At 37.9% G+C, this 288,358-nt stretch overlaps 4 protein-coding genes and 2 long non-coding RNA genes across 18 annotated transcripts; 2 read left to right on the forward strand and 4 right to left on the reverse strand.

Moving 5' to 3' along the window:
- Positions 1–251: 251 nt before the first annotated feature.
- Nfi (Nuclear factor I) lies at positions 252–168,783 on the reverse strand. 9 transcript variants are annotated; one of them, XM_076311341.1, is made up of 13 exons: positions 149,393–150,022; positions 141,878–142,309; positions 135,063–135,218; positions 75,686–75,877; positions 73,864–74,047; positions 55,907–55,960; positions 55,577–55,675; positions 43,664–43,804; positions 32,739–32,882; positions 10,159–10,346; positions 6,785–7,147; positions 5,760–5,994; positions 252–5,214 (listed from the first exon to the last, which is right to left on the reverse strand). In XM_076311341.1, exons 3-13 carry the CDS (start codon positions 135,102–135,104, stop codon positions 4,940–4,942), a joined length of 1,917 nt encoding a protein of 638 aa, XP_076167456.1. In that variant the 5' UTR covers positions 135,105–135,218; positions 141,878–142,309; positions 149,393–150,022; the 3' UTR covers positions 252–4,939. The 9 variants fall into 9 exon arrangements, with proteins under 9 accessions (XP_076167456.1, XP_076167453.1, XP_076167451.1 ...); XM_076311338.1 differs by having other exon boundaries at positions 141,836–142,309; XM_076311336.1 differs by lacking the exons at positions 141,878–142,309; positions 149,393–150,022 and adding an exon at positions 168,586–168,783 and having other exon boundaries at positions 55,577–55,669.
- A 4,173-nt stretch (positions 168,784–172,956) lies between these two features.
- On the reverse strand, positions 172,957–175,838 carry Arpc4 (Actin-related protein 2/3 complex, subunit 4). Its single transcript, XM_076311087.1, has 4 exons — positions 175,278–175,838; positions 174,713–175,039; positions 174,471–174,641; positions 172,957–174,400 (listed from the first exon to the last, which is right to left on the reverse strand). The coding sequence occupies exons 1-4, from the start codon at positions 175,278–175,280 to the stop codon at positions 174,395–174,397; spliced, it is 507 nt and encodes a 168-aa protein (XP_076167202.1). The 5' UTR covers positions 175,281–175,838; the 3' UTR covers positions 172,957–174,394.
- On the forward strand, positions 175,666–178,913 carry LOC143146627 (uncharacterized). 2 transcript variants are annotated; one of them, XM_076311086.1, is made up of 6 exons: positions 175,666–176,529; positions 176,608–176,653; positions 176,730–176,901; positions 176,981–177,067; positions 177,146–177,173; positions 177,243–178,913. In XM_076311086.1, exons 1-6 carry the CDS (start codon positions 176,451–176,453, stop codon positions 178,673–178,675), a joined length of 1,845 nt encoding a protein of 614 aa, XP_076167201.1. In that variant the 5' UTR covers positions 175,666–176,450; the 3' UTR covers positions 178,676–178,913. The 2 variants fall into 2 exon arrangements, with proteins under 2 accessions (XP_076167201.1, XP_076167200.1); XM_076311085.1 differs by having other exon boundaries at positions 177,146–178,913.
- A 65-nt stretch (positions 178,914–178,978) lies between these two features.
- On the reverse strand, positions 178,979–187,136 carry LOC143146626 (uncharacterized). 4 transcript variants are annotated; one of them, XM_076311082.1, is made up of 8 exons: positions 186,893–187,134; positions 186,546–186,742; positions 186,275–186,466; positions 185,938–186,192; positions 185,820–185,867; positions 179,602–185,744; positions 179,240–179,359; positions 178,979–179,171 (listed from the first exon to the last, which is right to left on the reverse strand). In XM_076311082.1, exons 1-8 carry the CDS (start codon positions 186,910–186,912, stop codon positions 179,085–179,087), a joined length of 7,062 nt encoding a protein of 2,353 aa, XP_076167197.1. In that variant the 5' UTR covers positions 186,913–187,134; the 3' UTR covers positions 178,979–179,084. The 4 variants fall into 4 exon arrangements, with proteins under 4 accessions (XP_076167197.1, XP_076167198.1, XP_076167195.1 ...); XM_076311083.1 differs by having other exon boundaries at positions 178,979–179,359; positions 186,275–186,410; positions 186,893–187,136; XM_076311080.1 differs by having other exon boundaries at positions 178,979–179,359; positions 186,893–187,136.
- Positions 187,137–221,655: 34,519 nt separating this feature from the next.
- Positions 221,656–222,979, forward strand: LOC143147364 (uncharacterized). Its single transcript, XR_012992244.1, has 3 exons — positions 221,656–221,865; positions 222,380–222,529; positions 222,619–222,979. It is a non-coding gene; the product is annotated as an uncharacterized LOC143147364 (long non-coding RNA).
- A 45,651-nt stretch (positions 222,980–268,630) lies between these two features.
- Positions 268,631–271,965, reverse strand: LOC143147028 (uncharacterized). Its single transcript, XR_012992155.1, has 2 exons — positions 271,453–271,965; positions 268,631–271,377 (listed from the first exon to the last, which is right to left on the reverse strand). It is a non-coding gene; the product is annotated as an uncharacterized LOC143147028 (long non-coding RNA).
- Positions 271,966–288,358: the final 16,393 nt, after the last annotated feature.

Raw genomic sequence — 288,358 nt, forward strand, 5'->3', positions numbered from 1 at the left:
ACACTCGTAAAGGTAGACTCCGTACTTGCGCCTTCAGAGGATTTCGATGATATTACCAACACGAATCTACAGGTTCAACCACGCTGAAGACATTCTTTAGACCTCTAGCGATCGAGTTGTTAATTCCACAGAATGTTACCAGGTGCAACAACTTGTTAGATACTTCTGATTCTCCAAAGACTTAGGACCCTACAACTGTGCCCCCGGACGACTTTCACGAGTCTAGAGGTCGAACGATTCCGATGATGTCCCACGTAGTTTTAGAAAGCAAGTTGTCAACTCAGCAGAGTGCTACCAAGCGTATCCTTGGGGGATTGTGACGATACTCAAAGCGATAGACGTATCAATAATCGAATCTACAGGTCGAGCGATAACATTTTCGTAAAGCTTGAGGAAACGAGGTGTTAATAGGGCAGGAAGTTACCAAGTACCTTCCACTGGTTAGTCTTGAAACACACACAAGGGGGACTCTGCAACTGTGCCCTCAGGATGACACATGTGCCATCTGGATGACACTCGAAGCTACGAATTTTTGGGGTGGTCGTTGGTGTGTCTTGTGGAGCTCTAGAAACAGGTGCGTTAACACGGACGAATGTTAAGGTTCGGCATACCGGGTGGTCTGGAAGCAAGTCACCCCGTTGTGAACCATCGGGAGAGGAGAGCTGGAGCACGGAGAAAGAAACGAAACAAACCGAGGTGAAAGTCGCGTGAACAGGGAACACGGTGCTCCCTGGTCGTCGTCCCGGCAATGTTTCACGAATCATCGTTCGTTCGTTCGATGATGATCGCGCAGTTCGTCGATAATGGGCAAGAGGCCGCCGCACCCTTTCAACCTCACTCGAAGAGAGAAAAAACAGGGTAGTGATGTTACAAATCCAAGAAGAAACCGCCTCGAAACTATCCGGTCGTTCTAGCGAGTACATTAAGCGCATTTTAATCAGGGGATTCCTCGAGAGCAGGTATCTTGGGTGTCACGAGCTGGACAGGTCATCCTTTGTGCTTGTTTTCGACCCTTCGGCTGCCAGGTGTCCCGTAGTCCCTAGAATCCCGTATAATCTAGCCCGGAATGGAAGTTTTTCCACAAAGAGGGCATCTAACTTTACGATGTCCCCTGACGTCTCAACATTACGGTGTCCCCTGACGTCTGAACTTTTTTGGTGTCCCCTGGACACCAATCGAGAGCCAATTGGAATTATCGGTGCTGGGAAGTTTGTCGATCGTTGACCTTGACGAAGACTCTATCGACCATTAAAGAGTCTGGTTCGTGCACAGTGGTTTCAATATGGCAGCCGAAGGGTACGATCCCAAAATTTCTTTTCTCATCGTCGGACACCCTCTTTTATAACGCACAGTCGACGGAAAGCACTTTGGACAATAATAGTTAGGACCTTCGTTCGTTGTCGTCGAGTTTGATGCAGCGCAATCTTCATGACGCACGCTAAATTCCTAATAGTTAATAGAACTATAGATTAATCTCTCACTATCTCGATATTGCTCTCCGCGTATCCTTCCGTTCACTATATTCGTTGCACATCCAACTGTCTCCGCTTTTGTCGTCTTCCGCGCGGCTCTCGTCTTCTTCGTCGTCCTTCTCGACACGCCGTTCAACATTATTATCGATATAACGTATCTCGTAAATTAGTAAACCGCTTAATTTACCAAGTAATCAATATTAAATATTCACTTTGTTTCTAACTAGCAGCCTCTGGTGACTAGTCCACACTAGTCTTTTCATCTCTGTTTCTCTTTCACTAGTGTCAGCACTAGCCTGAGCATTAGGCGATTATAACGATACAATTTTTTATAAAGTTATTAATCATTATTATTATTATTATTATTATTATAATTAATATAATTATTATTATTATTATTATCCGTGGTTCGTGGACCGGTTAGACTTGACCGATTCGTCGATCGGTGCCCCTCGACCATTTTATTTATTTATTTATTTATTTTTTTTTTTTCTTTCTTTCTTTCAGTTTTTCGTATAAACGCTCGATCACCCGAGAAGAAGCTTCCATCGCGTCTCGACTAACAACCTCCTCCCCTCCACTGTCGCGTCTAAACAAGCGTGTGTGTTCCTTCATAAATATTATAAAAAAATATAATAGAAAATTATAATTTCGTTATAATATTTATAAGCTACTCGATTGGCACTAGAAATTTTTTTCTTTCGTCGTCCTCATATTTTTTTTTTGTCGTCTGTTTTCCGTCTCGCTAATCCCCTTCCAACGAAGAGCGTGCAGATTTGTGTTCTCTCTCTGTGTGTGTGTATGCATGTTTGTATGTATGTATGTCTGTCTGTCTGTCTGTATGTATGTATGTATGTATGTCTGTCTGTCTGCCTGTATGTATGCATGTATGATGTGTGTATGTATGTATGTCTGTATGTATGCATGTATGTATGTATGTATGTATGTATGTATGTATGTATGTATGTTTGTCTGTCTACCTGTCTGTCTGTCTGTTTATCTGTATGTCTGTCTGTATGTATGTATAACTGTATGTATGTACGTACGTACGCATTTGTTTGTGTTTGTTTGTCTGTCTATATGTATGTATGTATGTACGTACGTATGTACGTGTTTGTTTGTGTTTGTGTACGTGTGTTTCTGTGTACGTCTTTCGCTACTCTAAAGTCCTCTAAAATTTTACAAAATACCGCGCTCACGACTCCGGATGCAACGTACGGGGCCCCGTGTATGTACAAAAACGCTTTTTTTTTTCTCTCGAAGGGCTTCGAAGCAGGAAGAATAGGACACATCGTTATCAAAATCGCGGGGAAACGATGATTCTCTAAGAGTTTCTCTCGTGTTCGTGTTCACGATTTTTTCCTTTCTCGTGTCTTTTTTTTTATACTTTTTTTTTAATTTTTTTTTCTTTCATTAAATCGTCTATGGTCCGGTCGACGGGACCGATCGGCGACAATCGGAGACGTTTCGAATAGGAGACAAAATTTTTGGGGTCCTTACTCACGTCTTTCGAGGACACTTAAGAGAGAGAGAGAGAGAGAGAAATGGAGAGTAAAATATAAAGAGTAAGAGATAGAAAGAGAGAGTAAAATATAAAGAGTAAGAGATAGAAAGAGAGAGTAAAATATAAAGAGTAAGAGATAGAAAGAGAGAGTAAAATATAAAGAGTAAGAGATAGAAAGAGAGAGTAAAATATAAAGAGTAAGAGATAGAAAGAGAGAGTAAAATATAAAGAGTAAGAGATAGAAAGAGAGAGTAAAATATAAAGAGTAAGAGATAGAAAGAGAGAGTAAAATATAAAGAGTAAGAGATAGAAAGAGAGAGTAAGAGAGAGAGAGAGAGAGAGAGAAGAGACAGACAGAGAGACAGAATTACGAATTATATCGCACCGAGGGAGGAGAAGGACGCTTTCGGTGACGGAGGCCTTTGCATCGACGCTTCGACGAGCAGAGTAATAATTAATTGACCGAAACGTTACCCCTCCGAGGTGCAAACGAGTCCTTCGAACCGACCAGATCCGCGATCGTGTTCTCTGATATTATACTAGCGTCAAACCGATTTAATTCCTCGGGCGGTGAACAACAAGATAAATAGGTGTAGGAGTAAGTTCAATATATAGTACAGGGTTAATATACACTAAAACGGGGAACGTCTAAATAATTTCTGTTTCTTGCGAATATATGGGAGAAAAGTGTACCATCGGAGAATCTTTTTTTTTTGGAGAATTTTAAAGTTATTGATACGTTTTGAAAATGGAGACCATATACGGTAACGCCTCGGTTATTGATCAAAGTTGCCGCTCGGATTCGTGTTCAGCAGTCTCCCCCACTATTGTTTGGGGAATCCTATTGTATCCTATTTGTCGTCGAATCGACGAAATATTCTCTACCCGTGCCTTGCATATTGATAATTGGTTTTCGAACATTAAGCGAGGCACTGACGTGCGTTACTTTGGATCGATATTCCCAGTGTAAAAGTATCGGGGAGAGGTAGTGAAAAGGAGAACGAGAAACACAAAGAAACGTTACTCTTGTCACGCAACGGTGCACAGTTCGACAATCTTGAATCAGATACACTCGTATAGTTCGACTTCAAAAAAGCAAAGACATCGATAACCTCGAAATCCTGAAAAAATAATCTCGGTGAGAATCGTTGTTTCCTTTTCCAATTACACATACATATCTCGAAACTTTTCTACTCAAATACCAAGAAGATCTATCCAAAAAATGGCACGGTTCCGTTGAAAAAAAGAAAAAGAAAAACATTAATAACCCCGCAATCATGCAAAGATAATCTCGGGAAAATTCTTTTCCCCGTTGTTGTATTCTTCGATATTATATCCTTTCACATACTTTCCTCGAAGTGTTTCTAACCGGAATACCAAAAAGATCTATCCAAAAATGGCATGGTTCCACTCACAAGAAACATTAATAACCTCAAAACCCTGACAAGAATAACCTCGGAGAAAAATTGTTATTGTTTCCCCCCGTCATTGTATTCTCCAATTTTCTTTCGTTTCGCGTACCCGATGGGCAACGATATTCTCTCTCAGGTTGTTTGAAAATGAAAATCTGTAAGTTTTTAATCGAGAAGCGGGATCTAGACCCGCTCGAAGCAAAAGTCCTCGGAGGGTGATAGAGTTTGCTCCGCGAGCTCCCGATGCTCGACCGACGCGCCACCTCGCGGCGTAGGTGTCGCCACTGAAGCGGTCGAGGCCTCCCCCCACCGATACGCTGGCTGGTATCCGTTCGCCGGAAGTCTCTCGGTCCCTCGGGCGGCGTCGGCTTAAACTACGATCAGACTCTCAGGCACTCGATTCTCCGCGGGCTTAGGTCGCGAAGCTGAACACGACACGAGGAATCCTGGCGATTCCCATCCGGCTCAGGGTTATTATCGTACGCGGTGGTGAGTAACGACCCCGTGGAACATGCGAGCTTCTCGAGACTTTCCGGTCTGAGCCTCCAGTGTCACGGGGGAGACTTTGGTCGGCCGCTTTTGTCTTGCATCACTTGTTGCTGCTGCTGTTGCTGCTGCTGTTGCTGCTGTTGCTGCTGCTGCTGCTGCTGCTGCTGCGGTGGCTGTTGTTGCTGTTGCTGCTGTTGCGGTTGTTGGGATTGCTGCGACTGCTGGGACTGATGATGATGGGACGTTGGATCCCCCGTCACTCCCAAATCGCCGCCCATCAGGCTACCGCCGCTTTTGTCCACCACGCTGCTCGTGTGCACCGGGTGGAAGTAACGTTCTGGAACATCGAGGTCAGTTCATGGTTAGCTGGTACGGATTTTTGGGTGTCCAAGTGTCGTTCCGAAAGTTGATGACCGTGGTTTGTAGGTGGTGTCCGCCCGGCGGAGGTTGCTTTCGGAGGTTCACCCGTTCTGGCGTGTCGATAAACAAAGAATTTTTACGAATTTATGAGTTCGTCCGGATAGTCCATGGTAACAATGATTAAGTAAATCAAACGAGTGTACATCAATTGTCTATGAGGACTGAGACCGAAGTCTCGACGATCTCAGCAGAGCAAGGCACGTTGCTTAACCCTCGCGATACTAGTGGTTCGGATGATCACGGGAGACGCCACACCTGGGTTAAAATAGACCCGGAGCTTCATCTTGCATTAATATTTCGAACAAATATTCTATCGTTTCATCGTACTTTTCTTAATTTCCAAGGAGAATTGTTCAATCCAGAGATTGAAGGATAGTCTCTGTGTACGAAAATACCCAGGCCTGGTACAGCGAGGGTTAACATTCGTTGATCGTTTTGTCGTATTGTTACAATGTTACTGACCTTCGTCCATGGCGGAAGGCGGTTCACTGGCTGTTCCAGTGATAATCGGGGCGATCATGTTGTAGTCATCCTCCAGGTTGATGAAGGGTGCCGTGTTCCAGCGTGGTGGCACGTTAGAGACTGATCTCTGGGTAGCCACCGGCCTCGTCACCGAAACTGGCGACGAGAAGAGGGAGAGGTTCGTCGGGGAGATCACCCCCGACATCGAGCCGATGGTGGGGTACGTAAATATTTGCTGCGCAAATGAAAAACGCATTTCGAATCACTATGAAAGTCCATCCTATTATTAATCGAGTTAGGGCACGTGCTTGGAAAATTTAGGGTACTACAGGTCGAGACACTTCGTTTGAGTCCAGAGAAACCCACTGTCTTTTGTACATGCCAAGTGCTCTCTAAGCACAAGGACACTTTACAGCTGTGTCTCCCTCAGGGAAAGGAAAGACTTTGATGTTTAAAGTGACAAATCTAAACTTTGGAAGAAAGTTTAAGATTGCTTACGAAGCAGGTGCTCTGTGCACACAATACCACTTTCTTGTGAAAAGATCAAAATTAAAACTTTCGTATTTCAAATTTCTAGAATGTTTCGTTAGTTAATTATAGATTTAGTTCTTTGGTATCATAACAATTTTTGGAAGAGGACACAGCTATACACTCTTGTTACTTTTCCAAAGAGCATCTGTCACTTTTCAAACATTCCAACTCACATCATTCAACCACTTCAAACACTGTGACACAGGTTTCAAAGGTTAATGAGCATGGTTAAGAAAATCATCCATTCTTGACACTTCTCCACCTTCAAATCAGTCAATCATCCTCGGTATGCTCGCATCTCCCAAACATTTCCACTCACTGCAGCTCCCAAACCTTTCAGCTGCTTTCAGACAAGTCTTAAGGGTTAAGGAGCACCTCTCTCATACTCTTGCACCTCTCAAACATTTTGACTCGCAACATCCTTCAAACGTTTTCAAACGAATCTCAGGGTATAACGAACACGGTTAGTAGGAGTGAGTCTTTGGTATCCTCACCTGTCCAGGCTGGGAGTGGAAGTGAGCAAAGGTGTACTCCCGACTGGTGTGCGGCGCTGTGACGAGGATCCTGGCAGGGCTCTTCCTGCCGGCAGGATCGACGGAGGTCTGGCACCCTGAGCCGACCAGGCCCACCGCGGCCGCAGCCGCCATTTGTTCCTGATTCGACGCGAGTTCCGCCGGGTCCGTCGGCGACGTCGACGACGTTGGGGGCGAGTTTGAGCTCGCAGCCGTCAGTTCGCCCGTCGACCTGATTATGGCGACCGGCCTCGCCATCGGGGCTGGTGGCGGCGGCGGTAGCATCGAGCTTGGATAATACTGTGAGAACTTTTGTATTCCAGTGCGGGGTCCGGCTAGCTGCGCCTGGAAATACCACACACCCACCGATCAACGTCGTCGACCCGCGCGTGATCCACTCACCCCGTTTTCTGCTTTCTTTTTCTCAGATTGTAACGCGTACCATGGACCAACGAGAAGATTGCCACCAAGTTGGTCATTATTTATATTATATCTTACAGAATGACCCCAGTGCATCCCATCCTGGATGGTTTGGATTAAGTCTAGGTTAGATCTAGTTTAAACCTTTGGGGCAGGTCATATTTATACTATATCTCACAGATGGATGCCAATGCATCCCATCCTGGATGGTCTGGATTAGATCTAGGTTAGGTCTGGGTTAAGTCTGGGGCAAGTCATATTTATACTATATTTCACAGATTGATGCCAATGCATCCCATCCTGGATGGTCTGGATTAGGTCTGGATTAGGTCTAGGTTAGGTCTAGGTTAAGTCTGGGGCAGGTCATATTTATACTATATCTCACAGATTGATGCCAATGCATCCCATCCTGGATGGTCTGGATTAGGTCTAGGTTAGGTCTAGGTTAAGTCTGGGTCAGGTCATATTTATACTATATCTCATAGATTGATCCCAGTGAATCCCATCTTGGATGACCTGGATTAGGTCTAGGGTACGTATAAATTAGGTCTGGGTTAGGGAGTGAACTGATCTGGGTCAAGTTATATTTATATTATATCTCACAGAATGACCCTAGCATCCTGGTTGGTCTGGATTAAGTCTGGGCTAGGTTTGAGTTATACATAATGGCACAATACTTACGGTCATGCAATGATTCTAGCATCCTGAATGGTGGTCATATTTATGTTTTTTCTTATACAATGAATCTACCACCCTGAATGGTAGTCAAATATTTTTTTTTCATTGTACAATGATCCTAGCACTTTGGACGATGGGCATATTATTTCTTATGCAATTACCCTAGCACTCTGGATAGTGGGCATATTGATATTTTTTTCATAATACAGTGATCCTATTTGTATTTTGGGTAGTGGTTAGATTTTTTTCAATGTATAGTGATTGCTGTATCTTGCATCCTTAATTCTTTTCGCGCTACAATAACTCACGCATCGTGGATGGTGGTAATATTTATTATTTTCTTTATATAATGAGTTTAATGTCTTTGATGTGGGTCCGGTAATTTTTTATCATAGAATCAGAAAGTAACCAGCTCTAGCGCCGATATAGGGTCTGTCCGTAGGAATCTGAGTTGGTGTTGGATCTAGTTACTTTTTGATTGCATGAAAAAAATTATTAGACTCCTAATTGCAATCTTCTCGGAGGACAACGATACCTTTGTTCGTTTCGTATTGAGTTCTTTTCTCTCTCGAACCCCTCGTTTGCAAGTAAAATTCGATTTTCTTTTTTCTCGTGAAGGCAGCTAAATTTGTTAATCTTTAGAGGGTTGATAAATTTTCTATTTTTTTCAAAATATTTTTTTGAGTATTCCATATGTTCCTTTAGATCGTTGAGTATCAAACCGGAATTTTACACAATTATCGAGTACGCTAATATGGAAAACATAGTCTTTTAATAAATTTTTGTAATAATTTTGTAAATAAATATTGCAAATTTAGCAAATATTTTTCGCGCCTACTAATGACAAATTTGTATTTATATTTTTATTATCCAAAATGGTGGCACGACATTAGAATATTTTTTAAAACAAATTTACCGGTGAACCATAGATTTAACAGCGCAAACAAAAAACAATTGAGTGTATAAATTATCGCAAACGAGGGGTTGAAATCTGAATTTTGTCATCAAATTCGATTCGGGACGGTTTTCGATTTTCTTCAGCCGTTAATATCGACATAATTGCATAAGAGAAGGGCTGTAACGTTTACGCCAATGGTTTTAAATCCTAATCAACAATTAGTTTATTAACAAATCGGACTCGAAAAATCCAGGGCGACTGGAACACGGATGACGATGCAGGTCGTACAGAACCGCCCCTTTGTTTTCGTTCGGGGTAATCGAGAACATTGTTCAACTTCCTTGGAAAACTTGCAAAAATTATTTATTCGGACAAATAATAGTTTTTAGTATATTAGACGTTCAAAATTCTAAAACAAATGACATTGCAAATCTTATCCATAAGTAACTGGATATTCCGTAAGTGCAGTTTATTTCTTGACTTGAATAAATATAATTATAAATTGTTCTATACTCAGAAAATTGAATTACCGAAATATTTTTTAATTCATGATATAACTTTATTATTACGATAAAATTTTATATTTCAACAATATTCTAAGATATTTATTTAGTACAATTATTATTCGTGTACATAATAAGATTTCGAATTCGCTAAATAATAAAATTTTGATCAGTAAGAATTGAATTGTTAGAATTACTCTAATTATCGTAGTTTCTATTTTTTTATTATTATAATAATTCCTTCGATTATTCTAACCCGATTCTTTATAATATAATTCTAACACTAAAATTCTATTTGTTTCGAATTTATATAAGAACAAATTCTATTTGTTTAAAATTTACACAAGAAAAAATTCAACTTGTTTAAAATTTACCCAAGAAAAGAACTAAACTTGTTTAAAATTCACCCAAGAATTATTTCAACTTGTTTATAATTCACCCAAGAAAAAATTCAACTTGTTAAAAATTTACCCAAGAAAAGAATTCAATTTGTTTAAAATATACCCAAGAATTATTTCAACTTGTTTATAATTTACCCAAGAAAAAATTCAACTTGTTTATAATTCACGCAGGAGAAAATTCTACATGTTTAAAATTGATATAAGAACGAGTAAGGTTTCAACTTATGAGACATTTTTCCGTCTCGTCGCGAGAACGAGAGGCGACAATTAAGTGGCCAGGTTCTAGCAAACGCTCGCGTATTTCGAGCACGGCTCGTTTCGACTCGTTTCCTCGTGTAACGAGAAAATAATTCGGGGGAAAAGAAGTCGTGGACAGAAGTTGAACAGCGTTTCACCCCCCTCCCGCTCCTCGACGAGCGACAACAACGGGGCGGCTTTAAAGGATCCGGAAGCTACCTGGGGCAGTTGCTGAGTATTCTCGGCCTCCTGGCAGACGAACGTCACGAAATCCGAGAGGGTGTCGTGACCGTTCTCGGGGTACTTGACCACCCCCGCGGAGGCAGGGTGCTCCGGCTGGTAGTAGGCGAGCCCGGACATACTCTGACCGGAACCACCGGCCAGTCCTTCGTGCGGTGAGTGCAATCCTGAAACACAATTCACCACTGTCATCGTCCGACTGTCTGGCCGTGGCCACGTTGAACCACCCCCTAACACTCGACCGCCATCTTTCCATTGGATCGACTCTGTTTCGCTACCCCCTTCAAGGACCTCTTCGTCTTCTTCGTCTTCTCCCCCTCCCCCCCCCTCTTGAAAGATATTTTCGAATAACTCGCATTGAAACGTGGCCAACGTTCTCGTCAATTATCGCGTAAACATTAACCCTAGCGCTGCCAGCGGTTCGGGCGACCGCGCGTGGGTCCAAACTGACCCGTAACTTGACCTCGCTCGCGTAAACGCTTCGAACGAATATTCCGTTGCTTCGTCGCGTTTCCTTCAAATGGAGGGGAAGCTGTGGTCGATGATGTATCGTTAGCGATTGTGAAAGTCTCTCCGGGTCAGAAAGAACCCACGCGTGGCAGGCAAGGGTTAACAGTTCTCGAGAAGAATCCGAGTCGTTGGACGATGCACGTTCACCGCGCTGTAGTTCTTTTCCACGGGGAGTTTGCAAGCACGAGCGACGATTTTGTTAATTTTGTTAATACCATGGAACGTTAACAAAGCGTGGAATGTTACCCGCTCGAGTTCGCCCCGAGAGTTTAGTGGAAGAGGGAGCAAACAGAGGTAACGATTGCCGCTGTAAGTCTGTTAGGGGGTGGTTTTAGTGGTGTTTCAGGGGGTAGGGGGCGACCAACTATAACGATCGTGTTAAGTATATATATATATATATAGATATATATATATAAGGCACTCCAAGCGTGAGGCTGGCTGGCTGAAATGTACATGTATTTATTTACGCGTGTACGCGCACGCGCGCGCAGATGCAACAAAACATTGTTCGCTCGATTTTTAATCCCTGTTGTTAACGATCGAATTTAACGTTCAATCAATTTATTAATTTTTCGTTAATGTAATAATTGCAAATTGGGGCGCGCGCGCACGCGTGCACGTGTGTCGCGCAACATGTGGATATATACATGTATGTATATATATATAATAATAATATATAGATAGAGAGGTATATATAGATATATATAGTGCAACAACAAACATCAAACAGCAAGATAACAACGATTAAACAACACATCAAAAACATCAAGGTAACAACAACATCAACATCAATACAATGATATACATATATACGTGATATATATATGTATGTATGTATGTATATATATATATGTATATGGTAAACAACAACACCAACATCGCAACAACAATAGAATAGGTAGTATCGTACGGAGAGAGAGAGAGATAGAGTGTGAGCAATAAACAAGTTTCAATCAAGGTTCGAAAATTAATTGAATCAATCAAGTCAATTAAGTCAATATATAGTAAGTAATTCCATCCAGCATACGACATACCCAGAGCATTGGCCGTGTGACAGTGAGTGAGATAGAGATAATTATGGTGTGCACGGTTCAGACGGGCACGGCCTCGATCGTCGCTCGATCCATGGATCCCAGGGTTCTCGTGGAAATTGAACGATGATCTAACCGATAGACTGTGGATGTCACGAATCTCGAGAATTTCTCTTCGCATGGTTAAGTACGGTTTTCGTAATCGTACGAAATATCGAAAATTTCGAGTATTGAAATTTTGAAATTTCGGACCAGGATATCACCAATAGAATAAATACTTCGTTGCACAGATCGGCAGAATTTTAGTATTGTTAGTAAAATTAACAAATTGTATCATTGGATGGTAAAGTTAATAGTAAAATAAATTTATTCCATCGACAGTTATTTAAAATTCGTTCCATGAAATAATTATCCAAAATTTATTCTATGAGACAATTATCTAAAATTAATTCTGTGAAATAATTATCCAAAATTCGTTTTACGAAATAATTATCCAAAAATAGTTCTGTGAAATAATTATCCAAAATTCGTTTTACGAAATAATTATCCAAAAATAGTTTTGTGAAATAATTATCGAAAATTAGTTCTGTGAAATAATTATCCAAAATTTGTTTCACGAAATAATTATCTAAAATTAATTCTGTGAAATAATTATCCAAAATTCGTTTTACAAAATAATTATCCAAAAATAGTTCTGTGAACTAATTATCCAAAATTCGTTTCATGAAATAATGATCCAAAATTAGTTCTATGAAATAATTATCCCAAATTCGTTTCATGAAATAATTATTCAAAATTCGTTTCACGAAATAATTATCCAAAATTAGTTTTGTGAAATAATTATTCAAAATTCGTTTCACGAAATAATTATCCAAAATTGGTTCTATTCTTTTACAATTATTCCTCGACGAATAATCGAAAGTCCTCTTTTCTTTCAAATCGCTCGAAATTTTCAAACCGAAAAACGTCCCAAAATTTCCAAGCCTCTCGACAATGATTCCAAATTTTCGAAATTTAAATTCTCGAAATTCTTTTCCGCCTTGAATTGCCAACACGTTCCGAGAAACTTTCGAGGACACGATGTACCCGCGATCGTCGTCGAAATGCAAATTCTTCGCGACCGAGTGATCTCGGGTGACACCGAATCGAACATTGCCCTCCATTTTCAAATTTTCGTCGAATTTTCACGAATTTTCCACGTTAACCCGTACACGGAACCATCGAAAATATTCCCTTCGACTCGAGGCTGTACCCTTAAAAAATAGTAATACGTGAACAGGTGTAATAGGGTGTAACAGGGTGGGCAGACAGACAGACAGACAGACAGACAGACAGACGAACAGACAGACGAACGGACAAACAGACAGACAGACAGCGACAGCTAGCTTACCAGGTAGACCGGTACTACGCAGTTAGCAAGAAATGCCGTCCGTCTGTCTGTCTGTCCGTTTCCAAAAGCCCCGAACGAAATTCCTTGTGCTCGGGGGACGGTGGGGTTTTCAAGGGGGGTGGGGGGTGGGGTGGTTGTTGTTGTTTTCTCGAGACCGATTTTTCTCGACAATTCGAGTTCGAGCTCGACTTCGAACGAACAGGGGACAGGGGTTGGTCGATTAGATTGGAGTATTTTTTTTTTTTATTATTTTTTTTCTTTCTCGGTAACAGACAGGTCAGTCAGACGGACAGGCAAACGGGGACGTTAGAAAAAATAGATGTATGTATATATGTATATATATATATATATTTTTTTTCGATGTTAATATATGTATATATATATATATATACACATATAGATATTCGTATATAGTACTATACATACACAGGAATATATATCGTGGAATATACTTATTTTCCATACAGAGGCATACAAAAATACGATTCAGTTAGATCAAACGGTTCGATTACGGTTAGTATAGTTCGTCGCGGGTGGGGGGTGTTCCAGGCCGATTGATCGGTTTTTTGGGGCTCCTTGGAAAATTATTTTCGATCGAGGGTTAAATTCTCTGCTTCACAGGGGGTTGCACGAAAACGGGGATTGATTGAAAAAAAAGGTTCGTTTTTGAAATTTTTTTTTCTTCTCCCTCGTGGAGACTCGAAAAAGTTTTCTTTCAAACAAAAGCGGGCGGAATTAGTCTCGGTTCGACGTCGATGTCGTTTGTTGTCGTTTTGCATCGAAAGGAAGAATTTTTGATGGAAAAAAGTTGCATTTTTTTATTGTGTCGATTGGAATTTAAAAATTGGGGAAGTCGTGTCGTGCAAGGAAACATTCCGAGTAGGGGGTTGGGATAGCGAGAAAGTATTGTTAGAATGCTTGGATAGTAACAAAATGGTGTACGAAGTATCAGTTGTTAATAAATTACACGGAAAAAAATAAGGTTTGCATGTTCCATTCACATTGTTAGTAAAAAGCTACCTCTTCATGTCGGTTGAATGGCACATTACTTGCACGTGCATATATTTATATATATGTATAATTGTAAATAGAATGATAAAAAAAAATTCTTTGCCAAAGAATGCAAATTGGTGATTTTCAAACACATATTTATATTTTAGGCGGTAAATTTGCACACTAAGACGAGTAAAAAATGTCCCATAACAGTATTTCCTATATACCAGAGTTCTCAATAAATGGACAATTAAAAAAAAATACTCAGTGTAAAAAAAAAGGTGATTCTTTGAAATTCTATTCTTAGAATACTTATTCCAAGATTCTTCTCTTAAGGAGAATGTAGTACCACGTTATATAAAAATAAATACAGCGTAAAAAATTTTTTTCCTTCTCAATTTTTTCCAAAGGTAATCTTCTCAGCTGCGCACAGTACATGGTCAACTTTTCTTGAACAGACGCTAGATTTTAAACGACCCCGAATTAAAAATATCAAAGAACGAATCTAACACTGTAAAGATTTTCTTCGATTGTCCATAACTCGAAAATTAATGTATATAGGAGATAAGTTCCTAGAAAATTGTTTACCCATTTTAGCGCATAAATTCACCTCCCGAAGTATGAATTTCCGAATCACCCCGTGTACTGGAGACTTCGTACCAACTAAACGAATGGAAGATTATTTCTCATTCATTTTCTTGTATTGTGTGATTAATTAACAATTAACGATACCACGTGTATATCGTTCTGGGATTGTCCAAGGTATTTTAACAATAACAATTTCTGGTTATCGAGACCCCTGCTCGGAGTATTTTCTTGATAGCGGGGTCCGAACCGATCTTTCTCGCGCCAGTAGAATAGGCGGGTTGGTGATCAGACACGTTCCCCCGCTTACGCTCGGTCTGACCATGGCCGGGCGTATCTACTTTCACTCGTGTACGTGCGTCAAAGAGGAGATCTCTGGGACACCAGTGTTCCGGAAGTATCAGAGTTCCCATCCCCCGACAAAAATTCGTAAGCCTTTCGCAAAACTGAATAAACAAACTAAGGGGGCCCTACGTACAATAATAATAATAATAATAACAATAATAATAATTTCTCGCCTCTAAATCGATCTCGACTATGTGTATCGTATGCCTGAAAGCGCCAAGCTCCGTTGATCGTTCAAATGACACGAGTGGGGGGGGGGGGGGGGTAGGGGGAAAGGGAGAACAAAATTAAATGACAAAAAAAAAAAGAAAGAAAGATACAAAAATAAAAACAGAACCGAAAGATCTATCACATTGGTCGTAACCGTGGCGAATGTTCGCTCGATTCAATCTCCGTGTATCTGGAAACTTTTCTATTTTCATACTTCGAGGTGGCCATTTCCCTCAGATATTCATTTTCGAGAATCGTTATCGGGAAACGAGATAAAGTTTCCCCTTTAGGAGAGTACGGTCAGGAATCGAATCGTCGATCTGTTCGCCAGGATCGTAATGAATAAAACACAGCCCTCTCGATTCGATCTTTAAGGTTCAGAAAAATTAATAAATATATAAATAAATGGGTAAGCAAATAAATGGATAGATAAATGGATAGATAAATAAATGGACAGATAAATGGATAGATAAATGGATAGATAAATAAATGGACAGATAAATGGATAGATAAATAAATGGATATATAAATGGATAGATAAACAAATGGATAGTTAAATAAATGGATAGATAAATAAATGGGTAAGCAAATAAATGGACAGATAAATGGATAGATAAATAAATGGATATATAAATGGATAGATAAACAAATGGATAGTTAAATAAATGGATAGATAAATAAATGGGTAAGCAAATAAATGGAAAGATAAATAAATGGATAAATAAATGGATAGATAAATAAATGGATAGATAAATAAATGGATAGATAAATAAATGGATATATAAATGGATAGATAAATAAATGGATAGTTAAATAAATGGATAGATAAATAAATGGACAGATAAATGGATAGATAAATAAATGGACAGATAAATGGATAGATAAATAAATTGATAAATAAATGGATAGATAAATAAATGGATAGATAAATAAATGGATAGATAAATAAATGGATAGATAAATAAATGGATAGATAAATGGATAGATAAATAAATGGATAAATAAATGGATAGATAAATAAATAAATGAATTAATGAATAAATGAAAAATAAATAAATGAATTAATGAATAAATGAAAAAATAAATAAATGAATGAATAAATAAATAAATGTATAAATAGATAAATAAGTAGATAAATAGATAAATAAATAAATGAATAAATGAATAAATGAATAAATAAATGAATAAATAAAACGAGAGAAACGGAAGAGTATGCGAGTGGTGGTGGGGGGTAAACAGAACAATATCTCGGCTCGCCTACCAACGTCAGCATTGCGCGAACAATCGTGCACACAGCTGCAGGCGGCTATACAAACGGTGCAACGATCACTATAAATACACGCCCGCGTCCGTAGAATCGTTCGATAATTATGACGTATACACGTGCAATCTATTTATAACAATCGTCACGCGTTTGTATATATGTACATATGTATATATTAATATAAATATATATATATAGAGAGAGAGATGCAACATCGAGCTAACACACAAATTCTCATTAAGTGCTAACATATAACATTCTTGCTTTTTTCGAGTTCCTCGTGACGACGCAGCGGTTTACCGTATCGCAATCAGACGTCAGGCGGATTTCTCGGGGATTCCCCTGTGGTGGACAAACGACCGTCGAATTAATCCACTTTCTTCTGTCGCACTTTGTCTCTAACCCTGTCTCCCCTTCCCCCTCTTTCTCGCCTGGATCGTCGCGGTTCGAGGGGAAAGACGTTCTTCGTGGGCAGGAGAACCCTTTGGAACTTCTCGTTACGAGAATCAACGCAATTCGTCGTCGTTGTTAATTTTCTAAAAGATTTCGACACGTCGACAAGATCCTGGAATTTTTACACCATTCCAAAGAATTCTCTCTTTCGAACACTATTTTAATACAGTATTTAAACACTTTAGAAAAATAGGGGGAAAGAAACTTTTTTTTTTTTTTTGTTTACAGTTTGAATTTCGTTTTGGGCTTCTTTTCTCATTTTTACACGAGATTCACTCGTGTCGCGAGTTTTCCAAGAGAACCGCGAAATATTTTTCAGTTCGAAAGAGAGAGAGAGAAAGAGAGAGATAGAGAGATAGAGAGAGCCAACCGGAGTACACAAAGGCAACGTAATGTTTATTTAGAAAGAAAATCTATGAAAATGGAAAAAATCCTTCGAGATCGAGTCCCTTGGGATTTTTCCAAGTTTCCAAGACGCGAGATTCGATAAAATTTAGGGGTGGGGGGTGGTGGTGGGCGGGACCAAAGTAGTTGTGAGACGTACGAGAAAGAAAAAAATTTTGGGGGGGTTTTTTTTGGGCAGAAAGCACGTGGGACCAGCGTGAAGTGAAGACAGAAGGTGTGAAACGCGAGAGAGTTGGTCGTAAAATCCGTGAACATCGAGTGTACGCTGCCAGTGTATGCAAAAGGAATGCAGCAACGTTTAGATCGCAAGCACTTCCACCCGATTGTCATCATCGAACCAAATTATTTAATATAATATGTCAATGATGTTGAGTTCAACACGGTGCAACAACTACCATAACAAGAGCGTCGAGACCGGAGATCTCGTGAAAGAAAATTAGAAAATAGAAAATAGAAGAGATAGAAAAAAAAAAAGAAAAGAAAAGAAACAAAAGAGTAAAGTGCCACTTTCGTACATTGCATTCGATCGACGAAAGGACAGTGCTTAATTCGAGGGTATTCGTCGCGGAACGACACCGCAGTGCGAATCGTCGATCATCGAAAATTTCGTGGATAAAATCTCCTCAACGTGGAGAGAGTGGGTGTGAGTCCATTGAAATCGAACGAACGATAAATCAGTCGTTCGCGATTGTTTTGAAGCTTTCGTTGGGGACGTCCCCGTGGAAATTAAGCACTGCACTTAGCGCGATTGGGAATAGATCTATTGAATCAAGGGGGAACATAACAGATAAGGTTTGGAGAAGTACCGAACATCGGGGTGATCGATAGCGAAGGCATTCGAGAGGATTGCCCGACGGTGCATGCCGCGAGTACTCGGGGAGAGCTGCTCGAGTACGGAGAACAATTTCGAGTAGCTGGGACAAGGTCAAGGTTTTCAGTTCGAGACGAACGGGGAACACGAATCTTCAACGAGTCGATTGAATTTTTAATTCGATGCGGTGTACTCGAAGCGGTTGGTAGAGTGGACGGAGTACCGACGGTATTTGAAAGTGATCGAGTACGTCGGAGTATTCTGGTATCGGCAGTATTCAAAGCACTTAGAGCGCCGAAAGTATGCAGAGTACTGACAGTAATTGGAAATACTGAAAGTACTGAGAGTACTTTAAAGTATTGAAGGTACTGATAGTGCTTGAGAGTACTTTAAAGTATTGAAGGTACTGACAGTGCTTGAGAGTACTTTAAAGTATTGAAGGTACTGATAGTGCTTGAGAGCACGAAAAATACCGACAATAGTTTAAAGTACTGAAAGTGCTTGGAAGTACTAAAAATACCGGCAATACTTTAAGGTACTGAAAGCGCTTGAAAGTACTGAAAATACCGACGATACTTTAGAATCGTAGAATTTAGAAAAGTACCGACAGTACTTGAAGATACTGAAAGTATACAGAGTACTAATAGTAGCTGAAAGTACCGAACGTACGCAGAGTACTAACAGTACCTGAAAATACTGAAAGTACTGACAGTACTTTAAAGCATTGAAAGTACTGAGAGAGCTTGAAAGTACGAAAAATACCGACAATACTTTAGAGTACTGAAAGTATCGACAGTACTTGAAGATACTGAAAGTACAGAGGGTACTAATAGTAATTATAAGTACCGAACGTACGCAGAGTACTAACAGTACTTGAAAATAACGAATGTACTGACAGTACTTTAAAGTATTGAAAGTACCGACAGTACTTGAAGATACTGAAAGTACACAGAGTATTAACAATTCTTGAAAGTACTGAAAGTGCTGACAGTACTTAAAAGTGGTGAAAGTATCGACAGTATTTAAATGTACTAAAAATATTGACAATATATTAAAGTAATTAAAGTACCGAAAGTATCGAAGACGGAGTACTAACAGTACTTGAAGATATCGAAAGTACACAGAGTACTAAAAGTACTTAGAAGTATTAGGCTACGCAGAACACTCACAGTATTTAAAAGTATTCGAGTGTGCAGATCACTGACAGTATTTAAAAGTACTTATTAATATTCGATCACGTAGAGTATTCGAATGTCAACAACATTGAAAGTATTGCAAATAAATAAAAGTACTCGTGTACCCAGAGTACTGACGCTACTTAAAAGTGCTCAAGTGCGCAGACAATTCAAGTACCGACGATATTAAAAATACCGAGAGTACTCAAAAGTGCCAAAGAACTTTTAGTACTTGATTAATAATAATACTCAATGCACCGAAAGTATTTAAGAGTACTCGAGTACACGTAGTATCCAAGTGCCGATAGTACTCGAAGCACCTTCGCGTACTTTCAGGACGTTCAAATACTGAAAGTACAGACGGTACTCAACAGTACTCAACCACGCACAGTAACACCGTCAAAAGTACTCAAATACCGCGAGTAGTCGCAAAACTCAGAGTACTCCAGCTCTACGCAAAGTGGTTGCAATTACTCGATCCCGGTCCGCTGGAACGCCCCTCTAACAGGGTATTTCGAGCTACTCGAGTATCTCCAGTACTCAGCACAGCTTGACCGAGTACCATCTTGCGTTTCTTTTGATTGTCTCGTCGTTCGACAATACGTGTCCCTTTCTTCCTTTCACCGAGATCGCGTTCGATTCTCGAAACATCGTCTACTCGGTGAATCGTAAACTTCTCTCGCCCTCCCCCCACCCCTCTCTGAAATTTTTCGCTCAACTTTTCTCCCCCACCCAACCCTTTCGAGAAACTCCATTTTCTTCGTAAATAAATAAAACAAGTCGACTCGGTTTTACAAAGAGCCCTTTGATCTCTGGTTATCGATTCTTCGATAATTCGTCAACGACCGGTATTTTCAGAGAGGGGGTGGGGGGTGGGGGGGATCGATGACGATGGCGGAAAGAAAATTCGCTTTCACCGTTCCATCGACGACATTCTCGAAATTGAACGCGAGCGCGCGTGTACGTGTACGTGTGCGCAGAGGGTGGCCCTTTCTACGGGTGAAGAGGCGGTGTGTGCCCTTGCTACGTGTGCGCGGAGACACAGATACACACTCGGAGATATATAAAGTGCTGCTACGGTGGGGCCGTGGGGTAGGAGGGGGGAGGGGGGCTCGGTGGAGGGGTGATTGTGCAATTTCGAGCCGCATCGACGATTCGCGTCCTCGTCGCTCGCGATTTCGCAAGACGAGCTTTATTTTATCTTCTCTGCCATCTTGTAATCTCCCTCTACGTTTTTAGAAACGAAACTACGTACGAGTGCCGAGTCGTGTTTTCTAGAGCAACGAAGCTTCGAGACTTTTTCCAACGCGGCGAGCCACCGTTCTTCTCCAATGGAAACCATCGGAGCGTTCGCGAATTTTCAAATTTTATCGCGTACCTTCGAATCGATCGCGGTTCAAACCTGGGTCAATAGAGACCCATACGTACCTTCCGATCTATTTCATCATTCTATTGCCTTGTCGGTTGTTTTGTCGAATCTGACAACGAATCGCGCGTCGCGAGACGAGAAGATCGACGAGGTTATCGACGGCGTGGGTCAAAATTGACCCACGCCTAATCGACGCGGGCTCAAATCTAACGGATTCTCTCGTTCGCCGAGCAAATCATGAACGAATCGATCGATTGATACCCGAACTCTCGAACTCTTCCCGTAAATATCGGGTATCTATTTCGTAACACTTTTCCCTCGTGAAGGATTCCGGAACAGCCCAATTCCCTAATCCCTGATCTCTCTGAAAATTGATAAATCGAAACGGCACTTGAAACTTCTCGAGTGGTAAAACGTCCCACCGTCTCCGGTGAAATCCTCTCCGAATTCCCTTCAATCGCTCGCCGGCTCGATCCGTTTTCATCGTCGAAAATCTCCCCCCCCCCCTCCCGCCCCGTACCCTCCCCTGTTATAAAACTCGCGCAATCTTCTCGCGAGAACTCGCAAAATCGATCGCAACGAGGCTCGAAGACGCGAATCGTCCGCCTCGAGTTTCAACGATACACAATATACGGTACCAGAGAGAAAAATATAGTGAAAGAGCACAATTCTACGAGGTGGGTGGTTCGGGGGGTTGGGGTGGGGGGTTGCTCTGTATCGTTTAAGAGTCGAATGCTTTTGCATCCGTCTAAACAGTATCTGCGCGCGCACGTGTATGTCAGCGTGTGTGTATGTGTGTGTATGTACATGTATGACGGCGTTTGCGCGCGTATGTTCGCGTTTGCGGGTGTAGGTTTGCATTTGCGTGTGTATGTTTGCGTTTGAGCGAGTGTTTGCGTATGTTTGTTGCATGTGTCTCCGCTCGTGTGCGTATATATACGTGAGAGAGAGAGAGAAAGAGAGAGAGAGAAAGGAGAGGGAGAGACACGATATACAGAAGTGGTGCGAGATAGAAAATCATGGAGAAAGAGAAAAGAAAAAAAAAATAAGAAATGACAAACGTGACAGCAATAGAGAACGAAAAAAATAATTCAAAAAAAATAATAAATACAGAAAGAAAGAGAGAAAGAAAAAAATAAAAATAATAAAGAAATATATATATATGTAAGATATTCGAGCTGATACGAGACATCGTGATGCATTGTGTTGTACATACACGCGTACACGGACACTTGGGACGGGTTCGAGTGTGTTCGAGATGAGGGGCCATTCCTGTCGGATGGATCGAGAGCCACCGACACGCGATATCGTTCGCGATTCGTGTGCGTTCACCTGCGTACGTGCTCCAAATGCGGAAACGACGATCTCGTCGATCGTGAAACGAGCCTCCGCGTGCTTCCGATCGATGTGCCTCGTTGTCGAACCGATCGTGAGCGCCCCTCTCCTCTGACTAACATTGATTTAGGGAACCACTCCGGCAAAGTACTCTACTCGCTGTTCGCCGACTCCGCGCGCGGTTATTCTTCCGTGTCCCCTCTTTTGCACTTTTCAAAATAGACTACTTTCGAAACTGGTGCGTGAGAACTTTTCGAATTTCTCATCGAGATGTTCGTCCGAGTTGTACCCTCGGGGGTCAGCGTTCAAACCTCGCAACGACAATGCTTCGGACGACCACGGGAGAGGCCACGCGTGGGTCAAAATTGACCCGTAACTTGATCTTATTCGCGCTAATATTTCGAATACTTTATCGTACTTTTCTTCGTCTCTAAAGATAGCTCTACCGACGGTGTATATTGAACGATGCGAATGCCTCTCCGGGTCAGAAAAGACCCACGCGTGGCGAAAATTAAAGATCGTAGTGCACTTTGCATCGATGCTTTTCTCTGGATGAGGAAACTAAAATTACCATTGCACAGCGGAGTATTTATTTACTTAGAGATAAGAAATTGGTAGTTGCTGCACGATAAGAGACATATACATATTAACAATTAAATATACAAATAAAGGAAACTTCAAATAGCATTTCCAAATTGCATTGGAAAATTGCAATTTAAAAGCGCGAATTTTCCACTTTTTGAACCCGCAACGTAGTGTACTGTAAAGCAAAAAGTGTAACCATTTTTTTTTGTAAGGTATACAAATAAATAATTAGTTGTTAGGGTTTCAAGGAATAGTTAAGAGTAAAAGGTTTATCATAAAAAATCTTCATTTTTGACAAAGCGTGTTCCATAAGTGGATAAATAAAAAAATAAATTTTTCTACATTCTTTCTCGTTCGTATTGCTACTTACATTGATAAAAAAATGACGTTAAATATTTGAAATCGACCAATGGTCAGCTTTTCAGGGAGAAACACTCCATTGTGCGATGGTAAATTTAATTTTGTTATCCAGAGAAAAGCGGAGAGTGCCGAGAGGAAGGAGATCGAATTAAAAACGGCCGCTCGAGGCAATTCGTGTTGCAGTTCGGTCGGTTACTTCCAGTCGCGTCGGTTCTCTGCCAGTTACCGCCGATACGACGATAATTTGCACTCGAGGCTGTGAGTGGCCGAATTTTACACGTCGAACCTTGGCTCATTGTCTCGTGCTTCTTTCTTAAAAGATCCATCTATATAGAGTGTCCCATTCTTCGCGCGTACCTTGAATACCATCATCGAGGGAAGTATGATAAGTAATACCCCTCTAGGTTAGAATCTGATCGGTAGACTGCTGATTTTGTGGATACACGATGCACTCCAATATACGGAATATAATTCATAAAATAATATTCAACCTTTTTTACAACTATAGCGACAATTATGAAAATACAAGTATTTCACAAACTATCGACGATATTTTCAAATCAAGAGATTATAAAAATGCTCGATTACGAAGAATAAAAATTCAAAAATTACATTTTTACCAATTGGGACCGATTCAACTGGTTCTAATAATTTCATCAACTCTTTATTCATTTAGAAAGTGTATATATATTTTCGCGACTCGGTTGATATGTTTACTAGTTCGTTTTGTGACTTTAAAAATTCTGTAAGTTATTTCACATGAAATACTTACTGAACAATACAAATAATATATTTATACTTTCATCCTCTTTTCTTCGTTACTTTGTAACAAACTGTTTACCCCGCCAATAACAACAAACAATTATGAATATTAATACTACATTTCACGTGGGTATATTTAGCACACATCCAGTACATTAACAAAACAGCCAATTTAAAAAAAGAAAATAACCTTCTATCGATCGACCATGTTCTTTCGAGTAAAATATTCACGTGGAACGTTACGCGCAATGATATGTCAATCGTTAAATTGAATTAAAATTACACATTGGTATTCGAAAATAAACAGTCCACCGATTCGGATAAACCGAAGGCAGTTTCGTTCGAATGCACTTTGCATTAAAATTTAATTCGCTAATTAAATCGAGGGACCTGTCGGGTTGGTTTCCAACGATGCTGAATAAAATATCGGAATATTCGAAAAACTGTACCAGGCGCGCACGTAGGAAAAAATTAATCACTCGAGATGCTTCTCCAGCAATTTCAACGTATGCAGGTGACGTCGCACGCGCTCGCCTCGCTCACGACACGCAACCGTCTCGTGTACACGCATGCACGTGTGTACGTACATTTTCGCGCACGTACGTGTACGCAGAATAAATATAGAGATAGATATAGATATATGTATAGATATATATATATATATATAGAACAGTCAATAACCAGTCACAAAGTACCTTTTAGTCGAGTTAGCGAGCTTCTCTCTACGCTCGGGCTCAGACTGAAACAGAGATCATCACGCGTCATTTTCACGCGAATATTTTCAGGGTCGCAAGGCTGCACGCGGCCATCGATCATCGATCATCGTGGATCGCTCGAAAATTCTCCCATTTGCGGTCTCTGGATATCCCAATCCCGATCCCCGATCTGTTATCGAGCTTTTTCGATTCTTTTCTTTTCTTTTTCTCGTTCGTTTCGCAGGGTTGCTTCCAAACGACACCAATCGCTCCAGATGATTGTTTCTTTTTTTTTTTTATTATTATTGTTGCGATATAATTATTATTGTTTCATTTTTTTTTTTTTTCTTTTTCTCGTCAGAGCGAGTAATATTTTTCAGAGACGTAACTATACCCTGACCTCGATTCAGGGTCAACGTAGCGCGACGTATATGGTAATAGTCGAAGGATTTTCATCCTTCGAGGACGGATATATTTCTTGGACGTCCTTCGGTTTCGTCTCGTCGTCGAAAAATTGCGTCGAGCCCCACTAACCTACTTTCGGCCGAGCGATTGCTAATTTAGAAGTACGTTCGCGTCGAACTGGACACTCGGTTACATCGATGATTATTTTTCGTCAACTATACGTGACCGAGTGGCGCGGTTGTGGACGATCAGGACGCGTGAAGGGATTTGGGTAATTTTTGGAAATTTCTCGACGATTTACCACGTTGTTACGAGCGAGATGTGTCGATCATTTTTCAACGAACGATACTTTAAACGCATTGATCGAACGCGAGGGGAAGGTGTAGAAAATGGAATCGAGAAATGAAAAATACCGAGAAATTAGAGTGATTTCATTTTTGGATTTTTTTATCGAATTTTTGTTTGGAGAGATAGTCGTAAATTTGATATCTGAATTAAAAATTTTTGAAAATTGATTTAATATATTGATTGTAAACAGAGCTTTCGGGAGTAGACGGAAATATTTTGTATAACAATGTTTTATAATGTTATTTTATTCGAATATTGTTCTCGTTGAAAGGAGAGTGCTTCGAGAGGGGAAAGAAAATAATAATTACGATTATGACACGTTGTGTAAATAATGTGTACTTGTATAGAAGGGTCGATTTTAAAAAATTTCTTCCAAATGCATAGTTTGTAACAATAAAGGTAATATTGTTAACTTTAACAGCGAAATAGAATATTAATATCAGTAGTGGTCTCTATTGCAAAATTTTGTCCAAGATTAACTAATAATTGAGGAGTTCTTTAACATAGATCGAAATATTAAAGATTAACAATACATTGTTTTTAGAGTAAAAAAAATATCAAGATCTCACTCAAATTTAAACAATTTTTTCCAATTTTATGTCGTAATTATAGAACCTTTAACATATATAGCATAAAGTTAAAAATAAAAATATTAATTTACTAGAGCAAACAAAATATTAAGATCTCACTCAAATTTAAATAATTTTTTCCAATCTTATATCATAATTAAAGGACCTTTAACACATACAACACAAACTTAAAAATAACAATGTTTATTTTACTAAAACAAACAAAATATCAAGATCACTATTTCCATCTTCGAAAGCTCAACTTTAAACAATTTTTTCCAATCTTAAACTATAATCGACAGACCCATCGAAATCGTTAAAAACAACAATACTCGTAGCAAGAGCGAAAATCAAGATAATCCTTAAAAAAATGTTGTCAAATTTCACGTCATAATCGAGTGTCTATTTAAACAATTTCCACCAAATCCCCTACGACTTAAAAAAAAAAGAAGAAAGTCGCGTAATTTCCCGTTGAAGTTGGACGAACTTTTTTAAACAAACACGCCGGAAGTTTACAAATCTTGGCATGTTTCTCAGCAACATTTCTGCGCGAAAGCATCTGCATCGCGATTTTCGAAAGTGGGTTAGCAAGCTGAGACGCGAGTCAGGACGACGCTCGAGACGAATCGATCTCTCCACGTTCAATTCGCAGCCCCTTTCTCCGCAACCACGTCCGCTCGATCGTTCCCAGGGATCGAGATCGAGGAGATCCCCGCGTTTCGGTGATCGATTTTACTTACATGATGCCTGGCTGAGCTCAGTTTGGGTCTATCGCACACTGGACATTCGAGGCGCCAAATCGCCGACGATGCGCTCGAACTCGGTGCACGCTGCGACGAGGATGCACATTAAAAACGCATAATCCTGCCGCGGCTAGGAGTGGACCGATTGGACGAAAATGATCGCGCGACGACCACGAGGACAACTAAATTGCTTCGTTCTGAACCCCTTACCGCATTGTATCTTTAATGTTCGATTCCTCGATATTTAAAATTTTAAACAGATTCGATGCACGTTTGAGAATTGCACAAAATGGGGAGATCAGTTCTTTCATTTTAAAAATCGATTTTTGGTGTTTCGATCATTTTTAATGTACGTTTGAACGTGTTGTAGAATGCGAAGATTATTTTTGAACTTTTAGAGAACAACTTCGAGCGTTTCGAAAGTGTTTAATGTTTTAAAATTGCACAAGATGTAACGATCTTTTTGTAGTACTTACAGAATTGACTGTGGTGTTATATAAAGGTTTTGAGTTTGTTTTAAAATATTGTCCAAGATTTGTGCGAAACGATTTACAGTTTAAAATACAGGTCCGACTCGTAATTTGTACAGAGTGGTTTAAAATCTTCGATAAATTCTGACCACTGGAAAAAAATACTCGTTCGGTAAGGGGTTAATTTTGTAGCAAAATTATATACACTCGTAATTGGTACTAAACTATTTGAAATACAAATTAGACTCGTAATTTATACCCAACGGTTTAAAACACACGATTAACTTCACCCCTTTAAAAAAATTATTTCTACGGTTATGGGTTAAGGGTCAATTTAGACCCACCCTTGTGCAAACTCCACCAAGAATTAGACACACTCCTAATTTATTTGAACGAGTTGAAATATCTTCTAATCGTAATCCATTCCAAAAAACTACCCCTGAAGTAAGGGGTCAATGTAGACCCATCCTAGTTGAAACTGCTTGAAAAATTATACATATTCCTAATTTATTTAAACGAACTGGAATCCCCACTGATTATGATCTACTTCAAAAAAACTCCTGCAGTAAGGGGTCAATGTAGACCCACCCTTTGGTAAACTTCTCGAAAAATTATACATACTTTATTTAAACGAATTGAAATCCTCAGTGGTTAGGGGTTAATGTAGGCCCACCTTTTTGTAAATTTTTCTAAGAATTATACACACTTCCATTGTATTTAAACGAATTGAAATGCTCACTAATCACGATCTACTCCAAGAAAATCTCTGTGGTAAGGGCTCGATATAGACCCACCCTTTTGCAAACTTTTTCAAAAATGATACACGCTCCTAATTTTAATAAATCGAATTGAAATTCCCATTGACCATGTGGGAATTTCTACTCCAAAAGAATCTACATCTACTCCAAAAGAATCCCCTATAGTAATGGGTCAATGTAGACCCACTCTTGTGCAAATTCCTCCAAAAATGATATACACTCTCAATTTAATAAAACGAATTGAAATTTCCACTGATCATAATCTACTCCAAAAAGATCCCCTATGGTAATGGGTCAATGTAGACCCACTCTTGTGCAAATTCCTCCAAAAATGATATACACTCTCAATTTAATAAAACGAATTGAAATTTCCACTGATCATAATCTACTCCAAAAAGATCCCCTATGGTAATGGGTCAATGTAGACCCACTCTAGTACAAATTCGTCCACAAATAACACATGCTCCCAATTTAATAAAACGATTTGAAATTTCCATTAAACATAATCCACTCCAAAACAACTACCCCTCCAATAATGGGTCAATGTAGACCCACTCTAGTACAAATTCGTCCACAAATGACACACCCTCTCAACTTAATAAAACGAATTGAAGTGCCCTAAACATAATCCACTCCAAAAGAACTACCCCTACAATAATGGGTCAATGTAGACCCACTCTGGTACAAATTCGTCCACAAATGCTACCCACTCCCAAAGGTATTAGAACAAATTCAAATCCCCATTAAACATAATCCACTCCAAAAGAACTACCGCTCCAATAATGGGTCAATGTAGACCCACTCTAGTACAAATTTGTCCACAATTGACACATCCTCCCAATCTAATAAAACGATTTGAAATTCCCATTAAACATAATCCACTCCGAAAGAACTACCCTCCCCGACTAATGGGTCAGTACAGACCCACGCTGTAAATCGCGAAAAAACCCCACCAAGAAGAACGCGTACCTACGCGCCGCATGCGCGAGAGAAACAGACCCAGAGCCCACCTCGTGAACCGATTACCCGTCGCGTTGTATCCAAGAGCACCTGCACCAACGAACGAACCAATCGCTGTCGGTCTCGCGTGTGCACCCTCTCGCCGCGTGGCGCCGAGCTCGCTTCGTCGTGGTACACAAACGCACAGCGTGAGTCGGTGATCGATGAAGTACGCTGGTCGAATCGTCGATCGTCGGTGATCGGTTGACGCGAGCCAGCGAGAACGCTTTTTCGACGAGGACGACGACGAGAAAAAAAACAAAAAAAAAAAAAAAAAAAAAAAAAATACAAAAAAAAAACGAACAGACAAACGAACCACCCTTACGGCGCAAGGACGCGCGGTTCTCGATCGAACCGATCTCTCGTGCCACGGTGGGGGGTCGACGTCACATCCGTGGAACGGGCTGCCAGCCACCGCGCGCGTTATCTCGCCGGCGTAGCGAGTCGCGTGCGTTGTTAGATGGTTTTTGTTAGTGAACTCGTCAGGCAAAAAGCGGACAAGACTGAAGCGCACGAGAGCGACAGTAGGTACTGTCGTGTGATTGTTTCGAGGGTCGAGTCCTGCGCGCTTCATCCGGGGGTCTCTTCTCGGGGACTTAACCGGAAAAGAGAACAAAATAGGGGCACGGGGTGCTGGACGGGTGGAGGTGGTACAGGGTGCAACCGGGAGCTGGAAGAAACGTCTCTGTGTTCGTGTTCGATGAACCCTTCCTTTTTTTGCTTTTTTTTCTTTTCTTTTTCCTTTCCTTTTGGTCTTCGACGCTAGTCAGTGTGCACATTACCCGGTATGCAGAGTACTTACAGTTCTCCTCATTATCTAAACGCTATGTTAAGGGGAAACACGCTTCGGTTTCTGGGTTTTTTTTTCTTTTTTTTTTCACAGGAGGTGAGTCTATCGTTCGCAGAGGGTGTCTCGCGATCTGTGGGTGTCTCTTCAGGGTACCCAGGGGTAGATTGCACAGGGGGGACTCGTTCGACTCGAGGTATCTTCAATCGTTCGCGAATCGTTCGATTGTGCTGAGTAAGTGTCTTTTTTTGGATAGAAATTTAGAGAATTATTTTTGGTTTTAATTGGCTGCTTTTAATTTAATAAATCGAATTAAAGTTCCCACTTATCATGATTTAGCTCCAAAGGAACACTCTATGGTGATGGGTCAATGTAGACCCACCCTTGTGGAAACTACTCCAAAAATGCTACCCACTCTCAATGGTATTAAAACGAACTGAAATGTTCATTAAACATAATGCACTTCGAAAGAACTACCCCTCCAATAATGGGTCAATGTAGACCCACCCTTGTGGAAACTCCTCCAAAAATGCTACCCACTCCCAATGGTATTAAAACAAATTCAAATCCCCATTAAACGTAATCCACTCCAAAAGAACTACCCCTCCAATAATGGGTCAATGTAGACCCACTCTTGTACAAATTCATGATACACGAATTTTGGAAATTGACTGAAATTTTTGGGGTGGAGAAGTTAATGTAATTTTCGATGAAAATTGTGTTCGAAATGTTGTAACAAGCACTCGTTTTCTCGGAGAAATTTTATGCTTTTGCAATGTGTGGAATTATTTTTAAACTATCGTCTCGTGTACACTAACTTTTCTACTTTTAATAAGTAGATATTTAATTTTGTGTCTCAAGCAACAATTATTCTTTCACGCAACGAACGATTTACGAATGATTTCAGATAATCGAGTTATGGGTCACCCTGTGCGGAGAATTTCCCATAATTGGGCGTTCAATCCAACGAAATGACGATAGAAACAATTTACCTGAGATCTATTTTCTTGTGGACTCATTTTTTCCAGATTCACTCACGCAAATGGCAAAGTGCATCCATATGCACTTCTCTCGGTTGCATTTCTCTTTTAAGCGAAATTACTCTTATTTCGAGAGACCGTGAGACAATTTTTATTTAAATGGATTATTTATTTAAATAGACGGTACGAGTATCGGTGGAAGGTGTTGAAAAAATGAATAAATTATAAAATATTCCGATTAATATTGCTCCGAGGGAATGTGTCAAAGTTTCGTCATTTTTGACCGACAATTTATGTTTTCGTTGCAAGTATTTCCCGAGTAATTTATATTTTTCGTCACAAGTGTCCTTTGAACGGTTTACGTTTCAATTGCAAGGATTCACTGAACAATTTATGTTTTTGTATTGTAAGCATTTTCCGAACAATTTCTGTTCCGCGTTGCAAGCATTTTCCGAACAATTTATGTTTTGCGTAACGTGCGTTCTACGAACAGTTTACGTTTCCATTGCAAGGTTGCACCGAACAATTTATGTTTGTCGCCAATTTTGTAAAATATTCAATTTCTCCAGCCCTTTGTGCAACATTCAAAGAATTTCGTACAATGTATTTGAAATATTTTCAAAAAAGAAAAAAAAACGAGACGACACTCGGTTACACGAGAAGAGAACGCACTTGCATAGCAATTTGCAGTTGCATCGTTGCACTTTTGAAAAAAATGGGGTCATAGAAAGATAGACTCTGTTCTTCTTTCGCCATTTCGTTTCTATCTTCAACGTAACGTGACGCAATCTGTGTACGTATCCTGTTCGGCCTTAATTTATAGTTCTCGTCGTAGTTGCAACGAAGATGCACTTTCTGGAAAATGGTGCACACAGTTACAGCTGATTTTCTATTCACTTCTCTCAAAATTGTTTTCGAAATTGTATACAAAATACAGAATATTTACGTGTATTATATAGCACATATGTAGTGTGTATATATATATATATATAATTATATACATGTATGTATATAATATATGTTATAAATTTAATATATACTATATAATACATGGTATACTATAAATATAATATGTACTAATAAATGTACTATAAATTTAATCTGTACTAATAAATATACTATGAATTTAATATGTACTATACAACATATGGTACACTATAAATGTAATGTACTTGAAGATAATTTTTATTAATTTTAATTCTCGTTTCGTGATACTTTTCGTAAAGTTCGAACATTTCTTTGTATTTAAAAAGTAAGAAAAAAGTTTCGTTGGACACAAAAATGGTTGTATCTCGAGAACAAGGTCAAACAGGGCGTACATTTGCGTGCACTTCTTTTATCGTTCTACTATCCTGTGCACACCTGAAGAGGCGTTCACCACACGTTAGAATACTAACCCGTTAACGTTCGTTGCCAACTTTTGGCCGATGGAGGATCTCGTGGCTCTTCGCGAAAAAATCGAATTTTGAACCGTCGAATGAAATTTAATAAGTAAAATTACCGTTCAATTCTAATTCACGGGCAAACTATCGACGATAAAATTAAAAACAGAAAAAGAAGATTCCCATTGAAGAACATCAGAAATTACACAGACTGTAAGAAACGTGTTCGTCGTAAAATAAAGTAAAATTTTTTACGGGGAAGTAATTCGTTTGATTGATGATGATTTCATTTGAAAGATAGTAATCGTTAATTTCATTTCGATAATAACAACCGTGCAATTTTTAATCGATTCACGTTCTATAATAAACAAAAATAACTTCTCGAGCTGTTACTTTATTATTTTCAATGGGATAAATATATACAGGATTGTCAAATGCCTGTAGACAATTTTTTTACTCTTGAAAACCAGTAATCGTTAATTTCATTTCGATAGTAACAACCGTTCAATTTTTAACCGACTCACGTTCTATAATAAATAAAAATATAGAACGTAACCTTCTCAAGTTATCGCTCCATAAAAATATATTTTTATAAAAGTTCTTTCATTCCAAATGAGATAAATATTTACACGACTGTCAAACGCCTATAAACAATTTTTTTACTCTCGATTGGTGTATTTTTTCGGGAATTTGTTTACTTCGGAACAGTACGGTCGAAGAGCCACGAGATTCATTTTTGCTTGCAAACCGTAGGAGACTGAATATATACGTGACACGTTATCGCGAGCTTATGTACGATAGATTCCGAGACTATGATCGCGTGTTATTGTCGGCACATACCCGTTTGCGAATGCGGAGAGTCCATTCCACGATGGCCGTCCTCGGGCCTGAGGACCGGCGAGAAAGTCGGCGCGCTCGAAACGGAAACGGTCGGGGGCTTTTCAGTCTTGTCGTTCCTTATGAGCTGATGCACCGGCGGCGGGCCTGCGAAGAAGAGAATCACACAAACTTTCAGCGAAACTGTGCAGTTGCTTCGATTCCTACGCGATAACAACCACGGTGTGTGTACATCGCTCTGGTGAAAAGAAATTAATAAGTTCAGATGGAAATACTACGTTTGTCGTTCGATCAAATTTATTGAACAGTTGTAGGTTGTTTGATAAATTTTTTTGTTCGATAAATTTTTTCGTTCGATAAAACTTGTTAAACGGTGTAGTAGTAGGTTGCTGAATAAGTTTTGTTGTTCGATAAAATTTATTGAACAGTTGTAGGTTGTTTGATAAATTTTTTTGTTTGATAAATTTTTTCGTTCGATAAAACTTGTTAAACAGTGTAGTATTAGATTGCTCAATAAGTTTTGTTGTTCGATAAAATTTATTAAACAGTTGTAGGTTGTTTGATAAATTTTTTTGTTTGATAAATTTTTTCGTTCGATAAAACTTGTTAAACAGTGTAGTAATAGGTTGTTTAATAAGTTTTGTTGTTCGATGAAATTTTCTGAACAACATATTAGTTTGGAAAATAATATCACTCTTGTTTTAATAGATTTTGCGTTGAAAATCGAGCAAAATTTTACTGTGTTATTATTTTGTAAGGTTGGTAGCTTGTACGTTATTTAAATCTTCATTAAGTTGAACAAAAATTAATTAGATAACCTGGAAGTAACTTAAAAAAGGTGTCACTTTCGTTTTGATGGATTTTGAGTTGAAAATCGAGAAAAATTTCTCTGTGTTATCATTTTGTAATGTTGGTAGCTTGTACGTTATTTAAATTTTCGTTAAGTTAAACAAAAGTTAATAAGATAACCTGGAAGTAACTTAAAAAAGGTGTCACTTTCGTTTTGATGGATTTTGAGTTGAAAATCGAGAAAAATTTCTCTGTGTTATTATTTTGTAAGGTTGGTAGCTTGTACGTTATTTATCCTTTATTAAGATAAAGAAAAATTAATAATATAACTTAAAAAATGGTGTCACTTTCGTGTTAATATATTATGCTTTGAAAAATGAACAAAACTTTCCTCTGCTATTATTTTCGAAAGTATTATTTGGACCTTTAGTGGGGTGTTATTTGGACCTTTATTGGGGTGTTATTTGGATCTTTATTGTGGTGTGGTTTGGACCTTCGTTGTGTTAAACAAAAATGAGTAATACGATCTGAAAATCATTTTAAAAAAACGTATCCCTTTTTCTTGTGCTACTATTTCGTAAACAAAAAAACAAAAATTAATAAAACATACCTGGAAACGACTTGGAAAAAAATATCACATGTCAATGAATTCTGCCTTGAAAATGGAAAAAAATTTTCCCCCTACTATTATTTTTACGTTGCTTGCTTAGAGGTTAAGAAACAAATGAACAAGTCAACCTGAAAATAATCTACAAAGAAAGGAAATAAAAATATCGCTCTTATCTCTCGGAATTTATGCGTTAAAAATGAATCAAATTTTCCCTGTGAAATTATTTCGTAAAGTATTCTTTAGATTTCGTATTTGGACACCCGGTATATAGAACAGAGCAGAACGAGTGAGGTGTGAATTACTCTCGTTGGTAAAACTAAGTAAAAAGTGAAGAATACAAATTTTTTTCCACGAAACTTTGCTGTTTAGAGAATCTAGTTCTGCACACGTGACCTTAAGTAATTCATGACTTACTGAATCATCATTGTAAACGACTGAACAAGCCTGTCCTCGTATTTGTAATTATTGGCAATGTCACGAATCGTCTTTCGTTGTTCTTGTTAACTTATCATCGACTTGTACCATCGCTAACAGCGAATCTATTATATTACAGTGCAGGCCATAAGTCAAAGGATACTTGTTAAATGCAGAATAATAACAAACTGAACGTTACGAAATCGATGTTTCAGCGTCAGAAAGATACAACTATGAGAATTTAAGTTTGAAGGATTGCCAATAGAACGTACACTTGGAATACTTTCCTCGAACTTTAAAATGCATTATTGATTTCTCTTCTTTTCTTTTTCTTTCTCGTTGTCTACGGATGCTTTGCGCAACCGAAAAGTTGATTCTACATTTTTCGTTTATTTTCAAACGTAAACAAATATTCTCTGTACTGTGGGACCAACCGTCCCTTCTACACAAACGAATTTAATTCTACGTTTACAATTTATTTTCAAACGAGGAAAACTACTCTCTGCACAGTGGTACCATTACTCCCCCTACCACGATAAAATTTCATTCTACGTTTGTAATTTATTTTTACACAAGGAAAATTACTCTCTGCATAATAATATCACCACTCCTCCACCCACAATAAAATGTCATTCTACGTTTACGATTTATTTTTACACGAAGAAAATTACACGGTGCAACTACGAATCTCGTGTCTAGAATCAAAATTTTATATTTGCAACTTATTTTTACACAAGGAAAATTACTCTCTGCATAGTGGTTCCACCACTCCCCCTTGGGTCAACAAAATTTCATTCTACGTTTGTAATTTATTTTTACACGAGGAAAATTATTCTATATATTGTATCTTACGTTTTAATTTTTGTTTAACATAATAAAAGTGTTACGACACCAATAAAATAACACTTACAATATAGTAGTACAGAAGAATTTTGTTCATTTTTTAATGCAGAATGCGTCAACACAAGGGTGATATTTTGTTTCAACTCATTTCCAGGTTGTTTCATTAAAATTCCACATTTCAGTTTTATTATTTAAAAATTAATCCCTACATGGTGATACCACTACTCTCCCTCCCCTCCAGCCTACAAAACTTATATTTTGACGTTCATTCAAAATTTATATCACTAATAACCACCAGTTTTTCCTCTATAATTAAAATTCCACATTTCAATTTTATTATTTAAAAATTAATCCCTACATGGTGGTACCACTACTCTCCCTCCCCTCTAGCCTACAAAACTTACATTTTGACGTTCATTCCCAGTTAGTGTTACTAATAACAATCAGTTCTTCCCCTACAATTAAAATTCCACATTTAAATTTTATTATTTAAAAATTAACATCTACATAGTGGTACTACTACTCTCCCTCCCCTCCAGCCTACAAAACTTATATTTTGACGTTCATTCAAAAGTTATCACTAATAACCACCAGTTTTTCCTCTACAATTAAAATTCCACATTTAAATTTTATTATTTAAAAATTAACCCCTACATGGTGATACCACTACTCTCCCTCCCCTCTAGCCTACAAAACTTACATTTTGACGTTCATTCCCAGTTAGTGTTACTAATAACAATCAGTTCTTCCCCTAAAATTAAAATTCCCCATTTAAATTTTATTATTTAAAAATTAACCCCTACATGGTGGTACCACTACTCTCCCTCCCCTCTAGCCCTAACTTAAATTTTGACGTTCATTCCCAGTTAGTGTTACTAATAACCACTAATTTTTCCTCTACAATTAAAATTCCCCATTTAAATTTTATTATTTAAAAATTATCCCCTAGATAGTGGTACCACCACTCTCCCTCCCTTCCAGCCTACAAAACTCACATTTCGTTGTTAATTTTAACTTCATGTCACTAATAACAACCAATTCCACCTCCACAATTAAAATTCCCCGTTCAAATTTTATTATTTAAAAATTAACCCCTACATGGTGGTACCACTACTCTCCCTCCCCTCTAGCCTACAAAAATTTTTACGTTTATTCCCAGTTAGTGTTACTAATAACCATTAATTTTTCCTCTACAATTAAAATTCCCCATTTAAATTTTATTATTTAAAAATTATCCCCTAGATAGTGGTACCACCACTCTCCCTCCCTTCCAGCCTACAAAACTCACATTTCGTTGTTAATTTCAACTTCATGTCACTAATAACAACCAATTCCTCCTCCACAATTAAAATTCCCCGTTCGAATTTTATTATTTAAAAATTAATAAGAATCTCCCTCCCCTCCAAACTACAAAACTCGCAATTTGACGTTCACGGTCCCGCATCGAAAATAATAAATCACGTTCCCGGTTCACGCGTGGTAGGAAAACGCTTGGAGAGCAGAGATCAATTGAGCAGACAAGTTTCTCGGTGTCCTTGGCACAGAAGAGACCCCCAAGGCGAGAACCGTTAATCCCGGAAGGGGTCGCGCGCAGAAAATACCGGATAGAGGAAGGAGCGTCTTGGTCAACGAATTTACATGCACGTAAAATGGTAGGAAGCGGCCGTTTCGCGGCCATAAAATTAGTTTCGCTCGTGGGACGAGTAGGTAGAAGGAGAGGGATGGATATTTACGCCAGTCGTTAATTTAACGACAATACAGTCAATCAACCGGGCCCATCCCCGTCGCCGCTATAAAGGCAACGTATGTATGATAAAAAGGGAGCACGGAGAATGCGGTTGGCCGTGGTCCAGGTATGCTTATTGCCGGAATTTTTCTCCGTGTATATTTTGCTTGAGAAAGTGGTCATTTTATTCTGTCCGTAAATTCCGTCTATCCGGCGGCGTTGCGGCCCCTCTTACGGTAGAATAAAGTCAAAACTTTCGGTCGGGGGTCCGATCGAAGTCTCACGACTTCTCGACCCCTCTGCGAGCGTCCATCTTCTTGCGTGTTTCATCCTTTCGTGCGAATATTTTCACCTTAATATTCGCAACACCATCTTCTCTACGTTGTAAGATCTGTAGGAATTCTCTATCAATATGTGGCTCAAAGTTGCGTTTTTAAATCAACGGAATTAATTGTGATGGTATTTTGCAATGTTAAATTTTGTTCAGTCCTTCATTTTTTACTTCTTCGTTAAGAGCTACTTCTCGCCAGTATTTGGAATATCTTCTTCTCTACGTTATAAGATCTATACGACTTCTCTTTCAATACATGGTTTAAAGTTGCGATTTTGAATTGACGGAATTAATTGTGAAGGTATTTTGCAATGTAAAATTTTGTTCAGTCCTTCATTTTTTACTTCTTCGTTAAGAGCTACTTCTTGTCAGTGTTTGGAATATCTTCTTCTCTACGTTATAAGATCTATACGACTTCTCTTTCAATACATGGTTTAAAGTTGCGATTTTGAATCAACGGAATTAATTGTGATGGTATTTTGCAATGTTAAATTTTGTTCAGTCCTTCATTTTTTACTTCTTTGTTAAGAGCTACTTCTTGTCAGTATTTGGAATATCTTCTTCTCTACGTTATAAGATCTATACGACTTCTCTTTCAATACATGGTTTAAAGTTGCGATTTTGAATCAACGGAATTAATTGTGATGGTATTTTGCAATGTTAAATTTTGTTCAGTCCTTCATTTTTTACTTCTTTGTTAAGAGCTACTTCTTGTCAGTATTTGGAATATCTTCTTCTCTACGTTATAAGATCTATGGTATTTTGCAATGTAAAATTTTGTTCAGTCCTTCATTTTTTACTTCTTCGTTAAGAGCTACTTCTTGTCAGTATTTGGAATATCTTCTTCTCTACGTTATAAGATCTATACGACTTCTCTTTCAATACATGGTTTAAAGTTGCGATTTTGAATCAACGGAATTAATTGTGATGGTATTTTGCAATGTTAAATTTTGTTCAGTCCTTCATTTTTTACTTCTTTGTTAAGAGCTACTTCTTGTCAGTATTTGGAATATCTTCTTCTCTACGTTATAAGATCTATGGTATTTTGCAATGTAAAATTTTGTTCAGTCCTTCATTTTTTACTTCTTCGTTAAGAGCTACTTCTTGTCAGTATTTGGAATATCTTCTTCTCTACGTTATAAGATCTATACGACTTCTCTTTCAATACGTGGCTCAAAGTTGCGTTTTCAAATTGACGGAATTAATTATGAAGGTATTTTGAAATGAAAAATTTTGTTTAGTCCTTCATTTTTTACCTCTTAAAGAAGAGGTAATATTCGCAACATCTTCTTCTCTACGTTACAAAATCTATAGGACTTCTCTTTCAACGAATGGTTTGAAGTTGCGTTTTTAAATTGACGGAATTAATTGTGAAGGTATTTTGCAATGTAAAATTTTGTTTAGTCCTTCATTTCCTTACCTCATCTTTAAGAACTACTTCTCGTCAGTATTTGGAACACCTTCTTCTCTACATTATTAGACCAATACAACTTATATTTCAACAGATGGTTTAAAGTTTTGTTTTTATAATAAATTAACGAAATTAATTTATTGCAACATAAAATTTTATTTATTCTCTACGTTATAAGGTCCATAAGACTTCTCTTTCGACGCATGGATTAAAGTTACGTTTTTAAATTGACGGAATTAATTGTGTTATACTTTGCAACATAAAATTTTATTTATACCTTCATTTCTTACCTCTTCTCTAAGAGCTACTTCTCGTCAGTATTTGGAATACCTTCTCCTCTACGTTATATTATTATCATTCAGTAATCAGTACAAAGTTACATCCTTAATTTCGTGTCTTATCCATCTTACGAGCCACATTTTTTCTTATCAAAATACTTGTAAATATATTTTACAATTCAGTACTTTGCACCTCACCTTACCTCGTGAATCTTAAATTTCCTTATTTTTGCATTCACTGTGTATTGTTTATTCTTTCATTTTTCACCTCCTCGTTGAGAACACTTTTTCCATTTGATATTTGCAACAAATTTGCAAAGTTCAAATATGCGTTTTCAATTTCACGTCTCGACCATTTTCCTCTCTAGTATTTCAGACTACATCATTGACTACATTGTTTGCTAAAAATCGAGTAAAAAAATCCGAAAGAATTTTCCACACTTTTTCGACAAATTTTCAATAATCACTAACGACTCGAGGTATTCACCTTTGAATTTTCACCGACGAATCCCACCACCTCCAAATGTAAACCGTCGATCATTTTTTCGATAATTTTTCAAACGTTAAAATGGCTGACCTTTCTCATCCGCCACGAAATTAGCGGTAGAAACACTTTGCGTAATTCCCGAATCCCCTATTCTTCGTTCGTCTCTTTGCTCCACGTCTTTTTTTTTCCCCGAAAAAGGCCTCCGCCCGGAAGTTATTCCTCTTTTTCATCTCCATCCAACGACTTCCGTTCCAGAGGAGAGGGGGTGGAGGTTATCGTTTGATCGATGAAAGAGTTAAGAGGGGTGAGAGAGAGAGGGAGAGAGCGAGTGAGTGAGTGAGTGAGAGAGAACAGAGGGAATGGGGAGTGATAAAGGGAGGCCGACGGAGAATAGAAAGAAAATAGAGAACGGAAAGGGAGAAATATAGGGAAAATGATCTATAGAACGCTGAGTAAAGTAGATCCCGATAACAAAGGACTCCCCGATAAGCCGCCGGATGAGATTGAACCCGGGAACAAAAAACGTCCAACCTCTGACCGCTGCAAATTTGTTACTTAAACCGAACCGATACGATCGATTCTAAAACCCGGTAACCTCGAATCGTCGACTCGATAAATTATACAAATCTATTTTCGCGCGTTTGTTGCGTTCGATTCGATCGCGTCAAACCGCGTGGAAACTTAGTGTCGTCGATAATTTTCTATCGATCATCGTTCATCCGAGAAATATTTTAACACTTTGCGTTTTATTGCCGAAGTACATTTTACAACCCGAAACTATGCGGGCGAGATTGAAACAATAGTAATAAAAATAATAGTAAACGAAAAAAAAAAATAATAATAAAACTAAGAGTAATAGTAATTTAAAAAAATAATGGCAATAATAATTTAAAAAAATAATGCCAATAATAATTTTAAAAAATAATAGTAAAAGTAATAGTAATGATAATTTAAAAAAATAATAATAAAAATAATAGGAATGATAATTTTTTAAAATAATAATAATAAAAATAATAGTAATAATAATTTTTAAAAATAATAGTGATAATAATTTTTTAAAATCATAGTAATAATAATTTTTAAAAATAATAGTGATAATAATTTTTTAAAATCATAGTAATAATAATTTTTAAAAATAATAGTAATAATAATTTAAAAAAAAACTAATAAAAAAAAAATAATAATACTAATAATAGTGATAACAGTAATAATGTTGCAAATCACCACGTATAAATTTTCAGTGTTACAAGGCAACGATTTGCAGCGTTTCGAATCATAATAATTGTTTCTTGTTATTAACGGGAAGAACCTTCTGTTCCCGAGTGGTGAACAAGAAAAGTTCAGAAAAGAAATAAATGCGAGTTTTCATAAATGTGCAAAGTAATGGAGGACGAACGCTGGAAAGTCGAGATACCTATGTGTATATACTGTAAGACTTTTCTTTATCTTTCTAATTCGTTCTCGCCTGGAATATTGCTCGGTTGTATTTGACGTCGCTTCTTGCGATTGTGTGCTTTTCGTATGGGTCACCGTGGGTCAATATTTGATCACAACTATACGTGTGAATTTAACTTGATAACCTTTTAAAAAAAGCTTTTTTTTATATATTCTTTTATTGCAAGAAATCTACGCTGTATAAGTGAAAACAATTGCATCGATAGTTTATTCAATACTGTCAATAGATATTGTACATTATTAAATATTGTTTCAACTATTAATCGAATTTTAAATGTCAAGTGAATGGCTTTGTATGTTCCTACGGTTAAATCGTCGTTTATAATTTTTATCGTTGTTTTCATATTAAGCTTTATTGTTATTTTCTTATTATTATTATTTCCCCTTTTATTCTAATTGCCCTTTAAATTTTTCCCCTGTTACTTTATTATTACTCTTTTTCTTCAAATTATCCTTTGACATTCTTTACTGTTACTGTGTTATTATCATTTTTGTTCTTTTACTCTACTTGCACTTAAAAATTTTTTGTTACTTTATTCATAATTTTTGTCCTCAAATTGTCGTTTAAAATGTTTTATTGTCTTTTTATTATAATGTCTGTAATTATTATTTTATGTACACTAAAGAATTATCAGAAAAGAACGTTTTACGTGAAACGAACTAAATTAAATTAATCCTGCAAAGAGAGATTAGACAATCGCGAAATATTCTAAAAACAATTCATTACATTCTTCACGGGTGTGCAACGAAACGACGCACGCTGTCGCTGGACGCGATTCCGCATAGTCTCGAGTGTCCTCGAATGGGTTAATTTTAGTGGGCGTGCAGGAAAAACGATAAAAATACCGTAAAATCACGGTTTCGCAAACGGCAGCCGGTAAACAAGGTCTCTGCGCAACGGGAGGGGGCAAGTATCGCGCACAGTGCATTCGTCGCGATACAACCGTCTGACGTGACGTGACGACTTATGACGCTTATGAATCACAAGTGTAATTCGCCGCGCTTCGTATCACAGCGCCACGAATCGGAGCGTTTATTTCGTAACGCATCGATTTTCAGTGCCTCATACTGCAAAGCGTTGTCTTTCAAACGCTCTTCCAATCACAACGTATCGATTTAAGGAGTTGCGAATCACAAGGGAACGGTTTGCAGCATTTCGAATCACATTGCATTCATTTGCAGCGTTTGAAATGGCACTGCATTCATTTGCAGTGTTTGGAATTACACTTCGTTCATTTTCAGCGTTGTGAATCACAACGCGTCGATTTGAAATGCTTCCAATCACAATGCGATGATTTGAAACGCTTCGAATGACAACATGTCAATTCGTAGCGCTGCAAATTACAACGCATTGCTTCGGATCGTGTGGAATCACAATGCATCAATTTTCAGCGCTACGAATCACAAAGTCTCAACTTTCAGCGCTTCAATTCCGAACACCTTAATTTTCAACGCTTCTAATCACATCGCGTCAATTTGTGGTCCGTTAACCAAAAATACTACCAATCACAACGCGGATAATAGGCAACCCTTGAATTCTCGTCGCTTCGATTCGTCCGATCACAACGCGTCAATTTTCCATGCTTTGATTAAAAATACTAAGAATCACAACGTGGACAATATTGAACTCGTGGATTCTCGTCGTCTCGATTTTCAACGCATTCGATCACAACGCGTCAATTTGTGATCCCTTGATAAAATATACTACAAATCACAACACGGACAATATTGAACTCGTAGATTCTGGTCGTCTCGATTTTCAACGCATCCGACCACAACGCGTCAATTTGTGATCCCTTGATAAAAAATACTACGAATCACAACACGGGCAATATTCAACTCGTGGATTCTCATCGTCTCGATTTTCAACGCATCCGATCACAACGCGACAATTTGTGATCCCTTGATAAAAAATACTACGAATCACAACACGGGCAATATTCAACTCGTGGATTCTCGTGGTCTCGATTCTCAGCGCATCCGATCACAACGCGTCAATTCGCCGCGCGTCGAAACTACCAGTCACAACACGGACGATACTTAACGCTTGGAATCGCGTCGCTTCGAATCGCATCGCGTCATTTTCGCCGCTTTCGAATCGCGCTGCGCGCGCATGTATCACAATACATGGAATATACCGATCGCTGCGAGGGCGGCCGGCATCGCGGGTTACATCGCGACGCAACGTATCACGTCACGTCGTTCCGCGGTTCGCCTCGTCTCGTCTCGTATCGTCTCGTTTCGTCTCGTTTCGTCTCGTCTCGTCTCGTCTCGTCTCGTCTCGACTCGTCTCGTCTCGTCTCGTCTCGTCTTGTCCCGACTCGTCTCGTCTCGTCTTGTCCCGACTCGTCTCGTTTCGTCTCGTCTCGTCTCGTCTCGTCTCGTCTCGTCTCGTCTCGTCTCGTCTCGTCTCGTCTCGTCTCGTCTCGTCTCGTCTCGTCTCGTCTCGTCTCGTCTCGTCTCGTCTCGCCTCGCCTCGACTCGGTTCGCATCTCGAGGCAGCTGCAGAGGTTCGTCGCGCGGAACCGGGTGACAGCGTGCGTCCACTAAAAATAAGGGCGAACGTAAAGGTTTTGAAACTCACTGAAGCTAGCCGCTGGCTGAGCATGATCCGCGGCCGTGGCTGCGGACGGAGGGGTGTAGCTGCTGCAGTAGTACGGCGGGTGCTCTATTTTGATCGCGTTTATTTGAGGCTGCATGTCGCTGAGGTCATGCAGTATGGACGCTGAAACCAGACACACATTAGCGGTTACGGATCCTCGCGCGTTCGTACGTCATCCGCTCCTCCTCGTCGTCCTCTTCGTCGTCGTCGTCGTTGTCGTCGTCTTAGTCTTCTTGCGCTCCCGATTCTCGCGAGGAAATCGCACTTCCGCGCGTTTTCCTTCGAGAAACTTCCCCTCACCTCCCTCACGTCCCCCTCTCGCGTTGCTGCATTGCCGAGATCGTAACGGAGGGGAGACGGGGGGCGGTTCTTTTGAGAGCGCATTTTTCTCGACAATTCCCACTCGGTGCATCGTGGAACGTCGATTCCAATTATCATTATTTATATCGAGTATTTCGAGTGGCGTGAAAAATGATGCACCGAATGGCTCGAACACAGACACAGGGTGTCCGTTTTATCTCGATACGGTGGGAACGTATCGTACTCAAATCGAAATGGAATGTATTAGAAATATGCTTTTGGAAATAATATTATATAAAAATATAATACAATGCAAAGTATTAGAAATATGCTTATGGAAAAAATATTATATGGAAAAATTATTATTTCTAAAATACAAAGTATTAGAAATATGCTTTTGGAAAAAATATTATGTCAAAAATTTATATGGAAAAATTATCATGTATAAAATACAAAGTATTAGAAATATGTGTTTGGAAAATATATGATATAAAAGTATTATATGGAAAAATGATTATATATAAAATACAAAGTATTAGAAATATGTTTTTGGAAAAAATATATAAAATATTATATGGAAAAATGACTATATATACAATACAAAGTATTAGAAATATGATTTGGAAAAAATATGATATAACAAAATTTATATAAAATGTAAAGAATTAGAAATATGTTTTTGGAAAAAGTTTTCGGTACGAAGGGGAACATTATTGGTATAAATCATTGAATTAATATATGGTAGTATAAATAATTTTTGCAGACACCCTCCATATAACATTTTTTTCTTTATATCAGTAAGTTACGAGATGTTCCACCGTGACAAGATGAAACAAACCTTCTGCATAGTTCGTCGATCGTTCACGCAGGATTGAAACATTTCGGGCATAAAAAAATAGCGAATAATTTTTCCTCAGCGTGGAAACAATCGACGAAGTGTACAGAATGTTTTATTTCGTCTCGGTGTGGTATCTCGTGAATTAACGATGGTATCAAAGAAAGATATTTTTCTCCTGTATACGTATACATCATTTTTCTAGATCCCTTATATCACTAATTTGTTACATACCAGAGAAGGGGTAGAATAATTATATACTGAATATTCTAATATTTATTCTATATCAGCAGGTGGTAGAAAATTACAAACCAAATATTTTTAATAATACCAGAAGAAGATTAACGAATTACACTTACACCTACATGTAAAATATTTCTCTAAAACAAGCAAAGGTGATAGAAAAATTACATTACCCCCCTCCCTCCCTGTACGAAACATTTTCTCAATACCATCGTTACCACACAAGACACTCCACCGTAACGAGAGCAAAACAAACCTTCAGTACACTTCGTCGATCGTTTTCTTCATTTCGAAGGAATAAGAAATTATTCCACGCGAGGAAACAAGAAATTATTTCTTTTCAAACGTAAAAACCAAACGATCGACGAAAACCAATTACGCGAAGACTCGCCCGATGGACAGTTCGCAGTTCGCTCGTGTCTCGAGAAATCGAAAGTGACTCCAGCCTCGGATGGAAACAACCGCGTGAAACACGGCGTCGCTTCAAAGAGGGACGGTATAGAAACAGACTAAGGGAGGGGGGTGAGAGAGTGGTTAGAGCGGAGGCGGAGGTGGAGGATGGTCGGTTAATTAATCGTCGCCTCGGCCATTAGAATACGCTCCAGTTACACGTTCCGCTGAATCAGCGGCACCGTAAAATAATAGGATTCCAGTTTGTCGCAGTTGGCGACGCGTAAATATAGGGATCCCCCCCGTGCACCGACGGTCAACGACCAATTAGGTTGAGCTAGTGCCGTAGAATTTGCATCCCGTGTAAGCAACTCGCTCGTAAAGCTGCGTCCTCTCTGCTAGAGACACTCCACGGCTCGCGGGGAAGTCCGCGACGTTCGGGTCGTCCGCCCCACCCCTTCCCCTCCCACTGCCCGGCTTGCCCCGCCCCGCCACGCTCCTAACCCCTCCCCACTCCGGCCGCGACGGAATATCTTCCGACTTCTTTGCCGCCCGTGGTAATTTACGCGCGAACGGCGATTGTATTTCTCCGGACCGGTCTAGTAACTTTGCGTTGGGAACGGTGGTAGCACCGTTGGAACTATCGCGTTTCTGTGCCCTGGCTGATTTAAATTCTACCGCGGGGGCGTGGACGGTGCTACGGTAATAAACTATAAAGGGTTGATTTTCTAAGGGAGGAATATCGGGAAAAATTTCGGTGGCGCTTCTTTTCTTTTCTTTTTCATGGGGGAGGATTTAATGTTTGCAACGATATAATTTTTCTTAATAGGGGTGGGGGTTAAGTGATGATCTATAAAGGGGTGATTTTGTAGGGGAGAAGAATCGGGAAAAATTTCGGTGGAGTTTCTTTTCTTTTCTTTTTCATGGGGGAGAATCTCAAGTCTGCTATGATATAATTTTTCTTGATAGGGATGGGGTTGAATAATTTGGGTAAAATAAAAAAAAAATTTGGGTAACGTTTCTTTTCCTTCTTTTTTCATAAGAGAAAATTTAAAGTCTGCTACGATGTAATTTTTCTTGATAAGGGTGGGGGTAGAGTGTTGAACTATAAAGGGGTGAGTTTGTAGGGGAGAAGTATCGGTAAAAATTTGGAAAGCATTTTTTTTCTTTTATTTTTCGCGGTGGAAGATTTAAAGACTGTCGTGATACATTCTTTATTGCCAGGGAAGTGGGGGGTACTGTAATAAACGATAAAGGGGTGATTTTCTAGGGAAGAAATATTGCCAATAATTTGGGAAGCGTTTCTTTTCATTTATTTTTCACAGTGTAAGATTTAAAAACTTCCACTATAAATTTTCAATTGCCAAGAAAGTAGGGGGTACCGTAATGAATTGTAAAGAGGTGATTTTCTAGGGGAAAAGTATTGCCAAAAACTTGGGAAGGGATTCTTTTCTTTTATTTTTCACAGTGGAAGATTTAAAGACTGCCATGATATATTTTTAATTGCCAGGAAAGTAGAGGATACCCTAATGAACTATAAAGGGGTGATTTTTTAGAATAGGAATATCATCAAAAATTTTTTTTCTTTTTTCTCACAGTGGAAGATTTCTAGGGGAAAAAGTATCACAAGAATTGAGAAGTGTTTCTTTTTTTTCTTGAGGGAAGATTTTGAAGTCTGATTTTTTTTTATTCACTTTTTGAATAATTGTGAACGGATACCAGGGTAGTGTTCTTTTGAAAAATTTGTTTCATTAGTTTATATACGTATGTGGAAGTGCTTTAGTTATCATCAAAGCGTATACATACGTATATTCATATTACAAATGGTGGTCGAATATAGGATAAGTTAATTCTCCGTTTGCCGACGTTTCTAATAGTTGTCAACGATCATACCTGGGTCAATTAAGACCCAACTGGACATTTCTTTCTATTTCGTAATTCTATCGATCGTTTGATTAATTCTGAAATAAAGAATCCCCAATTTGAATCACTCGTCGTTTTTCAAAGAGATCGGCAAGGCTTACGCTTACAGGGGTCAGAATAGACCCACGCTCGAATTATCATAGAATCGTTCCAAAAATGAGAAGCGTTGAAAGCCACTCAAGATATACAAACTGACGAATCTCTTTAACCGAAAATTCCTATTTAAAGATTCCCAAATCCTAAATTTTGGAAAAATATTTTCTCGTTAGAAATTTCATTTTTAAAAAAAAAAAAAAAATCCCTCCCCTTCGAAATTTCTCTAACGACTTTATTTGAACACTTCGACACAACTAAGAATCCCAAAGCGGTATCGTCGAAGAATAAAACGTTACCTTGAATTTCCAAGTAAGAACTGGAACCAAAATGGAGTCCTTTCGAGGACAATCGTAGCGAACGAATAAGACGACGAGCATTGTCGAAAGATTCAATCGAGGGTCGGTTTTGTCCTCGATACGAGGTCCCGGTAACCCTAACGAAGATCCTAATTACAGAATTAGTACGAAAGAGCCTCGAAGCGAGGATATTTATTCGACTCGAGGAGATTTCCAACCGGTCCGGATGCTGACGCGGATCCATCGTGGGCACAGGCGCGCCCACGGCCGTTTTCTTTCTTTTTTCGTCCCCCTCCCCCCCTCTGACCTCACCAACCCACCCCATCATCCCTCCATAACGCGTCCTCCACTTTTCCCTTCCGCTCGAGCGGATCCAACCTCCCTCCCCGCCCATACCTCGCAAATGGGTTTGATACGATTCTCGAATCGCAATTTCTTTCGTCGAGGGTTATGTTTCGAAACGATCGAGCGATTTGTTTCTATTTTTTTTTTTTTTTTTTTTGCCAAGCACAAGAGAGTCCAACGAAAATTCTATCACGACGTATGCTCGAACGATTGAAAACGTGTTCGAGTATTGGATCGTTCGGAAAGTCGTTTCGTTTTCCAAAATTGAGAATGTATAATTTTAATAAAATGTTTATACACTCTGAGAAAATCGTGTTTCATTTTCACCAAAGAAAAAAACGAAATGACTGTCCGAACAATCCAATACTCGAACACGTTTTCAATCGTTTATATTGAGAGAATTCGATGGGTCAAAAAAGACCCGAATCATCATACATTGAAGGTACTACTACAGTGGACAATTTTATTTTTTGAGTCGTTTTTGATACTTTTTTCTTTTAGTTGCACGTGTGTTTATTCGTGTTCGAAGAAGATTTTCATAATCGTTTAATTTTCAATTAAAAATCGTGTTTCATTTTCACCAAAAAAAAAGAAAATAAAATGACTTTCCGAACACAACCCAATATTTCGATTCGAACGAGTGATATGCAAATTCATCACTCCATGGAGTTCTCTTTTTGCATTATAATGCAGAGAGGATTTATTTCGAATTGTAGTTGGAGATTTGAACGAATCGATGACGAATATTTGTTTTCGCAGATGAACACTTTCATTGGGTTAATTGATCAATTTGTATTTTTTTGGAGAAGTAATTTTCGAAAGGAAAAATATTTCTTTGTTAAAATTTGATCGAAACTTCGTTCCTTAGCCTCTGTACCTTTATATTTTTCAAGCAGATAGACCGGAAATATACTTGCGTTGAAAATTTAAATGTACTGTCATTAATGAGGATAAATAAAGGTCAAAGATTTCCAGCAAAAAAATTGTTCAAATCTTTGATTCAATTTTCCAAACTTCAAACTTGGACCAAGTATCACAGGTGTACACTTTCCAGGTAAAAAAATGTTTTTTAAACAGTCCAAACATAGACCAAAGGTCGAAGGTACTCATTTAAATTTCTGCATTTAAATTTTGGAGTTACTTGGATTTTTTCTCCATTTCTCTATGTTAGTTCTCCAAAAGTCTCAAGCTTCAAATCAAAGGTAAAAGGTATTCAGGTCTCGTTCAGAAAAATTGTATCTTCATCGTCATTCGAATCAAAGGGTGAAAGGTACTCAGATCTCCATCAGAAGAATTTTATCTTTATCCCCCATTACAAATTCTCCAAATGTCTCCAACTTCAAGCTGAAGATCAAAGGTACTTAGATCACCATCAAAAAGACTTTCATTCCTCCATTTAAATTTTCCTTCGTCCTAAACTTGGACTCAGATTTCCACCAAAAAAATTCTTCATCCCTCTATGAAAATTTTCCAAATTTAGTTAAAGTTAAAGGTACTCAGATCTCCACTCAGAGACCCCAAAAATCCTTCATCCCCCTACACAAAATTTCCCAACGTTTCAAACTTCAAACCAAAAATAAAAGGTACTCAAATCTCCACAAAAAAAATCCCTCATCCCTTTATATAAATTTTCCAACTTCAAGCTTCAAACCAAAGATAAAAGGTACTAAAATCTCCACTAAAAAAAATCCCTCATCTCTTTATATAAATTTTCCAACTTCAAGCTTCAAACCAAAGATAAAAGTTACTCAAATCTCCACCAAAAAAAGTCCCTCATCCCTTTATATAAATTTTCCAACTTCAAGCTTCAAATCAAAGATAAAAGGTACTCAAATCTCCACCAAAAAAAATCTCTCATCCCCTTATATAAATTTTCCAATTTCAAGTTTCAAACCAAAGATAAAAGGTACTAAAATCTCCACCAAAAAAAATCCCTCACCCCTTATATAAATTTTCCAACTTCAAGTTTCAAACCAAAAATAAAAGTTACTCAGTTCTCCATCAAAAAAAAATCCCTCACCCTCTACTAAAAATTTCCAAACGTCTCGAACCTCGAACCGAGAAGGGTCAAAGTTAAAACAACGATCGTAAAACTCGTTTTCCAAACCGTCCCGAACCCGTACGAAGAATCACCATCACGAAGATTTCCAAGTTGGAAAGCTCGTTGGTCCTTTCTATTCTCTCCCGTTTTCGAACTCGACAAACGTCCTCTAAACCGAAACCGAAAGGTCGTGGGTGCCAGCGGCTTGCGCGCGCGCTCGCGCAAAAAGAGAAAAAGAAAAAAAAAAAAAAATCTTCGATCTCGATTCGCTCGTCGGTCCTGAATTCGTAATATTCCCCTCGCTATTTACCCATTTTCCATAACCGAAATCCGCCGGTGACAATCGCCACCCCTGGGCTAGTGTGTTTCTATTATGCCTCGTCTTACACGTCGCGACCGTCACGCCACCACCGACAGGATATTCTTCTCTATTTCACATCATCCACCGCGCCCCGCCCACGTTCCCGCGCGGAAATTGCGCCCCTTTTTATCCAGCCTACGTTGGGCTCCGAACATCGGCAGCGGAAAAAAAAAAAAAAGAAAAAAGGAAAAAAAAACCTCCCTGGAAAATACTGCCACACCACCCTGCGGGCCTACCTTTTTCCGTCGATTCCGCGCACACGTGCACGTGTGTGCGGACACGTACGTGTGGGGCGCATTGTTGACAAAAAAGGAACGACGTATTCGGGATGGAAGGGACGGACAGCGGTGGCGATGGTGGCGGGGGGGGGGGGGGGGAGAGAGGGGGGGGGGGCTGGAAAAAATTCGTCGAAAATCGCGGACGGCACCAGGGGCCGTGATTCACGATTTTTTTTGTCCACGAGGGAGAGACCTCGGCAGCGGTGTACTTTGAAAAAATCTCCCGGTGACTCGTCTGGTGAGCTTCTGGGGAGAGGGTGCGGGGGCGTGGGGACGGCACGGGGGCGTCGAGGGAGGGGGGGATTGTCGAATGGTTAACCCTCTATAGCGCGCGTTTTCGAGCAACCACGTAGAAAGCGACGAAGAGACGGACTTTCAGAATGGAGTTCGAAGGAGACGTGAATCTCGCCGCTAGATGGCGCCGCGATCGGGTATCGAGTGTCGTCTGCTCGTGGATCCTAACCTAGAAGGAGAATCGCTCGCGACGATCCACGAGGGGTGAAAGAGAGCAGTTTGATGAATGTGATTGGACACAATGGACGATGTTCAGTTTCGAGTTTATGGAGTATGTTTCGATGAGTACTACTACCCTGCTGCATGGTCTGTATGGTCGTTATTCCCTCGGCCACTTTGCGCGAAATTCTGGCCGAGTTATGGGGCGACTAAGTGGGCCATAGTCTGTTAACGACCATCTACCAGCTCCATTAACCGCTAATCCGAGCAGAAGCTACCCTTCTCGAGGAACCTCTTCGAATCGTTTCCAAAATCTACCCCCACCCCCTTTTCTGAAAAGCCTTACGATTTTTTCTTACGTCTTTTGAGAAAATTTGCGTTTTAGATGATCAACGAGGGATTGTGAAATGGTTGGTGGACGAAACGATTGCGTGGTCGAATGCGACATAACCTAAAATTTATTTGGAAAATTGAATAGGGGAAATTTGTTGAGTAGAAAATTTGAGAAAGTGGTTTTGATTGAGCTTCAAATCGGAATGAAATAATTTGCAATGCTTAGGATCACGATGGATCGTCTTTAAGCGTTTTGTATCACAACGCATCGATTTGTAGTACTTAGAATCACAATGCATCAATTTTCAGTGCTTCGAAACACAATGCATTAATTTTCAACGCTTCGAACCACATGTGCTAATTTTTGGTGCTTCGAATCACAATTGATTGTTTTTCAACGCTTCGAATCACAACATGTCGCTTTTCAGTGCTCCGAATTACAACGCGTTAATTTTCTGCGTTTCGAATAACAACATATTGTGTTTACAGCGCTACGAATCACAACGCTTCGTTTTCCATCACATTGAATACCAATACACGGATTTACATCGTTTCGAATGACAACGCGTCGTACTCGCAGCGCTCTGGATCACAACGCGTTGATTTCCAACACTCTGAATTACAACGCGTCGATTTTCAGCACTCTGGATCACAACGCGTCGATTTTCAGCGCTCTGGATCACAAAGCGTTGATTTCCAACACTCTGAATCACAACGCGTTGATTTTCAACATACTGCATCACAACCATTGTTCACAACCATTTCCATTACACCGAACCACAACGCATCGATTTCTAATGCTCCAAATCAGAACGCGTCGATTTCTAGTGCTGTGGATCACAACGTGTCGATTTCTAGTGCTCCGGATCACAACGCGTCGTTTCTCTGCGCTTAGAACAACAACGCCTCGCATTCACAGCGCTTCGAATCACAACATGTCGATTTTCAGCGCTTCGAATCACAACGTGTGCTTTATCTATCACAACCCTAACCTAAAGCTCACCAAGAGAGAGAGAGAGAGAGAGAGAGAGAGAGAGAGAGAGAGAGAGAGAGAGAGAAAGTATTATTTAAACATCGAACTGTTTTCAAATTTCAATGGAGAAAAATTTGGAAAAAGAGAGAGAGAGAGAGAGAGAAAGTATTATTTAAACATCGAACTGTTTTCAAATTTCAATGGAGAAAAATTTGTAAAAAGAGAGAGTTCGATCGAGTCGGTAAAAGATCGACGGGGAAGCCACGGGAGGATTCAGTCACCCCGCGAGCGAGAGGAGGACAGAGGGGGGAGAGGGAGGGAACGATGCAAGAGGGAGAGGCTGCGAGGCTCTCTCAGCAGCCTCTGAGGCCGTGAGCATTGTTCCCCGTCTATTAATACACCGGGTTGCATACTAATCTCCTGCCACGGTGACGCGAAGCGGAGCACGGGGCAGGGAGGAGGGCGGCAAAAGGAGAAGGAGGATGGAGGAGGCGGAGGTGGTGGGGAGGAGTGCAGATGCATACGTCGAGGCTCGCGCCGCTTCTCGATACGCGCTCCCCTGCCCTATTATTCCATTTAGTGGCGATGCACGCGTGCCACGATGCTCGTTTCGCCAGAGATCGGCTTAAAATCTGATTCGTCGCAGTGACGAGGAATCGTCCGTCCGACGAAACAAAGGGTGAAACAATAATGCTAAAAGAGACTGTGCATTCGGTACGGGGACCTACCACCGAGCCTCGTTTCGAGATCGAATTAATTAGTTTTTATGGAATTTTTTCAGATCTTAGTGGAGATCGTTTCTCGTGGAGTTAAAGAAAAAATTTTACGTACAGAACAAAGAGCTACACCGAACCTCGTTTCAAGATCGAATCGATTCATTTTTATGGAATTTTTATTTCGAACGAGAAATCTTAATGGAGATTGTTTCTTGTAGAATTTAAGAAACATTGTACATTTAGAACAAAGAGCTCCACCGAACCTCGTTTCAAGACCGAATCGATTCATTTTTATGGAATTTTATTTCGAACGAGAAATCTTAGTGTAGTTCGTTTCTTGTAGAGTTTGAGAAACATTGTACATTTAGAACAAAGAGCTCCACCAAACCTCGTTTCAAGACCGAATCGATTCAATTTTTATGGAATTTTATTTCGAACGAAATATCTTAGTGTGGATCGTTTCTTGTGGAGTTTGAGGAAAAATTGTACATTCAGAACAAAGAGCTACACCGAACCTCGTTTCAAGACCGAATCGATTCATTTTTATGAAATTGTTATTTCGAGCGAGAAATCTTAGTGTGGATTTTCTGTTGTAGGATTTAGAAAAAGAAACCGTAAATTCGGAACAGAAATCTCCACTGAACCTCGTTTCAAGAACGAGGTAATTAATTTGCATGAAATTCGTCTCGAGTGAACGAACTATATACCTCTTCTCTAAAGCACAACCATAGGGAAGCAAATAGTCGAGGTAGAAGAAATCGTAAATTCGAAACAAAATCCTCTACTGAGCCTCGTTTCAAGATTAATTTAACTTATAGGAAACATTCTATGAAAATAAACTTTAATACACGTACTTTAATTTCTGGAAAAATTTCTATTCAAATAAATCTTAACGTATATACTTTTTCTCCATAGCGCAATTATGGAAGGATTTTGGTAGGAAAAATCGTATACTCGGAACAAAGACCCTTATTAAAGATCGATTCAAGATCGATTCAATATCTCTGAAAATTCCTCTGAAAACGAATCTTAACACACATACTCTTTCCCTATAGCATAACTATAGAAAGACTTTGATAGAAGGAATCATACATTTGGAACATAAACCACCACCAAGCCTCGCTTCAAGACCGTTTCAATATCCCTGAAAATTCCTCCCAAAACGAATCTTAACTCATACTTTTTCTCTAAAGTAAAACTTTAGTAGAACATTGATAGAAGAAATCGTACGTTCGATACAGAGATCTCCACCTACCCTCGTTTCAAGATCAATTAAACTTCCACAAAAATAAATCCCAATGTACTTTTTCCCCACACTCTGAGACGACTTTCCGCGAACCAAATGAAAAGTTTCAAAAAAAAAAAATGAATCTCACCCCGCCTATTGTACCCTGTATCTAGAAAGCGGGCGTTGGACAGTCCGGTAGGACTTTCAGCTATTTAACGCGGCGTTCGACGCCTTAATGGCGCACGGTCCCTCGCGTTCGACCGATCGAAAGTGTCGAGGCTCGAATTTCAATTTCGGTTTGGGGGAAGGCGTCTCGGGCTAAAGAATTACAGCAACGAACCAGTTCCGTGCACGAGTGCGCGCGCAAAGCGTGCCGATCGTTCGTCGGGTCCTTGATAGCGAAAGAGGAGTGAAGTGGTCTCAGGCACGTCGAAAGGATAACTGTCAAGTGGAAGCCCGCGATTCGCATTCCGCCTCTAAAAATACGCCGGCCGTTCGTTTACCGTGGAGCATTCCTGGCGATAAACCGCTATCGATACACCCCGAGCAACCCGACGTGTCTTCGATAACGAAATTCACCCAGCTTATGGAAAAACCGATCCACCGACTTCCATAGTAATGGAGCGGCGGTAGACGGTGGTGGACGAGCGAGTTGCTTTCATTTTTATTTCAATTTCTTTTTCGTTACTTCTTTCTTTCTATTTTTTTTCTTTTTAATTCATTTTTTTTTTTTTTTTTGATTCTTTTTTTTTTTTTTATTCTTTTTTTTCTGTCCTTTGCCCCGTCGCGAACGATCTAACCGTTTCGTTACAATATCCTTCGTTGGGGAATCTATAAATTGAAAGGATGCTTTCAAAAGGTTTTCCAGATATCGATTTATTGAGATTACCTTTCGAAAGCATCCGTGGCACGCGTTCGAACGAACGAACGTTCACACCGTTCATGCGTCGGATTAAAGAGAGACTGGAGACTTTCGATATCCTAGAAACTCGGTCGATCATTTTCGTCCATGCAGGTAGCAAACACGAGAGCTTGAAACGAGTGTGAATAATTAAAAAAAAAAACAAATTATAGATCGTCGTACCTTTTGAAAGCATCCAGAGCTCCTTGGAGCTGAAGACACCTGTCGCAAGGATCGTGTCATTGCAGACAACACCGTTATATAGTTCGTGGTAGCCTGTACCTGGGAACAGAACCCAGTTCGACGATGTTTTATTTCGTGTGTTTGCGTTGCGGGGGCATCTCGTCGTCGAGATAGCACACGCGGCCGGGTTCCTCGTTTATCGTGATACGATTCGTCGCGCGAGAGATTCACGAGTGACGGAACTTCGCTCGGTTTCGCGTACATTTACTCGTTACTACGAACGGGAGGTTTTCATCGGGGGAGGGGGGAGGAAGACTCGAGATAATTTACCTTTTCGCCGCCTCTCCTCCTCCTTGCTCGCGTTGCAGATACCGTTTAGGACCTCTGTAACAATAAATGATGATACACAAATTAGACAGTCGAAGGATTGCTATTACGTACTGTTTAGGGAACACTTTTCTACAATCTGACCAATTCTTTTCCTTCAGTGACTTGTAAACGGGGTTAAGATACTTTGGTTTCCTCGATTATAAGTTCTCCTCTCCAAGTCACTTGGAAAGTCCTTTCCTTTCGTCGAATTATTTTCTTTGTTATTACACTGTCGAATAAATCGAAGAATTATTTTCTTTGTTAATAGTCTTTCTGTCGAATAAGTTTCTTTGCTATTAACGTAACTGAATGAAAGCTTTACTGGATAAATTTGCAACGAGAATTCCCATTTTACGAAAGTTCCTCTTTTGTTATTTTCCAGAGGAATTCTTTCCAAGAAAGTATTACCCCACCCCTGAACCGTCACTTTTCATTATTTCTCTCTTGAGAAGCTTCTAAACGGGGTTTCCACGCTCTCTTAAATTTTTCTAGTCCGTGACCCTCTACCTGACAATTTACGAACAAAAGTTTCTGACAACCATCAACTCGTCTCGGACTGATACTTTTTATTATTATATTATAAAAGACGTAGATTTCTTGTTAGAAATTTTTCAACCGGTTCGAGGAGAAAACTTATTCCTTCGTTACTCTGGAAACTTTTGTTGAGATCCCTCCTAGAAGATAACTATAATTTAAGATGCTCTTTCTGGCACCTTACTAACAAATTTCTAAAATTACCAGAGCCAAAACTTTACTAACTCTTCTATATTGTACTTCTCTATTGTACTTTTGAAAATATGTGTACTTTCCCTCGGTTCAAGATACTTTCTCTATTATTTTACGATACAAATTTTTTAACTTGCTCGAAGGTTTCTTTTTCGGAATTTTCCTACGGAAACTCGACTGTAGAAAATACATGTACTTTCCCTCGATTGAAGCTTCTCTTTCTACCATTTTGCGTACAAATTTTTAAAATTTGTCAAATCTTCCTCTATACAAGTTTTGCTGCCACAATTCTATCGTAGACAATACTTTCCCTCGGTTGAAATTTTTCTTTCACACATTTTACCATACAAATTCCTAAATTTACTTGAAACTTACTTTTTCCAAATTTTCTTGTCAAAATTCAACCGCAAACATACCTATACTTTCCCTCAGTTAAAGCTTTCCTTTCTATTATTTAACCTACAAATTTCTAAATTTACCCAAAGTTTTCTTCTTCCGAATTTTCTCGTCAAAACTCAACCACAAAAAATACCTATACTTTCCCTCGGTTGAAGCTTCCCTTTCTCTTACTTTACCCTAGAAATTTCTAAATTTATCCGAAGCTTCCATTTCCGAATTTTTGTCGTCGAAACTCAACCACAAAAATACCTATACTTTCCCTCAGTTGAAGCTTTCCTTTCTATTATTTAACCCACAAATTTCTAAATTTACCCAAAGCTTCCATTTCCGAATTTTTGTCGTCGAAACTCAACCACAAAAATACCTATACTTTCCCTCAGTTGAAGCTTTCCTTTCTATTATTTAACCCACAAATTTCTAAATTTACCCAAAGTTTTCTTCTTTCGAATTTTCTCGTCAAAACTCAACCACAAAAAATACCTATACTTTCCCTCAGTTGAAGCTCTCCTTTCTATCATTTTACCTTACAAATTTCTAAATTTACCGAAGCTTTCATTTCCGAATTTTCTCGTCGAAACTCAACCATAAAAAATGCCTATACCTTCCCTCGATTGAAGCTTCCCTTTCTCTCACTTTACCCTAGAAATTTCTAAATTTATCCGAAGCTTCCATTCCCGAATTTTCTCGTCGAAACTCAACCACAAAAATACCTATACTTTCCCTCGGTTGTAGCTTCCCTTTCTCTCACCTTACCCAACAAATTTCCAAAATTCCCCAAAGTGTCTTTTCCCGTCTTTTCCCACCGATTGGTCTGCTCCTCGAGTTTCTGCAACCCGTTTTGCTGTTCCGTCGCGCGAAATTCTCTCGACGAACGAAGAGAAGGCCGAAATTCTGGGATTCCCCGGACCAAACGGGAGCCGGGTCGGATTTGGGAACCGGCATCCTCGTCGCATCCCATCTCACCTTCGCTGTCACACGGTGTTTTATATCGCGGGACCTTACGCAAATCTCATTACGCAACATACCACCGAAATACACGAGAGCCCGGAACGTGTGTTCGAGTTCCTCGAGGGATGGCCACGGGGCAGAGGGGCACGGAGATCGATTTATTCGACGCGGATGGAAATTCGGAAAAACGTTTCACAATCGTCCGCATCGTCGTCGTAGTCGCTGTTCCCCGTGATTCTGTTTGTTAAACAACAGCCGGGAATCTCGCCGCAAAAACGAACGGCAACTATAAATAGATATTAACAAACACACGTTCACCACCGAGTTATTTTTAATTGCGACTGAAACTTATATCGTCGTTTATACTCGTGGCCGTTGAAACGATAAGCGATCCACCAGCGGAATCGTTTTCAACGAGTCTGTTTCCCTTCAAGTCGCTAGCGCGCTGAGCTGGAAAGTGTACTCCTGGAAGAAATCGCGGGGCCGTACTGGGTCAGACGGCGCCAGACTTGGGTCTGACCAAAATGGCGCGCAGTGGCCACATTCCCCTTAGACTTTTCGTTGCTGCGTATACTCGAGCGTGGATAATATTATTATTCTACATACACTTCTGATTCTCGTGAATAATTATTTCTGTAAAATTTGTCCCTTTTGTATTTAATTGTTACATATATTCACGAGTGTAGGTATTCAGTGACGTGGATGATAATATTATTCTAGATGGTCGAATTAAAGAAAACTTTGAGTAATAATTCTTTTTTGGAAGATTTTTTACTTGTGTATTTAATTATTATATATGTATATTATTTACGAGCATAATTATTCCCCTTAACTATTTATCGATGTGGATAATAATATTGTACTAGATTTCTCGAGTTAAAGCAAACACTATAAGCTTCTATATTTTTTAGTTAATTTTAATTAACGATTTTCTAAAAGAGTTGTTACTTTTGTATGTAATTTTTAAATACAGGGAAATTAATTTAGCATAGAGAGTTTTCCCAACATTGATTAATTCAGCGGCTTTCTTTGATCTTTTAATGGAAAATTTTCTATGCTCTGGGAGTATTTATTCAATTGCAAAACAAAACGACTTTCGATGCAACTGTGAATATTAATTACTTGTGCGTCAAACGCAGCATGAGTCATTTTCGCAACGAATTGAAATTGAACTTTTCGAGTTCCATTCCCATAGGGCTTGCAAAAGTAATCTAATAACAATCGCTGATTATTTTTTAAATTATTTTCGGTACTTTATGGACAAAGAAACTATTTCTATTTAAAATTCAAAGTTACTGTATTTTAATTCTCTTTTCGATAAGATCCTGTTGGATATAAACAGAAATCATTAATATATATATTAATATTAATAATTCATTGTAAAAACAATTTAATCGAGTTGAAATTATAATCGACATTCAAGTTTTCATTTGGATTTAAATTGTAATATCTAATACATAATTGTCGAATACTTTATCCAATATTCTAGTATCTTGTTTATAATAATATTAACAATGTACGTAATGGTTCAAATGTAGCATTTGGAAAAGCACAGGCGATTGTAAAATCTGTAAATAGAATTTATACTGTTTGACTAGTTTTATCAAAATATTTATATCGCTATTTTATTCTCCTGTTAATGACTTTTGCAATATATTTGACTTTTGTCACAAATCGGGATCCATTCACTTAATTATAACGATTAATTTATCAAAACCGTTATCCGTAGAAGAAACGAAAAAATATAACAATTATTTTACGCGTTCGTTACTTTTTGTTTTAAAAGTAGGACGTAGTATAATTACGAACATATTTCTTCCAATACGTTCATCGTTATCCATTATCTCGATTTTTAACTCTGTATGGTTTTGAATGAATATTTTTGGCAATGTCTCGTTACGTACGATAAAACTATCGATTTTTTTTTCTCCACAAAATGGCTAAATTTTTGCACTTCGTGCGCTCGTTTGCAATTTTTCGTTACAAGCACCGCTTTATCTGCAATTTTATAACTCTCCCATCATATTTTCCGTAAATAATTGTAATGTTATAATTCCTTGGGACCTATAAAATGATGTCGTATGCCAATCGCAAATATTAATCGCCGAGTTGTGCGATAAACGCAACGAGGGACATTTTTTAACCAAAAACAAGCTTTTCGAGTGCTTGCAAAATTACTTTGTTAGACAGTATTGGCTATTTATTCTATAAAATGTTTATCTCGCGAAGAAAATCATTTTTTGACTAAGATCGAGCTTTTCGAGATTTGTCGATCAAGTGCTAGCAAAATTGTTTTATAATTCAGCATTGACTGCTTATTACTTTGTATCCAGTATTTATAATCTAGTAGGTATTACTTTATAATCCAGTATTGAATACTTAGTACTTTATAATCCAGTATTGACTACCGATTACTTTATAATCCAGTATCGATTACTATTACTTTATAATCTAGTCTTGACTACTCATTAATTTATAATCCAGTACTGTTGCACTACATCCAGTAATTATAATTCAGTATTTATTACTTATAATCCAGTATTGACTACTTATTACTTTGCAATCCAGTATTGACTACCGATTACTTTATAATCCAGTACTGACTACTTATTACTTTGTAATCCAGCATTGAGTACCGATTACTTTATAATCCAACATTAACTACTGATTACTTTACAACCCAGTACTATTACACTACATCTAGTACTTATAATCCAATATTTATTACTTATAATCCAGTATCGATTACTTATTACTTTACAATCTAGTATCGATTACTTATTACTTTATAATCCAGTCTTGACTACTCATTAATTTATAATCCAGTACTGTTACACTACATCCAGTAATTATAATTCAGTATTTATTACTTATAATCCAGTATTGACTACTTATTACTTTGCAATCCAGTATTGACTACCGATTACTTTATAATCCAACATTGACTACTGATTACTTTACAACCCAGTACTATTACACTACATCTAGTACTTATAATCCAGTATCGACTACTGATTACTTTATAATCCAGTATTGACTACTTATTACTTGATTACTTGACTTTTCGAATTCCGTTGTTCAACTGTTTCCAAAATTATTTTGTAATTCAGTATCGATGACTACTTTTTTTTTTCAAATTCCTGTGTTTCACAACGATAGAAAACTTTTCGAATTTTTGCAGCGCAGTCGCGCGAACAAAGATCGAGGCGACGAAATTGTTTTCCCTGAAAAAGTAATTGCGACATCGTCGACGTCGCCGAGCATCGAAGTCCTCTGCAAAATTAGTCTGCCGGTGGTCGACAGGTGCGTGCGCGACGTAGAAATTTTCAGAGCCCGATAGATACACACGGTCTTGGAACAATAATAGAGACGGGAGATTCGTCGACGACGCTATGTGATCCATGGGCGCACGCGAATTTGCGACGCCACGGGAAGATTCCGTCAAGGACAGCGCTCTATGCGCCACGACGCGGATTTTACGACCATTTTGTAAACGCTTTTCGTTTACCAGTATCCCGTTGTAACCCAAATATATATCATATACTTCGGTTACCACGACAAACATAATTTCGAATTTAAAACGAGCTCGAGGACGAGTCTCACATAAATCGTGGTAGATGTTGGTCGAGAATTGTTGAAAAACAATCGTTAAATCTTTCGTTACCACGGAAAACAATATTTGGAATTTATAATTGTTGAAGAATAATCGTCAAACTTTTCCACTATTGAGACAAACATAATTTCGATTTTGAAACGAGCTCGAGGACAATTTTGACATAAATCGTGGTAGATGTTGGTCGAGAATTATTGAAAAATAATTATTAAATCTTCGGTTATCTCGAAAAATAATTTCTTGAATTTATAATTGTTGAAGAATAATCGTCAAACTTTTCCAGTATTGAGACAAACATAATTTCGATTTTGAAACGAGCTCGAGGACAAATTTGACATAAATCGTGGTAGATGTTGGTCGAGAATTGTTGAAGAATAATTATTAAATTTTCGGTTATCTCGAAAAATAGTTTCTTGAATTTATAATTGTTGAAGAATAATTGTCAAACTTTTCCACTATTGAGACAAACATAATTTCGATTTTGAAACGAGCTCGAGGACAAATTTGACATAAATCGTGGTAGATGTTGGTCGAGAATTGTTGAAGAATAATTATTAAATTTTCGGTTATCTCGAAAAATAGTTTCTTGAATTTATAATTGTTGAAGAATAATTGTCAAACTTTTCCACTATTGAGACAAACATAATTTCGATTTTAAAACGAGCTCGAGGACAATTTTGACATAAATCGTGGTAGATGTTGGTCGAGAATTGTTGAAAAATAATCGTTAAATTTTCGGTTACCACGGTGAACAAAATTTCGATTTTACAATTGTTGAAAACTAATCGTCGACCTCTTCGACTGTCACGACAAACATGATTTTGATTTTAAAACCAGCTCGAGGACATATTTGACATAAATCGTGATAAATGTTAACAATTGTTGAAAACTAATCGTTAAATTCTTCGTCTACTGTGAAAAACGTATCTCTAATTTTACAACGAGAACAAATTTAACGCAGATCCTGATAAATTTCAATAAACAATAATTGTCGAAAAATAATCGTTAAACTTTTTGGTTACCACGATAAACGAAACGTTATTTTCGAAACGACTTTGAGAATAAATTTAACACGAACAAATTTCACACGTGGATTGTGATTAACATCGATAATTGTTGAAAAATAATCGTCAAACTCTTCGACTACTATCACAAACACGATTTTGTATTTAAAACGAACTCGATAAAAAATTATAATCAAATATCACAGATCGTGATAAACATCTATGATTATTAAGAAACAATCGTTAACAATTTCTAATCAATTTTAACTAGCTCACTTGCTTATTTACCACCGTTTACGAACCTGACAATTAAATCTCAACGAATGTTGGAAACACTTAGTGTAAATTGGCATCCCCGAGGGAATTGTTCGCATTGTAATCAAACGAAACGTTAATAATAACACCAACGATTTGGCTGCTTTCAACCCTGATATCCGTGGCTGAGACAAAGGAAAGCTTCGCAACCTCGAATAGGAATAATCGAACGCCTTCGTGTGTTTATTTCCCGGGGATAAAAATTTATTGTTTACTCGATTGAATTATTAAATAAGAACATTCCGTATCGAAAAGTGACATAAACTATTTCATAAAGCATTTATGCTTTTCTTTATAATTTAAATTTCTTTATAATTTAATCGAATGCAAAATTCATTCTCGAGCAATAAACATTTAAAGCAGTAGTCATTAATTTATGTCACGCAAAAATATAACGTAAATCATTTCATAAAGTAATTAAAAATTTTTCACTATTTAATCGAATGTAAAATAACTTTTATTCTCCAACAATAAATATTTAAACCAGTAGTTATTAATTTATATCATACAAAAATGTGACACATAATCTCGTAAAACAATCAAAAATTTTTTCAGTTTAATCGAATGTAAAATAAATTTTATTCTCGAACAATAAACATTTAAACCGGTAGTTATTAATTTATATCGCACAAAAATGTGACACATAATCTCTTAAAACAATCAAAAATTTGTTCAATTCAATCGAATTGTAAAATAAATTTTATTCTCGAACAATAAACATTTAAACCGGTAACCGTCTATGGTAAGCGGTTAGATTCTTTTTTGCAACTAGAAGGATTAATTGTTCCTTTAAATTGTTCTAACAAATAAAATATTCATCCCAGACAGAGAGACGTTTCTCATTTTTGGACGTCGCTTGATTTTTTGAACGGACCTCGCCGAGGGGCAAATTGGAAGGGGGTGGAGGGGGGTGGAAGGATTAATCGCAGGTACGAGAATATTCGTTTCAGGTATTCGCGGCGGCACGAATGTAAAATCAAACATATAAGCGAGCGAGCACGGTGTCCGAAAGAGAGAGAGAGAGAAAGAGAGAGAGAGAGAGAGAGAGCTCGGGTACAAGATGTCCGTCGCCTATTTATTTATAGAGCGAGCACACATCGGCACGCATAGTCACATGCTCGCGTGCACGTTAGACAGAGAGAGTACGCGAGCGTGTCGCGACGCGTGAGCGCGAGCGCGCGAGCGAGTACCCGTAACTCGCGCGTCTTTCCCAAACACCGTGCACGCGAAAAATCCGATCGTGGCTCGAGGCAAGAGCTTCGAGGGATCGAGAGAGAAAGAGAGAGAGAGAGAGAGTTTCGGTGCACGGTACCCAGGATCGAGGCGACCGAGATCGTAGCAAATTTCTGTTTGGAACGGGACAAATTTTCAGACGGGTAGATATTTCAGGAACGTGGGCTTGAAAATTGAGGAAGGACCGGGGGAATTCCAAATTTGGAAAGAGCGTTTGTATCTCAAAATTAAAGATCGACTGTGGAATTCCAAATTTGGAAAGAATCTTTTCACTTCGAAATTAAAGGACTATGGGAATTCCAAATTTGATAACAATGTTCTCGTCCCAAAATTAAAAATCGTTTGTGGAATTCCAAATTTGGAAAGAATCTTTTCACTTCGAAATTAAGGGACTACGGGAATTCCAAATTTGATAACAATGTTCTCGGTTCAAAATTAAAAATCGACTAACGGAATTCCAAATTTAGAAAGAACCTTTTCACTTCGAAATTAAGGCATTATGGGAATTCCAAATTTGATAACAATGTTCTCGGCTCAAAATTAAAGATTGACTGTGGGAATTCCAAATTTGAAAAAAATGTCATTACTTCAAAATTAAGAAAATGACTGAAAGAATTCCAAAAGTAACAACATTCCCATTTCGAAATTAAAAAACGACTGAAGCAATTCCAAATTTGGAAAGAATATCCTCGTTTCGAAATCAAGTAACGACTACCGGAATTCCACATTTGGAATTTCAGGGATCATAGGTTGTTGCATAGACCGAACGATGCCTCGAGACATTGAAGGAGACACGACAAGATTTAATTTCGAGAAACACTGATCCAACCACTGTCATTCAGAATTTAGATCAGCGTCGCAAGCTGCAGCATATGTTGTACGATCCAAGCACGTTCATGGAGGCAGAGGCGATCTTAGTCACTATGGTACCCTGAACAATACAACATACTATGTGTAAAACAAATAGGTACACTAAAAAATGACCATGCTCACAGAACAATACCACAAGGTTGCATATCCCTCGGTACAACGCGAGTATAGAACTCGTCCTTTTATATTTATAATACAATAAGTGGACTGAGTAAAATAAACACTAGCATCGAGTCGTATTTGTTATTAAAACTCCAGTTATAAAAAAGTAGTATAACGTGAAGACGAAACGGGTCAAGGAAGACCCAAAGGAACGCACCACAATTGAGACAATCTCAAGGTCTTTGGCCAACAGATCTCCCATTCGATACCACAGGGTTACACACCCCCTAGAGCCGGTACTGCACGGAGTTTCGAGCGTGTTTATTGCAATTCAACGAAACTCCGTTCCTGATGGTCTGATCGTGCAACCCGACTGTTTATCCGCCTCGAACTATTCAAGAGGAGCGAGAGTCGACGTTGAAGCGGGCGAGCAGACGGCCGCTGCGTGTTCGCCCTAAGAGCTAAATATCGCCCGGCCGGTTGCGTAAGTATCATCGTCTCTTATGAAAGTGTTAGAGGAGAGGACAGGTGCGCCTCCGCGCGTGTCGTTCTCGGACATCGCATTTTCGCGATGCCACCAGCAGCTCCGTTTTAGCCGCGAGAAGTCAGCGGTAAAAGGGGGCCGCGTGACTCCCGTAATCCGGAATAGACTCCTCCACTCGTTTCTCCAGCGACCACTGAAATCAACGCCACGTGAGGGACTATTCTTCCACGTGGAATACTTCTTTTTTCGATTCGATGACACATTCGAAACTTCTGGAACAAAAATGTTCCGGGCGTGTTGCAACTCGTGCTTTGCGTTTCACTAGTGACCACTGGAATCAACACTATGTGGTCAGTTGCTCTTCCATGTAGAATACTTCTTTTTTTGGTTCAAAGCTTTTGGAACAAAATTGTCCCGTACGTGTTACAACTCGTGCTTCGCGTTTCACTAGTGACCACTGGAATCAACACTACGGGGTCAGTTGCTCTTCCATGTAGAATACTTCTTTTTTTGGTTCGAAGCTTTTGGAACAAAATTGTCACGAACGTATTGCAATTCGTGCTTTGCGTTTCACTAGTGACCACTGGAATCAACACTACGTAGTCAGTTGTTCTTCCATGTAGAATACTTCTTTTTTGGTTCGAAGCTTTTGGGGCAAAAATGTCCCGAACGTATTGCAACTCGTGTTTCACGTTTTACCAGTGATGACTGGAGTCAACACTACGTGGTCAGTTGCTCTTCCATGTAAAAATAGTTCTACATATTCGAAATATTTGAGGCAAAAATATCTCGAAAGTATTGCAACTCGTGTTTTTAACTTTGTAATGCAGTGAAATAACTATTGAGAGAAGCTCATAAGTATCCGGTCGTAGCTATTATTGTAGGTTTAATTATAGAAGAAGGATGTACTGTGACGATGTGATGGGTCGAAAATGACCCGAGGAATGTACTGGTAGTACTTGATATTTGTTTAATAAAAATATCTGAGAATAAAAGATGTAATCTATTATTATAAATTTAATTATAGAAGAAGGATGTATTGTAGCCGTGTGACGGGTCAAAAAAGACCCTAGGAGTGCACAACTTACCCACTTGAGGGAAGGAGTCTTCTGATAGAAGAAAGACAAGAGTGATAATCAAAAAAATTAATTCGATCATTTCGAACGAATATAAAGGTTTCTAAACCATGTTTGACACATTTGTTTCTATACGTTGAAAGAACAAAAGCTTATCCAAATAACATATAATATATAAAGTTTTTATTTGTCATCTATTACTCGAATTATCTACCCATCTCTGCCCGTGAGCCAGGACAAGTTTGACTAAAAATATATCACAGTGCGATTAAACCGAAAGCTTTTCCAAAGCTGCAGAATATACATATACAGAAAATAAGATAAAATATTTATCGCTGTAAAATCCAGTGAAACTCTCCACAAATTCGGGTGATATTTATGCTCATAATAACAGACCTATGAAAGTGTTAAATAGACTGATCTCCCACAAACAAATCACCATATGTCTTTACTCTAACCATCGAATAAAATATCTATTTCTACGACAGATAATTTCGAATCGATGAATTAAAAGAGACACGTCCAGAAACCAAATTTAAAACCACTTGAACAAACAATTACTCCCACTCGTTAAATTCAAGAAATCACCTAAATCAGTAACTCAATCTTCCCTTATTGCTCCCGATCCCAACGTGTACTTCCGTTTCACACATAATTTCAAGATTACTCGAAACTGATTTATTTCCAATTTGCACCGGTCCCAAGGCTCGTCGATTCGATCAGTTTCCCTCGTAAGTTGAATTCTGATCTTCGATCGGTCCCGGTTAGGGTAACGGCTCGAGGAGCACGCGTATAACCGGATGCGCTGGATTGAAATATTAGGGAACCCTGGTCCCTGTCCCGGTGTACTTCCCTTCTATAATAATACCGTCTATTAGGTCAGTCGAAACGAACGAACGGAGGCGAGTGTCTACTTTTAGCATACGCGTCGACGGGGCAGATAATCCGAAAGGGTCCGAAGTAGCCGAAGCCTTCGCTATCCGGCACGCCTTGGCAGCCACCGAGTTTATATTATTGTGGTGGCGGCGTGTATATTTACAGAGGGTCAGGAATTTTTATGATGTTGATCGTTCGTCGTCGCGCACGACCGCCAGTTTTCTTCTTTCGTCAGCTTTGTGAATTAATCGGCCACGTGCTAGCGCGCGCGCATGCGCGAGTGGCCACCGGACGACAACAGCGGAGCCGTGAAGAAGTATTGTTAAGCAAGTCATCGTGCGAATGGAGTAACCCTAATTGGATAGTTAGGGCAATTAGAAACAGGAGTATGTATTCCTGAGCGACCTGGACGAGAAGGAAGGAACGATATAATTTGTATACGATGAGATAAATTTAGTATTATTTTCGTGGAAAGCAATGGAGCGTTTAGGTTAATTAGAAGTGGGAGTATGCATTCCACGAGCGATATGGACAAGAAGGAACTAATTATACAATTTGAATTATAAAGTATCGTTGATGTAATTTGATATAATTTGTACGATGGATGGGTATACGTTTAAAGTGACGTAAGTGAGAATTAAAATTATCGTAAGTTTATTATAGATTGGGCATTGGGGAGGAATATAGACGTATGATAAATTTGGTACCGGTTTCGAGGTATCTGATAGAGTAGTATTAATAAAGTATTTAAACGGGAGAATATATTTTTCAAGTGACGTTGATGAGAATGTTGACGTAATGTGTAAAATATAACTTGATACTAGTTTTGGGGGATCGAATGGAGTAATATTAATAGAGTATTTAGGTCAATTAGAAACGAGGGGATATATTTTTCAAGTGACGTCAATGAGAATGTTGATACAACATACGTGATGTAGTAAATTTGGTACCAGTTTCGAGGAATTTAATGGAGTGACACCAATGGACTATTTAGGCCAATTGAAAAGAGGAGGTTATGTTTCTCGTGCTTTTGTCAATTTCATTTAGAAGTTTTGTGTTTCGAGCAACAATTATTTTGTGCACACTGACTTTGCTTCGTTGAATACTTTATGAAAAATTTAGTTACTGTTACCAAAGAAGAATATCTCAAAATAATTTTAACAACTATTGGTGTACAGTATCCAATATGGTGATCTTATCAAAATCAGACTTTGAAGGTACTTTGTATTTACGAAGTAATTTAAAACTTATTTGTTAAAACATTTGTTTAATTTAATATATACCTTGTATTCAATTTTTCTTTAAATAAATAAGAGTGCGATTGCGTGTCACTGCGAAAGCTGTTCAAGTGCCTAACTCTGAAGTTAGAAACTCAATTTGAAGTAACCTGACCCATACACGTTCATAATATTTGTGACAATAATAATATTTCTTTTCGTCGAAGAAATTATAGAAATTTAACAATGCCAATAATCAAAGAGAGTAACTTAGCTTAACCTAACCTCAAACACGTGTTTGTTATTTGTATCAAGTGGGGAAAGTGTTATAATTCTAAACAATAATATTTATATTCATTTATCAGTATAATCAAGTAAATATGACAATTCCAAGAATCAAAAATAGTAACTCACCTAACCTCAAATGTGTCAATAATAAAAGATGTAACCCTTCCAAACAATAGTATCCATATTCCTTCATCAGAGAAGTTAAGCAAACATGACACTTTCAAGAATCAAAAATAGTAACTCACCTAACCTCAAACGTATCAATAATAAAAGATGTAACCCTTCTAAACAATAATATCCATATTCCTTCATCAGAGAAATTGAGCAAACATGACAATTTCAAGAACCAAAAATAGTAACTTACCTAACCTCAAACGTATCAATAAGAAAAGGTGTAATAATTCCAAACAATAGGATCAACATTCCTTTACCGTAGAAGCCAAAGAAACATTCTTGCAATGTCAAGAAACAATATTCACATTCCTTAATTCGAAAAGTCAAAGAAACATGGCAATGCCAAGAAATAATGTTTACATTCCTTTCTTAGAGAAGTCAAAGAACCATACCAATACCAAGAATCGAAGACAGCAATTCCTCGAACAGGAGGAAGGTTAGTTCCCTCTCGTTGTAAATACGAAAAGATGTTGCAATTCCAAACAACAATATCCCTCGCAGTTTCGTTGAAGAAACCAAGAAAATTTGAGGGTGGTCAAGAACCGAAGACAGTCGCCCGAAACGATGGACCATCTGGAGAGTGCCTAACCTACCCCATGTCTTGGCAGCTGTGCGTTTTTTTCTCTTTCTCGTAGGTGGTGCGGTAGGCCTCGCCAATTTTTGCGTCAACCGGCTGTAAACATTCGAAAGCCGGCTGCCAAGGCGTGGTGCGGGCCTGTGGCCCGCGAGCCAGCACGCTCTTTGCACGGGCGGGCGACCGGCTCGGGGCGATCAGGGTTGCCAGGACGCGTGCACGGAAACTACGTGTTTCCCGACTGAGTCAGTGAGTTCGATGAAACCCGAACGAAAGAAGCGGCCCGCGAGCCGCGAGCGGCTGCCAGTCGCGAGTTTTCTGGCAGCTGATCGATCGAGCCCGTCGATGACGCGGACCACCAACAGACTTCCCTCTTTCGTTCACTGAAACTGGGCTAACGATAACCACGTGACTGACAGAGGCGTTTCGGGATGATTCACCAATCTCCAGAATCTTATAGACACCCCAAGCTCTCGCCTCTAGGTTCCAGTACGGACTCGGATGATCCTCCAGGTTAATTGGACTCCATCCGTGTCGAAGATTCTGATTTTGGGACACCCACGCGCGATTTTTCAAAATTCCTCCGAGAATCTTGGCTCCCGTGGATCCTCGACGATCTCCAGATTCGGCTGGTTGGGTTCCATCGGAGTTCGTGATTTCGAGACAGGCTGGACTCATGGAACGTGTCCTGTGATTTTGGAAACTTGGTTTCCTTCTTCGAGAATCTTGGTTTCCGTGGATCCTTGACACTTGACCAGGTTTGGCCAATTAAGCTCCATTGGAGTCCAAGGTTTCGAGACACGGTGGATCTTTCCGGACATCTCCTAGTGATTTTGAGAAATCAAGGATCTTGGTTTGTGTAGACCCTTGTGTGCACTTTCCAGCTTTGGAGTATTCTTATATCTACGAATTGTCAATACTTTTCCAAGGGCAGGTACCTATAAATTGTCCATTCCAGGTTCAGATACCTACAGGTTCTCAATTCTAAGTTCAGGTATCTGTAGATTTTCCGAGTTCAAATACCTACATGTTGTCAATTCCAGGTTCAGATACCTACACCTTGTCAATTCCAGGTTCAGATACCTACATGCTGTCAATTCCAGGTTCAGATACCTATAGATAGTTAATTCCAGGCCCAGATACCTATAGATAGTTAATTCCAGGTTCAGATCCCTATAGATATTTAATTCCAGGTTCAGGTATCCATATATTGTTAATGCAGATACCCATAGACTATCAATTCCAAGTTGCGTAACTTATGCCACTTTCCAGGTACAGATACCTGTAAGTTGTCAATTCCTGATTCTGGATGAAAAGTGTCTAGTAAGGAGTCTCTCCACTGGCTAGATTCCCCCAGGAATCCGTTCTAGAATCCCCGAGAAGGGGACTCATCGGGTTAAATTCATCGGGTCTCATGGAACGCGAAACGATCGAATACCTTGGACGGTGGACAAGATCGACTATTCTTGAAGCCGATCCTTGCGGTGGTGCCGCGAAGGTCTGCCAATCGGAGCCGCGATCGTTATAGATCAGCCGCGTGAAACGACTTTAGGGGTCTTTGTACCCTACCAGGCGGTGAAACGAGCCAGCGGGAAGAATGATTCGCGCGGGAGCCAGCCCAGCGCCATGAACAACACCAGCACCGGTTCGCGGCGTTGCATGGGGGGCCGAGTGAAATTGGCAGAGCGTTCCAAGAAACTTTGAATCGAAGCCGAGTGGAGTGGACACTTTGAATGGACGGATCCGCGAGTGAATGAACGCGCGGAGCACGGCTAGCGTAGAGGGAGCCGAGACCACGACCTGCTCGGTGTGTCTCGCCTTGAACAGCTGAGGGGAAACAACGCCTGATCAATTCTGGCCATGGTGGCGCGATCGAACGGAACTGGGGTGGTCCTTTTAAACGGTTCCTAGGTCGGTGTGCACGATCGAAGTGTTCGGTTTCGAGTCTGTTGCAAATGTATCGAAACACGTGTTCTAGGAGTTTGCGATACGATGAGAGAACTAAGGAGATACAGGAACACCGAGATGCGTTTATTATCGAAGCTTCGATCACGAAGAGGACGGTATAGTGCGAAGACGCGCCGGGTCAAAAGTGACCCGAGGGCAGGGCCAAAATTGAAACGTATTTCGGTTAAACGACCCACAGAAGCCTTTTAAAAGGTTCTTAGGTTATCAAGGTTCAAGTCTTCGGGTCAAAAATGACCCGGATGGATCGTGAGGGCAGGACCGAAATTGAAACGTATTTCGGTTAAACGACCCACAGAAGCCTTTTAAAAGGTTCTTAGGTTACTGTACGCGATCCAAGCCTTCGGGTCAAAAATGACCCGGATGCATCGTGTCTCGTATATTGTAACTTCGGGTATACGATGAGAAAACTAAGGAAATATAGAAGCATCGAGGCACGTTTCTTATCGAAGCTTCGATTATGAAGAGACAGTATAGTGCGAAGATGCTCCGGGTCAAATGTGACCCGAGGATAACATCAGGGTCGAAGCGTATTTCGGTTGAATGACCTACGGAGGGCCTTCAAAACGTTCTTGGATTGGTGTGCGCGATCGAAGTCTACGGGTCAAAAATGACCCGAACGCATCATAACACGTACTTTCTAACTTTGCGATGTAACGAGAGAACCGAGAAAATACAGAAGATCGTCTCTGTATTGTGAAGATGCCAAGGGTTGAAAGGGACCCGAGGTCCCAACTTGTATGTGTGTGACATAACGAGAGGACTGAGTAAAACAAATCAGTATCATCGAGTCCTGTCTATTATTATAGCTTCGATTATGAAAGAACAATACATCGTGAAGACGCGACGGGTCAAAAAATTGTCCCAAACGTACAGAACTCGTATTCATAACTTCGTAATACAATAAGAGTGCCAAGAAACTACAATAGCATCTATTATAGTTATTATGCAATAACATTAATTGCAGGAAAACGATATATGCATTGCAAGGACGCGACCAGTCGCAGAAGATTCGAGAAACACGTCAGGTTTGCTCGAGACGATTTTACTGTAAGTGAACGACAGTCGATCGCGTATATTAATGAACCCTCTAAAGAGGAACCTCGGAGGAACGTTCTCTAGCAGCGAAAACAAAATATTCCACCTAACTCGACAACTTCGAAATTTACCTCTCGACATTCAACGCGCTACCTCTCACCGTCAAGGTCAATCCTCACCTGACCGTAATCCAGGGTCTGCGTGTATGTATATGTCACTTGGCTTGTACACAGGTCGAAACGACTCCCATCTGCTACCAATCAGAACGGGACACTTGACTTTCAACTTGAGGTTCCAACTCTTAATCACGCTACAACTTACAACTCAAACAGCGTCTACGATTCCCCTCTAGTAGACTCTAACTCGCCAACTCTGTGGACAATGCTCGGTCCCACTTTCCACACTCGATTATCCGGACACCATCTACATCGTCGGGTCACTGTACCAACTCGAGATGTCTTAAGTTAAATAATCGATTTTTCATCATAGTTTTTCCAAAGTGCCTTTCTCGGTAAAATTTTACTAATTTGTGAAAGAAATTCAAAGAATTGTAAACTTTACAGTGGATTTGAAAAACTGCACACTCGAAAAGAAAAATACAGCAAGTCCTCAAGGTGTGTAATTATTCTTTCGATGAATTTTACCGTCTGCTCTCCTTCAGTAATTTTCACCAAGAAACAAAATTAGTTACCAATATCCCCCAATTACTTCACATAATAGATACTCCACTCTACTATTTCTTTTAATTTTCATTTTTAATTTTGAGTATCAGTATCTACATTGGATATAATTTTCATCGACCGGGTATTCACTAACCCCCTTCCATAATACAGACAGAAAATCCCACTTAAGTAAACAAATATTAAAATAAATACTCTCTTGCGAAACATCCACCGAACTTGGTCAACGACCTATTATCGTTTCCTTATTAAACACGCGACGATGAGGTTCGAGATGGTCGATGAGTTGCATACAGTCAGAGGTCTAATTGAACGATTATCTCGGTTATGGCTTACCGTGACTGGTGATAAAATTGGCGAGGTAGAGATCGAGTTCCCGGACGGAGACGTTGATGTGATAGGGGTTGACGCAGAGACCCGGCTGAGCGCATTCCGCAGTCTTCTCCAGCCGTTCCCCGTCCGTCGACTCCAACGGAATTGCCTTGAAGAGGATCACCATTACCAGGTCCAACCTCCATACCTGCGATACAACGACGGAACTGCCATTATTGGCTGCGATGTCGCCGGAAATCGCGGGACTACCCGACCACCGTTTCCTCCGTCGTAGTACGGATTTTAGGTTAGGTACGTACCGTACGTACGGACGAGAGTAACCGTTCTCGTGGAGAGAATCGATTTCGAGGGATATCGATTGCAATGGGATCAACGATCGCGGTGGTTTTAACGCTCCGTGTCGAAACTGCGACCGATCGAACCTCGTGACACCGGAGGTTACGTGAGAAAGTTCGCGCGTGGGTCAAAATTGACCCATAAGTGGGGTCCCACGAATCGAATCTTTTGAACGTAAATTTTATTTTACTTTCTCGAGGGGGCGTTCGATGTAACGCTCAAGCTGGGTCCAAATGGACCCGTAATTGAACAAATCTTTGGAAGAAAAGTTATATCGTTTTAACTTTGTTAACGGAGACGTTCGAGCTGGGTCCAAGTGGGCCCGTAATTGAACCTTGCACGAACGCTCTGAATAAAAATCGTATTGTTTCATCTTTCTTAATTTGCAGTACATTTTATACTGTTTGGTATTCAATTAACGGTGATTTATACTTTTTTGTACAGTTACTTTAAAACGGGGCTATAAACGACACACGCGTCATTCGTAACTAAGCTAATAACTAATTGATGGGTATGTGGGTCATCCGTTGCAAATGTATCGTAACAATTTATCACGGAAAGTTGTACCGGGTGTAAAGTTTCCCTGGGTCAAAATAGACCCGAACGCGTCACGCCGAGTGTTAACGTGAAATCAAGTTCATCGATTATCGAAAATACTAACGGAGGCGAACTGCTGACTCGACTGATCGTTCCACGCTCTTCGATGTAAAATTGCAATCCAAGTGGACAAACGTGACACGTGAATATTAATTATTCCGCAAACAGATAGGATCGAAATAACTTTTAAAATTGTGAAAGAACGTTACGAAATTTGATCGTTGAAAAGAATTGAAAATGATCCAAAAAAGGAGGGGGGATGCAGAGACTCAATTTACCCTGATCAAAAATTCGAATTAGGTCCAAAAAAAATTCTAAAATGTACTCGTTCGATATACTCGCACAAGTATGCAAGAATCGTAAGAAAATGTAACTTGTCTTTAAAAATTGTAAATAATCAGAACGTAATAATCGACTACTTATCGATCCACGTTTCCAGCAAAAGGGTTCTGTATTATTCTTTCAACTTTTATACATAGCTTCATGAATAATTATTCGTTACCATTTTGTATAATTTAAAATATCTGGTTGTTCGGAAAGTGATTTCGTTTTTTCGAAACACGATTTTTTTAGAGCGTTTAAATGTTTATACATTCTAAAAAAAATCGTGTTTCATTTTCACCAAAGAAAAAACAAAATCACTTTCCAAACAACCCAATAGTTTTCGGATAAATAATAGAATCATTACGTTGAGATTGAAAGAATTTACTCGCGTTTAAAAATTCAGTGCAACTTCTAAGGTCTCTGCACATAACTTTCACGTGTCAGTTGTTGATCTATCGACGCGTAGAAATATTGTAAAAATGATTTTGCAATGAGACGAGGCGAGAACGAATGGCAACAGGGAAAAAGAATTTTTAAGTAGATCAAGATGGTCGATGGTCAGACGTACCTTGTCGGCTTGACGCAGGCAATCGATCCGACGCATTTTACCCTTCTGGTCAGGATTACTTAGGACACACATGGCTGGCCTCTTCCCCGTGATACTCAGCACAAAGTCTTCTCGGTACTCCTGCGTGATATCTTTTCGTAACTTGCCTAGAAGCCGCGAGGCCCATTTCTGTTTCACCTCCAGCTTCTCGTTCTGCAACACGAAATCGTTCGGTTTCGTTCAATGTACCGTACGAGAAACGTCGTTGGCTTTCTCGAAGTAATTTTAAATAATTTTTACTCTTCAAAGCATCGTACAATTTATCTATATTCGTTCGTTTCGTAAAAGAACTGGCATTGAATTAAAATCAGTGGGAAAATTCCCTCTGATTTTATTCAACACCACGTGTTAGTCGTTCTGGTGAAAACCATTACGAAAATTATTCGTTCGGGCTATTTAATTGCGTCGATTAATACAATTTGTTCCATTAGTGCGTACCTCGATTTTCTGCTCATTGTGTACACACTGTGTACCAGAGTGGGGAGGAATTTTATTCCGAATAGTAGACGAATATTATTTGGAAAGTTTATACGAGCAAATATTCGGTTGTTCGGAAAGTCATTTCGTTTTCCAAAATGGAGAATATATAATTTTATAAAATGTTTATACACAAAACAAATTGTGATTTATTTTCATCAAAAAAAAAAAGAAATGACTTTCCGAAGAATCTAATAGTTATCGGGAGGAGTTATTATTTTATAAATTATGATATTTTATTTATGTCATATTATTGTTCGATTTAATATTATTTCATTTTGTAAGTGATCTAAATACAAGTTTTTTCGATCTTTGGTAAATATTAACAAAGTGTCTCTACAAATACAACAATAGAAGCTAAATTGATATTAGAGTACTAAAATAAATTTTTCCAGCCTATTATTTTGTTTGTATGAGATCTTTACAAGTATAATAATAGTAATAACAGAACCTACATCGATACTGGATTTCAAAAAATTGTCTAATAACAATAATATTTAAAAAATCGATACCAAGTTCCTAAAGTAAATGTCCAAGGTTATCCCTCTAAATTAATATAATTTTATTTTGTGATTTATCTAAACACCAATATTTCCCAGTTCTGCCAATAACAGAAAATTTCTAATAAGAATGATATTAAAAAAATAGAAAGTAAATGCCTAAAGTAATCACTCTAAACCAATGTAATTTTATTTTGTAATTAATCTGAACACAAATATTTTCCAGTTCTGCCAATAACAGAAAATTTCTAATAACAATGATATTAAAAAAAATAGAAAGTAAATGCCTGAAGTAATCTCTCTAAACCAATATAATTTTATTTTGTAATTAATCTGAACACAAATATTTTCCAGTTCTGCCAATGTATCCCTACCAAGAGGTCCCTACGAGCCTAAGAATAATAACAACAGAGAAAGTCCGATAAAAATAATATTAAAGAAAGTCGTCGGCAAGTTTCTTCGATCGTAGGAACGTGTTCACGAATTTTGAATTTCGCGCCACCGTTCCGACGCACCGCCTCCATTTGTTTACGGATTCCGTTTCACGAGCCAACCTAACCATCCAAGAAGTCAAACCTTGGGAACTTGGCGAGACGGGAGTAGTCGATCGTTCGTCCCGATGAAGGAACCGAGTACACACGATGAATCGTAAACGTTACAGAAAGCATATTTCGAAGTTTCGCGTATCGATGTCCCGCGACAGCTGTTGATCCCGGAAAGTTCGCCGAGTTTACGAAACTCCGACGATGGCTCGGGACCAAAGCAACGCGGGAGTAGGGGAGGGGTCGAACGGTGGGAGGAAAACGGCGGTGGGGGAAGGGGACGATCCGAAACTATTCGCCGAAACGATATGCGGGATCACGTCCCCCCCTCCCCTCGCCACACACACCGCGCGACACCGCGCGGAGATACGGGTCTCCTCCTAGCCCGATATCTTGACCTTCCTCGCGTACATGCATACGTGTCTCGGTAAGCGGGGTCTCGCGTTTTTAATCAGACCGCTTCGCGACTGCATCGTCGATGCTGAGCGACGGAAGTGGAGCGACCCGCTTTCGAAATTTACCATATCGTTCGCGGATAGACCACGCATCGTGTCGACGCACCGCTAATAGAAATTTGAGAGAACTGGGTGAGGATCGGCCACCGAGGACACGCACTATTTAGCGACGATACTCGCGAGCGATTCGATGTCGAAGTACTCGATTAGAAAAACCCTAGTGGACTACGCAATTAACTATTTTTTTTTTAAGTATCGAATACTGACTGAATTAATTTCGGTGTCTGGTTATTATTTTCAGTATCTAATTTACTAAATAATTTATTTTGTATTGCATATAGTTTGTTCAATAATTTATAATTTAGTTGTACGATCTTATAAAAGTAATAACTTGAGAATCTTAGTTTAAATTAAATTAATTTCTCTGTACAATGTAAATAGAGGTGATATTCCATAAACTTGTTTTAATTTCAGTAATGATATTGTTGAATAATATCTGACTGTGAATTTTATCTTACTTTTTGTATAATAATTGTGCAGCAAATTGGGGTCGAAAAAGTGTCGATAGTTTGGGAATTTTTTTATAACGATACGGACGGTTCGATGTAAATGTTTCGCATACGTGTTAAAAGTGAATATTTCGGAGAATGTTTGTTGATCATTTTCGCAAAAGTGTGTCGATGGATGTGGAAATTATGATCGACCTCGTAACATGTTACTGAAATTTTCTAGTCGCTCGTTGAGGTGGATTTCTCCGGTCCTAATGGTCGGAATCAAATGAAATTGAAATTCTTGGAAACTGCATGAACGTCGCTATAGATTAGGTTACAGTATTGATTTGTTTGGGAACGGAGAAGTATACAGGGTGACACTTTTTTTTCTCTAAGGATTGTCAGAGATTTTAAGGTTACCTGTATTTTTTTAAACAGAACGCTATATTTTTTTTTATTCACTAATAAAGCAGGCAATGTTTAAACAATTTGAACGATCTTCGATAACGTGGTCGTTCAATGATTAATAAAGAAGTAAAACAAAATATTTTTATTTCTGAATCGATTGCAACATATATTGCAACGAGTCTTTGCTTAGATGTCTTTTAAAATAAAGATATTCAAGATTATCAAAGTTATCGAGCCACCCTGTATATGTTGAATACAGTGCAGTATTAGATTTTAATTTACAGGCTGGTAAAGCACGATTAGGGACAACATGGTCCACCCACAAAAGTGGATAGTGTTATTTTTGTTAGTCGTACCCTATAATTCTACTAATTATTATGTTAGTCTTTTAACCTTTTTTCCATTACCCAATTATGGCAATAGTATTGATTCTATGCTATTTTCATCATTATCATCCTTCTAATTCTATATTAAACGCAGAATATACTGTTATAAAATATTTTTAATTTCATAATTGTTTAATATAATATTTCATAATTGTTTAATATAATATCATTTCATAATAGTTTAATATAATATCATTTCATAATTGTTTAATATAATATCATTTCATAATTGTTTAATATAATACCATTTCATAAATGGTTAATATAACACGATTTCATAATTATTTAATAAAATATCATCGTGTACTCTACAATAAGTTTGAAAAACTGTCATCATATATAAACTGTGTTTAGTGTTATCGAATATCTCTTACGTTAATGAATTTTAAAAGTTTCGATCTTTACTGTCGTTTATAATTTTTTGCAACAAATGCTCGACCTTCGATGATACACAATTAGTCGAGATAGATGGAAATTTTTAATTCGTGTTTAACAATTACCATACGCATTCTCTCGAGTGTCATTGTGTACCAAAGATTCCATTCACAGGCCAGCACTGACCTCGGACAGCCTTGCTACTTTCAAGCACGGTTATGTTCTATTCTTATGTTTGTTTTTTTTTTTACCGTTAGTACGAGAATAATGAAAATATGTAAAAAAGAAACTTTTTCAAGTTTGTCATCCTATTGTAGAATACCAGATATAATGGCAAGTTATCTTGAAAATTTTAACTATGTGACTGAGTCGAAATCGATACCTCTGTATCATACTATTATTTAAAATGTTTTTAAGGTTAGAATCTATGAAATTCTCCATAGTCGATCGTGAATTTTTCAAATTACAGGAGTGACAATGATAATCATATGATAAAAATAATAATTTGATGTATTCAAAGTTAAATACTATGTTACGAAGATTTCATAAAAAATTTGGGATTTAATTTTTAAAAAATTATTCTACTTCTTCGTATTTAACGAGTTAGAGCTTAAATCTTGTAAATGAGTAACATTAAACTCGAAAATTTTGTACATTTGTTGTTATCGATTAGTTAGAAGTAGTTACTAGTAGAAGTATTAGTACCAGTAGTAGCAGTAGTTACGAGTAGTTGACAATAGTTAGCAGCAATATGTAGCAGAAGTATAGTACAGTAGTAGATGTTTCAGGAGTAGTATGTAGTATACTATAGTAATGAGTGTAGCAAAAATAGTATATAAAATACTATAATAGTGAGTGTAGCAGGAGTAGTATATAGTACACTATAATAGTGAATCTAGTAGAAGTAGTATGTAGAATACTATAATAGTGATGTAACAGGAGTCGTATGTAGTATACTATAATAGTGAATGTAGCAGGAGTAGTTTGCAGTATATTATAATAGTGAGTGTAGCAGCAATAGTATGTAGTACACTATAATAGTGAATCTAGTAGAAGTAGTATGTAGAATACTATAATAGTGAATGTATCTGGAGTAGTATATAATATACTATAATAGTGAATGTAACAGGAGTAGTTTGCAGTGTATTATAGTAGTGAGTGTAGCAGGAATAGTATGTAGTACACTATAATAGTGAATCTAGTAGAAGTAGTATGTAGAATACTATAATAGTGAATGTATCTGGAGTAGTATATAATATACTATAATAGTGTATGTAACAGGAGTAGTGTATAGTATATTACAATAGTAAGTGTAGCAAGAGTAACATGTAGTATACAATAGTAGTAAAGGCAGTTTCCTACCAACTGTAAAAGACAAGAATTCGTACTCAGCGAAGATTAAACGTTCATTCTCACGTGGTCCCTCCGTTTGGACGTTCTGGACCTGTGTAAGTGTCCCTCTTCGCTCTCAAGAAACAATACCAACTTCCAAAACGACGAAAACCATCGTACAAAATTCTACTTCGCGCGTAATAACAACTAACTCCGTGTAACATTGGCTCGAGGATATCACCATTTCGCCATAACCGAGACCGATACTCCCATAAATAACGAAAGACAAATAACTAGTTCCGACCTTAGAAAACCCCCGAGAACCACCGTGAGCACACTCGGAGAAACACTAACGCGCGCGATGAATAAATTCCACTGACCCACAATTCTGGATAAACTCCCTATATATCTTAATCTCGTCCCGATGAAACTCGACACTTGTACCACATCGATCCTATCGTGCAAGATACTCGAACGAGCGCGTCACACCGATAAAACTTATTTCCATGCCGGTTCGATACCTCGTTATATGTAACGATATTAACCAGCGTGTCATTGGATCGGTCCCCTCGCTAATATTAACTACGTACGAGCTGTAATTATTCCACACCACTGTACACGCGTTACCCTTAACCCCAAATGTGTCGACGGTTACTCAACGACGTCTCTGGACCACGGACACCGGATTTTCGGGGTGAAAATCACTCAAACCTGATCAAACCCGATCAAACCTGATCATCATCAACGACGATGACGACGTCCACGACGACCACGACGACCACGACGACGACGACCTCAGTGGAGCGCATTCGTAGCAGGTTATGCAGCGCACGCTCACGGCCCTCGTCACCCGTGGAATAGCAAATGCACGGGTGCATAAGGTCCCTGAGAAATGCATTGAAAGCGCGCGGAATGCATCGACCGACGACGCGGCAGCGACCGATCTATCCCGCCTAGCCCCTTTCTGCCACGCACGTGCGAGCCGCGAAACTTTGTGGAAAGGAGAAAAGGAGGAGGCGCGTTTCTGCACGCTTCGCAGCGAGCGACACGCGCGCGGATCGCCGCGATTCTCGGAGCCCGAGGCGCGTGAACGAGGTGCCCGATTTCTCACAGCCGTGGAGCTACCTAGGGAAAAAAATTTCTGTTTCTTTCGGATAACGTATACGTTAGCTTATGGATTCCGATCGACGACGGTAGATGGCGATCGGGTCGAATTGATTTCTCGCAGTCACGGTCGCCCGGGGGTACCTACATATAGAAATCAACGAAGGAGGAGTATCGGGGAATTTGTACGGAGACATTGGAGAAAGTATACTCCGTGGGTGGTCCGGGTTTTGTCGTTAGTAGTCTGATATTATAGTTGCAATGTTGTACAATATAGTTGTATTGTATTTGTAATGAACAGTGGGGAAAGTATACTACTTGGGTGGTTCGGGTTTTGTCTTTAGTAGTCTGATATTATAGGTCTAATGTAGTAGAATATAGTTGTATTGTACTTGTAATGAACAGTGGGGAAAGTATACTACTTGGGTGGTTCAGGTTTTGTCGTTAGTAGTCTGATATTATAGTTGCGATGTTGTACAATATAGTTGTATTGTGTTTGTAATGAACAGTGGGGAAAGTATACTACTTGGGTGGTTTAGGTTTTGTCGTTCGTAGTCTGATATTATAGTTGTAATGTTGTACAATATAGTTGTATTGTATTTGTAACGAATAGTGGGGAAAGTATACTATTTGGGTGGTTCGGGTTTTGTCTTTAGTAGTCTGATATTATGGTTCTAATGTAGTAGAATATAGTTCTATTGTAGTTGTAACGAATAGTGGAGAAAGTATACTTCTTTGGTGGTTCAGGTTTTGTTTGTAGTAGTCTGATATTATAGTTCTAATGTAGTAGAATGTAGTTGTATTGTATTTGTAATTAGTGAGGATTGGGGAACTTTTTCCAAACATTGAAAAAGGTATACTTTGTAAGTGGTTCAGGTTTTGTCTTTAGTAGTCTAATATTATAGTTCTAATGTAGTAGAATATAGTTGTACTGTAGTTGTAATTAGTGAGGATTGGGGAATTTTTTCCAAACATTGAAAAAGGTATACTTTGTAAGTGGTTCAGGTTTTGTCTTTAGTAGTCTGATATTATAGTTGTAATGTTGCACAATATAGTTGTATTCTAGTTGTAATTAGTATTGTGCCGATGAGTATAGAAGTAGCTCGAAAGTAATCTTACAGGGATGATTGTATCATATTGGATTTAAAGATACATGAATTTTGGTGCGTTAATGAAAATTATAAACTGGAATATAAAATCATAGTAATTGTAGTTTTGTAGAATAAAGTTACACTTTGTGTGAAGCATAGGATCTTACTGAGAAATATTGCATGTATATTTGGAATACTTGTAATAAACTCGAAACAACGAATAAAAGATAAAACAAAATTACAATCCGGGACAAATAATATTACTGCTTGTAAATTTAATTTTGTACTTATTAATAAATAATAAGAATACCTTTGACGTGATTCTATTAATATACATAGGGAGATACATTAATTTTTCGTGAGTTTAGAATTTTATTATCCAAAAATAATTCTTAAACAATTTGTTTTCATCATTTTCTGTGTTATTTCGTGTACGTAAACATTGACACGTATTGTTGGTGAATAATTTTCGTAATTTTAATCGGATTTCAGATCGTGAAAGTGTTCAGTTTTAAATAAATGAAACGAAGATTCGTTGTAAAACTTCACACGTGCGAACAAAATGGTATCACGTGTCAAAATGAGCACACGTGTCATTCATGACTAAAATATAGTTGCACGCAACAATTATAATAAGCGATACGTGGATCTTAATTTTATTCTACAATGGAACAGAATTGAGTGAAACGTAATGATCAATGATTATAATCAACCAAGGAATGATTAATGACTAAAATAGGTAATCAAAGTGAATATAATCATGGAAGAAGATTACATTTTTAAATACCATTGAATCGATATGTTAATAATAGGTTAATAGCGAGACGTTAATAACAATAGTCTACATTTGTTTCGAATATGTGTATAGAAAATTAATTAGCTACACGAATGAGACAATAAATTAATTATGGAATAGAAACTAATGAATTGTAGAATTATAATTTGATTTATTACTACTCTCATAATAAACCTAGTGCAATTGATAATAACATTAATTTGTATATCTGTTACACTATATCGTTTATTTTAATCTATATAATTAATCTTTTCGTAAACAAATTTTATCCTTTATCCAAAAAATGTGTTAATAATCTTATTCTTACTCACAATAATTTATATAAACTATTATTTCAGAATTAATACAGTACTCGTGTATTTGGAGTTACAAGTATAATACAAATTAAGTTTTGTTACACTAATTTCTTTTATAAATAAGGCACTGTAATTTCAAGAATGAAATAACGACAAAATCAGATAATATATTATTGAAAATAGTATTGTATTTAAAAAATTGCCTCAGTTTTGAATTGCAGTATCCAAAAAAAGTTAACGCAATAATTGCAAACTGCATATCAATAATAGCAGGCTGTAAATGTGGTTCGTGATTATTTCAGGGATGTAAAAATTGAATCGATAATAACAAATAACTGTATCTTGCCTTCGTATCGAACGTCAACTCAATTTTACTTTCTTTGCTCGATACTGCACCATTATACTTTTCCTTTTTAATTACAATCGTCATGCGACAGAGATGCACTATACAATTGCACGATCAATCGTAATTGTCACGATCGTTTTAATCAATTACAAATGTAACGAAAAAATAACCGATTACCGTGCTACTGAAATGACCCAGTTCGTAACCGAAATAAAAAAATAAATAAACGGAAATCACCTCGTTTATTTATTCTCTTATTTCAGTTTGAAGATCGTTCTTTCATTTCGATTTAAAGATTCAAATCCGTAGATTTAATTTATTGTCTCCAAATATTTATTCAATTTATTCTTTCATTTCGGTACGGGAATCGTCTCATTTATTTATTCCTTTGTTTCCATTTAAAAATTCAAATTCAATGATATATTCAATTTACACTTTCATTTCGATACGAAGACTTTTTCATTTATTTATTCCTGGACTTCCCTTTAAAAATTCAATTTCAAATATATATATACATAATTCACCCTCTCATTCGATACAAAGATCATTCCATTTATTTATTCTCCAAATCCTTTCTCCATAGATTCAATTCAAAGAATTGTATTATTTATTCTTTTGTTTCCATTGAAAAATTCAAATATTCAATTTGCACTTTTATTTCGATACGAAGACCTTCTCATTTATTTATTCCTGGGCTTCCCTTTAAAAATTCAAATATTCAATTTGCACTTTCATTTCGATACGAAGACTTTTTCATTTATTTATTCCTGAGCTTCCCTTTAAAAATTCAGTTTCAAATATACATATGTAATTCACACTCTCATTCGATACAAAGATCATTCCATTGATATATTCTCGAAATCCTCGTCCCCAAAGATTCGTTCGAAACGAATTCTTTCGTTTAAATGCCAGTATCCAGTCGTTCGTTCGTTCTGTTGTATCGCATCGAGAGATCGTCCCGTTGTTTCGTTCGTTTATATCGGTTTCGGTTATCGAGTAGCACCGGTGTCGTTCGAACGACGACAGCTGGAACAGCGCTGCCGTCGCGACGTTTCCCGGTGCGCGGGCCGCGGCGCGTACTTGCGATGTACCGCGCGGCGTCCCCGCGCATTTTTCGCGCACGTGCAAAATTTCAAGCACGTATGTACCACTCTCTCACGGACAAGAAATGTCACGCAAGACGGCCGCGGTCGACCCAACTGTGGGAGAGACCCGGTGCAGTTACACCCGGTGCATCCTGCATAAACCCGATCAAGTATGCCGAGTGTGAAGGAGGGCCGCGAATGCACCGGCCACGTATGTATATCGTGACATGCGTATGTACACCTAGGCGCGGCAGTTTACCTCGTTCACGGTGCCGATTTCTCGCGATGCTATTCGCGCTTTGGCTACGTGCTGTCCGATCGCGGCGATCTACGATCTTCTCGGCCCTTTTCTGAAATCAGTGGCGGACGCGGCGTAAACGGACCCACCAAACGTTTCAATTACGATCGAACGTTGTCCAACGTGCGTTACACCTTCCGCGTTGCGGAGATTTGCATAAATAACCGCTCTCTCCTGTATATTTTTCTACGGGGGGGAATAAAGACGTTGGATCGTGTATTGGGGAATTTATAACGCGGAGGGATGTTTACGTGGATGAATTTTTTCAATAGGAAGAATTTTCGGATTGGAGGAATTTGTTTAAATTCACAATTCGTGTGAACATTTTTGGAGGAGGTGAAGATATATTGAATGAATCAAGAAATGGAAAAATATGCACGGTCACGTATTATAATATATTGTTTAACGTTGTAGGATTTTGTTTAAATTATAGTTATCTCGTGTATATATATAAAGATATTTTATATAAGATAAAAAGATTGGATTAAGTATTGGAAAGTATATAGTGTGGAAGGATGTCCAATAGGAAGAATTTTCAGATTGGATAAATTTGTTTAAATAATAGTTGTCTTGTGTATATCCTTGTGACGAGGTTAATATACTGAATAAATAAAGTAATGGAAAAATGTATATTGTGTTTAAATTATATTGTAATATATAATCTGTAACATTGTAAAATTTTGATTTAGTAATAGTTATGTCGAATTTACAATTTCTTGGTGAAAAAAAAGATATTGAATAAAGTATTGGAAAAAAATATATATCTATATGTAACGTATTTATAAATATTGGAAAAATATATACGGTGGAGGAATGTCCAATAAGAGTACTTTCCATGTAACAGAATTTTGTTTAAATATAACACATGGCTCGTATACTTTTGGGTTAGATAAGTTAATTATAAATACATACGGTTTTAACTCTTGTATCACATTCTATGGTTCAAAATTTTCATGTTATAACGAAAGCATTTTTAGAAAGTTATAAGCAGTAGTTTCTGCAGTAAAACATTAGTTTTTATTTTTATTCGATAAGAATGAATTTTGGATAACAACGATGCACTGTTTAATTGTGTTTTACAATCGGACACTATTATAATTGCTCGTAAATGTATGTATAATAAAATTGAATAATATTTGAATATCTGAATAATTCTAATACCTGGTAAAAAAAGAAATTATGTTTGTAATTCTAGTACCTACTATAGAAGAAAATTATGTTTGTAATTCTAGTACCTGCTATAAAAGAAAATTATTTTTGTAATTCTAGTACCTGCTATAAAAGAAAATTATGTTGAGAATTCTAGTACTTGTTACAGAAAAAAGTTATGTGATTCTAGTACCTGGTACAGAAGGAAATTATGTAATTCTAGTACCTGGCACAGAAGGAAAGTGTGTAATTCTACTACCTGCTATAGAAGAAATTTATGTTTGCAATTCTAGCACCTGCTATAGAAGAAAATTATGTTCACAATTCTAGTACCTGCTATAGAAGAAAATTATGTTCACAATTCTAGTACCTGCTATAGAAGAAAGTTATGTTTATCATTTTAGTACCTGTTACAGAAGAAAATTATTTTCATAATTCTACTACCTGCTATAGAAGAAATTTATGTTTGCAATTCTAGCACCTGCTATAGAAGAAAATTATGTTTACAATTCTAGTACCTGCTATGAAAGAAAGTTATGTTTACAAATCTAGTGTCTGTTACAGAAGAAAATTATATTCATAATTCTACTACCTGCTATAAAAGAAAATTATGTTTGCAATTCTAGTACCTGCTATAGAAGAAAGTTATGTTTATCATTCTAGTACCTGTTACAGAAGAAAATTACACTCATAATTCTACTACCTGCTATGAAAGAAAATTTTGTTTGTAATTCCAGTACCTGCTCTAAAAGAAAATTATATTTACAACTCTAGTACCTGCTATAGAAGAAAATTATGTTTATCATTCTAGTACCTGTTACAGAAGAAAATTATACTCATAATTCTACTACCTGCTATGAAAGAAAATTTTGTTTGTAATTCCAGTACCTGCTATAAAAGAAAATTATATTTACAATTCTAGTACCTGCTCTAAAAGAAAATTATGTTCACAAAACTAGTACCTGCTATAAAAGAAAATTATATTTACAATTCTAGTACCTGCTATAAAAGAAAATTATATTTACAATTCTAGTACCTGCTATAAAAGAAAATTGCGTTTGTAACTATAATACCTGCTACAAAAGGAAATTATGTTTACAATTCTACCACCCGCCGAAACTATGTTTACATTCACAAAATGGAGCTCGATCCTCACCCGGAGAGGAAAAAATAAGAAACAAATATCCCCGTTAAAAATGCATGGACAACACGGTCCCAGAAAGGGGCGCAACCATAAATCTCGTAACGAGGTGCGACCGCAGCCCGAACCCAGGATTCACGAGTGGATTCATTCTCGAATCGGAGAAAGGGGTTGCGATGAAATGCGATCTTCCTTCGAACGATCAGTGGAATTCCTATGGAACTCCTTTCTCGAAGGAAAATTTAAACATCGACGTGTAAACGAACGAAAAATTTTCAACGCTCCGAGTATAAATCGACTCACGAGTTTTCTGTTTCACCACTGATCGTCGATTGCTATCACCCCGAGAGAAAAAGAGAGAGATAGAGATAGAGATAGAGAGACAGAGAGATGGAGAGACAGAGAGATAGAGAATTCTTCCGAGCTCGACGAGTCGGGTATTGAATAAAAGCCGTAAGTTTCTCCGGTAAATAAATCTCGGAAGGCACTTCATTTTTATGCTTTTCTTTCTGTACGACATTCACGTACAAGTCGTTCGATCGCCTCCCTCTTTCCGGCCGAGGCCGGAGTAATCGAATTCGTCTCACTTCGAGCCAACGAGCTCTCGTTACATACAGCTCCAGCGAAATTGAACGTAAATACCCATGGAAAAAGGCTTCGGGACGATTCCGCGCCGACAATTTGTCGCGCCCGACGTGATTATCCGAAAATAAGCGACCCTCCACTTTGGATTTCCGTTCGAACAGTTGCCTCGCTCCACCATCGCTGTTTGATAAGGGAACAACTGTTCCGGAATCAACGGGTACGCTCAGAGGTACATCCGGCGACCTGTTCGTGGAATTAGGGTTCGAAGGGGGTTCTTTGTACTTTTTTTTTCCAGATTGGGCAAATATCGTCCCATTGCTGAATTTCTGGGCCCTGTTTTCTCGTTCTTGGTTTTTGGGTATGTAGAGGCTTGGTACATGTGTATTGGGTGACTCAACAACTGTGAGTGTACACAGGGTGAGGTACCTAACTCGGCTACTTTTAATTATTCGATAGAAAAGTGTAGTTTTGTGTATTTTATTGGGTTGTTTGGAAAGTCATTTCGTTTTCCAAAATGGAGAATATATAATTTAAGAAAATGTTTGTACGATTTAAAAAAATCGTGTTTCATTTTCACAGAAAAAAATGAAATTAGTTTCTGAACAACCCAATATTTTTTAGGGGGTCTGGGTTAGGTCTGGGTAAGGTCTGGGTTAGGCTTTCAGAGGGTATTTTATTCAGGAGTAGTAAAAAAATAAATTTGGTAGATGAATTTTTATTGGTTAGGTAATATTGTATTTGTAAATTCTAGATCTTGATTTTTTAATCTTCTTATTGTTTTGTGTTTAGAAATTTATGGTCTTGGAATATATTGTGCCTCTGAGGGGGTTCTCCACTCAAGATTAATAACAAAATACGTTTATGGGTGAATTTTTGTTTTATTGGTTATGTAACATTGTATTTCTAAATTCTAGGTTTTGTTTTTCTAATCTAGTTATTGTTTTATTTTTAGAAATGTATGAGCTTACAATATATTGTGCCTTTCAGAAGGTTCCCCACTCAGAACTGTTAAAGAATATGTTTATAGGTGATTTATTATTTTATTTATAAAATTCTGGGCTTAATTTTCTTACTTATTCTCATTATTATAACTCTCTCTCTCTCTCTCTGTCTCTTCATTTATCTCCCTCTCTCTCTCTCTGTCTCTCTTGCCTCTAAAATGTACAGCCTTGAAACACACTGTATCTTCAAAGCGATATCACTCGCTAAAACGAGACTTTACGTTTCAAATTTTTTATTCAACTACCGTACACAATACCTCCCTTCAATCTTCCATATTTATTTTCAAATACATCCCTTCCTTAAAGAAATATTAATTTATGAAAGAAACACGTTCCCCCAAGTGTCACGTTACAGGTAAACACTACCCAATTAATTTTACTTCGATGCAAATACGATTTGTTTTCAGTGGCTCCCGCTATGGATAGTCGCGTGTCAACGACCCCACTTTTCGAAAAATAATAACACACGCCGCGAGCTGTCTCGTCACGGAAGCGTTCACGGATAAAAACAATAATAGTCTTGAAAGCGGGGCGAGAGTCGAGTTCGGTCGCTTTCGAGTACCGCCGGTGTCTCTCTGCCGGTCCTCGATCGTTTTGAAGGTAGGACGAAAAGGATTCGGGCGAGGTAAATTTTCCAGAAACACCGCGCGAACAATATCAGCCTTGAAAGATTCGTGAGAGCTCGGAGAGGTGGAGCAAGGATTCACAAAAGCCGCTGAGCTATTTCGGGCAACGAACGTCCGGGGAATGCAGGGACGACATCGAAACGGAAGTGGCGTGCAGAGTGGCTTAAAAAGGGGGCCACCGGTCGACGAGGGGGGGGGGGGGCTATTGGGGGCTGAGAGGGGGTGGAAGCGGTAGGTAATCCCGAGGAAGCAAGAGGACCACCTCAATCGCAATATCCACCCGAGAAACAAAGCCCCTCCGCACCCTGTTGGAGGAAGTAAGACGAGATTGAGGCGGGGGTGGGGGGTAGGGGGCAAGTTGCTCCGCGGGCCGATTGTTGGAACGCGGAAGAGCGCATCGATGTGCTCGGCCCGTTTCTATTTCCGTTTTACATCCCCCCTCTGCCCCCGTGAGTCCTTCGTTCCACCCCCACCACCCCCTCCCGCCCCCCTTGGAGAACCAGACAACGCGAAAAAAGAGGGTGAAACAAAGCGAAACAGGTTGCCGCGTTTTCTATAGAGAAAAACTTCTCCTCCGTGGGAGTCCTTGCGTCTACTCTTCGGGCATCGACGTCAATTGCCGTGGAACCGTCGCTTTGACGTCGTTTTTCCCTACCCCCCCTCGCTTCTCGTTGTTCGCGACGTTTTCACAGTGAACGGCCAGACGCGGCGGATTCGCAATAGCGAGATTGCACGGAAAGGAGTGTGTCCGAGATGGAAAATACGGTGGGTCGTTTATAGGGGAATTCGATTCGCGTAGTGGTCTTGAAAGCGGGGCGACAACGGGGATGAGGATTCTGGGATTCTGAGTTCCCGAGGAATTTATTACTTTCATTTCCATGCGTTTTAATTTTACTCCAGGGGGTATTTCTTGCGCTTGTGGGGGAATTCAATTCGCGTGGAAGTGTTCTTGAAAGCGGGGCGACGAAAGAACGAGAATTCTGAGCTGAATATACTGGAAAATGAAGTTGCTGCGGTATTTTAACTTGCACGTGCTGTAACTTAACTATAGAGGATATTTTTTGTATTTTGTGGGAGAATTCAATTCGCGTGGAAGTGTTCTTGAAAGCGGGGCGACGAAAGATCGAGAATTCTGAACTGAATATACTGGAAAATGCAGTTGCTGCGGTATTTTAACTTGCACGTGCTGTCATTTAACCATAGAGGATATTTCTTGCATTTATGAAAGAATTCAATTCGCACGGAAGTGTTCTTGAAAGCGGGGTGACGAAAGAATGAGAATTCCGAGAAAACATTGCACTCCCAATAGAGATATTCGAAGCCTTGACTCCCGACATTTACAGCATATAATGCAACTCGCTCCCTATAGAACATTAATTATTTATATCTCTAAAATTACCGAGCGTCTACACTTACTGTTTCACATATCGCTATAGGGACTCATCCTCTGTCGTCTTGCTGGTTTATTGTTCGTTTTTCGATACCTAATAGAAGGAAATGTGTTTCTAATTTGGATCAACGTGATCCAATTTTCGCGAAGCGTACTGCAAAAGGAGACATTTAAAACCTCAGAGATTCAATTTGTAGCCCCCCCCCCCCCCACTTGCCACGCTGCAGTTCGTTTGGAAAAAAGTCTCGGTTCTTGCGGAGCGCGAGTTTCGTGTCCAGAGGACGGATTGGGAAGAGAGAAAAACGGTCGAAGCGAGCGAGCACACCTCCGAAACACAGACGCGACAGCTGCCGCCGATTTATTTTGGATTTGCCGCGAGCTGCGAATACATGACGCGCTATGACACGACGCATACCTGCCACGAGGGCGAAAGGAAGCCGCGCGGGCACAGCACATGGGATTCGCGCGAACATAACTCGGCGGCCGGATTCACGAAAACGTGTCTCGGTATCCGCCAGGGTTGCTTCCTATTCAATTATCCGGGGAAGACCCAATCTTGTTCCGAGATTCGAGCTATTCCAGTTTCAAGAATTTGTTACTATTATTTACAATAATTTATTATTATTAATTATAATTATTTACCATTGTTTTTATTATTATTATTTATAACTATTTAATATTACTTTTATTATTATTAATTATAATTATTTACCATTGTTTTTATTATTATTATTATTTATAACTATTTAATATTACTTTTACTATTATTAATTATAATTATTTACCATTGTTTTTATTATTATTATTTATAACTATTTAATATTACTTTTATTGTTATTAATTATAATTATTTATTATTGTGTTTATTGTAATTATTTATATCTATTTATTATTATCTTTATTATTATTTATAATTATTTATTAATATTTTTATTATTATTTACAACATTTATTACTATCATTTTTTCTTTGTTCATTTAAATGACGATAGTGGAGGTCACTTAGATTCACTTATAGTAGTTAAAATTCATCCAATTAATTGAGTCAGATATTATAAAAAATTACTTTAACGAAAGAAGGGTTCGACCTGTCCTCTTCGAATTTCAATGTGCTTCTATGGAATGATAGTGTATAAATCTTTGATTAAATTCTGTGAATATTAAATGTAGATACCTGATAATTTTTTAAATATAAATAATTAAAGTTTAACGTACTTTGGAATACACGATGTGGTACCACCCTGGATAATCAGAAATATTTTCCGATTTCTAAATCTCCGATATTGCAAGTTTCTAAATTTGTTTAATTTTTTATTTTAGAAGGAATGGACCCAATGTGTAAAGGAATCATAAATAATTTAAGTTCAATAGATCTTGATTCTGTGAGAAAAATGGTACGTCCATAAGTGAAAGAGTAAGTTACATCGTGTATAAGTTCAATTATTTATATCTTTACAATTATGCAGTGTCTTCACTTAATGTTTTACACATTGCAACAGTGACCTATCTTCTATCATCCTGCAAAAGCTCAATTAAAATCGAAAGAGGACAGATCTAGTCCTTTTGTTGCAAATGGGTCCAATTTGCATTTATATGCAAAAGTAGCCTTGGAGTATGAATACAAAGTTGATGCATAAATCTCACTCCAAACCTTCAACGATTTAATACACCAATTTTGTTTGCTAAGCGTCAGTTAAATGTTCAATTGCATACTATTCAAATCTTGATGAATACTTTCGATTGAATACATTAAATCGAGACATCGACACTCATCGAACTTGAGATATTTTTAAACGTCACAAAACCACGTGGAATCGATTTCTTATCAACTTCAGTGAGCAAAGTTTCAATCTGTTGAGAAGTCTTTGGTTAAGACTGACGTACCGGGGTTAGAGTGGAGCATTATCAACCACTCAACTTATAACGTTTTTCGAAGCCTGCTAATATTGATCTCGACAATTTCCTGGTCGTTATACATTTCCAAAGGAGTCGTAGAAAATAAACACACAGCGTACTTTAATAGTCGCGAGCTGCACGGACGAATTCGCATCAATTAGCGGCTCAGAATAAACGATCGACGAGAACGAGTTAATTGCCGGTGCATCAAAGTCTCCTCTGTGCAATCGAGCCACGTGAAACGCATAAATGTTGCCTCGCGGTGTTCACTGAAGTCGAATATTATTCCACAATTTTTGTTCCTCCCATTTTTTTTTTTTTTGTCTTTTCATTCGGTTGCCGGTATGGCATTTTAAAATTCCACCTGCACAATTATGCGTGCCCGTATGTACGTGTGCCCACTGCATTAAGCGCATATGCGAATTCGCGTGCACCGAAATTACGTATTACGGCCGTTCTTCTCGCGAATGAATTTAGCAAACGTACGCGTGTTCCTACATACTGGGTGGTCCGTGCGCACGACGAGTTACGTTTCTCGTTCAATCGAGTATCAGCTATGCTATTCGATTTACAAATGAACGTAGTACTACGTTGTTTAACACTCGGACTGTGAAAAATGCTCAGAATTGTGTTAACGTTTCCTGACTTCGGTAAATTGATATAGTACGCATTGTTGAAAACTTTCTGCTTTGAAAAACGATGGAACGTAGTACTACGTGATAGAGTCTCAGCAACAAATTTTGAAGAGATTCGAAACCGTGTTAACAATTCCTGAACACCAAAGATTGGAATGTGTAATAATTACATTGTTGAAAACTTTCTGCTTTGAAAAACGATGGAACGTAGTACTACGTGATAGAGTCTCAGCAACAAATTTTGAAGAGATTCGAAACCGTGTTAACAATTCCTGAACACCAAAGATTGGAATGTGTAATAATTACATTGTTGAAGGCTCTCTACGTTGGGACACGAAAGAACGTAGTACTACGTAAGAGACTCTCAGCAACAAATTCTGAAAAGTTTCAGAACCGTGTTAGTGATTCCCAAACTCTAAATACCAAGAAGTATAGTACATTATTGGAAACTTTTTATTTTGGAAGATAAAGGAACGTAGTACTACGTGATAGACTCCCAGCGACAAATTTTGAAGAGATCTGGAACCGTGTTAACAATTCTTGAACATCAAATATTAGAATCTGTAATACATTGTTGAAGGCTCTCTACGTTGGGACACGAAATAACGTAGTACTACGTGATGAGTTCTCAGCAACAAATTTTAAAAAGTTTATTTAGAAATATTAATGATTCCTAAGCTTTAAAAATTAAAAAGTATAGAACATTATTGGAAACTCTACTTTGGGAGACAAAGGAACGTAGTACTACGTGACAAACTCTCAGCAACAATTTTTTAAAAATTTCAGAACTGTGTTAGTGATTTCCAAACTCTAAACATCAAGAGGTATAGTACAATTATTGAAAACCTTCTACTTTGGGAGACAAAGGAACGTAGTACTACGTGACAGATTCTCAGCGCCAGCATTCAAAAAGTTTCAGTACCGCGTCAATACTTCCCAAACTCTAAGAATCGAGAATTATAGTACACTGTAGAGAACTATTTTTCAACACGAAAGAACGTAGTACTACGTTAAAGACTCTCGGTCTCGTGGTAACGAAAAGACCAGCGCCACGTTTCTCTCTCCGTTTCGACAAACCAAAACACGTTCGGCGCCAATCGCGAAACAATTGAACCCCCTGGCAAGCCACTCGGTCTCCCAAAATCCAAAAGCGTCGAATCAACAACCGCTGGGGAAAAAAAAAACTCGATCGTGAAAACATCGACTCGAATCACCCTGTAGAAAATCCCCGCGTGCATCGTTCAGCGCCAGTGTGAGTCCCTCGGTGTGTGAGTGTGACGACCGTAAATGCGTCGTCCCTCTCCCCCTCCCCTCTAACCCTTCTCCGGCCGGCGTTCCCCCACTCCACCGGTGAAAGGTGGAAGGGGAGGTTGACCCCACTCCCGAAATGCTCAGCGCCGCGTCGTTGCTGTCGCCCCACCGCTAGCCTCTACCCCCACTCTGCCCCTTTTTCACGCACACCACGCCGCCTCGACCCCCACCACGTCGCCGCGGCGAGTACGGCCGCTCACGGAGGCTCATGGGCTATTTTCAAGCGCGGGAAATAAAGCGCAGACCGCATTTTTAGCCTAACGGCCGACGGTCAGCTCGTTTTCGCCTTTCCATTCGCGGGGGATGAGCGGCGGGACTGGGTAAAGGGGCTTCGTATCTCTCAGGGGGGTTAATTGGGGTTGCGTAATTGAGCAGTCGCGATCAGGGCGCGGTTTCCTTTGACTTTCGAGCGGATTATGATCCTCGAGTATCTACGCCCATACGGTGTTCGATAGTTGCTAAGTTCGCGTTGCTTTGCGAGTTAATAAATTGTACAAACGACGCGTTGATATATTTTACAATGTTTTTTTCATTTACGACGCGCGATTACTATGTTGTGCAATTCCGTTCGGACGTCATTGTCACGTGACGGGTCTGATTTAATTTGGAACCTGAATAGGTGTATATGATAGAAATTGGTAGATATATGTAAATTTAGTTTGTGTACATTTTCACATTACTTCGTGGATATTTGTGTATTACTTGTAGATGTAGGTACGATACGTGTGCAGTTGAATTATTTGTAGGTTAGAATATTATTCCTTTACGGTTAAATTAATTGTAGGTTGGAGTACAATATATTTGTGGTTAAATTATTTGTAGATCAAAGTATGATACTTTTCCTATGAAGTTATTTGAAGGTTTCAATGTAAAACGTTCACGATAAAATTATTTATAGATTGCAATATGATACTTTTGTTGTTGAATTATTTCTAGGTTAAAATATAATACGTTAAATTACTTGTAGGTTAAAGTACGATACCTTTGCAATCCAATTATTTTAGGTTACGATAAACAGTAACTGTTCAATTATTTGTAGGTTAGATTACAATACATTTGCAGTTACATTATTTGCAGGTTAAAGGACGATACTTTTACAATGTTCCTCAAAATATAAAAATGGTTTTCTTTCGCATCTTCGATTAAAATATTGAATAATTTTTTATTTCTCCTTCGTCATACACCGACATAATTTCCACGAGATAATAGTGCCCTCGGGCATGATACAGAATATAACCTTAATAGGTTAGGTTACTCGTTCGACGAAAATCATGGAAATCACTGCGTTTCGCTTTAAAAATTAACCACATTTCCGTAACTTCTTTCCTATCATCGACCTCAAACCGTTCGTATTACTCACCCACCCTGTAAAGGAAATAATCTACTTCTACCGAGGAAATCAACCCCGAAGGGGCGAAGCAGCTTTTCAAAGTTCGCGTAATCTTCCCTCGGATCTCATTTCTGTTACACCGAATTTCCTGTCTGTTCGATCTTGATACAACCGCCACACAAGAATCCCCATCTCCGTTTAGTGTAGCTTTTAATCGACCGAAATTCCAACAATAAAATCTAATTCGACCAGAACCTTTATTTTTCCCCAATTCTTCTAAAAATTTCCGCTCGAGGCGTTGGACAGCCAAAGAAAATTTATTTCTCCTATACCAAGCGATGCAACCATCCCCCGCAGAATTTCTTCTCCACGAAAACTCCGTATTCTCGACTACGAAATTTTCAAAAATCCATCCAGAAAACTAATTAGAACAAAACCTCTATTTTTCCTCGTTTTCTCCAATTTTCCCAATTTCCCATTTTCCCTATTTTGACATTTCCCAATTTTCCCCAATTTTCAATCATTTCCGTTTTCTGAATTTTCTCGATTTCCCATTTTTCCCACTTCGACATTTCCCCATTTCCCCCAATTTCCAATCATTTCCATTTTTCTGAATCTTCCCGATTTCCCGAATTTTCCCAATTTCCTCCAATTTCCAATCATTTCCATTTTTCTGAATTTTCCCGATTTCCCATTTCCCATTTTTCCCCGATTTCCAATCTTCCCGATTTCCCGAATTTTCCCAATTTCCCCCAATTTCCAATCATTTCCATTTTTCTGAATCTTCCCGATTTCCCGAATTTTCCCAATTTCCCCCAATTTCCAATCATTTCCATTTTTCTGAATTTTCCCGATTTCCAATCTTCCCGATTTCCCGAATTTTCCCAACTTTCCGAAATTTTCCCAATGTTTCCCACGGCTTTGAAAAATTTTCCCCCGTGACGTCGTAAAGCGGAAAAAAAATTCACTCCTCCTACCGAAAGCGGCGCGACCATCCCCCGTAGTAATTTCTCCTCAAATCGTAACCACCGCCCCGTGTTCCCGACGACGAAATTTCTCAAAATTCAGCCGTAGTATATTTTCGGTCCAGAGCACCGGGTGTTGTCTAGCGGTCGAATATAATTCGAACAATTCCCACTCCCGGTAACGCCGCGGCGGTCATAAAGGGGTGTAGGCGGGGGGAAGGGTAGGTGGTTGGAAACGAGGGTGAGTCTGCGGGGAAGTTTTTGAACGAGCTCAGCCCTTTAACACGCGTTACGGTGTAATTTCAGCGGCAGGATCGCTCTAAACGATATTCCGTGGCAACGAGGACGCTGGCCGTCGAGTCTCGAAACTTTTCGCCGGATGGTTTGGGGCAGACACGGCTCGCGAACGTTCGTGGAGGGGGTGGGGCCGGCGAGGACCAAGGGGTGGGGGCTACGGGAGTGCGTTAAGGAACGAAAAATCAAGGAGGCCGGCGCCAAAGCCAGCGGCGGAGTTTTAATATTTAGATTCAATTACGAAAAGAAAGAAGGCATCGTTATGCGGCAAATTGTCGCAGCCTGCTGGACCGCGAGGAGTAGGCGGGTGTGGTGGAGGAGCCGGGAGGTCGAGGGATAGAAGGAAAAAGAACAGCGACGGGGTGGGGGACGCGTTATATCGCGTCGTAATGGACGCCTCGAGAGCGTTTTTGGGGGGGTGCTTACTTCGCGAAAGTTATTGTTATTGGAGACACCCGGAACGATTTGCGTCGGTCCGGGGCAACTTTTTGGACGGAGGAACTCTTTCGCCCCCAAATAATTCGACAATTAGGAAAATATAGGAGAATAGGGGGCTGGGGAAAATTCTCTGGGAAATTCTCTGGTAATTATAGCGAGAAGAAAAGATGAAGAATGAGGGTTGAACAATTTTTTAATGAAAAATTTTTGTAGCAATTTTTTGAGATTGTGAATTTTGGTGGGAATTTTTCTTAGTTGTATAAATAATTTATTTTTGTTAAAATTAGTGTAGAATAACTTAAAATGTGATATTTAGAAAAATATGGGAAAATAGGGGCTGGGAAAAATTCTCGGGGAAATTCTCTGGTAATTATAGCGAGAAGAAAAGATGAAGAATGAGGGTTGAACAATTTTTTAATGAAGAATTTTTGTAGCAATTTTTGGAGATTGTGAATTTTGGTGGGAATTTTTGTTGGTTGTATAAATAATTCATTTTTGTTAAAATTAGTGTAGAGTAGATTGAAATGTGATAATTAAAAAAATATGGGAGAATAGGAGTTGGGGAAAATTCTCTGAGAATTTTTAGAAATAGTGAATTTCGTTAGAAACTTTTTTGATTGTATAAACAATCTGTGTTTCTTGAAATTAATGTCGAATAAGTTGAAATTTGACAAGCAGAAAAATATAAGAGGATAGAGGGTTGGGGAAAATTTTCTAATAATTATCTAATTTTCTAAAAATTATGTTTTCTCAAATTCGTGTAGAATAACTTGAGATATTTTATCTAATGTGTTCCTAACAATTCGAATAAAAAATCTCTGCAAATTATATTAATTGTAGCGGGAAAGAGAAATGAAAAACCAAAGTTCTCCTCGACCAATTTTGATAAAATTAATTAACTTTGTTTATTTTATTTAAAGTGTTCCAAACGATACGATTCAAAAGTCTTTGGAATTGTAATTATTAATTGTAGAGGCAAGGAAAGTACATTTCTAGAAGGAATTATGACCCGTATTGGGTCAGACATAATCAGTTTCATATGCACGTATTCTAAACGACTCGTTGGATTTCAACGAAACTTTGCACATAAGTTTCATATTCTCGTTTGAAAATCTATTTCAACTTTAAGAAAAATCGATACACGAATAATGTTAGTTCACTCTTCTTTTATTTTTTTTTTTCCCACTACACACTCCTTATCGTTAAAAATATTACACCACGTTTTAAATAAATCTTGAAGAGAATGAAATTCTGTGCAAAAAAATTAGGTAAACTTCCTCTCTATTTTCTCTAATAAAAAAAAAAACCATGTCTCTTTCCACCGAAAGTAGCGTAACCCATTCGTCTTTATTAATTTTGGAATTCTTCCTCTATAAATACAATTTTTATCGAAATTGTTCAGAGTACCCTATCACCACCTATCTTCGTGCAAATATATGTACCATTTAATTGATTGGCTCATCCTAATCCTTTCGAAATCAAGGTTCGAATACCGAACAACCCGTCCCGTGCGGAAGTTCCACAGTCGCGTTCGTTAAACATACATTTTGAACGCACATAGGCGTTCCACGCACGGGCCATAGCCACCGAGCGGTCGCTAAACGTTCTCGGCACGGAAGAGGTTCAATAAAATTATTCTAAGGTCGAAGAAAGAGACCGTGGACGAATCGTGATTCGAAAATACGTGGTGGAGCGTTTCGATGAATTTTTCTCGAGCATTGGAGATGCTTGGCGCGTGGTCGCGTACACCGGCGCAAAAGGAAACGCGTTCACGTTCGGTGAGCACGTGGCCGCTTCTTGGCGTACGCCAAATCAACAAGGTTAGCCCCCTACGTACTGAATTACGGGTTTACGAATCTTTGGCAGCCAGCGAACCAAGGTTGGGTCGGCCATGTGTACGCGACTTCCCGTACCACGTGCTGTCTTGCGGGGAATTTCCTTCACGTTCGTTGATTTCGACTACCACGTCCTCATCGAGAGTGAACTTACCTAGAAGAGGAACATCGTCACCTGGACAAGTGATTTCCAACTCCACCCGCATCTCCAGTTTTAGGGTTTACCTATGAACGCAATCTGGATCACTTTGCTAAGGTGACGAGTTGGCAGTGGAAGTTCTTGCATTGGGAATTGAATCTGAACTTGAATCCAGATTCGAACATACTAAACTTGAGTAGAAATTATTATACGCTCTGAAATCGTATCTTAGAGAAGAACATCATCACCTGGACTAGGGATTTATATTCCACTTGCATCTCTGAGTTTAGAGTTCAACGATGAACCTAGTCTTGATCACTTTGCTAAGCTGACGAGTTGGAACTGGAGGTTCTTGCATTGGGAATTAAATCTGGATTTGAATTACTATAATCTCTAATGCCACTTGGAAGTTCACAATGCTTCTCATGAATCCTCTAGAAGTGCTACCCTCTTGTGTATAGTACATGATCTCTGGTCTAGAAAATCATATTTTCTCCACAAACTTTAGTCTCCCTTTAGGCCTAGAATTGAACCTTCTGACCAAAAAATACTATTCCTTAGAATTTAAAATTCTTCTCACAAATCCTTATGTAGAACTAACCCTATCTAGGCACAATAGTACGGTATGTCTGTTCAGGTCTACCAAACCCAATCCTAGCCCAGATCAATCACAAACCTTAGTCCTCCTCTAGGCCTAGAATTGAACCTTCTGACCAAAAAATACTATTCCTCAGAATTCCAAATTCTTCTTACAGATCTCCATGTAGAACTAACCCCATCTAGGCACAATAGTACAGTATGTTCAGGTCTACCAAACCCAATCCTAGCCCAGATCCTTCACAAACCTCAGTCCTCCTCTAGGCCTAGAATTGAACCTTCTGACCAAAAAATACTATTCCTCAGAATTCCAAATTCGTCTTACAGATCCCCATGTAGAACTAACCCTATCTAGGCACGATAGTACAGTATGTCTGTTCAGGCCCACCAAACTCAATCCTAACCCAGATCCTTCACAAACCTTAGTCCTCCTCTAGGCCTAGAATTGAACCTTCTAACCAAAAAATACTATTCCTAAGAATTCCAAATCCTTCTCACAAATCCTTAGGTAAAACTAACCCTATCTAGGCACAATAGTACAGTATGTCTGTTCAGATCTACCAAACCCAATCCTAGCCCAGATCCTTCACAAACCTTAGTCCTCCTCTAGACCTAGAATTGAACCTTCTGACCAAATAGACTATTCCTTAGAATTGCAAATCCTTCTCACAAATCCTTATGTAAAACTAACCCTATCTAGGCACAATAGTACAGTATGTTCAGGTCTACCAAACCCAATCCTCACCCAGATCTTTGTCAAACCTTAGCCCTACTCTAGCCCTAGAATCTAACCTCTCCCCCCAAAGATACCACTCCTAAGAATTCCAAATCCTTCTCACAAATCCCCATGTAGAACTAACCCTATCTAGGCACAATAGTACAGTATGTCTGTTCAGGCCCACCAAACTCAATCCTAACCCAGATTCTCCGCAAATTCCAGCCTCCCTCTAGCCTCAGAATCGAAGCATTCTCCCCCCTCCCAAAAAAAATCCAGTCCTCGAAATTCACAATGCTTCTCATAAATATCCTAAAAGTGGCACCACCCTCGTGTCTCAACGATACTTCTCGGCGTACAATGGCACACGACTCCGGGCCGTCGTACGCCACCCCTCTGCCACACCACGAGTCATACTTGCCGCTCGTGAAACGCTACAGAGCCTACCCCATTCTCGCGCAGAAACGATAAAACAACGAGAACTGGTTCGAGAACATCGAGAACGATAAAGAGAAGAGGGAAACGCAATTCCGCGCGCGGTACGTAATCGACAATTGGCTCCAGACTATCCGCCGGCTTTTTCCCCTCTCGAAGACGGATTGCGCTTGGAAAAATGTCTTTGATAGAACGTTCTCTCTCTCTCTCTCTCTCTCTTTCTCTCTCTCACTCACTCACTCATTCTTTCTTTCCGTCTCTCTTCTCTCCGTGCATTCAAAGGGGTTCGGGAGACGATGGAGTGGGCGATCGTGGAGAGGGCGGGAGGTGGAGGAGGAGGAGGTTGGAGTGGAGGTTAAATTCAGGCCAACCCCGTAAGTATACAGACTGTAATCTATAGCGATTTCTCTCGCAGACGCCGACACGTACACACGTACGCGGTCACGCGGGGCGCGCGCTCACTGTGGCGCACACGTGTGCACCGGGTATGCGGCCTATCGATTCGGTTTTTCGGCTGCGGGCCTCGGTTTCGACGCTTCTCGCCTGTCGCGTCTCTGTTTGCCCGTGTTTACGCGCGCTTATCCTATCAAAATCGGTGCCGTACGCGCTGTGTGACTCGTGTCACGGGAATTAAGCGGGAAAATGAGCTGACGCTGGAAATTTTCCACCTAGCCCCTCCCCCGGCCCCCTTTGAATCACCCTGGAAGCGCATCGAGGGGGAAAAACGTTGGCTCGTTAATAGCCAGCCGATCGACGCGCCGGGTGAAACAATGAAACGAGAAAAAAAAAAAAAAATTAAACGTCCGAGCGTCGCGAGGTACGATTCCTCGAGAAATTTTCGACGAATGGGGTAAATGGAAACAAATTCGAAACGATATCTAGTCACCGTGGAAAGAGACGGTTTTTGTTTTGACAATTTTGTCGGATTTTTTTTTTTTATTTCGGTTGTCAGGCAAAAGGGAATCGAAATTGAGCAGTAAGCGGTGACCGAGGTCAGATAGATGACTTCTAATAGTAACGGTGATCGGAGTCATGTGACCATCAGTAGCAGCGGTGATTGAAGTCACCTGACACTCGCAGTAGCAGCGGTGACTGAGGTCAGATGACTTCTAATAGCAGCGATAACCGAGGTCAGGTGACTTCTAGTAGCAACGGTGATTGGAGTCATGTGACCCTCAGTAGCAGCGGTGATTGAAGTCACCTGACCCTCGCAGTAGCAGCGGTGATTGAGGTCAGATGACTTCTAATAGCAGCGATGACCGAGGTCAGATGACTTCTAATAGCAGCGATGACCGAGGTCAGATGACTTCTAGTAACAACGGTGATTGGAGTCATGTGACCCTCAGTAGCAGCGGTGATTGAAGTCATCTGACCCTCGCAGTAGCAGCGATGACCGAGGTCAGGTGACTTCTAGTAGCAACGATGATCGGAGTCATGTGACGCTCAGTAGCAGCGGTGATTGAAATCACCTGACTCTCTCAGTAGCAGCGGTGACTGCAGGAGAGATCACGTCTGGGTCCAAACAGACCCGTACGTCGACAAATATTTCGAAGAAAGTTTCTGTTACTTTATCATACTTTTCTTCGTCTTTATGAAGAGCTGTACTGACGGTATAATTGAGAAACGTTGGAGGCTCTCTGGGTCTGGAAAGACCCGGAGGGTCGATAAGAAACAGCACGCGGAAAACGATTAATTTCCCGCTTTGGTGATTTATATTATATATTATTATTATTACTATTATTATTATTATTAACGATAGAGAATCGAATGAAAAAGAATCGTAGATTTGGTCGATGTGATTTAACAAAATTGACAAACGAAAAATTTGAAAATTAAATAAACTAATTATTCGAAGGAGAAAGAAAAATTTTTCGTTTATTTGTAAATTGTAAACGAAGTGAACCAAGGAGTTAATTTTGCCCAAGTGTAAGAGAACTATCTTATTTCCCTCACCGTTCTCATTTCAGAATCATAGCTACAATATAACGGTGAAAGCTTTCAAAGTTCTGGGCCTTACTTTCCGTGTTTCTCGTCGCTTTAAAAACATCTCTGTTATTAAACTTTTGTATATCGCTCTCGTTCGCTGGTGCCTTACAAATTGTTCAATTATCTGGTACCCTCACTTTGATAGACCGCTCCACTAACATCGAACGTGTCTAGCATAACTTCCTCAGATTTATGTCTTATAAGTTAGGCGGTCCTATGACGTATCACTCTCATAGTTACGATTGCCAACTCTTGATTCTTTTTCCCATTATTCGTATGCTGCATACTTTATTTTATCTGAATTTTATTTCTTATTCTTTCTAATTATATTCTTTCTTTTCTCTTTTCTTCTTCATTTTCAAAGTTAGGTGAACAACAGCACATAGCTGTATTTTGTCTTTGTGTAGAACGTGTACTTAATTTTAATACTTTGTTCGCTCCATGTTGCATTATTGTTTTTCTTTTTTTTAATACAATAAAAACGTATTATTATTATCATCATAAGAGTGGAATTAATTTATTTTAATTTCAAAACTGCATTATGTATATATATATAAAATTAACACTAACAAATGTTGCCTCAAAATCCAGTAATTCGATCCTTCTTATGCTTCTTCCACACTAATCGTTATTAGTTTGTAAGAAACTTTTATTTCTCGGCACGTATCTATTTGTACTGCATTTATATTTACTATATTATTCTCCTTTACGTAACACTGTCCTCTGCATTTATTATTGCATCTGCACTATATTGTCTACATTAGTCTCCTTTGTATAATATTATTTTTCAGTACATCTATTATTGTATCTACACCATATCTTCTATATTATTATTGTCCTTTGTACAATATTGTCTCTCCCTGTATCAAGAGACTATCGTTAAATAAACGATAATAACCCTCCAGGAATCACGTACAATCTATCCACTCTCATTCTACACTAGCTGGTGTCAAAAGCCGCGTTACCATTTCGCAAGTTGCATTTGAACATTCATCGAGAACGCATCAAACAAACGAGAATACCGAACCCACCGAGCAAATAAATCGTCCACCGGTGTAAACGTCGCGAAACAAAAATTAACAGCAACGTTGCGACTTTCGTCCAATTCTTCCGTTTCTAAATTTCCCTCCGGATCGTTAAAAAAGATCGTTCGACGAATCTCTTTCGATATTTGTGCGTCGACGTTACACGGTTGGCCTGTTTTCGCGCCGCGCACGAGCTCCGCGGAAACGACAACATCAACCTGTCAAATACTCAACAACGCCCACGCCTATCGAGCCTCTTTTTGTCCCGTTCAACGAGCGCATCGCATGCTCCACAATTTGGCAACAGCTCTCTTTCACTCGTCCCCGTATATACGTCGCGAATTCCTCCTCGGGAATCCCGAGGAACCTTCGACGCTCCGCCCATCGACAAAAAAACGACCAACCGAAGAAACTCGAAATTAGGAAAAACCTGATTCCTCCCCTCCCCTTCGCCCTCACGACGAGGGGATTACATAAATTAGGCGAGGAAAGAAGCTTCGGAAGTTCTCCGCATAAATTCAAAGCGTGTCCTTCCGAGGACTCGGGATCCGAGACTCTCTGGACCAGCGGCTCGTGTATGCACATGCACGCACGGCGAAAAAGATGGAAGAGGAGAGAGAGAGGAGCAGAGGGAAAGAGGGAGGAGCGGAAAAAGTGATGAAAAGAAGCTGAGATTGTCAGAGGGAGAGTCGGAAAGAGACAGAAAGAGTCGAGGAGAGTCAGAAAGGGTCAAGAGAGGGTCAGAGAGAATGAAAGAGAGTCAGAAGAGAGTCAGGGAGAATCAGAAATAATTATACTGAGTCAAAAAGAACTAAAGAGAGTCAGGGGTAGAGTTAGAGAGAGTCAGAAAGAATCAGAAAAAGTCAGAAAGAGTTAGAAAGTGTCATAGAGTGTCAGGAAGAGTCAGAGAAAACCAAAGAGAGTCAGGGAGAGTTAGGGAGAGTCAGGGAGGAAGTCAGAAAAAGTCAGAAAGAGTCAGACAGAGTTAGAAAGAGTCATAGAGTGTCAAGAAGAATCAGGGAAAACCACAGAGAGTCAAGGAGAGTCAGGGAAAGTCAGGGAGAGTCAGGGAGGAGAGTCAGAAAGAATCAGAAAGAGTCAGAAAGAGTCAGAAAGAGTCAGAAAGAGTCAGAAAGAGTCAGAAAGAGTCAGAAAGAGTCAGAAAGAGTCAGAAAGAGTCAGAAAGAGTCATAGAGTGTCATAGAGTGTCAGGAAGAGTCAGAGAAAATCAGGGAGAGTCGAGGAAGGTTGGAGAGAATCGGAATAAAATCAAAGAAAATCAGGCAAAGTCAAAGGGAGTCAGAAAGAATTAGAGACAATCGAAGATAATCAGAAAGAGCCAGAATGTATCGAGGAGAGTCAGGCAGAGTCAAAGAGAGTTAAGAGAAGAGTTAGGCAGTATCAGAGAGATTCAACGAGAAATAGAGAGAGAGAGGGAGAAAGAAAGGGATCAGGAGAGCACGAGAGAACGAGAGCAAAAGAGAGATAGTCACAGAGAGAGAGAGAGAACGGAGAGGACACATACAGAGAGAGAGAGAGAGAGAGAGAGAGAGAAAGAGCGAGAGAGTAGTCGGAGTGGCGAGTGAGGGTGGGCGTAGGTGCGTCGATCGAAAATTTATGGGAAGCCCATAGGTGGTGGGTAGCAGGTCTGGTTCCAAAGGGGATGGGCCACATCGGTGGACGCCGATAGCTGGGGTACATGGGGTGGAGGAAGAGGCTCGAGCTTGGGATAGACTGGAATATATTTATTAATTTGGCATGGTTCCCGACTGTATAGCTGCTGGCCCCTTACGTTACTACGTTATGACGCGAACAAAGCGACTCCGCGATTTCTTTATAGGCAATTCCGGGGTCTGCATAGAGTGTTGTAAATATTACAACCCCACCCTCTCTGCGCCGCGGCCGTTCGAGTATCACGAGCCACCCCCGTTTAACCCATCCTACGTCTATTACCCTCGCCGTTCGGCCTCGAGGCGCTTCGTTCCGCGTCCTTTGAGCCTCGTCTTCGAGGCTGAGACCGCCTCGCGCGGAATCCTCGACAATTTCGCTCGCGAACACAGCCCCCCCGCGGGGGCCCTCACCCCCCGGGTTTCTCCGACTTCCAAAGCGAGAGTTTTAAACGTTCGATTTTCGTTTTCCGTGGGACGCGTTTGAAGACGTATGCGCGAGATGCAATATGTGGAGCACCAACGGATGTAGACTTTGAGGAGACCTGGAAATTAATTATGTCGAGGGATGCTTTTCGTAAATGGTTCACCGAAAGACGTATGTACTTTTTATCACCTTCTTCCATTATTGTAAAACAGTATTAGATCGAGGAAAGTGTGACGAGAAATTTCAAACAAAAGTTTGAGAAGATATTAATTAAACTTACTGCATAAAAAAAAGCAAGTATTAGAAATTTTTATAGATGATAATTATAGAACGGTATTGGATAGGGAAAAGTGTAAAGAGAAATGGTTAAAGAAGGTCTGTGATAATATTAAATTATTTCAAAAGCGTAAGTTTGCAGATATGAAGTTAAATTAGGAAAAAATTACGGACTAGTATATTTTTGAAGAATAAAAAAATATTTCATAAATGGTAAATATTCAAAATTGAATGATATGATAGATTAACGTTTAAAGAGCCCTTGAATCGAGGCTTCGTTAATTTTATGGTTAAATTCGTCACTTTTTGAAACTTCTTTCAAAGAATCGATTCAATATTTGAACGAAATAAAATAAATTCTATTCTCAGCGAAGTATCTCGGGCTTTTGGTACTCTGTTACTCTAAGTGACACCATAAACTGGGATTCTTGGACAGCTGTACGCTGACCTCGACAAACCCATCTACTAATAGTAGAAACTTGTTATACTAGTGCGAATACTCTGGGAGTCATTGCCAATCAGCTTGCTCATCTGACCGAATTCTATCAATCGGAAGTCAAAGCGTGCCTACACATTTGCGTTAACACGAGCAAATTTGCTGTAGGTCAGTGAACACCACGTGTGACTTGGCCACACCATGGGTAATGGCAGGCTGATTTCCAAGAATCCTGAGACAATATATGTCGACGAGACAGTGAGAAACCATCCCTGTCGTTACACGCAATACTGACTGGTGCATTCCAATGATTAAAATAATTATAGAACTCTTACAATAGATCCTTTTGAGACAATCGAAATGAAACTTGCACGCTTAAAATTCTCGTCATACAAATTCCAATGGAAAGAAACAGAGTATAAGTTCTAATCTGAAATGAAATTTACGAGAAACAAGAAAAAAAAAGAGTAACAAAAACAGATATTTTCTCTGTCGTGAAGGAAAAAGTTCTCGATCACTTAAGAAGTTATTTAGGTGTCATTTTTCACAAGTTCACTTTTCTACGTACTTCTCACGAAGCTGGTGGTTTGTTTTCTTTTTTATTATTTTGTATGTTTTATTTAAGATAAATGAAAAAGGTTTGGTTCTAGGATATACTGAATCAAAGATACACTCTCTCGTAATTTAACTGGTTCGTAGAAGAAACCTTCATAAAACTTTAAAACATTTCTCTTCTGCGAGGTATTTTACAAGGAATCAGTGCCTTGGTTAAGTTTGGATAGCTCTTAAATATACCAAACGAAAGATATCTCTGCTTTGTAACTCAGTGAAGATGTATATTAGAAGTATATTAGAAGTATATTAGAAGTATATTAGAAGTATATTAAAAGTATATTAGAAGTATATTAGAAGTATATTAGAAGTATATTAGAAGTATGTATATTAGAAGTATGTATATTAGAAGTATATTAGAAGTATGTATATTAGAAGTATGTATATTAGAAGTATATTAGAAGTATATTAGAAGTATGTATATTAGAAGTATGTATATTAGAAGTATATTAGAAGTATGTATATTAGAAGTATGTATATTAGAAGTATATTAGAAGTATGTATATTAGAAGTATATTAGAAGTATGTATATTAGAAGTATATTAGAAGTATGTATATTAGAAGTATATTAGAAGTATGTATATTAGAAGTATATTAGAAGTATGTATATTAGAAGTATATTAGAAGTATATTAGAAGTATATTAGAAGTATATTAGAAGTATATTAGAAGTATATTAGAAGTATATTAGAAGTATATTAGAAGTATGTATATCAGAAGTATATTAGAAGTATATTAGAAGTATGTATATTAGAAGTATATTACAAGTATATTACAAGTATATTACAAGTATATTACAAGTATATTACAAGTATATTACAAGTATGTATATTAGTAATATTTATTTTCAAATGAGAATTTACCACTTTGGCTCGAAGATTTTCCCCGAAGAACCAATGTTTAGGTTAGGTTTGTATAACTCTTCGAGTATATTAGAAGTATGTATATTAGAAGAGAAAATGTCTAGACTTCGAAAGATCTCTCTTTAAGTGAAAATTGACCTCTTGGAGGATCGAAGAGTTCCATCGGTGTATTTTCCAGGAGAAACCAGTGTCTGGGTTAGGTCTGGATAGCTCTTCAATAGATCAAACGAAAGATATGTTTCCTTCGTACTTCAATGGGTGAAGAGAAAAAGAAACTTCCAGACTTCGTTCTGTCTTCCTTTCTACGAGGTAAATATTTTATCATAAATCAGCGTCTGGCTTAGGTCTGGATAACTTCGGTTCCGTGATATACCAAACGGATGATATCTCTCATCTGTGATTTAGATAGTTCGTAGAAAAAGATTCCCTGATTTCGAAAGATCTCTCTCCATAACTTCGATCCTTCGATAAGATATCTCTTCGTAAGAAAAGATATCTCTTCTTCGTAATTCAGAGGATACATCGGAAAAAGATACCATCAAGATTTAAAACATCTCCCCTCGTTCCTACGAGATGAGTATTTTATGAGGAACCAGTGTCTGAGTTAGGTCTGCATAGCTCTATGATATCAAACGATATCTATCGCTCATAACTGAAGGCATTAAAGAAAACATTCGTGCATGCCAAACTTCAAAATGTCTGAAAAGTGACATCTTTGGATTCAAAATGATCACTGATGTACTATATTTTCCACGATGAACCAATGTTTAAATTAGGTTAGGTTTCCAAAAATATCTATTTTTTTTAAATTTAGAATTTATAAAAAAAAATTTCCAAGCTTCGAAATATCCCTCTACGAATTAAAATTGACCACTTTGGGTCGAAGATTTTCATCGATATGTTTTCTTCGAGGAACCAATGTCTAGGTTAGGTCTGGACAAGTCTTCGATGTACCAAACGAATGATGACTCTTCTACCTAATCTAGGGAATAATTTGTATTGAAAGAAGTACTCTGTACTCTGTGAAACATTTATCTTCAAATGAAAATTGACCACTTTGGCTCGAAGATTTTTACTGATATATTATACTCTTCCCAAAGAACCAGTGTCTAGGTTAAGTTTGTATAACTCTTCGACATACGAAACGATTGATGTTTCCTCTTCGTAATTTACGAAATATACTAAAAGAAGAGTCCCCTAGACCTCGAAACATCTATCTCCCTACGAAAATTAACCTCTTCTAGTCAAAAATTTTCACCACGATGTATTCTCCAAGAGTAACCACTGTCTAGGTTAGGTTTAGATAACTCTTTGACATACCAAAAAAAAAGATGACTCTTTCTCGTAATTTAGAGGATATATTGTATTAAAAGAACCCTCCAGTCTGCAAAGCATCTTTCTTCCAATGAAAATTGACCACTTTGGGTCCACGATGTATTCTCCACGAGTAACCACTTTCTAGGTTACGTTTAGATAACTCTTTGATATACCAAAAAAAAGATGATTCTTCTTCGTAATTTAAAGGATATATTGTATTAAAAGAACCGTCCACTATGCCAAACATTCCTCTTCGAATGAAAATTGACCACTTGGGTCCACGATGTATATTCTCCACGAGAAACCTCTGTCTAGGTTAGGTCCGGACAAGTCTCCGATACACGAAACAAAAGACATCTCTTCTACGTAATCTCCAGAATACATTAAAATAAAGACTCCCCCGAACCTCGAAACATCCATCTCCATTAAAAAAATTGACCCCTTCGACTCGAAGATTTCCAACCACGATGTATATTCTCCACGAGAAAGCTCTGTCTAGGTTAGGTCCGGATAGGCCCGCCAGCAGCGATAACGTGGAAAGACAGTGTCCCCATTTTTCAAAAAATAATCTCCACCGCGAAATTACTGAAAGCCCCCGTTCCGAGATGAAGGATCGCGCGGGACCAAAACCGCGAGGGCTCGTCGTCAGGACGATTTCAGGATCTGATACGAGCCGGATAAGAGGGAACGCTCGCGAGTTTTCTAATCTGAGTGCTCGTGCTGCGGGATGATAGTCCCGCGTAGGGGTTGGGAGAAGTATAATTCATTCGTCTCTCGGGCACCGGCGTCGGTCTCCTTGGGGGGTTGCTTCAATCCGTGCACCCTCCTACGAACACCCCCTTTTATTTTCGCGGATTTCTTTCTCGACGCCGAATGGAGATCCAACCGACAGATTTATTTAGCGAAGGACGCTCGTTTCGCTCGCGAGATTCCCTCGATTCTCTCCTCTCTCGTTGTCCCGCGACAATGGGAACGACCAGTCCGTTTCGCGCTTTAATTCAACGCCCCGTAACACGCTCACGGTAACGATGTTTTCGATCGTATTTCAATTTAACGGCGTGTAACGACCCAACCGACGATTTCTTTCGATTTTGTTTTCTAACGGAATTTTCAGTCGATTTTGAAGGACAGTTTCTTAACACTATTGGATTGTTCGGAAAGTGATTTCGTTTTTTTTTTTTTTTTTGGTGAAATTGGAACACGATTTTTTTAAAGCGTGTAAACATTTTATTAAATTGTACATTCTCCATTTTGGAAAACGAAACGACTTTCCAATATTTGCATCGAATTATGTACGTATCTTTGTGGGAGACGAATCGATTTACAAATTTAATTAGTTTTTCAATTTATAATCGTCGAGTTTATACATTTCAGTTTAAAGAGAAATTCAAAATGGTTGAAATGACCCCTTTTGGTAGTTTTAGTGTTAATTCAGGGCGTGGAGTACAATGCAGTATTAGGTTACGCGATAAATAATAAAGAGGTTAGGTTTGGGTTGAATCGATAGTCGAGAAACCCATTAGCGTAAAATGGAATATTTCAGCAATTTTGCACGGATGGTTTTTTACTTGTTTTTGGTTAATTGTGTGGACCTTTGATCGAAGATCTGAGATTGTGAGTTTTTTTTTTGTAAGAGAAGATCCAATGACGAGATAAATAAAATACATGGTAACGGTTGATTTATGGGCAATCTGTTCATAAATTTTGCAAAGAGGTATCAAATTTTATTAATATACCTCTGTACCCGATGAACCACGGTTTGAACATTTTTTAAACGATTTTGGAAATTTGATAGACCCAATTATCTTTATCACGCTTTGAACGAGAGCGTAGTAATTACCCTACTTGATGCTTACATAACTAAAAAGTAGTTCAGTGGTCAACAAAATAGTGAGTATAAGAGATATAAACTTTTATTTGAAAGTAGGGCACAGTCACCTCCTAACGGTGCTCCTAAAGTATAATACACAAGAAGAAAAATCGTGGTCTTATGGAGCATTTACAGAAACACAAGTATGTTTCTAAAATTGTTTATATATACTCATACCCACACACTACTATATTGTACACAAGTAATTAAAAAGATTAGACATTTTTTTTAATAAAATTTCATAATTAAACTCTATAGTTTAATTATCACAAATAACGATAGTCATCCCATTTATAATATTTTACAATTATTCCCATATATGTTCGTTATTCGTAGCAATGTTCAAAAATGTTTCGTGTAAATCTCAAAAAGACACATTTTCCATAAAAAAAGATATACAAACATTTCCTCTAAACAAGAACGATTAAAAATAAAAAATTCTAATATATATAATTTATCTTCCGATCCTAACTTTCCATACTTTTTGTTCAAACTCCATTTACTTTTTTAAATTTGTCATCAATTATAAATGTTCCGATCGATTAATGTAGGAAGATATTGTTCCATTTGAATAATTATTTTTTCAATTTAAATCAATATTAAAGGGATGTCTCGAAAAGTAATACGTGTTCGTCTCATTGTTAATTAATACACAGGAAGCATCGTAGACGCGTCGATTGTAAAAGACACCGGTTCGCTGGAAACAACGTGGCCCGAGATATCGATTAAACCCCGTTTAAAAGTTGAACCGCCGGAATTGGGCCAAAGTGGGAGAACCAACGAACCCAATCGACTTATCGAACCACGACGAATTTCGCAGTTCTTTGCCACCCTCGAGTCCTTAATCCAGGCGCGCCGTGTACCCAACAATCAATCCGCCAAATCAGATTGGTAACATGCACACACTCCAAGTATCGGCCAAACGAGCACAGTCTCGAATCTCGTTCGACTAGGATTGCAACGAAGAAAGTGACAATTTTGCGAAACAAAAATTCTGGAGCAAGGGGCCTTATTAAAAAATAGCAAAGTGTGTACACGACTCTATTACTTAAAAATATTTGTGAGTTACATTTTCAGACCTCTGTTATTATAGATTTAGAGAAACATTTACCGTATCAAATTTGGCGAAATAAAATTTGTCGAGCAAGGGGCCTTATTAAAAAATAGCAAAGTGTGTACACGACTCTATTACTTAAAAATATTTGTGAGTTACATTTTCAGAACTCTGTTATTATAGATTTAGAGAAACATTTACCGTATCAAATTTGGCGAAATAAAATTTGTCGAGCAAGGGGCCTTATTAAAAAATAGCAAAGTGTGTACACGACTCTATTACTTAAAAATATTTGTGAGTTACATTTTCAGACCTCTGCTATTATAGATTTAGAGAAACATTTACCGTATCAAATTTGGCGAAATAAAATTTGTCGAGCAAGGGGCCTTATTAAAAAATAGCAAAGTGTGTACACGACTCTATTACTTAAAAATATTTGTGAGTTACATTTTCAGACCTCTGCTATTATAGATTTAGAGAAACATTTACCGTACAAAATTTCGCGAAATAGAATTTGTCAAGTAAAGGGCCTTATTCAAAAATGGCAAACTACCCCTTTCTATGGAGTTACTTACAAAAATTTGCGAGTTACATTTTCACTTTCTCTTCTACAATAAATTTAGAGAAAAATTTACTGTTTAAAATTTCGCGAAACAAAATTTGTCGAGCAAAGGGCCTTATTAAAAAATGGCGAAGTATTCCTCTCTATAAAGTTACTTAAAAAAAATGTACGAGTTATATTTTCACTTCTTCTCTTACTATAGATTTAGAGAAAAATTTCTCAAAATAAAATTTAACGAAAGAGGGGCCTTATTCAAAAATGGCAAACTACCCCTCTTTATAAAGTTACTTAAAAAAATTTGTGAGCTACATTTTTAGGCCTCTCCTATTATAGATTTAGAGAAAAATTTACTGTTTAAAATTTCGCGAAATAAAATTTGTCTAGTAAAGGGCTTTATTTAAATTTCCCCACCCCTATGAATTTGAGGCCCAACAAAGCAATTGCACAGTATAATGAAAAAAAAATAAAACCTATAAAAGTTACTTTTGAAATCGAATGCTTCGCAATAATTTGATCACCTAGTGTAAACAATGCAAACTACTAATAATTTCACAAGGTTTGCATAATACATAAAAAAAGACCTCCCTACAAAAGTGACTTCCAAGATCAAATGCATCACAATAATTCCTTCCCCCGACCATAAACTGTGCATGCTATTATAGTCAAACAAGTTGCGCATCAATTATACATACAATATTGCCCATAGGTAAATAAAAAAAAGCCTTCAAAAATTACTTTCGAGATTCATCGATTTCAATAATTCCATCACCCACAGTAAACCATACACACCACTGGTATCCCAACAAAGGGGTTGCACACCATAAATAAAAAAAACCTCTAAAAATTACTTTTGCAATCGAGTGCCCCCTTCCCAAATTTTACATCCCGATCTCCCGGGACTGTTCCACGGTTGACCGTAAAACAACGTAACGTCATCGATAACCACTCGATAACGCTCCCGACCATGATGCCACATGGCCGTTCGTGTTAAAAACATCGGAATTGCACCCCGAGCCTACGTCAAACGAGGCCGCCCGCGCGCAACAACGTTTCCCCATCGGCGCGCAACGATACAGGGCTCGATCGTGCGTAAGACTTTTTACGCCGGCCCGTTCCCCCCACCCCTCGATCCGCAGCCGGAAGTGAGAAACTCCGAAAATAAACGATATTCTCGAAAGACGAATCCCCCGCCGGAACCCCCCACCCGCCGCTCGTAGCCCTTCCCCCACCACCGCGCGTAAGCTCCCCCCAATGGCCCAGAGACCCGTGACGGCGGCCGTATCGTTCAGACGCGAAATAATCTGCTTCCGCGTGCTCCCTTACCCCGCTTCGTTCCGTTCGCTCGCGCGTTTTATTGCCGGCAGGCATATCGCATATGTCTCGACGAGAACCCTTTCGCGCGTTCAGCGTTCCGCTTTCGTATCGCGCGAATATTCCTCCCGAAGGAAGAGTGCTCGGAGATGCCGGAAACAATGGCAATAAAATTTTCGGAACGGCCTCTGCTCGCTCCGGGCCATCGCCTATCCTCCTCCCCACTCCTAACTACCAGCAGCGGCAGCAGCGGCAGCGGCATCACTCCCCCCCTTCCTCATCCCGTGGCGGCGATCTTGCTGGTAGCTTTATGGCCACGAATCTGAGCGCGTATCGCGACTTCCGTTCCCCGACCGCCCGCTGGAAAATCGACCCCTGGCTCGGGAAGGATTTATCATGCCGCACACGCTTGATCGCGAGACACTTTTTGTTTATTTATTCGTTACGGGTTGAACGGGAACGCAACGGTGATCGTGATAATTATGGCGGGAACGGGAGGGTGGATTTTTATGGGGGTGAGTGGACAGGGGAAATTTTTTCATGGTGGATAATTGGAGGATTGTTTGTTTATTCGAGTAGACTGGAATAGTTAAATCATCGGAACTACTTTAAGAGGGATAATTATAGTGGAAGGGAAGGGTTTTCCAAGAGTGAGTAGATAGGGAGAATTTTCCTTTTTAAGGTGGAAGAAATAATTGGAGGATTGTTTGTCGATTCGAGTGGATTGGAATAGTTAAATCATCGGTACTACTTTGAGAGGGATAATTATAGTGGAAGAGGTAGTTTTTCCGAGAGTGAGTAGACAGGGAGAATTTTTCTTTTCTAGGTGGATAATTGGAGAATTAATTGTTTATTCGAGTGAACTGGAATAGTTTATTCATGGGTACTACTTTGAGAGGGATAATTATAGTGGAAGGAGAGGGTTTTCCAAGAGTGAGTAGACAGGGAGAATTTTCCTTTTTGAGGTGAAAGGAATAATTGGAGGATTGTTTGTCGATTCGAGTGGATTGGAATAGTTAAATCATCGGAACTACTTTAAGAGGGATAATTTAAGTGGAAGGGGAGGTTTTTCCGAGAGTGAGTAGACAGGGAGAATTTTCCTTTTCTAGGTGGATAATTGGAAAATTGTTTGTCTATTCGAGTGGACTGGAATAATTGACTCACTGCCACTACTTTGAACGGGATAATTATAATGGAAAGGGGAATGATTTCGGAGATGAGTAAACAAGGAGAATTTTCTTTTTTCAGAATAATTTTTGGAAGAATAATTTGTAGTGACTTCTAAAGGGAGAGATGGAGGAAAGGAAACGAGAAAATAGGAAAAGGAAGAGAAAACGTTTAGTGGACTCATCGTGAGGTATCCTAGCAGGTTCTGCCTCATACGCCGGGACATTGGGAGATCGGTAAAGGATCGTATATATACCGATCGAAGCTGGTATGGAAACTTGTGGGAAACGGTCAGCGGGCGGTTTCCCTCTGGCGACGAGTATGAGAGTTACCGCCACAAATTAGACGATTGTTTGTGAATTGGAGTGGACTGGAACAGTTGATTCAGCTGCACTGCTGGGATAATTGTGGTGGAAAATGAAAGGTTTTCTGGGGGTGAGTAGACGAGGAAAATTTTGATTCGTAATATAGTTTTCTTAATCTTTACCAAGGAATGCTTTGTAAGCTTGTAAATCTTATTTAATAAATACTCCTATTCCTATATTTTGATTGATAAAGATTTTACAAAATTATATTACAGCAGTGTCTCCCATACCAGAAATACTCTAACACCTAATTATTTACGTAATACAGTTACAACAAGACATAGAATGTTGAATGAATGTTTAAAATTAGAAAAATTATTATACCCCTTTATTGATGTTTGTAGTATTTTATTTTTCATTAAATTATTTCCAATATTACATAGAGTAGTAAATAAGGAACAATAATTTATTCCTTAATGCAAATATTTTCAAACATTTACCCGGCCAGAGATTTCTTGTCAAATAATTTCTCAAGTGATCAAAATCAAACGAAACAATTTAATTCCGAATTGATTGCATTAAACTTAACAAACGTTCTTTGTTTATAAAATTCAATCGCGGAAATTCTCTCGTATTTCACAACTAGAAAAAAATTTGAAAACCACTGAGATAAGTTGTCATGGAATATATTAAGCTGCATAGATTAGTGCAAAAAGTTGAACACAAAATAACGAAGGTCTCGCGCGGAGATCTGGAGCAAACGTTCAAGTTTATTAACTCGAGGAAAGTAGGATAATTTATTTGGCCATTAAGTGTTTGAAAAAGGCAGATAATATCGTCCAACTTCCTACGCGTATACAAATGTTTGCACACCGATTCGACTAAGGATGCGATCGCAATTATGGCTCCGTCGTACGCACGGCGTAACCTAATTTGCAGGATACTTGGCACAAAAAATCATGTCGAACCCTCTTTCTAACAAGATCTGATATTTGATCTGGTGTGAGAACTATATTACGCTTGCATACTCCGATCGAGGGCGCACGAGGGTATATACTATAAGCACCACAATATAGGTACAATAGGTTTTTGGGTTAACAGAATGGTGTTATTATTGTTATTATACGGATCACCCCTTTCGCGTACAACGTATTATGCGCCACGGCTTGTACGTGTTTGACCATTCGAACTTTAATTTCTTTCCCGAAAGTTTCTTCGAAATATATAGGTATGCATGCACGGTGTTTCCAAATTGAACCATTAAACTGTGCCAACATGTTCTACGAGGAGAAATAACACGTAAATGTATGCAAGAATTTTCAGTTATTCCCAGCCAGCCATGCTAAACGATGGATCGTACTTGGATATACAGAACAAATGTATTCGGACAGATGCTTCGTGATATTCAGAATTGTTATTTCGCTGGTATCGGATCGATAAAACTACGTATAGTGGGGTGAATCATAAATAAATTACCGTAGTAGATTTCGTAACAATACGTAAAAATCTGAACGGAGAAAATATTCATTGTCCGAGGACATTTGTCCGATATTGTGAAGGGTGTTACGAAAACCATAGTTCGAGAACTTGGTGACGTGTTTTCACTTGTTAAAGTAGGTTGCCACAAGAAGTGACTGATAACACTTGCTACTCGAAGCTACCGATAACATTTCCTACTCGAAGTTACTAATAACACTTGCTACTTGAAGATATCGATAACAATTTCTACTTGAAACCATCGATGATATTTTTTACTCGAAGCTACCGATAACTCTTGCTACTCGAAGATATCGATAACATTTTCTACTTGAAACTAGCCATTAAATTTTTTACTCGAAGATATGGATAACATTTTCTACTTGAAGCTATTAATGAAATTTTGTACTCAAAGTTACGGACAACATTTGCTATTCAAAGCTACCGATAATACTCCCTACTCAAGTTATCGATTACATATTCTACTCAAAGCTACCGATAACTCTTGCTATTCGAAGCTACCAATAACATTTCCTACTTAAAATTACTGATGAGATTTTTTACTCTAAGCTATCGATAACACTTCCTACTCAAAGTTACCAATAACATTTGCTATTCAAAGCTACCGATAACATTTCCTACTTAAAGTTACTGATGAGATTTTCTACTCGAAGCTACCGATAACATTTCCTACTTAAAGTTACTGATGAGATTTCCTACTGGAAGCTACCGATAACATTTTCTTGCTCAACTCTATAGATGACATTTGCTATTCAAAGCTACCGATAACAGTTTCTGTTCGAAGCTATCGATGACATTTTCTACTCAAAGCTACCGATAACATTTCCTACTTAAAGTTACCGGTGAGATTTTCTACTCGAAGCTACCGATAACATTTTTTCTCAAAGCTACCGATAACATTTCCTACTCAAAGTTACCGATGAGATTTTCTACTCGAAGCTACTGATAACATTTCTTACTCAAAGCTACCGATAACATTTCCTACTTAAAGTTACTGATGAGATTTTCTACTCGAAGCTACCGACAACGTTCGCTACACGAAACTACCGATAACCTTTTCTACTTTAAGCAACCTATAAGACTTCCTACTCGAAGCTACCGATAACATTCCCTACTCAAAGTTACCGACATTCGCCACTCCTCCTGGTACACGTTCCCAAATTCTCGAACACTCCCTCCACTGCAATATACACACAAACACCGGCGTAAAAAATATTCCTTTCTCCCCTACGATCCAGAAACAATTTCCTCGCGTTCGAAGACGACAATTCCAACCATGCAAATAGGTTTTTGAACAATACTAGAGGAGAAACGGTCCCCCGATTCGGGATAATAAAAGCGACCTTGATCTCCTTCGAACGCCCTCAATTAGAAAACGAAACTCGTCTCGCGAGAACCCGGAGCGTCCTATATTACACCCAAAAACCTCTCCACCCGACACCCTCGTCGAACACCAATACACAAAGAACTACCCTCGAACAATCATCCTCTCCCGAAACACAACCCTTAAATAACCCAAGTCGGGAAAAAATCGCTTCGAAACCACCCCAGGTCCGTTTATACGTCGATTCGGGTAGCCGGTTGGTGATAAATCGGCCTCGTTAAACTCTCTGCCCTCGAAAACCCCAGCCCCTCCGCCCCTCCCGCGGGCCGAATCTACGAAAAAAATCCCGGTCGAAGAACAGCGTAATCCGGCCGCCACGCCGCGTCGATAATTAATAACCCTTCCCCCGGTCGGAAAGCCGAAACATAATCCAACATTAACAACCCCCTCGAAAACACCGTTTTGCGCCCCCTCCCCTCTGACTCTTGTCCAACCGGCCCCTACCCTCAGCCCCTCGCACGGGCTGCCGCCGAGCCAGCGTAAACTGGAATACACCTCCTCCTCGTCACGAGGAGGTGCGAGGTGCATCGTGATGCGATAGCCCGCTTGAGCTCGTTAGATGAATGGGGCCGACACACATACCGAACACAACACTGTACTAACCAACCCGGGGGGCAACAGGGACGCAGAGAGTGAGAGAGAGAGAGTCAGAGAGATAGAGAGACAGAGAGGTAACACAGTCGAAAACGAGAGCAACGGAGAAAGAGAGACAGCGCGAAACAGCGACACAGGAACAAAGGGTGAGGGTTTATAGGCGGGTTGGGTGGTGTATAGGACAGAACACGAGGGTAGATGGGGGTTGGTGGTCGGGCCGAAGGGCAGACGGTGGGGTGCACCAGCAGTGGCAGCAGCAGCAGCAGCAGCAGCAGCAGCAGAGGCAGAGGACGGGCTGCTAGTTTGCATAAATTTAGGAAATACAGGGTGGAAAATCGATATCCGCATAGAGATTATAGATGGTGGTTGGTAGGCGCCGCGTAGCCGCAGCCTCCGTCGCGACGGCGTATGCGCTACATGTCTACGCTCTCTGCCGACTACCAACCCTTCGCCAACCCCCACGACCGCCTCTCCACGCTCCACTCCATCTCTCTCTCTCTCTCTTTCTCTCTCTACCCTCGTGATTCTCCGTTCCACTCGTCGACCGGCCATACCCCAATCCCAACCCACCCAACGTTGCCCGAAAAGCTCGTGTGTATACCCGTGTACTCGGATACTTCTTGCGGGTATTGGTAGCTGCACTCTCGCCAACTCTGTCACTCCTATGGCGCGCACTTTGCGCACCAGTACGCCACCACCTACACCACCACCCAACCACCCCCCCACAATCCGTCTGCCGCCCTCTTCTCGCGTGATAGCGCCCGTACACGTTCTCCGCGTCCTACAATGTCTCTCCGTCCCTTTCCGCTCACGGATCTTTCTCCAACGTCGGTCTTTTCCTCGTTCGAATATCCCCCCGCGCTCACGGGGATGTCCCGTTGCTCACCCTCCGGCTGCCCAACCCCCCTCCACTCTTCTTTTCTCCTCTTCTCTGTTTCTCGGACTCCGTGTGTGTCGAGAGGGTTGGGTTTTGTCTCTTCGTCTCCGTCTCGTTCGAAACGGTTCCCGTCTTTCCACCCCGGGGATCCACTCCACCGCCCTGACCCCCCCAACCAGTCCCACCTCCTGGCCCCCTCTCAGCAACCGCCCCCTCCTAGCCATCCGCGCGCCGTGCCGTGCAACGGAATTGAAGTAGTCGATATCGTCCTGCGGCCTGTCTCGAAATTAAGAGAAAACGACGGACTCGGACCCCCTTGCTACCCCCCCTGGTTCCACCCACACCACCGGGCCCCCCAAACCCCCCTCTGACCGATCCAACCTCGAGAGAAGAATTTTTCTTCCTCTCTCTCTCTCTCTTTCTCGATCTACCCACACCACGGTCTTCCTCCGGCAATTTCTACACCCTGCCCCCCACCAGGACGCGGGTTGCTCCTTTTTTTCAGCCCCCCACAGGTTCCAGCCTACCCATCGAGAGCAGCATCGTGTCGAGGAGGACGAGAGACCGCGTGTTCCCTCAACGGTTCGGGGCTTCGCCACGTTTTTTACTCGTCCTCGACCATCGTTGGAATTTCTCTACGCCCCCCCCCCCCTCTGGGGGGGGGGGGCGTAGGTGGTGGGAGGTGCTGGCTTTTTCGAGGGCACTTTTCACGGAACACCCTCCTCCCATCCCCTTGGTCTCCTCGTGTGGAGGGTACGAGGTTAATCGGCGTTTTCGACCGAGGGGACCGATTATTATCGGCCCGTCTCTTCGGATACGTAAACACTGGGGATGGGTTCTCGACGAGGGGCGGTTCCTGGGCGATAATTTGCTCGCGATCAATGGAATCGGTATGCTGATTAATGGATAAACGGGGACGTGAACAACGAACGTCATTTTTGGAAGAAAGGGCAATCGCGAAATGAAAGGGCGCGATTTATTTTCCGGCGGTCCATCGTACGATTGGAAAATATCGGATTTCGAGGTTCCGGTGTTTTTAACGTTGTTTGTTTTTTGCTTTTGGGTTTCTTTCTTTATCTTTTTCTTTATATCTAGATCGAGTTGATGACTTGGAAGTGATAATTAATTAAGATGTGGTGAATAAAATTTACACGGTATCGAAGGGTGTGTGTGGTATGGTAATGTTTGGGGGGGCTAGAAAGTGGTGATTTATCGCGGTGTGACAAATAGTTTTTAAATAAAATTTGTACGGTATCAAGGGGTGTGTGTATGGAAAAATTTTACAAATAAAATTTAAACAATATTCACATATATACCACAATGTGGTATAGTAATTTTTGGAAAGCTTAAAAGTGGCCTGTAATAAATTGTTAAGTGACAAATATTTTTTAAATAAAATTTGCACGGTACCAAGGAATGTGTATAAGGAAGAAATTTACAAATGAAATTCACACAGTATAGAAGGGTGCAGGTATAGTAATTTTTTTGAGGGTAGAAAATGACCTATAATTAATTGCTATGTGACAAATATTTTTTAAATAAAATTTATACGGTACCGAAGTGTACATGTATGGAAAAATTTTACAAATAAAATTTGCACAATATTCGCACATATACCACAATGTGGTATAGTAATTTTTGGGAAGCTTAAAAATAGCCTATAATTAATTATTGTATAACAAATATTTTTTAAATAAAATTTGCATGGTACCGAAGGGTACATGTATGGAAAAATTTTACAATATACCACAATGTGGTATAGTAATTTTTGGAAAGCTTAAAAATGGCCTATAATTAATTATTGTATAACAAATGTTTTTTAAATAAAATTTGCACGGTACCGAGGAGTGCGTGTATGGAAAAATTTTAAAAATGAAATTCGCACAATATCGAAGGGTGCATGCAGTATAGTAATTTTAAGGGAGGGGCTTGAAATTGGCCGATAATTAATTACTGTGTGAAAAAATGTTCTGGATAAAATTTGCACTGTATGGAGGGGTGCGTGTACGAGAAAACTTTGCAAATAAAATTTGCACGTTATCGAGGGTGCACGTAGTACGGTAATTAATTTTTCGTTAAATTCTTTTTTTTTTCATTAATTTCTCGTTTGTGTGAGAAAGTATTGCACCAAATAGGATCTGAAGTTAATAATTACATTTCTATCGAGTCAAAACGTATATTTTCTTTTAAATTATAATTAATTCAACCAATAGATTATTTTAAAGTCAGTTCTATGATATTGTTCATAGTAAATAAATAATACATTTGATCCCCACGTCGGAAGAATTAATTTCGAATTGTTGCTAAATTTGGACACTTCAAAGTGGAGGTTAAGGGAAAGTTATTAAACTATTTGGTCCAGAAGCAGCTGCACTTCAAACACAAAAAATTTACAACAAAGTGGCTTACAAATTAATCGAAATTCCATTGTTACTATTTTTATTTATACTATAGAGGGAACGGGTGCAATAATATTTTCCTCGCTTAATTGAATAAATAAATAACCGATATCTCGATGCATGGTGATACTTTTACAGCTAATAATAATTGTAATAATAATCTACCCATTTTCCACTCGAATGAATAAATAAATAATTCTCGAATGATCGTGATAATAATTCTAATAATAATCTGGGCACTTCCCACCTGAAAGAATAAATAAATAATTCTCGAATGATAGTGATAATAATTCTAATAATAATCTGGACACTTCCCACTTGGTAAATAATTAAATAACCGATATCTCGATGCATCGTGATACTTTTGCATCTGATAATAATTGTAATACTGATCTGGTCATTTCCCACTTGAACAAATAAATAAATAATTCTCTACACATAGTCGTAATAATTCTAATAATAATCTGTTCATTTCCCACTTGGATGAGTAAATAAATAACCGATGCATCGTTGCATCGTGATACTTTTGCATCTGATAATAATTGTAATATTGATTTGGTCATTTCCCACTTGAACAAATAAATAAATAATTCTCTATACATGGTTGTAATAATTCTAATAATAATCTGGTCACTTCCCACCTGAAAGAATAAATAAATAATTCTCGAATGATAGTGATAATAATTCTAATAATAATCTGGACACTTCCCACTTGAACCAATAAATAAATAATTCTCTATACATGGTCGTAATAATTCTAATAATGATCTGTGCATTTTCCACTTGGATGAGTAAATAAATAACCGATGCATCGTTGCATCGTGATACTTTTGCATCTGATAATAATTGTAATACTGATCTGATCATTTCCCACTTGAACAAATAAATAAATAATTCTCTATAAATGGTCGTAACAATTCTAATAATAATCTGGTCACTTCCCACCTGAAAGAATAAATAAATAATTCTCGAATGATAGTGATAATAATTCTAATAATAATCTGGACATTTCCCACTTGAACAAATAAATAAATAATTCTCTATAAATGGTCGTAATAATTCTAATAATGATCTGTGCATTTCCCACTTGGTAAATAATTAAATAACCGATATCTCGATGCATCGTGATAGTTTTGCATCTGATAACAATTATAATAATAATGTCGAGTGTATGTTGCTGTGCAGAAAGCACCACCAAAAGAAGGAGCAACACAGACCACGATGAATATGTAGAGCTTCGAGAAAGTGGCCGAGTGGAGCATCGCTATTCAAACGATCGCGATCTCCGATGCACGAGGTCTACCCGAATCGCTCCGCTTTCAAAGATCGCGATCAGAAAAGAGGCCTGCTGTCGACGACCGGCTCTCGAAACGTCCATTCCAATTTTCCGGGACGAACGTCGCATGTCAACGAGCCCGTTCTGTCTTTTTTCCTTTTTCTTTTTTTTCTTCCTTTTTTTGCTCTCTAAACACGGCGTAAAAGTGTATCGTTTTTTCCGCCTCTTTCTGGAAAGCATCTGCGTGTACGTGGCCGGTGTGTCGAACGACGAGAAAGTGGACAACGAGACCTACGAACGCTCGCGTGACCGATGCATCGAGGAAAATTTGAAATAGTGTTAATAGAAAGTTAACTATACCATTTCCATCGACTCTAAATAATAAAAAGTAACATCGACACGCAGCCGTTTAATAACAAAATATTATCCTTGTAAGGTAAATGACGTTAATCGAAAGTTAACTATAATATGTTCCAAATAATAAAATGCAACTGTGTGATAACAAAATAAAATATTATCTTTGTAAGGTAAATGATGTTAATAGAAAGTTAAGTATAACATGTTCTAAATAATAAAATGCAACTGTGTGATAACAAAATAAAATATTATCTTTGTAAAATAAATGATGTTAATAGAAGGTTAACTGTAACATACTCTAAATAATAAAATGCAACGTCGATTTGCAATCGTGTGATAACAAAATAAAATATTTTCTTTGTAAGATAATTGATGTCAATAGAAGGTTAACTATAACATATTCTAAAGAATAAAATGCAACGTCGATTTGCAGTCGTGTGATAACAAAATAAAATATTATCTTTGTAAGGTAAATAATATTAATATTATAGAAAGTTAACTATAACATACTCTAAATAATAAAAAGTAATGTCGATTTGCAGCTGTGGCTTTATAAGTTAAAATGTTAAAATTTGAAAGATACTGAGTCACTGTTTCCACTTTATTTATAATATTTAATATTTCGACTGAAATTTACTCGACTCAACATATTCATTTTACAATCAGATTGACTTGAAAAATAAGTGAAACAATCTTCTTTTATTTCCTATTTTCTATTTACCATTTCTTTTTATTTAAAGGCAAGAAAATTGAATAATCAAAAAATTATAGTTATATCCAAGTATTGGAATTTACATACTAAATATCTTTTACCATTTTTTTCTATCTAACGCTAGGGAAATTAAATAATTAAACAATTTTTTAAATAGTATAAAAATTATATCCAAATATTGGAATTTACGTATCGGTTATTTTTCACTTCCTATTTTGTACCTACAATTTCTTTTTATTTAAAGACAAAGAAATTGAATAAATAAAAAATTCTAAAAATCTACATCCAAATATTGAAATTTACTATAAATAACAGGATGGTCGTTCATAGGATGTGAGACACAGATTTTGAAAATATTGATGAAATTTATTAAGAAACAGTAGCGTCGATTAGATTTGCAAATGGAATTGTCGATTATGGCCAGTGGCCTCTGCTCCTCGCTTGCAATTTCATAAAGCCCGTTCTATGATGGCAGAGGGCTCGGCCGACCCTGCAGGGCTTCGTGCGACGCAGATTAAATGCACTTCATGTAAAATTCAACGTAACCCGTGCAGCCTCGAGGATACTTTCGTTTTTAAAAATTTCCATTAGCCCATGGTAAATTTTTCTTTCGTTCGAACCTATCGAAGGGAAAAAGTCCACGTCGCGACTTGCAAAATTATTTCTCGAAAATAACGTTCAATTTGGAAAATACGAGAACCATAACCAACGAAGATCAAAATAAACAATCCATGGAATTAATTAACGACACGGATCGAAAATCCACGGAGAAAATTCTCGAAGGTTGATCTAAAATTGGTAAAGAAACTTTCCTGATAAGAAATTGCAAAATGTTGAAGTAACAGTTTGTTCGAAAAATTAATTATAGAGGGGTAAGTGGAGTAACCAGATGTTTCAAATAGGGGAGAATGGGGGTAAACTTTGTTTAGATTTGTATTATTAAAATACTATTGTATTATTAAACGTCTATTCTGCAAGCAATGTCAGACAAATGTTGAGTATATTAATGGAACTATAAATTGTCAACTAAGTAATGTAATTTAATTACACAGTCGTTAATAATAAAATTAAATATTTTCTTTTTACCAATATATACTGACTCCATTATAACCCCTTCAAAGATAGTGGACGATTCTTTTTCACACGTGCTTAAGTTTGAATCGAAATAAATTTTTATAAGTTTCTTAGAGTTCAAGTTTCAATTACCATTTTAGATGTTCAATTAACATTTATTATTGCACATTTTATAAATATTTGTAAGTCACCCTACCGATCTGAAACTATACTCCAATTCCAACGGGACGATCTTCGTTCAAAGTAGAATAACTCGACGAAAAAAAATCTGTGCACCAATTCTTAGGTATTCCACCTAAAGAGGAGACCTCGACCTTCAAATTGACTATAATTATAAACGCGTGAAAAATTTTTCAAACAATTGGTAGCATTTTGAAGTTTCCAAACTTCCTTTCTCCAGATCTTCACTTTTTCAATCACTTCTCTATGTAAGAAAATTTTCAGGAAAATTTACCTATGGTATATAAAAGTAGATGATTCGATCTTCGAAATGACTATTTAAAGATTACTCCATGACTATTTTTCACGAAGTTACAACACTTCAAAGATTGACAACATTTCGGTCGAGTTTGCTTCCAAACTTTGGAACCTCACGAAATGAATTAAACCCAAATGCTTTTCCTGAATTTTCAGGAAAATTCACCTGGGGTACATAAAAGTAGATGATTCGGCCTTCGAAATGACTATTCGAAAATTCCCCTACGACTATTTTTCACAAAGTTACAACAATTCAAACATCGACAACATCTCAGTCAAGTTCTTCCCAAACTTTTGCACCTCACGAAATTAATTACACCAGGATTTTTTTTTCTGAATTTTCAGGAAAATTCACCTAGGGTGCATAAAAGTAGATGATTCAACCTTCGAAATGACTATTCGAAAATTACCCTACGACTATTATTCACAAAGTTACACCAATTCAAATATCGACAACATTTCAGTCAAGTTCTTCCCAAACTTTTGCACCTCACGAAATTAATTACACCAGGATTTTTTTTTCTGAATTGTGAGTAAAATTCACCTAGGGTGCATAAAAGTAGCTGATTCGACCTTCGAAATGACTATTCGAAAATTACCCTACGACAATTTTTCACAAAGTTACACCAATTCAAACATCGACAACATCTCACTCAAGTTCTTCCCAAACGTTTGCACCCCACGAAATGAATTAAACCCATTCAAGAAACATTTTCACCCCCTCGGTGTGCCACTACCCTACACGAGACAACCATACTCAAAAATGTTCAAAAATGATCACCAGGCCCACCGAGGAAGTAAATTAACAATCCATTACCGTTGCAACTGATCAAGCAACGAACAAAAGCCAAGAACCGTTGAAAGAAAGTCGTGGAGGATCTCAAGAGGGGACAGGGGGACAGAGGGGGGATGGAGTAACGTTTTCCCTCGATTTGCAACCCCTTTTCACCGTGTACCAACCCCAGCCAGTGATACCAAGGGGAGAACAAAAAATATCGCCCGGTGGCCGACGATTTTCTCTAAACACCGCGATATATCGATCCTGGAAGGAATCCTTTCACGTGGCGCATCGGGTCCGTCTGTCGGTAGCTCCGTTGGTCCGTCCGTTCGTCCGTCTGTCCGTCCTTTCGTCCGTTAAATACCGCAGCATCGCGAAATTAAAATATTGATCGAACAGCGTCGCGATGGAGAATACGAATTGCGGTGGATAGAACAGAAACCCCCGGATGTTTCCGGCGGACGAACGAACCTAGTCGGTGTGGGGGGGTTGTGGGGGAGGGGGGTGGGGTCGGTTAGGATAGAGGGGGGAGGGGCGGTAGGGAAATGGAGAAGGAAAAAGATTGCGGTCCGGCCCGAAAATTCGAATGTCAATGACTCGTCGAACCGAGCCGCGCCAACTTAGTTCGATATCGAAAGTTCGTCGACTTTTATTCGCTTTGTTTCGAATCGACGTACCATGGTAGAGTCACCGGCGACCGATGGGTGGTACCGGTTACGGCTAGGTTCGGGGACAGGATTTTTTTTAATACGAGCCTCATCGGTCTCGGATCGTCTTTATGGAGGTTTGATTGTCTCAGGGACGGTAACACGTTCGGGGGTTGTACAGGCTCGAGTTCGTGGTGAATTAACGAAGGTTTCTTTTTTTTTTTTTTAATATGGGAGAAGGAGGGTGCACCTAGATCTTTTTGTTTAGTTTTAATTATTTTTTTTACGGTAATGCTTATTATCGAGTAAGTATAGTGTGATAAGTATAGTACGATTACACTAATGGTACTATTGTACTAATAAGTGTAGTATGATTATACTAATAAATATAGTACGAGTATGCTAATAGTACTATTATACTAATATAGTACGAGTATGCTAATAGTACTATTATACTAATAAATATAGTACGAGTATGCTAATAGTACTATTATACTAATAAATATAGTACGAGTATGCTAATAGTACTATTATACTAATATAGTACGAGTATGCTAATGGTACTATTATACTAATAAATATAGTACGAGTATGCTAATAGTACTATTATACTAATAAGTATGGTAAGATTGTACTAATAGTACTATTATACTAATAAGTATAGTAAGATTGTACTTATAGTACTATTATACTAATAAGAATAGTAAGATTGTACTAATAGTACCATTATACTAATAAATATAGTACGAGTATGCTAATAATACTATTATAGTAATAAATATAGTACAAGTATGCTAATAGTACTATTATACTAATAAGTATAGTAAGATTGTACTAATAGTACTATTATAGTAATAAGTATAGTAAGATTGTACTAATAGTACTATTATACTAATAAGTATAGTAAGATTGTGCTAATAGTACTATTATACCAATAAGTATAGTAAGATTGTACTAATAGTACTATTATAATATTAAATATAGTAATATTGTACTGATAGTACTATTATACTATTAAGTATAGTAAGATTGTACTAATAGTACTATTATACTATTAAATATAGTAAGATTGTACTAATAGTACTATTATACTAATAAGTATAGTAAGATTGTACTAATAGTACTATTATACTAAAAAGTATAGTACGATTATACTTATTAATACTAACTTCAGTATTGTATATTTGAGTCCATGAAGAATTACCGATCCAAAGGTCTTTTTTTTTTAATATAGAAGAAGAAGGGTACACCTAGACTTTTTTGTTTAGTTTAAATTATTTTTAGTGCGATAAATCAATGTTGTATACTTGAATCCACGGGGAATTACCGATCCAACGCTTTTTAAAGTCATATGAAAGAAGAAGTGTACACTTAAATATTTTTATTTAGTTTAAATTATTTTTAGTACGATAGTACATTGTGTGTATAACTGGAGAATTACCTGGTCAAAGTTTTTTTCTTAATATAAAAGATTTTTTTATTTAATCTAAATTGTTTCAAGTACGTTGGTATTTATACATTTGATCCAGAGTTTGTTTTATTGATATCGGAGAAGAGTGTATTTAAATTTTTAGACGTAACTTTATTTAAGTACGAGAATAAATTGATATAGTATACTTGGGTCCATTGACCAGTTCTGATTCAAAGTTTGTTTCTCAATATCGATGAAGAATACCCTTAGACACCTCATCGTCGTACTACACGAAAATTTGGGTATTTTTATCGTTGCTTTATTTTGCTTTATTTCACAGGGTGAACCATTTAACAAAGAACACCTGAACACCTACGTTGCTTGTGGATCGTACAAGAAAATTAATCCGAAGAAAGTTAAACCGTATGAAGAAACAAACAAAGCGATAAAGAATAAAATATTCCCCAATTAAGCTTGAAAAAATATTTCGCGAAGAAATATATATGCGAAAATAAACATCTCCCTTCCGTTCCCAAATTATTTCGAAGTTACGAGAAACAGTATTTCCTACAGTTTTACGTACATATTGTGCGATAAATAATCGATTCGTAAAAATATTTTGACAAAATTTGACACGTTGGAAATGAAAACCCTTTTTGTTGTCCATGGTTCGTAAATCTATTTCATTGTCCCTGCTTTTGTTGTTCTTTTTTAGAAATTCTCATAACCAATTATAAATTCTATTTTGCCAAAATAAAAAAAATATATATATACAAGCACCATTTATAAGATACTCAAAAAATGTCCATTTTCATAAATTAAAAAAAAGATTTTTAACAAGTAATCAGATATTTGAAACATTGATAATCAAAATTCAAATTCTCATTAATTAAAATACATATACAAAGACGTTGAAACGTAAATTAATTAAAAGATATTAGTGAAACAATTGATACATGTTCAGGGTTGTAAGAATATAAATAAATATTCAATTTTAATATTTAATATTATACAAAATTCAAATGAAAACACAATTGATATACAAACTTTAATAAATTAATTAAAACATACACTAGAACCGATAGACATTCAGAGAAATATAGTTAAATATTCCACGTTAGAATTTTTAATACATTCCTATATATTAAAATACCCCCACCCTTTAAAATTGAAACACATTCGTAAACGTTTCTCCCAAGGTTCTCCAAGGAGCTTAATCTCGTTCAATTAATAACAAAGCTAATTTCCGTCGAGGTCTATTCTATTCGTTTAATTTCGACAATCGAACGAGTTAATCTCGAGCACCAACGACGAACAATCGTCTCATTCGATTAAAGCGTAAAATCGATTAACGCTAAGAACGGAAACCACGGCCTCGAGGACGCCAGGGAAAGTTTTTGCGGCAGTTTTAATCGCGAGGATAAGTCTCCCACGGGATTTCGGGAAAAGTTACTCGCGACTCTGAAGTTTCGATTACACTCGACCAACTGTTTTCTTAGTTCGCCCGCGACTTCCGGGGATCCTTCGAGGAGCATCGCTTCCTCTTAGCGGCGACACTTTATTAAAAGACACCACGGTCGTTCGTTTTTCTTAGGGAATGTCCTCTCGTCGAAATTACGATAAAAGCTCGAATTTCTATCTATAGAATGCCGCAGTTGGGCTTTTTTTTCTTTTTTTCTTTCACAACGGGTGAGAAATTTCGGACCACGGTTCACGGACTATGTTTTTTAATTTTTTTTTTTTTTTTTTATTTTTTTTGATATATGAAACCCCGACAACCGGAATTTCTTGTTATTTTTCTCGTTATTTTCGCGTTACTCGCGACAACCGAGGAAGATTCTCGAAAAACAGAGTTCAACGATTTACGATACTTTCTAATAAATTCGATCGAGAGCCTTGGAATTTTTTTTTTTTTTTATTATTATTTCGAAAGTCGGGGTAGTTCACTGTAAACAAACGTTGAAAGGAAATCTACTTTGGAGTTTCTTTCATCGAAAACGTCACTGGTTGGGAAATTCTAAATTACAAAATTTGGCTTTCGATACTTTCTGATAAATTAAATTCGGAGTATTGGAAGTTTCTTTATTTTGTCGAAGAAATTTTTCGTAAATAAATACCGAAAATATGGAAATTCAGGTTGAAGTCTCTCCCATTAAGAATAGTACACTCCTGATTTTCAAAATTAGGTGCTTTTATTAAGCATTCGATATTTTGCAACAATTAAATCGAGAAGCTTGGAAGTTTTTATTATTTCGAAAGTCGAGGTAATCTACTGTAAACAAACTTCGAAAGGATGGAAATCCACTTTGAAGTCTCTTCCATAAAAAATGTCACAATAAAAAAATTTCTAATTTCCAAAATTAGGCGTTCGTCACTTTATAGTAAATTGAATCGAGAGCATTCTAATTTCATTATTTTCGAAAATATTCATTAAAATATAAATAATCAAAAAATAAAAATCCATTTTGAAATCTCTTTGATGTAAAGTACCCTACACTCAAAAATTAACGAACAGGTATATAAATAAATATAAGTAATAATATTGTTATTTTAGGTCCATATTTATCTGGTCCTTGAATTTTTCAAATTTTACCACAACCGTTAAAATATAAATGATGAAAAAATAAAGATCCATTTTGAAGTCTCTTCGATATAAGGTTTTCCACACTAAAAAATTAATGAACCGACGGATAAATAAATATAAATAATATAAGTAATAATATTGTTATTCTAGCTCCATATTTATCTGATCCTTGAATTTTTCAAATTTTACCACAACCGTTAAAATATAAATGATGAAAAAATAAAGATCCATTTTGAAGTCTCTTCGATAAAAGGTTTTCCACACTAAAAAATTAATGGACGGCGGATAAATAAATATAAATAATACAAGTAATGATATTGTTATTCTAGGTCCATATCAAGCTGTTCCGTGAATTTTTCAAATTTCACGCAGCTCCGTCAAATTTCCTTCAGTTGGTTCGGATCGTTCTATTAATACACGGGCCGATGGGCGATCGTTATAGGACGATTGAGAACTACTGACTTTAGGCAGTGAGCGATAGCGCGTCACGAGGACGCTTCGTGCCAGAAATAGGCCCAAACCTCATTATTTTTATTCTTAACCATGAAATTAGCGAGCACACCTCCGACCGTTAGACTTTCGTGCAGCGGTCTGACATTTGTTTCGCTAACTAACCAACGGCTGCCTCGAACTTTTATCGGGGTGCTTCGATCGCGACTCGAGCAGCGCTGTAATGGCTCGCCTTCTTTTTAAACGATCGAGCCCTGACGTACGAATTTTTCTTTCCTCGACAGTTCCTTTTAAATTTAGAAACGGAACACCCGCGAGTTCGTAACCGACAACTCTATCCACCCTCGAAAGAATACCGTTTCGTTTCCATTGTCGATCCTATCGACGCGAAAATCTAGCGAAACCTAGTCGATAAGAGCACTATACCTCACACCGATCGAGAATTAATCGACTCGAACCGACAAAGTATTTATATCGTCGATCACTTTTTCTATTCTTCTTTTTATTCATTTTTCTCGTTTTCTCGTTTTCTTGTTCTTATTGTGCTCTTATCGTGCAGGTTTCACGGTTAGATTAATAACGGAATATTACTTGCACTTTATATACTCGTTTTATTCTCCGTCTTCGTTTAACATTGTATTATTATTTGTCTCCTTTTTAACGTATACTGTCTTGGTACGATAAAGGTATATTATTATTTATCGTACGTTTGTTTAATATACGCTACGTACATCTGTAGACTAACGTGCATTTATCGTACAGGTTACACGGTTGTTTTTAACGTATACTGTCTTGTTACGATAAATATATATTATTATTTATTGTACGTTTGTTTAATATACACTACGTACATCTGTAGACTAACGTGCATTTATCGTAGAGGTTACACGGTTGCTTTTAACGTACACTGTCTTGGTACGATAAAGATGTATTATTATTTTCCCTAGATTTGTCTAATATACGTTACATAGATCTGTAAACTAATGAGATTTCGTCCCGTGGAAATAAATAAAGTAAATAAATAAATTATATAAACCAGTGTGTTCTTTTCCTAAATTAATTTTCCACCCAAATTTTATCATCTTAACCGTAACCTTCGAGGTAAAAATATCTGACCCAAAGAAACGTATAAAAATCGTTGAATAATTTTTATTCAATATAATTTATTTATACCATATTATGGTTTATATTATATAAACCAGTGTGTTCTTTTCCTAAATTAATTTTCCACCCAAATTTTATCATCTTAACCGCGACTCTTCGAGGTAAAAATATCTGACCCAAAGAAACGTGTAAAAATCGTTGAATAATTTTTATTCGATATAATTTATTTATATATTTCAATTATTTTTCCTAACTATTTTTCAAAGATTTTCGTGTCTGAAAATTTGAGTTCGCTCAACTCGATTTTTTCACAGTGAACAACCCTAACGTGGATGTTTAAGTAAAAGTGATGTATGCACGTTGTTAAAACGACTCACCTGGAGTTCTTCCTTGCACTGACGTTCCTCTTCGAGACTCATCCGCTTCTCGTGCTTCTTGTAGTAACGCCTCTTGGCGGCTTGTAGGTTGAACCACGTGTACGAGAAAGACTTCACGAATGGTAGGAGGGCCTCAATGAATGGATGGAACTCATCCTGCAAGCAAACGATAACAAACTGATTAGCAACGCGTTTCCCCGGACGCTTTCGACCCCTCTAGAACGAGATTCGACTACCACACCCCCCACCCTCGTCGAGACCTTCGTTCGATGTTTACTCGGTTCGCTCTCGGACAGAAGAACATTGTCCCGCCATTGAAGAAACGACTCGACGGTCTGAATCGAGTTTCGAACGATACCAGGAATAGTTTTAACCTGTCCAAGACTCTTACCGATCGAGACAGTTGTTTATTCTTCCATATTAATTTTTTTACAAAGGCTAGAATATTGGAACCACAACTATTGTAAATAAAAAAATTTGAACTAGAATTAATATCTATTTTATAGACGATAGTAGGCCTTTCTTAATAATTAATTTTCTTATAAATGTCGACAATAGAATATTAGAATTATAACTATTGTGAATAAAAAAATAAAGATTGTAGAAAGAATTTTATAAAGAAATTATATTTTTTTTCCTCGCTGCTAAGTTAAACTCAACCAAAGAATTTTCATCTGTCATACATTAACATTCAGTAGTTTAACACTTTATTGATACTTTGAATTACACTCAGCTTTCAAAGTTGAAAAAAATCGATAAAATTATTCAGCTTGAGAATTTTTCAATGTTTTAGAATTATACAGATCTTTTCATTTCTCTTGTAATTTTCACTAATACTTTTCTATCGCTATAATTCCTGCTAAAAGTCGCGGGAAAGTTTAATATTTCGCTTGATCGCGATCTGAATATTTATATGCGATTAACAATGTGCTTAATCGCGACGTTGGAAGTGCAATGACACGCGTGAATCTCTTGTTCTCGAGGGGTGATCAATTTTCCATCTTCTTATACAGTATACTGTTCATGCATCGATCGCAGGTTAGTTTCATGCAAGCCACTTTCACCATGCAACGGGGGATTTCATACTTAATTATGTGGAAAATGATCGAAAGAAGCATGCCGTAACTCGTTAGCAGCATCCCCGAGAAAATTAATCCTGTAATGTGCACGAAATACTCGAGGAATTCTTGGTAAAAAAAATCTAAAAACAGTTGTCCTAAAGGAATTCCCAATAAATAACTAACGTCATTTGTGAAGGGGGAAAGTGTGTTTTAGAAGCTGATCCATTATGCTAATTCTCGATAGAGGGTACGGTGAATTTTTGAGGTAATTTTTCTTAAAAACGGGGGCTCAATTGTGAAACATTTTGAATCTATTCTTCACCAATAATAACAATAATGACCACTCTTACAAATTTGTTATTTGAGGGAGAACATCTTTCGAGCCAAAAGATTGTGAAATCATCCTTATACTTTCGTCTGTATTTATAATTTCTTCTCAATATCAATATTCTCCAATTGTTAAATTTTGGAAAAATGCACGATAAAAAAATACCAATTTTTTTTAATTAAAGATATGATATTCACCTTTAATTGAAGAATCCCTAACACCCAAGAAACCACTCATCTAACATCAGTATTCCTACACAATATGGATTCATCTTTAGATCTCTCCTTATAATTTCTCCTCAAAAACAATATTCTTCAATTGTTAAATATTTAGAAAAAGTACACTACAAAAAGCACCAATTCTATTTAGTTAAATAAATGGTATTCTTCTTTAATTGACGAATCACAAATACCCAACAAACCACTCATCTACCATCAATATGCCTACACAACATGGATTCATCCTTAGATCTCTCCTTATAATTTCTCCTCAAAATCAATATTCTTCAATTGTTAAATATTTAGAAAAAGTACACTATAAAAAGCACCAATTCTATTCAATCAAACAGATAGTATTTTTCCTTAATTAAAGAATCACAAATACCCAACAAACCACTCATCTACCCTCAATATGCCTACACAACATGGATTCATCCTTAGATCTCTCCTTATAATATCTCCTCAAACTTGATATTCTTTGATTGTTAAATTTTAGAAAAATACACTATAAAAAGCACCAATTCTATTTAGTTAAATAAATGGTAATCTTCTTTAATTGACGAATCACAAATACCCAAGAAACCACTCATCTACCCTCAATATGCCTACACAACATGGATTCATCCTTAGATCTCTCCTTATAATATCTCCTCAAACTTGATATTCTTCAATTGTTAAATTTCAGAAAAATGCATTATAAAAGCACCAATTCAATTCAATCAAATCCCTAACACCCAAAACACCACTCATCTCTCGTCAATACCTCCAGGCAACATGGACTCCGTTAGCCCCAGAATCGAAAGGAAAACAATCGTCCACGCGCTCGCGACGCGCAGACCTCGTTCCCACGAAGTGGTGGTATGTGTCGAAATCACGTTTCGACGACGGACGATTTCCCGAGCGAACTGGATGGAAGGAGTACGGCGAAGAAGAAGAAGAAGAAGAAGAAGAAAAAAAAAAATGGTTCGCCAGACGTAGGAAGGAAGCTCGTTCCCGGCTCTCCCTTATCGTTGCTTTCGAGTCGCTTCCGGGTTCGAAACGTCGATGAATCTTTCCTTCCGGTTGCAGGACGACGTGTAGAGGGGCGAGGGAGAGGAAAAGTAAAGAAGAAGAAGAAAAAAAAAAAATGAAGAAGAAGAAGAATCTCGATCCACCTCTCCCCTCCACCCCTTCGACGAGTTGGTCGATTGTAGGTCGAGGATCCGAGCTTTTGCACAATCTCCGAGAAGAATGGATCTCCCCCGTGTCCCTTTGTGAGGCAAATGCGGGTGGCCCATAGAGAATCCTCCCCCGTAACGACGGGGTGGGATGTAAACATCATTTTACGGGGAGGATCAATTTTCGGCCGTATATCGGCGGCCCTGGCTCCTCTCTCGAGCACTCTCGCATGAATATGAGCGCCTCTCGTCGGAATATTCATCGTTCGGAACAATAACATACGTGCAATCTCATCCCCTACCACCTACGGGGATCCCCCGACGGAACCAGAACCTCCCACGTGGGGGGAGAGAAAACCCATCGAGTTGTAACGATGCGCTTGATCGACGGGTTAATGACGCGCGATGAACGCATTCGAGGAGGTGTGGCGAGGGGCTGAGAACGCCACTTTCTTTTTTTTTTCTTCTTTCTTTTTTTTTTCCCGCCCTTTTTCTACTTTTTACTGCCCGGTGGAACGCGTATCGCGGGGAGAGGGGAGAAAGCGTCGATTAATTTTTCCCGCCTTTTTCTCGATACGTCACTCCTTCCTGGGTCGATTTTTTTTTCTTCGTATAGTATGTGTGTGTACAGAGGGTGTTTCTGAGTTGGTGGTGCAATTTGGGGGTTGTTCTACGTGAAAATCAGGGTGAATTTCATCGAGGGATTGTTTTTCGTACGGAAATACGTTTTCGAAAATATTGATGTTGGAGATTCGGCGAGAATGTAGGAGTTGGGTTTGAGGTTAAGTACGGTAGAATTTGTCACGATTGGTTGCCATCGTATCCCGTTTGAAAAGTAATTTTATTTGAATATTTAAGTTCACTTTTGTATGTTTCTATTTAATTTTCTTGGAATTCATTACTCTTTATTCAATTGTCTTGTGATTTTGTTCTTGTCAATCTTTATTTAATTAGCTTGTAATTTTGTTTCTGTCAAACTTTATTTAATTATCTTGTAATTTTGTTTTTACCAATCTTTATTTAATTGTCTTGTAATTTTGTTTCTGCCAATCTTTATCTTGTAATTTTGATTTCGTCAATCTTCATTTAATTATCTTGTAATTTTGTTTATGTGATTCTTTATTTAATTATCTTGTAATTTTGTTTTTGTGATTCTTTATTTAATTATCTTGTAATTTTGTTTTTGCCAATCTTTATTTAATTGTCTTGTAATTTTGTTTTTGGCAATCTTTATCTTGTAATTTTGATTTCGTCAATCTTCGTTTAATTATCTTGTAATTTTGTTTTTGTAATTCGTTATTTAATTATCTTGTAATTTTGTTTTTGTCATTCTTTGTTTAATTATCTTGTAAATTTATTTTTGTCACGTGGCGTCTAAAATAAGAAATTGGAACAGCAATTCGAATAGCACAGTGATGTCCTTCATAGGCGTAGGCACCAATGAAATTATATGCAATTGTACGCGAACTCGACAGATATTCAATAATGAAGCGTCGGTGGAAAAATGTCACTCTACATTTTCGACTTATTTTTTCACGTAAATTCGGCTTGTACCACCAGTTTGGAAACACCCTGTGTATAGTGTCTTACAGATCCTGTCTACATAAATATCTTCGTTGTTACGAACAAAATTAAAAAATTTTACTCTAGAAAGATTGTAGAGTTTAAGGAACTAGATAATCGTATTAACGATGACTTACATCCTACTCTAAACCTTTTGTAATCGTCCCTTATCGAAAAAGCTATACATTCAGCTACAATTTTTACGAGACAAATTTTCTTATGTACACCTAAGATCCAAAGAGCAAAAGTTTTTATCCCAATGGAACCAACTTTCTCTTTTGGCACCATATAATATTCCATTTTCGTAAGAAACAGTTAATTTAATTGTCTAGAAAATTCATTACTCTGAAATACTTTGAAAAAGTTTAATTTTCACGAAAATCCATTCAGATGATCATCTACCATACTGATGACATCTCAGTACCTTATATCTTCGATGCAAATTCATTAGTGACAACTAATCTCAACACAAGGCAATATCAACGACAATGAGTGCATTTCACACGTCTACCTAATTTTTCTATACGAAATACAAAAATATTGGACAACGATCGATTGCTAAATTATAATTCGAACCCAGACTTCTATTTTAAACAGTTATGGTGCAACGACGAGGAAGATTCTTCATCTACTCAGAAAAGAGGAAGAAAGATCGGTCCTGGAAGGAGTTGCGAGACGTATTGGGTCAGACGTGTTAGTTAGGCTTCATAAAACGTATAACTAATAAAGAACTCGATCTCTAATTTCAATGTAACTTATATGAAGCACATAAAGGTGCAAAACTATCATAAAAATGCACGAATTAGTTATTTAATTGAACATCCCAAAAATTTGAGGAATAAATAAAAAATAAGAAAGTAACGAATCGATTGTACAAAAGAAAGTTATTCGATAGACTACACTAGCTCCATCTATAATTTGGTAAAACTATCACTTTAACCTATAATTTGACAAGAAGCAAACTTTTTTCATTTTTTCGCATCTCCGTCAATTTTCGAAATATTTAACTAAACATCTACATATAGTTTCTTTCCCCACGCCATTTTGAAAATTCCTCAACACTTGACTCTCTTCCACAACTACAGAGACCTAGAGTACTAAAATTTTTTTAATTTCTTAACATTCTTTCGTATCTTCATTATCCTCAATCTCCATTTTCGAAATAATTAACTAAATCTATCTAGATCTATACTATACAGTATCTTTCTACAAAATCGATAAGAGTTTTTTCCATTCGCCATTTTGAAAATCCCTCGAAAGGGTAATCCTCCTCGACACCTAGACTCTCTTCCACTATCTACAGAGACCTAGAGTACTCAAACTTTTAAAATTTCTTACCATTCTTTAATATCTCCATTATCTTTATCTCCATTCTCGAAATAATTAACTATTGTAAATATCTATATAATACCTTTCCACAACATATATGGTAGTTTCTCACACGACGCCATTTTGAAAATTCCATGACACATTAATTCACCTCAATACTAGACTCTCTTCCACTACCTACAAAAACCTAGGGTACTCAAACTTTCAAACTTTCTTACCATTCTTTCGTACCTCCATTAATTTTCAAAATATTTAACTAAATATCTATACTGTACAATATCTTCCTACAACATCGATAATAGTTTCTCACCTCACGCCATTTTGAAAATCACTCTACCTATAGAGACCCAACCCAAACTCCTCGATCGTCTAATGCTACACAATACCTTCCAATAACATCGATAATAGTTATCTCACCCCACGCCATTTTGAAAATCACTTTACCTACAGAGACCCAACCCAAACTCCTCGATCGTCTAATGCTATACAAAATCAATGACAGTTTTCTCACCCCACGCCATTTTGAAAATCACTCTACCTACGAAGACCCAACCCAAACTCCTCGATCGTCTAATGCTATACAAAATCAATGACAGTTCTCACCCCACGCCATTTTGAAAATCATTTTACCTATAGAGACCCAACCCAAACTCCTCGATCGTCTAATGCTACACAATATCTACCAATAACATCGATAATAGTTATCTCACCCCACGCCATTTTGAAAATCATTTTACCTATAGAGACCCTACGAAAACTCCTCGATCGTCTAATGCTATACAAAATCAATTGTATTTTCTCACCTCACGCCATTTTTAAAATCACTCTACCCACGGTGACCCAACCCAAACTCGATCGTCTAATGCTACACAATGTCTTCCAATAACATCGATAATAGTTATCTCACCCCACGCCATTTTGAAAATCACTTTACCTAGAGAGACCCAACCCAAGCCCCTCGATCGTCTAAAATCCTCCCCGAAATGGTTCCCGGATCGCCAATTACGTATCTCACGGAATAAGCAACGAGTACAAGGAACAGGGAAGAGCAACTGCAAAGGGGGAAGGGTGGAAGAACACGAGGGTGGCCTGTGAACAAGCGTCAAACGACACGAACCATCGAGTATTCGCAAGCACTGCGGCTGCTGTGGCACACTACCGTCTGTCTGTCCCTCCTGCCGTCCGGCTGTCAGAAGCACCGATTCTCGCAGTAACAACCGTCAGGGTCGCAATACTCCTCCGCCACCCTGTCGCAGATTGATCGTGGCCTCATCTGCACCACCTCCTGTCTCTCCCTCTATTCCTCTGCTCTTGTTTCGCCTGGACCAGAGACCGACCAACCGACCACTGTCGGTCCAAACTCCACCTCTCTCGTATTTTCCCGCGCAAAAATTCGCCCCGTTCGCTCTACGATCTATCGTACTCCTCTTCGGGACCGTTTCTCTCTTCGAATCGCTGGACCAGGTCAGGGAGAGACCAGGTATCCCCGTCACGGTTCTTCGATCCCGTAGGAGGATCTACTCCACGTTTGTACACCGTGGCTCTTCACTGCTCACGTGTCGACGTTGAATTCTGATCCTCGATCGGGTCTCTGTCGCCAGAAAAGGGACATCTTCGGTTTTCGATCGATCTTTCACGAACGACGCGATTTCGATACTCGGGAGACACTCGATCGTGGCTTTTTAATAATAATAAACGTTCTCTTTCTATTGGTTTTGTATCTTTCGAGAGATTTGTGTTGAAACAACTGTGAGTGTACACAGGGTGAGGTACCTAACTCGACTACTTTTAATTATTCGATACGAAAGTGTAGTTTTGTGTATTTTATTGGGTTGTTTGGAAAGTCATTTCGTTTTCCAAAATGGAGGGTATGTAATTGAATAAAATGTTTATATAGTCTAAAGAAATTGTGTTTCATTTTTACAAAAAAAAGAAACAAAATGACTTTTCGAACAATCCAATGTATACTAGGTTGTTCGATAAGTTTTGTCGTTTTTTTCGTTGTAAAAAATATACTATGACACTTCCAACTTTGAACAATTGTATATATACGAAGTCGAGTGATCTACACGAAGCTTTACACGTGTTCATCGAACAGTAGTACCATCTTTGGAAAAATAAAACAACAAACAGTGCCATTTTTTATCGAACGACAAAACTTACTGAGCAACCTTACAAACTTATATAGCAATTTATTTTATGGAAGAGGTATTATAGTTTCAAGATTAATTTTTCCTATCTCATCAAGTCAAAAATATTTTTATATTAAATATACAAAAATTTCTAGATTATTTTCTTTAATTTTATCAATTTCAAAATTATTTTTTCCATCCCACCTAGTGAAACATTTTTATTAGGTTATTCGGAAAGTTATTTCGTTTTCTTTTGGTGAAAATGAAACACGATTTTTTTAGAGTTTATAAACATTTTATTAAATTGCATATTCCCCATTTTGGAAAACGAAATGACTTTCCGAACAACCCAATAGTTTCAAGATTAATTTTTCCTATCTCATCAAATCAAAAATATTTTTATATTAAATATACAAAAATTTCTAGATTATTTTCTTTAATTTTATCAATTTCAAAATTATTTTTTTCCATTTTATCAATTTCAAAATTATTCTTTCCATCCCACCTAGTGAAACATTTTCACATCACAAATAGTTTCAAGTTAATTTTTTCTCTATCTCATCCATTGAAGTATGTTTACGTCTAGTACATATCCCACAGAATTGTTTCAATTCTTCCATAGAGGGGGTCACACTCCCCCCTGCCCCCCTATAGTTGCACAACCGGATACAACCTAGTCGCGTGCCCGAAAACATTCTTCGGAGCGGATTGATGGAAGAACATCGATCTCGAACGTATCGATGGTATCTGCTCCGAAACCTAAGGTCGGGGCATGTCGTTGTTTTATACAGGGTGTCACGCGATTAGGGTCGGTGGTGGCCCCCCGTTGTTTCGCCAACAAATGGAAAAATCCTCCACAGAGTATCGAACGCTCGATATTCTCGACGAAGGTCGATCTTTCCGCTTTACCTCACGTTTTTTTTTATTAGATTGCACAAAAAGTCATTTCAATTTTTTCTACATAAAAATGAAACACAATTTTTTTTAAGTGTACAAACATTTTATTAAATCATATATTCTCCATTTTGGAAAACAAAATGACTTTTCAAGCAACCTTCACTCCTCAACTATCGCACATTTTTCTGTGGATAAAGATTCTAATTTAGATTCATAACAAAAGTAAGAAAAAAAAAAAATTTACTCCCTCGACCAGTACAATTATATTTAATTAGTTTCTGTAAAATATCAAAATAGGTAACAATAAGTGGCTCCTTGAATAACGGGCCCGAAGCAAGTATTGTTTTCACACAGAAAAACGCAGAGAAAAATTAATAATAATAGGTTGTTCGATAAGTTTCGTCGTTTTTTTCATTGTAAAAAAAGAATACTCTGACACTTCCAACTTTGAGCAACAACTTTGACAAATTTTTCCACGAGAAAAATTGAAAGAACCGTGCAGTTGTAAATATAGTAACAACTGTAAATACCGCGCAACTGTATAGTGCAATTGCACTTTCTTTCAGAAACGGTCACGTGATCGTTGTTGAACGCTCGGCGCGCACCAATCCGTGGAGAATGGTCGCTTTCGCGAAAATTGACGAGTAGTTGATTTTCGGTACGCGTTCGCTCGCTTTGTCGCTCGCGACTCGCTCGCGCGCCTGTTCTCTACACGTGGTGGTGGTGATTGGGTCAGTGTGGGTACACGTTACACGTATATATACGACACGCCGTTATTTTCGGATGCGAACGAAAATCAAAGGCACTAAGGAGGCGCGCGCTCGGTGACGCCGCGACCGTCGTCATCGCGGAAAAGGAAAAGTTCGAGGGGGGCGTGCAAGGACGTAGAGTGGGGGTGGAGGGGAAGGTGGTGGGGGAGGGGCACCAGGAACTTGTAGACTTTGTTTTGCGTAAGTTCACCGCGGTGTTCCAGGAACCGACGAACGGACAACAGGTCGTGAAAATAAATTCGAAATCGCGAAAAATTGTTTCGTCGAAAAATCGAGAACCTTGCGCTCAGTGAGGTAGCTAGTAGTCGCGGTGCCCCGGGCATGTCGTTGATATCGCGCGGGTTATTTATTGTTTTTCATCTAATGCGGATGATGTTTGTTAATGTCGCTTTGGGGAGGTTTTTTTTTGTTGGAACAATCGGCTGGTGATGGTATATTGGATTTTTTAATTGTTGATACAAATAACTGGGCGGTAATGGGTAAGGTTACTGAGGGTAGGAATTTTTTTGTAAAAATAATTTAGTGGTAATATTGTAGAGAGGGTGAAATATTGTAAAATGTTAACGTGCTCGATAATTTTTCAAAAATGTTCGATAGTTCAATTAGGTGAGTGGCCACTTAAATAGGGGGCTAAAGAGGACTTCGATGATCCGCTCAAGCTTCTAGATGATTCGTGCAAGCTTCTCGATCATTCGCGCGAGCTCTTCAAGGAGCAACTTTTACGAAACATTGAAAAATCGTTAATAAAAGTTCTTCCTCGATGTTTCTTTTTCGTTTCGCAAAGACCTCCTAAGGGGGGCAATTTATTCCACAGGAAAGATACATGATCCAACAAATTTGCGATAAAAAATTTTCAAAAAAAGTTTAAAATTTTCAATTGTGATGTTACAAAAAATAACAGAATGGAAGAATCGATTTTCTTTTTCAAAGTTCCTCTTTCGGTTCGTCAAAACCCCCTAAGGGAAGGGGTGGGGGCAATTTAGTCTATGGAAGAGGTAAATAATTAGACAGATTTGCGACAAAAAATGTTCTAAAGTCTGAAATTTGGAATTTCGAAGTCACAAATAAACCCAAAACAAAAGAATCGATTTTCATTTTCAAAGTTTCTCTTTTAGTTCACGAAAACCCCCAGAGGGTGTAATTTCCACCTTAGCAAAGATAAAGAATACAATAAATTTACAATAAAAAAATTGTCTAGAATCTAAAATTTTGAATTTTAAAATTACAAACAAAACCAGGTCGAAAAAATTAATTTTCTTTTTAAAGTTTCTCTTTTGGTTCACGAAAACCCCCTTAGGAAGTACTTTATTTACAAATAACACGATAAATTAGCTACAAAAAAATTGTACAAAATCTAAAATTTCGAATTTTAAACTTACGAAGAAAACCAGAACAAGAGAATCGATTTTCTTTTTCAAAGTTTCTCTTTTGATTCACGAAAAACCCCTGAGGGAGTAATTTCCACCTTAGCAAAGATAAATAATACAATAAATTTGCAATAAAAAAATTGTCTAAAATCTAAAATTTTGAATTTTAAAGTTACAAACAAAACCAGATGGAAAAGATTAATTTTCTTTTTAAAGTTTCTCTTCCAGTTCGCAAAGACCCCCTTAGGAAGTACTTTATTTACAAATAACACGATAAATTAGCTACAAAAAAATTGTGCAAAATCTAAAATTTCGAATTTTAAAATTACAAACAAAACCAAATCGAAAAAATTAATTTTCTTTTTAAAGTTTCTCTTCCAGTTCGCAAATACCCCCTTAGGAAGTACTTTATTTACAAAGAACACGATAAATTAGCTACAAAAAAATTGTGCAAAATGTAAAATTTCGAATTTTAAACTTACGAAGAGAACCAGAACAAGAGAATCGATTTTGGTAAATTTTTCACGCAAATACGAGCTGAGAAGAGTAGGGGGGGTTCTGGATCGATGAAAATTCGCAAAAATCGACTATCGAACCGCGACACTCGTTGAACAGGGGCTGTAGAGAGGAAAAGAGGGGGTGGGGGGCGTCGAGCGAGCGCACGTGTCGCGCGAAACTTCTATTTGCAAGGCGAGCTTTGGTGCGTAGTTGTCGGCGATAAATCGGCGCGGATTCTGCGCGGCGCGGCTTGTTTATCGCGGCGCGTCGACGGAGGCTACGTTTCCTCGACGATTTCTGGCTCCCTGTCCACGGGAAATGAATCGACGTAGAATCAAGAACGCGCGCCCTTCGCGAGAGAAACGAAGCGCGTTTAATGGCGACGAATCTGGGGAAACTTTCGCGATTGCAAAATTCCTGGAAAGAATACTGCGCGTCAGGATTGTTCCCTTGACGATGGTCGACGTCGAGAAAATTTCACGGTTCGATCAGAAAATTTCCCGAATTCGTCTGTGTGTTCTACGAGTGGAACAATGTTCTACGAGCATAGATTTGTGGGGAAATTAAAAGGTTTAAGAATTCACCATAGGTGAATGGTACGAAAGATCTTGACTTTGGACAGGGTGGAATTTTTTTTAAATATTCTTGTACGTTCCACGAGTGGAGAAAATGGGAAAATTGTTCCACGAACATAGGTTTGTGGAAGAAACAAATGGTCCACGAAGGTTGGTCTATGAAAGAAAAAATGTTTTGGGGACCTAGGAATGATACACGAGATCTTGGCTTTTCGCAAAATGAGATTTTTCGAATGTTTGTGTAGTTTCTACTTGCGAAAATATGGGAGAAATGGTCTACTTGTGAAAATGTGGGGAAAATGTTCTACTTGTGAAAATATAGGGAAAATGTTTTGTTACTGAAAATATGGGGAAAATGGTCTACTTGTGGAAATATTGGGAAAATGTTCTACTTGTGAAAATATAGGGAAAATGTTCTGCTACTGAAAATATGGGGAAAATGGTCTACTTGTGAAAATATGGGAAAAATGTTCTACTTGTGAAAATGAGGGAAAAATGTTCTACTTGTGAAAATGTAGGGAAAATGTTCTGCTACTGAAGATATGGGGAAAATGTTCTGCTACTGAAGATATGGGGAAAATGTTCTACTTGTGAAAATGTGGGGAAAATGTTCTACTTGTGAAAATATGGGAAAAATGTTCTACTTGTGAAAATGTAGGGAAAATGTTCTGCTACTGAAGATATGGGGAAAATGTTCTGCTACTGAAGATATGGGGAAAATGTTCTACTTGTGAAAATGTTCTACTTGAGAAATAATGGGAAAAATGTTCTACTTGTGAAAATATGGGAAAAATGTTCTACTTGTGAAAATATGGGGGAAATGTTCTACTTGTGAAAATATGAGGGAAATGATCTACTACTGAAAATGTGGGAAAAATATTCGACTACTGAAAATGTTCAAAAATGTTCTACTTGTGAAAATATGGGAAAAATGTACTATTACTGAAAATGTGGGAAAAATGTTTTACTTGTGAAAATGTGGGAAAAATGTTCTACGAGCATAGACCCATGAAAGAAACAAATATTCTAGGAACATAGATCCACAAATGGTACAAAAAGTCTTGTACCATTTGTACCCTTCTCTCTGTACAGGGTAAGATTTTTCAAACATGTGTTTACATTCTATCGATGGAAAAATGAGAAAATCATTCTATGAACGTAGACCAGTGAAAGAAAGAAAATGTTCCATAAACATAAATCCTTGATAAAAAGTGTTCGAAGAACATAGATCCAAGAATGGTACAACAAATTTTGACTTTGCAAAGGAGAAATTTTCCAAATATTCCTGTGTGTGAAAAAATCATTCCACAGAAGCCGGTGTAAGAGAACAATGTTCCATAAATATAGCCCCACTTCCACAAACATAGACATCTATATAAAAAACCTTATTTTTCCACAGTGTGACAAAATGTTCACAAAATAAAATTTTCCAAATAAACTACAATAATCGAATAAATTCCATCGATAGAAAGAAAATTGTTCCACGAAGCTTAGGCAACAGTACGATAAACCATGTTTCCCCACAGTGTGACCCAAGATTTTCCAAATAAACTACCAACCGAATAAATTCCATCGATAGAAAGAAAATTGTTCCACGAACATAGGCCCCATGATACACGTAGAACACACCGATACAATTTGGCAGAAAAATCCTGGCTCGCCCTACATTTACTCTTCCATTTCTTTTCGAGGTCATTGCTATAGCATACTGGAGTCGGCTCCGAAGGTCCTAGGGTATTTTATCCACGTACCCCGTCGTACTCAAGAACATATCCACTGTTAAACGTTCGTACGTCGCGTTGATTCGATCGCACCTTGAACATCGTTCTACCGGTGACGCGTCACAATTACAATCCTCCACTTTCAGCGATTAACAAATTACTCTTAACGCAATAACATTGTTTCTCGACAACCTCCCTCCAAACATCTTCAAACACTCGACATTTCACCCCCCATTGAGTAACGAATCTCGAGTGAATCTCGTTGCTTCGACTCAAAGGTCACCGATACCCCCACAAAAAGAATATTAATCAACACGTTTCGAAATAAAATTTACCAACCGTTAAAAATCTCTGTTTGAAACTACAATATTTTCCAAACACAAAACTTGTCTCTCCGTACTTATCTTTCCTCACCCATCAATACTTCCCAAATACATACACGATTACACCTCATCAGAATCAAATACTTTCCACAGTTCTTTCAACTTCCAGTATATTCGTTAAAACCCCGTAATCTCGTTGTGTAATCTCTCGAGGAACCAAATTACTCTATAGATTCTGTACTCTGCAACATTCTGTTTCACTGGCCACGATCGAGTCTCGCGAGATCGGTCACCGAACAATTTCACGCGAGAAGAGAGAGAAAAAAAAGAAAAAAAAAAAGAAAGAAAGATCTCGTACATCCTCGGATCCAGCGAGCGCTCGACTACTTACCGACGAGTCGACCGTAAAAGCGACGCGACTGGGGCTCGCGTGAATTCCGAGTAGTTCCAGCCGCTCGCTAGGAGCCGCGGCTCGCGCGATCAGCTGATCCTCCGAGGACCGTCGGTCCGAGGTTCGTTGTTCCGAGTGAATTAACTACCGCCGCGGATATTCCTCGGTCACTGATCCGATCGTTTTCGATTGCACAGGGATACGGGGTTAATCGGTGGGCACGACGGGCCTCGACACTGATCCACTCGATCCACGGATCTGGTAGGCTGCCAATGGGTTCACACGGATCGGCTCGCGCGACGACCGAGCGCACTGTGCACCGTTTGACTCGATCGTTGGCTCGATCGAGCGGAGCTGCTCCGTCGCGCGGCTGGATCCCCCGATCGAATTTTACGCGCGATGTCGCGGGCGACGGTGGTGGAGGGTGGCGGTTCCGACGAGCGCGGAAACCGCGCGATACGAACAAGAGGTGTCCGAGGAGGAAACCCCGAGGGCGAACCACGAAATGGCCGAGCGGTGGGGAATATAATCGACGGAGCCGCAAGATATATACGAGGGAGTGTAGCAAGTGCGAGCGAGTTAGTGAGTTGAGAGAGAAAGAGAGAGAGAGAGAGAGAGAGAGAGAGAGAGAGAGAGAGAGAGAGTGAGATAGTGAGATAGAGAGAGAGAGTGAGTGAGTGAGTGAGTGAGAGAGAGAGAGAGAAAATCGAGCCGCCAGGAGGACCGTCGACGCCGGAACGACGGGTACGACGTCGGTCGTCGCGACGACACTGAGACGCCGGCCGTCGGGACGCGCGTATCTGGACGCGCGCCGAAGGCACCGCGCGGCGGCCAGGTACGGCACCCCAAACAGTTATTAATAGCCTCTGTCCTAGCTTACTAGATTTGCCCTCGAACCGACGCAACTTCTCTCTCCGCCCCTCCCACCCCGGCCCGCCTCCTCCCACCCGTGAGCCGCGCGAACCCTACCCCCTACCCCTCCTACCGTTCCCCCACCCAACCGCCCGACCGAGAGCGCCGCGCGAACCCCTCCCACCGACGCGACGCCGCTCTTCGAAGCGATGCGTCCTCCGGCTCGCGGTCCTTTCTCGTGGATCGAGAGCCACGCTTTCTATTTCTCTCTCTTTCCGTCTGTCTGTCTACAGGGTGTCTTTCAAACAAGGGTTGGAGGCACTTGTTTCGCCTTCGCGAAACAGTTGCAAGATACTTGTACAACACCATGTACGAATCAGTTGTTGAGAATAATTACGATACCGATTCGATTTTCAAAACAATTACTCTTCTTTCTATTTATCAATCTACAGGGTGTTTTTGAAACAAGGGTTGAAGGTACTTGAAATCTCGCTTCGCGGAACAGTTTCTAGTTAACTGGTAACCAAGTACGAATTAGGTGTTGAGAATAGTTGAAATACCGATTCGATTTTCAAAACAATTACTCTTCATTCTATTTATCAATCTACAGGGTGTTTTTGAAGCAAGGGTTGAAGGTACTTGAAATCTCGCTTCGCGAAACAGTTTCTAGTTAACTGGTAACCAAGTACGAATTAGGTGTTGAGAATAGTTACAATACCGATTCGATTTTCAAAACAATTACTCTTCATTCTATTTATCAATCTACAGGGTGTTTTTGAAGCAAGGATTGAAGACAGTTGTAATTTTGGTTTTGGTTCGCGAAAGAGTTACGAGCTAAGTACAAATTGGGTGTTGAAAATAGTTCGATTCGATACTCAGAACAGTTACTCGTCTTTTTATTTATCAATCTACAGGGTGTTTTTGAAACAAGGGTTGAAGGTACTTGAAATCTCGCTTCGCGGAACAGTTTCTAATTAACTGCTAACCAAGTACGAATTAGGCGTTGAGAATAGTTAAAATACCGATTCAATTTTCAAAACAATTACTCTTCTTTCTATTTATCAATCTACAGGGTGTTTTTGAAGCAAAGGTTGAAGACAGTTGTAATTTTGATTTTGGTTTCTCTATCCATTTCTCTATCTATCTATCTATCTACTTCCATGAGTCAAGGGTTGAAAGTAGTAAAAATAACAATGCGGTTCTCAAAAGAATTACTCTCTTTTTTTTATTTATCAATCTACAGGGTGTTTTTGAAGTAGAGGGGCTGGAGACAATTGGGATTTCGGTTTCAGTTCACGAAATAGTTACGAGGTAGTTAATCTCTCTTTCTTTCTCTCTTTCTATATATATGTATGTATTTACAAGGTTTTCCTGAAACAGGGGTTGAAAATAGTTGTAATTTTGATTTTAATTCACCAAATAGTTATTAATTACTCTTTCTCTCTCGACTTTTCTATCTATCTGTTTACAAAGTGTTCCTGAAGCAAGGGTTAAAAACTGTTGTAATTTTGATTTTGGTTAACCAAACAATCACGAGATATTTTCTCTCTATCTATCTAAAGAGTATCCCTGAATCAAAGATTGAAAACAATTGTAATATTTGTTTCGATATTCGAAACACTTAGAAACTACCCTTTCTATGTATCTGTGTACATGGTGATCCTAAATCAAGGGTTGAAAACAATCATATTATTGCTTTCGATTCTCTATCTATCTACCTACATAGTGTTCTTGAATCCGGGGTGAAAAAAGTCATAATATAGCTTTCGATTCTCGATCTATCTATCTGCAGGGTTCCTGAATCAGGAGTTGAAAATAGTTATAACAATAATTTCTCCAAATAGTTTACTCGATTTTTAACGCAAAAAAAAGTTCAAAATATTGTCTGTTACAATCCACACAGCATAACCTCATTATCACATGGCAAGAAATTTCCTCAAGTTTCTTCGAACGCTTTACTCTGCCTCAGAAGAAGTAGAATAGGATGTCTGACTTCGATCAGGCTACTTAGTTTCGTATATCTGAACTCTCGCGACATTTTCCTCGCACGTACCGTACGAACAATTATCGTATTGAATTTCTCACTATTATCGAATACCGCCAAAATAAAACCTCTCTCGTGTACAACTTCTACATTCACTAACCTTAATTGATCGATGGTACCCAACACCTAACAAGAACAGTGTTTGCCAATATTACTAGATAAATGAAATTTTCTTAAAAATTGTTCTAACAGTGATCAATATTTTCTATCGCAAGAAAATTTACTTAACATTATCTCAGTAACTTTCTTTTAAACCATATTCGATATATTACTGTCTCCTGTAAAATTTAACTTACCCCATTTTAGGGGATGGAAATTAATTTAATTTTATTAAACATAACACTGTTTCGAGTAAAATTTGATTTTAGATTCATTTTTGGATTTTAGCTCCGAAAATTGTACAACTTTCGATCGAAATATTCTTTTCTCGTACAATAAATAATTTTCGAGTTGTTCAAAGTCGTCGTGTTACGAGACTCACCCTGTATATCTCTATCTCGATCCGTCTCTCGCGCTACTGGCCCTTTTTGCTTCTCACCGGAGCTTTCGACCGCTCGATGAATGCGGTTCACCCTTTTGCGGTTAGGAATTTGTATTTCGTTTGTTTCGCTCTCCGGTCTTTTTGGGTTTCAGTTTCCCGGGGTTTTTAGGTATTGCAGGAGTTCACCGGGGTTTTCGAGAGAACAATGGACGAAGGCTCGAACGTTTTTATATTCAGGATGATCTTCCCGGGAGGATTCGATGCCACCCGAATTTTTAGAAAACGACTCTGTCGATTTCAATGATTTTTAAACATGTCCAGATCGACAACGAACAACTCTTTCTTCCAGATAAAAATGAGATCTCAGAAGCTCCAAGGCTCGAGACAAGTCGAAAATTTGGAACGACAAAAGTCAAAAATTAGCCAAAATATGAGCCAAAATTTATAATAAAAATGAGATCCCAGAGACTCTAGGGCTCGAAACAAGTCGAAAATTTGGAAGAACAAAATTGCATCAGAAGATGCATTTTCGAAGAAAGTGCATTTAAAAATGAATCTAAATAGTACGAGTGCACCTAAGTGCATCCGTATACACGGTGGACGAAAATTTGTGGTATGATATCTCGATTACTATTGACTTTATAAAAAATGTGAATAGAATAACGAAGCTTTCAAATTTAATTTTCAATAATTTGTGTTAAAAAATTTTTGTTGTAAACGTAACGGTAAGCGAGATATCGTGCATAGCTCTTTACGAGAGACACCAAACGCCCCCGTCCCCCTCCCAACAAGAATTTTGCGAAATTATGTAGCTTATATTTTAAGTTAGGTTACCCTATGGACACGTTCCAAGTTTCATCGCGATCCCTCCAGCTGTTTCCTCGTGACGCGGTAATAGACACACCTGCGTTTTATTTATACTGATTACTGCAAAATTGATCGCACTTGGGTAACCTTAACCGTTTTTAAGGTAAGAAGAGTTGATCGAATAATTATGTAAAATCTCGCAGAGAATTCGTTAAATTTCATGGTATTTTTGGACATTTTAATTCAGTGCTCGAAAAAGTAACTTTTGAAATTGAATATTTACTAAAAATTGTTCGAATTTTTTTGGAAAAATGACTCAAAAATTTCGAAATTTTACTTCGAATCGGTTTTATTACTATTATTAACCTCACTATCGACAAACAACCAAAGACTATTTATAAATAGAATTATCCATTATAATTAAGTGCTATAATTTAGTTAAGTGTTACTGTAGAAATTTAGGTAATTGTATACCAAAGAAAAGTGCAACGAAATACTTATAAAGCTCAGTACTAATAACTAAATTATTAGAAAGTGTTCGTTATAATAAGTAATAGTTGTAAAGTGTTCGTAATAATAAGTAGTACTTTTAAAGTGTTCACAATAGTTAGTAGTACTTTTAAAGTGTTCACAATAGTAAGTAGTACTTTTAAAGTGTTCAGAATCATAAGTAGTACTTATAAAGTGCTCACAATAGTAAGTAATACTTTTAAAGTGTTCAAAATCATAAGTAGTACTTATAAAGTGTTCACAATCATAAGTAGTACTTCTAAAGTGTTCACAATGGTAAGTAGTATTTTTAAACTGTTCACAATCATAAGTAGTACTCTTAAAATGTTCACAATCATAAATAGTACTTATAAAGTGTTCACAATGGTACGTAGTATTTTTAAAGTGTTCACAATCGTAAGTAGTACTCTTAAAGTGTTCACAATCGTAAGTAGTACTTTTAAAGTGTTCACAATCATAAGTAATACTCTTAAAGTGTTCAAAATCATAAGTAGTACTTATAAAGTGTTCACAATCATAAGTAGTACTTCTAAAGTGTTCACAATCATAAGTACTACTTTTGAGACGTTCATAATAATCTGATCCTCCACTGTACGTTCCCTCGATATTCGTAACTGCGTTATTTGGTCACAGTCGATCAAAGTTACAATTTTGTAACAAACTTTCGTATTATCCCACGATAACGAAAAAGTTTTCGTTAAAACTCATTGTGATTTCATTGAAAACTTAACCCTTTTCGTAACACGAACACAGATAAATAAATTATACACGCAACGTAACTACGCCGTTTTTCGTGAGACGTGAAACAGTAAAATTTACACTGCGACACTCGACGATGGCCCCTAACGAGGGAATCTCAGGGGACGATCAGCAAATTGCGCGAAACTCGACGAAGAAGGCAGTTCGGCACAATTGATTCTTGCCACGTTTTAATTCCCCACAGAGGCTGCTGTCCTGCCGCCGCTTTCCGCGTCAATAAACCCGCGAAAAAAACAATGGAGCTGACTTTTCCGAAACGCTAAAAATAGTCTCGCATTGTGAATCAACGTTCGATTCTATGGAAGCTCAAAAAACACAGTTAAACGTTCGCGTAGCGGATCAAACAGACAAATCAATTCGCCGACTCGCGATGTACTCATTGTAAAACATAAATGGCAGGGGAGGGGGGAGGGTAAAAATTGTTTCGTTCGAGTTTTCGAAAACTACGCGAAATATGTATTATAACTGCCCCAAAATTGGACATTTTGGATATTTCGGGCAAATTTGTTCGATATTTTCAACGATTGTAAAATTATCCGCTGGGAGGTGGAAAAGTGAAAAAAGGACAGAGAAGATAATTTGTGTCGTATTTTGTGTTTCACTACTTATGATTGTGAACACTTTAAGAGTATTACTTATGATTGTGAACACTTTAAAAGTACTACTTATGATAGTGAACACTTTAAAAGTACTACTTATGATGGTGAACACTTTAAAAGTATTACTTATGATGGTGAACACTTTAAAAGTACTACTTATGATTGTGAACACTTCAAAAGTACTACTTATTATTATGGACACTTTAAAAGTATTTGTATCAAAGAATTTGCAAAGAATTTTTTATGAATCCTACAAAAATGATTTTCGAGACTACATTTATTAATTATTGATCACACTGTCTTAGTTGAAGTGGTACGAAAATTAATTTTTCAAATTTCACGTGAATCTTGAATTATCGATACAAAATTCTTCTTTGAAAAAAAATCGAGCAACTTTAAATTATCTGAATCATAGTTGCTTGAATCGTTTTTCCTTTCTTTATCCACTATAGTCAAATTCGTATCGATTAAGACAATAACCTTTCAAATTCACGAAAACTTAGGTTACCTTCAACTTACAATGCTTCGGGTCTTTTTCGACCCATAGAATTCTCTCAATACATTAACATTCCATAATTAAAAACCATCGTGAACCTTAATATTCCACACTCGACCGACCCTAGAACGTCCTCGATAAGAAGACCAACCATAACCTCGTTTAAAGAACCATCCCCACCCTCCCCTAATTACCATTCCTCGTCGAAGCAAATCGATCGTACAGAGAAACGAGAAAATCGTCCGAGATTCTCAACAAGTCAAAAAATCAAATTATCCACTATAGTAGTACCTTCAACCTAGCACAATTCGGGTCTTTTTCGACCCATAGAATTCTCTCAATACATAAACATTCCATAATTGAAAACCATCGTGAACCTTAATATTCCACATTCGACCGACCCTAGAGCGTCCTCGATAAGAAGACCAACCATAACCTCGTTTAAACAACTATCCCCACCCTCCCCTAATTATCATTCCTGGTCGAAGCAAATCGATGGTACCGAGAAACGAGAAAATCGTCCGAGATTCTCAAAAAGTCAAAAAATCAAATTGTCCACTATAGTAGTACCTTCAATCTGGTATTGTTCGGGTCTCTTTCGACCCATAGAATTCTCTCAATACATAAACTTTCCATAATTAAAAACCATCGTGAATTCCACATTCGAACGACCCTAGAACATCCTCGATAAGAAGACCACCCATAACCTCGTTTAAAGAACCATCCCCACCCTCCCCTAATTATCATTCCTGGTCGAAGCAAATCGATGGTACCGAGAAACGAGAAAATCATCCGAGATTTTCAACAAGTGCGACAATCCGTAACCACTCGTCGCGTTCGCGAAGACTCGGCAGTTCCAACCTCCTTGGAAAACTCGAGGCTACCCCCACCTACGGGACCCCCATAAATTCACCGAAGAGTCGCGATCGCGCGTGGGGTTAAGCGTTCCAAAGACTCGACGACAACTTCACCCTACCCCGGAAACAAAGTAGGCAGTCAGTTGGGTGGATAGGGGTTGCACGGACCACGGGGGACGACTAGAAGGGGGAGGAGGTACGGAGGGATACACGGAGGGACGGATACATCCCTCCATCCCCCTCCCCACGCCTTAGGGGACGCGGAGTCCGCAGTAAGAAACGGACAGCGAGATGTCGTACGTTCGTAGGAGCGTGTTTTGCGGGCCAGTCCGCGTGGCTTGTTCCGCTGGACCGTGGAGGAAGAGGAACAAGAACCGTGGGTGAGAAGAAGCGACGCCAGCGGCCGGAACAAGCGGAAGAAGAGGAAAGAAAAGGGAGGAGGATGGGTGGGGGAGGGTGAGTAGGGAGTAGGCGAGCACGCGGCTGCTGGCGAAGCACGATCGATAGCCAAACTCCTCTCTACGGCCGCCGGCACGTAAGATAGACACTGACATAGACCTCGGCGTGGATAGAGACGCGTTATGCATGGACCAACCCGCCAGATACGCTCGCAATTTTTGATACGGCTCCTCTATCCAACCCTGGCCAACCCGGACCGTCTCTATGCTTGGACGAGCACCCGATGCAGCTACAGGAGATAAGACAGATTGGCTCCGGACGGATTCGTAAACGAAAGGGGCCAACCTCGTGCTACTGGCTTCGTGGAGACTTCTTTGGGTAGGTGGTTCCTCGTCTGTGACGACACTGATAGGTACACGGGTTTTGTCTTAGATCGGGGGAGCTCTGTGAGGACCTGGGGCGACCAACGGAGGATGGTTTCGAAAGGAAGATGTCTTCTGGATTGGGGATAGGGTTCTGGACGCGTTGGTAGATTATGTAGAGTGTACAGAGTGGGTGGAGAATTTCGGAGGAGGGAATTACGAGGTTGCGAGGGTAGATACGAGACAGGGGTACCGGGGATCGAATCGGAGGAGGTTTTTTGAGAGTGGAATGCAGTTCAAGAGGGATTTAGGGCGCGTGAGGTTAACTGGATGTTGAAACGAGGTGGGTAATGGGGATTGAAATTTGGGGTAGGTGTCAGGGAGATTTTCTGGATCGAATTGGGATGGAAATGTGGAGTGGGAAATATTGCATTCGAGGATTAATATAGCACGCGTGAACTTCGTTGTATGTACATCGTGGGACGATATTTATGGTAGAAATGAGGTTAGGGAGATTCTAGGGTTTGAATTAAAATGGCTTCGTTTTTGAGAAAAATTGCATTCGATAAGTAATCTAGCATGGTTGCATCTAATTGCATATGTATGCACCATATGTATGCATCTAATTGCATATGTATCCACCATAAGCTAATATTTGTGATATAAATGAGGTTAGAAAGATTCTATGACTCGAGATAAGATGGAAATGTGCAGTAACAAAATTGCATCGAAGACTTCGTTTTTGAGAAAAATTGCATTCGAAAAGTAATCTGGTATAGTTGCATCTAATTGCATATGTATGCACCATGGACTAATATTCGTGGTAGAAATTAGGTTAGGGAGATTCTATGACTCGAGATAAGATGGAAATATGAAATAACAAAATTGCATCGAAGGCTTCGTTTTTGAGAAAAATTGCATTCGAAAAGTAATCTGGTATAGTTGCATCTAATTGCATATGTATACACCATAGGTTAATATTCGTGATAGAAATGAGGTTAGGAAGATTCTGTGGTTCAAAATAAGATAAAAATATTAAATAACAAAATTGCATCTATTACGAATTTTTAAAGCATCTTCCACGGACCTTGATTAATATGAAATATTATAATATTTAATCATCGTATCCTCTACATTTTCAAGTGCATTTTTCTTAAAATCGAAGCCTCTGGTGCAATTTTGTCATTCTTTATTTTTGCCTTATTTCGAGCCGTAGAATCTCCCTGATTCCATTTAAACCATGAAATTTGGACAACGATGTATATTTGCAAAGAAAACAAATATTGAGAATATATGGGACATTAAAATTTCAAAATCAGAGGAGATTAAACCTACTGAACTTATATTCCGAAACAAGTTAAAAATAAACTAATCGATGAAATTCCACGTTTTAGAAGTAACACGATAATTAAATATCCAAAAAAAGAAATATTATACAAAGTGAAGTATTTCAATATTAAGCCTGAACAGCATCTCTCGGAACGGAAAAATATACCAATATTTGAAAATTTATTCCAACGATACGGAACGTCTAATACAAATAATTCGTACACGTATTAAAAGCGTACACATTGAACAATATTTCTGTAAATTTTCATTGAAAAATATCAACGTACGTAAAAAATATAAACGTTCTGATACAACGCTACACAAATACCCCACTCTCGTGGTGTGGTGGATTTCTTCCGTCCTATTGGTCCGATTTGAACAAAATTACAATTCTTCGACACCAGATGTCGCCGTCGTTGCACCGATAACGATTTTTTTGAAACCGAAAGTACTCGTACGATAAAAAAAAAAGTTCGAGGTAAAGTTCGAAAAGAGGCGATAAGAAAACGGAAATTTCCCCAAGGTCGTTTCTTTCGAGACTTCAAGGTCACCGGTGTTTTCGCGCGCGGAAACGTACGCGCTTTTTGAAAAGATGAATTTTTCTCTTTTTTCTTCGAAAAATGTTCTCTCGTTGATCGAGGATCGCACTGTCGGGAATCACGGTGGTAATGCACGCGCTCGACGTATCAGAGCACACCAGCCCGGAGTAAATATCGTGTTCGCCGCACTAATGACTGTTCTAAGTTTGCTGGAGACGAGGACGCGGGTTCCCCGAGGACAACGAACCTCCTCCGACTATATCCACGCGACATTTCACCGTCTAAGTGGGCTACGAAATTCCGAATCGTCGCGGCAAAAAGTTCTCTCCCTGCGCGCACACCTAATTGTTCCCGATTCGAGAGTCCGTGGTAGAGACGATCGTAATCTGCTCCAAATCGAAATTTGAAATTTTAACAACGCGTTTCGGAGCTTGGGGGGAGACAAGCTTTGTCCAAGATCGATCGTGAGCTGTTCTGAATCGAAATTTTAGATTCTACGGGGTTGTTCGGAAATCGTGAAAATGAAACACGATTTTTTTAGGGTGTGTAAACATTTTTATTAAATTGTGTATTCTCCATTTTGGAGAACGAAGTCACTTCCGAACAACCTAATGGTAACCACTGTTGGAACTTAGAGAAAGATAAGAGGGTGGTATAATGAAAAGTAAAAAAGGGTGTAATGTAATGAAAAACAAAAAAGAGTGACAGAGGCTAGAAAAATTAATATAAGTGAAAAAATTTTGGATTTGTGGAAAATGAATCATAGTCTGTTTCTTGATCGAAATTTGAGATTTTAGTAACGAGTGTTGGAGCTTAGAGAAAGATAAGAGTGTGGTATAATGAAAAGTAAAAAAGGGTGTAGTGTAATGAAAAACAAAAAAGAGTGATAGAGGCTAGAAAAATTAAAATAAGTGAAAAAATTCTGGATTTGTGGAAAATCAATCATAGTTTGTTCTAAATCGAAATTTGAGATTTCAGAGCATAGTATAGTAAGAAGAGTTAGGCCTACACCAGAAAAATTTAGGGTAAAAAAATTGTGAATTCGGAGAAGAATTAATTTCCAAATTTGAAATTTAAGACTTTACACACTATCGTCGTGTGTTGGAACATGAAGAAATATAATAGTGTGGTATAATATGAAACAAATACGAGTGGTATGATTCAGAAAAATCAAGAAGCATCCGAATCAAGCGACTAGGGAAAAATAAGAGGGTAGTATAATAAAAGGCGAAAACGAGTGGAGAAAAATTAAAGGCCAAAAATCCTGTTTTCAAGGAAGAACGACCAATGTCACGTTTCTCCGATAAAAGAACGATCATGGTCCAACTAGGTGGTTCTCAAAGATACAATGTTTCTCTCACGACGAAAATTTGTTATAAAAATTGAGAGGGTGAACTCAGTCTGTACTCCTTTTCTTAAAATAACCCTAGGTCAAAACTCGTAATATAAAAACAAATTTTACAAATTTTACTTCGCTATAAATTTAACTGTAAATTTCACTTTACTACAAATTTTACAATAAATTTTACTTCACTATAAATTTTACGATAAATTTTACTTTACTATGAATCTTACTATAAATTGCACATAAAATTTGTAAACCGACGTTTCGAGAATATCGAGTACCCTTAAAATGATACAGAAACCCCATAAAAGAAGAAACACGTTAAATTCTGCATTGTGCACAACGGGGTGGGAGTTGAGAAAAATTTGTTTCGCATACATCGAAACTTTTACGATTCGAAACTCTGAACATTTTGTCCCTGGAGTTTTCAATTGCATTGGAACGATCCTGAGAATAATTTGTTTACGAGAAATCTTGATTTTGGTCCTTCTTGTTTCGTTTCGGATCGATTGGAAAGGTTAACCTTCGTCAATGCCGAGATTCGAACACTGAGCGCGCGTCGCGTGCGGAAACATCACAGCCTCGTTTATCGAGCGTGTTCCTTCGACGCACATAGGCGTTCACCGCACGGGTAGCACCGTTCGATCGAGAAACTTAAAAGCGACCGTACCACCGAAATTTTCTGGCCTCCGTTCGATTCGATAATACCAAAATTAGATCAGAAGGTCAGCTAGAAACGCTTTGTAACAATTTCAAGCGAATATAGAACGCAACATGAAATAGCTAACAATGGATTTTCCATTCCGGAATACGAAAGGTCGATTGTGCAATGTTATGTGTCTTTGAACGATTCGATAGTTGATATCGTAACAGCGGTGTCGTAATAAACGACACGCATAATTTCACATTTAAAAATCTCTTCCTTGATACGAACTCGACATCGATGTAGCATGAAATTTATTATTTTAATAATTCTCTGAACTGCTTCTCCTTTGTGAATCTTTTATTGTAAAATTTCTCATAAATATACTTAAACAGAGGTGATAAATTTTTGAATTCTCTTCGTTTTGAAATCATTGATCGTACAATTGTTAAAATTTTAAAATTGTCGGTAATCTTTGATAAATTATAGTGCAATAATATATAAATTAACAACGTGTGAAAATTACTCGAATTCACCAGTAAACTTCGATTCTTCGAGCTTTCAATTCGAACAACGATCAAGTCTCGAAATTCAATTTTTAAAAATTGTTTCTAAATTTCTTTCTAAACATCGATCGACCACAGATTACATCCAACACCATGTGAATTTTTTTCAGGGAGAGGGGGGACACATCGAATCCAAAGTGTGCACCAATGATCCACAAACGATCGAACACAACCACAAACTCGAGGACCATATTTTAATATTTATTTTAATATTTAATACACGCTACAGATATTCGTGCATAACTATAAGCGTCAATTGACCAGTGTTTCGTCTACGACTGAATTTTGTAAATTTTCTACGCGTCGAATGTATAAATAAATAAATAAATAAAATCGAACCAAACGAAACGAAATGGAGTCGTCACTTTCGATTCGAAAGCATCTCCACGATCTTATTCGGCAACGAACTCGAAACTCTTCGCTGGATTCGAATTCCAAGGATGAAAAAAATTCAATTCCCTTGTCTTCACCGAGAAATGACAAAATCAATCGCGTCGGACTTGTCCCGAATTCACGGGGCGATCCCAAGGTGGAAACTTTTTCTCGCTCTTAAAGCAAACTGGACTCTTCGGTAGCCCCGGGTTCAAACACAAGCAAACAACTGTCGCGACGAGCGCGGTGTCTCTGTCAACAAGATCGAATCAACGCAAATCTATCGAGTCTTGGCTCGACTTCCCTCTAATTCATCGGCTCACCTATCGAGGAAAGCAAATACCGCGAACAGTGCAAACAAACAATCGCGGACTGGACCTATTGGGCGCCGATTAAAGGACAGGGCAAAGGAAACAAACCTAACGGAATCTAAATATAAAAAAGAAAAAAAGAAAAGAAAAAAATTGACAATCTAGTTCGAGAACGAGGACGGTACGAATAGAGAATCTAAATGTAAACAAAAAATAATGAAAATCTCGCTCGAGAACGTGGTCGGAAAGTGTATGAATGTAAATATAGAAAATAAAAGAAAAATGAGTAGCTGGTTCGAGAACGTGGATAGTACATGTGTGAATCTAAATATAAAGAATAAAAGAAAAATTACAATCTAGCTGAGAGAACGTAGATAGAACATGTGTGAATCTAAATATAACAAATAAAAGGAAAGTTAGAATTTAGTACGAGAACGTGGATGGTAGAAATATGGAATCTGAATATAAATAAACAATAATTAAAATCTCGTTCGAGAACGTGGATGGAACAGGTACGAAGGTAAATAAAAAAAAAAAGAGAAAAGAAATAAAAATCTAGTTTGGAGAACGAATTTGCAGATTGACCAAATACGAGATCTAAATATAAAGAAAGAAGAAATAAAAATCTAGTTTGGAGAACGAATTTACAGATTGACCAAATACGAAAGCTAAATATAAAGAAAAAATAATTAGAATCGCCGTTCGGGAACGTGGATGGAACAAATACGAGATCTAAATATAAAGAAAAAATAATTAGAATCTCGTTCGAGAATGTGGATAGAACAAATAGGAAATCTAAATATAAACAAAAAACAATTAGAATCTCGTCCGAGAACGTGGATCGTGCTACGAATCTAAATATATATATATATATATATATATATATATATATATATATATATATATATATAAATATATGTATACATATACGTATACATATATACAAGAAAAAAAAAAGAAGAGAAAAAATTAAAATCACGTTCGGTCCCCCGTGGTCTCGTTACGTAAGTTTCGCGATTATCGGTATAAATAGGCGTGTTTTCTTACATAATTACCGACACGGAGTTCGCGCGCGCACGCGACGCCACGAAAACGAAAGCTGCATTGCTGAAAATCAGCTGACGAGCGGATCGAGAATGGAACCGAGCCGCGATCGGGATATGACAAGCACGCGGAACAATCCGGACAGGTTCGCGTGCGCGCGGCCAATATACGCGCCCCGTGACGTGTTTATACGTGGATCGGTATTTACACGTCGCGCGCACCGCTGGGAAACGTTGCGCCGCGGCACAAGTGCACGTTACCGATCGCGTTGCATCGTTACACGGGAATATTGCACTTGCCCGTCGCGAACGACACCCCGACGCGTAATAAGCGCGACCCCTTACGTTAATCCTCTTCCAAGCAGACGTTTTTTCATGCACTGTTCATTCTTTTCCCGTCGTATGAAAACTTACGAAAGCGCCCTTTGCGAGACGAATTAAACGTTGCTAAGGGGTATTTCGGGGGAATTTTCGTACGCGGTGGAATTCGAATTTTGGTTCGTGTGCGATCATTTTTCGTTGAACGAAATGTAGCGAACGAAATTATTTTCGTTGAACGAAATATCGATGAAATTACTTCGTTGCACGAACTGTTGTGAAATTCTTTCGTTAAATGAACTATTATGAAATTTCGTCGTTAAACGAACTATTATGAAATTTCGTCGTTAAACGAACTATTATGACACCCTTTCGTTGAACGAACTATTATGAAACCCTTTCGTCAAATGAATTAGTATGAAACCTTTCCGTTAAACGAACTATTATCCCTTTCGTTAAACAAAGGATCGATGAAATTCCTTCGTTAAACGAACTATTATGAAATTCCTTCGTTAAACGAACTATTGTGAAACCCTTTCCTTAAACGAATTATCATGAAACCATTTCGTTAAACGAACTATTATGAAACCCTTTCGTTAAACGAACTATTATGAAACCCTTTCGTTAAACGAAAATTATGAAACCCTTTCGTCAAATGAATTAGTATGAAACCTTTCCGTTGAACGAACTATTACCCATTTCTAAACAAAATATCGATGAAATTCCTTCGTTAAACGAACTATTATGAAACTTATTCGTTAAATGAACAATTGTGAAATCTATTCATCAAACAAACTATTATGAAACCTTTCCGTTAAAAGAACTATTATCCCTTTCATTAAATAAAATATCGATGAAATTCCTTCGTTAAACGAACCATTATGAAATTCTTTTGTTAAGCGAACTATTATGAAACCTTTTCGTTAAACGAACTATCAATGAAATTCCTGCGTTAAGCGAACTATTATGAAACCTTTTCGTTAAACGAACTATCGATGAAATTCCTTCGTTAAACGAACTATTATGAAACCTATTCATTAAATGAACAATTATGAAATCTATTCGTTAAACGAACTATTATGAAACCCTTTCGTCAAATGAATTAGTATGAAACCTTTCCGTTAAACGAACTATTATCCCTTTCATTAAACAAAATATCGATGAAATTCCTTCGTTAAACGAACTATTATGAAATTCCTTCGTTAAGAGAACTATTATGAAACCTTTTCGTTAAACGAACTATCAATGAAATTCCTTCGTTAAACGAACTATTATGAAACCTTTCCGTTAAACGAACTATTATGAAACCTTTTCGTTAAACGAACTATCGAGGAAACCCCTTTCGTTAAACGAACTACCGATGAAATTCCTTCGTTGAACGAACTGTCGATGAAACCCCTTCGTTGAGCAAACTATCGATGAAATCTTTTCGTTAAACGCATTATCGATGAAACCATTTTATTAAACGAACTATCGATGAAATTCCTTCGTTGATCGTTTGGTGAAACTTTCACGTATCTCGACCAAAGATAAGTTAAACTTTCTTCGAATAAAACGTATAACAATTTTTCCCCAAAGTTTACTCAATCTGTCAATTAAGTTTCACTTTATGCACCAAGTGAAAGATTAAATATTCATTGTTCAAAACATTTGAATCGGGATAAAAATTTTGCCTATCTCTTTGTCTCTTTTTTCTATTTATTTCATCTGTAAGAATTTTTCAAAAATCTTGCCCATCTCAAAATATTCTCTCTTTTCTATTTCTTTCTCCTCCCAAAAACTTTTCAAAAATTTTACTCATTTTCCCTACCAGGAACTTTTCAAAAATTTTTCCATCTCAAAATATTCTCTTTTTTTTATTTCTTTCCCCACGCAGAAACTTTTCAAAACTTTTACTCACTGTAAAATAATCTCTCTTTTCTAATTATTTTCCCTGCCAAAAACTTTTCAAAAATTTGTCTCACCTCAAAATATTCTCTTTTTTTTATTTCTTTCCCCACGCAGAAACTTTTCAAAACTTTTACTCATTGTAAAATAATCTCTCTTCTCTAATTATTTTCCCTGCCAGGAACTTTTCAAAAATTTGTCTCACCTTAAAATATTCTCTTTTTTCTATTTATCTCCCCTTTCCAAAAATATTACTCCTCTCGAAGTATTCTCTTTTCCATTAATTCCCTCCTCGAAAATCTTTCCAAAAACTCGATTTCCCTCGAAAGAAAGTCCTTCGTCCCTTCTTCGAGCGTAGAGCGACGGTACTCGTCCCCGAAACGAAACAATTATACTCCCGAGTGTCCTCCGATTACGTAACTTTCCGATTTTTCACGACTCGTGTAAAATAACGATTCTCGAGAGCTGTTTCGACGAAAACTCGATCTCCGTGCACGCTGCTCGTGTAATTTCACGAACGAATCACTGGCTCCGCGAATTTACGGGAAAACCGCTGGAAACTGTACCGTTTTCACCCACGAACTCTCTCTGTCTCTCTATCTCTCTCTCTGTCGTAGCAAAACACCGATGTTTACGTTTCTCCGCACGCGTCGCAATAATCGCAGCCTGGAAAACACCGCCGACGCTGATGCACGCGAGACGCACGTGTTCCTCCCCCTGAACGTCGATTCATCCCTCGTGGTAAGAAAACCCTGCAATTTGTCACCGAAGAGAACTCTCCAGAGGATTTTTTAACACTAACACTACCGACAGTGTTGCTATTTCTATCTAATTTCGTACGTGTCTTCGAAAGAAAAATAGAAAGAGACGAATTAATTTTCGAGTACATTTAACGAATTTATTTTCGAGTGCGTTTAACGAATTTATTTTGGACTGTAACGAATTCATTTTCGAGTATATTTAACGAATTAATTTTCAAGTATGTTTAACGAATTTATTTTCGAGTATAACGAATTAATTTTTGAGTATATGTAACGAATTTATTTTTGGGTATATTTAACGAATTTATTTTCGAGTGTGTTTAACGAATTTATTTTCGAGTATAACGAATTTATTTTGGACTATAACGAATTGATTTTCGAGTATAACGAATTTATTTTGGACTATAACGAATTGATTTTCGAGTATATTTAACGAATTAGTTTTCAAGTATGTTTAACGAATTTATTTTGGACTATAACGAATTGATTTTCGAGTATATTTAACGAATTAATTTTCAAGTATGTTTAACGAATTTATTTTGGACTATAACGAATTGATTTTCGAGTATATTTAACGAATTAATTTTCAAGTATGTTTAACGAATTTATTTTCGAGTATAACGAATTTACTTTAGACTGTAACGAATTGATTTTCGAGTATATCTAACGAATTTATCTTCGAGTATATTTAACGAATTTATTTTCGAGTATATCTAACGAATTAATGTACGAGTATATTTAACGAATTAATTTTCGAGTATAATACTTCTCTGTTTCAATAATTGTCACCGAATATTAGAAACATAGAGCCGTCAATAATTAAGTAACTATAAACGAAATTCCAGAGTACGAGAAATCCGAATGGTAAAAATACACCATCGTGAGAGAGATCGACGACGGAAAAACATGCGAGTTTCTCGGTAATCCGTCGCGAGAATGTTTCGTACAAAGAGTGTGTTCGAATAAACGTTCGAGAGGAGCGAAAAGAGTGGAAATATTCAAATTGTGGAAATGTGGAAAATTTTTAGAAAAATTCCCACTCCAAGTGGATCGACTGTTCAGTACAGAGAACTCATAACCTCTATCAGGGTACATTGGAAGACACGTGACGAGATCTCACCAAAGTGAGATCCCCATGAATGACCTATAATTTCATAGAAAGAACCCTAAACGCGAGATACGGAAAACACACGGTGAAAACTCGTCATAATTCTCTGGTAGACACGTGATTGGATCTCACGTTGGTGAGATCCTCAAAGATAACCTATAATTTAACAAGAACCCTAAACGCTATATATTGGGTTGTTCGGAAAGTTATTTCGTTTTTTTTTGGTGAAAATGAAACTAGATTTTTTTAAAGTGTACAAATATTTTATCAAGTTGCATATTCTCCATTTTGGAAAACGAAACGACTTTCCGAACAACCTAATGCAGAGAACACACGAACAACCCAGTCACAGTTTGCTGAAAACACGTTTCCCCGAAGATGATCATAGTTGCCTCATAGTTTGCCCATAGTTCTCGAGAAAAGAGAGTGCCAAACCCCGATAAAAAGCCTAAACGCGTAATCTAACCTAAACTAGAAGCCTGAACACGATAAACGCACAAGAGTAACCCTCAGTCACTGGAAACACAACGATAGTTTCAAAGAAACATAGTCTCTGGCAAATAGAGAGAGTCCCAAATCCCGAGAAAAGCCCCTAAACGCGAAGACACAAGCGGCCAGAAGCACACCGGAAGCGTGTCGGCGTGCGGAGTGGCGTCACTCACCGAAGCGTTAAAAGCGTTAAAGCCAAAACCAAAAAAAAAAGAAAAGAAAAAAAACGAAAAAATAAACAAACAAAAAAATGAAAAAGCGTCATCCGCTCGAGCCTAGGCGAGCAATCCGGGCGAAATAGGGGCAAAGAAACCACCTGTCCTACGGAAGGGGCCTGCAGGTAAGTCGAGACATCCGGTTCCACCATGCAGCTCCTCAGTGTATCCGGGATGAACATGAGTAGCTGGGACGTCGGCCGTGGTACAGGCTGATGCCGGCTTGCACCGCGCTGACGGTCCTCCAGCGAGCGCGTGCCCACGGACAGCGTCGTCCTGACGTCGTGGCACGTCCACGATCACCAACGTGGTACCGTCACACGGCGGCTGGGCCCCGAACGCGATGGAACGTCGCCTGGACCAGCCTCCTGGCGCGACTACGCGCCGCACCGGGTGCACCGTGAACCGTACCAGTGTACCAGAGCGCCGTGGAACGGCTGCCGAGCTCCCTGGAACCTTCGCCGAGCTCCACGAGACAGCTGGAGAGCTCTGTCGGGCACCGGAGCTCCGTAGAACACCTGGTGAGCTTTCTCTAGCACCTGGTGAGCTCCTTTGAACACCTGGGGAGCTCTGTCTGGCAACTGAGCTCCGTGGAACACCTGGGGAGCTTTCTCTAGCACCTGGTGAACTCCGTTAGACACCTGGGGAGCTCTGTCGGGTAACTGAGCTCCGCGAAACGCCTGGGGAGCTTTCTCTAGCACCTGGTGAGCTTCGTCGAACACCTGGGGAGCTCTCTCGGGCAACTGAGCTCCGTGAAACACCTGGGGAGCTTTGTCAGGCAACTGAGCACCGTGGAACACCTGGAGAGCTTTCTCTAGCAACTGGGTAGTTTCCTCAGGCACCTGAGCTCTGTCAAACACCTGGTGAGCTCGGTCGGACACCTGGTGAGCTTCGTGGACTATGTCGAACACCTGGTAGGTTCTCTCCACCGGTCGGTGAGGTTCGTAGGACACCTGGGTAGCTCTGTCGGACTCCCCACGAGTCTCGTGCGACACTTGACGAGCTACGTGGAACGCTCGGTGCGGTCCGTTTGGTAGCTGGTGGTGATCGAAGAGCTCTGGTACACCGTGTAACAACGCGTGACGAATCCGCGAGCTGGTCCAGACCTCGTTGTTACGCTCCAGCACGGCGTCTGTCCCTCGTCGCAGCTCGAGGACGGTCCCCGGCGTCGTGCGCTCGTCGACGACCGCCTGGTGATCGTCGTCCGGTTGGTCACTCGTTGTCCAGCGACCGCCGCGAGGCGTGTACCTCCCCTGATCGCGCGCGTACGCGCACCTGTCGGCGTGGTCTGCCCTGACGCGGGATGATCGTTGCTGGTCGTCGTCGCCGGCGCTCGTCGCCGCGTAACCGGTCGCGTCGCTGACGATGATGTTGCTGTAGCTGGTGGTCGCGTCGTTGCTGAACCGTCGGCTGTCGGGTGGTGGTGGAACACCGCACCCAGGCACACGCATCCTATCTAACCACGAGCCACAACTCCTGACTCTCGACTTTAGGCCCTCTCTGTGCTCGCTCGTGGCACGCAAGACGGGCTCTCGCTCGCTCGCTCGCTCGCTCGCACCCGGCACGCTCGCGCCGCTCTCTCCCTCACGCTCCGCCTAGACCCCTCTCTCCCCGTGTTTCACCGCTCGACTCCCTACCCTTCTCCCTCCTGCTCCCAGTGTCCTCTCCCTCTCGCTCCACGCTGCTCCCTTCCTTCACGGCTAACCCTTACACGCGAGTTTCCTTCTCCCTCTCTTTTTCGCTTCTCTCCGTCTTTCGGCGCAACCCCTGTGTACGCGTTCCCCCCGGGGGATATTTTTTTTTTCTTTTGCCTCACTCGATCCACCGGGTGTCTTTCTTTCTTTCCTTCTTTCTTTCTTTCTTTCGTTCTTTCGTTCTATCTCGCTCCCGCCTTTTGGGATTTTTAGAATTTTTTTTTTTTTTTTTTTTCAATTTTTGATTTTTCTCACCCACTTAAAGAACCCCCCCCCTCGTTTAATCGCTCACGGACCCGGTGCGTCTCGACGACGACGAGACCCACGTACAACCACGGGTGTTCCTTCCACTCGATTCCCTCTAGCTTCCCGTTCCCGATCGGGAGACGCCAGGTCCCAGACTACGCCGACTCCGAGCCACCGGCGCTGCGTCGGCGTCGGCGTCGGCGTAAAAAGCACCGGCGTCGCGCAAGCTCGCCGGGAGCGCGGCCGCGACGCGAGGACGCCTCGATGCGTCCCGACGCGGCACGGGGGGGGAGAGAGTGAGAGACACGGATCGGCCCGACGCGAGACGAACTTGCGGAACGACCGATTTTTTTCTTTTTTTTTTTGTCCCAGTCGGAGACCGAGCAGTGAACGAAAAGACGAGTTCCTTAACCGATCGATGATCGTGGACGATCGTTACGAATCGTTGAAGAGAAAGAGAAAAAAAAATAAAGAAAGAAAAAAAAAGAAATTTTGCGAAAGAGTTACAAGGTCGCGGAGAGCAGTCGATCGGTGAGCGCGAGGATGAGCTGCTGGAGAGGAGTAGTAGGGCGGGATGCACGGAGCGCGGGGAGAGGGGTAAAGTTGGGAAAACTCGGCGCGCTAATCGTAAGCTTCTATTTATCCGGCTCGTTTCGCGTCTACCTGACTCTCCGTCCTCTTCCACGCGGGCTATCTACAGCCCAGCGTCGCAGCCCTCGGCTCGTGTATTTTTGGGCGCTCGTTAGGAATTAGCGCCAGTGGGCCTCGAAGGTCTCCGCTACGGCGACCGAGTCTCTCCCTTTCGCTCCGCGATCAGGAGCGGAGGGAGTGATCGCGGGTGGGGTGGGGGGATCAACGAGACAACCCTCCCGTTACGGCTGGAAACGTCAGCCGAGTAAGGAGAGGGAGGGAGGAGGTGGGGGTGGTCCAAACGACGCCGCGGAAGTTTGTCAACAATCTTCTCCCGCCCCCCTCCCTACTGGAAAATAGCGCGGCTGGAACGCGGTAATCTGGATGTCGCGAAACGAGATTACGCGCCCCCTTACCCCTGGTACCGCCCGTCCCCCTCGGGGCTGCACCGAGCTCGAGGAAGTTCGTAACTGGCCGCGAGACGACCGCGAGCTTAAAACTTTCCACGAGGGTGGATTCTGTTCGGGTGCTTCCGCTCCCTGTTCTCTCTTCGCCCGATAACCGTTCCGCTACCGTGCCACTTTCCGTGATTTTTTTTCTATTCGAAGAACGAGAGTCGCGTGAAACCAGCCGAAAGTTACGAAAATCGCAGCTGAAAATCGCGAGAGCTGAGCCGAGAGTCACGGGAGTCAGGTCGCGGGTCACGAGAGTCAGGTTGGGAGTCACGGGAGTCAGGCTTGGGGTCACGGGAGTTACAGGAGTCGATCCAAAAATCACGAGAGTCACGGGAGTCAGGTGAAGGGTCACAAGGGTCAGATTGGAAGTCACGGGAGTCAGATTAAGGGTCACGAGAGTCAAGTGAAGGGTCACGGGAGTCAGGTGAAGGATCACAGGAGTCAGATTAAGGGTCACGGAAATCACGGGAGTCAGATTAAGGGCCACGAGAGTCACTGGAGTCAGATTAAGGGTCACGAGAGTCACGGGAGTCAGATTAAGGGTCACGAGAGTCACAGGAGTCAGATTAAGGATCACGAGAATCACGTAAGGCAGGTTGAGGGTCACAGGAGTCAAGTTAAGGGTCACGAGAGTCACGGGAGTCAGATTAAGGGTCACGAGAGTCACGGAAGTCAAGTTAAGCGTCACGGGAGTCAGGTTATGGGTCATAGGAGTCGGGTTAAGGGTCACGGGAATTACAAGAGTCGAGAGACGAGCTAAGAGTCACAAGTGACGAACTAAGAGTTACAATTTGTCGCGGGTTCAGCGACCCTTGGTCGTCCTCGTTTTTTTTGTTTCGACTACCCTCGTGCAGCGTGTTCGAACGCGTCGTCGAGCAGAGTGAGGTCTACTCGGGGATGAGAGTGGGGAGTCTCACTGTCGTCGCGGAGAACTTGCACCGAAACGCGCGATGTCGCGATGCCTCGTGGCCAGAAAACTCGCGTACTGCCACTGGTGAACGGCATCGCCGTGCGACTGGCCTCTGTCCGGGCACCCTACCCCCGTGAAAAGAGGAGTCACCGCGAACGTGACGGATTCCGTGATTCGAGGAGGCCTTTGTGCTCTGCACGGCACGTTGCAGCCGTGGAGGCGCGGAGAAACGTGGAAACATCGCGGAGCACTGGACTGGGGGAACCTTGAAACCATTGACGAGGTTTTGAGGATCAATTAGAGACAGGTTAATACAAAGATTCTTGAGTGCGCTGAAGTAACAATTATTTTGTCCAAAAATCGAAATCGTGTCCTAGAACGATTTAAAATTAATTAGGAGCGATTTCAATTAACAATTTGCTTAGAAAAATAAAACTATCTCTCGAGGTGAGCTAAACCAGGATCTCTGGACAACCGTTACCGAATTGACAATCGGTCGACGCCTATCTCCAGTATTCTGAGGGTACAGCGGGTATATCCTGACGATACTTCTTCTCGTTTATTTATATATACATTAGTATTAAATCACACGATTACAATGATTCGTAAGATAAATAGAACTTTATAAATGCAAAAGGAATTGCACGCTTTTCGCACGCACCGCCGTCTCGTTGCCCGCGGTTGCTCGCGTTTACAATATACCGGGTAAGCGCCCGCTAAAAATGCTGGACAGTGTAAAACGGAGAATACGTACAAAAGCAAAAGGATACGCAACCGCGATCTGTTAACCGAAATTTGAAAAGCAGAGAAACCGCGGCGTTTTCCCTGTGTGTTGCAACGCGGTGTGGACATGTTTGAAATATTCGTTAACACGCGACAATCTCTGTTCGTTATAAATATACGACACCGCAATAAAGATATAACATTCCTCGTGATTACAATAAAAAGTACCTCTTAACTCCTTAGCGCTATCATAGTGATTAAGACAATTGTAATTACAGTCCCTTGATCGCTTTGCTATGCTAAATAGTGTTTTGGCAGTTGTTCAACAAATTACAATACCCAGTGTCGGTGGACGTCAGTTGCGTTTATAATTACTAGTGTTAACAATGCTCGATATAACCGATGGCTACACGATTAGGAATTCCCTGGTGTCCGACAAAATAAACCTCTCTTCTATCTTGCCTCGTGCTGCATTTTCGTTCCCTTTGTGCTAGACTTACTTGCAAAAGTACACAGTGTTAAATGATAAGTACCGTTCAACGGCTCGTTGAAGTACGTCGATAAAAGAAAAAAGGTCCACCTGTGAAAAGATCGCTCAAACCCCAGTCTGTATCTACAGTTTACGTACAACTTCATTGTTAGTATATCCTCATAAAAATGTATTGCTATGGACCGATTATGCAAAATTCATAAGACGATTACAAGATTGAAAAAAGTCTAGACTCGAAAAGGCCTACCTGAAAACCTCCTCCTACGTGAAAACTACCGTCGCCTCGTGTAAAGTTTATAAAGTGGTTTTCACAGTTTCATCATATTCGATATTTATATCCGAGACTTGGAAACATTAAAATTAGTTTTAGAACGTCGCTTTTTGAACAAACGCCAGTATACCGCTTCGGTTCATTCTTCGGAAGAAAGAAATGCACTCCCTTTGATGCAAACATCTCCTACCATTCGTAATGACGCACCGCATTAATATATCATTTTGTACTTACATGTACGTCAGACTTGTTATTTGTTACACAGTTGGAGATAACATCGATTAATCGAGAAATTTATTTAATGGATTTTGTAACCAATTACAGAACAGCAAGGATCGTTACTCGGATAAAGGGCCGCTTAGAGAAAATTAGGAAGTTATCCTAAAAATATTTCTAACTGCGTTATCCAGCTTAGTTTACGGGCACTGATACTTTTAGCGACCTGGCATTTGCATCTATTGCTATGTTGGTAACACATTGTGTCCCAGGAATTAAAACTGAAATAAAAATTATCGTTTGCTTAAATGAAATTATATTTTTAACATTAAATCCATATTGTATACTAACCCTTTTCAAGAATTCTTCTGCGCAAATACGAGCTCTGGCATTCATCGATAGTTTCATCTCACTGATCTCTCTGTCGATCTCTTCCATGAAATGGATGACAAAGTCTACAATTTTGTGTTTGTACATTTGTTCTACATGGATGTTTGTGATTAAAAAACTAATGTCGTAACCCTGTGAAATCATTCGAACGTTATTGATTCTGTGTATCCCACTAATATCGGGCAAATTTAAAGAATACATACCTCTACCGGTTTCCTCCTGAGAATAACAAAATGTTCCGCTCTCATTGTCATGAATCTTGTGAAATTGTGACACAGAATCTTTTCTAAATCATCCGCCTGTTTGACAGCGATGCTTACTCTCATACTGTTTATACTGGACTCGATGAGTACCTTTTCCTTCTCATTTCTACTTATCAATATCGGAGTCAGAAGAAGCTCCTTGCTAGCTCTTACTTCCACTTCCGGCTTATTATGTTTCTCCACAATTTGGGATGAAAAATTCTCGAGACACATTGCAGCAGTGAGTGTTCGCCTCACTGCTGTGAGATAAGGCTTCAACGTTCCTGACTGTAAAAGGAGAAGAACTAAAATTAGAACAATATTCGAAGATTGTTTCGATGACTATGAAATCGTTTCAACTGCCGGTTAATTAATTAACTTATATATTTATATTAAAAAATCACTATCAAAAGGTAAAGAGAACTTGGCTACGTCGACATCCTGACTCGCCGATAAGGAATTTTATGGTTTCCAATAATACAAATCGCCATAACCTATTTCTCATGCATCGAATACTGGCGCTTACCATCTTGCCAAGATGCTACGAAAATCTCACGTCCCAACTGAAATCTATTAGCGTCGTGCTCCCTCCGACGTTTCGCCCTTTCTATGAAAAATTCACGGAAACACGTGAAAGATGACACATTACGTTCTATGTACACCAAGGGGGGTTGGGTTCGGCCGGTTTGATTTCAACAGCGTGGGGCGTGATCCGAAGTTCACTGATAACGAGGACAAACTCGTTTCTCTCTTTTTGATACACAAATATCCAACGGAAATACAGTGATGATCGTCAGCGAATTTGAACAAATTCAGAACGCATCCTCGGAGAAAATCATCGCGTAGCCTTTACGTATATGACTGCATTCCAGCAGTGTGCGTAATGAAATGTGTAACGATCATGATTGGGAAATTCCGTTATACGCGAACGATAAGAAATCTTTACTATCGTTTGCGTAATTATCCGATGAATTTCTTTAACAATTTCTACGTTTTATTAACATTCGTGTAACACTTTCACTTTGCATTTATTCGAAATATAATAAATTCACAAGTAATAGCACCAAGTGATGACGTGTGACTGTCAAGTTACTAGACTTAAAAGGAGGGATTGTTCTCATTAATTTCTATGAATCCCATAATTTTATTTTTACGTAAACGTTGATTCCCAGAAATTTATAAATTGTATTATACAAAAGAAGTTATTTTTGTTTATCAAATAAAAAAATATTTTCGGTGTTCGAATTGAATGAATCTATATAAGAAGTTACAAAATATGTGGCACAAATCGAAAAGACGTGATTCCTCTTGATCAAACAAAAAAGAAAAGTGTAACGTGTTTTTGTATCCTTAATTTCGAAGGTTCTTATATGTTTATACGTTTACAATAAAAACTTGTAAAGAAATTCGAAAAGTTGGTACTTAGTCTAATGCATAGAAATAGCCAATGCATTTTTAACATTAATATTTTCGAAAATGTAATCTTGCACTTATGTGGTTGCATTTGTAAGACATTACCGTTAGGTTGTATTATATATCTACCGCATATGTATATTGGAACACCCTGTATCATCGCGCACTCTAGTGCGGATTACAGAAAACACTTCGCTATTTTCTTAATTCTTACACACGAGATTGCATGAGATACAAAATGTTTCTAATTTCGTAACAAGATTGAATGTAACCGACCACATGCACCATGGTTGTTTGTAAATATTATCGACAAGGCAATTGCCGTTATGGACAGTACTGTCAATTCGAACATATAAATACTTTTGGTAAGATAAGATACTTAAAACACAAGTACTATTTGTTAAAACGTATTTTAATTTAATATCAAACTATTGGTTTTGTAGGAGCAAATAACAAAGTTGACTCTTACAATGAGGATGAGTATACAGCGTAAGTACTGCAAAACTATAAAACTGTTCTATATTAACTTTGAAAGCATTTAATTAATTTTATACATTGAAATAAGGGTTGCGGTTGCAAAAGAGGTACTCAGTGCTGAAAGAGGAGGACAATGGTTGCTATCATGTTTTGCACCTCTCAAACACTGTCCATGCATTCCGGGCATGGAAGATCTTTCTCCGGAAGAAGTACGATGGAAAATGTATGAAGCACAAAAAAATGGGATGGTGGAACAAGCGGTTTGCACACACAGCTTTTGTCTTGTATTAAATTATCATGATTATTTGTAAGTCATTCGACCCTCATTTTTCTTTTCAGAAAATACGTTTTCAACAACTGTGTCAAGACATGAAGGCTAAACGAGAAGTCTTAAAAAATCCTACTCGTGCAACAATAGCCATGCTGGTGAGTAAAATATTATAAAGAATTTTTATTATTCTTTGTAAATTCCTATTACAAAATTGTAATAAAAATTCTTTTTAGAAAGAACTTCAAGCAACAGGTCAAAAAGGTAAATTAACCACGGGTGGAAATACAGCTGGGAAATCGTCCAATTTTTCATTTGCAACTCCTCAATTAGGAGTCCCTGGCAATACTTCAACTTCCAATGTCTTTGGGAATAAAACAACGTTTGGAAGCCAGGTCAATCCATTCAGTGGAGGTTTTGCTTCTCCAAATACTACATCGATATTTGGAAGGACAAATACCACTTCGAATCCTGTATTTGGTAGCAACCCACCTTTTGGCAATGCTTTAGGATGTTTCAACAGTGGAACCAATACTAGTTCTGTATTTGGTGGAACTACAAATACTACTGGGGCAACAATTTTTAATTCAGGACAAAACCCGCAATCTTTTGGAACAAACAATTCAATTTTTGGTACAGGAACTCAGCAATCTGTTTTCGGACAGCCTAGTGTATTTGGAACGTCCAGTGCAGTGAACAATGTCTTTACCAGACCCCAAACGTCGCAATCAACGACATCAGCGTTTAACACTGGAGCAACATCCTCCCCGTCATTGTTCAGCGGCAGTTCCACATCTCAACCTAGCATGTCTCTATTTGGAAGAGCCAAAACAACTACCGCTAATCCATTTGGTGGTTCCTCGACATTACAAACTACGAACCCTCTCTTTGGAACGACCCCGTCATCAGGAACGTTCAGCTCTGGAATATTCTCTCAACAGAAAACGGGACCTGCTTTTGGAGGAGCGCCTGTTTTCGGTGGTGGAGCAAATTTCGGAAGTACACCTGCACCGATATTTGGTGAACAACCGACGTTTGTTAGTTCTAGCAGTATCTTCGGTGGTCCCAGTACCACAACACCGACCTTCAGTTCTGCGGCTCAATCAACAAACGCTTTCGGGGTTACCGCAACCACACCTGCTGTGAACTTATTTGGAAATACCCAAAGCCCTGCACCTGCTATATCCACACCTAACGCGTCTCCATTTAGTACAACTACGCCTACGACTAGCAGTCCTTTTGCCCCCGCAACTTCACAATTTGAAACCACTAATTCGACCACCAGTCCTTTCTCAAGACCCACATTTGGCATGGCCACAGGGACTGCCACTAAAACTTTCGGTACTACCGTTACGTCTTCTGGTACGCCGTTCAGCACTACGAATACCGGAATCACATTTGGAACACCTAGTACAACAACCCCACTTTTTACAACGTCCACATTCGGTGACTTGAAGAGTTCTCCATTTGCTACCACAAATACTACAGTCACAACTACAACTACAAACCCTTTTGCTCTGAAAACGCAGCAGATCACCTCGCCATTTGGTAATTTCGCTGAAAGCAATCCGGCTAATACGGTTACAGTCTCTTCAACCGGATTCGGGAAATCACCGTTTGGTGGTACGGTGACAACGGCTTTTATCGATGATAGTGTATACTCGATTGAAGGTCAATTAACAGATGATGAAAAGAGCATGTATTTAGCAGAGAAATTTAGCTTTGGTAAGATTCCACTGAAGCCACCTACCAAAGATATAAGGTAACTTAACATTTTAAACGATCAATGAGACATATATGTGCTGTGATACTTGTTTCCTATGCATGTACAACTAAGATAAATTTCACACAATTATAATAATAAATAATATATTTAACGTCAGTGTATTTCATTTTTATATAGAACTTTATAAAGAGTTCCCTTTGTTGAACAGACAGGATGAGAAATGCCAATGTTTTAAAATTGTAATAAAATATCTAATAAAAATGAGTACGTTGCTCTAACTTACTATAAATTGATTTTTAATGTCCCATCCAATAATGTGGCACGAAATCAAACATTTCAAATATACATATATATATCGATCTCTTTTAATTTAATCAATTACACAACTATTTACATATATACAATTATCGATTGGTCATTGACGCGCCCCTCAATCCATACTTACTTTATCATACATTTTTGTAATGTATTACTCCAGGAGGAGGTGGAGGGGGAGGAGGAGGAACGCTATTAGCAAATTGACTTCCTTCTGATACCTAAAGAAAATACACATGTTTAATTTTAATTTAAACAGATTATTCAATTTTTTGTCTGTAAGACAAACCTGTGGCAAATGACAGAGAGGGTTTGTTGGGTAATTGGTTCTCTGCGCATAAGCTGTGGATTGGTTTGGTGGCTGCGACAAACCAGGTGGTATACCATTCGGTGGTTTATATCCAGTTATCTAAAAAACAAAAAAAAAAAACAAATAGAAAAGTTACTTAAGATGTTCCTGAGATCAAGCAATCAATTTTTGGTCCTTTGCACTCGCACGTTTACTATTATCCTTCATATTTTAACAGTTTTGGTTACAAAATGTTTTAAGTCACCACAAATCACATGTTTCCGGAGTGCAGACCTTTTGCTTGATCCACGTTAGAGATAATACGAGTATAAAGGCTTGGAACACTAAGGAAATCCACATACTTTATCGTTCATCTCAGGGAATATAGTACTCAAATTGAAGTTGGTAAGACTAGTGCCTGAGGGATGATGACTCATGGTCATTGGATTGCTGGAAACGATTCCTCCTCTTGGCATGTTTGGATTCATTGGAAAACCAGCCGCTGCTACCGTGGGCACGCCTTGCGGACCAGCCACTGAAGGTGGTGGTGGTAAACCATTCATTGCTTTCGTATACGCGTTTGCCTGTGGATGATTTTGATAAAGCGGGCTAGCATGTGGTGGCGGGGGTGGTGGTAAGAACGTGGCAGAGTGATGATAATCTTCAAGGGGTGAATTAATGCCAGAAAGAGGGAACTCCAAATTCTGCATAGTTCCATCCAGACCTTTCCTCTTCCCTTTCTTCGCGTTTGTTGAATATGTCCGTTTGTCACAGTTCTGGTGTTTCCCATAATGCTGGTGGTTCTTCGTGTTGGTATTTACATTGGAAGTTGAAGTTGTCACAGTGGATGTGGTCGACGAAGTGGCAGTCGAGGAGGTTGCCACATTCGACAGAAGAAAGGCATTTGCTTCCATATAATCGGTGTTATCGTGCAGTGGCATCATGTAGCTGGTGGGAGTATTCGATATGCTGGTTATAAAATTCGAAGTAGGATAGATATTTGTGTTGGAAGAGTACGTGTACGAGTTGAAGTTCTGATTGACCATCTGTCCATAACCACTTCCGTCATCCGCGTTTGAAAAATAATTAATCGGCATAACTGCATCTGCAGTAGGCAGGCTAGTTTGAAATTTGTTCTGAGGATAGTTGGTGGTAAACTTTATGGAGGCATGTTTATCTTGGATTGCATCATGAACACTGCTATTGGTTCCTATCAATGCTTCTGCAGTATAATTGCTCTTGCAATTCCTGCTTCTCCAGTGAACATTATTCTGTTGGTATTTCTGCTGCTGCTGTTGGTATCCCTGTTCTGAGAAGGTGTGAGCAGAAGATTTTTGTTCTTCGTGCCTCTGATGTAACTGATCATTACCTGAAGTTTGTTTTCGTATGTCCATTTGTCGTTTACTATTTCCCCTAGGACTAGCATTACTTTTTCTCTGATGTTTTCTAGCCTGTTGTTGCTGCTGCTGCTGCTGTTGTTGTTGCTGCTGCTGCTGTTGTTGTTGTTGTTGTTGCTGCTGTTGCTGTTGCTGCTGATGCTGATGAGCATGATGATGGTGGTGGTGATGATGATGATGATGTTGTTGATGGTGTTGTTGGTGTGACTTCTCAGCTTTCTCATGTTCGACCAGTTGGCTTACAGAAAGGAAAGAAGGCCCAGCTCCTGGATGTTGAACAGTCTGACTATTTAATACAGTATGAAAATCACGACCCGTGACATTTCCTTCTTTATCTTTGGTAGGGTCTTTACTCTGATCAGATGGAACTCTCGATGGTACTTGACCAAATAAGAAATTCTGTTTTTCAGGTATATTGGTACCTAAATCCAAATCACCGACCAGAGTTGGAAGACTAGAGGGAACAATATGCTGATCTATACCCTTAACTGGTTGAGTTTGTTCCACATGAACACTGGTTTTTGTGGGAGACCAAGGAAATGGTTGTTCCTCAGAGTAAAATACCTCTGACGTTCTTTTCGGTTCGCTTTGAAGAACTGGTAAATTCGGGAAGCTATGGGCAGCCACATCGTAGTTGTTATAAAATTGATTTGGTGTGCCTTGATTGTATGAGGGAGTCTGAGCAAACAAATTGTTCTGACAAAAATCAAGTTCCTTGCCAATTGGTGGTAAAATAATGTCAGCAATGTTTGCATTGTGTTTAATCTCTGGTGTCATCATCCAGTTTACAGGAGCTCTGATAGCATGCTGTTGTTGGTTTCCTTTCGACTTTGTAGCACTTTGCTGTTGTCCATGTTTACCATCGTTAGTATATGTAACACTATCATGTTGAAGAGAGGGAATTTGCCCTTGAACCAAAGACTGATACTTATTTTGATTCTGCTGCTGCGATTTGTCGGGATACTTGAAATTCGAACTAGCATAGGTCTCCACAGAATACTTCATTTGTGTACTAACTTCAGGCAGGTCAAAGTTCACTTGAGAGTCATAAGTGGACATTGGATACACAGCTTTGTCCTGTTTTGTAGGCATAGACTGATGGCTTTTTGGTCCATGTTGTTGTTGCTGCTGTTCCATTCCAGAATACCCATTTTGAATATACTCTGACTCCATACCATACTTGGACTTGTTTTTATTTTCCGTGCTAAACTTATAATCATTAGTACCGGATGCTGCTTGGCTTTGATTTTGTATGCGATTCTGTTTTCCAGATGGAGGGACGTTTGCCTGAATATTTCTTGCTTTCGAGGGATCAACGAATGATTGCTTTTGCTGTTCCATACCAGATTTCATCCTCGTTTTGTCAATATTAGCCACAGTCGAATTAGCTGAATAAACGTCGTTCGTCAATACATTAGAAAAGTTTGCATTTTCCTTGTGCAAAGGAACGTAATTATAATTTTCACAGATAGTTTTTTCCTCTGTGTTGTCCGTTTGACTCGGTCCTTGCTCGAATTGTACCAAATTATTGTTACCACTTCCGCCAACAGGTGACAAAGTAGTCCAAGATAAAATGCTAAAGTTGGAAGAATTGTGAGCAACCGTGGTTGTCGACTTCGCGTGATTCTCAGTGACGGTACTCGGCTCATAGTTGGACGTGACGACAAAAGACGTTGATTGCTGTGAGTATCGTGTTACAGGCACATTTTGAATCAGAGGTTTACTACTCATAGTATTTGAAGAACTGGTATTAATCTTTTTCATGTCCTTGTTAGAATAAGAACTGTAATTCTGAGTATTCTCTCGCTTTCCTTGAAATACGTTATTGGTATTCAGCACATTTTGTTCAGCCTGTGTATTTATAGACTCTTTCACTCCATAGGAAAATGTCTGAGCAAACGGAACAACATCTATCTTCTTTGTAGAAGTGTAATTTGCGTCACGTCTATGGTCCTGTGATTCCTGCTGCTTTGACCTCAAAACATTATTCAATTTTGCATCCTGGTCTACAATATTATTGGCAGAAGAGTCAGTATCCTTATTCATTTTGGGATAACTGCGTTGGAAATGATTCTCAGATGAGTTGGGTATTGAGTTTTTCGAAGAATAGCTCTGATTCCTATTGGATGCATTTGCATTACCAGTTCCTGTAGAATAAGATATAGAATTCTTTCGAGGCAAATTCTTGTTCTGATCTACAGAGTAATCATTATGAGAGTTCTGAACAATATGATCCTTTTCATGAACTGTGTAGGACTGGTGAGTGCTTTGTTGAGTAGTTAGGACATGAGTGTCTTTAGGTTGTGAGTCATAAACAGTTTGCATACCTTGGGAAGAAAGAATAGGAAGAGATACATCTTTGGACTGTATAGAATAGTCCGGTTGCATGTTCTGAGAGGAAGTAGGAAGAACTCTGTCAACATGATCACTATAATTGAGGCGATTGTTGGGTACAATGTTGGAATCCACTAAAGGATCTTTGTCATGAACCCCATAAGCAACACGAGAATTGTGAGAATCTTTATCCTTCATCTGGGACGTATAATCCATCTGCATGGACTGCAATCGCAACGAAGTATTTGTTGTTGTTGTTGTATTGGCCAAATGGGAAACCAGGGATGCCTGAGACACGTCAGGTGCTACATTCTGCATAAGTCCAGCAGAAGTCACGCCTTGAATAGTTTCATTGTTACAGACAGTTGAATTCTGTTGTAGATTGTTTAAATTGTTATCGACAACTGTTGAGTAGCTTGACAGAAAGTCTTGGGAGGAGGTATAGCGAACACTGGTGTCACAAGTTGAAGATGAAATTGGACAAGTGGTCTGGTCCGTTTTATTCGAGCTGGAGGCAGTGTCAATGTGAGAAGCAATGATACTTTCAGTGGTCGTATTGGTGATCGCGTTTCGTAGGCTGGTCGTGAGCTGACTCTGACAATTTTCTCCTGTTTCTGTATTAGTACTGATCGAAGTAGTGGCTGACACGCTCGCGGTAGGGTAGGTAGTCGTGTGGGAGAAGGAATTTGAAGAAGCAGATTTTTCCAAAGAGGGCAATACACTCTGGACGATCTTGTAAGGTTCACTGAGGGGTTCATCGTTCACGACCTTGGGTAACGCCTTCATGGTTGGACTGCATTCCACGGAAACGATAATCTCCGAATTTACTGTCTCACTTACAGGCGGATTTACATTTTTTTTCTCCTCACATGTCACCTTCAAACGTTTCTCTGCAATCGTATGTGATGGTGATGAGGATTTTATTTTGAAACTATTGGGTTCCATTGCTCCAATTTGTAGAAGCATGGGCGGAGTTTGACTGTGATACTTAAAGTCTTCTTTCATTTCCTCCTCCAGAACCTCAGTTTTACCGTTCAATGAGGAGACCAAAGGGAATGCCATTAGGAACGCTGCAGTAGGAGATATTGACTCAGAATTGTGCGAGCTAGAAGGAACTTGAAGAGAAGCAAATATGTCGTTCGAGAGGTCCGAGTGAAGACCATCGGCTCTGTTATTGATAGGCACAAAAGAATTCTCTGTGTTGTACGACAGTGATGCTTTTGGTATCTCATCCTTTGATGTCTTAGCTAACTTGGACTCGTCCTCCACTATACTAACTGGAAGTAACGATGACGACTGTACTGCGGTGTCGGATGTCTGTACCGTCGTATTTGTTTCCGGTTTCAACGTCGTCGTGGTATTCGTGTCAAGATTTAAAATGATTTTATTGTTTTCTAAGTTCGTTGTGCCTTCAACAGCTTCTGATTTTTTAGGTGTTACTTGTAATAGATTGTCGAACTCAGTGCTAAGATTGCACACTTCTTTCATTTTCTTAGATCCTACAGATTCTTGAACGACCTCTTCAACTTCCGTTAAGGATGACTTGGTATTAGGCTGATCAATATTATTACTTGACTTTTCCAGTGTATTGTCGATAGGAATACTGAACTCAGTGTCCGGAGAAACTGATACAACTTCGTTGCCAGATTTTAAATGCTCCTCTGAGAAAGTAACCGGTGACACGGTACCTGAAATTGATGCATCCTGATCTTCCTTGGTTTCACATTGCACATTGTCCGACTTTAAAGCATCTTCTGACTTTGAAAAATCAGAAACAACCTCATGGCTAACACTAGGAGTAAACAATGGAACTGAACATTCTACGTTTGTTTCGGAAGAGGATTCTTTTTCATTTGACTGATCCACAATAGGACCTTTGTCTTCACCTTCATTCGTGTCCTCGCCTATCTTCTCTATTACATGTTTTAAACTTTCGATAGATTTACAAGTCACAGCGAAATCCGCTTTCGAGACAGGTACTGAATGCACTTTAACGGTACTTTCACCGTGTTCGTTTGTCTTTCGTTTTTTATCAACAGTTTCATCGGTAAATTCAACTTCTGTGCTTGAAGGACGCTTAAGTGATCCTTTTTGTGGCGAATTTATATCTTCGATACTTTTTTCGGTTTTTTCTTTCTCGTTTTTCTCATCCACTGCTTCTACAGACTGTTGAGTTTTAGCGTTCTTTGTATAATTCTTATTCGTTTTAGATTTAACTTCAGTGTCCTTTTTACTCGTCAGTTCTTTTGGTTTTTCTGACTTTTCTTTGTGAACCGCCGGAATAGGAACTTTGTACGTCATCGTCGTTTTTGTAACTTCTTTGCCCTTGGGTAGGATGCCTTTGTGACCGCCAATTTTCGTCGCATTCACTATGTTCTTCACGTTAGATGCCCAATTTTGTGAATCCACAACCATATTTGCACGGATATTCGGAACTGTATTTAACGTGACCTTTTGTACTGTGTTAATTAAAGCCTGATTGCAGATAGAGACAACAGAATTTTGTACACGATTCGTTAATGGTTGCATGACGATCATTTGACTCTGCTGAGTATTGCTAAGAATTATGGGATTTGCTGGTTGTTGTTGAGTATTTACAACTATGTTCGAAGCCATAGGAGTTACCAAAGGCATTAATTTACCGCCAGACAGTATGAGAGTGTTTGGTGTCAAATTAGTAACAGAGTTATTTATACATGGCGTTAAAGATTTTTTTCCATCCTTCTTTTTTGCTTTTTTCTTTATCTTTTTTTGGGACTCTGCTTTCTGTAATGCTTAAAACGAGATATTAATTGCAAAGATTGGTATTCGAAGGAGTTATGATTTTATTTTCATTTATTCATACCTACCATTATTCGTTTTGCCATTCAGTTGGCAAGGGGCTGTTACGTCAGAACCTAATTTTAAAGAAATAATAAGTGATGTTACATATCCAAAGGAGAGCTGAATTTAAGGATAAACATTTACTTGTATTTGTTTGGCAGCATTCTGGTTCTTTTGATCCAGTTTCTGATACATTGTCCGTTGTATCTGAATTGTCATTCTTACTGTTTGCACAGTTTACTCGATTTTCTTGATTTTCAATCGAACTATTCATATTCTTAGAAGCATCACCTTTTTGCACCAACTTTTTGTTAGACGATTGAGAAGAATTTACTGATTTCCTCTTAGAAGGCACTTTAAGGTCAGCGGACTTCTCCCTCCTATTTTCAGAACTTTTTACTGAAATCAATCATTCCTTAAACACTTGAAAACTATGTAATAATAGTTTTTCAAGTTATCACATAATTTCCAATGGTCTTACTTTCTTCTATTTTACTGAAATATTTCTCCGCATCTCCTACATTAATTTTATTTGACCATTTTAACGGAGATATCTTTTCGAGAGCCGGTTCTGCAGGTACGGAGATTCCAGCCTCTCGCAACAGCGTCGACAGTAACTGCGTGCGAGAGAAAAGCTGAGTTACTAGTTTTTTGAGACGAGCCAATTCTTCCTCTGCGTACAAGCAAAAATTGAGATGTAAAAAAAAGGAATAGAGTGCATTTTATGAGTGATGTCGGATTGGCATGCTTACTGTGCGCTTCAGAAGCATGAGCAGAGAATAATTCGTCAGTGCGACTATGGAGGTCTTTGATGTACTTTGAAGCATGGATCAGAATGTCGACCTTGTTGCGTTTGCGACCTTCTTGATGAGGCGGCAGAAGATCTGCCAGTGTTTTGAAGTATGTGTTCATACGTTTTCTTCTGTCTCGCTCCCATGTTTTCGCTTTGCTAAGAAGACGTTAAAGTTAACGAGCACTTCGTAAAAATTGAAGAAAAACAGGCTAGTACATACAGTGTCATCCGTAAAATGCAAAGCAAACGATAAAAATCTATTCTCGATAAATAACGAGGTTAGAAAGCTATCTGATGGATACTTACGTGTTCTCCTTTCGTGGCATAATTTATCCTGTTGGCATCGTTTCACGTGAAAAGCGCGCCGTGAGAAGCGCAGAGGCGTCACTTGTGGCTGACATTACACACGCTCGAGAATCGTCGTCGAAACTCTGACATTTCGATCCTTCTGCTCAGCTCGATCAGGCTCGATCGCAGAACACACAAAATAAAAACTCTGCTGACGGATGGAGCCGTGACAATCGTTCGAATTTGCATGCCATCTATCGATCTCTTGTGTAAATTGTTCAACGTCTTTACCGCCTCTGGCTATCGTAGAAATACCATGGTAAGAATTATAATCTATTTTATCAATACACGTTAAAATATTTATTATTGTAACAATATTATTCAAAATTTTCTACATCCACGTGAAATACATTTAAACGTAAGGATTCCTCCGAATAAATGGTAATAAATTTTAACAAGTTAAATCAGTTTTTAAATTAAGCACGTTTCATTGATAAATTTTGGTCACATATCAAATTTAATGCGCCTACTGCAATTAAAATTTAATACAAAGAATAAAATTATGAAAAAAATACACCCATCAAGAATGTGCGCATTGCTATATCCATAAAAAGAAAATGGTTACAAATCATAGTCGGTCAGTAACCCGTAATGTTCAGCCGCATTCTTATCATTCTGGTATTTTGTTGACGGGAGGCGCCAGTAGATTGTGCAATTTCTATCAAACGCAGTACCTTCGCCAAGACGGAATAACTGCGAAGATGCGTTACAGAGAGACGTGCACGTAGGCACGATGCGAAATGCATTCGAATGTCAACACGAGACGACTCGAAAGCATCATCGATGCAAACTGTCGACTAGAGCTCGTCGAAATAATTTACAATAAAAAGACAAACCTGCCGCTGCTTAACCGAAAGGTAACACGTCCGAAAAAGACAGGAAATTTAGTGGATAACCTATTCAATACGATCAATGAAAACGATTGAAGTACCTACGTACGAGTTACACTGTTGGTAATGAAGTAGCAACTTTGTCACCGTTCAACGGTATATATCGCTTCTGGGTAAACATAGCTGTGCGAATATTTTGAAAATTTGGAGATCGGCATTCCCGAGAGACGGTATATTGAAAATACCCAAGTACCCGGTCCTGGCGTCACGACATATTTTTCCATCTTCGTCTGGACAGTTTGGCGCGGGATTTTCGAGCGATTTCGTGTGCGCGCCGTTTATTTGGCAACGCCGCGGGCCGCATATTTCACTGTCAGCCTGTTTACAATAAAATTAACTCCTACTCGCAAGGAATAAACGGAATATGCGTTTAGCGCGAGAAAAAAAAGCTTCGCCAAGATAGTGTCGAGGATCGCGTGCGCGCGCACGCGTGCACACACACCATCGTGAAGTTCGTGAGAAATTTCGAAGCCATTTTAGAAGCATCGAGCACATGCGTCCGTTTGAATTACTCGGAAATTATTTTGCACATTTTAGAAAACTCAGATTCGAGTTCGGACTTATTGTTAACTCGATGCAATTTACATTTGTTGCTGAAAGGTACGAACTTAGGATAAATATTAGATCGAATAGGCTCGTTATATATAAAAATTGATGTCCCGAATTAATGCAATGCAATGTGTAATGTTTGGAAACACTTTTTTTTCGAGTACAGAAGATAGAGGAAAAGTTTATTTAACTTCTTTTACATAAAATTCAATCCTTTTCAAAATTTATTCAAAACTTTTGAAAAATATTCGCAAACAACGAATATATTTAAAAAAATGTACGTATAAGTGTGTATGTATACCGAATAGGTGGAAAGAATTTTTGAAAAATGTAATTTTATTAATGATCAGGATTTTGTGTCACATGTGTTAATAACTAATAGCATTGCTTTCACATTTAAATCAGAGCTGGACTGCTCGCGGTCCTTTCACGTCAAATGCATTCTTACACCTACTCATAGTATATACGTACATATATACATATACACATTTGGAACAATTTTCCCATTTGTTAATAATCAAAATGTGATTAGAGAGTCATGGTTACAATATTCTTCTTCGTTATAAGTCGGAGAATGATAAAAATAAGAGAAGAGACATTTTTTACAATATTTTCTTTATTACAAATTGAAAAGTAATAAGAGTAGAACAGCATACATAACCTCTTACTTTTCTTCATTATAAGCAGCAAGGTAATAAGAATAAAACAGAAGATATAACCACTTAAAATACTTTTCTTCATTATAGGTTGGAAAATAATAAGCGTAAAGCAATAGACCTAACCTTTGCAATACTTTCCTTAGTTATAGGTTGGAAAGTAATAAGAGTAGAACAGCAGACATAACCTCTTACTTTTCTTCGTTATAGGTAACAAAGTAACAAGAAAAGAGCAGAAGACATAACCACTTAAAATACTTTTCTTTTAAATAGAACAGCAGCTATAACCTCGTATAACATTTTTCTTCATTACGGATCGAGAAGTAACAAGAGTAGAACAGCAGACATAACCTCTTACTTTTCTTCATTATAGGTAGCAAGGTAATAAGAATAAAACAGAAGATATAACCACTTAAAATACTTTTCTTTATTATAGGTTGGAAAATAATAAGCGTAAAGCAACAGACCTAACCTTTACAATACTTTCCTTAGTTATAGGTTGGAAAGTAATAAGAGTAGAACCAGCAGGCATAACCTCTTACAACACTCTCCTTCATTATAGGTAGGAAAGTAATAAGAATAGTACAGCAAACATAACCTCTTACCCGTTGAAAAGATTCGTTTCCGAGTCGAGCGCAATGCCGGAGAATCGTGCAATTATCCAACGGTTAATCATCACGGATATATTTATACTGCGGCCGTGCGAAACTCTAGTTTTCAACGGTGCAGCGTAGCGCGTGCGGCACTAATTAATGATTTAAGCAACACGCGGCCGAGTTTCGCGTGTACGCACTCTCACGCATCTACGTTTACGCTCGCCGCCTCCGAGCCGTGGCTAAGGAATTCACCGCGCATAATTACGATCATCCCGTGAGAATCATTTATGCAATTAGGCGGCCCGGCTTTCAGGAAGTCTCTTCCAAGAAAGCGCCCGTACCTTTGCATTTCTCGGACTCGCAATATCACTCGTTTTAAATGAAGATATAATGACACCTCGTTAAAGCGTCGCGTTCGTCCTCGATAAAACGTACTGAACCGTATCCACCACTGTTCATACTCTTTAGCTCGAGTAATCGAAAAATGTTCAATTTAATATCCCGATTGGACCGAATTTTATTCCAAATATTTTCTTAAAAATGCGAACTAAAAATTTGTTTACAATTTTTATAATCATTTTTCATCGTATCTTCACGAGAGTATTATCGACGAATTGGTAAGATTCTTCCCGTGAAAATGAGTCCAAACACGACCATATTCGGAGTATTTTTAATTATATTGAATTCAAAATTTTTCAAAAATGATTCGTACCACGTGTAGGGAATAGTTGAAATATGGTCGTGTTTGGTCTCATTTTTCTCGGGAGAATCTCGCCAATTCAACGATAATATTTTTCTTTTGATTTGTTGTATGGTAGTTGAATTAAAAAATTGACAATTAAAGAGGTCTTGGGGAGTCCTTTTATCGAAGACGCCCGAAGCTAAAGTTTCATTAATTTCATGGTAGATCCGCCCCTGCGTGTTGCGCGTACCTAACGGAGTATACCTTAATGGAATACTCTCTTTCATCAGTGCATATAATTGCGTCCACAGTTCTTAGAACGTTGAATCTTCGTAAACCAGACATACGGTATCTTATACGGTGTATCTAAAGACATAGTGCAGGAGTGGCAAATCTATGGCACGCGGACAAGTTCTAAATAAATTTCATTTTGTGTTCAGAATTTAAAAAACGTAGAAATTTTGGAAAATAAATATAAATTAAAATTAATTTGTAATATATATATACAGGTCCTAAAAAAAAAAGAAAACACATTTAGTCGAATATTAATAGTATACAATGAATACTTCTCTGAGAGAATTTTATGAAAATGAAATATTTGTTACTTTCATGGAAAATTTGAAGAAACGCAAAAAAATAAAAAGGTTCCCTGAATGTTTAAATAGATATGAGGTTTTTAGATAAAAATTATGAAGATTATTTTTACAATAGTGGCCATAGAAATTGTTTCGCGAATTAAACATACAATTTATCGAATATGTGGATACATTGTAAGTATAGTAGCCATGCTAAATTGTTTTGTTGTAATAAATTTTGTTTTCTTTATTTCAAATCAAACCTTTAGTGTTTAATAACGCAGAGAGAATTAAATAAAAAGCATTAATAAATGTTGCTCGATATTTTTAGCAAATGTTCACGTGGCACGGGTCTTTTTCCAAATTAAATTTTGGCATGCGATTGCAAAAGGGTTCGCCACCCCTGACATGGAGCCATCGTATTGGTAGACTCTTGTCAGGTCTACGGATAATGCAACATTCTCACAAAGCCAGACAAGTGTCCATAATCCAAAAGGGGTTACGAAAACTCGAGTTGCAACGTTATAAATAGTATCTGTACCTTTTGTACTGCACGCAGTTATAAAAGATGCGTTTTGGGGGAATAGTTTCAATGCGAAAGAAATCTACCTTCATCGAAGGAAAATATTATAATCGTGACAAATTGTGATCAAATTCTTTTTTGTGGAAAAACACGTTTTAGGACCATCCCTTATCAAGTTTTTCCTGTTAGTAAACAAACAAAAATTATTCTGAACGTGTATATGCATGTACTGTGAACAACTATAAAGAAGGACTGCGAACGGTTCGACTTGCATAAAACATTGTTTTGGCTATAATTTTAAATATAACCATGACCAATGGTGAATCTTTTGAACTCGCTCAAAGTCAAATCGCTAAATTCAAATTTCATCGAGAGATATTCTCTTCACCAAGAAGAGAACAAAATTATTTCACACAAAACGAAATCCTAATCAATTGTAAAATAACCTTAAAAAATTCAGATCGTTAAATTCCATCGAAAGACCTTCTTTCCAGCTGTCTCTACTACGTATCTTTCATCACCAAACCTTATCTACGTACCTGTGTCTACCTTGGGCTAACATGTTTCCGAAACAACTATTCGCGTCTCGTTCCCCTAAGTCCAGGTCCCAAACCCCTAGATCCCTAAAAACGGTGAAACTTCCCTCGCCACGTACTCCACGAAAGCACCGAGCGATTCGAGTTTACAGGGGTGGATCGAGGGTGGCCTAACGAACAACAGGGTCAACGAAACGAGACGCCGGTTTTACCTGTGTCCTGCTCACGACCAATACGAAATTTACGGGTGGCCAGGGGTGGTTAGGGGTGTAAGACCGTCACGCCAACGACGCGACGACAAAAGCCGATAAGGGCTAGGTGGTCGGTGACGACAAGAAGAAAAATTCGCGGCGCACCGGGTGTCTGCAGGATTTCGCGTGGGTGGCGAAAGAACGGAGCAACGAGCACCGGGTATTGATTACGAAGGAAGGTCGCACCCTCTGCCACCCCCTCTGGCTAGACCGTCGGCCAGGGGTTGGCCAACGTCGCGACGCCGCATCGAGAGAGAAATCCTGCGCAGTCGTCGCTGGATCTCTGCGTCTAGACCCTGGGTATAGGGACGTCCCAGGCCTAGACGATCAATTCTTGGCCGAGCGATCAACTCTGTTGCCCGATTCGGGGGGAACGTTATCGACTCTTTCTCCCTTGCTCTTTCTTGTTCTCTTGTTCCCTTACTCTCTCTTTCTCACTCTCTGACTCTCCCCTTGACTCTCTCCAACTCTCCCAGATTCTCCCTGATTCTTTATGATTCTTTCTGACTCTCCCTGACTTTCTCTGACTCTCTCCCTGACTCTCCCTCACTCTTTCTGACCCCTTCTGATTCTTTCTGACCCTTTCTGATTCATTATGACTCTTTCTGACCCTTTCTGACCCTTTCTGACACTTTCTGACTCTTTCTGACTCTTTCTGACTCTTTCTGACTCTTTCTAACTTTTTTTAATTCTCCCTGACTCTTCCTGACTCTTTCTGACTCTTCCTGACTCTCTCTAACTCTTCATGACTCTTTCTGACTCTTTCTGACTCTTTCTGACTCTTTCTGACTCTACCTGACTCTCTCTAACTCTTCATGACTCTTTCTGACTCTTTCTAACTCTTTCTGACTCTTTCTGACTCTTTCTGACTCTTTCTGACTCTTTCTGACTCTTTCTGACTCTTTCTAACTCTTTATGACTCCCCTGACTCTCTCTGACTGCTTGACTCTCTTTGACTTTTCCTGACTCTCTCTAATTATCGTTTAAATTGTTATAATCGTAACTTGGACAAACTCTATTATATTTGTATCCATTCGAGGTACAACTTGTGATTTTCTTAGCAACTTCCAGGTTCTCACTGGACGAAATATAGAAGCTCGATGTATCACGAAGTAATTGCCTCAACCCTGCCTTACTTCCCGGGTCTTTTTCGATCCGAATGATAATTAAACTATTATAATAGTTAACACTATTGGGCATTGTAAACCTTTCGAGTGTTTGGAAGTCGTGTTTGTAATTTGATAATACAGTAAACTTCTATTACAATAATTAAAACTATACCGACATTATGATACCGTATTATAAAATTCAAAACCCGACTTCCATAATTTCAAAACGTTCTCAACCCAAACACTTCAATCCTATAAAAGCAAGGTTAATTCGAATTCCTCGTCGGTTCATAAAATGACAAAATTAAACGCACGTGCTTCGTTGCAACGATACCCAAATACGTATATCGCGCAAAATGGAGACCGTGCCATATTTCGAGTCGTAAAGGCCGTGCTGAACCCTCTTCGTTCGGGGATGTTGCTCCAATCGGAGCGTTGCTCTCCCTCTGTGCAGATTGCACGGATATATCTGCGCAGCATCCCTCGTGGACCAACCCCTCCGTCGTACAAAATGGCGTCGAGTGGCGCCGAAAATGGCCGCGGTTCGTTCTTCCTCGAAATCTTGGTAAAGTTCGATCCCCGTTTACGGGAACAACCGTGACCATGGGAAATTTTATTGTACATGAATTTGCAATTGCACACGGTGTTGTGTCTTTTACGGGAAATCCGTGGAGGATTATTAATTCGCGCGAGATCGACGCACCACGGGGGAAACACTAATTGCCCGAAAGTTCCAAGTGGGACACTTTCGAGTCCAGGAGCGTTCCACCCAATTGATGATCTCACCTGCGTTATCGTCGATGGAAGGTCCCTCTTTGCAAGAAGATTTCACAGTCGAGATACGTCGTTCCGTTAACGCGTTTCAGAAGCCTCGAGCCTCTCCTTTTCCAGTGGCTCCATCGACTCGCTCGACCGGTAGTGCGGTCGGCAAACAGGCAAATGCCTTCGTTTTCGTTCCTTTTTTCGATCCACTTTCATTGGCATGAGATATGAACGTTTCTAAGAAATTAATATCGCCGATACGCGAAGTTACGACCGTCGTGATACCGACCAGTCTGGTGATTTCGAGTTCCGGACCAGAGAGGCTTGGCTGAGGATAGTCTTGAAGCGAGGGTCGCACGGTGATTCGAAATAGGATGATCGTATTCGTGATACCCGGATAGGAAATATCTTTTTCAGGAATTCTTGCTCACCCTGTATCGAAGTCCGATAGCTGGGGAGTAATAAGCACTGGTATAAACCTAGTCATGTTCAGTGTCGTACCTAGAAATTGCAAGGCCCTTTGTTTCTATTTTGATATAAATGATATTAAAATTTCCAGACGTTGGTCGTTACAGTGATTCATATTTTTCAGGAAACTATATTCCATCAATACGGTTTGTAAGTGAAATTTATTATGAGGATAAATAATTGAAAATATTGGTGTATAAAAAGCAATTCTTTCAAGAAATTTTGTAACAATAATTCTATGATATTCGGCTATAGAAATTGATTTAAATATATTACAAAAATATTTAGTATCAAAGCTGGAAACTAATTCACATTCTTTTTTAAATAAAAGAGTGTTTCGTTTAATCCAATCTACATTCTCATTAAAAATATTAAACAATTATCTCGTTGTTTTGTATTGAGTTAAATTAAATTATGTCCAGTTAAGCTTTTTAGGTTTATACACTTATTGTTAGGAAGAGAGTTAATTTGTAAAATAGCTGTTGAACAAATAAAAAATATAGGTCGAATAGAACCTGGACCCAATATGAATTAAATAAAATAAAAACCAATAAAGCCCAAGTCTCGTAAAACCTATTTCTTTGTAATCTAAATCGAATAGAGTTCATGTCTATGAACTCTAGAGCCTATATCTATGGAATCCAGATTAAATAGAGCTACGTTTAATGGAACCTAGGTCGAGTAGAGCCTATGTCTATAGAATATAAATCGAGTACAGCTTATGTCCATAGAATTTATATCGAGTAGAGCTTATGTCTATGGAATTTAAATCGAATAAAGTCTAGGTCCATAGAAGCTACATCCAGTAAAGCTTATATCTAGGTTTGTGGAATCTACATCCAGTAAAGCCTGTATCTACCGAACCTAGATCAAGTAGAGCCTATATTTGTAGAACTTAGATAGAATAGAGCCTATATTTATAGAGCTTAGATCAAGTAGAGTATGTATTTGTAGAACTTAAATGGAATAGAGCCTATATTTATAGAGCTTAGATCAAGTAGAGCCTATATTTATAGAACTTAGATAGAATAGAGCCTATATTTATAGAGCTTAGATCAAGTAAAGCCTATATTTATAGAACTTAGATAGAATAGAGCCTATATTTATAGAGCTTAGATCAAGTAGAGCCTATATTTTTAGAACTTAGATAGAATAGAGCCTATATTTATAGAATTTAGATCAAGTAGAGCCTATATTTGTAGAACTTAGATAGAATAGAGCCTATATTTATAGAGCTTAGATCAAGTAGAGCCTATATTTATAGAACTTAGATAGAACAGAGACTATATTTATAGAGCTTAGATCAAATAGAGCCTATATTTTTAGAACTTAGATAGAATAGAGCCTATATTTATAGAATTTAGATCGAGTAGAGCCTATATTTATAGAACTTAAATCGAGTAGAGCCTATATTTATAGAAACTTAGATCGAGTAGAGTCTATGCAGGTCTATAGAACCCAAATCGAGTAGCAGCCAGAATTATTCTAAGCACAGTATGATCTAAATACTCCCAGCACAACTTGAATCCAACGATTCCACAGTAAAATGAACTTTGGAAGGTCGAGTAAAAGCATTGTTTCCAAACCTACAATAACTCGATGAATGTTTGGAGTGACTCAAGAAACAGCGACTCCTTGGAAACACCGTAGCAGGAGCGGGGATCCTTCCCAGTGACTAATACCTCGTAGAACCGAGCACCTGGGTTACCCAGGAAATAGTGTTTAACCTGCCTCCCGCTAAGAACGATCCAAGACCTAACGAATCGATTCGTTAGACACGGTGAAGAGTACACAAGCCCATAATAATTCGTATACATAATTTCATCGGCGCGTACAGTCCCGCATTAATATTAATGATATCGTTCTTCCTCGACGTCCCTCCCTTTTATTTCCAACGCTCGTTTCTTTTGTTTAAAAGACGACGCAAGTGGCAATCGTGTACGAAGACTATCGGGAGAAAACAGAGCACGTCCAAAACTATTTTTTTTCTGAGTAAATCGAGCGTTAACGTTCGAGATAAAAACACTCGAAAAGATCGAAGCTCAACTATTCACGAACTGGACATTTTGGAGCGGATTGAAAAGAATTTTATTGAAAAATTTATGCGACGTGTAAGATTTTATTTTAATTCGACATATAGTTACATTGGTACTATGGAAATTAATTTTTTAACAAAATTGTTGAAAAATCGAACGTAACTACAAAAATATGTTTTTTAATATATTCGTGGAGGTTATGGTATAGTTGGATTCTCATATATTTTGTGTTCGTTTATCGTTACAATGAAATACAGATATTGAGTAAACGAATAAAATATGAGATCCAATCAATGATAAAGTGAACAGATTTCATTATCGTTTCGATAACACTCGTAATTTTTTCACTAATTTCGTGAATACATTTCGATCAGTCGTTACTGCAATACGTTTTTTTCACTTATATGTAAAAAATTGAAACTTTTCGAAAATGTAATAAAATTTCCCCCACTCTATTTTGAAACATCGATCGGACGATACTTCTGTACTATAATACATTTTTTACAATCGTATAATTTTATTACCGTGCATTTCTTTTCAAGCATTAATAAAAAATTGAAACTTTTCGAAAACTTTTTGCAATAACATTTCCCCCACCCCATTTTGAAACATCGATCAGACGATACTTCTGTACTATAATACATTTTTTACAATCGTATAATTTTATTACCGTGCATTTCTTTTCAAGCATTAATAAAAAATTGAAACTTTTCGAAAACTTTTTGCAATAAAATTTCCCCCCACTCCGTTCTGAAAGTTCGATCCGATTATAATACTCTTCGTTCGTGAAGACGACCATCGCGATTCATTCCGACCGAAATAGACGTTCCCTGTTTTCTCCCGATACTCTTGGCGCGCGCGCGCGCGCGCTCGCACGTATATATCGCGATGATTGCCAAGTGGCGCGCCACTCGGCGGCGGGAAAATGTAAATAGGAAACGCGAGGACAAAGGAAATGGAAATGTTCGACAAGCCGTGTATACAGCTCGAACATAATAAGGCCCCGTGTTTTTGCAGCGTAACGCGGCAACCTCGTTTGCGCGTGAGCAGACCGAATAGAAATTATGGTTCGAACTGGCTACGTCTCAACGCGCTACCGTGAGGTTACGCGACACCTCAAAGGTCTGGAGGTTCTCTATGAACGGTGCACACCTACCTGGGGGCCCCCCTCCCCCCTCCTTCGTCCTCTCGCACCATCGGTGGCGTTCAAGGGAACACCGAGGCTTTTACGACACCTTCGCGGCGCTTGTTTAAACAATTAATCCCGCTAGTCGTGTTTCCATGTGGCATTTCATCCACGGCCAGCTGCACGTGCAACAACGACGCAGCCTTGCAGTGAGCGAGCGCGCGCATGCGCGCACGCGCTCCCGCCAAAGTGGCCGATTGGTATTTCTATCGCCGAAGGCTGATCCTCTTAAGCGCCCGTACACCGAGCTGGAAAACGATAGCCTTTGTTGTCCGGGATCGAGTATTTTGCGGAATGCAACAAGTGGCCATTACCGCCTCTGTGCATAATAGTTGTTAACAACGTGCAATGGAGCACCACTGGAGTCTCCAATGTTCGTACGTAACGCATTCACGGCCTTCCATCGAGTGGACGGAGTTTTTATTTATTACACGCTTTTAGCGTTTTACAAGCACCCCGTTAAATGTACTGGTTGTGGCGATTCGAAAAGTACTCGAGGATTTTTAGCAAATAAGCGGTTACTTCTTCGCTAATGATGAGTAAACAGGAGTGGAAACGTTCACGTTTGAATAGATCGAAAATTGTCTACCGATGGCACCGATATGCAAATTTATATTTGTTGTATCGTCGTGAAAGTATCGTCTTTGAATTGGTGAGATTCTCCCGAGGAAAATGAGTACAAACACGACCGGGTTCGGATTATTTTGAATACTGTGTAATTTCAAATTTTTGAAAAAATTATTCGCACAATGTGAGGAGTAATTGTTCGAACAAGATCGCGTTTGGTCTTAGTTTCGTGGCAATATTAACAGTTGGAAATATTGAAATGAAGATGAAAATGAGTGCGAACACGATTGTGTTTTAATTCAAAATATTTGTAAATTTTCCAAAATTAAATTTTCGGTAAGAAACAATTGTCCGAATATGGTCATGTTTGTACTCATTTTCATCGGGAGAATCTCGCCAGTCCAGATATAATACTCTCGCAAAGGTATAATTAAAAAAATATGAAAGATTTTAGTTTGCCTCGGTAAAAGTCGTTTTAAAGCTCAACAACTAAGTCACGTGTAATAACAAACCTCCTCTTAGATTCACGTTTAATTATCAAAATCGTTCTTATCTAAAATACAAAAAGTCGTTTCCAAGAACAAATTCGCCACCATTCCTGCTTAAAGCGTTTCGCGCGAACACATTTCAACTCAGAAGCATCTCTATTCGATAGAGTAGAATAAAATGAAACATAGATAACTAACAAATTACAACTTTTCAATCTTGTTAAATCGTTAAAATTTCTATTAAAATCTCTTAATCTAAAATTCGAAGATATTTTCGTTCACGAATAAAACAAGACAAAGTACTCCAACAGTACTCGATCTACGAGGATCCTCGGAACATGATCGTTCGTGGACGTTTAAATTACTCCTACCTGATTTTGCAAAAATTAACCAGAGAGAGTACATATGGTAATTCCTTGGTAATAATCATTTCCTTTTGCACATTTTACTATAGCTTTTCGATCCTTCCGCGCCTAAGGCGGCTTATGCTAATCGCGAATGTACATCGTACGCCTCTGTTCCGCGCGCGTAAAACGAAGAAATCAATATTGCGCAACAATGTGTCTCGTTAGAGGACGACAGGTACTTAGGGCTCTTCCGCGCGAAGCGTCCGAGCGACTGAGTAGACTTAATCGGCCGGTCACGTCTCCGTAAGTTTGTTGCAAGTAGCCGGAAGTCGGCGAGAAATTCCTCGCGGGCGAGGTTCGTTCCCTCGGAATACCGTTTAGTCTGCTGTTCGATTTTCCTGTCGTCGACCTTGCACCGTCGAACCGTCGCTCAAAATCCACCAATCGGGTCGTGCGTGGAACCACGTGGAACTAAAAAGGACATTTTTTGACAGAAGGAGCAATCCTTGGTTAGTCGACCCTCGAGGGTTTATACACTTCCTAGTTCAAGCTCGCGTAGATTAATCGCGTAACATTTTCTTACCACTTTTGTTCGGTTATTTATTATTGTTAGTATTGTTAATTTATTAAACGTTTTTATTATACTTGTAGTACACCTCGGTTAAAAATTGTGTGGTAGTTATCTATTTTGACAAATTTTGATTACGTATAGTGTAAATTATTGAATTCATTATTTATTATTATTAATTTATTAAATGTCTTTATCACAGATAGCTAAGGTACAGCTCGGTTAAAAATTATGAGACACTTGTTTTTACAAAGTTTGATCATATATGTAAATTATTGAAATAATCTTTTTTATTGCAAATGTTTAGTATTAGTTAAATACTAGTGGTCTGCTACTAATATATAGTCATCGGAAATTTAATTACACAATACTGAACCTAACACTGAAACCTAATCTCGAATACATTCACAGATTAAAATAAACATTACTACTGATTTATGTTAATCAACAATCATTTGTAAAAACATTCCAAAGTGTCTTTCTTGGTCCTCATTTCATCAGATTTAATCACATTGTTAATTTTTTTAATTGTGTTAAAAAATCATTTTTTTAATAAATAAATATACACACACAGACACTCATATATACATATATAAATTAAATATCGATATTCGAAAATGATCAATAATAATGATGATCAATATTCTGAAAGTGCCGATACCGTTCAACGGAACTGCAATGATGAAATTCTTCCATCGTTGTTATTTGGTTCATTTTACGATAAGAAGCACCATGGTAATGCAATGTGTAATTATTTCGAGCAAAGTATTCTATTTAATTAATCCGACGGTGATCGTTCGAGGAACCAAAAAATGAAAAATTGAGAGTTTGTTAAATTGGCTGAGATAAAGTGGTCTCGCTACTCGAGCAACCGCTCGAGCGTGACCCGTTTACAAGACTCGATGAGATCGGTTCAGGAAACGCTCGGCGTCCCGGTGCGTCTTGTCCGCGACGAGTCCCGGCGTTCCATAGACGAGGAACGTCCAGGACGTCGCGACGTCGCTGTAGGAGAACGCGACCCTTGGTGACGTCAGCCTCCTCGTGGCCTCCGTGGACTAATATGGCCAGACCGGTCGGTCCCTCGGGGCCTGCTCGTGTAGGCAGCCCCGTGGAACGTTTCTACGGGCTGCACTACAACTCCTTCCAGAACTACCGACTGCCTCTCCGATTGCGCTCGGGCTCCGTAGTTGCGAGCCTTTAAGGGGGTATTCCGATCTAGAGCAGTGTCTCTCAAACTGTACTCTACGGACCCTGAGAGAAGTGGGATATATCGTACAATGGAATAAAGAAGATATTTCCTATAGTATTTTATATTTAAATACTTCTAGAGCAGTATTTCTCACATTTAGAGCAGTGTCTATAAATTATACTTTACGGGCCCCGAGGAGTCTAGTAAAAGAAGGGGGATATATTGTACAATGGAATAAAGAAAATATTTTCTATAGTATTTTATATTTAAATACTTTTAGAGCAGTATTTCTCACATTTAGAGCAGTGTCTATAGACTATACTTTACGGACCCCGAGGGGTCCAGCACAAGAAGGGGGATATATTGTACAATGGAATAAAGAAAATATTTTCTATAGTATTTTATATTTAAATACTTCTAGAGCAGTATTTCTCACATTTAGAGCAGTGTCTATAAATTATACTTTACGAGCCCCGAGAAGTCTAGTAAAAGAAGGGGGATACATTGTACAATGGAATAAAGAAGATATTTTCTATAGTATTTTATATTTAAATACTTCTGGAGCAGTATTTCTCACATTTAGAGCAGTGTCTATAGACTATACTTTACGGGCCCCGAGGGCTCCAGCACAAGAAGGGGGATATATTGTACAATGGAATAAAGAGATATTTTCTATAGTATTTTATTTTTAAATACTTTTAGAGCAGTATTTCTCACATTTAGAGCAGTATCTATAGACTATACTTTACGGGCCCCGAGGAGTCTAGTAAAAGAAGGGGGACATATTGTACAATGGAATAAAGAAGATATTTTCTATAGTATTTTATATTTAAATACTTCTAGAGCAGTATTTCTCACATTTAGAGCAGTGTCTATAAATTATACTTTACGGGCCCCGAGGAGTCTAGTAAAAGAAGGGGGATATATTGTACAATGGAATAAAGAAGATGTTTTCTGTAGTATTTTATATTTAAATACTTCTAGAGCAGTATTTCTCACAGTTAGAACAATGCCTATAGACTATACTTTACGAACTTCGAGAAGTCCAGCAAAATAAGTGGGATATATTACACAATGGAATGAAGAAGATATTTTCTATAGTATTTTATATTTGAAAACTTCTAGAGCAATATTTTTTAAATTGCTGATCTAGAGCAATATTCCTTAAAACATTCCATGGCCCTCCAAGTGTTCTGTAGAAAAAAGGGAAATATAGTAGATGAAGCAAGATATTCTATTATATAGTGGATGGAGTAAAATATTTCCTCTATATTTTATTTTTATTAAAAACACACGTTTACCTGTTCCCTTTCATCAGTAGGGGATACTCCGATCTAGAGTTAAGTGCTTCTCAAACTGTGCTCCACAGCCCCCCAGGGGTCCATGCAGAAAATTGGGGGTATATTATATAATGGAAACGATACTTTCTCTAGTATTTTATTTTCATTAAAAATAGGTTTTCTACCATAAATAGGGGGTATTTGATCTAGAGTAGTATTTTTTTGAATTCTGCTTCCCAACTCCCCAGGGGTCCATAAGGAAAAAGGGGGTACACACATATTATAAAGTGAAAGGAGCAAGGTACTTCCGATAGTATGTTATTGTTATTAATAACACACGATTACAAGTTTTCTCTCGTCAGCAGGGGGTATTCCGATCTAGAGTTCAGTGCTTCTCAAATTGTGCCCCACGACTCCCTGCCCCCCAAGGGGTTCAGGCAAACAAAGGGTGGTATATTGTACAATGAAAACAAGATACATCTTGCAGTTGTTTTATCTTTTATTAAAAATAGATTTTCTACCGTAAGTAAAAGCTATTTCGATATAGAGCAGTATTTTTCAATCTGAACGAGGGGGCCCCCTAGGGATCCAAGGAAAGAGGGGGAACAATTATACATATAGTGGAACGAACACGATACTTCCTGTAGTACCTTATTCTCATTAAAAACACTCATTAATAAGTTTTCTCTCGTCGGTGGTAAAAACATAAAAAAGAAAACTAAAAATTAAAAAATACTTGCAAAAACAGTTCTAATCTCTCTTATTCGCAGTAGGAACAGTTTCGAAGCTGTACAATTTTCTCGTCTGTTTTGCATCGTATTCTCGTGCCGACGAACCTTCGGCTTGCTTTATTAATCATTACTTTTATCGAAACGATATTTTTCGAAATGGCGACACTGATATCTCGGTAAGTGCTGGACCGATTGGGGCGCTTTTACTTACAAATAAAGTAACAGTCTCGCTATCGTATCAACCAGGATTATGTCGATATCTGCAATACTTTTTTTTACGGGTCGTTTAAGTTGCAAAATTAACGTTGTATGTCGAATACACACATTCTGTGGCCACCGTTTTTCCAAACGTTCAAGTATCGCAGATTATCAAATTCATACTTAATAAAATGTTTATATTTTTCTTCAAACCGATAGCATTGCCCTTCGTGAAGAAAAACAAAATTTTCGTATGCACTTCTTTAACAATTATTTTCAACAAAATTATTAACGGTATCCGTATATGCAAATACGTAGATATACTTCGACAATTGATAAACATTCGTGTCAAATTTTAACAAAATCGAGGCAACCATTTTTTTTTCACAAATTTCCAAAAATTTCCTTAAGGAATTTTTTTTAATATTTCGGACGGTTTGGAGATCAGTTTAGAAATGTCACGTAACCGAGAGAAAAAAATTATTGAATCGTCGTTTGGCTTTTTCGTGTTTCGTATCTTTCAAGGCCTCAGAGACGAGTACCTCTTCGTCGATCAATGTTTACCGCTGAACTCGAGTGAAGCTTTCAGCGTGATCAATAGCGCAACCCTTGATGCAGACGTTGAAGCTCCTCTGAGTCGTGATTCTCGGAGAACTGATGAACTAATCTCCGATAGGGTGAACAGAGGACACTTGTTCTTGTGTTCTCAAAAGGCAAGTGGAACAGTCTGTGTATAAATTGATCGTATTCACGTTGCCTCTGGAACCTGTTGCACTGTCGCTTCCCTAACGTCGATTAACGCGAACCGGGACCGTTCATCATTTATGGGAACTCGTTTTGTGTCGTCCTGTGGGCACTTGGTGCGAATGTCTCTTAGCCAGGAGCGTAATTTGGGAGATTTATGTTTTCTGTTTTTTTTTTTTTTTTTTAGGTGTTTCCATTCGAAAGGTCCACCCCTTATATACGCTCGGAATAACCAGAGAATCAAGCGTTAAAAATGTTTTGTAAATTTCTAGGAATTCATCTTATTTCTTCTTTTCAATTTTTAGATCAGGAAATTTCACTCTGAAATTATAAAAGATACTGACAAATTTTCAATTAGTCAAAAAGTAATTTCAGATGAAATGGTAGTCTTCTTTTTATCATAGACAATTTTATTTCATGATATATGTTGCTCTGCAACCTCTTTGCCATCTTTTTAACAGCTCTATAATTTCAATTCTTCCAGAACTTGCTTTTCCTGGGGAAAAACATAATTAAGACACAAAAAAGTACTTTACAAGCTTCCATGGGATCAAAATGTTTACCATGTTTAGTGAATTTTTGAGGGACCTGAACAAACTTGAATAATCACTTACCAAATTTTAGAAGGGCCTAAATAATCCAAGATTGTCAAATCAGATTGAGACCATCCCAAACCACTTCCCTCAATCTCAACCCTCCAGAGACACATCCTCTCGGGTAATCGCGATAAAATAACATTCAAGACAAAATTACTGTATCGTATCCCCTGTAAATCACTAACAAACATTTACAATCCCTGTTCATCGCGACAGAAGTCCAACGTCACTCTTTCGGACTGACATCGAGACTAATCGTGATACCCAAAGACATCCCTGGTGACCTATGGGTCACGATACCCTAGGTAGACCATTCTCAAGATCGACCAGAGTGAATCTCCTGACAGACGACCAGAACAAGAGTCCATGCCATCAGTAAACAATGCAAGAGAAGTTTTTTCGAAACGACCAAAAGAGTCCAAGATGATCAATTTCGAACGAAGACTCGGTTCGTTGATAATCAAAGTTCGATTCTGGGTAGTGGTTGGATCCTCAGCGTTAGGGATCAGGGAACTGGTTGTCAAGGTTCGATGGAAAATCCGTGTAGACGAGGAACACGTTCGTGGCATCTGCTAGGAGCTGCGTTGTCTGTTAACCCAGCTCCCCACCACGGTTGGTTCTTTCCACGTGTTATCGGGCCGTTAATGTTCCCGAGCAGCGAGATAGGGTGTTTACGTGGTGTTTCGCGGCGAACCGTGACACCCCGGCCGCGCTTCGATTGGTAGAGGGCCGCCGATAACCTCTACGAATCGGCTTTCCGATCCTACGGAATTTCTGCCCGCGCCTATGTATTTATAAACCTGATTCATTTATCCGCTTCTTCGCGACATTAAATCCTTGAATATATACCACCGTCCGGTTGCTATGCAAGAAAGACGACCGCACTCGTGGAATCTAGTCGCTGACGTATGTATTTCACGGTTGGTGCAGCACGATGAAAGAGGTTGGCTCTATGTTTGCATAGTCACCGAGCGCTGCTTCGACTTTCACTGGATTTTCATTACTCATTGGCCACGCTGGATCCGGGCCTCTACCAGTTCTGGATTACGTTTTAACAAGCTACCGTGATCCGAGTTTATCGCGGAGTAAACGAGCTTTGGATTTATCGCGGCAACTGGGAACACCGGGGTCTTAGGTTAGACGATAGATCGAGCTACCATAATCCGAGTCTATCGTCGAGCGAGTGGGACCCAGGTCTATCATAGTCCAGGAGTAGTGGTATCTTAGATTGCAACCGAGCTACCGTAAACCGAGTTCGTCGTGGTGTACGTGGAGCCTAGATTTATCATAGTCCGGGAGTAGCGGGGTCTTAGGTTACGTTAGACCGAGCTACTGTAATCTGAGTCTGTTATAGAATAAAGGAAGCTTAGGTGTAATGTGGTCTAAGACTGGTGTAAGTCCAGGTTTATCATAATCTAGATCTAGTGGAAGTCTGAATCTATCATAGTCTAGGATTAATAGAGTTCTAGATCACGTTACATCGAGCTACTGTAATCTCAGTCTATTGTAGACTAAGTGAAGTGCCTAGAACTGGTGCAAGTCCAGGTTTATCATAATCTAGATTTAGTGGAAGTCTAGGTTTATCATAGTCTAGGATTATGAGAGTTCTAAGTTACGTTATATCGATCCACCGTAATCTCAATCTATTGTAGACTAAGTGAAGTGACTAGGACTATTGGAAACCCGTGTTTATCATCATCTAGAACTAGTGGAAGCCTAGATCTATCATAGTCTAAGATTAATAGACTTCTAGATCATGTTACATCTAGCTACTGTAACCTCAATCTATTCTAGAGTAATCGAAGCATCTAGGACTGGTGCAAGTCCAGGTTTATCATAATCTAGATCCAGTGGAAGCCTAGATCTGTCATAGTCTGGAATTATTAGAGTTTTAGGTTGTGTTGCATCGAGCTAACTTAATCAAAGCTTATAACAGAGCAAGTAAAGCCTACATCTATCATAGGTCTATCATGGTCTAGCATTAGTAGCACTAGTAGGAGCTTAGGTCTATCTATACGATAATTTGTGGTTCCAATTTTAATTCTAATTCTAATGTTAGACCCAGAACTTTTCGTATTCTAGATCATGCTTGACTAAGTTATTCTAGTTTTAAACTTTGTTGCTTACAATTGAAATTACAGATGGAGCTACGTCACGTTAAGACTAGATTATGCAAAACCATGATACTTGTCTTGAACTACGATAGACTTAGGCTATGCTTATTATGTCAAACTTAGGTGATGTTAATTTTGGACTTTGGTAATTTAAAATTATAATTAATAAACGAAACTAGTGTTAAGAGTAGATTAGGCTAGGACATTGGCCATGTATATCTATTATACTAAGCCTACCTAGGTTAGAGATTCTACTACTTGACACAAAGGTAGAATTGAATACATTGCTAGATTCCACTTTGAATTAGGCTATGGAATATAGGCTACTCAACACTATCACAGTCCACTGGTCCACGATCAGGTTAGATTTTAATTCAACAAATATCGTTCTGTACGATTAAATTGTAAGTTTTTCTAAAACTGTAAAATGTAGCTATATTGCAATGGTAATAATAATAATAATAATAATAATTCGTCTTTATTGTACCAAGATTGTGAACACTGTAAGATGCAGTATTGAGCGAGGAAAGGAAGAAAAGAAGAAAACGATAATGAGAAGTTAACATCCAGAGGTAAAAATAAGTATACGCTCGATACAAATGCGAGGTACTATGCTGTTATTAACCTAACCTTCTTATACCCTATTGTGTCCAATAAGATAATATACAATCAGGAAAGAAAAAGAGAAATATCAATGGTATGTATAAAAGTGTATATATATATATAAATTGCAACTCTTATAATATACATTGTTCAAAAAAAAATTGGGATATTAATTGCTATGAAAATTGATAAAATTTTCTTTGTATTTACGTAAGTACATACGCGTTAATTTACGCGATAGCATTCTACTCTTTTTAATATTACAATCCCCCCACTCTTCTCTGCTTTCAAATGTATCACCAATCTCTAGATTCGTCAACCCTTTTCTGAACATTTTCTTCGCGGATCTTCTTCTAATGTAATTTATTTCTCTACGTTATCTCTTTTATCACGCCACAATTCTTTGTGTCTGTTCTACTTGTACTGAAATTTTGAGGTTAGGTCGAAAAACAATCTTTGTACAATTGTTCTCGGAAACAACATATCTACAGTCATCTACATTAATGATAAATATATTTAATAATAATAATAATACTCAAAAGAACCTAGATTCTAGAATCTATTCCTACTTGTGAAGTAACTTTGAGGTTAGGTCGAAAAACAATCTGTGGACAATTACTCACACTAGACAATATACCTATTGTCTATCTACATACATGATGCAGACATTTAATAATAATAAAACTTGAAAGAATACCTAATCTAAACTCTAGAACCTACTCCTACTTGTATAGTGACTTTAAAGTTAGGTCGAAAAACAACATCTGCGCAATTACTCTCCCTAGACAACATACCTGTCTAAATACCCGATATTTAATAATAATAGCAATACACAGATATTTAATAATAATAAAACTCGAAAGAACCCGGACTCCAGGATCTGTTCCTATTTGTACAGTAACTTTGAGGTTAGGTCGTGAAACAACCTCTGTGCAATTACTCTCCCTGGACAACATACCTACTCTCTAAATACCGGATATTTAATAAAAATAACAATACACAGACGTTTAATAATGACAAAACTCGAAAGTACCCAGACTCCAGGATCTGTTCCTACTTGTACAGTAACTTTGAGGTTAGGTCGTGAAACAACCTCCGTGCAATTACTCTCGCAAGACAAAATATCTACACTATATCCACGTCGACGATAAGGACGTTTAATAAAAATAACGAAACTCGAAACAAGCCCAGGCTTGAAATTAGTTCACGTTCCTGTGCAAAGTGCACGCTATCAATCTAGAGAGCGCCCTCTGTGCTTCTCCGCTCGTCAGAATCTTAGAAAATCCGGGTCAGGGGGCAGCCGCGAAGGCCCTAACTTCGATTTATACCGAGCGTTGGAAATTCGTTCGAGCGGAAACGATAACGGAAGTCCACGAGGATTCGTAATGCTCCCTCAGGAAATCACCTCTGGTCACCTCGGCGGCGAAGTTCGTGTGCCCGCTAATCGAATGCGAGCCAAGGAAAATCGTCGCTATGCCGACCACAATGCCGCGCCATTAAATGTGATTTGAAAGTAAGAAGCGTACGAGCACGGCGGAAGCAAGTGGCTCGCTGTCAATGAATATGTAGGTTGGCCCCCGACCTCGTGTCTCTATACGCGTATCCTCTGCCAGCGAGTGCCGCGCGAACGCGACTGCGCGCCCAGCGCTCAGCGCCCGGGGTTCACGCGCATGCGCGCGTGCGCGGATCGTCGTTCAATGAGCATACACACAGATCCATCGATAACGCGGCTCTCGATTAACCTTTTATCTCGCGTGGCATCGCGTGTGCCCGTACGATTCTTCGTTCGTTCTTTACCCTCGTGGCCACGAAAATTAAATTCTCCTCCGCCGCAGAGATTCATCAATTAGCGCGGAAAATGAAGTAGAAGCATTGTTCGCGATGCACGAAAGAACCAGGGAAATTGCACGACAAATCGGTGAATCGGTCCGGGTTCGCGAGATCATCGCACAGGCCTTGGTACACCCTTTAAGAAGGGTGTTTCTTTTTTTTTTGGTATTGTTTTGTAGAGATTTTTCAGTAAGAAGTAGTAGGATTATAAATAGGTTTGTTATAGTATTTTTGGGAAGTTAACACTAATCGTAATGGTATTTTATGTATGTATATATAATTTTAAGGTTATGAAATGGAGTCTATATTTTTGTGGAAGGAATGCAGGTGATATTGGACAATGAATGTTAAGAATTAATGGAGAATTTGAAATTAAATTTTAGAACGGTCATTTGATCGGTTGTAGTACGATCAGTGTTAAAAAATAAGGAGTTGTGTGATCCGTCGCCATTTTGTTGTATTCTTTTTCTCGTTTCAATGATCTTGAATTGAAAACAGAGGTTTCAGGTTAGGAATTTCTATTTAACGTGAATTTATGTGTCAATGCATATTTTAGCATATAAACTTTCTCGAATATTAATGTTTTTATTATGTAAAAATTTACGCATTATATACTTCAGAAGTGCGTAAATATGTAAATAAAATGATCGATTTAAATAAATTTATGTGTCACCATGTGTTTCAGCCTGTAAATTTTATGATATTAATATTTTTGTTGTGTACAAATTTATGTATTATATTCTTCAGAACTGCATAAATGTATGAGTAAAATAATCGATTAAAGTACTTTGTAGTTGCTTAATAGACGGTTCATAAATATGAAGTTCGGAGACAACAATAGCAAGACAAGGGAAAGAAAAGATTATAATAAGAATAATTGTTACCGTGAAAAATGATTTGGCAATTAGTGGGGAAGATGGAGTAGAGGATTCGTGGTGCATTGTTGGCGATGCATAAAAGAGCCAGAGAAATTCCATAACGAATTGGCAACGTAAGTTCGAATTTGCATGATCATCGTATAGACCATGGTACATCCCTTAAGGGTGTGTTCGTTTTTTTTTTCTTTCTTAAATTAAATTTTATGGAGATGTTATGTAAAGATTCCTTTACAAGAGGTATCAGAATTACAAACTCGTCTCTCGTAATCTTTTCATAACCATAAATGAAATTTTACAAAATGTATTAAAAAATCTCAATACTTTTGTTCTACATTTCGTTGTGTCACCTTTGTTTTTTAATTCTCTTCAAATAGAAAAACACTTTTCAGTTTACAACTTTTCTTATATTAGTATTTTTATTACATAAAAAAATATATATATTACCATTCGTACATTTTTTCAAAGATGTACAAATATGTAAATAAAACCGATGAAGTAAAATACTCTGTAATATTTATCATATAAAATTTATTACCATTTGTATATTCTTTCAAAGGTGTGCAAATATGTAAATAAAACGATAAAATGAAATATTCTGTAATTTCTTAATACACGGTTGGTGAATTGAAGAGAAAATCAAGGAAGAAAAAACAAAAAGAAGAATATTTATCGTCAAAAGTGATTCGTCAATCAGCGGTAAGATGAAACAGAAACTTCGCGGTGCATTGTTCGCGATGCATAAGTGAGTGAGCAAAATTCCACGTGGAATTAGCAACGTTTCCTCGTGCACGAGGACAAAGAATGTAATAAAGCGGTTTCTACGACGATTTTAAGCGGACGGATATTTAAATGCGAATTTCTTCTTTGAATTATGCATACACCGGGTCAACTTATCAATATTTCTCCCAGAGGGTAGTTATAACGCGCGCTACGTCGCGAAGACGATGAACGTTGCTCGTACGAGGCCAACGAGGAAAAATGGCGGCTGGATACAATACGAAATTCGTCCACGAGTCTCGGACGGGACCATAACGTTCCTATTCAACGAGGGAATCCTGGACACGTTGGATTCCTTTCCCTTTCTCGTAAAATGTACAAAACGTAAAAGAAACTGACAGATGACTCGTCCCTTTCTTGCAGCAGGTAGACGTCTTCATGCAAATTTCTGGATTGTAGAACCTGGATCCTGGAGGATTCAAGTTCAGGGTTACAACCGTGTCGTAGATCGTAGGGTCTGTAGAGTGTGGAGAGAGAGTGGGTTGACGATATAGATACGACACAATCCAGGTCTAATAGATTCTAAGTTTGATACTCTGCTGACTAAGTTTCCAAATTACATTAAAGACTGAGCTTAGTAGGTTGAATGTAACCTAGATGTGATCTAGGTTCATCAGGACCTAGGTTTACTGGGGAATTTAAGTCTACCAGAACCTAGGTTTACTGGAAAATCTAGGTCTACCAGAACTTAAGGTTGATACTTTATAGACTATGTTTGGAAATTATATTAAATACTGAACTTGGTAGGCTGAATATAGCCTAGATGTGATCTAGGTTCATCAAGACCTAGGTTTACTGGGGAATTTAAGTCTACCAGAACCTAGGTTTACTGGAAAATCTAGGTCTACCAGAACTTAAGGTTGATACTTTATAGAATATGTTTGGAAATTATATTAAATACTGAACTTGGTAGGCTGAATATAGCCTAGATGTGATCTAGGTTCATCAGGACCTAGGTTTACTGGAAGATCTAGGTCTACCAAAATCTAAGGTTGATACTCTACAAACTATGTCTGGAAATTATATTAAAAATTAAACTTAGTAGGCTGAATGCATCTCAGATTCAATATAATCTAGGTCTAGGGACATGAAGGTTTGTTAGATGTACAGTTGAGAGTTTGGGACTAATAAATTAGAACAGAACATAAATTAGATCTAGAACCTAGATCTGGGGGAGCCTAAGTTCAATGCATATGATTATTTTAATCAATTGTAATATAATCAATTACACTAGGTTTAGATGCTACTGTTCTTGAGGTTCCATACCTTTGGCCCCAAACTGAATACTACATACCTAATACACATCAATCTCGGTGGTAGATTAGTTAAATCTATGGTGTACAGTTTAGAAAAGTAAATAAAGAAAGAAAAAAGAAAAAGATTCATTAGATATCAAGGATAGAGAAATCTAAACCCAGAAGAATTGCCCTAATCTTCTATTGTCCTTAAGATCTACTATCTTTTGCCTAAAATCCAATGGCACCCAAATTTGATATAATCTAGATTCAATAATCTCGGTTAGTTAAATATATAACGAAGAATTTAAAAATAAAAGACACAACTTCGTTAATAGTAAATAAACAAAAGAAGAGACAAACTTATTAGATTTCGAGGACAGAGGAACCTAGACCCAGAAGAATCCAAGTTTAATGTAACCAAAATCTGATAAAATATAGAGTTAACAGAACCTAGACCCAATTGGTCCCTAGCCAGGTTGAACCCAGGTTCAATGGACCCCAACTGCGAATGGTAGCTAGGCCCAACAGCGTCAGGCACATAGGATGGACCGATGCGTTCAGATGAACCGGATAGACCGTTCAACGGAAGCACGGGCAGGAAAAGAAGATTTTAGCGTAATTTTATGCGCATTCCTTCGGCGCGTGTACGCCCACGAAGAAGAAGAACCGCGTCGTCCGTGAATACGACGCTGCCAAGCAAAAGCCACCGAGTTATTTTCAACGCGGAGAAGTTTAAAGTTAGACATTCGCAGAAGGACGTGCCTCCTGCTGTTTGCTGTTAGACGACAAAGTAGATGGACCAGCTATTTGACGAGACTCGACAACATCGATGCGATATTTCAAATAGCTTTCAACGAAACACTAATCGAATCCTCGACTTGAGTCAATTGGAACTTTGGAACTCGATACAACGAGTTGAAAAACCTACGAAATAACAATGGAGACAAACCTTCGTAGAGGGTACACCTTTCGCAAGTTCAGGGTAGTTTTTAGACGAGAAGTGTCACCTCTATGATTAGAGCGACAGCTTGGAAAATCTACGAAACAACAATGATCACAATTGATGGAGGTTAACTCTTACAGAATACATAATAATAAATAGTAACTCATTCGTGGTGTACCATTCACAAGTTCAAGGTAGTTGTTAGACGAGAAGTGTCACCTCTACGATTAGAGCGACAGCTTGGAAAACCTACGAAACAACAATAATCACAATTGATGGAGGTTAACTCTTACAGAATACATAATAATAAATAGTAACTCATTCGTGGTGTACCATTCACAAGTTCAAGGTAATTGTTAGACGAGAAGTATCACCTTTACGATTAGAGCGACAGCTTGGAAAACCTACGAAATAACAATGGACAAAATTGATGGAGGTTAACTCTTACAGAATATATAATAATAAAAACTCATTTCATTCTGGTATACCATTCATAGGTTCAGGATAGTTTTAAGACAAAAAGTGTTACCTCTACGATTGGAGCGACAGCTTGGAAAACCTACGAAACAAAAATGAACATAATTGATGGAGATTAACTCTTACAGAATATATAATAATAAAAACTCATTTCATTCTGGTATACCATTCATAGGTTCAGGATAGTTTTAAGACAAAAAGTGTCAGCTCTACGATTAGAGTGACAGCTTGGAAAACCTACGAAACAACACTGGACATAAACGTTCATGAAGGATACACTTGTGAAAAGTTATTGTTTAGAGAATATATAATAATAAAAATTAGAATTGACTCATTTACAGGTTAAGACAAAAAATATCGCCTCTACGATTAGAGCAAAAGCTTGGAAAACATTCAAAACGAGAGTGGAAGCAAAAGTGAATGGAAAACACACACATGATAAATCACTTCTATTATAATTGAGGCTAATTAAAATTAACAAGTTCGCTTCTAATAAAATTAACGTATTTGGAGAATATCGACCCACAAGTTTGGGGTAGTTTTGAGTCGATAAATTGTTCCTGCTATTAAAGTGGAAACTATTTTAAAACTGTGAAACGCAAGTGCATATACCGTAGGAATAATAATGCGTGCTATTCAGGAAACAAGGCGGAATATTTAACGCTAAAATTCTCTGCACATTCAAATGGTATTCACTATTATGCAAAGCTAAAAAGATTGCCATCGGAAATCAAGAAAGGTCATAATCGTCGTTTCAGCTCGAGTAGGGCTAAATTTCGCTCTAAAAAGGGACTTGGGATATTCTACGTCAAATCGATCGTTCTTTGTGCTCAATGTTAGGGATTTTTAAAAAATAAAGGAATTTGTTAAAAAATACAGGACCTCGAGTAATATTAATTGTACTCGAAATTAAGATTTTTCAAAAATTGAAATACATTGAAATCCATATGAAATTAGAAGAGCTGTAAATTATTATTTTTTTCGTTTTGAATTTATTTAAAATATACAGGACCCCGAGTAATATTTTAACAGATATCGAAATTGTCTCAAATTTGATTGCTCTTTGTACTCAAGGTCAAGGATTTTTACAAAGTTGTTGCTCGTGTGAAATTAGGAGCGCAACTTATCATTTTTCGAATTTTATATTAATAAATTTGAAGAATACAGGAACTCGAGTAATATTTCAACAGAAAACAAAGTTATCTCAAAGTCGATCGCGTGGGAGCAATCTCCAATTCGTCGTTGGGGGTCGCGCCGCGACCTTTAACGGCGCATTGAGATGTTAATTACAAAATGCCCACTCTAGAAATTATTCATTTAATAAAAGAAGCTTCAACGTCCCAGGTCATATTTTCCAAAATTTTTAACCGATACATCTCTCCCGGAAATTTACAAAATAAAACTTCACTTACAATTTTCACTTCTCGAAAACGACTGTTCCACCTTAAAAAAAATATATTTCAAAACTTCAATTCTTCCCGAAAAGAACTAAAAAAGAACCAACTCGATACCATTTATAGTTCCGGAGATAAAAATTCGTTTCTACAACTCGGTTCCCTAAAACGAGAAATAGTCTCGGTTTCCCAAAACGAGGAAAAATCTCTACTTACGATTGCACTATCAAAAAAATCTATTTCAAAACTTCAATTCTTTCTGAAGAGAACTAAAAAAGAACCAATTCGATACCATTTATAGTTTCGGAGATAAAAATTCGTTTCTACAACTCGGTTCCCTAAAACGAGAAATAGTCTCGGTTTCCCAAAACTAGGAAAAATCTCTACCTACGATTGCACTTTCAAAAAAATCTATTTCAAAACTTCAATTCTTTACGAAAAGAACTAAAAAAGAACCAACTCGATACCATTGATAGTTTCGGAGATAAAAATTCATTTCCACACCCCGATTCCTGAAAAATGGCCAAGAATCTCTCCCCTCGATTGCAATTTTTAAACAAATTCCAAACCCGCGAAACGACGATTTGCTAACCTGTTAACTTCACGCGGACTACGATATGCTTCGATCAGATCGAAGTCCCTGACCTTGTCCACGGGAAACGATCGATTTCGACGTTGAAACGAGCCGCGCGCGTCTCTCCGCACGAATCCGTGAAAATCTTTCGACGAGTAGCAAGTGACGAGGTGTGAAGCCGGTACGGACGGGCAGCTGTCGATAAGAGATTACTTACGGATGCATACGGCAGATGAGCTGCTAATAATAGACACGAATCCGGCATCCTCAGTGCGTGCACGTCGACATAACACGCGTCGTTACGTGTTTACGATCGCGTAGCAAAGTACGAACCTATCGCAACCTTCGACCTGCTGTTTCAGATTTCTTGCTGGCACCAGCCGCGTGCCGCAGGAGCCGCTCGCCGAGTTGCGCAATATCCTCGTCGTCATTCCCAGCGATAATATCTGCCTTTTCACGGACCCCGAACACGAATACGGTGATCCTTTAGTCGCTCGATCGCACGGTTCCAGACAATTAACTGCTCACTGATTCGGAACGAATTTGTCATTTAGCGCGACATTTTTTTACGATTTTCATGCGGTTACGGAGAGGGGAGGGGGGTGCAGAATCTCGATTATTGAAAAATACTCGATATTTTTCGATCGATATATAAAAATAATTTTTCACAAACATTTTTTCTCATTTATTAGTTATGTTATTTTTCATGATTTTGAAAAAGGAAATTTCTCGAGGAAAATTGGAACGGTAGTTTAAATTTATTAATTTTCTACTCTTTGTTAGGCAGAAGTTAAATTCGTACGATGTGTAGTTTTATTGTGGAAAATTTATAGAAGATTCTACAAGAAATAAAGTTTTTGTTTTTTGGGATGTTAGAAGAAATTTCATCGAGATATTTTAAGATATCTCACTAATTGTAAGTAATTGAAAATTTCGCACGGTTTATTTTCAATAGACAAAAATGTTAAGTTAGTTACTAATCTTTCTTGCCACTCTGTGGAAGCAGTAATAATTAAACAGTAAATAATACTCGTAAAGCAATATAAAAATTTGAAAATCTTTCATTGTATAAATCACACATAAACATTGTACTAACATAAAATGATTGTCCACTAAAATTATATTAATTTACTTTTTATAAAATATGCATGTAACTGACAGTAAATGTGAGGCCCAAATACTGTGGGACCTTAAGGACAATATTATAAACAAAGTTCAATTGAAAAAATTGTATCTAACATCTAAAGTAATAGTTTGTGTACAAGTGTCAACAAGACTTATTCAATCGTTTAGGGCAGACTTAAAAGTAGCAACATGAAAATAGTCCCCCCTGTAGATAGACCATGCCCCCTTCCCAATTGTCCCCTTTTTGATTCGTTGATCCTTTGAGTCCGTAATAACACGGTTTCGAAACGATTAGGGGATCACTGAGCGAATAAATTCACTCCACGATAAATCAGTCCAGTATGTGGAACGATGATCGTAAAGTAGAAATTGAATATTCGGTATAATGAGCAGATTATGACCGAACGGAGCATCGGCTATTAGGAAAGATGTTTACACTATACATTAGGTGCCATATGTTCCATTGGCCACACACAGACCGATCAATTCCCTCGATCAGGCGAAATAAAAGTCTAAGTAGCACGAGGAAACGATTAACCAAACCCTTATCAACAAGTGGACTAATTAATTTCTTCGATCGTGATTAGAACCGAATTATCATCGTTCAGATTCAACAAGTACAGTAGTGGTCATAGAAAATCACACCACTCGTTAAAAGTACAGTTTACCGAATATATAGGTATACTGCAAATTGATAGATACGTTAAACTATTTCGTGGTAGAAAATTGTTTTTTTTTTAATGTCAATGGAATAGTTAATGCCTGATAACACTATTATTTGTAGTGCTACAGGTCTACTGCTGTATAGCACAGGATTGATGAAATATTTTACGTTGGAAGGTTATAATTTATTTACGGAGAAATACTATTTGTTTGATTTTAAAATATTGATATTTTGGAGGTACTTTCTTACGATGTAACATTCGTCGTATGGACTAGTCTTCGACCATAAACATAGATGAAAATGGTTCGTTAAAACCAATGGGAGAAATTGATGTCTTGTATTCGGGGACACGATTCGACTTGAAACCGGGCATCATCTACATTCTTACTCTGCGTTGAAAATCTTTCTACAACCGATCTTCAACGGTTCAGAAACGCTAAGAACTATAACAAAAAAATATTCTCGCAATATTCAGTACCGTAAATAAATTATTATTCATAAAAGCAGTTTCTTATTCTCCAATACGTAGAAATCTGAAAACTGTGAACATGTACTGGTCGTGTGGACTAGTCTCATAAACGCAGGGATCGGAAAACGATCCATCAAAACCAATGGGAGTAATTGATGCCTTGTATCCGGGGACACGATTTCGACTTGAAACCGGGCATCATCTACATTCTTACTCTGCGTTGAAAACCTTTCTACAACCGATCTTCAAGGGTTCAGAAACGCTAAGAACTATAACAAAAAATATTCGCGCAATATTCAGTACCGTAAATAAATTATTATTCATAAAAGCAGTTTCTTATTCTCCGATAGTTAGAGATCTGAAAACTGTGAATACGTACTGATTTTATGGACTAGTCTCATAAACGCAGAGATCGGAAAACGGTCCGTCAGAGCCAATGAGAGAAGTTGGCGCCACAACGATGTAAGAAAAAGCTAGATATGTCCACGAGGTGGCGGTGGGGCGGAATAGTCGTTGGCCTGACGTCGTCTACTAAATCGCGAACGAACGGCGAACAAACGCGGAAAATTACGCGCTATTAATACGTCGACCGGCCGAGCAACATTCTAAGCGGGCAGAACGCGTTGTTTCGCGCGTTCGCTCGTCAAGCAGAACGAAGAATTTTAACGCTCCTTCTTTTCCAGCACCTGCTGCTCAGGCATTCAGGCAGGGACACGCGATTACCGGTGTTTTTCTCGCGGGACGATTAATAACGCGCTGCGACATGCTCTACAATTACGCCCCAAGTTAATGCGGGCCCAACGATAAACGTTCCCTTTTAAATAATCAACCGAGCGAAGGATCGGCGCCTGCATGATCGTCGATGAGGATGATACACTGATACGAACAATTGGGCTAATAGTTTCCTTATACCAATCTTCGGTCCTTTGCATTTATTAATTGGAGAAATTAATATACCAATGTGTTGTCATTAAGACTTTGGACACACGAGATCATACAGAGGTGGATGACAAACTATGTTATTGTTAATGTTGATGAATTAGACGATTTGGGCAATTGGTCGAGGTATTCGAAGGTATGGATAATTGTTCTAGGAGTATTTATGCAAAAGATTGTAAATTTAGGAACATATCTCTTTAAATGGTATAAGTTTAGAAACGTAGCTTTAGAAATATTGATTTACCTAGGAGCAATTGTTGTGTCTTCCAAAATATTGATTTGTTTAGAAAAAATGTCATACCTCTAAAAATATCGGTTTGTATAGAAAGAATTTTTTATTTTTAAAAATATCGATTTGTCCAGAAGCAATTTTATACTTTTCAAAATGTTGATTTGTCTAGAAAGGATTTTTTATTTTTAAAAATATCGATTTGTCCAGAAGCAATTTCGTACTTTTCAAAATGTTCATTTGTTTAGGAGAAATTTCACATCTTTAAAATATTGATTTGTCTAGGAACAATTAGTGAACAATTAGTCGAATCGAGGAATAATATTTTCAGGAAGATTATTTATTAACAAAAATGTTCATATACACGGTTTTCATATCTCTATGTACCAGAGAATAAGAAGCTGATTTTCAGAATAACAATTTCTTTGTAATGTTAAATATTGCGTTTCAAGGAACTCGGATACAAGGCGTCAATTTTTCCCATTGTTTCGTCGAACCATATTCCGACCTCTATACACGTAATCGATGTATGATTCACGGTTTCTAGTTCTTTATGTATCGGAGAATAAGAAGCTTCTTTTCTGAATAATAATTAGTTCTGAATAATAATCTGAGTGAACATTGCGTGAATGTTTTGTTTACATTATTGCACTATAAGCGCAGAGTGCAAACTGACACAAGAATATATAGATGATGCTCGGTTTCAAAGCAACATTATGTCCCTCGATACAAGTCATCAATTGCCTTCAGTGGCATTGATCAATTATTTTTCAATCACCGTGCCTAATGAATCTGTACAAATTCACAAGAATCTGCTACGACAATCCTCGGTTTCAAGGCGAAATTATGTCCCCGGATTCAAGGCACTATTTCCAGACATCAAATTAAAAAAAAAGAAAAAGAATCACAGATGCGGTGATAACGATAGACTTCGCATACTTTTGCACGATTTTGAAAAAGTGGCCATAAATCACGATAAACGTACCAAATTTTTCGTTTGGTCGTTTTGAAGTTTCGGTTTCTCGCTCTCCGTGTGACACGTGTACTTTTCTCGTCAAGTGATTCACACGCGGCTGGGTCTCACATCCGGAAATAGAATTCGCTACCGACTTTGGATTCAAGGCAACTGTATCTCGAAAGCGGGAATAACCGTAAACGATATCGCACATACCAAGTCGTACCATGGCACTGTAACATCACGCTACTATTTACTATAGAACCATTTATCGTTCAAGACCTTAACCCTGCTACCACGATGTGTCTACATTATCCTAGGCCTACGTGAATTAGAGATTCTACTAGTCCGTGTTACGCGAGGCTGAACACGCTAAAGCCAGATTGTACTCCGCATTAGGCAGTGCTTAACACTTTCACAGTCCACTGACCCACGAGCTGGGTTGAGTTCAACAAATATGTACTACCTACACAGATTTTCCGCCTTGAAACCGGGGGATTACTGTACTCGGAACTCGCTAATGCTGCGTGCAAAGACAGCGTGTGTTTCGATGCGACACGTGTCCCTCGCACAAATCGAGAACTATAACCGCGTGCCAACTCCTGTCGCATTGGACTTTCCACGCCACTCGCGCGAGTATTACGTTACGAATGGTTCTTCTTTCGCGTTGGGTACCTCCGAGCTGTCCACCCCAGGAATTAACTGTTCCTTTCAATGTTACAAAATCGTTTCAATTTTCCAACATTCACAACTTCGTCGTTTTTCGAAATACTGAGCAGTTTTCTAGCTCGAAATTAAAAAGGAAAGTACACGAGAACGTGTCTCGAAAGAAAACTATCGAGATGAACGTACCAGAGGTCCCTTTCGTTGTGTCACTGGCTCGAGCCCGTATTACGACACTACAAAAGGGAAGTGTAACTAACCCTCGTGTAACACGGATATCCCGTACCGTACAAACGCGTACAAGGCTCAAATTCGATAAAAGAAACGTACAGGTTCGATCTGTAATAAAATTTTGTAAAAATTTTGTAAAAATTTTGCAAAAATTTTGCAAAAATTTTGACAGTGTAATTTTGACCAAGTGTACCGTTATACCGTGTACCCGGTATACAAATGCAATAAGTACACCCGTACTTCCCCCACTCCGTCCCTGCTGTCTACCCCCACTCCCTACACATGGGATCCAGGTTAGTTTTCTAGCCACGTTGGTCGTGTGTCGGAGTTAACGCCGAGGCGGTAGTTTCAGGAAGTGGTGGGGATAACTCGCGACACTGTGAAGACAAAGAGATAGAAATAGAGAGAGAGAGAGAGAGAGAGAGAGATCGTGCAACAAGATGAAAGAAATTAGTGTATATAGTCCGATCCGTGGATCTCGTGTTTTCCCAAGCCATTATCGCGTCCGAGAATTCACCGTCCCGTCCAAACATGGACCGTGAAGTTCGATGAATCACAGAGGTATTGAGGATGAAGTGGAGAAAAATGAGGGGTAGAGGGGGATGGTGAGTGGTGGGGATAGTCCACGAGTTGGTCGAGCAGCGACAACGAACAGACCACGGGGACAGGCTTAGAAAGGAATGCAGAGCTGGCGGCGCGGCAGAGGCAGTGTTGCTCGTCGAGTCAGCGATGTCTCGGCTTTCATTTGCAGCAATACTCGCGCCTATGACCGTGGAACACGGTTATAGATACATCGGGGCCACCGCGGGCAACGAGATCACCGGTTTGCTCCCTTCTCTCTCGGTCTTTATCCAATCGACTTAATCGGCCGTGGCCATAGGCGTCCCGCCTCGTTGCCGCAAGGTGCGACTGCCAGTGATGGCCATTCAATTCCTCCCATCCCTCCCCTCTCCGCCACCCCACCACCACCCCTCCTCTCGTGTCGCGGAGCGTTCCAGCAATTTATCTGTACAGGGCGCGACGAACACTTCGCGCTGCATCCAATTGATTCCTCTAGTGAACCAACGACACGAAAACGTGGAAATCGAACGACGCGATTAGTGTAGATACATTGGCGTAGGAGGCGCGGTTCAACTTTGTGTATACAAAGTTTAGTTTCGCGTGGTTCGAGTACCGTATGTACGAACCGTTGTAGATGCGGTTTAACTCGTGTATACGAAGTTTTGTTTCGCGAGATTCGAGTAATACTCGTAAACATTGTTTCTGTTCGTTTTACGCACGCGGTCTTCAGGTTGTCACGGGTGAGTCCATCGAAGGACGGATTCAAGTCCAATATGTCGGAATTTTTGCTTCGCGAGATTCGAGTATTATTCGTTACAACAGATGCTACGGTTTTTGTATTTTATGGTACCTTATTCTCAGGTTGTCACGCAGTAGTAGATCAGGGGATGGGATCGAGTTCAATGTACCTAAATTTTAGCTTCTTGTGATTTGAGTATTATTCGTTACAACAGATGCTACGGTTTTTGTATTTTATGGTACCTTATTCTCAGGTTGTCACGCAGTAGTAGATCAGGGGATGGGATCGAGTTCAATGTACCTAAATTTTAGCTTCACGTGATTCGAGTATTATTCGTTAGTTTACATACTATAGGTTTTGTGTCTTATTGTACCTTACTCTCAGGTTGTCACACAGTAGTAGATCAGGGGATGGGATCGAGTTCAATGTACCTAAATTTTAGCTGCACGTAGTTCGAGTATTATTCGTTAGAACTAATGCTATAGTTTTTGTATCTTATGGTACTTTACTCTCAGGTTGTCACACAGTGATATATTGGAGGATGAAATTGAGTTCAATATACCTAAAGTTTAGCTTTACGAGATTCGAGTACCTATTATAAAAACCGTTTCTGTATTTGTTTTACATTACTGGTTCTCAGGTTGTCACAGAGTAGTGCATCGAAGGTGGGAATTGAATCCAATATATGTATAAATTTTATATATATTCGTTATAATTGCTATGCTTGTTGTACCTTATTATACATTACTTCCAGGTTGTCACAGACCAATGCAGACAATTTGAGAAAGAGATGAAATTTGATCGCTGTTCTTCCTCTTACTCACTAGACTTTGTATATATTAAGAACCAGAGCGAGAAACTGAAAGCGAATAAGAAACAACGAGAGCGAGCAAGATGGAGTTAAAACTTGATCGTCGGACCTGTTTTGTAAATAGTTCTTACATAAATAATAGATACGTACTTTTGATCGAAGAATATAGTCCTGATGTCAAAATATAGGCAAAAATCAAATTTTCGACTTTGAATTAATTCGAAAAATGGAAAAATAAAAATAAAAATAAAAAAAAAATGATCCGTACACTCAACGATTAGCAACAATACTACACTAGTGCAGATGGTGAAACTTATTTTTTTCTTTATTTCAGGTGATTTGGCGATTAGATATCTTTTTTGTCAGATAATCAATTTTGTTTTAGACGCCCCACATAATTACCTACAATTTGTTAATGAAATTTGGTAGAGTTTTAGTTGAATACTTTTAATTAATCAAATATCATAAACTTACATATCCAGACCTAACTCCATAACTCGATAGAAAACATGCGATGGTATTACACTCGTGTCCGGGGTATTGATAAAATTTATTACTCGGATTCGCGATTAGAAGTCAATCCCACTGCTGTTTACGTTTCTTCGACTCGAACGATCGTCGTTTCCAAGAACGTATATCTATGAAAACGAAATATATTTCACTTATCAATAATAATTGGTAGTCTCGATTTTCGAACAATAAGCAAGGCATTACTCTATTCAAACGAATCGATGAGTCGAAGAACAGTACTAATAAAAAATTAGCCACTTTCAATAAATAATTTCAAAATTATAATATACAGGGGTAAAGCTATTTTTTCAAACACAGTAGAATCTGGTTATTGTAATCACGAATAATGTTTTCAATTACATATTGTTATCATAATCAGTCCCAAAAATACTACATATAAAATTATTTAAAAATAGTCCTATTATAATCAAACTTATTTGTATCAATTGTGATAATTACACTCAGGGACAAACGCAAAAAATTTTTAGCAAATTCGCACCAAATGTACCTTTTCCTTGAAATTTACTCTTGATCGAAGTAAACTTTTTATCCGTTACACAAGTGCATGACATTGCAAATGGTAACATAAAAAGGCGGTATCGCGTTAAACCGTGTAGAAATGTCGTGACTGTTTGTAATAAATTGAATTCGGTAATGAAAATCTTTTTGTACTCTGTGTAATTTTGTAAACTGAATATACGTGGCCTGTCCTTCGTCAGGAAGTATACCATACTCTTTACGAGAAGTCGAACGATGTTAACCGATATATTTTTAAGAAACTTGCTACATTCTTTGAATTCAAATATTTAATTACGTCGAAATACTTAATTATGTTTTTGCTTTATAAAGGGTTACTTCTCGTACAATAGGAACACCGAGTAATACATCCGAGATTATTCGTCACAAAGGGTTATTATTTATAGAAGAAAGTAAATAAATTAAGTAAAAATTCTTATCGAAAATTACAAACGTCAAAATCATCGTAATAAGTAACTTCCACCGTTTTCTAAAATCAAAATATTGGCTTTGTTTGATTATTTTCCACACACCATAAGTATCGAGTCGTACATCCGAGATTTTTCTTTGCAAAGAGTTATTACTCATAAAAGAAAGTAAAATAACTCAAATCAAAATTCTTATCGAAAATTACAAACCTCAAAATCATCGTAATAAGTAACTTCCACCGTTTTCTAAAATCAAAATTTTGGCTTTGTTTAATTATTTTCCACACCCCATAAGTATCAAGTCGTACATCCGAGATTTTTCTTTGCAAAGAGTTATTACTCATAAAAGAAAGTAAAATAACTCAAATAAAAATTTTTATCGAAAATTACAAGCCTCAAAATTATCGTAGTAATTTCCACCATACCCCAAAATAAAAATTTTAGATTTGCATCGTTTAATTATTCCCTGCACCTTAGGAGCACCAAATTGTACATCCGAGATTTTTGTTCACAAAGGGTTATCACCCACGAAATAAAGTAAATAAATTAAATAAAAATTCTTCTAAAAAATTGCAAACCTCAAAATGATCGTAACAAGTAATTTCCATTATTTTCCAAAATAAAAATTTTCGATTTACACCGTTCGATTATTTTCCACACCCCAGGAGCACCGAGTCGTACCTTCGTCTCCCTATTTGCATTTCACACGGTGTCTACGTAGCCACCGGGTTTTCGCAGTTTACCGCGGTGGAACGTACGTATTTATAGTACCGAGAGTTCAATTTGCAGCGCAAGGGATCTCGAGACGCGGAGGTTTCTTTTAATTTGGTAGTCGTCCAATTAAGTCCCGCTAAATAGGAGTCGTTCAGCCTCAGCGACCGAGAGGATTGAATCAACCGACTGCCATTGAACGAAGTAGCCCGAGGTCATGTTCGTCCCATGATTGTGGCTAAAAGGTTACCATTAACTGCGTCGAAATTAGACGTTGGGCTTTCTTTTTTCCTTGACGAGCGTCTCACCCAAACTATGTGGATAATTCGATCGTTTATCGTCGTAGATTACCACGGTCGGATTTCGTTTGAAGAGATAGAAAAAGAGAGCAAAAAAATATATATATATAGATACATATATATACAGATATATATATATAGCACACGCGGATTCTGCAACGTGGTAAATTTCCAGTCGAGGAGAGAAAAAACTGAAAGCAGAGTCGACGATCGGGTTCGAGGGATGACGAGGTGGAGGAAGAGAGAAGAAAGAAAAAAGAAGGAAAAGAAAAGAAAAAAAAAAAAGAAATGTAGATTAATCGTCGGGCGAGGTTGTCGTTCCGCGCGAATAAAAGGGAGGGGGTTCCGTTATGAGGAATCGTCAATTACCAGCCACTTCCGGCTGCAGCCGCTTTACGTCTTGCTGCGACGGTTTTTGCGCCAGTCTCGGGGCTCCGTTCCTCTGACCACCGACGAATTAATGAATCAGCGACAGCCAACCTTGTCCTCCCCACCTCCGCCGCTCACCTCCCCACCCCTGCGTAGCGAGCGATCGTCGCGCTCGTCTTCCTACGCTCGAGTTAGATCTGCACGACGATTGACCGCGATCGCCGATTATCTGTCCGTTCTGATGCAAATTGATCCCCGCGATTTGCCCATTACGCTCCTTCCAACCGGTGATCGTTCTCAACCTTTTGTCTAGAAGCTGTTTCAAATCGTAGCCACGGAACACGGAAATTTGTCTCGGTTTGTTTCAGTTTGCAACCGATCGTGCGTGGAAAATCTACGAAGAAGCAGAAGTGGAAAATCTACGAAGAAGCAGAAGTAGAAAATTAGACTCGAGGTTATTGTACGATCTAACCTAAAAGAAAGTTACTTAAGTCGAAGTAAAACTTTATCCATTGGATTGTCTAGAAATTATTTCATATTGCAGCCTCGGAACACGAAAATTTGTCTAGGTTTGTTTCAGTTTGCAACCATTTATGCAAGTAGAAAATCTACAAAGAAGCAAAAGTAGAAACTTAGACTCGAGATTGTTATACAACCTAACCTAAAAGAAAATTGTTCTAGGTTGAAGTAAAACTTTGTCTATTATATCCCTTGTCTATAAAATTATTTCATATTGCAGCCTTGAAACATAGAAATTTGTTCCGGTTTGTTTCAGTTTGAAACCATTTGTGCGAGTAGAAAATCTACGGAGAAGCAGAAGTAGAAAATTAGATTCAAGATTGTTATACAACCTAACCTAGAAGAAAGTTGTTCTAGGTTGAAGTAGAACTTTGTCCATTACACTTCCTCAAACCATGTTCGTTCTGAATGTTTTATTTAGAGGTTATTTTAAATTCTAGCCTGGGTACACGGAAATTTGTTCTTATTCATTTGGTTTGTTTCAGCTTGCAACAATTTATGCATAGAAATTGTAGAGAAACTGAAGAGGAAGCAGTAGAAAATTAGATTCAAGATTGTTATACAACCTAACCTAAAAGAAAGTTGTTCTAGGTTGAAGTAAAACTTTGTCCACTACACTTCCTCAAACCGTGATGGTTCTCAATGTTTTATTTAGAAGCAATTTCAAATTGCAGCCTCGGAACACGGAAATTGGTTTTTATTTATTTGGTTTGTTTCAGTTTTCAACAATTTATGCGTAGAAATTGTACGAAGAGGAAAAAGTAGAAAATTAAATTCGAAGCTGTTACATAACCTATTCTATGAGAAAGTTACTAGAAACTAAATTAGGTTAAAACAAGGTTAACTCGTTATTGAAATATCTGTTTAGTTTGGGAGTTGAACAACCGAGAAAAATAAAATTAATTAAGTGGTAAAATAAAGCGAAACAAAGGTGCAAAGAGGCAAGGGTTGAAGGAAGGGTAGTACCTAAAGTTCTGTTATTCTACCTCTCCTATAAGAAAGTTGCTCGAAACTAAATTAGGTTGAAACAAAACTTTGCCCATTACGCTCCATCTAGCCTTGATCCTTCTCAACCTTTTCTCTGAATACTGTTTCAAATTGCAAACTCGACCCTTCATTATAAACCCCTTTATTTATTTCAGTTTGCGTCCGTATTGCAACAATTTATGCATTGGAAATGTTCAAAAAGGAAGGGAAAGGTAACTAATTTCAAGATAAATAAAATAAAAAAGAAATACAAGTACAATAGAATATAGGGCAGTTAAAGTACTATTGTACAACTTAACCTACAAAAACATTACTAGTAACTAAATTAGGTTGAAAGGAAGTTAACTAGATATTGAAATTTTTGTTTAATTTCAGAGTTCAATAAATGATAAGAACAAGATTAATTAAACGAGCAACTAAAATGCTGTTACATAACCTAACCTCTCGTATAATTACTGAAAATTAAATTAAATCTGCGATAAGTTTAATTCGATTTAAGAAAAGTTTAACCGACAAGAAAAAGAAAATTAGATAAGTAATAAAATAAAACGATACAAAAGTGCAACGAAGCGAGGTACAGCCAAAGTACTGTTATACAACCTAGCCTATCAGAAAATTGCTTAAAACTAAATACTTTACTCGAGATTTTTCCACTTGTTTATTTCTAGAGACAGAGGTGACCAGGAAACACACGAGTCTGGTTCGAGTCCGAGTTAGGTTTGCTTCGGGTTTGAGCTACGTACAAGTTGATTTTAGTTGACAGCTCAAAGATTACTATTATCTCTGTAGTCGGATCTGAACCAGGTTTGAATTAGTATTTAGTTTAGATTCTAGATTAAACGTGTCACGACTATAAATTAGAAACCAAGAAACCATGAAGCACTGGCTCTAGATTTCATCCCGATTACAGTTGTATTACGTCTACATTTAAATCCAGGTTAGATCAGTGTTAACGAGAAAAAAATCCCTAGACCATAAGATCTAGAATCTCAAAGATCCGGAGCCAGGACTGCGTCAAACATAATCGGACATGGAATCTATGACGATTATTTTTATCGATACGGAAATATCTTAATGGATAACAAATTAGAATCTTGACCAATGTGAACAAATTTTTATTAACATTTTACTGAGAACCCTTGCATCATTCCTAGATCCACGATATAAAATCTTGGAATTTGAATCAGAAAGATTATTCTGTGAAATTCTGGAAAAATAAGAAACATGTTGCGAAGATTAATTTAAGCTTGGCGAGTTTAGGATGGATTCACCGTGAATATGCCTCAAAGAACGAAGACATACATATGTATGTCTGTGGTATGTGCAAATAGATGCGTACCATCGTGCCTTGTATACGAGGGAAGACATCGTGCTCCACATTCCACTGTGTGTAAACCTACAAGGCTACCAAATTTCATTAAAATTGATAAGATTTCTGACATTTCTTATGTTAGATCCGAATCTCGGATCTATGTTCGAATTGTAACGAGTATTTTGGATACTTGCATATTCGAATAGTGAGTAAGTAAAAAGTATTCTCTAAAGTGGAACCAATCCGAATTACATAGACACAGCTATTGAAAAGAAATTTTATATTTCTTATGTTAGATCCGAGTTTCGGATCTAAATTTGGTTCTAACAAGTACTTCGGGTGTTTAGATACTCAGATAGTAAGAGCTCTAGTGGAAAGTGTCCTTTAAACCTATTCGAATTACCTAAGTACAACTATCGAAAAGGAATTTGGCATTTCTTACGTTAGATCCGAATTTCGGATCTAAGTTTAAGTTGTATCGAGTACTTCCGGTATTCAGATACCGAGATAGTAAGAGTTCTAGTAGAAAGTGTCCTCTAAAATGGAACCTAGTTAAATTACCTGAATGCAACTACCCAAAAGGAATTCGATAATTCTCACGTTACATCCGAATTTCGGATCTAAGTTTAAGTTGTATCGAGTACTTCGGATATTCAGATATCTAAACATATATTCTAATAAGAGCTCTAGTAAAAGACATCCTCTAAAGTGGAACCTACTCAAATTACCTAGATACAACTATCGAAAAAGAATTCGACATATTACATCCAAATTTCGGATCTAAGTTTGAATTCTAACAAGTACTTCGGGTATTCAGATAGCCAGATAGTAATTGTCCCAGTAGAAAACGTTCTCTAAAGTAAAACCAATAAAAATTACCTAAACATATCTATCCAAAAAGAATTTAACATTTCTCGTGTTAGATCCGAAATTCGGATCTAAGTTTGAGTTCTAACAAGCACTTGGGGTATTCGAATATCCGTATAACGAGAGCTCTAGTAAAAAGGATCCTCTAAAGTGGAACCTATTCGTGCTGCTACGTTTCTTCCGATACGGAACATTCCTTCCGCTCTTTCTTGCTGTCATCATTATCGTATTTATTATTGTCCGCCGGTTCCACTCAGTTTATCAACGTCGTACGAGGAAGTAGATATGCCAACAACGATGCTAACCCAGTCGTGTTCTCTGGATGAGTTTAACCGATAAGAGAAAAGTCTGCACGTTCTTGGTTTCTACGTGGACAAGTAGGAGCGGCCTCGCCTCGTCCGAACCGACATCCACTTCGTTCTCTTCTTTTATTTATTTTTTGTTTTTCTCAAAGTCTGTCTATCTTTTTTTGTCAGCTCGAAGTCTGGGGACCGTGGCTACTATTCCGTATATTATATAAAATATAGCAGCGATCGAAACGATTATGGAATTTTTTCAATCGATTCTCTCGAAACAGTTGAAACGGAACTTACGTAACGAAACTTCTCTCGTTCTTACGCTCAGAGGGCGAATAAATGAAAGTTCCAGTTCGAATCAAATTTAGATGAAATAAAAATAACGATTCTTGCGTAACCGGAAACAGATATTTTCATCATTGACCGAGAATAAAAAAAAATTACGTAGGCGTTATTTTTTACGAGTTCATATTTATGTTTTATATTTTTTGAGACTTAATTTACCATTTTTTATCTTTTGCAAATGTAAGGTTATGTTACTTATATTGTATATATACAATATAAGTTCGGAATATAATACAATATTTGTTCGGTAAATCATTTTGTTTTTTTTTTTGGTGAAAATGAAACACGATTTTTTCAAAGTGTATAAACATTTTATTAAATTATATATTCTCCATTTCTCCATTGGAAAACGAAATGACTTTCCAAACAACCTAATGTGCTATAAATTTTTAATTTTCGTACAACTTTTATTAGCAGAGTTGTAAGATTCTCGTCCAACTCATTTTTAAGATAATTTATAAAATAAAAATTCGTTCCATGAAAGTACTACAAGAATGTTTCTCAAGTAAAATTACACGTTGTAATTATTTTTCTAATTCTTGAAGTATAGTACTAGGCAGTGTACTAGAGATATTTGTATTAATATTCTGTACGATTTTGAATCATCGTTTTTTAAAAACACAATGGCTCGACACTCTATTGTAATAACACACTTTTTCGTTTCTATTTCTTCCACGTTCTAAATTCTCCACTGACCCAAAAATATATAATTTTGATTCTCCTTGATTGACTCATTAGTGACTTCGATCGAACAAAAGAAGTCACTTTTCTGAGATCAAAGTATAATGATGTTGAAAATCTTTGAAAAGCAATGAAATTCTATAAATTTGGAAATTTTTATTCAGATTAGAATAATTTCATTCTTCTTCTCACTTACAAATACCATTTTCCACGTGTTACCTAATTTACAACTTACTTTCTTATTAGACATAATTATGCTTAAAACCACTAAATAATAACTACAAAGACACGAATAATAATTATCTTCACACATTCGCTAACACCGATTAAAAAATCATCGCGTGACTTTCATGTTAATTTTGTTCGATGAAATCCACTCTTTAACGCGAAATAAAACAATTTATTAGAAAATCATTGTATCACGATTTGTACGTGATTTATTTAACAGAGTCCTGTTACTAATTTCAAATAAAATAATTTATTTACGATCCTTAAGAATATTTTCCTGCTCGTTTATCAATTTTTCGAACCCACTTTTACAACAATTGTTTAACTTTGATTACGTGCAATTCTGTCAGACTTCTTCCAGAAGTGTGATTTTTAATAAAAAATATTTTTAACAAACTGTACTTTTTAATAAACTCCTGAATGAATAATAATTCGATAAAAGTAGGTTAAATTTTTTATTAAGCGTCGTTCGTCGATGAGTTTGTTCTCTGTTCACTTTGTTGGTAAAAAAAAAACAATAATTTTCGTCCTGTTGGAGCTCGATCGATACGAAAGTTTTCGTCGGCAACTGAAACGATTGTAGACGGAATGGAAAAAAAACTGGCCGTATTTGTTTAACAGAGGACGTATTTTTTCCCATCAAGATAACGTTCTGTCGCATGTGGCAAATCAGACACAGGCAAATATTGATTAATTTGGACGGGAATTCACTTTCTTTGCTTTTCAGGTATGTCTTCATCGAATTATTACTTATTCAAGAGTTTTCAAGACCATGTTGTCACAGTCAGAAAATCATCGATCGAATTCTTTTCGAAATCAAAGAATTTAAAAAAGAGCTTCCAACAAATTATTAAACAAAGCTATTCGAAAAACCGAAGAAAATTAGCAGAGAAAAATTCCAACGAGGAAACATAAATATAATATATGCTCGAGTACATATATTATATAATAAATAGTATTACAAAGAATTTAAAAAAGAGCTTCCAACAAATTATTAAACAAAGCTATTCGAAAAACCGAAGAAAATTAGCAGAGGAAAATTCCAACGAGAAAACATAAATATAATATATGCTCGAGTACATATATTATATAATAAATAGTATTACATATTTAATTTTTTCTTGATTAAAAAAAAAACAGAGAAGAAGTATATTTAACCTTACTATAAAGAATTGAATTATTTCAAAAATTTGTCCAAACCATTTTTGAATATTTTTTCAAAAAACAAGTATACCCCATAAAAATACAAAAATTGAATCCATGTGTTGTAATAATAATGCAAAACCTGAACAAAAAATATCATTAAAATCCATTCATACATACAATATATACATGTGTATACATTTTTCAACTATATTATATATTGATAGTGAAAACACCGATCGGTTCTTAAAGAGTGTGTTTCCGTGGATAAATACATTCCGAGATGTATCTCCGTTACAGTAGTTGCCTTTCTTTTAATCAACGAAGCTAGATAAAAATTTACAAACCGCTCGAATTGCTTACAACGCGAACCTGTACAAATAAAATGTATCGAAATATTTTTCGTAACGTCACGGTATACGTGACACCGGTCTATAGTTCGTGCTTCATTTGTTTATACAGGCATAAAATATAAATCATCGGGCATCAAGTATAAATCATCGCTGTCACGCGTGTGTGACGTTGGCCTCTCACGAGAATCCGGCGCCTCACACGTACACGACGCGAGGTAGCAAACGTGTCATAGTGTAGAGCAGTGTCGTCAGTCTAGATCAGGGGTCGGTAAACTGTGGCCAGACCTGGCCCGCCGCCTATTATTGCACGAGCCGCCTGCTAAGAATGATTTTTAAATGAATTTCATGGGCAGTATCGTGAAATTGCTAGATTTCGATACACAAGCATCGATACACGAAGAAACGTGACCGTTCGTTCGTGGACTGTTTGTGGATGTATTTACGGAAATTAATTTCAATACTTGACCCTATTGGCACTCGCGTCCAATGTATACTTAATTTTACTTTCTTAGGTCAGTGCTGCGCTATTACTCTTCTCCCCTTTCTAATATATACAATTTTGGTACAATAGAAACCTGTTATTACGTACAATGGTAGTAGTAATGGTATTTTTATTGTTATTATTTTTGTTATTAGTAGCAATTGTAATAGTAGTGTTGTTGTTGTTGCTGCTGATGATGATGTTAATAGTATTATTGTTGTTGTTGTTAGTAGTAGTAATAGTATTATTGTCGTTGTTGTTAATAGTAGTAATAGTATTATTGTCGTTGTTGTTGTTGTTAGTAGATAATAGTATTACTGTTGTTGTTATTCTTAGTGGTCATTGTATTATTGTACTATTGTAGTAGTATTGTTGTTACTGTTAGTAGTAGTAGTAATAGTATTATTGTTATTCTAAGTAATAATATTACTATTGTTATTAGTACTAGTAGTAGTAATAGAATTATTGTTGTTGTTATTCTTAGTAGGTAATAGTATTATTGTTGTTGTTATTATTATTAGTAGTAATAGTACTATTGTTATCAGTAGTAATAGTAGCAGTAATAGTATTATTGTTGTTATTAGTAGTAGTAGTAATAGTAATAGTATTATTATTGTTGTTGTTATTACTAATAGTAATAGTATTGTTGTTGTTATTATTAGTAGTAGTAGTAACAGTACTATTGTTATCAGTAATAGTAGTAGTAATAGTACTATTCTTGTTCTTTTTGTTATAATTATTATTAGTAGTAGTACTAGTAGCGATAGCAATAATAGTAGTAGTAAAATTAGTAGTGTAGTAATACTATTACTATTATTATTATTATTAGGATCTCGCGTCCATGGTATTTTGCTACACTATAAGAATATTTATTATTTTCATTATTCAGCATAACTATAATTATCATCAGTCAGCATAAATACAATTATTATTACAATTTCTTGTACTCCAATTTCCACCCATTATGTATCTCCAATGTACCATTCCCTGCACCTGTTAATCTCTCCCCAAACACTAAAAATGACAATTTTCATTATTCCCCATAACTGTAATTATCATCATCCATCACAAACATAATTATTATTACATTTACTTCCACCTCAATTCTCCCTCGTTATAAATTCCCCACACACCCTCCTTCGTGTCTGTTACTTTTTCCAACCGTACAACAATAACAATTATTTTCATTATCCAGCATAACTACAACCATCATCGATCACCATAAATACAATTATCGTAACATTTACACGTATCTCAATTTTCCACATAAATTTCCTATCTACCATTCTTTACGTCTCTTCGCAACCGTCTAATAATAAACACAATAATTATTATTATTCGATTCTTGACATCTAAAGTGTATCGACCCCTTGCCCACACGAAGCGTGCCCCTGTTTCCCTACCATCGCCGGCCATCCACGTCGGGTTGGCCAAGTCGAGGTCGATGTTGGTGCTAATTTTTCCATTTCTTTCCACCACCGATCGTCGCGTTTACATTGATAAACCGAGCGGGCAGGGACGTTTACCCTGGCGGGGTCAGTGTCACGCCGTGGGCCCGGAGAGTTCGTTGACTGAATAAGCCGAGCCAACCTCGGACCAAGGACCGGTTAGTCCACCCTTCGTCCCACCCTGCCCACTGACAGTGCCGGAGCTTTATCCCTTGTAGCCCTAAGTGCACAAGATCGCACCGACTGCCGGACCCCTCGATGGACTGCTCCTTTCGGCACCAGCCAGCCCCCCCACCCCCCTTCCACATCACTATTGTCGCACGATAATAGTATTATTGTTGTTGTTATTCTTAATAGTAATAGTATTATTGTAATAGTATTTTTGTTATTACAATACTACTATTAACAATAATACTATTACTGCTACTATTACTACTAATAACAATAGTACGATTACTACTACTACTACTACTACTATTACTAGTGTTAATAATAATAACAAAAATACTATTACAATAATACTATTACTGCTACTATTACTACTAATAACAATAGTACGATTACTACTACTACTACTACTACTATTACTAGTGCTAATAATAATAATAAAAATACTATTACAATAATACTATTACTGCTACTATTACCACTAATAACAATAGTACGATTACTACTACTACTACTACTATTACTAGTGCTAATAATAATAACAAAAATACTATTACAATAATACTATTACTGCTCCTATTACTACTAATAACAATAGTACGATTACTACTACTACTACTACTATTACTAGTGCTAATAATAATAACAAAAATACTATTACAATAATACTATTACTGCTACTATTACTACTAATAACAATAGTACGATTACTACTACTACTACTATTACTAGTGCTAATAATAATAACAAAAATACTATTACAATAATACTATTACTGCTACTATTACTACTAATAACAATAGTACGATTACTACTACTAATACTACTATTACTAGTGCTAATAATAATAACAAAAATACTATTACAATAATACTATTACTGCTCCTATTACTACTAATAACAATAGTACGATTACTACTACTACTACTACTATTACTAGTGCTAATAATAATAACAAAAATACTATTACAATAATACTATTACTGCTACTATTACTACTAATAACAATAGTACGATTACTACTACTAATACTACTATTACTAGTGCTAATAATAATAACAAAAATACTATTACAATAATACTATTACTACTAAGAATAACAACAACAATAATACTATTGTCGCACGAACAGCCAGGAACGATTTTTAAATGAATTTTCACGAACAGAATCGCGAGATTGCTCTTTCGGTATCTGAGAGACTGGTGCAACGTGACTCGGTCGCGCGAAGATTTTCAACGAATTTATTCAAATTAATTCGAATATTTCTCGCAGAATGGGTGCACCGATTCGTTCGATGGATTCGTCGAGATGGACATATACAACGAATTTATTTGTAACAATTTTCACGCTCGATTGCGATACTATTATACTCGAAGTAACGAATTAAGTTTGCAAAATTGATTTAAAGTAAGGAAAATTTGTTAAAATTAATTTTGAAAATTAATCGGTTCGGTGGAATTATAAATTAGATTTGCAAAGTAGTGTGCAAATTCAACGTAGAGCTACAGGTGTTGTTAAGTTTTTGAGAAAGATACTATTTAATTGTTTCGTTTGTTATTAATTTCGAAAGATTGTAAGTGGGATATTTCAGTTGTTAATGTTGTAAAATGTAATTCTTTTGGTAATAGAGACATGGTGGAAATTATTAACTGGTGATTAATAGTGATAGTAATAGTAATGGTTCTTGTATAATAGTGATAATAATTTATAAATAAGAATAGAGGTTTTGGAAGTTCAAGAAATGTTCTCTTTGAGTGAGTATATTAAATAATTACAAGTAACTTATGCTCGATAAATAAAAGATGTATAGAATAATGTTATAATTTTTATCGCATAAAAATTTGTTCATTATCGACACTTTGTAACTCGTTGGGATCGAAAGCCACTCGAGAGCGTTTATCATAGTAATCGTAAATGTTTGGGGAGGGGGAACACGGCGTGTGAACCTAATCAATCACGTATAACTCAATTCGGTAAATTTAAGAAGAAATATTAATTTCTTTATCTATATATATCATAAAAATTTGTGTACCAGAGATCCGAACTTTATGTTATTGTACGGATAAAAACTATCTAACCAAAAATTAATTACATAAAAACAAAAATAAAATAGGAAACTTACAAATTTTACAAAATTATCAACCCTATAAATTTAAGAAAAAATTGCACTTTCTTTTCTTTTATAAATCTTAAAGAATGCCTACTGTAAACTTTATTTATTTTACTCTACAAGACAAATTAAAGAAAAAAACGAATAAAAAAATTTTCCTTAAATTTACCAAATCGACGATCGTTTTGAAAATTTGTTTCTATCTAATGAACTTTACACGAATTGTAAAGATTTACAAATACTCTCCTACTTACCGAATACTATCGTTGCTACGTTCCAACTATTCAAATGATGGCAGCTCGTTTATCTTTCCATGTAAATAGTGGATCATCACATTGTTATCGATAAATTCAGATTTTCGTGTAACGTTGAAAATATATTATACTTTTGATTTATTTGTACAGAGTCAGTGAGACTTTAATTTCAATAATCCTCGAACCTAGCCCAAACAATGTATCGAAGATAAATGAAATATAATAATTCACAGAACCTCGAATTATTCAACTTACTGATTAGCACGATACGATTGGTACACGAAATGTTCGACCACCTTATTTCAATCCTAATCGATCGATCGTACGAAAATTCGTTTATCGAAGATCTAAAAATTATCGAAAACTCTATCGTGTGTGTGTGTGTTGTATTTGCTAGGTACAGACACGAAAAAAAATTTAATTCGAACAATAGATAACGAGACCGAAGAATAAATAAAAAAAAAATGTATTCTTAACCCTCGTCGTTAAATAAAATAAATCCTCTTGTCGCGAGAGGAATTGTGGAAGAAAATTTTTGATTACACAACATTTACAAAATTCTTATCTACGCACATCGTTCGATCAACGAGTCTAAGATAAATAACTTTTTATGTATTATTTGTTCAATAGAAATTACAATCTAAACTACCGCTTATCTGCTTTTGCTAACATTTCAGATTTTATCCAATTTAAGACAACATCGCCAACTGTATTGAAATATTCTTTCAATTTTTTATCTACTATTATTATTCCATTATTGTTATTTACAAATGTAGATCGCTCGAATTGACCTTCCAACGACACTTTCAACGTCAAATAAGTGCAATCAATGTAAAGTGGACATAATAAAATACGTTCCAGTAGAATTTCCACTGCTGAACTATGCAAGTGGAAAATACCACATGCCAATCGACTTAAGAGAGACATTAAGCAATGAGAAATACCTCACAGCAATAATTTAGTTCATCGATAACACACTACTGAACATAAGTATTATGACACTTGATCAAAACACTCACAATTTTTAAACTGCAGTAACTACGTAGAAAATAATCGTATGACGACTGTTGTGGAGTGATTTTATAGGTTGAAGTCTATATTTTCACGTCGTTACGTTAAATTGTTTCAAACGTTTTTTTTTTAATTTGAAGAACGGTGAAAAGTGAAAATGATTTTTTCAAAAATATGAACAAAATTCGAACGGGTTCCAAATGTTCAAAAAATTTTTGTCGAGAGTAAAACTACAATTAATTTAAAGATTGAAGCCTCCTCTTTCCAATAATCTATTTAAATATTAGTGTACGATTTTTTTTTATGGTGTTATTCCACTTTAAAAGGAAGTAGTCATAGGCATTAAATGCAACATCTGCTAATAAAAATTGTCATTGACATAAGTTTTCGGCCGAAATTGAAATTCATAATCAATTTAGTCGTTTATTATATTAATAATAAAACTTAAATTTTTTAAATAAATTACACCATTTATCTGTAACAAATATTTCAATATCTGCGAATGTAGTAGGTGTTGTTCTTAACGTCCACGACGCCTCTCGTTCAAAGTGAAATAACACCATGAAAAAAAAATCGTACACAATTTTTACGTAACTTATTTAAAAGAGGAGACTTTGATCTTCAAACACATCGTAAATTTATTCTCGACAAAAATTTTTCGACGATTTGGGAGCCAATCGAAGCTCGTTCGTATTTTCGAAAAAAAGCCATTTTCATTTTTCGACTTTTCTCCGAGTTTGAAAACTCGTTCGAAGAAATCGAACTGGTGGAAACGAGAGCGTAGAATTCAAGCTTTAAAATCACTCCACGAAGAAAATTGCACGATTATTCGTTCCGAAGTTACAACAGTTCAAACATTGTGAGACCGTCGCACACTAAGTCAAACGTAGAGTTAAAAGGAAATAAACCGAACGAACGGTCGTACTAGTTGTTCTATTCGTCGCGTTCAGCATCGATACACATATCTTCGAGCGAATATTCTAATCTTAGCTGCGCCAAACGTCGACGAACTGCATGAAACGATTAGAATGCACTGTTACGATCGGTTGTGTACGAACGAAATCTGTCCTCGTGGCGAAGAATTGCTTTCAGAGACAACATTGACCAACTCTATGACCGACTAGCGTCCCGATTATGGTGTAGACACTGCGAGAGAGAAGTTTAGAGACTCTCCCAAGGAGATCCTCCAGCTTTCCCGTTTCAGCGCGTAACGCTGTTGAATCTTAATTTGCAGTCGGTCCATGTGTAAACACGCGAGCTGGGTATTCGTGCTGCAAAGAGGTTCTCGTTGGCTCTGAGCTCTCCTCGTGGTCATCGCCCGCGAGCTTTCTATCTCGCGCGAATACACGAGCATATAGGTAGGTGCAATCGAGAGCCAAAATCGTGCCCTGATTCCCATGATCCATGAATAATATTCCGGTGAGGATATTCGACATTGCAGGTTACAGGCACGTCGAGGTTTCGCGATGAAATCGATCAACGTCGACGATTATTTTCATTCCGAAATCCTTAAACCATAGTCTTTCGAAGTTTAGCTTATAGGTTAGGTAAGAGTACCTCTCGAACGTGTAGATAATTTTGTCGAGATTCGTTGGAACGATTTGATCATTATCCGAAAGATAAGGTTTATTGTTGTTGAGATACGTGTAACAATGTCTTGCAATTTCAGAAAATATTTATCAGAGGTCGATACCGTCGTGATAATTCTTTTGGTTAATGTGAAGGAATAGTCGATTGAAAATTTGATAACGAGGATAAGTAGTCGATTGAAGTTTGATTAATGAGAATAAGTATTGTAGTAGAGGATAAGTATCAAAAACTGGTTTACGATCTTGTAAGTGTAAATAACATTTGAATGTGTAGGAAATTTTATTGATCTCTGTTGCAAAGATTTTACCATTTTCTCTGAACGATAAGCAGAAAAATAGAAGGTATCGATTTATATACAGGGTGATTTATAAATGAATGTATTATACTCCAGTATCTACACTCTAAAGTCTGTGGAAAACGTCGTATGAACATACGTATATCCAAGGTACTTTACTTTCCCAGTTATGAAAAATCGAGGAAAATGTTGTCTTAATTTCTAAGGGAAGTTGACTAACGGTATAATCGAGCGATGTAAAAAGTTTCTATGGGTCTGAAAAGACCCACGCGTGGTACGACGAGAGTGGTATGACCCTTTGATCTTGCTCTCACAAAACACTTCGAATAAAAATTCCATCATTTCAGCGTATCTTTTTCGATGTATAAGAAAAGTTGTACCAACGATACAATTGAACGATGAAGAAAAATCTTTCTGGGTCAAAAAAGACCCACGCGTGGTATGACGAGAGTTGATCGAGTAAAGAGAAAGAGAACAAATTTAAGGAGCGAAAAGTACCCAATGTTGTCTACGTTCACCTTTGCAATACCAACGATTTAGAACCAGACCTGGGTCCAAACAGACCCGTAATTTCATCTTGCTCGCACAAAACACTTGGAACAAAAATTCCATTATTTCATCGTATCTTGTTCGATGTCTGAGAAGAGTCGTGATAAGGATATAATTGGACGATAAAGAAAAATCTCTTCCGGGTCAGAAAAGACCCACGCGTCAGCACGGTGGTAAAGAAAAATGCTACAGGTCAATTGCAGAAAATTCGTTCCGCTTGTCTTAGTTATCGGGGGCTTTCTGCTGGGCGGCGCGACGCATGGCTGCGCTATTGCTGGCCACTCGCTATCGCTGGGCATACCTGTCATTGTTGCGATACGTTCCCGGCTATAAATAGACAGGATGATAGCGCGACAACCACGAGGATCTCCGCGATTTTTCGCCGTGCCTTCGTTTCTCACTGATTTACGAGACATTAATGATCGTCGAGGACACCGTGATCAGGAGTGCGGCAGATCCGAGGGAAAAAATGCAGTAGCAACACGGTTTAGGCGGGCAGGTTGACATAAGAGACGGTTAGGGGCATAGCCAAATTTGGATGCTAGGGGTTCTCCGATTATGTTCCCTCCGTATCCATGATTTCTCGTTCGAATAACCATGCCATAAGAGACTATTAGGAGCATCACCAAATTTGGGTACCAGAGGTTCTTCGATTATGTTCCCTCCACATTCATGATTTCTCGTTCGAATAATGTTGACATAAGAGACTGTTAGGAGGTTAGACAAATTTAGACGCTAGTGGTTCTCTGATTATGTCTCTTCTAGATTTATAATTTCTCTGATTACGACTCCTCCACATTTATAATTTCTCTGATTATGTCTCCTTCATATCGATGATGTCTCGTTCGAATAATATTGACATAAGAGACGGTTAGGGACACAGCCAAGTAGACACAGATGCTAGAGGTTCTCTGATTATGTCTCCTTCACATCGATGATTTCTCGTTCGAATAATCATGGATCTGTTTTGATACTTTGATGGCCGTTGTCACGCATACGTGACTTTACCAACCAGCAGTTGTCGGCCGTTATCACGTATACGTGATCTCATTCTTTTATTTGTTCTATTATCTTTTACTTGAATTAGAAAATTTTTGTTCGCACTTTGAATGTTGTAAGTCAGTGACAATCAACCTTTGTTCTACAGGATGTCAAAATTGAAAACTTAATATTTCTTTTAATACTATTCCTAACGTTCTTGTTGTATCTCGATCTATAAAGTCGATTGACAAAATTGTCTCAGATCAATCGTTTCAAATTACTACATTTTCGTTGGTATAATTTCATTTAATAATAAAAGTATACAAATACTACATTGTAATATTTGAACAGCTCTAAAAGCCTGAAGTAATAAATTTACGAAGAAAGAACAATTCAGAAAATTAAAAAGGTACTGTCGAGCTAAAAATGAAAAACGAGCGTTGCTCGACCATTAGCGTTGTTTTAATTGTTCTGTGAGCAAAAACAAGTGTCCTCCAAATATTAACAGATGAGAACTGAGAATACGTCTACCTTGAGGTTTAGAATAACATTAGTTTTTGTTTAAGGTGCTCGTTTTTATTTTGCTTCATGCTTTTCAATTGTCCATTAAGTAACCATTCTTCTACACTTCCTTGGATCGTAGAAACATTACGTAATAAGTACCAAAAAATGGTCACTTGGAACTTTTTAAATATTTTTTCAACTTCAACGTCCATTAAATAAACATTGTTCTCCACTTCCTTGGAACGCAGAAACGTTATGTAATAAGTGCCAGAAAATGGCCACTCAAATACGAGTACCAAAAAATGGCCACTTGGAACTTTTTAAATATTTTTTTAACTTCAAACGTCCATTAAATAAACATTGTTCTCCACTTCCTTGGAACGCAGAGACGTTATGTAATAAGTACCAAAAAATGGCCACTCAAATACGAGTACCAAAAAATGGCCACTTGGAACTTTTTAAATATTTTTTCGACTTCAAACGTCCATTAAGTGACCATTTTTCTCCATTTCCTTGGAACGCAGAGACGTTACGTAACATGTTCTCTTGTTTCAACGAGTACCAAAAAATGGCCACTCGCGACCATTGTCCTTGTCTCGCCCAAGAATTGAAATGTCCCGAGTGTGCCGGGCCAGTTCGAGCGTAAGAATGCAATAGTCGCGAGTAAAAATGTTTCCAGGATAAGCGGCTGTTCCCCAGACCGGTCACGGCGCATGCTTTCCATCGCTTTGGCACGTTTCTTCTATAAATAGATGCGTCGCGACGCGGACGCGCATTGCGCGATATTATCCGACTCGTATCAATGTCCTACGAGAGTGTCACTCCACGGGCTGTACAGATTGTGTGTTTTCGTACTTTTGGACGGGAATTATCTTAAATTCGCGAATTTTTTTTTTTTTTTTTGTACACTATGATAGAATTTCGTTGGATCTTGAAGAATATAAAATAATAATTATTCTCCTCGCGACTCGACTCCAATTTTCTCTTTCGTGCACATCGATACAATCTCGTTCGATCTTAGTAAATATAGAAAAATAATTGTCTTCATCACGAGTCGACTAAATTTTTTTTTTTTATGTTTATTCTGATACAATTGCATTCGATCTTAAAAAATATAAAACAGTAATTATCTTCCTCGTGACTCGACTAAATTAATTGGAGGATCCTGTGCAAAAAACTAGTAGCCCCAATTCATTATGAATGTTCGTTAACTTTAAAATTAGATCACAAATTTTCAAAACAGTATCTTTCGTTACAGTTAATGAGTGGATTAATTTTTTAATTTCTATAGCTAAAAGAGCAAATTCTAATTTTAAATACTTTTTAAGCACAGCAAATATTTGCTTTTTATATATGTTTTTTTGAATCATAACAAATCTAAAAAATTTTACTAACCCTAAAGTGACAAGATTCCTCTTAAATTTTTACTTAGAACGTTGGAAGATCTTTCGGTCGATTCGAAAACATTAAAAAATTTACAAATATTCGAAAACATTTAAAAATTTAAGAATATGTTTTATTTTTCATTAAAATTGCAATTTAAGTAGCAAATTCATCTTTTCTCGCGTGACGAGTATACTCGTCGTATTAGAAAATAGCTCTTCACGACGAGTATACTCGTCGTAACACAAAATATTACTTTGTGACGAGTATACTCGTCGTAACGTAAAATATTGTCATTTCTTCACGACGAGTATACTCGTCACAACACAATCTTCACGACGAGTATACTCGACACAACACAACCTTCACGACGAGTATACTCGTTATAACGTAAAATATTGTCATTTCTTCACGACGAGTATACTCGGCACAACACAATCTTCACGACGGGTATACTCAACACAACACAACCTTCACGACGAGTACACTCGTCATATCGCAAAACACTACCATTTCTTCGTGACGAGTATACTCGTCATAACGCAAAATACTACCATTTCTTCGTGACGAGTATATTCGTCGTAAGGAAAAATACTACCATTTCTTCGTGACGAGTATACTCGTCATAACGCAAAACACTACCATTTCTTCATGACGAGTATACTCGTCGTAAGGAAAAATACTACCATTTCTTCGTGACGAGTATACTCGTCGAAAACAAGCTAACTGGTCGTGGCAAACGGAGCAATTGTAAACGCGAGACCGTCCCGGTTTCAAGTCAAAGAATCGGAACGGATATCGGGGACGAGCTCTCGTGGACAGGAACGGCTTCGAATGCGGGCTATGCAAATCGAGCTCGACCTCGCGGAATTACGTACAGTGTGTACGAGCCATAAGGACCGGATCGATAAGTCGCCACCTCGACGTAAGCACACTCGAACGATCGGTGCCGCGATGTACGTAAGTGGCGGGAATCATCTGCCGTGCCACGCCGCCGTTCCATAAACCGACCGATCTACGAGACAACCCGACGACTCTGGAATCTCTTCCTGAAGGATATAACTGGAATACCCAGCGGCCGTTCCAGACCCCGCTTTCAACGTTTTCCAACAACTCGTGGATATTCGAGCCGCTTAAAGCGAATAGTACGTTTTTTTATTATAAGAGGATCTTTCCAGTGGTGTATTTGAGAGGTTTTTTGGTTCCGCGTACGAGGTGATTTGTTAATGTTTTTTTTTTTTTTTAAATGAACTCGTTTCTCTATCGCACGAATCAATGCAGTTTATATTCTCTGCAGGAAAGTATGCATTTCTTTCAATCTTTCATTATTTATTTATTTCTTTACGGATTTATGAACAAAAATATAGAAAAATTATAGGGAATCGTGGTAGGAGGTTAACAATCATTTGACATTACTTTTAAAAGTTTATGTCTGAAAGTTAGTAGTTTTTGAAGCGGTTTCGAAATTGATCAACTTCTAGTATGCACTTTTAGGATGCATGTTATCAAGTGCAACAAAATTGAGTCAAAATTTTCTTCTCCTTATTTTTTTACTGCACGAAATGTACGAAAGAAATGAAAAGAAATTTCGAAATGAATTTCGAAGACTCTTTTTTATTTATTCTATTACCTGTACTCTTGGAAATAGGAAAAAAATTACATTATCGTTAATTTTCTTTCTTATTCGTACAAAAAATTCACAAACGTCGTTGTCGAAGCACGAATAAATGCACAGAGAAAATGACATTTAAAAAATGCAATTTACGAACATTCTCAAAAATCTCCCACAAAAAATAACAAAAATCACTAGTCGAACTTTCGATTTTTTTATTCTTTTTTTTATTATCAATTTTTTGTCCTTTTGTTCTATTATCTGCGACAATCAACCTCCTGAAAATAGGAAGAAACGAACAATCGTCAATTTTAAAATAATATTGCTTAATTACATTCCACAAATGCAAAGATGTATCTTCAATTTCGAAAACATTACATCACTTCATTACATCACTCGTATGCATTCTTCACAGTTTTGCTCTTGGTACAATATTAAAACGATTCCTCCAAGGCGACAGAGATTCAGGAAAGATGGTACGGATATGCAGTGCAGTCCCCATGCTATTCCTTTTTCAAAAATCATCTCATGGGCCTACGTGGAAAACCATAGAAACTCGATCTGAGAGCGTGGCGAATGAGTCCCTCGCAGAAAATTCTGATTTGTTCTAGCGACCCTAAACTGTCCAACCATGGCTCGTAAATATCGACAAAAAGGGGTGAGGTGGGGGGGGGGGGGGGACATTAATTATTTATGTTCCGTGACTGTGAATTTCGGAAACTTTCTCCGAAGGAAACGAGAGAGAGAAAGAGAGTGAGAGAAAAAAAAGAAGCACGAGAAACTTGAGACAAAGTGTTTCCAGTAACCTCTAAACCGATCGGTGCAACCTATTCGAATAAATCAAGGTTCCTCGAACGTGGCATAAGCTTTCTTGAAACGAGAAATAGTATATGGGGAATTCGATCTGAACACCATTATAGGAGGAAACGAGAAACCTTTCCAAGTGAGCAAAAAATGAAACAAATGGTCCACTTGTCCCAATTTTGAGTCAATTTTTTTTATCATCTATGAGCTCTCGATGGAACTGTATACTGCAGTTTGGTATTTTGGGAAAATAAGTTTCTTTTTTTTTTTATGGTTTAGAGTATTTTATATTTCAGAGTGTAAAGTATTTATACGTTCCTAGAAGAGTTTATTTTTATTATTTATTTTATTAGTGCAGACTGTTCGGTACCGGATGACTTCCGGTACACAAGGTTTATGGGTTCTTAACTATTAACTATATCCTACAATGTGATATAATCTTAGAGAAGTGATTTCAAAATACAATAGTTTGGTATTTTGGAAAAATTGGTTTCTTGTGTGTATTTTGTTTGTAATTTGAATGAAATTATAGAAAATTGTTCCGGAGAGTTTAAATAAATAAATTTGACACGTTATCTCTGTACTTCCATTCATCATGGAATAATTTTTTAAACATGATTCCAGACTCATGGGAATTTATAAATAATTTATCAACGGATTTGTAAGGAAGACTTGGTCTCTAATAAAAAGAGCAAAATATTAGAAATAAACAAAAAGTAGTTACATCTACGTAGATAGCAATTCGTCAATTTTTGCAATTTTTCAACAAACCGGAACTTAAAATATACAGAAAACTATTATAACGAATAAAAGTCTCGAAACTTCTTTTCTCTTTGTTAATTAAATAAGACTTGACTAGGTCTCCACTTATATGTTTTGATAAACAATCAATAAAAGTTATTTCAGCATATTCATCAATTATTCAATCTTCGGTGATATTAACTTTATTAATTGTCAATAAACTATTTTAGTTTTTATTATTTATTATACAATTACTATTTATGATTTAACTATTAAATATTAAACTATTTACTATTTATTATATAATTTATATATGAATTGTAGTTCATTATATATATATATATATATTGTAACATGAATTGTGTAGTATTAATATTTTAGTTTGTAAATACTGAGAATAATTTAAATATTATTGAAATAACTTCTAATAAATTAATAAAATTTATACTTTAGATACAAATGTACCAAAATATTTTTTTAAATACCGAGAGTAATTTAAATATTATTGAAATAACTTCTGATAAATTAATAAAATTTATACTTTAGATACAAATGTACCAAAATATTTTTTTAAATACCGAGAGTAATTTAAATATTATTGAAATAACTTCTGATAAATTAATAAAATTTGCACTTCAGATACAAATTTACCAAAATTTTCTCCATCGAAATCGATAGATTATTATTGTCGCGCGACGAATGAATTTTCATTGGTTGCAGGATGTTCGAAACCGTGTTTCGAGAAGTCTCGATATCGAGGCACGCGGAAACCGAGTTCAGAGTCCAGGATGGCTGGAAACCTCGAGCTGGAATTTATTCTAAAATCGATATAACGCCCAGTCTCCATGCGGGCGAGGCTGTGCCCTGCCGGCGCAGCGAGAAACGAGCATGTCAAGTGCAACTGGCAGCTAATTAGCATTGCATCTGTATTTATGGAAAATCAATGTCTACGTGCGGCCAGCTGGAGATGCAATCGTCCGCGCAGACTCTCCGGTACCCGAGATCCACGATAAGCGCCATTGGGCCGAAGCGGACCGACAGGATCCATCGGCCATATTGGAACTGACTCGCGCTTTTCGAGTTATTTATCGTCCGCCATGTTGCCCCCTCTTTGTCACCAATTGAAGAAAATTGTTAATTTTTGAAACGCAATAAAACCACCGTTGCTTTTGAATTTTTGATTATTTCAATAAAAAACCGTGATCGATTATTTTCTTTTTTAAATTGTAAATTATTACAGACGGAATCAAAATTGTTAATTTTTGAAACCTGTGTTGCAATAAAGCGACCGTTGCTTTTGAATTTTTGATTATTTCAATAAAAAAAACTGTGATCGATTATTTTCTTTTTTCAATTGTAAATTATTACAGACAGAATCAAAATTGTTAATTTTTAAAGTTTATGTTGCAATAAAGCGACCGTTACTTTTGAATTTTTGATTATTTCAATAAAAAAAACTGTGATCGATTATTTTCTTTTTTAAATTGTAGATTATTACAGATGAAACAAAAAATGTTAATTTTTAAAATTTATGTTGCAATAAAGCGACCGTTACTTTTGAATTTTTGATTATTTCAATAGAAAACCGTGATCGATTATTTACTTTTTTAAATTGTAGATTATTACAGATCGAATAAAAATTGTTAATTTTTGAATCCTATGCCGCAAAAAAGCACAAAGTATTTTAATACACCTAGAAGCTACTTAAATAAACAAAGGAGAACTTGTAACTCTGAGAACAATACAAAGATGGCGTCTCGATGGACAGAAATTAATTTCTGTTATTACGAAAACAGTAACTATTAATTTTTCAGAACGAAAATAATCTAACCGCACTTTTTCAATTAACGATACATTGTTATCGTTCGATGATTAATTATTTTCAGTTTCACGGTATCAGGCACCATACCTGGTGATATCGAAAATAGTTTCTGATTTTAAAAATCGTTCGTAGACAACGACCACCGAGGTCGTATTTAAAAAAAGAACGCGAGGTGTGTAAATTACGAGTTGAATCGTTATCGGTGAGGAGTATTCCAACGACACGACGATTGTTGTGTTTTGAATTTTATCACCGAGGTGTTTCTGGAGTGAAAGAAAAATGGCGGGCGGAGACAAGTCGCAGAGCCAACCTTAGCCACTCTGGCGCCCTGTGTGAAAAAATTGAACAGATCTCCCCCCTCCCACCCACTCCACCAATCTCCCTCGAAACACTTACGCTCGGACGATTCCACTGCGAGGCTGAAATCATAAAGAGCTTCCAACTGTATAGCCACCGAACGACCACACACGTTACAACCTGTCGTTCATCAAACCTGCAGTACACCAGGTTTTATGGAAGCGTCGTGATGCCACCCGGCACGACCACACCGTATGACAAGTTGGACAATCACCCTAACACACCGTGAGTTTGGCCTAACCCAGACCTAACTCAGGTCGAACACAGACTTGACCCAGACCTAACTTAGTTCTAACCCAGACCTAACCTAGACCTAACTCAGTTCTAACATAAACCTAACCTGAACCTAACTCAGTTCTAACACAGACTTGACCCAGACCTAACTCAGTTCTAACATAGACCTAACCTAGACCTAACTCAGTTGTAACACAGGCTTGACCCAGACCTAATTCAGTTCTAACATAGACCTAACTCAGTTTTATTCAGACCTAACCCAAACCTAACTCAGTTTTAAGACAGACCTGACTCAGTTCTAACACAGACCTAACTCAGTTCTAACATACACCTAACAGAATCCTATCTCAGTTCTAACCCAGGCCTAACACAGTCCTAACACAGTCCTAAGATAGATCTAATGATAAGTTGGACAACAACAACCCTATACACTGTGAGGTTGTTTTTATTGCTATGTTTGTGTGGAAAGCTAAGTGGTTTGAAGGTTAGGTATCGAATGGATTATAGATTTACGAGGATGTTCTTTTAAATAGATTCAAGGAGGTGACCTAAGACAGATCTAACGGTAAGTTGGACAACAACAACCCTACACACTGTGAGGTTGTTATTATTGGCATGTTTGTATGGAAAGATATGGAATGGTTTGAAGGTTATGTATTAGGTTATAGATTTAAGGGAATATTCTTGAAGATAGGTGACCTAACCAAGACCTAATAACTAGTTGGACAATAACCCTAGATACTGTGAGGTTGTTTTTATTGGCATGTTTGTATGGAAAGATATGGAATGGTTTGAAGGTTATGTATCTATTAGGTTATAGATTCAAAGGAACATTCTTGAAGATAGATTTAAGAAAGTTACCTAACTTAGACATAATGACTAGTTGGACAACAACCCTATACACTTTTTATTGGTATATTTGTATGGAAAGGTATGGAATGGTTTGAAGGTTATGTATCTATTATGTTGTAGATTTAAGGGAATATTCTTGAAGATGGATTTAAGAAGGTGACCTAACCCAGACCTAACAATTGAACAACAACTTTACACACTGTGATATTGTTTTTATTGATATGTTTGTATTGAAAGTTGAGTTTGAAGTTTATGTTCCGATTTGATTATAGATTTAAGAGGGTATTCTTGCCCAGAATTTTTAAAAAATTGATTTCTTTTTGTATTACTATCTCTTGAAGTATAATGTCGTCGAAAAGATGTCTGTCACAGGACTTGTTTGGATTCATAATATTTGCAAAGTTACAGCCGTTTGAAGAGCACAACTAGCAGTTGTAGCGAACTGATAAGCAACGAACTATAAACGTGTTTTTCTCAAAAGCCCATTTCTGAAATTGGTGTGCACAATATCTGAAGTTATACTTCACCGATTAACTTCAAATTTGCACAGAACCTTCAACAGACGTGCGGTTATCGCATGCAGTATGGGTTTTTAAAAAATGTTTATTCTTTCATATACTTTTAATATGTTAAAAGTTCAAGGGACCGAAAAAAACGATTACTGTTTCTTTTCTTTCTTATTGCATACAATCTTGGTACAATAAAGTACTGTAACCGCACGATACGTGTTACTTTGGCCACAGCACGGTACTATCGGATATATAAATTAGCAAACAAGGAATAAAACATCGTATCTATTTTAAATCTCCAGAGCAATTGCGAAACAGGTTGTTAGTTATCCGCAAGACAACTAACAGTTGATCATTTACTTATGATGCTCCATTTACTCAGTGGAACATCAGTAGAACATAATAAGTGATTAAGAACTATAAAAGTATTATTCTTTTTCCGTTTAATGTATACAATCTTGATATAATGAAGTACTATTATTTTCTTCTCTTTTTAATGTATACAGTCTTGATACGATAAAGTACTATTATTATTTTCTTTCCTTTTTAATATATACAACCTTGGTACAATAAAGATATATACTTATTATTTTTTACCTCTTTTATGTATACAATCGTGGCATACTAGAAACGTATTATTATTATTGTTACTGTCGTAACATATCGTACGATAACTCGTAACGTTATTGGTCCCCCTATAATAGTAACGTTCGTACTCAGTTAGTTCGTTTAGAAGATTTAAACAGTAACCATCGAACGGAAAGAGAAATGTTGAAATTTAACTAAAAACAGGGAAAAGAAGCCAAGTGTAGAGAAAGATTGATTATTTCGATCGCGGCTCGATTTCTCAATAAATTTCGAAGACAAATTTTTAACGATAAAGAGCAAATAAATATTGTAAATAACTCTCGTATGGGAACAAACGTCCGAACAGGTAAACATAATTTCCTTTTCTTTTTTTAAATCGATTATTATTATCATCATCGTTACTATTATTATTGTTTTCATTCTTATAATAATTATTTTTTATTACTGTTATTATTATTTTATTATAGTTATTGTAGTTTTAATTGTAGTCGTAGTCATAGTCATAGTTGTGTCTGTAGTCGTAGTCGTAGTCGTAGTTGTAGTTGTAGTTGTAGTTGTAGCTGCAGCTGTGGCTGTAGTTGTTGTAACTGTAGCTGTGGCTGTAGTTGTTGTAACTGTAGCTGTAGCTGTAGTTGTAATAGTTGTAGTCGTAGTCGTAATTGTGGTTGTAGTTGTAGTCGTAGTCGTAGCTGTAGCTGTAGCTGTAGTTGTAATTGTAGTCGTAGTCGTAGTCGTAGTCGTAGCCGTAGTCGTAGTCGTAGTCGTAGTCGTAGTCGTAGTCGTAGTTGTAGTCGTAGTCGTAGTCGTAGTCGTAGTCGTAGTCGTAGTCGTAGTCGTAGTCGTAGTCGTAGTCGTAGTCGTAGTCGTAGTCGTAGTCGTAGTCGTAGTCGTAGTCGTAGTTGTAGTTGTAGTTGTAGTTGTAGTTGTAGTTGTAGTTGTAGTTGTAGTTGTAGTTGTAGTTGTAGTTGTAGTTGTAGTTGTAGTTGTAGTTGTAGTTGCAGTTGCAGTTCTAGCTGTAGCTGTAGCTGTAGCTGTAGCTGTAGCTGTAGTTGTAGTTGTAGTTGTAGTTGTAGTTGTAGTTGTAGTTGTAGTTGTAGTTGTAGTTGTAGTTGTAGTTGTAGTTGTAGTTGCAGTTGTAGTTCTAGCTGTAGCTGTAGCTGTAGCTGTAGCTGTAGCTTCAGTTATTGCTGGTGGTGTTCAATTTACGACTCTATTACACTCAATTCTACATTTTTCACCTCCCACGAAATTACATCACCATTTTTCGTTCCTTTCTAACGCACGCAATCCTAATACAATAGAGACGTATTATTATCACCATTATTATTCTCACTATTCGATTTCATTGACCTCGAACGATTTTCCACAGGCGCGTTCAAGATCGGTGTCGATAAGTTAACGGCGTTATCTCGATGCTATCCGATCGTGGCTCGCAATCGGTCGCCACAGCGAGCCGATGAACGATAAGGACGTCGCTAATTGCCCGTCAGTTGCTTTTAATTGCTCGCGAACACGTTGCATTAACGGTCACGCGTAACGGTTAACGATCACGGTTAGCCAGGCTACCTGTATATCGTTTGGCAAACTTTTCGATTATCCACGGGGACGACTCGAATTACGCACGAATCACTGGCACCACGGTTAAACAATTTCATCGAGTGGATAGGCGCAGCTGAATCAATTCCGCGAGACGATAAGCGTGTAAGCTTGCCTGCGAACGACTTCATTCGCCACTTTTCTGTCGCGATTTAATTTACTCACGGCGCGGAAACGAACCGATGGCCGATTCTTTACACAGCGGAGCCACATTTCGATATTTTTGTAACGCAACCACGGCTAAAAATAATTCTCTGCCCGTCACTACGTCTTGTGGTCGCTTCGATCATCATCGTGTATATGTGTATATATACGATATATATAAATATGTATATATATTTTTTTTTTATAGAAAAATGACGCAAAGGAACAATTTTATTAAAGTTACAAGATAGTCTTTCGATTTAGAGTACTAGAAAAAGATGTTCCTTTGGAGAGTTTACTGATATTTTTTTTTTCTTTCTATTTTTTAAGTTTTATTTGTTTAGCAAAGGAGTACACTACGTAGGTAAAATTGCAGTGTTTCTTTTAAAAGTTTCGATGAATTTTTTCGTCAATTTTTATAAATTCATTGGTAAAAAATGACTGTGAAGTATTTTTGTTGCAATCTCACGATCTTTCGATTTAGAATATTTGAAAAAAGTGTTTTTTGAGAAGTTTATTGATATTCTTTTGATTTAAAAATTTGTAAGTTTTGTTTGTTAATTAAAGCGGCAAATTATGTGGGTGTAATGGAAGATGTTCTTTTAAAATTTCTCGAGCTTGTCAATTTTTGTAAATTGAAAAATTGACCTCTGAGAGGTGTTAATCAACACGGTGAAGTTTTAATAAAATTCTATTCATTTTTACACGAAACCATTATGGGAACTTAAATCGTGCAGTGTTGTGTTCACGCTGCACTCATGGGAGACAATTAATTTGTCAATTATATTTGCTTATATACGACTTTGATCATTTTTTCAAATAATGTTTTCCATTTCCAATAAAAAATTTAAAAGTTCAAGTCAATCCAACTTCATCTCAAATAAATTTTTGTAGTTTCCTTATTCATGGAATGAGAAAGATATGTCCCGATTGAGAAACTTTCCCTTTCTAACAAAAAACAATTAAATTAATTCGCGAAACAGTGTCTCTCGAAGAAATTCTTTTAAACATTCTTTTATTTATAGCGTGACAAACGTATCCCTTAAGAGACTTGGACAATTATTTAAAATAACACCCGGTGTCTGCTCTTCCTAACAAACAAACAAACAAAAATTAAATTCGTGAAACAATTTCCCTCGAATAAATTCTCTTTAAAGATTCATTTATTTATACCGTGACAAATGTGTACCTTGAGAAACTTGGACAATTTTTTAAAAATAGCACGCGATCTCTCCAACGAAAAAAAGAAAAAAAAAAAATTAAATTCGCGAAACAGTTCTTCCCCAAAAAAAAATTCTTTTATTTATGCCGTGACGAATGTATCCCTGGAGAAATTTGGACAATTTTTTCAAATAACTCCCAGCGTCTCCCCCCTTACCGTGAAAGAGAAAATTGAATTAATTCGCGGCGTGGTTTTTTTCTGGAATAAATTCTTGAAAAAGTATCCTTTCGTTCGTGGAATGGCGGAGGCACGGTGCCCCCTTAATCGCGATGAAATTGCAGTTTGAAATCACGATCCGATCCGCGCTGGTTACGAGTAATGAGGAGCAACGAAGAGAGACGCGTCCGCGTCTAGAATTTCGGGACAATCCTCGGTAATTACCCCGAAAAGACGTATCCAGAGGGGCCAGGACCGTGCTCGTCAGGCCTGGCCCCCCTCCCGTGGACAGCCGGTTATAAATGGTCGGTCGTGAAAGTTGTGCACGTCGCGCGAGACCGACGGAGGGAACGAGAGGATACCAGCCGATTCGATGAGAGACGAGGGAGCGCTCGAACGGTCCGTGCACTTCGTTACGGTAGGCAAAAAACCACTGGGACACACTGCGACAGCCACTTGCATCTCGCTGGCCCCGAAGAAACTGTCCCCGCACTTTCGGTAGCTACCAGCGCTCCACGCACCCTCTCGCGTATTCTCAAACGACTCGACGTACAATTTTATTCGAATAAAAGTAACTCGCAGTGACGTTCACTAGGTCGTACAGTTGGATCCATTTTTAGTAGAAATAAATACCAATTGAAAGCAAATACTTCGATCGTGAATTTTTATTGGAATTTAATTAAAGAAATTTTTACATATTCGAACGTATAATCGGATCAATTTTTATTAGAAATAAATACCAATTGAAAGCAAATACTTTGATCGTGAATTTTTATTGGAATTTAATTAAAGAAATTTTTACGTATTCGAACGTATAATCGGATCAATTTTTATTAGAAATAAATACCAATCGGGGGCAAATACTTTGATCGTGAATTTTTATTGGAATTTAATCGAAGAAATTTTTACGTATTCGAACGTATAATCGGATAAATTTTTAATCGAAATTTAATCGAGAATTTTTATTACGATATAATCAAATAGATTTTCATTTATTTTTATAAATTTTGTTAATCTTTGTTTCAGACCGTATTGGATTGTTTGAAGCTAGAAATTAATACCAATTGGAAGCAAACGCTTTGATCGAGAATATTTATTGCAATATAATCGAATAAATTTTTACTTATTTAATGTGAAATTTTCTATCAATTTATGATTTCGAGTTTGATTTTTATTCCATTGTTATGGAGTAGGAAGTGATTTCAAACAAAAAAATTTGGTTAATTTGTCTCCAACTGCAGCAAATACTGCAGAGAATCTTTAAATAAGTACCAATTGGAATTACCATATTTTGACGAAGAATTTTTATTACACTTGAATCGAATCAAAATGTGTTTATCTTTTATTTCTTAATCAAATAAAAATTTTGTTCATTTTTTTCTCCAATCACAGTAAATACATTGAAGCTCGAAATAAACACAAATTGGAGCCAATCTTTGACGAAAAATTTATATTTTATCAATATTGAATAGAAAATTGTTAATGTTTCATTTTTTATTCGAAAATTTTTACCCAGACAAAAATTTTTCCATTTCTCTCCTCAACCACAGAAAATATTCTGAATCCAGGAATAAAAACCAATCGCAGTAAACAGTAAAAAAAATTTCAATAAGAGTTTCAAAATTGATTAGATAATGTTTTCGAAAGATGTACTTTTCGATAGCATTTGATTCATGTTACATGAGCAATAATCATCTACGTCAATGCGATACTAAAAATATAACATAAAATTTCCAAATACATCTTTTGCGTTCCTATTGTCAATAGTAATTTATCATTGATGCAAACATTTTGATAACATCAACGATTCCAACCTGTAGACATCGATTCAGCTCGAAAAAATACATAAAAAACATAAAATAAATTTTCCTCCACGAGGCTCGGTTGCCGAGAAAATCGTCTTAGAAAAATTTTGGGGCGACAATCTTCCATTTTGATTTTCTCGGAAACGGGGCCTCGTAGGAAAAAAATTCATAGCACATTTTCAACGTATTTTTTCCCAACGAATCACCTCTGCATAGTTTCCATATAGCTTATCACGCTTTTAATACACTGTACCACGTGTGCTCAAAACATCATTGCAAATATTTTAATAATATTAAATTATTGGACGACTCCAACGTCAAGACGTCAATTCAGCTCGAAAAAATACATAAAAAACATAAAATAAATTTTCTTCCACGAGGCTTGGTTGCCGAGAAAATCGTCTTAGAAAAAGTTTTGGGGCGACAATCTTTTATTTTGATTTTCTCGGAAACGGGGCCTCGTAAGAAAAAAATTCATAGCACATTTTCGACGTATTTTTTCCCAACAAATCACCTCTGCATAGTTTCCATATCGCTTATTACGCTTTTAATACACTGTACCACGTGTGCTCAAAACATCATTGCAAATATTTTAATAATATTAAAATATTGGACGACTCCAACGTGAAGACGTCGATTCAGCTCGAAAAAATACATAAAAAACATAAAATAAATTTTCTTCCACGAGGCTTGGTTGCCGAGAAAATCGTCTTAGAAAAAGTTTTGGGGCGACAATCTTTTATTTTGATTTTCTCGGAAACGGGGCCTCGTAGGAAAAAAATTCATAGCACATTTTCGACGTATTTTTTCCCAACAAATCACCTCTGCATAGTTTCCATATCGCTTATTACGCTTTTAATACACTGTACCACGTGTGCTCAAAACATCATTGCAAATATTTTAATAATATTAAAATATTGGACGACTCCAACGTGAAGACGTCGATTCAGCTCGAAAAAATACATAAAAAACATAAAATAAATTTTCCTCCACGAGGCTCGGTTGCCGAGAAAATCGACTAGGAAAAGTTTTGGGGCGACAATCTTTTATTTTGATTTTCTCGGAAACGGGGCCTCGTAGGAAAAAAATTCATAGCACATTTTCGACGTATTTTTTCCCAACGAATCGCCTCCATGTGTCTTCAATGCCGCTTATCGCGCGTTCAACGCGCCACGTGCGCTCGAAAAGGTTTCGAGTCCGTCACTACACGCTTTGGCTTACGGTTTCTCGATTCGTTCCCTACACTTCTCTCACGCCTGGTATCGTACATCATAAATCATCCCAATGCCTCCCGGTGTCGTATTTCCATATCCATATGCTGGCCCTGCTATCGAACGCTTTTCTTCGATTTACACCTTCGAACGCGATAACGGTGGCAATTTCGACGATCTCGTTTCGTACGTGCAGTCTTCTTTCTTTCTTTTTTTTTTTCTTTTGTTTTTGAACAAAACGATTAAATCTTTTTGTTCGTTCACGACGGGGCCGGAAACGATTTCGAAATATTTTCAACGAACATCGTGTTTACGGAGCGATGGCGGCTACGTGTGCATCGGTTGCTCGACAGCATCCGGACGAGATCTATCACGTGAGGTGTTCGAGATACATAAACGATCGGAGACGGTTCCGTTGTCTCTGATACATTATGTAACCTTTTTCCAAACGAGAGCTGCTGCAGTCCCGAGGCCTTCGATTTCATGAATACCGGATCCTCATCTGCAATGTGTCTCTGGGAATCGAGATCGAGGACTCGGGTACCGACGTTAATCCTTTACGACCCGATGCACCGATAACTTCGTCATCCGAAAAATCGAGCACAGGGGTAGGGGGAGGGGGGAACGTTCTACAATGTAACGATTCAGGATTGGAATTTTTTTTTTTTTTGAGTAAAAAAGAGGACTGCTGGAATTTTTTTGGAGAGATAGAAAAAATAGTACTTAGTGTTGTTAAAGGTAATACTTGAGCCTTGGTTTTTTATTCGAAAAATTTTGGAAAATATTCTCCTTTTTTGTCATGGATGCCTAAAGTTTGTACATTAATTGTTCTTGAAAAATCTATTTGCAAATTTTGAGAAAGTAATTTTTTTTTACAAGAAGAAAATATTAAGAGATCACCGATGATACTTTTTGTTATTTTCAATTATAGAGATCACTCTAACTACATTGAAAATGATACATCTAAACATCGATCTAACTTTCTCTAATTTTATTTTATTTTATTTTATTGAGAAAGTAATAAGGTTAAGTTTAAAAGTAAAAGAAGCCCAACTTTTCCTCGTTTGGTCATTTTATTTTATTCTGTGTTATTTTTTGAAAAAGTTTCGTTGCAAAACTAAAGAAAAATTAAAAAAAAGTTACACACGTGTTAAATTAAAAAAAAAAAATACTCGATCGTCGAACTTTCTCAATTCCATCATTTAATTTTCTTTCTTGGGCAGAAATTTGTTTATACCAATACTCGGTTCAAAAATAAAAATAAAAAAATCTTCACGGAAGAATGGACTAGAAATAAAAAATACTCGTCCAACTTTCTCAATTCTAATCATTTAATTTTCTTCCTTTGGCAGAAATTTTTTTATACCAATGCTCGGTTGAAAAATAAAAATAAAAAAATCTTCACGGAAGAATGGACTAGAAATAAAAAATACTCGTCCAACTTTCTCAATTCTAATCATTTAATTTTCTTTCTTTGGCAGAAATTTTTTTATACCAATACTCGGTTGAAAAATAAAAATAAAAAAATCCTCACGGAAGAATCGACTAGAAATAAAAAATACTCGATCGTCCAACTTTCTCAATTCTATCATTTAATTTTCTTTCTTTGACAGAAATTTTTTTATACCAATGCTCGGTTGAAAAATAAAAATAAAAAAATTCTCACGGAAGAATCGACTAGAAACAAAAAATCTTTCTCAATTCTATCACTTAGTTTTCATTCTTTGGTAGAAATTTTTTTATACCAATACTCGGTTGAAAAATAAAAATAAAAAAATCTTCACGGAAGAATCGAGTCGTAAAGAGAATACTCGATCCACGACCTCGACGAATTTTTAATTTTCACGAGTCGCACCCGACGCCCTCCTTTTCCTCGTAATTCCACGTTAGTGATCAATAACGGGATCTTCGTCGATCGCGCGACTACAGAAATAAATACCCATTCGAAAACTCAAAGTAACACCGACGATACGTTCGTCTCTCCGATAGATAGATTCTACCGTCTACTTCAAGGCGAGTATCGAAAGGCAAACAAGATAACAGAAAGAAAAAAAAAAAAAGAAGGGGACCATCGATATTCTCCCACGTCCTGGGACTATCGTGCAGTGTTATCTGAGGCCGAGGAAGACGGAAAAACCCTGCGTGTTTCAGGGTAGATCATCCGTTGACTCTCGAGGACGCATGATCATCGATCAGGCCCCAAAACCTCGCGTTAACTATCGTCGTATCTCGTCAAGAGCGCTATCTGAACGCCGCTGATATTTGCGAAACGTCTCCTCAAAGATACGAGCATCAAGGAGAGGGAAACCGAAAGAAAAGATTTTTGGGGAATTTTTTTCTGGCGCTATAAAACGTCCAATATAAATATCCCGCGGATACGTTAAAAGTACACGCTTTGGGTAATATTTTAGATAATTTTCATAAAAAAATGTTAGTGTATTTGGAAAATATAAAATATTCTCCGTATCGAGCTATACAGATTTCTTGGTCGCGGAGTGGGGGTCGATTACTTCGGTTCTGATGATCAGAATTAAACAAAATTTGAATTCTTCAAAAGTGCACGAATACCGTCATCGTTACGCCAATGGATTTTTTTAAACACCGATTTGTTTAGAAACGCCATGATTTTGAGAAGAAATTGAATTTTGTGGAAAAAGTTGACTGTTTTTGAAGGTTTTTTTTTTAACTATTGAAGAGAGAAAAAATCTACGAGTACTATGTTAGAGAATGTTATTGTATATTACGAATGTACGATTCAAATTTGAAGAAAATCGGACGAGTGGTTTTCGAAACAATTTTTTTCAAATATTTACCGGTTGGGAAAAATCTGTTTCGAAATAAACGCGTTTAGGGCACGTTGCACAATAAGTGTTACATCTTGGCTAATATTTTTAATTTCGTAGTGTTCTCAAAAATGTTAATTTAAAACAAAAATGTAAAAAGAAAAAATCGTCTTTTTGTAAAGTTCTTAAAATATTAAATTTGAAAAGAAAAATTTGACTTTCTTTTGAATTTCGTAGTGTTCTGAAAATATTAAATTTAAGAAAGAATCTAAAAAGAAAAGGTCGACATTTTTTTTTAATTTCGTAGTGTTCTTAAAATGTTAAATTTAAAAAAAAAAATGTAAAAAGAAAAAGTCGACTTTTGCTTTTGAATTTCGTAGTGTTCTGAAAATATTAATTTTAAAAAAGAATCTAAAAAGAAAAGGTCGACATTTTTTTAAATTTCGTAGTGTTCTTAAAATGTTAAATTGAAAAAAAAAATGTAAAAAGAAAAAGTCGACTTTTGCTTTTGAATTTCGTAGTGTTCTGAAAATATTAATTTTAAAAAAGAATCTAAAAAGAAAAGGTCGACATTTTTTTTAAATTTCGTAGTGTTCTTAAAATGTTAAATTAAAAAAAAAAAAAATGTGAAAAGGAAAAGTTGACATTTCTTTACTTGTGAATCGATGAAACGATTGTAGATTGTTCGTTCCAGTTTGCTGGAACACGAATTCATCCGAGCAAACAGGAGACATGTTTAAATAGAACATTCGGGCCAGCGCGGTTTATTTGTTCGTTTGTTTGTCGGACGCCCGATAAGCGGCTTTAGATTACCGAATACCAAGTAGCAGAATTAATTAGACGATCTACGTCGAGGAAGTTCGTTAAAGTGTAACGACATCCTCCTCCTATTTCTTCGTGCCCTCGCTTTTGAATATTTAAATAATTCGTGATAACACTTTTACACACAGAATAACGAGTAAAGTTGATTTATGTAAAAAAAGCAGGCTAAGCATAATTAAGAATGAATTCATGGGCAGATAAGTAATAACACTTCGAACTTATTACACAGAATGGTGAACTCGACGCGACGTTGTTTCGTGTATCGTGGTAATTGTTAATAATTGTAGACTCCGTTTGGTAAAATATTTTTTTTTATACAGCACTCGATGCTTTATCGAAATTTCGAAAGAAGTATCGGGTATACCGTTTAGAAAATTTAATCTCGATAAGAAAAAGTGAATATTTTTCTCTGCAAATTATTTTCGAATAATTCGAGGCCGTCCAGCAGTGTCGCGTCTAGAAATTGCAGAGCCCGGGGTAACTAGAAATTTCGGGGCCCAAAGATTTCATTTTACGATAAAATTATTGAAAAATTTTCAAGTGTTGACCATAACGGTGTGCAACGTACTCTGAGAATCTATATTTGTTTAATAATCTGCATTTTGCAACACATCTCGATTCCGTCGACATGGTTTCTAAATTAAATTTTCCAATAAGAGAATGATTATAATCTTGAAAGTGTATTAAAGAAGAATTTGAATGCTGAGTACGATTACGTTGACTTATTTTTTATAAAATGTGGAAGTAACCAACAAAATGTCCAGAGCTCGTTTGCCCGCTTATAAGAGCACCTACTGCTCTCAACTTAAGTACCATAACCCGCTTACAAGTAACGCGACCAACTCTGTATACTTTCACGTGCAGGAAATAAATAAACGTTGGAAATTCGTTAGAAAACAAAGAAAAAGAATGTTTAAGGTTGTTTAACCGTTCCAAAGCCAAGTGCAACTTAGGTACCGTACCCCGCATACAAGAAACACGACCAACTCTGTATACTTCCACATGCAGTGAATAAATAAACGTTGGAAATTCGTTAGAAAACAAAGAAAAAGAATGTTTAAGGATTGTTTAACCGTTCCAAAGCCAAGTGCGACTTAGGTACCGTACCCCGCATACAAGAAACACGACCCATTCTGTATACTTCCACGTGCAGGAAATAAATAAACCTTGGAAATTCGTTAGAAAACAAAGAAAAAAATGTTTAAGGATTGTTTAACCGTTCCAAAGCCAAGTGCGACTTAGGTACCGTACCCCGCATACAAGAAACACGACCCATTCTGTATACTTCCACGTGCAGGAAATAAATAAACCTTGGAAATTCGTTAGAAAACAAAGAAAAAAATGTTTAGGGATCGTTTAACCGTCCCAAAGCCAATCGGCTTCGGTTCTCGAGCGCGTCCGCTCGCTTCTGCTAGCAGTCGCTCGCGTTTCCCCGCTTTTTCGTCGTCCGCGGACTTGATTTACACGAAACAAGTGTCACGGTTGGATATATTTAGACGTGGCGTCGTCAGGGACCGATTTCGTTGTTCCTCGCAGTGTATCATGCCAGAAAAGAAAGTTTCCAAAAGGAACGACCATCCACCCGTGTTCCTCGCCCCCTGTCCCCCCTGCCCCCTGACGACGAAACCACCATGTCCATTGTCGAGGGATGAATCCTCCTCCAAACACCAACTTTCCAGCGATAAACACCACTGTTCCTCGCGTGTTAATTGTCTCTTTCTGGTTGACTCTCAACGAAGAAATCTGTACACAAGGTACCCCATTTTTTCCGTAAATGGAACCCCCCTTGAATTTTCTAGGAGGGGGCTTCCTTGAAAACCATAGATAGGTATCTCGAAGGGTTCCTTTAATTACGTTTATTTAACATTGGTTTTTCAAAAATGGGATTTTATATTTTTATAGCCCCCCCTGCCCCCCGCCTCTCCCTGTGTAAGTGTCTTTTTATACATTATAACTTGGTGAAGAGAGTGAAGGGCATTGAAATAAATATACGAGGAGAGGTTATGGGGTACTTTCACCTTTTGACCTTCGACCCATTTTATCTTCATGGGGAACCCCATTTTTTTCGTAAATGGAACCCCCCTTGAATTTTCTAGGAGGGGGCTTCCTTGAAGACCATAGATAGGTATCTCGAAGGGTTGCTTTAATTACGTTTATTTCACATTGGTTTTTCGAAAATGGGATTTTATATTTTCACAGCCCCCCCCCCCCCCCTGTGTAAGTGTCTTTTTACACATTATAACTTGGTGAAGAGGGTGAAGGGCGTTGAAATGAATATACGAGGAGAGGTTATGGGGTACTTTCACCTTTTGACCTTCGACCCATTTTATCTTCATGGGGAACCCCACTTTTTCCGAAAGTGGACCCCTCTTTGAATTTTCTAGTAGGGTGTTCCTTGAAGACCATAAATAGATGTCTTGAAGGGTTCATTTAATTGTGTTTTTTAAAGATATTTTTCGGAAAAGGAACTTTGTATTTTTACAGAGATCTAATCCCCCCCCCCCCGTGTAAGTGTGACTTATTCACGAACATTGTGTCATAGTGTACAGACACTACGTCATCCTAAACTTTGAGTTCCTTTTGGGATCTTTCTGAACTTTACTTTATCTTATCACTTTTTCTTCTACTTCCCACTTTTTTTACAAAAAATTGTATTTTATTATATTGGAAGGGGGGACTCGAGTAAAATGTTAAAATTTATATTGGGTTAGAATTTATCAGTTTTTCACGAAGTAATAAATGTTTCTCTTCATGTACCTTTCTATCGACTTTTTCTTCAATATTTATATTTTGTCAGATAAGGACCCTGCTACTCCTAAATAAATTAATATTAGAGACGATAGTGATATTCGTCCAGTTTTTAAACATTCTAAATTGATTCAATTCTGACCATTAGCACTAAAAAAAATCCATTCGATTAAGAAATTTATCTAGAAGACTTTCATATAATAAATTTTCTATATATATTACTATTTACTGCCATTTTTTATTATGGTAATTGCCAAAAATATTATTTTTATTTTCTAAATAAAATCTCTATTCGTTAAAAGGTGATTATTGGTAAAGGTAAAACTTAAGATTTATGAAAAATTAAAGACAATCAGTTGTTTATTTAAAATTCAAATATCTAATCGCCATTATCTTTCTATCTGAACATTTTCCTTTTACTCCTAAGTTAAAATGTAAAATATATTACAAAGGCTATCATTTCTGTATCCGTGTAACTCGTTATTGTATTTTATTCAATCTAAACACTTTTTCACTCCCAAAGATAAAATATAAAATACATTATAAAATGTACACTCAAAGACTACCATTTCTCTATCCACGAAAATACCTAATCGCTACCGTTGTCTCTCGTTCGATCTAAATAGGCCATTTTACCCCCGGAGATAAAATCGTTCGAAGGTCAAAAGGTGAAAGTACGCCATAACCTCTCATCGTATATTTATTTCAACGCTCTACCCCCACTCCGCCAAGTTATTCGGACATCAACGATCTCGACGAAGCCCTTTCATCCCGCGAAATTTGACTAAATTCCGTCACTGTATAAATCTCGTCCCCTTCCACGCGAGCAAAAAGAAAACAATGAATACCACCGTGTAGCCCGGCCAAACGCGTATTTTCTCAAAACACCAAGTGGGAAAAGAAAAGAGAGAGAGTGAGAGAGAGAGAGAGAAAAAAAAACACACTGCAGCCGCGTTGCAACGCCGCGGAAATAAATCGTCGCGCTCCCCTTTCGCGAGTAGAGAGAGAGAGATCATTTGTCTCGTATTTTAGCACGGTTTTTTTCGAACGTCGGCTCGGACGACGCATAAATAAGCTTCTGTCGCGCGATTCGCCGCAATCGGCGACAAGGAAGGCGGTCCTCCGGTCGCTCAATTTTTCCAACAACGGCTGAAACGATCGATGAGAAGCGACAGGTTCACGTCGCGGTAAATACCCGCTTACAAGACCGATTAACGTCATCGAGACCGAGCAGTAACCGAATCGATCGATTCTTAACGAGGTTCGCGCGAAAAGAACCACGAGAAAAGAAAAAAAAAAGAAAAAAGAAGAAGAAGAATTCCGAAGTTAATCGTCGTTTCTTTCCAGAGGGACAGCGCGTACCTTTTGAGAAAAGTTGATACTTGTTGAGTCGTAACCATTTCGGCGGTCCGGTATTTCATACTCTCTTCGTCGAGTGTGTATAGAGTGTATTACAACACATGGATTTATTTATATGGGGAGCAGAGAATACGAGAACTCGAAAGTAATCTTAAATTCGTCGATTTTTTAAATTTCGTCCTTCCACGGTAGGTATTCTATAATTTGAACACTCTACTCGTTCTACTCACTCCACTAGCTCTACTCAGTCTACTCAGTCTACTCAGTCTACTCACTCTACTCACTCCACTAGCTCTACTCACTCTACTCACTCCACTAGCTCTACTCACTCTACTCACTCTACTAACTCTACTCATTCTATTCAGTCTACTCACTCTACTCATTCCACTCACTCTACTTACTATTTCTATTCATTCTTCTCACTCTACTCACTTTATTCAATCTACTCTTAATCCAAAATTAATCGTCGTTTTTTCCCAGAAGCACAGTGGGAACCTTTGTCGCAAAAATATGATTTATGACCGAAATATGATTTCTAGAGACTGTTCACGGGGTAACTATAGTCAATTTTTGGTATTTCTTTTTATTGGAATTTTATGTACATACAAATGACAGGGTTTTTTAAATTTTTGAACAAAGAAAGATTTTTGAAGAAAGAGTAATTTGTATGCGCAACAAATTTTGTAAAAAAAATAATGAAACCTGACAGAGTTATCCTACAGACAGTCTTCAGAAAGTTTCGAACAAAAAATGTTTATGGTTTCGCGCGATAAATTTATCGTTTTAAGATCTTCGAACGTGGACTTGCGTTTATCATTGTCTTGAGATCTTCGAACGTGAACTTACATTTAACTACTTATTCCTGAGCCATAGTTGGTACCTTCCTGTGCTTCGTACTCCCTCGAGAATGGGAGGTACCCTTGCAAAAATATGTACCCCTTTAATTATTCCTCTATACGAGTCGTTGTAATTCGATCGGGAAAATTGTTAATAAAAATTTTAAGATGGCCAAATTTCCTCGAGAATTTGTGGTCGATTTTTAAAAACGACAACCGGTGAAATTGTTATTAAAAATTTCAAGATGGCCAAATCTGGTCAATTTTTAAAAATGACAACCGGTCAAATTGTTAATCAAAGTTTCAAGATGGCCAAATTTTCTCGAAAGTGGTCAATTTTGAAAAATAACAACCGGTGAAATTATTAATAAATATCTCTAATTGGCCGCATCTCTTCGAAAGGTAGTCGATAGCTAAAAAAATTAACAAATGATAAAATTATTAATAAAAATTTCAACATGACCAAATCTTCTCGAAAGTGGTCAATTTTGAAAAATAACAACCGGTAAAATTATTAATAAAAATTTCAAGATGACCAAATCTTCTCGAAAGTGGTCAATTTTGAAAAATAACAACCGGTGAAATTATTAATAAAAATTTCAAGATAGCCAAATATCTTCGAAAGGCAATCGATTATTTAAAAAAATAACAACCGTGAGGATTGTTAATAAAAATTTTGAATTGGCCAATTCTGCTCGAAAGGTGGTCGATTTAAAAAAAAAACAACAACCAGTAGGGTGCAAGGAAAAACGTAGACACGGAGATCGGTGGCTAGCCCGGAGACGGTTGAGGGTTGTTGCCATGCGAGGGGTGGAACTCGCGCAGGAACGACCGCGCCCTGGCCATAGTAATTGATTGAGCCGCGCCCTGCGAGGGTGTTAGCGCGCGATAGCGACGACTTCGTAGCTTCCCCCGGGCTCTTGGACAACAGCCCCGAGCCAAGACTAATTTTTACACCGCTGTATTATTAAGCGAATTCGGGGTAATATGGTCACTGCGGGGAATATAACCACTAATCTTCGAATACTTTGAATATCGCGATAGGGGAATCCTTTCGTCCCCATTTTTACGCCTGTCGTAACTGTTTATAACGCTACAACACCCGACGATACCTACGTTGTTTTTTTTTCATTATATCTCGTTACATTTTTGCGTTTGTTTATTGTATTTTCTTTTAATCTTATCAAACTCCAATTTAAAAATAACAATAGTAATTATTATTTTACATGTATGTTAATATTTAGTAAGTGTATGCTTTAAAATTGGGAAAGGTAAAATATTAATAAAATAATAAATGCAGGAGGTAAAATTATTATTATAAAATAATACTTGTATTATAACGAAGAAAGTAATATTTGTATTATTGTGAAGAAAGTATTATTTGTATTATTGTGAAGAAAGTATTATTTGTATTATTATTAAAAAAATAAAACTATTATTGTTATTATGAGGAAAGTCAAATTATTATTATTATGAGGAAAGTAAAAGTATTATTATTATGGGAAAAATAAAATTATTATTATGAGGAAAGTAAAAGTATTATTATTACGGGAAAAGTAAAATTATTATTATTTATTAAAATTTATTATTTATTTAAAATTAAGTATACGTTTGGCATAAAAACGTAACTTGAAAATAATATAATAGGAGGGCAATAAAAAAATAAGAGAAGAAGAAAAGAAGAAAAATCTGATACTTTCAATGTTTTCCAAGGCAGAATTAGTTGCTTTTGTAACTACAATACTCACATGTTTTATGCGTCCATAAAAATATTAGAGGGTTCTAGGTGAGACTTTTATAGTATACAGGATACTATAACAGGGGTTGAACAAGTATTTCTGACCTTGACAATTATATCTCCATCGGACAAATAGATTCTCACTTAGTGAATTATCACAATCTAGGGTAACAACTCCTTTGAGATTAATATTGATTGGTCAACATTGTCGAATGAAGTCATTAAAAATAATATCAATCTACACGTTCGAAATCGATCATCAAATGAATTCTTCTATGATAATTAAGTGCACGAAATTATTATAAAATACAGGATACACCTCAACAATTTAAATTACAGTAATTTCTGGTCACGAAATTATTACGGTGTGCATTAATCACCTAATCGATTTAAAATACAATAATTTCTGATCGCTAAAAAACCGTAGGTTAGTGACAACTTTTAACCACTAAAGTGTTGTAAAATAAACGAATGAACTTTTCAATTTTAATTAATTTACAATATAATAATTCCAAAGCGTTAAGAACTGTTTGAAAAACATTTGCATATTCACTTATTAATTAACGGTTAGGGTTAGGTCTGGGTTAAGTTTAGGTTAAGTTTGAGATGGATCTAGGTTAGGTCTGGATTAAGTTTGAGTTAAGTTTGAGTTGGGTCTAGGTTAGGTCTGAGTTAGGTCTGGGTTAAGTTTAGGTTAAGTTTGGGTTAAGTCTAGGTTAGGTCTGAGTTAAATTTGGATTAAGTTTGAGTTGGGCCTAGGTTAGGTCTGAGTTAAGTTTAATTTAAGTTTGTGTTGGGTCTAGGTTAGGTCTGAATTAAGTTTGGGTTAGGTCTGTATTAGGTCTTATTCATTAACAGTTTGGCAACCTTCTACAAATTAAGCTTTCGACAAATACGTCCTTCACTGGACCGCTTATTTCTATAGTTTCGCATAACGAAGCTCCGGGAAAACGAAAGAAATAGTTTCACGGTAAGTGTTTACCATGCATCAACCACGAATGCATAATCTTTCTTTACTTAGGACGCGAGGACTCGTGGCAAACATTTTTTTTCCACTCTGGCAAATACTTTTTATCGTAATTATACATTTTATCTACATTTTCGGTCACGTTATCTAACGACACACAGTTATAGTTCGGGTCAAAACACAATGTTCGATCGGAGCCTGTCTCCGCCTATCTAAAAACTATCGTATAGTTCGATAAGAGTGAAACGAGACTTTGGCTCCAATTTCGTCTTGCGTTGGCCAGATACAAATAGAATTTTATTCAAATAATAGACGACGAATAAAAACTCAATACTAGATTTATTTATTATTTATTTACCACGTTTGTAAGATCGTTAAATTTATTTGGATAAATTTTTATCCTTTATTTTCAGTCGTGAAATTAAAATTATCGAACAAATAACTCGGTAAATATTTATTAGGCGTATGAATTAATTCTCGACTTTTTTCAAGTAAATTTAACGTCTATTTATCAATAATTCAATTATACTTGAAACTTTAAAATAATCCAGGTTAGATGCTATAATATTTTACGATTTCTTTAAAAAAGTATGGCGATTTCGAGTGTGGATCTAATCCAGGAATGCTTTACTAACCTCGATGGAAATCATCGTACTGCTGTTTAAGGTTATGTCAGTTATAGAGTCAATCTTTTTTAAGGTTATGTCGGTTATAGAATCAGTCTGTTTTAAGGTTATGTCGGTTATAGAGTCAGGTTTTTAAAGTTATGTCTGTAATAGAATCAGGTAGTTTAAGTTAATATGTCGTTTATTTTAAGGTTATGTCAGTTACAGAGTAAGGTCCTGCAGCTTTAAAATTAATCTTACATGTACACTTGAAGCTTTAGCAAAATAGGGAAGGAATTTATTTTAAATAAATACTGCAATTAAATTAACTCAACTAACCTCGTTTAGCATAAATACATTTTTGAATTCTTTACAAAATGTCACAGTAATTAATAAATGCACGTCCCCGGACAATTTGCCCCATTTTCCTAGGACTAAGGGCGGTGCTGTCTCTGACGTTAGCATTTGTAGACAATAGATGCCCACGATAAGTTCTTTTTCAAATTAAGCTATAAAACTCCTATCGAGGTCATTAGCAGCATGCACATCGCTGTGCGTGCTAACATTACAGGGACAAACTAGAGACAAACTTGGAACTACCACAGCTCAGAGTTGACAACTGTTTAAATAATGATACGTTTCAAAGGTGCAAACAATGAACCTTCAGAAATTGATGAATGATAAATAAAGTGGAAACAATTGCTTAATCATCTTCGAAAACCACCCAGCAATAATTTAACAGCCTTTGGATCAAGATTGAAACTTGAATGTCTTCCTCGATCGGTCGTCCATGTTCTCTTCTCAATCCAAAGTAAATAAGGAAGGATTGTTCGATCCAGTTCGATGGATCGAGTGTGGCTCGTACCCGTCTCTATAAACCTACACAAGATCAGGGCAAAATGGGCGACCTACACATGAGGACGTTGTTATATGCCAACACTTGGCCAGCCAGAGCCTAGAGTAACGATGAAGGTGCTGACGATGGCAGTGGTAGTGCAGTCTGAAGAGTGGTGGTGGTGATGGCGATATTATAGGTGGATGCGAGGGTTGTGGTGGTGGACCGTCACGCCACATAGTGTGATAGTGGCGCATTAAACGACCAACCCCCGGCCAGCACCCTTGGCCCAACCTACGAGAGCCCTGGCCAACGAGGGGCAGCCAGCCTCGCCAAGAAATCGTGAAACCGGTAGCCAGATCCGAAATCCAGATTGAAATACGGATCTCCAGCACCTAGGCCTAGGAAACGGGAAGTCCTCCAATCGTAAATTAATAAAACGACCATCGAGGCTGGTGTTGGACGACCAGTGTCTTTGGTCACCCGAGGGGCCAATCGATGATGACTTTGCTCTGGTATCTATTTCATGGAAATGACAGACTTTCCGTTTAAAAAGTTTCCTAGTTTAAAATATTGAAGATTGTAACCTATTTCTACAGTCCAGTAATTCGTACTCTCTTCGTCAAGCGTGTACTATTGTGTATAGAGTGTGTTACAACACGTGGTGTCTAATTAGATGGGGAGCAGAGGATACAAGAACTCGAAAGTGATTCTTTTTAAATTCTTCGTCTGCATAGATTTCGATTCGTCGATTGTTGAACTTCGTCGGTGTCCAATTACTTGAACACTCCACTCACTCCACTCACTCTGGTTACTCTACTCACTCTAATCATTCTACTCACTCTACTCACTCTATTCATTCTACTCACTCTACTCACTCTATTCACTTTAGTCACTTTACTTACTCTTTCTATTCACTCTACTCACTCTACTCGCTCTACTCACTCCACTTACTCTTTCTATTCACTTTGCTCACTCTACTCACTCTACTCACTACTAGATTTTATTCACTCTATTCACTTTAGTCACTTTACTTACACTTTCTATTCACCCTGCTCACTTTATTTACTCTTTCTATTCATTCCACTCACTCTACTTGCTCCATTTACTCCTTCTATTCACTCTCTCACTTTATTTACCCTTTCTATTCACTCTACTCGCTCTACTCGCTCCACTTACACTTTCTATTCACTTTACTCACTCTTTCCATTCACTTTACTCACTGTACTTATTCTTTCTACTCACTCTACTGACTCTACTCTCGCTCTACTCGCTCCACTTACACTTTCTATTCACTCTGCCCACTCTACTCACTCCACTTACTCTTTCTATTCACTCTGCCCACTCTACTCACTCCACTTACCCTTTCTATTCACTCTGCTCACTCTACTCACTCTATTCAGTTTTACCATTCACTCTGCTCACTCTACTCGCTCTACTCAGTTTTTCCATTCACTCTGCTCACTCTACTGACTCGATTCACTCGACTCTAGCAATTCTAATTCGCAGTAGACACTTCACATCCTCCGTGGTGAACTCGATGTATACCATTTGTGAATATGTTGACGAATCCTGATTCCTCGTGCGTTCTTCTTTCCATAGCGTGTTACAAGCACACACCTCCCCCCCGTCGAGACACCCAGGTTATTCACGATCACCTAGAACAACCGCGAGCCACACGCTAGCACGATCGAAACCATTGTGGGAGTAGTTAATTCGTAAACAACAAACGAGGCTTGTTAGCGCCTCGAATGTTGGCCCGTCTTCGCGACAACAACCGGCACGCACACTTTTCCACGGTTTTCGTTTCTAAAAGCCCCGTAATTGCCCGGGAAAAATATCCTCGAAGGTGAATGAGTCACTTGACGGATAATGGAGGGCCCCTTTCCCAGGTAGACCCTTTCAAGTGTAGGAATTCCAAAGGGTCCTCAAACCTGACCAACAAAGCTACACGACTTCTGATCCTGGTCCTTTCGAGTGCCTCTTCCAAACGTTTGTAATCTTCTTAACCTGGAAACTTTAACCTGGAACGTTAGACGTTCAATTGATTGCACAACAATTTGCAACGAATGTCAAACAACTGGACACGAACTTGCACGACAGATTGAAGGGCAATCTCGTCACCGGACCGATGTGACTGGAGATCAAAGACAATTTAAATGCTCATCCGGATGAAAATTTGGAGCAATTAATACAAAAATAATCTCTTTATGTGTTATTTGTCCGATGGAAATTAAAATCGAAATTTAAATAAACGGATACTCGTTGTTATCGTTAATACAAATTCTGCCTAACTCGTACTGCGTACGAATTTCGAGAAATTTCAGAGTTCTCGCCTTGGCCCCTTTGTATTTAATTTATTTATCAAAATCATTTGCATTCGTTCGCTACGACATATTGTATGCAGATCGACTCAAAATCTATCACAAGGTCGAATAAATAACTCGATATCTCGCGCGTACGATCTTGCAAATCTCGTTGCAGGAAGAGCTGCACGTCGTTGAACACATTTGAATACAACGATGTGCATTTTTCTCAGAAGAAACGTTTCGTCGTTTAATAACGATACATATTAATGTTACGTTTATCGCCTTCTCTAAAAATCTTGCAAACATAGAATAATGTACTCTGTTTTGGGTGTTTGGAACACTGTTCTTCCACATTCAAATCTCTGTCATGTATATGCTTCTTTGCAAACTATCCACTATCGTCTACTCATCTTACGTGTTGCTTCATCTAACTTAAATAAATTCATTGCAAAGATTCCATGTTAACAATTCGATTCTCACGATTCTTAATCAATTTATCCTAGCACAACATAATGCAGTTACATTTGACTCGACGTTTGCACTCGAAGTTCTCAATAATCATACTGGCCTGAAATTGTCAATCTCTTGACCACTTCATCTAGAACTGTTACACCACGAAAAGAAGATGTAAACAATTGCGTAGATCGTATGTAGAAATTCGTCATCCTACTTTGGTTTGTTTTTCTCAGTCACCAGTTTTGCACACTGTCGATCGTGTTCGTATTGTATTTATTATGTCTACTTGTACAGAGACATGGAATAAACAACAATCATCATATTTCGAAAGAATGTCGACGACAAACGTTGTTTTTGGCACGTGCACGTGGCCTTCTAGACGCCAGATAGTACATCGAATCAAACGAGTGCGAGATGTGGAGCAAACGAGAGCGTGTGCAAGAAGATCGCGTGGCGAACTGAATAGCTAATAGCCTGATTGGAATCTGGAGAGTGAGAGGATTAGTGGGACGAGAAAAAGAGGTGAAGATCGAACGCGAAAGTATGCAAATGAGGGGAGGACGTATCGGGAGTCGCGCAACACGTCTCGAAAAATTCGCGAGATTGTGTTGCAACGAGCATCGTCGAGCTGTTACGAGAGGATAGCTCCAGAATCTGGTGGACTAATGACGAGACGAGACGAAACGTTCCAACGAAGTCACGGAGGTATTTCGCGAGCTTTCTTGTCTTCTCGGGGTGTTTGTGAGGAAGTGAGGGATTCGAAAGGTTTGGAATCACTTTGAATTTGGTTCGGAGCGTTGGAGCATCCGGAAAGTTTTAAATACCTTGAGAGTCTTGAAAGTCTTGAAAGTTTTGAAAGTTTTGAAAATCTTGAAAGTCTTGTAAATCTTGGAAATCTTGAAAGTCTTGAAAACTTTAAACATCTTGAAAACAATCTTGAAAGTCTTGAAAGTCTTGCAAATCTTGAAAGTCTTACAAATCTTGAAAATCTTGAAAACAATTTTGAAAGTCTTGAAAGTCTTGAAAGTCTTGAAAGTCTTGAAAGTCTTGAAAGTCTTGAAAGTTTTGAAAGTCTTGAAAGTCTTGAAAATCTTGAAAATCTTGAAAGTCTTGTAAATCTTGCAAATCTTGAAAATCTTGAAAGCAATCTTGGAAACAATTTTGAAAGTCTTAAAAGTCTTGAAAGCCTTGAAAGCCTTGAAAATCTTATAAATCTTATAAATCTTGAAAATCCTGAAAGTCTTGGAAATCTTGGAAATCTTGATAATCTTAGAAATCTTAGAAATCTCAAAAATCTTGAAAACAATCTTAAAAGTCTTGAAAGTCTTGCAAATCTTGAAAGTCTTGAAAGTCTTGCAAATCTTGAAAATCTTGAAAACAATCTTGGAAACAATTTTGAAAGTCTTGAAAGCCTTGAAAGCCTTGAAAGCCTTGAAAATCTTATAAATCTTAAAAATCTTGAAAATAATATTGAAAGTCTTGAAAGTCTTGCAAATCTTGAAAGTGTAGAAAATCTTGAAAACGATCTTGAAAACAATCTTGAAAGTCTTGAAAGTCTTGCATATCTTGAAAGTCTTGAAAACGATCTTGAAAACAATCTTGAAAGTTTTGAAAGTCTTGAAAGCCTTGAAAATTTCAGTAAGTTTTGAAAGTTTAACAAGAATCCGGCAATTTCTGTGGCATACAATATGAAATAAATGGCTTTCAAAACTTTCAAACCTTTCAAGACTTTCAAACCTTTCAAGACTTTCAAAACTTTCAAGACTTTCGAGATTTTCAAGATTTCAAAGACATTTAACACTTTCAAGAATTTCAAGACTTTCAAGAATTTTAGGTTCCAAATCATGTTTAAAATAATACAAATCGTCACAATCTTGGAAAACTTGGAATCATCTCAAAATTGAGATTTAAAGACCTATCATTAAGTGCGACGACCTAATGATACTTCGAAGTACATTCCAAGTTACGAATCTTGAAACGATTCTGACAATAACCATTTCAAACTGTTATATATCGGTTCTAATTAAAACTTTTACACTGAATGGAAACAATTAAATAACAATTATGGAAAATAAACGTTCTGAGTTATATGGGCTTCGATTTTGGTTGTATAACGGTTTTTTTGCGGTTCCACACAGGTATACATATTATACATATATATATATATATATATATATATATATATATATATATATATATATATATATATATATGTATGTGTGTGTGTGTGTGTGTGTGTGTGTGTGTGTGTGTGTGTGTGTGTGTGTGTGTGTGTGTGTGTGTGTGTGTGTGTGTGTGTGTGTGTGTGTGTGTGTGTGTGTGTGTGTGTGTGTGTGTGTGTGTGTGTGTGTGTGTGTGTGCGTACGTGCGTGCGTGTGTGTATTTTAGATACTATATATATCCTATCGTTCTATCTTTCCATTTGGTTCGTCTGCATCGACCAAAGTACTGAAACAAGAGACCCCAGATAAGGAGAGAGATCAACAATAGGAAACATATAAACAACCGTAATCCTTAAAACTAATGAACCAACGTGACCGAAGCGTGACGTTCAGTTATGTTCCGAAGCGAATAACGAACACTTGGGTTAAAAGAAAAATGATGTTTTATAGAAAGTGACGGTAGTACTGTTAGTATTAGCATTAATTAGCAATACTTTAAATTAAGTGTTAAATTGAACGTTAAATTAGTCGTAGCGAAAAATAGATATTAATAATACTCAAGTGTTGTTAACAAAATGCGTTTTACAATTGGAAGTTGTCATGCAACAATTTTGGAATGTACACACGTACGTTTATTTTTTGTTTATACTTTAATTTTGATTACATTCATTATTGATGATACATTAATTGTACGTTTAAATTGCAAATAAAATATAGTAGCAATGACAATAAATAAATTAATAAACGATCAAGCATTATTGATTTATTATTAATATCTAATCAATATTTAAACATATATATAATCATTATATAATACAACCAATATAATATCGATAACTAAAACCAATGTAGGCTAGAATCATTTTCAGTCGTAACTGTATCAAAAATATTTCGGTTCTTATAACTGGTTCTTATAACTTGATTTGCAATTTTCGATCATGGCTTGAAATTTAACACTTCGACACACTTTGCTTCCGGGCAAAGTGGAATTCTCGTGAACAAAAAATACAATTTTTCAACTTCTATATTTGCAATCAATTTTTCAACTCTTATATTTCCAATCAATTTTGTTTCCTATATAGTGTCAATTTTTCAACTCTTATATTTGCAATCAATTTTGTTTCCTACATAGTGTCAATTTTTCAACTCTTTTATTTCCAATAAATTTTATTCTCCACACGGTGTTCAAAGTTTTTTGAAAAATTTCAAAATTCAAAATATTGAATTTTTCAAATAACCCTCCAATCAATGGCAAAGGTTTGAAGATAAATAAATAAAAAAGTATTAGCTTTCTTGAATAATTCTACAAGATTTATAATTCTAAAAACAAAATTACGAAATTAATATTAAAATCCACGAGCTCCTTCTTGTCAAATAAATTTATCACATTTGACCAATGGTGTAAAAAACAACTACGTGCAAGAGTATCATAAAATAAAAAGCTTTCTCCAAACTTCAGAATTCAAAATATTAAATTTTTCATATAACTTCTATAAATGATAACATTTATCGTTTCAAAAATAAAATTACAAAATTAATATCAAAATTCATGAGCTCCTTCCAAATTCATATATATAACCATATATATATATATATATATATATATATATATATATATATATATATATATATATATATATATATATATATATATATATATATATATATATATATATATCTTTAACAAATTTATCACGTTCGACCAATGATATAAAAAACAACTATGTGCAAAAGTATTATAAAAGAAATCCAAAATAGTAGATTTTTCGAATAACTACGACCAATGACAACGTTCGTTACGCGCGAGCGGTGTGACGACCTCGAGACCTCGTCGAACAGGGAGATGATACCCTGGCGAGTAATTAAAACTTCGAGGTCGACCACGAGGACGAGCAGGGGCTCGAACAGACGCCAGTCCACAGGCCTACGTAGCCGTGCAAAGGCCCAGGCTTTGGGATCCGCGGAAGATCCGGGCCCCGAATACCGAACAGGCTCGGGAGTTGTTTGACCAGCTGCTACGAAGGAAGATATACCCCCACCACGTCCTCCTTTCCTTTCCTCCTTAGCAACGCTTTCCCAATTCGGCTCCACTCGGGCCCATGGGACCATCTTGCCTCCACTCGGATTTTCCCGTTTTTCGACCGCGACCACCCTTTCACTCCACCGTACAGATCGGCCTTATATTCAGTTTTCCTTGAAAGAAATTCTTTTCGTAATTGAAAAATTAATTGAATCGACACGCTCGAGTTATTTGACACAGAAACGACAAAAAGTTTAATCGAAATTTCGTACGAATGAAAAATAAATATTTGAAGTGTTACTTGTGTGATAAAAAAGAAATACTTGCGTAATTAAACAATTAAACAATCGACACGGTAGAATTGTTTAACATGGATACGATGAAAATTTGTTTAATTAAAATTTCATACTGGTAGAAAATAAATATTTGAAACGTTGTTTGTCTAATAAAAAAAATTCCTTTCATTATTGAAAAATTGAACAATCAACACACTCGAAATTTTTGACAAAAATACTATTAAAATTTGTTGTTTAATTAAAATTTTGCACGAATGAAAGATAAATTGTGGATGTGTTATTTGTTCAATAAAATTGTAATTCATTAATCTTGTAATCGTAATCTACGGTCGAACGAATGAAATAAATATAATAATAAAAGCTTGTTCGAATAACAGTTGATAGATTAAACATTGCAAATAAATTGTGCACAAAATTTTTATTCGACATCTGTTGTTCGAAAACTTTTATAACTTTTACTGCCTTTCTTCTCGAAGAAAGTTACAATCCGAATTATACAATCTGCTTCACATTGAATAAATAACAGCTTATGTGAATAACTGATCGAACATAATAAGGGAGTGGTTGACCCATTTGCATTGTATAAAAGAATGAAAAATATTATCAATTTTTTTATTAAAGTACTATAAACTTAACAGTGTACAGTGATCCCAAAGATTTTTAAAAGATGAAAATAAAAAAAAAAGTTTCAATGTATATATGTAGACATTTTTTTAGTCCTCCTTTTTAATTAAAAAATATGGCCACCGTGTATGATTTGTTTAAGTTAGCAACTAATCAGAGGTATTTCTTAAATGTAGAATGGAAAATGTTTAAAACGCAATTTAATTGTGTTTTACTATTACTCACCATTAATATGAACATATGTATGTGTATATGTGTGTATATATATTATTATATATATATAATACAATTTTCCTGGCTATTATAACTATTTATAACTATGTATACAATGCAATTTTCCTGACTATTATAACTATATATATATATAGTGTACACAGAATACAATAATGATACAAATGGCTTAAAGAAGCCATACAAGTTTTAATCTCGACCCAAGGGGTGCCAAATTGTTACTGAGTGTTTTTCGAAGGAATTGGAACTCGATGGCGGGCTTCGGTCGTCTTCAAGTGCTAACGTCAGAGAACAGTATCGCCCTTAGCACGGGGCAAACAGGGCACTTGCCCCGAGCTCTACCGTTGTTGTTAGTTACTTTTAAAATTTTACAAAAAAATTATGAATGCAATCGTACCAGCCAAGACAGAACTGAAGACATAATTAATTACATTTTCGTGAGTTATTTATTTATTTAATTATTTATTTTCTTTTTATTCGTTCGTTTGTGTTTTTATTTATTTACTTTTTATTCGTTCGTTTGTTTTTTTATTTATTTACTTTTTATTCGTTCGTTCGTTTTTTAATTTATTTACTTTTTATTTGTTCATTTGTTTTTTTATTTATTTTATCATTTATTCATTTACAGATTAGATCCTTTGAAATTGTTGAATCCACCTAAAATAAAATCAAGTACCTAATACTGATCTCTTGACCCACTCACAAGGAGATCTTACGATAGTGGACATCGCTTTTAAGACAGTAGTAGATGCAGGTTATACTACATACCTGGTATCAAAAAATCCTAATGGGTTTCTTCAAACTGGGCCTTCGTTTTCGAGATACTTTGGTTTAAAGTTTGATACACACACAGTAAACGAATTACTTAAATCTTTGCAACAGAATGAGTTGCCAGCCTAATTCTCAAACTCTGCAAAAGGGTGGATTATAAAAAAAAGAAAAATTTAACTGTTTGCAAAACTTGTTTACTTAGTTAATATTTATAAATTTGATACTTGTCGATTGATTATTATACGGTGTCTGCAGTTAAATGTACCGTGTAGAGTACAGTGGAGCTTCTGACGAATAAGACTACACTGTCTTCGAGCAGACAACCTAGGTACTGATAGATTTATTAAAGAGAGTAGCTCGAGAGATATAATCGTGCCATTCAGAAGTTCGTAAGCTAGGACAAGGTCCAATTGAATACGTCAATGGCCGAATATTTAGTCGAAACTGTGTTACTGTGTTGTCATGGTCGGTTAGTATCATAAGGGGTCCTAAATGTCAAGCTTCTCAACGTAAAAATCTATACCGAACCCACTCAATTATGTACAATTGGCACTGGTAATAAAATAATCAAATTTGACAAAAATATTCCAGTCTAGAACGTACCAAGTGTCTATTTTAAAAATATTTACTACGCCTATGAACTCACTCGGTCAAGATCACATGACCTCTGTCAAGATCACATAAATTAAAGTTCACATAAATAAAGTTCTACAATGTTTCACTTATGTCAGATTCTATATTATTTCTAATATTTTCGTTCTTCTTACCATTCCTCTATTTCAACTATTATAACTATTTATAACTATGTATACAATGCAATTTTCCTGACTATTATAACTATTTATAACTATGTATACAATGCAATTTTCCTGACTATTATAACTACTTATAATTATGTATACAATGCAATTTTCCTGACCATTATAACTATTTATAACTATGTATACAATGCAATTTTCCTGACTATTATATTCACCGACACCTAAATAAATAAATAATTTTCAGTTATGATAAATTCCGTATTATTTTTAATATTTTCCACGTGGTGTTTACCTGTATTATTTCCGATACTTTTAACGAGTTAGCAGGTAAACAAACAAAGAAAAAGATTTTTCTAAATATTCCGATCTCTATCGAAGCAGATTTATTCACCAGGGCCCTGAAAAATATTCGCCCTGGTTACGGCACTGTTTGCTCGCCGATCATGGGCCATGGATGGCCGTTGAGTCGGACGAAGAGACCGTTGTAACAGTACCTCACGTGCCACAGGGATCCCATAACCGGCTGCGCGTAAAAAAATATACTTCGGGCGCAATCGGTCGCTCGAGATGGTAGCGAGTGATGCAACTAGGCCGGCGCGCGTGCACCTGAACGCGAAAAGGAATCCATCGCGATCGCACGCACTGGTCAATTTTTATGGAAATTGATCGATCCCGTTCCCGAGATTGGATCACGCGCTTTTTCTTCCGGATATTATTTTTTGCCTCCCGTCAACGATTACGAGCTGTCCGTGGGGGAGAAAAGTGGGGGACTCGGCGCGGACCGACCGATCGTTATGATTATAAAATTACGTATTTACGTACGGAAAAGTGGTCTCCGAGTTCACGGAACACCGCGTGACATCTGTGTAGACACGTAGTCGCATTCGTGCGTCGTACCTCACGATTAATGTAAACTACGCGATAATAACGAGTAGAACCACTTTTTTTTCGTTCGATCATCATTTTTTTTACGAGTGCTCCGATTGGATTGTCACGTTACATCACCTTTTCCGTTCTCTTGGAGCAAAATTTTCGATTTTTGAAATTTCAAAAATCTCAGAATTTTTCGAAAGTGTATTGGAAAATTTTTCTGGCGGTTGGAAACAGGTCGTTGATAAGTGTGAAGAATGTACAGGTGGGTCTCGATATACGATATTTGGTGCGAATTATAAAATGATACTAGGTCGCGTTTAATGTGAAGAAAAATTTAAGCTTCGTAAAACTTTTAATCTTTGATTTGATTACAGAAATAGTTAGTCTCTTGTTTCGACGATATCGATATTTCTTCTGTGTAGTTACAGGACCGTTTAGGCTCGTGACGATAGTAATCTTGAAGAAAGTATTTTACGACAAGTAACATATATAGAAATATAACTAGAATTCGAAAATCTAGAAAATAATAAACTCCTCGATTTGCACGCAGAAGAATTGTTCGGCAATGACCTTGTACATCTTAATTAACAATGTGCACGTGAAGAATGTGCCGACGATGATACAACCGAAGTGCAAGAAAAGAAATTCACACTTAAAGAATTCGAAGACATATTTCGAGGTGTGGAAGTAAATTACGGATGTTGATCCGAATATGGATCGAAGTATGCAAGTTAACAGAGAACAGAGACTTGAACAGAGTATTGCACATATATCGTATACGTATCACATATACGAAGATATGAAAAAAGAGGAGATAGTACAGTAAACACTGTTAAAATACTTTAATAAATAATAATCATCATGTTCATGTAATAATAATTTAACAAAAATTAACACTTTCTATTGTATATTTCCTTGAAATTAGAAACTGTAATGCAAGTATTCGATTAATGTGAATTCAAACAATTCGATTACCTTCTGACATCTGTTTCTCGCGAAAGTACGATCGACAATGTTAAAATACTTTGATAAATAACAATCATCATGTTCATGTAATAATAATTTAACAACATATATATACGAGTAAGTACGTTTAACACTTTCTATTGTATATTTCCTTGAAATTAGAAACTGTAATGCAAGTATTCGATTAATGTGAATTCGAATAATTCGATCGATTTCTGAGATCAATTATCCCCGTTAATCTGCATAACGGATCTAACCGTTTATTTAACATTTTTCGAGAAATTTCAGCACACAAACTCACCGGACAACCTGATATTTTCCATGCACTCTAAACGCGTAAAATCCTCAGGTGACGATTGATTTGCGCGTAAATCGACCGTACATTGGTGCGGTGTCGTTAAATCGGGATCGATCGCTACTTAATTAACCACGGATATTATCTAAACGAACGTACCATGCTGTCTAACCAGTTTTCTTCCAAGTAGGATAAAAAACCGAGGGACTTTTAATATCGAAATCTCTGTCGAGCGTAGTTTCCGTTCGAAACGAGTCGACATTTACGCGTCGATCGATCGTAAGTATTCTAGAACTCGACAAACATCCAACTACATAATCGTTTAACGTGCGTTAACTATCGAGAAAGGGAGTGAAGCAGAAAATAAAAAATAAAATAAAAATATACCAACGTGAGTTACGTATAGACGGTAAATAAATAAATAAACACGAGGATTCAATTACAGAATCGTTTAACGTGCGTAAACTATTGAAAAAATGGGGTGGGGTAAATTATAAAATAAAAAAATTGTTTAATAATAATACCAATGTGAGTTACGTATAGGTGGAAAATATGTAAATAAACACGGGTATTCAACGTTCAACTACATAATCGTCTAACGTGTGTTAACAATTGAGAAAGGGTGTAAAATATGAAAAAAATTAAAAGAAAAATAATAACACTAACGTGAGTTACGTATAGGTGGAAAATAAATAAATAAACACGGAGATTCAACATTCAATTACATAATTGTTTAATTTGCGCAAATTATTAAAAAGGGGGAGGGGGAGTTATAAAATAAAAAAATTGTTTCAAAATAATATCAACATGATTTACACGTAAGTGGAAAGTAAGTAAATACAGAGATTCAACCTTCAATTACATAATCGTTTAATTTGCGTAAATTATTAAAAAGGGGGAGGGGGAATTACAAAATAAAAAAATTGTTTAAAAATAATACCAACGTGAGTTACGTATAGGCGGAAAATAAGTAAACGTGGTGAATTGCTACCTGTCTGCGGTTATCATTGCTTTTGCGCGTAAATAAATTGCGTTATCGTTTATTACACGTTCGAGGGTCCCTTAATTGCCCTACAAACGAGAAGATCACTTTTCCGCTTCCGTTCGTGAAGCCCGCGGCCGCTTGAAAACGCGACGCACGCGACGCCAATTATAGAGCGTTTAACGCGTATTTATCGCGCCGCATCGTCTGAGTATCAGGGGTCCAACAGCTTTAGTTACGTCCACGTCTCTATAATACACCGCGGCTGGCAAACACTTGTATTTGATTAGCGGATGTCGCCACGTACGCGGCTAATACGTGTCCCGACAACTGATTCCTCCGTACCGCAAATAATGAGACACCGTGTCATGCTGATGCCTCGAATTGTAAAGACTCTCTCTCGTCGTCCCTTCGATCAACTTCCAACCAGCTTGACACGTAAGCACCGACCAAGGAACGCGGTAATCCCTCGACGATGTAAAAAGACGATTCAACGCGAGCTAGAGACCGCTGCACGAGTACACGTAAGTAGAGAGGATCTCGAACCCCTCTACCGACACATTGAGAACGCGAGTGTTACGGTTTCGTGTAGAGATTTGAAAAGAAGTGAAGATTTTGGTAATTTTTTAATTGAAAGCGAAAAATATTGCGGTATAGTTTGGGTATTTTATGGTAAAGTGGGTGTAAATGAGGTTAGGGAGATTCTATGACTCGAAATAAGACGAAAAGGTAGAATAAAAAAATTGCATTGAATGCTTCGTTTTCGAGAGAAATTGCATTTGGAATTAATCCTATGTGGATGCACTTTATTGTGCATGTATATACCGTGGGTTAAAATTCGTGTTACAAATGGGCAAATTTATATTGGCGAATTTATAAAGATGCAAAACAATGAATTGTATGAAAAAGGTATTAAAAAAATGAACATTTGTTAACGTATTGTTTAAACAAATTGATAGTTTGCAAAACGGCTTGGGAGTTTATATTCATTATTCGAAAGTACGCAATTTTTGTTTAAAATCGTACACCGTAATCTACATAAATATCTAAACGTTTTAGTACCTGTAATCTCACCACCCCGCATACTTGTTATTGTTCATCATCTCGACTACCTGTGACTCGATATTCTAATTATTAATAATAACGATCAAGAGAAATTTCCTCTTTTCATTTGCACAACCGTACCCCATAAGCAACTGTAAATATCTAGGTGTTCTCGCTCGAATAGTCCCATAACCCCGGATACTTGTTATCGTTTCGATTAACAATCACTCCATAAAAGAAATTTCCTTTCTTCGTTTTCACAATCGTACACCATAACCTACATAAACATCTAGATGTTTAGTAATCTCACCACCCCGTATACTTGTTACTGTTCATTGTCTCGATTAACTGTGACTCGATGTTTCAATTATTAATAACTTTTATTCGCACAACTACACCTCATAAGCAACTATAAATATCCAAGCAACTATAATAGTGACATAACCCCGGATACATGTTATCGTTCATCGTCTCGATTTTCCGTTTGCTTATAATGGCGAGCAAAAAGGACATCCTTTCTTCGTTTTCACATCGAGGCACGTCGAATGACTTCGACTTTCGGTTCCTCGTCGACGAGCGGAACAAAAATTCCTCCTCGGCTCGGTAAGTCGAACGCAGCGGCGTTTTCGAGATCAGCCGTGCAGATTGGGCCGAACGACTTTTGACGTTATCGATACATCTTGCGCTTCACGTGGCCCGTGGCCCTACACGTTGGAAACTTGTTTTTCTCGTGGTGCCGCGACCCGATCGTTTCGGTGACGTTAATTAACAGTCTGGCCGTATAAATTTCGCGCGCGCGCGAACCAACGAACGAACCAACGAACGAACGAGTCGAGCTCCCGCGAAGCGGAGAAAAGCAGCCGCGCGCGCGCACGTGCGTGTGCGCCACGAGTTTCGTGGTCGTGCGAACGAAAACCACACCGGCCCCTGGGATACGAAACGTTGGATCGAATATTAAGACGGATCGGTGGAACAGCGGGAGAAAGAAGAACAGGGGCAACAAGAAACAAGTGCACACGCGATCCTCCGGAGTAGCGATGGCTACCCTCTTTGGCGCGAGTTTTCGAGTAATTTGAGAGTTGGACGTTAGTCGAATTAAATTTTATTCGAATACATTTCTTGAATATTTCGAACTTTTTAATAACATTTCGGACAGATCTTTTTGAATAATATTTTCAATTTTGAATAACATTTCGAACAAATCTTTTTGAATAATATTTTAAATTTTGAATAACATTTCGAACAGATCTTTTTGAATAATATTTCAAATTTTGAATAACATTTCGAACACATTTTTTTAAATACTTCAAATTTTTGAATAACACTGAAAGAGATTTTTTTAATAACATTTCGAATAAATTTTTTGATTCACATTTCAAATTTTTGAATAAGCTTGTAATAGACTTTTTTAAATAATATTTCAAATTTTGAATAACATTTCGAACAAATCTTTTTGAATAATATTTTAAATTTTGAATAACATTTTAAACAGATCTTTTTGAATAATATTTTAAATTTTGAATAACATTTCGAACAAATCTTTTTGAATAATATTTTAAATTTTGAATTCGAAAATAACGAATAATTTTTTATTCGAACAAGAAACTTTCGAATAGCTCTGCGAATAAATGTACGCTATATAATCGACGTGTACGCTCACTTAACGTGTACCAATACCGTTTAAACCGACAATTGATTCGCTACAAACTTATTCTATTTTAATTAACGAACGAGGTTTCAAAATTTATTCGTGAACAACGAATAACGTTTATATTCGATAGAAAAAATGATTCGTTAGTTACAAATAAATTTGTACCATCAATTGTTATTCAGGAATACATGTTACAAATTTATAAATACCTGTTATTTAAATAATCACCCTTTTGCATAACGATAAATAATTATCAGTAGAACTATGCGATAAATATTTAACAGATGATGCAAGTCGTTGATATTAAACGCAAAAAAGATATATGTGCGAAATGTTTCATAAACGGCAAATTAATAAGCATTATCACATATGAATTACGTTTAAAGGAGGATAACCATCATCCGCGAAAATTTACCTTATCGCGGTAAAGTGTTCTGGCGCGTGATTTATACAGCTAGATTTACCATAGGTCACACGATGGCAAAGGTCCAATGTTTAATACAGGACGTTTTAACATTATGGTTGAAAACGTAGATATTAATTAACTCAAGAATTCCTAGACAAGTTGTACAGCTGTTTGGTGCATTGAGAATAAATAGATAACAAGCAATGTTGCACTTTTTCATGGAAATTACAACTACAGACTTGCAAATAAAATCCTTAACGAAGACATTGAATGGAAATGTATCAAGAAGTACATATTCCGGGTGAAATATTAATTCGTTAACTAATCCTATTCATAAAAAAATTCAAGATAGTGAATTACTTTCAATGGTATTAATGGTATTAATCTACGCATTATTAATAGTCAATTAAAAATTAGAAATATTAAAATTATGAAAATTTTGAGTAACGTGGGCGATTCCTCTCGAAAAAACGAGTCAAAAGTTTACAATAAATATTTTTCGTGCGAGTCGTCGTTTTCGAGATAATTGATCTTTAAAGTAGATGCATCGCACGTTGCTGTCCCGTGTCGAACAAACGTATTCGGAATGAATTATCTCGAGAACGGAAGGTCGTATCGAAAAATTTTACTCCTCCTTTTCGATTCGTTTCATCGAAAAGAATCACCTCCACGCCATAGTGTTTCGAAAGTTCGTGCACGTTTAAAGTGTGTCGAACCCATTACTAGCAAGGAGTTACCGCGCGCGGTCAATGCCGTATAAAGTCTCGTTCACGAGGAAACGTTTTGTGCCGCTAAAAAAGGAAAAAAAAAAAAACAGCTGGCAAGATCACGTTCACCCTCCACAAATTCGATTCTCAATTTCTGAACGCGTTTCCTGCAAAATATGCAATTACCGATCGCGTCTCGTGGAACTTTTCGATTAACACCCTTTATTCGAATGGTTTTATTGCACAGTAAAATATTCAATACCACTCATAACAGTAACACCTGAAACCGAACATACGGTCCAATAAATTCTGAAATTTATTCTTCCAAAAAATTTGTAACTTTCGGTTGAGAATTTGTTCTATCTTCTGTATTATAAAGAATTTTAAACGTAAAACAATAATATGAATATTTAAAATATCTATAATCTTCTTAGATTATATTTTTAACTTGGATTATAAAATTCTTATGAATTATTCGTTGTTTCAATCGGGAGAAATAAATTGGCGATTATAGAAAATGTACAAGTGACAAGATGCACGATCAATTACTTTCGTACCGGATACAAAAAATTAAATCTATACAAACATTCGAAATCGTCGAGAACGTTTCAAACTTTAACATTAAATTTTGTTAAATAACTATAACACCTACAACTATTCGATAATGGTAAATAATTTATTACTCTTCCCAAAAGAAAATTCTACGCCAAATGTTCCCTCTCGAACATACTTTACGTAGTCCGATAATGGTAGTCACGATGACCCCGTCGCGCGCAGGGTTCGGTAACCGTACACGCGGCTATAAAAACTGGGATAAATTCAGCGCGGCGATCAGAAGGAAGAAAATCGTCGCAGAGCGATCCCCTAATCGTTCGTAACGGGTGCGTTAATCGGTCGCTACCTCCCACGAGGAGCGAGCTTCTCTCGAGTAGTGGCAATATTTTCAAAGGCTACTTTTATTTCATCGGGCAGACTCGTGTGAAAGCAACCACCGCGAGAGAGGATGATTCATCGGACGTCGCCTGTTGCAGACGGATCGACCTCTTTCTTGCCTGCACCCGTGCGCACACGCGTTCCGAGTGTGCACGCGTGCCCCGCGCGCACAGGTATCGCGCGCGCAGCCTGGCTGCGCGCGCAACGACCTCTTTCACCGCTACCGCAAAACCACAAGTGCAACCCAATTTCTGGCCCGAAAAGAACCAGCGGAACTCGTATCTGCCCGATGCCAGTGCCTGGGCACGGCCATATATCCACGTATTATCTTCGCCCCGGAATATTAGATCACCGTTTCGATCGTTGGCTTACCGTTTATGCTCGATACAGAGCCCAGATAGCCGCTGGAAAAGATACGTACATCGGAGCACTTGACAGATATCGATTACGGTTATCGTAGGTCGATGAGTGCACTTTGCACTACGAACTTAATTAAAGTTCTACCGTCCACCGCAAAACTTTCCCGTGCAAGGTTACACGGAGCTCCTTCCATTTCATTTTAATTCATTTCCCTGGATAATTTACCTTCGGTTTCGATATCGCGAACAGTGGAAACTTCTCGGAACAATTTATTCTCTTCGTGAATATTAATTTTGTATTATTTCTTTATTTTTTTTTTTTTCCTTTTGTTGTACGTACACCGTACATTTTTTAATTAATGTGGGCAATCGTGAAAGTTATCGTTCGACGAATATTTCCAAACGACCGTGAAACTTTCTTACGCCCAAGTTTCTTCGATTCGATTTTAATTTATTTGAATCAGTATCTTTTGCTTTAATGTTACAAAAGAGTGGAAACTTTCGGGGATAGTGTGTTCCGTTCGTTGTGTAAATTAAAATTACACGTTACATTAACACGTTACATTTACACGTTAAATTAAAATAAAATGTGTAAATTAATGTACCTGTGAAAATATTCTTTTCTTTGAATAATCATTTTCGAAACGTGTTGGAGATTATTAACACGGTATTTCTTCGCAGGTTGTCTTGTATCCGACGCAAACAGCGATTCGTGACCTTAAAATGATCTTAATGCTAGACATTCGCACAGAAAGTACGCGACTTCGTGAAGTAGAAAAAATTATGAAGCGGATAAAGGTAAACGACTCGATGACGCGTTAACGCGGGAAATAAATTGAGAGAGAAAGCTTACACCAGAAGAAAGAGACGAAGAAACATCAGAATTCAAACGAGAATTCTTATATTCGCAAGAATTCAACAAATACCGTTCGGTTGGCGATAATTAATTCGGAATAATTATTCTAGCGGCATTTGCATCTTAAACAGTCGCAATTTTTTCAACGAAATCTTTTTTTCTTTTAAAATCTCCCCAATTGTGCATACACGTCCTCGATATCAAACACTGCACGGCCATTGGTCGCTCTATAAATACACGATCAACGAGTGAACGTCACAGAAAAGCAACGCAAAATCAGACTTGGATATTAGATA

This window comes from Ptiloglossa arizonensis, chromosome 5 (genome assembly GCF_051014685.1).
Source record: "Ptiloglossa arizonensis isolate GNS036 chromosome 5, iyPtiAriz1_principal, whole genome shotgun sequence".
NCBI lineage: Eukaryota > Metazoa > Arthropoda > Insecta > Hymenoptera > Colletidae > Ptiloglossa > Ptiloglossa arizonensis.

What these genes read in the sequence shown, in the direction of transcription:
- Nfi (XM_076311333.1), bottom strand. Translation starts at nt 168,666, where the DNA reads ATGTTCATCCCGGATACACTGAGGAGCTGCATGGTGGAACCGGATGTC. An exon ending in GCCTGCGTCAAGCCGACAAG is followed by an intron (nt 74,048 to 75,685) that starts GTACGTCTGACC and finishes GTTGTATCGCAG; the next exon opens with GTATGGAGGTTGGACCTGGT. An exon ending in GCTCTGGATGCTTTCAAAAG is followed by an intron (nt 43,805 to 55,576) that starts GTACGACGATCT and finishes GTCTGGTTTCAG; the next exon opens with CGTCCATACTGCATGACCTC.
- Arpc4 (XM_076311087.1), bottom strand. An exon ending in TCAGGAGGAAACCGGTAGAG is followed by an intron (nt 174,642 to 174,712) that starts GTATGTATTCTT and finishes ATGATTTCACAG; the next exon opens with GGTTACGACATTAGTTTTTT.
- LOC143146627 (XM_076311085.1), top strand. Translation starts at nt 176,451, where the DNA reads ATGGTTGTTTGTAAATATTATCGACAAGGCAATTGCCGTTATGGACAG. An exon ending in CGAACATATAAATACTTTTG is followed by an intron (nt 176,530 to 176,607) that starts GTAAGATAAGAT and finishes TTGGTTTTGTAG; the next exon opens with GAGCAAATAACAAAGTTGAC. An exon ending in GTGCAACAATAGCCATGCTG is followed by an intron (nt 177,068 to 177,145) that starts GTGAGTAAAATA and finishes AATTCTTTTTAG; the next exon opens with AAAGAACTTCAAGCAACAGG.
- LOC143146626 (XM_076311080.1), bottom strand. Translation starts at nt 186,912, where the DNA reads ATGCCACGAAAGGAGAACAC. An exon ending in TTTCAGTAAAATAGAAGAAA is followed by an intron (nt 186,193 to 186,274) that starts GTAAGACCATTG and finishes GATTGATTTCAG; the next exon opens with TAAAAAGTTCTGAAAATAGG. An exon ending in TCCCTGAGATGAACGATAAA is followed by an intron (nt 179,360 to 179,601) that starts GTATGTGGATTT and finishes TTTGTTTTTTAG; the next exon opens with ATAACTGGATATAAACCACC.